The sequence below is a fragment of the Melospiza georgiana genome, chromosome 1 (genome assembly GCF_028018845.1).
Source record: "Melospiza georgiana isolate bMelGeo1 chromosome 1, bMelGeo1.pri, whole genome shotgun sequence".
NCBI classification, from domain to species: Eukaryota; Metazoa; Chordata; class Aves; order Passeriformes; family Passerellidae; genus Melospiza; species Melospiza georgiana.
In genome coordinates, this window is record NC_080430.1 from 34,983,281 (window position 1) to 35,271,638 (window position 288,358).

A 288,358-nucleotide genomic window follows, 5' to 3' on the forward strand; every position below is an offset into this window, starting at 1 on the left:
CCTGTGGGCTGCTAGTGCTCTCAGCAGAGATTTGTTGCCCCAGAGGATTTTATCTTATAGCTAGGAAAAGTGAACACTGAAGGTTTGATTTAGGATGGTTTTTTTTTGGTCATTTTGCAGAGAGAGAAGTTTCCCAACTAAAAAAAAATTATTTAAGAATGGCAATTAAAAATTGGTGAAAGTTAATAATTAATGGCTTGTAGCTGGTTTATTAATAGCCTCATTTTTCTGTGTAATGAAAATCTTAAACTGTCTTGTATTTGAACTATATAAAAAAAAAAAGAGTAAAAAGTGAGACTGGTCCTGGTTTAAAATTATTTAAAACCTACAGAATTACAGAGTTTTATTCATAAAATGTTAAAGCTTGTTTTCAGAGTTCTGTTTTAGGCATTATTTTATATAATAAAATATGGAAGGAAAATTTGGGCTGGCAGAATTTTCAAAGCTTGTGTTAAAGCCCCTAACTGCTTCTGGTATGAAAGTCAGCTAAGCAGCCTTGTGTTGTTGTTTCCCCCAGGATATCTTTAATGCTTTCTTTTTTTTTTCTTCCTTCCTTCCCTTTGGAAATCCAAGTGTTTATTTGCATGCAAGTTAGGTGAATTCTTTTATCTATTTGTGTATCATAAACCAAAGCAATTAGCATACTGCAGTTACAGTACACTTAAAAACCAAAACACCCCTACAAAAACCTTCAGTCAATATTATTCCTGGAGGGAGAACTCTTAATTAAATTGTATGCAAACTACAACAATAGGCAGAGTTGTTTGGTGTTTAATAATAACTCTTTGGGTCAGGGGGAAGAGTGAAAATGTAAGTGTAGCAGAGAGCTTTGCATGCCATTAACCCAAGGATAGAAATGAGGTCAGCCTTTGAAGGGACAGACAACACGCTTATCTGCCAGCATTGGAAAGTCCCAAAAGATTAGGTTATTTGCCAGATGTTACTGGGAGTTCATCATTGACACCCTCTGCTTCGTGGGCTTCATCTCTCACCACAGTTGCAGTTGCCTTTTCTGCCCCTTGCAGGCTTCCTGGAGATCTTCTCCAGTGCATAATGCATGTTTTTTTTCCTTGAAGTAGGTTTTTTTTGTTGTTTCATAGCAATAGGCATGGTGAACCATCTTAACTTGTGAAGCTGATCTGAAGCCTCATTGTTTTTCTTTCATACACCCACGATAATCCTCTTGGCCATGGACGTGAAGCACAGTGACTGCCACAGCTCTGGGAATGGGGCTGTGTTTGTGAAGAGATTTGTAGAAGACAGACTACTCACCTCACTTAATATTGGTAACCTTTTGAAAGTTAATGAGAATTGGGGCAGACTTTCTCATAGGCTAAGAATTTTCTGTTGTTTTCTTTCCCTTTGCCTGAAAAATAACTAAATGCAGTTCTAAGCAGACCATTATTATATTATTAGCAACTTTGTAATTAATCAAATATCACACTGAAGTGTATTTAAGTGTGTAATCCACTAAAAATTGGTAGTGAGGGAGAGTGGGCGCTGTCAGATCCATGTTAGTAATGACTGTATGAACCTGGAATGGCGTTTTCTGCATGCATCTTCTCCTTTAAATCTTTCAAGAGTTTGGTAGTAAATATTGATTTCAGTTAATGGTGGTTTTAACTTCTTTGTGCACATGCTTTGCCCCAAGGGACTCTGTCACGTACAGGGAGAAGCCAAGACTTGCTCATAAAGAACAGAGCAAATATAGTTTTCCTTTGAAATGCTGGATATTAGTGGTGGTCTCTCGAAGCAAGATTCCTGTCACTTGTGTTACTGCAGTTGTTTTGCAGTTCTGCAGAACAATTTGGGAGATGGACAGTGACCTAAATAAGGACTATATTGTCACCATGTACATCTGGAACATTATATTATACACTGTATTATCACAATGCATCCGGTAAAAGAAGCCTCAGTGTAAAAGCTTTTAAAATAGTGCAGAGTCCTTTTGTAGCACACCATTTAAAGCACTTGACGCTTTCAATCTGGCTCTAACATAGCCCATCCTTCCCTCCCTTTCCTCCCTCTCTTCCCTTTCCTCCCTTTATTCCCTTTCCTCCTTTTTCTCCCTTTCCTCTTTCTTCCCTTTCCTCCCTTTCTTCCCATTTCCTCCCTTCCTTTTTCTCCCTTCTGTCACTTCTTCCCCTTCCTTCTTCTGCTTTTCCCCATTTTCCCCCCCTCTTTTCCTCCTCTTCCCCTCTCCTTTTTTTCCTCCATCCTTCCTTTCTTCCTTCCCTCCCTTTCAAGACCCTCAGGTCTAACTTAATCTTCTGACATGAGCACTTCAGTTAAATGTCTGGTGATACAGGACAATGACAGTATTTGTTCATTATTTGTTCATGTTGAGATAAACTTGACATTCAGATGCTGTTTGACTATCCATGGACACTTGATCTTCTCCCTAACTTTTGTTAAGTCCACAGACATAGATACTGATTTTACTTAAGTAGGTTGAATTTCCAGCAGAGGAAAGCAGAAATATTGCATGTAGGGAAAATGGAGAAGTGCTCTGTTGGTGTGTGAAAAGCTGTTGTTTAATAGAGCCTTTTCCTTACCTTGGCACAGCCTGTGCTGCTGCCTGTTCTGTTAAGCCAACCTCGGTGCTGTCAGCGAGGTTCCAGTCTGGTCTCTCATGTGGTTTCAGACTTGTAACCAGGGACAGCAGGTATTAGGGTTATTCTGCAAATGCCATCAGTGGGGGACAGTTGCAGAACTACAAGCCTGGGCCATTTCCAGGTTAGGCTGGCCCTGTTTGGCCAATCACAGAGTGCAAAATAACCACGTTATTCCTCAAAGTGTTTTTCCAGAGTTGAAGTAATAGCCATCTTGCCCTATAAAGATCTTATTTCTCCTATAGAATATTTCTATGCTGAGATAACTTTCATGAACTGTTTTCAAACAGGCTAGTTTTTTTTTTTATATTTTTTTCTTTTTTTTTTGGTATTTTCATTTTAAAGTCACTTTTCACCTCTGTTCTCCTATTATTTCCATTTTTGTCTTCTGTGGCCTGTGCTTAGTAATTCCGCAGCCATTTCTGTAAAACAGCAAATCCATTTGCACTATAGCAAGTGAATCCGTGATGTGTTTCCTTTACTGAAATGGGGAGTCCAAGGAATGTAATTTTTTTAGACTCGTGCATTTCCACTAGACTAGAGAGACTGATCATCCAGTGCAGAGGACAAACTGTGCCCTCTACCAAGTACTTGCATGGGTGATACACAGTGCTGGGCTCTCACACTGCTGCTACGTGGGAAGGCAGTAGGTCATCTGCTTTCTATTTTGAGTTTCTTTTTCAGAGGTATCCTTTTACTCCACTCCTCTTCCTCAGCCCAGTCCTCAGTGGTTTGCAGTCCTTCCACTGTCTTTCTTTTTTCCATTTCCACTGAGGTCTTCTTGTCTCCAGTTCCCTTGTGGTTCTTTCTCCCTGTATTTCCCCCCCTCCTTAATTCTGGAGTTTTCCAACATTAATTCTTGTTCTATTTTGAAAAATGCTATATTTGCCCCATATTATTTTAGTTATCCCCAGTTATGCTCTTTCTTGAGAAGAAAGCAGCTCTGCATAAGCAGAGGAAAGTCGGGAAGCAGCTATTTGGCTTTTTTTGATAACAGAAACAGTGGGTTTTAGTGGACAAATGCTGAGTTAGGGGACCAAACTTGGCTGATTTGAAGTTAAATGCATGTACCTGTAAGAGAGAGAAGGGACAAAACCTTAGGGCTGCTGGGGAGCCTTCCCAGCACTGGGTTTTGTTCAGGCAGGCAATAAATAAACCGTGTGGCCATTTAGAAAGAACTAGGGTGTTCAGAAGCATGAAAAAATAATCTTTTTGATACTCCTTTTGCAAATGATCCTGGAGGGTGCCAGTGGCTAGTGACTTCACAGATGCCAGGCACGGGGAAAGGACCGAAGGAAGGCTGCTTGCTGTTGAGGCAATTCACACATCAACTGCTTTTTGAGAGCACTCGGCTCTGCCTGAAGATTTATGGGCCTCTCTTCTTTTAAAATAAATGAGTAAAGGACCAAGCTGAGTGTTTTTCCACACATAAATGTCATAAATGCAATCTCAAAAACTTCACTGGAGCACCAGCAAGGGCTCAAGCCCCAGCTCAAATGTGCATCGTATTAAAGTCCTTCTTGGGGACTCCAGACACAAATTGCTTTCCAACATTCAGAACCATTTGAAAATGCTTTAATCCTGAAACCAGGGGGTTTCTAATGGAAATGCTGACAGACCCTTCGTTGTAGCAGCTGAAGCAGGCAGGGCTGTGATAATGAGCCTGTATGCCTGCATGTGGAAAGCGTGATGCTAGCTCAGAAAACAAGCACTTCCACTGAAAAGCCCATGCTGAGAAAAACCACCGTGCACCGTTCCAGCACAATGCTGCTTCAAATTGGCTTTGCTCAAGCAAGTATGCATTGGGAACAACCATGGGCATTAACCCTGAGTGTATTACACTTCCAAAACCAACAAGTCTTAATAGCATTTCTAATACCGCTCTAATTATCTATAAATAGCACAGTATTGAATAGCCATGACTAGCAATTTAAAATGCTGCATACACACTTGGGGGTTCTTTGCTATTCACAAGTGCAGTATGACCATGTCTCCTCTCACTTTTTAAACTTTGTGCTCGTGACCCTAAAAAACAGGCGATGCTTCATTTGTTGCTCATGTCTCTGCATAGCTCTGTTAGCGCTGTAGACCGTGTGCTGTGTACCTGTATTTGGAAATCTTAGTGACCTTGGTCACAGCAGCCTGAAGAAACCTGTCTTGCAAGCATGAACCCAGGTGATTAATTTCAACAAACAGGTTGCTTATAAGAGTGTAATTACTCACTTGTGCAAATGGCAGGATGGGTGCACTGACCTGCATTAGACACATTGTAGTGTACACCTCCCCATCGGTCCTTTTTCCTCTGTTAATCAGAGGCCTGAAAAGCCTGCAACATTTAGACAGCTTGAGGTTGAAGGCTGAAATGTCACTTTTAAAAGAGGGTTAAAAAGGTCACGCAGCTGCAAATAATAATAGCCCAATGAAAATCAGATTCTTACTGCAGCCTACTTCAAGAATAACATTGAAACAGGAAACAAGCCTGCTTGATGTTTTTACCAGTATGGCAGTAAGATTACTGCTGAGTTTAAAAAGAGGGAGAGAGAGACAGAAAGGAGCATGCTTTCTTGATCTTAGATATAAGAAAAGTTTTTCTGGTTCAGAAAAGATGATCCTGGGGTGCTGCAAAATCTCCTTGAGGAGCCTGAGAACATGGGGTACTTCCCTCTGCCTGCTGCTGAGAGGAGATGTAGTTTGTTGCTGTGTTCTGAGAGTGGTTTAGTTTCTTCTGTTTGCTTTTTTTTTATTTGTTATGTTCTTGCATTCCTCACTGTGGGCTTCAGTTTTATTAATTATAAAAAAAACTTTTTAGAAGACTCATGCAAAAATCAAGAAAAAAAATCTTGGCTTGCTGCAGAACGTACTTGTTTCTCTACCATTTGCCATAGGCTGGAGAAGCCTTTCTCTTGTATTTTTATTTATTTATTTCTATAATTAGAGTACCTTAACTTCTCCTGAGCAAAGGGATATTTCAGGAGAATGGCAGGCTACAACAGCATAGCAGATTTCCTCACTTACACATTCTGCCAATAAGGCTCTTTACGTGGTCACAATAGGGCAATAAATGCTGACAGATGTTGTTAACATGTCTATTAAAATTCAGCCCCCTTTTCTGCTGGATTATACACTCATGGCTATTGTTAATAATATCAGAACTAATGCTGACATATCGATAATGGTGTTCGCTTTTATTTATAATCCTTGACTCTTGCTTCAAAAAAGTCACAAAGTTGCAATAAATTAAGCTATTGATAACAGAAGCAAGAAATTCAGACTGGAGCAATTTTTTAACTTTACAGTCATCATAGATTTGTCTGATATTCTTCATGTGCATTAATTGCAGTGGTTATTAGTAGTACTACAAGAGTTGCATGAGTGTAACTTGAATTTTTAAGATCCCAAAGGCTAATAAGCACCTTAATTTAGATGGAAAGGCTGCTGTGATATATTTTTATTAGGTGAAGTGGAAATGTTGCCATTGGTTGTGTTATTTCCTTCCTTCACCTGCACACAGTGTGGAAAAAGAAGACGTGGATTGTGTGGCCCAGGAACACACGTGAGACACGTGAGGAGAGGTGTGTGCCAGAGGCTGTGTGCAGCTGTCCGGGTGAAGGATGGGAGATGCCAGCCTGCATCCAGAGAAGGGTGCCATGCAAGCTGTGCTGTGCACAGCCAGACCAGCTCTGCTGCTGAGAGCCCCCATCCTGTGCAACCTGGGCTGAGGCACGGTGGTGCCGGTGCATCTGCGGCTTTGGCAGAGTTTAGTGGGATTGAGGCATGCAGGAGGTTCAACTCACAGCCCAGAATTTCAGCTGCTTGTTTCTGGTCAACATTCAAGCACAATGCTGACATTACTGCCATATGATAACCAAGCACCAGACACTTCCAAAAAGTGTAGGCAGCAGGCAGCTTCTTCCACTCATTTACTGTTGTAAGAGAGTCAGTGGCACCACAGCCTCAACTGCAGTGATTGCACCACATGCAAACACCAATTCTGCATGGTGTAATTTGTTTTGAGGGCACTGTACCACCTGGTAACACGTTGTACAGGCCAAGTTCTGCTAGACAGCACTTGGAGTGCAGGTGATACAGCCATTCTGGATTATTGCTCCTTTTATGTTTAGTGTCTGCAAAGAATGATTCTCATGGAAATAAGCAGTTGCTTAAACATTTGGGAAAAACAATTTGATGTTGAATCTGATGCCTTTTCCAGGTACTCAGAGCAAACAACAAGTCCATGTCTTCTTATAGTTGATTTCCTGGAGCTGATCCATGTACTCAGGATTCTAGTCCTCATCTAGTGTGTTATTCTGCTGCTTAGTCCATGCATATCTACTAGATAACCTTGAGAATAATTTAATTGTTATAAGAGCGTGCACTGATGGATTCAGGGACTAAAGGTCAAACTCAGGGTGGGGAGGGAAGTCTTAGACTTGCAATACTCAATAAGAAATCAAACTCCAAATAATTCCTGGTAATGTTTTGAAATTCACTTGGACGCTTGGGACCAGAATTGTAACTATCTTGTTTTCTTAAACTGAGTCTCATCTGTTGTTTTGCTATTGAAAATGCTGTTGTCACTGTCCCCTGAGGAGGGGAAAAAGGGGGTAACAGAAATCTCTGGCAGTGCTTCAGTTGCAGGAGCAATTGAGATATTAAATAAAGCCTTTCATTATCCATGCGCAGCTTCCTTTTTTTTCTTTTCTTTCTGTGTAAAGGAAAAAGTTGTCTTTAGGAAATACAACATGCCTGGGGTCACATCCCATAAATAGAGGTGGATTTAAAAATCTAACTTAGCTGGAGGTTCTGGTTTTGTTTTTTGCGGGGGTTTGTTTTTCTAGTCAGTTATCTCTCTGCTGCTTGTTTCTTTCAGACAGGATAGTGTAATTCAGAGTATTTTTATGGCTTCATCTCTGAAGAGCTTGTCTATGCACAGTCTGGAACTGAAATAACTGAAATTAGAAGTAATTTAACACCTTAAGTTATTTTAGTATGCGAATATACTCTTTCATTTCTGATTATGAGTATCCTATTTCAGTTTAACATAGCTGTAAGTTAAATCAAAACAGGATATGAATAATCTTAAAGGAGTAAATTAGGTACAATTTTAGTTATTTCAGTTCTAGCCTTGTGTGGATACATAAGTTATGCCTGAGTTAGGGTCTTTCTTGACACTTTATTGTATCATAAATCATTTGTCTCAGGCCAGATGTTGGTAGAGAAGCCCATATCAGGAAGATCATTTGATGCTTATTATCAACTTTTGGGAGAAGTGTCCTTGTGGAGGTTGAAGGGCAAATGAAAGTAGAAATCCTTCACTTCTGGATTCTGCTTCTAGGAGTCAGTAGAGTCAGACAGAGTGCAGTTTTTTATGTCACAATTAGGAATATATACTCTCAGGCTAATGTCCACCAGAATGAAGTTTAATTAAAAAGAAAATGTTATCATCCAGTGAAAATAATTGCTGCAAGTATGGGTCTGGCTGATGTACAGGTTAATGGTGAATTGTTCTCTCAACTGTAAGCATGCTAAAGATACTCCTGATGACAGGAAAAAATAAACTGTAGTTTGAAAAAAATTCATTGGGTTTGAGCAATTTTACCACCTGTCCCTCTGCAGGTTTTTGCAGTCATAAAATCAAATTCTGCTTCTTCACCAAGATATTTCTCTTTGGGTCATGAAAAAAATTACCCAATCATCACCCAGGTATTTTTCTAAAAGAGGCTGTGGTGAGGTCGTTTTAAGGGATTTCAGGGAATCTCTAAACATAAGTAATCTACTTTCAGATGGTTCAGCCACTACATTCTAGCTGGTAAAAACAGTTGTTCCAACAGGCTGAAAGCATTTCCCAAATAAATGACTTATTTTACTCCCTAGAATTTTACTAAAAATTAATTTTATTTTGCTCAGGGACACTGCTCTAGTATTGACTCAAATTCAGGTGCATAACTTCATTCACACTTTGCCTTTATTTAAGACTTGGGAGCTTTCCCCCAGGGTTTAGTTCAAGGTTACAGGACTGAGACAAAAACTTCACTGCTGAAGCTCCTGAGGCTCTAGTTGACCTTTTAAAGGATGGGGATGCACAGTTACCTTGTGTGCATGGAGAGCATGGATGTAATGTATTTAAGTTATTAATATCAGACAGTATGGATGCAGAACTTCAAAAAGTGGGCTTTTTCTCAGAAGTAACCTAGACGTCTGGTTTTAATGTTGTTCAGCAGGAACTGAAGGAGGAAAGGTAAAAACCTTTAATTCAAGATATTTCTGAGAAGACACGGTCTTATCTAATAACAACACTGAACATATGCTATTTTTTGAGGCAGATTTATGTTGTGAAAGCTGAACTTTATTTCTTTCTTAACAGTAAATTGATGCTCAGGAAGGAGCAATAAGAACTTAGACTCTGGAGAGCCTGCTGAATATTAGCAAAATTAGTACTCTGAGTGTGAAAACTTTGTTCTGATGTGTTTGTGGAGTTTGAAATAAAAGCACAAACTGCCATTTCTGTATGTTGCATGCATGTGTGAAGTTTAGAACGTATATATTCATAGGTTCCCTTTCTTTCCCCCTTCCCCTTTTAACATGTAGATTTATGAGGAATCAAAGATGAACTTGGAGCAGGAGAGGCCTTTTGTCTGCAGTGCCCCAGGCTGCTCACAGGTGAGTGGAGTCAGCGGTGATATTAATTGAGTCCTCAGCACTAGCTCTGGCTTGTATAATGCCTCCTGATATATTAACACATGTCTAATAATAATATGTGTGTCAGGGGTTTTTTGTGTGGGTTTTTTTTAAGACCTGCTTCCCCTCAATTCTCTCCTTTCCCACAAGACACTATTGGGAAATATTTCAAGCAAATACAGCAGCCAGTCAAAAGTGAGATGGTACAAGTGCTCCTCAAGCTGCTTCTCTGACTTTTCTCATCCCAAAGCCTCATGTTTCAAGACATGTATTGCAGATTCCTTTAGGGACTAGCAAGAGAGGACACATTAGACAGGACACATTTATCTGTCTTCTGCTGAGATGTATGATGGAATATACTATGTTGCTGTTAGAAGGCCCTAACCCTCCTGCGGTTTTCTTTCTATTTTAAATAGTTATATACAGTGATATCTTATTAGCTGATTTTTATTTATTTATTTATTTTTAGCTTTTAAGACATCTTCCTACTAAATATTTTCTGTGGAAAATGCAGCCTGTAGATAAATTTTTCCCCAGGGTGTGCATTTGGGATTCCTGTCCTTTTGACTGGTGCTCTGCCTTATGTCTCCAAGGGCAAAACCTGACTTGTAACATTAGATGTTTAATGAGCTTAAAAAAAACCCCTGAAGTGACAAGGATTTACCTGCTGAGATTTGAACTGGGGTGTGTGTGGTTTTTTCAGTGATTTTGCAGTGGTGAGGGAAGTTCCCCCACATGCAGTGATGAGGGAAGTTCCATGTGTGGCACTTCTGACCCTAATTTGTTTTAGTAACAAGAGTTTGTGAGTAAAATCTTTAGACAAGGTCATCTTTTGGGCTTTTGCCATGGGCTTCCTGTGTGCATCCATGACACATGATACAGCTTACCTATTTTCCAGAGTCCTCCTCTCTTATTTAGTGAACCTTTCCCTTTTTCAGCTGTGTGTTGGGAGTTTTCAGCTGGGTAAGATATTTACAACTCTTCAGGTTCTTCTGGAAGAGGGGTGGGTGGCTGTTAATGAAATGTAGGTGTTGATTTTGCTAAGAGCTGAAATAAGGAGAGGCAGAAGCCTTCAGTCCACTTAATAACTGGCTGAGAGGCTTTGCTGTTTCACTAAGTGGGAGTTTTTCAATGGGAGCCAGAGTGCATCTTTTGGGTTATCCCTCAGGCTGAGAATATGTTCCTTTAGATTTCCACATGCAGAGTTAAACTTTCACCATTCTGTCACAGAGGTAGAATAGAAGTATCTGAGTTTAATTGTGATGTTTATTTACCTTTTTGATGAAACTAAATTCCACTGAAATCAGTGGACTTGAGTGTTTTCTTGTCAACTCTTAGTTTCCTCAGTGGAGGAGAAGCTGATCCAGACAAGCTCTTTTAGGTGTTCAGAGAGCAACTTTGGTTCCATGCTGTTACAATTTGGAAAGATGAACAATGTAAATGTAAATTCCATCTTAAAAAAACATTTAACTTCCCATTCCCCAACATGACCCCTGTTTGTAATAAATGAGGACTTGACACAAGTGCCTAATGCAGAGCTGCTGTCCAGCTAAGCTGGCTGGGGCTTCTCTCTTGGCCCCTGCAGATATGTGCTGAGGCTGATGGAGTCAACCTTCTGCACAAGGAAGAAAGTAGACAGAGAAAAGACAGAGAAGTCTGGGCTGGAGGAACAGTTTCTCCTCTCTTGCCTCACACCCTGTTTAAGCTGGCTGATTTCATCATTAAGAGAGATCGTGGCATCCATGAAGGAAAATCCATTTTCAGGAGAAATAAATGTGGGGTTTTTTTCACCCCCGTCATGATTTCATTGAGCAAAGTCTTTCGCAGATATTCCCCTTGTTCTTAACATAAATTCCCAATGCTGCATTTCTTCCAGATGAGTAAGCACTGAACCAGGATTTCACAGTGAGAAAAAGGTCTTTGCTTTGGGATTTCTTTCTTTTCCAATTTTTTTTTTCCTTTTTTTCCCCCAGAGAATTCAATTCCATTATTTATGCTGCTTTGTCTATGGGTTGAGAGAGATTCTCAGAAGGTGTAACATATGGCAATTATTTATACTTTAGCCACAAGCAAAGTCACTTAGCCAAGAGTATACTGTGTTGAAACCATTAGGTCCCTTTAGCTCTATTGTTGCCATTGTTTTTTGTCTCCTATGTACCTGTTGCTTTAAAGAGCTGCTTTTAATTTATTATTTTTTTCCTCAAGCCTTGGTGATACTACTTTTGGCTTTTGGTAGTCCTGAAATAGCCCAGTCGAAACCTCTCAGTAGCAAAGATCTGTGTATGCACATTCTGGTGAAGGAAACTTCTCAGAACCATTCTGCTGTTTGAGCCCAAATGTGCAAGTGCTTGAGCGTTTATTCAAGCTTGTCGTTTCTTTGTTTTGTTGCAAAGAAGTTATTTCTTGTATAAGACTGTAATCAGATTGTAGAACAAACTTAGCACACTGATTAGTTTCTTACAAAAAACATCTCTCCACCTTCTCTGCTTGACAAAGGAGAATAATTTGATTTAGTATCATAAAGGGTCATAACTAGGTGCTATAAAACTGTGCACCATTTAATTGCCACTTCAAATCAAGTCAAAGTATCAGATATTTTCAAAATTAAAGACGTGTTTTGCCTGAATACTTTTGGATAGAAAAAAAGCTGGCTTATTTAGTTATTTTTATAGCTGTTCATCAGATACATGTTGCAGAAAGACACAAAAGCAGAAAAATCCAGTAAAGTGATTTAAGATTTGCCTCATTACTTAGCATTTGCCGTGGGCTAAGAGCATACAGAACAGCAGCTATTGCAGATGCTCAGGCACGTGGTGACTTGTGAGACTGTGGTAGCTGCAGTGGGTGTCTGAGACCCTTAGAATCCAAAACTTGGACTGTAATTTTTTCCAGGCAGTTGCACGACACCTTATGGTTTGTCACCCCAGAGAGCACAGCAGCAAATGTGTTTCTAAATCAAGTACAGCTATTTGTTACTCATACTCACTTGTATTTTCAAATATTCTGTTTCCTGTGCCATTTGGACTCATTTCTAGCTGGATAAATTTCTTTCTGTCTCTCATTTTTGAAATTCTGTCCAATGCCAAAAGTTTATTAGAGGATTAAATTCTTCTTTTTTTTCTCTCTTCCTCTCTCACTTTCTGTGTTTGCCTGACAGCGTTTTCCAACAGAGGATCATCTGATGATTCACAGGCACAAACATGAAATGACTTTGAAGTTTCCTTCAATAAAAACAGATAATATGTTATCAGGTAAGAAGACATGAATTTAAGAGTCGAGATAACTATTCAGATGATGTTGAAAGCATGACTCCTATTGGAAAGCTACTGGCAAAATGACTCCAAGATTGGTTTTAAAAAGCCCCAGCTCCAATTAAATAACAAGGAGAGGTGGATTGAGCTAGAATGCATATATTTGAATAAAAAGACAGTTGCCATTCTTCTGCCTTCATACAAGTTTACCATGAGAGGGAAAGAAATCGCTGAACCTCAGGCATGCTGGCAACTCTATCATTGATTTCCAGTGAAATACAGGCACTTAAGTGTGTGGCACTTGGGAGCCCAGCAGTGAGAGTGTTAATGAAGTGCATTTGCTGGAGGAATTGCTATTTAGGCTGGACAGACTCCCTTCAGCACCTGGAAGAGGCCACAGTGTGTGAGCCACCTGTGTGGTGACTCAGGAAGTGCCCCCTGTAAATAGCCATAACCCGAATGGTGAGCAAGTGGGTGATATCCAGTGCTCTTTCCCATCTCTCTCTGCACTTCCCCCTTCATAAACAGAGTTATTTGGTACAATTGCACCCTATAATTTCTTGAGTAGTATATTTCTTATGTAGTCTTTCTGTTCTCTTCTCTGTGTAACCACATATCAATGTCTTGCTTGCCTTCAGCCAGTGTTGAGTAAAGTGAAGCTAGCCCTTCATTTTACTTTTCTCTCCTAGTCCCTTTCCTATTGTTTATTCTTTGGGCTGTAGTAGTGGACTATTTAGAATAGTATCTCTAGACGTTTTCAGGTTTCAAAGTAATGGTAGAAAACCCCCTCTGTGATGCAAATATGTGTGTGGGTGTTCAGCAGTGTTTGATATTTGTCTTTTGCAATGGGCTTCTTCAAGCTAAATTGTGCCATTTCAAATGCAAATGTATATTTATTAAGGGGACTCCAGCAGACTAACTATTTTCTGGTTAAACTGTTTCCATTTTTATGAAAATCATAATGAAGTAACAATGGCTTGCAAATATTTAGGTCTTTTTTTGTTTGGGTTTTTTTTTTTTTTTGTTGGGACTTTGGGCACCAATGAAAAGTTAGACAGCCTTTTTCCCAAAAAGAATTAATTTTGCTTTTCATTTTAAAATCTCATAGAGGACTAAGTTTAGAAAGAAACAGTACACAGCATTTTGAAGACTAGGTCTTGTAAAGTGCCTGAGTGCCAGCTATGCCCACAGAATCCTGTGTTTGCAAGCACAAATGAGGAAAAGCTGCTTTTGCATTTGGCTGTGTCCTTTGGCAATGAAACTGCTCGAAGACATCTGTGCTGTGGGCACATTCACCCTGTGCAAGTGCTGGCTTTTGTTAAAACTTTCTGTTTGGCAAGACTTTTGTTCGAGTGCAGTTTCTAAGGAATCTATTCTGTCATCAGGAATCCCCTGAGCAGAGTAGCTCCATTTGTGTTTGGTAACTCCTGTGATTTAGCCGTCCTGCTCCTTGCAATGGGTTGCCTTCCTAAGCAAAAACAATGTCTGTCTTCCAGCACCACCACTGGTACTGGGCCCCCTAAACCTGCAGTTAGCCAACTGTACATACTAATGTGGAATTTTCTGGCCAGAAAGACTCTGAGATTGCTTCTAAGGGATGTATTCTTTGAGGTTTGTTTATGATGATCCTGTGTAGTAGTGAAAGAGTAAAAAGACACACGTGTTCCCAAAGACTGTGGCCAATGTTCCTGACCATAATGCCCTGGCAAATTGGTTCTGCTGGTTTATTGATTCCTCTTTTTGTGTTTGTTTGCTGAATTTGTTTGGCATTTTGCAGTCCTTGCTCAGGAAGCATCATAGATCATCTACTCTTTGCAGGAAGACATTGAAAAATAGTTGTTTCATTACCCACTGAAACCCTGGGGAAATCTAAATACCTTAAAGTTTAAGATGTTTTATTCTTAGATTTCAGAATGAAAAATTAATGATAAATGGGAAAAAGAGACATACTTTTTTCTTAGACATTTGTCTTCATGTCTTCCTTGTTTTTGCATTTTTGCTTATGTGACTTTTTAAAAAAAAATGTTCCTGTCATCAGTAGGTTCAAAGACTTGCAGCAGCAATTGCCCTGTAACAAGCCAGGTGCAGTGTTAGTTTTCCCCCCTCCTCTTTCTCCTAAGCTGCCTAGAAGTCAGACTTCCTATTTTTTTTTCCTGTATGTTGTATAGTATATTTTAATTTGTTGTGTATGATCCATTTATTAATAATAATTAGTAATGAAAAATAACACATTGTATGCTTTCAGTAGACATTAGAATTATTTACCGTTTACAGAGGTAGCTTAATCCACAGTCTGGGTTCACTATAATATCAGTAATATTTAACACACATTAAACATGTTTTCTATAAACTGTTCCTGCAAGTAGGCACTGAAACTGTTGGTTTTGTAAAAGACATCTTAGAAACTAAGCAAAATATGACTTGGGAATAAGAAACTTGTTTTTTGTGTGAAATCTGTGTTTGGATCTGAAATATAAGCTTCTAAGGGAGAGGTAAAATTATGCTATATGTGAAGTTATATGTTGTTATGTAGGTTGGGTCAGTGTCTAATAAACAATGGTGCATGACCTGATTGCAGCAATTGGTGCTGTGCTGGTTTATCAGGTATGCCTTTCCAGAGCTTCCAAGCTATCGACTAGCTTCACTATGTTTTCTGCCATTGTTTTCATGCTGGCTTAAGAAGAACAAGTCATATTAAATCTGTTCAACCAATCTCTTGAACCAATTCAGAAACTCCAGACACCCATGTACACCGAACTGCTTTCTGTTCTCTGACTGTATAAATGTAAGGAAAATCCACTAGAATCATTGCACTAAAATGCAAGTGATAGTTTTGTTGCACAACTTGACAACGCAATTCGGTCTTTTAGAATTAATGTTATTTGTTCCTCTTTGTTTTATGTATTTTATTTTTGTTTGTTAGAAAGTCTTGTTAAGAATATGGATAGGGAGTAATTGGTGTTTTCCATTTCCATCTTTCCAGCTAAAAATGAGCTGTTTGAGATAACACAGGATATCTTATGTAAGTTTTGCATGCTAGTCACCACTGCAGGCAACTTTATAGTTAAATTGACTGAAATAGATATCAGCTCTTTGCTGTTGTAGAAAGTCAACAGTGTTTGCATTGCTTTGAAACTCTACATTGTGTTGTGTGACAAAGCTTTTGTGTTTAAACACCAAAATATTAATGTCTGTAGAATAGATTGCTTCCTCCAGGGAAATAATAAAAGCCCTGTGGGACTGAACTTTGGGAGCTGGGGATTATCTACATAGAAACTTTTTTTCCTTCCTCATTCTATTTAATAAAAACAAATCCTCTAGAGTTTTGGTGATAAAGCCCGCTGTGGAGGTAGAAACATTTTTCTCTAGATGGAAGAAGTGCCTGTGATAAAGGTAGTGCAAAGGTATTCCTTTTCCCAAGTAATGCCTGTGCCAGTGAGGTAATTTACATCGCTCTTGGTTGCCTTAATTTTTCCCTCCTTGTAGTTTACACAGAGAGGTTTATCTAGGCATGAATTTTGAGGTGTGCAAAATGATTGGGTATGAGGACTCATAGTGTAGTTTGTTTTCTTGTTTGCTTCTGTGCCCCTTACTTTATCAAAAATGAAAGGAAACATTTTCTTACATTTACTGGTCAGTTTCAGAGTGACCAGAAGACTTTAAAAATTGGTTGTACCCAATATGTTTATCCCTCCAGGAAAGTTCAACCAGTGCTGTAAAGAGTACATACTAATTTTTAGGCAGTAAATTTCCTGGTAGCCCTCATCTGGGTGGGAGCAGTTTCACCACCTATGTTTGGGTGCCCTTCTTCTTCCTCGCCTCTTTCTCCACCTGGTTGTTGTGTTATGATGTTGAACTCCTCAGTGCACTTGGGTGGAAACCTGTGAGATCAATGAAGAAACCTTTCTGAACTTCTCAGGACATTCCTCTGTCTTTGTGGCTGCTTGATGGGCAGCCCTTCAAATTTCTGTGCTAGCCCCTTACTCTGACTTTGTTATCCTTGTATGAAAGCACAACACGGGTAAGTATAACTTCAACAGAGCCCACAGCTGAACAAGCCAAGTGTCTATTATTATTGCACATCAGACTAAACAATTTTTTTTTTTGAAAGAAAAATGAAGAATCAAGTTACACACTTTGCAGCTTGGCTGTTAGGTATCTTTCACCAAATGAGAATTAATTTTTTTTTCTTCTCAAAATGAAAGCTTGTTTCAAATAAGTGTCCTTTGGTTCTCCAGGGCTTTTTTAAACTGGTAGCATGCTTTAAAGTTTCCTTTTGTGTTTTGAGGGATGAAAATCAGGAATTCAAGGTAATTTTACAAAACACATTCTGGATGAATCAAGCAAGTTTTTGTATAGCAAGCTAATGTTGTATTTCCTTAGCTGTTGTTTTGAAAGCAATGTATTGAGACTGAGTGTCCTTTCTATTATTTCAATCCCCACTCCCCTAAATGAACAACAACAAAGAAACCCCCATCTATTGCCAAACGTTGTGACTACAAAACGGAACCTTTTGACTTTTTTGAAGACTTCAAGTTCCCCACTGCCTTACTACACATATCTTTTTTATGAGTCTGAAAAATCAGGTATCACTTCAGACATTGAGGACAGGTATTGAAAAGTCAGCAACCAAAATATACACAGTATGTGAAAGTCTGGCCTGAATGTAATTGCTGAGTGCATCTGAAATCCCTTCCTGTAAGATATAGTAGGTTAACTTGGGATCATTTGGGCTTGCTCTGGGGCTTATATATTGTCCATTTACTTTTTTTGAGGCTTATTTAAACTTGACATTTTTTGCAGCCTTCCTGGTCATGGCTGTGTCATCAGAGAGGCTGATTATTCCCCTGAGTAACAGGCTGAACAATATTTTGATTGCCTAGTCTGAATCTGTATTTAGGCTGTTGATGAAGTTGAGATAGAAAAATGTTCCTAAACAATTATCAGATGACAGGTTTACCTATGAAGTGACAGATGGCTAGAGGTAGATGCCTCAAAGGACAGTAAACTAGTTCTAGAGGATGGAACTAGTTGAGGATGGAAAAATTTTTACCTGTTGAACGTTGGGGTAGCTGATCAGTATCTTGGGCTAACCCAGATAATCCTGTATCCCAAGCGGCCAATACAAAATACAGTTTGTGACTAATATTAGAGCCCTGGGTGCGTGAGCAGCAGCGTGCCTGCAGAGCAGCTTCCTGCATAACGTGTGTCCTCAGCAGGAATGCTGAGAGTGGTGCTGGCTCTGTCTGAGTTTTGGTCCAGATGGGTCTGGCTCGTTCGTTGCTGAAGTGCAACAAATCAGGGCCCTGTTCTCAGTGAGTCTGCAATAGTTGTGGGCGCTGGTGATAGCAACAAAAGCTTTGTTTGTACCAACAGGGAACAATGAGGTCAGGCACAAGCTGTTGGAACTATTAATGCATTTTTAAGTGCTGAGAATTAGGAATATTTTATTAATTCTGGGAGACCTGATTTTGTAGCTTATGCTAGGGTGTCCCTTGTGATACTCCTCCCAATTAAAACATAAAGGCTTGCCTAATCTAGGTAAAAGAATTTCTGTGGTGTTGAGAGTGATTTCTTCTACTGATTTGCCCACATCCTGAAGGAGAACTGGTGTTTAGCAGAGACAAAATAGTTGGTTGCTCAGGAGCAAATCAAGCTCATAAGACTTGGGAGCCTTGAAATGCTGAGACCAATGAGTGCAGTGTATGTGCAGTGTAACTACTTTGCTAGACAAAGTCTCAACATTTTAAAGTCTGGATCTGTATCAGTTCTGCCCTCACATAGACAGAGGTTTTGTGGCTTTCTGGTTCCTGTGAATGTTGGAGGCTGAAGTATTAGAACTAGGAAGGCAGGTCTGGTTTTACATGTGGCTGAGCTGACTTCCAGGAGGTCTGTGGATGGAGCTTAGGCTGGCTGGTTGGTGGTGCTTCCTCACTTGGGAGAAATGAGGGGCTGTCTGTTTTAACAAAAATCTTGATGTGAATTCCTGCCAGTCTGATTTCTGGAACATAGCAACTACAGGAGCAGTATGGGGAGACTGAGGTAATAAAATAAGATCGCCATCTCAATATGTACGTGGTGTAAACAGTGTCATTATCAGTTTTGATCTTTTGAGATAACTAAACAGTTAATTGGAAAGTTCAATTGTAGGTAACAACATTGGTTATCTTGTAGTGCAGAAGACAGATTTTCAGCATGAGTGGAGAAAGGAAGACATTGAGGCCCTTGTGCATTTGAAGTTACATTCTTGCTCTGGCTTGCTTTTTTTCACTGTTAAAATGGATTTACTTCAATGTGATACCTTTTTTTTTTTTTGGTCCATTCTGGGCACAAGCAACTCTGAAGAAACCCAGAATTTTTGATTCTAGTGAAAGTAGCGGCATCTGCTTCTTTATGAAGCCATAGTTTCTCATTTTGGCCGTGAAATTGATACCTTGCTTACTTTATATGGATATATCACTTCTAACAATAAAACATTTCCTCTGTTTACCTCACATTCAGATACTAATGTGCCCTTTGTGTCCAGGAAGGCTTAGTGACAATTGTCCTTGATTTTCTACAAAAGAATGGTGTTGTTCACTAAAGTAACATTTAATCCTTTTTGGAAATTAAATCTATTTCTCCTGCATTTTAGTGCCATTAATTTCCAGTATGAGCTCCAGTCCAAGGGCCAAAAACAACCCTGGTGTAAATCTACAGAGTCTGCTGAGGTTACTTCAGAGATTTGTTTGGCACTGCTTATTTAGGATATGGACCTGTAAAGGGCTGAGTGTCCTCAGCTCCCATCAATGCCAGCACCTTGTTGGCTCATCTCCTTGTGCTGAGTTCTTGCAGGATTCTTAGAAAGTTTTGTTTGTAACTCTGGTAATACAGTAGTAAGCTGTGAGAGGTAATAGATAAATAAGTGTGCATTCCCAAATACTTGAAGTTTGTTTCCTTTATGTTCATAAGTAGGATGCTCAAGCCAAAAGAAATGAAAAAAGAATTTTAACATTAAGGACTTGCATTCTGATATTCCATCAGAAATATGAATGCAAATGAGTGTCTTTGCCCTTGGATTACCTGAGAAAGTCAAACCTGGAGGACCATGCTTGATACAGGTGGAAATTGCCTTCTCCTGGATTTATAATGGAGGAGGCTGATCCTCTCCCTTAGTTTCTAAGTGAAAACTGCATTTTCCTTTGTGTACCTTGCTTTTGTACTGCTTCATTAAGGGCTGATGTGCATTAATATCCTGATCATGTAAAATTCATGGTGTTAAGTAACTGTTTGCTGTAAAGGGGTAATATTAGAACTTGACCCAGCTTAGCTAGGTGCAAGAAAGCAATTTTTTCTTTGTTGAAGTGGAGCTTTTTTCTGAGGTCAGAATTGACCCAATATGGGCAACGGGGTTTAGTATGACAGAGTTTTCATTCTTTAAAGAATGAAATGCAAACAATAGGTAGTATTCAAGGACTATGCTGAAGATTATTTTTTAACAAAGTGAGTCCAATCTTTCTGTGAAATCAGCTACAAAGCATCTCAAGCTGGGACAGAGCCTTGGGAGAAGGAGCCAAGGTGGAATAATTAAGAAATAGACTCAAAATTAGTAGAGGTGCCTCAGACCTGTGCTACGGGGAGTCTTTGGTTCCCAAATTTGGGCTTGATTTTTCATTTCCTGAAGAAAGAAACTGAAGTCACTAAAACTACAGTCTGCATGGCAATTTTGCCTGTCTGTCTTGCAGATTTTTGAAAAGGTATTAGAAAACCTTGTAATTTCTTCAGTCCTTCCTGCCTGTGGCATTTATGAGAATCCTTAATGCATTAATTTTGAGAGGGCAGAAAAATCCTAGAGATGAAGGCATTGAATTTTTTTGCCTCCAAATTCAATGGTTTTGCATGTATTATCAACACTTTCAGGTATAAAATGCAAAAGGATGTTTCTTCATGGCCAGAATGTCACTTATCATAGCTTTTCCATATGTTATTTAACTCTTCCTTCAAAAATTGTGCTGGAAGCAAAACTTCTTGCCATGGCTGCCTTTTTTGCTAAGGATGTGTATGTTTGAGGTGGTTTTTGAGCACTTGAAGGCATTAACTAGTGTGTATCCACAGCAGTTATCATGCATGCTGTAGTCTGAATGTGCATTACGAGATGCACCGTGCATTGTTCTGCATGAGCCTATTTTTGGAGGTTCAGAGAAAGTTGTAATGACCATTTGCACACGTTAAGGAGATGCACTTGTGTTATGTGCCCTGGGAAAACCCATGCTGTTGTCTTTTTGCCCAAATGATGACTGCTGCCTGGTCTTGGACAATGATAGCAAGCAGGGCTGCCTGCAGCGTTTAGTGTAGAAATTGAGTGGTGTGTGGTTTTTTTTTAATTATGGTGCAGTAGGTAGGGGTGGGAAGGCAAAGAGAGGCTTGGTTAGAACCTCTCTTTTCCTGGAAGACTATTTAATTTCTCCTTTTAATATTGAGCACCAACGATCATTTCTTGTCCTGTTCTCAGATCAGACTCCCACACCAACGCGCTTTCTGAAGAACTGCGAGGAAGTCGGCCTCTTCAACGACATCGACTGCTCCCTGGAGCACGAGTTCAGGAAGGCACAAGAAGAAGAGAACAACAAAAGGGTGAGTGTGGGCACACCAAGCCCTTCCTCCCCTTTTGATTCCTTGAAATGGCAAAGGAAGTGTCCTTTAATCTGTGAGAAAGCAGACTGAGCTCTACTACCTAGTAGTAACCTTTTTGTTACAAACTAGGTGGCACTATAAATTGTGACATGCTTTTTAAACCTATTGAAGCAGTTGACAGAAAGAAAAACCCCAAACCAACAAAAAACTAGTATTACATAATAAAAAAAAGAGTGTAACTATGTTTGCCAGGGTTTGATTCCAAGTCTCTGCTTTTAAGTAAACTATAACACAAACCACACACCTCTTGAGGGAGAGGCTTGGGAAAATTATATCATCTTTGAAGTGAGGATTGCAAACTGCCTCAAATATGTCACAGGGAAATTTGGCTTATGAAGGGGCATTTACTTAAGAGAAAAATCTTTTCTTTTTCTTATTTTTTTAAATTCCTCCATAACAGGGTGGTGATTTATTCATCATCAATACCAGCTTTATTGTGTTTCTGTATTTCTCATAAAGCATTCAAGCAGAGCTGAGAAACTTTGACTTAAAACATCTAGTAGATAACATAACCCATTTTCAATTAGTATTCTTTTAGTTTATTCTGAAGTTATTCTGTCAGTATTCTGAGCTTTAGGTTGTATTATATGGGCCACCTTGTATGTAAGTGTGCTCCTGTACCCAAAGACAGTTAAGAGTGTTTTCAGAGATCCTAAAGTGCTGTTAAAATTTTCAAAGAATGGTAAAAGAGCTTAATGCACTAGAGAGTCCAGCAAGAAAAGAGGTAAAGCTGTGTGCTGAGGTGCAGAACAGGAGAGGAGGCTTGTAGAAAGAGAGTGGAGTCCAGGAGCAGCTTAGTTTTGGCTTATAATGAAGGGAGTCTAGGTATTGCTTATTTGTGGTTCATAAGGAAAGAGACTGGGACAGATAGAGGAGGAGAGGGGCTGTGCCATGGTATGCTGAGCAAGGAATAAGAGTGTCCAAATGTAAGAGAGTTCAAGTTTTGGGAAAATAGCTCAGATTGACCCTCACAGCTTTATGTGTTAGGAAAGAGCCATGCATTGAGATAAATGTGTCTAATTTTAGACTTGTTAAAAAATTTGTGGTTTAGGTTCTGCTGAGAGGAGTCTTAGTTGGAATCAGGGAGAACATTTCTGTACACTCCTACTTCTTTGTCCATCACAGGATTTTTAAGTTGTTCTCTGTGCCTGGTGATTATTTTGCAGGAGTGGGAGAGCAGGAGAAATCTACTGAGGTGGACCTGAGTGCAGCTAGCCTCAGAATGCAGCGCTTGATGTTGCAGAGAGATTTCAGTTTGTGAGGGATAGTTGCAAAATCTGATTAAAACCTAGAGCAGGGCATCAAGTTACCTGATAATTCCAGCTGTTTAGCAGTCTCTGGGAGTCTTATTCTGCCCTCCTACCAACCCCTGCAGCTGCCATTGGTGATCTCCAGGGAGCACATAAGTGATCATGGTGGTGGGAAATTAAAAAAAAAAAGAGAGGAAAAAAAAGGGGTGAAAAAGGAAAAAAAGGAAAGAAAAAGAAAGGGGCATAAGTCCCACTAGCTGGCTAACCTGTAACATTTGCTCTGTGTTTCCAATTAGTCTGCTGTATGTTCATTCTTACATTACTGACTGACTGTCAGATAGGAATCTGAAGCAGGCCCCAGTAGGGCTTTGCACAAATGCAGGAGACAAAGGCCAAGACAGAAGGAGACTCCTTGGGCTGCAGCTGTCCCTTAGGAAATGCTTCCAACAGCCTATCCCTGCAATATGAGTGTGATGTAGTGTTGGCCTAATGGACCTACCAACACATGGAGACTAAGGTTAACTGCATGGAAATCTTACTCACTGCACAGAAAAGTCTTCCAAAAATATTTTTGGTCATATTAATTTCTCTGGACTTTGAAAGAAACAGTTTTGTTTATTTTAGTATATCAATGCGGCTTAGCACACAGCTTGACACTGAAATCTTGTAACAGAAAAACACTTTCATTTCTCATTGGCTTTTTTTGCTCCTTGAGAGTCATACTTTGAAAAGTCAGAGGATAAAGTTCAAGTAGCTGCATTTTCTTTCCTTTCTTTCTTTTCTCTTTTTTTTTTTAATCTTCTGGGTGGGAGCCCATGGATAATCCATGAGAATTTGTTGTGATGAAGCTGGTTATGCAGACTGGTGACTTTCCAAACTAGCTGTGAAGCTCTGAGTGCGTGGGTTTAGGAACACCATGTGTACCTTTTTTTTTGTAAAGGTACTATTGAATGGAAAGTACTTGCATTAATATCCCAGCTTCCTATCCAGGAATAAATCACTTGACATCCTTCCTCCACAGTTGCTCATGTGTAAAGTGGAAGAAGTGTCTCTATGCCTCCCATACTTGGTCTGCTTTGTGGTAGTGAGATCATCTGTCAAGGACCACCTCTGACAATGTATGTGGATTAGCCTTTGCTTGGGGACTGAGAGGACTCAAGGAACAATAATGATGATGATGACCTCCAGGACCTAAACTGAGAAAAATAAAGCTATAAATGGGAGTGAGTTTGTTGGTTTTGGCTTTGCCGCTCTGTATACCACCGTATATTAGCTGGAAGTCTCTCCTTGAGAAAGACCTGCTCCCTAAATACAAGGGATGCTACAGATCAGCAATGAGCATATGGATAAGCATGTGAGAAAGAGGCTTTCCCATCCTCCTGACAGCACTCTTCCCAACACAAGCCTCCCACCTCCCAAATTCCCCACCAAAATTAGCACAGGTAAAAGCATACCTATACTATATTTCCACTTGGAAAACTGTAAATGTCAGAGTTCTTGGGAACTTAAGGCAGACAGCAATTGACAGCTCAGACCCAGACAGAACTTGGAACCCAACTCAACAAGGCAGGCAGTGCTGGCAGATCACATGGCCATTTTAGCCCACTGGCTGCAGGTTTTAGGCTTGCACTGCCTGGAACATTAGGTATCCAAATCATTTGCAGTGGGTTGTAATTGCAAACACATGACATTTGCTGCTGCTGGATAGGCCCTGTTGTCACATCTTGTTCTGAGCACTGAATTGGGGCTGAGAGGATCCTGTCAGAGATGGGAAGAGTCAGGGTCTGTTTCTGAATAACTTAGTGGACCTACTTTCTTAAAATACATCTAGCCTGACGTCCCTGTGTGAAATGAGAAAAAGTGGAAATATGATGATTGTAACAAGTAGAGTATTGCAACAAATAGCATTTACAAATAGTGAGCTGAATATTTTCAACATGAGGGCATGTTTAAAATCACATTCTGCATATGCTGGACTTTGGATGCATTTCTTCCTAAGACTTATCCTGAAACATTGAAATCTTCTCATCAGTGTTCAGGGCTGCAAGATAATGTATGAATTATGCAAATGAGGCAGGGAAATGGCTAGTATAAATTACAACTTGGTTTTAATGTGGGTTGTTCAGTGTCAGTTCAGGAAGCTCATTAGTCCTCTACATGGCCTGATGTTCCTGTTCTAAGTGTACTATCCTAAGGCAGGCACCTCACTGCTAGAAAAGCATCAGCAAATTGAAGTAGTCCAGTAAAGAAGAAGAACTAAACCGAAGAAAAAACCTTTAAGGGTTAAATAATTTCAACCTGCAGAAGGAATAAAAATCCTGAGTATCCAATTTAGCTGTGTTAAAAAAGAGATGATGCTACAGACTGATGTGTGTTTGAAGGACATATATTTGGTTTGTGCCTTCTGGGATCTCCTTCTGTATATATTTCTGTGTATCTGCATAAGAAGATATATAGATAAAATAGATATATATATAAAATGTATTTGTCTAGCTTATAGCACATCACTATTTCATGCTGAGCTCAGTGACTCTCTGACCTCCAGAAGAAATTTCTTGCATATATTGCTGAATGTCATAGTTTGGTACTGCAGCCTATGAGTGTAGGGAAGATGTTATAATTCAAAGCAAGCTGGAAATTATAGAATCTGTTCCTAAAGTAGGATAGTTGGGTGAAAAAATTAACTTAATTTCCACATTTGCTTAAATTTGATGCAATGTGTATCTAGCCCATAGGTTTTGCTCTCTTCTGAAAAGTAATACAGAAAAATCATAAAAGATTTTGTCTGTATTTAGTAGTTGACATTACAGCAGCTGAAACTAGCAGTGCAGTAAATCACCCTTAGCCAGGAAAGGGTGATATGTATGGGGTCATATGTACCCTTATAGGAGAAGAAAAAAAATTTATATGTTGACAAAGCACATTGTGTAAGTGTTTGGGTTTTAGAGGACTGTATTGTAATACTAATAGGCTATGGGGTAATGCTGGCAATGCACTCCCTTGGTGAAAGAACAGGGATTAAGAGTTCATTTTGGCTTGGCTGATGGGTGAAAAATTAGCCCCAGTTTTCCCTGGTAAGTACTCTGAAACCCCAGTAGGGTCCTGGAGAAGAGCACTGCTGGTACACATTTCACAGGCAAGTGCTCTGAAAGGGCTGAATTTCACTTGTGAAATAATACAAACCAACAAACTCATGAGCCTCTTCCTGGAGCACTTTGGGCTCATTGTCTGGCAGTCTGTACAATGGAAGAAAAGACCTATGTTTAAACACTTACTATTTTGATTTTTTAAAAAATTATGCTATCATAAATGCACATATGTACATTCTCCCTCCATTTGTCTAAACATGATGTAAGACCATCCATATTTTTAAGTCAAAGGGCCGCTGATTTCTTATTTTCCCACTGAGATTAAGTAACTTATATACTCAGTATGTCATAGTAGACACAAAGTAAGACTAGAAATTAGTAAATTAGTAAAACTAGAAATTGTTTATATTAATACAGTGCTTAAGGGCCAGAGTACCATTGTTGTATGTATTGTAATAACTTCAAGCTGTTACTTTGTCAATCAGTTAAGCTGTTGTCAAGGTGATAGCTCAAAACTCTAAATTTCAAAGTATCACCCCACATTCAAAGGTTTCAGTACAATAGTTCCTATACTCTAAATATAATATCTGTATCTGTGAAGATGTAAGCATTCTCACACCATGGCATTTTTTCTGGGTGACTCATTGAAGTAGTGGAAAGATACACTGTAACTCTGTATCTGAGTTTTTATGAGGGTTAGTCTGGATTTTCATATGCATTAATTGCATCAGGCTATTGATCTGCTTTTTGGGTTCATTTTTTGACTTGCAACAACCCTTTTTTCTTAACTAAATTAACTTTTGCAGTATTCCTATGAGGAAGGTAAATACCCTGTCTCTTATTTTCTAAGGGAAAAAACAGATTCCAGAGGACATTGCTTTCCAGAGCTCCTTAGTAGTGTGACACCAAGCTCTCAAAGGAATCACATAAGTGGAGTGAGAATTGCAGGGTATCTGGGTCCTCTCCACCATTCTGCCAAAAGAGCAGCTTTCTGTCTCAATTTGCTTCCTAAATCTCTTTAGCAGCATGGCCCCAGAAGATTCATAGACTCCCTCAAAGACATTTTGGTGCCTTGCTCTGACTGAAACAAAGCAGGAGTAAATCAGAGAGCTACCCTAAAGGATCTGGGCTCAAGTGACATGCTGAAAATTGCGCAGGAAGTCTGTGGCAAAGCCTCGGATTGATTCCATATCTCCTTGGTCTCAGCATAGGGCATCCCACAGACCATGTGTGTTAAAGATTTATCAGCTGTTGTTCAGTGTTGCTAAAGACAGGAAGAATGCTCTCCTCCTCTCTCCAGATGGGTAGGCTTGCTGGATTTTAACTTCTTAACCTTTGTAGGTTTCATGGTAGACATGTGGTGGTTTGTTGTATTTTCTATGATGGCAGCTCCACAGTTGGCGCTTCAGTCCCCGGCTTTGTGAGTCCTGTTTTGAGCAGGTATCTATGTCCAGACACTTCATTGCTACACTGGACTGTGTTACAAAAGGGACACTTTCTGCATAATGGCACAGGAAAACTGTCAGGACAAAACTGTTTGTGACCTTGCAGAAATATTCACAAGAATAGGCTTTAATTTAGGCTTGTTGCTCATGGTACAGCATCTTGTCTTCTGCTGGCAGGCAGGACTCTCTTATCCTGAATGGACTTTTGAGTGGATTTAAAGGTTTAGATCCTCATACTCAAAGAGAAGACTTGAATGTTTTCCCAGCAATAAGTTCCTGGATCATGCAAAAAGGCAATTCTTGAGAGCATACATTTTTGATTCAGCTAAACCTCCCTAACCATCGTCCTTCCATGTTCTTCTGAATTCCAGCTGATGAATCATCCTTCAGAGCTCAGTCAGGACAGTCCACTTTCCTCCTTCTTATTATTGTCTCTGTCCCAAAGAAGCTGAGTCACCCTCTTGCAATGTTTGGAGGTTTGTTATGTTTTCTGTATTTTGGCTACCCATAACAAAAGGAGGCCTATCTGATTTCATTCTAACATTTTTTTCACGGCAACACAGCAAAGTTGTGCCTTTTGCCTTGGTCTTCCTTGGAATGTTTTTAATGGCACAGCTTCCTTGTTACCAGTTCAGGTTTCAGCAGCATGGACTGGATGGCACATGAAAAAGGGATAAACCTTTCCTGTAGTGGCATTTTTATAAGCCTATCTGTTAGCTAAAACCCCTAAATCTTGGCAGTCTCTTTAGAGCATAAGCTCTGCTATTAAACACGAGCTCTATGCTCCCCAGAGTGGGCTGCAGTCTCTATGGTTGGGTGGGTAATAAGATACTGCTGATACACTTCAGAGCAAGGTGCACTTTTCCTTTATTTATGAAGATAGACATGCTGGTCAAGGGCTTAATCACAGCTGATAAATCATTTTAGAAAGCCTATTAGAACCATATGCTGATCCTTCGTATTAACATGATGTGTCTGTTTTGAGTCTAATAAGGCAGGGTCTCTTTCCCCTCTCCCTTCCCCCTGCCTGGTGTGCAAATTATTTATCTGTTTAAGTGATATTGCTTGCCTGAGGGCATTTCTCTCTACAAGAGGTACTGTTAATAAAGCAAGGTGAACCGAGGAAAGAAGGATCCTTTCTCTCCAGAGAGTGAAGCTGAGTGGTTTTGGTCTCCTTTGCTGAGAGGGGATTGCAGAGCCATTGTCCGAAAGCTGAGGCAAGGAAACCTGTTGGTAAAACCCCGGGACACCATGGCATGGCCTTCACGGCAGCATAAGGTTGTCATTTTGGCCCAGGTGGTTACAATCCTGGAGCCCAAGAACCGCCAGGGTTGGGTGTGCTGACATTTCGGTTACCTCACCTTTCCCTCACTCGGAGAGGGCTGCTGCAGGAACAGATTCCACAGCCATCTAATGAGATCCACATTGGTGAAGTTATCCAGAGCCAAGTCCTATTTATCATTAATTGGTGGGTTTGCTTGCAGATCTTTCCTATTATTTGCTGATTATACCCCTACACATTTTATCATCTTGCCAAAATTCAAATGCTAATAATTTCTTGATTTATTGTTTATTTATAACACTGTCTACTGCTTAAATAGATGTAGTTAGAAGATTTCAAAACAGCAACAGCTCTTTTGCTGACTGGGTTTCTTTCACATTTTGCACATGGCAGTCAACTATTTATAACCCTCCATAGGGACTCCTAAACCTTTACAGTTGGGTTCCTCCCACAACTTCAGCCTCTTTTCTCCCTTGCTCCCCAAGGCAAGTCTTGTTTTTTTGGCATAAAGACAATGATGGTGATTGTTAGATGGAGAAAATGTCCACAAGCTATGAACTGTGGGTAAGGATTTTAAATTTGTACATCAAGGAGGATAAACTGGATGTCGGAGACATCCAGTGGAGTGAGGGTGTCTTCACCATAAAGTGGGAGATCCACGTGTGAGTTGCTAGTGTTCTTTAGATTTATAAAATCTGAAACTGAAAAACTGAAGACTCATTTGTAAAGTGAGTTTGTGTGCAGTGGTGTGCATGCTGTAGCACGTCCCATTTCCAGCAGTGCACAAATTTGACTTTTAAATCTGATGCACTTTAGAGTAAAAAAAGGGATGGTGGAGAGAAGAAAAAAGCCAGAACAACTGGTCACATGTGATGGCAGTTAATGAACACCAGAGTGGGATGCATAGCCTCATACATCTCTGGGGCAGTTTCATTGGCTTTAATGGAATTTAAATTTTTAACCTGTTACAACTAGGCAAAGATCTGAAGGGAGAAAAGCCTTGTTCAGAGACCAGGAAAAAACCTACTGTGCTCATGAAGTGATGTGAAGTATCAGGGTAGCTGTTGATGCCTCGCTAAGATATAAAAACAAGGCCTTTTAAAAATTATACCAGGGAGGTAAAAATTATATATATTAACAGTTTCCTCATTCTGGTTTCTCTCTCACATGCTTTTCTACAAAAGTTGCCAAACCCACTATTATTGAATAAATATTAGTATCAGTATTAAGCTTTTTTTCTCCCCCCTAAAATGCGAGTAAACTGTGTGTGTCTGGGTCTGATCCCTGGGAAGGGAAAAGCCATGGGGTTGCCATGTGAATGTACATGTCAAAGTGCAGCTCTGCCAGCCAGTCTGGGGCTGGGTGGGGAGACACACGGGGAGAATGAACTCAGTGTTACAAACCGTCTCTTTTGAATTTCTACAACCTATTAGTCACAGCAAGCTGCCCTTATTGATTTTGGTAAGAGAGGTCACTTTTAATCCTCTAAAGTGGAGAGAGCTACATGCACTCTCCATAGCATGACATTAAAATTGACACAGCTCTGCATCAGTTCTATGAAAAAGCCCTAAACCTAGATGGATTATTGCCTTGCTTTTCAATGGATACAAGCTGCTAAGCAGACCATGCTAACCTAGATTAGGTGTAAAAGCTGTAAAATGCTTCGTAAGGAATGCACAACCAAAAGAAGCTAGAAAATATGAGAACATGCTAAAAGAGCTGCCCCTGCAGAAATAAGCCATTAGTTTTCAGATACTTATTTTCTCCATTTTAAAACATTTAAATGTCAACACAAAAGAGGGGAGATTATCATATAAAAGAACAAACAAAAGCTGACCTTACTCTATGATTATGAAGAAAGCTTTATTCTGGCTGATACCCCTTGCTAGTTTTGTTTATGTTCTTTAGAGAACTAAATCGTTGAATACAATTAGGACTCTCCGACTTGAATCTTAAGTGTGCCTCAAAATAAACAGCAGAGGTGAACTCTCAGCAGTTTTCTTTTCATCTTTGTTATCCTTGCCCTGACCCCGTTTTCCTGCCTAATGATCCTCTGTGGCATACCATTATTAAGAGAAATCTTGATAGAAAAATATGATTTATGTGGCTAGGAATATCATTATGAGCCTGGAAAAGTTTTTTTTTTTCTTTCTTTGGAATTCCAGAAAATGACTAATGCCCCTTTTGATTTTATGCTATTTATTTATTTGGAAATTTGTTCTCTGATTTTTTTTCTGTGAGTCTCAGTAAATATTTACAATGTAGTGTTTAGGGAAATTTGTCGCCTTGTCATGCAAGCTTGGTGTTCTCCCTTCTCATTAGTTGTAAGTTTGCACCACTATTTCTTACTGAAGGTTAGAAGTTCCCTTTCTAAATAAAAGACATCTGCAAAAGAAACAGTGACAAAAACCATTAAGGTACAAGACTGAAGTTTAATCTGTGGAGCCTGTAAGAGGTGCCAGAGCAGCTTTCAGTAAATCTTAAAAGTCAAATAAATTGGTGGTTGGTTGAGAAGGTCTCTGAGCTCATTCTCAACAGAGATTAAAGTATGTGTGTGAGGCCAGCGTGGCTTCTCCTCCTACATTTAAGAGATACTCATTCCTCCTCCTCTTCCTCCCTCACCTGACATGTGTGTATGGGTGCTGGTATTTCCTCCCTCTCTGTGGACTTAGCCTAGGGAAATTCAAAGCAGGCACTGAAAGGGAGCTGGCTTTTGGCTTTGTCATTGACATTGAGACATGACACCTAGAGGAAAAGGTAAAAGATGCCAAAACTGCACATTGTCTGGGCTTCTATCAGGCAGCTTTTTTTCTTGTCCTAGCCGTACCTTTCCTTCTCCTATCAAGGAAGAAATACAAATAAGGTCCCTTGCCAGTCTCTCCTTTTTGTTGGAAGAGTTCTCCCTGATGTCACAGAGGGGAGAGAAAGAAGGAAGATTAGAAAGTAGGGGTTCCTAAAGGAGGCAAGAAATAAAAGGAAGAAAAGTACCTTTCTTTTTTACAATGTATTCCTACCCCAGATCAGACTTGATGGGGAAAATGGAAAGGAAAATCTACACAGAAAAAGAAGAAAGAAAAGAATATTACTAAGACATGAAGAAAGCTGAGAGAGGCTATCATGAGGCTGTTCAACTGAGAGAGATAGACTGAAAAATCAGCACTCATATGAAGCAGACATTAAAAAACCAGCTGGTTTTTTTTAAGAAGTGGGATATCAAAATATTCCTGTGATGTACTTTTTAGCAGAATTGAGGGAGCAGAGACTGAGGGGTGTGAAAAGTAAAATTTGCTTTTCTCCCCACCATGCCCATCCTGTCCCTTCCACCCCTTCCACCCCCAGTCCAAGGAAATGGAATTAGTTGCTCAGCTTAATATTGAAATGAGATGTCAAGGGATGTGGCTATACAAGAAAAGAGGAGACATGAAGGTGCTAAGTTGATGCTGGGTATTAGAATAGCTTTTCCCTGAAAAAATGGAAAGGAAAGTCAGTCTGAATGCTTGTGTTTCTGCTTTCTTTATAGTCTTTTCTAAGATATTCTTTCTCTCATCATACTCCTGCCTTATCTCTGAGATCTCTTTGTATGTCCCTTGGGGAGTATACATCTGCGTAAGGCCTGTTCCTGTAATGACAAAGTAACCATGGCTCTTTCCCATTTATGCTATTTTTTTCCCAGTACAATAAACTCATGCAAATGTAAATGCCAGCATATATGTTTCAGGAAAACCAGGAAAACTATTATGTGTGTTACACCTCTGCACATAAGTTCTTATTTTGTGGATTATTGTGTGGCTGGAATCTTTTTCAGGTGCACCTCTTATATCCAAATTTCTTTTCTTTGCTTCATCCATCTCAGCCAGTTAAATGTGTATATAACTGACTTTCTGAAATGGGGCCAAAGTCCATGTACTTCAATAGCTCTTAAACATATGGTTAACTTCAAGCATGTGTGCAGGGGTTTGCTGAAGAGAGATAGTTTGCTGAATCAGGACTTCCCAACACCGAGACTTTAAATTGCAAACAATCCTCTATTTTAATGTGTTTTAACTACTGCCTCCCATGGACTAACAAAAGGTAACTATTGTTAGTTGACTCCTGTAGATGAGGAAAGTTTTACTTGGATAAACAGAAATTTAAAGGTAAACCAAATTTTTCTGACACCCTTCTGTGAGAACTATTTTTTTACTTCTTCCTAATAACTAATTATGCAACATGAAAGGGAATAATGATCATAATTTCATGTTATGATTCAAAACTTTTTTTTCTGGGGTAGATAGAAAAGGTCCACTACTTAAAAAAAAAAGACATTTGTTACAGCTTTTCTTTTTTTTTTTTTTTCTGTTTTTTCTAACTAACTGCAGTACTAAGATGATAATATATGTATGCCATCATTGACCAAATAAGTACCAGCCAGCTATCCAGTCTTCTGGACATGTAAATCTATGTAATTTATGGAGAAATATTTTAAAAAATAATGAAAGTGTATATATACATAAAAAAACCCCAAACAAACTAAAAAGGCCCAAACCAAATAAAAACAAACAACCCAAAGCCCACCCCCAACCAAACCAACCCAACGAAATCCCACCCCACAAAAAAACCCCAAGGAAATAGGAAAAAACGCAACAAAAAATGCAGTTGCCTTTGTCCTTCACTTACATTCCTGCATGTGAAGGGATAAATGGGATAGGGCCTGCCTGCCCTGTGTTGTTGTGGTTTTCCCCATCCTGGATCACAGGTAGTGTGGGGTGGAAAGCAGATCCCACAGAGCAAATGCATCTGTTGGAAGGTGCAGGCAAGGAGAAAGAGTCAGTGAGGGAAATGTTCCTTTCAAAATCGTACTTAATATGCTGTTAGTGATGGAGTGCTCAAATTGCCTTCCTGTTGACAGTTGGGTAAGGAAAAAAAGCATCTTTTGCTATTGAAGTTGATACACTTAATACATTGTTTTAAAACAAAATGTTCTTCCCTTGGTTTTGTGTTAAGGCAGTAAGACTTTGGGCTTTCTGATTCTTTTCTTCCTACTTTTCAATATTTGTTTCCTCACATTCCATCTTCAAACCAGCTAATCTGTATCCCCTTCTTCTTGAATAGCATTATCCTGACAACAGAGCAGTGAAAAAAGCAGAGACTGCTGGACTTCTAACAATGCCACAGGGCCCAGGAATAGGAATGTCCTGAAAAAAATGTGCTTCCATCCAGCTGCCCTTCATATTGTTGTCTCCCTATCCAATTTAGTAGAGAATTTCCCACTGGCTCTTGGCTCATTCCCAAATGAGAATGTAATCTTTTAAAGATTACACTGCATAATGGAGGGACAAGGAGCTCTTTATTAACTGGGATGGGGAGTCACTTGCTATTAGGCAAGGGAAGGGGATGGGATGTAGTAGTGTTTTGTGAGCTCAGCTTTCTGCCCCTTCTTGTCTTGTCAGCAACAGGATGGCAGGCTGGGAGTGGGAAACCACTGCAGCTGCAATGTAGAAAAAGAAGTAATTGAATGTAGCTTATGATTATGGCAATTACTTTTATAACATGAGGGATTATGCCATAACTATTATATTGCCAACAAGATTGAATTACTAAGCTAATACCACAACATGTTTTCCAGGAAAATAAAAAAATAATTCTGCTTAGAGTTCCAGAGTTGATGCATTCAAAGAGTATTAATGCAGTGTGAAAGAGCTGAGCAACCAAGGAACCTGCAGTGCTGTCTGTACAGACATTGTCTGGACTGGGCCCCTGTCACTTCCATGAACTCTGCCAGCTAGACACCTTCACCCTTTCTGGGATGTAAAGCAATGTGGTACTCTGGTAATTTTAAATGCTCTTTCTCCTGTCAAGCAGAAAAGCTTCTGCCAGTAATTGTTAATAAAGTAATAATCAGAAGATACTGCTGCAGTGGAGAAATTCTTGAAACTTCATGAAGAGACCAATTTTGCTCATGTAAACCCACTGAACTGATTAGAAAGCTTAAACTTCAATGTACTTTCATACTGGGCTCTTCTTTTTACTACATATTCTGAAAATATTGCTCAATACAATGAATATCTGTATGTGAAATAATTTTAGATCACCTCTAGTGTGAAGTCATTTTTGCTGAATATGCAAATTGCTGAAATGCAATATGCATCTTGAGGTAATTTTTTTCTGGAATATGCAGTGTGTTTTTCAATGTTTTTTTTAAAAATATTTTTTCGTCTACATGCATAACAAGGTCATAAATGAGAATTTGTCATATAGCTGGTACAGATACAGCCTCGTATAGACTGTTCATAATAGGACTATAAGCTAACTTAATTACGCAGGAAGAGCAGTTTCCTTTTGTTCATCAGCTGGAAAATTAGTAGAAAATTTAATTTTGGAGACTTCAGAGATATATCATGTGTTGATCATTATGAGCAAATTAACTGGCTTTATGGAAAAGCCAGTTCTGATTCTGAAGAGAAATGCAGGTTAACAATATAATACTATAAATATTTTTATTACTTTTTATTTGGTATGTGATGAATGATACCTCAAGCAGTTGATTTCATTCTTTCTGCATGTGCATTTAAGTCTTTTCATACCATTGTGCTTTATGAAAATACCTGTTGTTGCACAAAGCTATTGGAAACATTTGGGAAGACTGGACATGCATTTGTAAATCAACCTCTTCTTTTTCTGCTGAAGATCTGGAGTTATGGATATCAAATTGAGGTCAAACAGGAGCATGTTACCGTATTATTTTGTCAGGATTAGAAACTTCTGAATGACAGCCTATACCTGATTTCATTATTTTTTTCCTCCTTCTTTACTTCTGAATATGTAAACAAAATAAGAAGCAAATATGGTTTCATGGTGGATGTTTTTGTTCTGTAGCAGATACGACCAGTGCAACATGCAAACTGTTTGTCTCGATGAGACAAACTCTTGGCTTTTTGACCTTCCTATTCATTTGAGCTTTGAAGAGTCACCTTGGGTAAAAGGTGTTCTCAGTTACCTTCTGGGACTGAGAGCTCTGGGCACTATTAAGAAGGTTTTATTGTAAGCTGGTTTCATAATTTCCTTGTAGTGTCTAACCAGATGAACAAGATTATACCTCTATTTAATAACCACAAAACATTTTTTAGACAGGTAAGGGTGTATTTCTATTCCCTTGGCTTGTATCATTTTAAGACCATTGTGTTTCCAGAGAGACATCCTGTATTAGTTTCCTCTGAGGGCTTTTTGTTTTTGTCCCTGGTACATTAGTTCCTAGCTGGTAGAAACAGTTACACAAGAAATCAGCCTGTTTTCTTACATCTCCTATGCCCAGGGCATATTAATAAGTCTTTGGTTGCTGCTTGCTTTTAGAAAGAAGGTCACTGTGGGTTTATTGCACATCTGCCAGTAGTTTGCAAAACGCTGGATCCTCGTAGTGACCTGTGTGCCCACCAGGCAGGTGTTACCTTTCACAGACTGTGAGGAGGGAATCATAACCCATGGAAAGGGGCCCAGCAGATGCCTGAGGGCCATACCTCAAGCTGTCATGGGGGTTTCACCAGTTCTTGCCCTTCATTTGCTTTCCTGACCTCTTTCCATCGTGTGTTTAAGCACCTTAAAAGCCAGCCTGTGGCTCAGGGCTTTAACTGCAGGCGGCACTGCAACATGATCTGCTGGAAATTATAAAGTCACTGATACAAATTTGTGTGGACTTCTGTGCGCTCCCTCACTGTTCATAGGTAATAAAATATTAACATTTCATTGTGATGGGGGATTTTTTTGGTGTGATCCTGTGCTTGACCACCATCAACACACAGGTGTAAAATTATTTCAGTTACAGGAGAAGTACTTGAATACTACCTAGACAGTGGTGTGTTCAGAAGGTCTGAAAGTAGAATTGGGTGGTTTTCTTCATTTTGTTGGTGTTACAGCATGAGCTAGTTTGAATATAATTTTTTCTTTCTTTTCTACAAATATTCCAGTGGAATTATTTTCAGTGCCAAAGGGAAATTTCTGTAAGACCTTGTCATAGGCCATGTTTTTGCATTTTTCTTGTTTTCCTGCCAATCTGTAACCTCCCTGTCTATCTAACACTTGGAAAACTTTCTGCATATTTATGTCAGTTTCTGTGTCAGCTGATGTTGAAATAGGTTTCAAAACCACAGCCAGAACTTTTATTTACCCAAATATTTAGCTTTCAGTTTAACCTGACCCTAGACTGAACACATCTGAGTTAAAGTAGCCCAACAAATCAGCTGCTTTCTACCTCCTCTGACATGCAACTGGCTGTGTGGATACTCTTAGCTTGCCCTAAATATTATGAAGGGAGGGAAAGAAGCATGTAAAGGTCAGTGCTGTGGTTTACTTGAAGGACAGTGGTTTGTTATAAGCTGCTGTGACTCAATTGTTTTTGATACTCTGTTTATCATATCTCAGCTGAAAGATGCTAGGAAAGCTTAGCTAGAAGAGGCAGGTCTCACCAGTTTTTGTTTTCATGAAGGAACATGAACTATAAACTGCTATGCTACTTGCTATATGTTTGCAGAAGACTTGTGTTTGGATCCCATCTTCAAGTAACACTGTAGAGCACATACCTTCTAAATTATGAGGCTTATTTTGACATTAAATCTTTTCAGCTGGATGATTTTTTTGTTATTGTTGCTTTAAAACAACGGATATTTTTACAACACATGAGTATAACATAGAAAGTGTTCAGTTCCCTTCGATGATTTTGTTGCTGGATGTAGAGACACAGCACTAGCATCTAGCAAGCAAATACATTCCTGTGGTGTTTTCAAAAGCATATGAGAAACCATATGTTTTCATAGGAAAACAGCTGTTACCAAGCATATGCTTTCTGAGTAGAGTGACACATTAAAAGGGCAAAGTAGGACCACGGCTTGTCTTCTAAGTTGAATAAAGCTGGCAATAACTGTCTCTTTCAATGTACAGTGGCACTGCATGTAGATATTGCCATGTGGAGTTGTAGCTGGAAGGAGGGAGACAGATTAACGTCCACAGTCTGCAGCTTGGAAGAGACAATATAAATCTCTGTCCTGCTCTGAGCTGTGAATGCCTCTGTAGGAGTTATAGTAACAGACAAATTAGCATAATGTAATTGGCTGGCAAGGTCAGCCCCTCTCCAGGAGCATTAGCAATGTTTACTGTAAGAAGAGACAGACCAAGTATTGTAGGGTAGTACATTGTCTGTCCTTTTTGAAGGAAGAATAATCATTTTGGACTCCCTACATCACAGACTTCACTATATCTTATTAAAATTCAGACTATCATATTTCTGCCTTAAAGCAAACAATCTAACAGAGCAACAATGTATATTCTCTACTATCACACAAATCTTTATTCTTTATGGTTTTGCTTTGAACCTCCTTGAGTTTACTTTTCTCTCTTTCTCTGTTGAATAGTTTTTCTCAAGATGCTAAACTTCCATATGCATCCCTGCCAATACCTAATAAATCTTGTAGAGAGAATTAAAATTTCTAGTCTTATTACATGGGACACAAACAGTAAATACAGACAAACTTAGCAGCTTTCTTGTTTGGCTCTTTGAAAATAAAAACTCTGAGCAAAATTCTGGGCCAGCTCTAGCAATCCAGACTCACTGATTCCAGCTTTGCAAACCTTGTCACAGCTGTAGGTGAGAAATGTGAGATGATGTGTTTTGAAGGAGACCTTCCACTGAGTCACCAAGAGCTCTGGCTTTTCCACCTTTGCTTTCAAAACCAAAAATTTGTAGCAAGCATCTGAAACGAGTTCAAGCATTCACTTATGAAAATGTTTGGGAAATGGCTTTCAGAATATCATACAGGGGTCACATTGCCTTTTATATATATATATAACCAACAGGAATGGTGAAGATTGTGATATTCAGTACTGACTGTGTCAGGAAGTTGCCACTGTAGTTTTCCTAGATGACTGGCAGACAGGCTAAAATATACACAGAATCACCTTCTGAGCACTATCTTACTGGAAAACCTCTTTCCTTTTGCTTAGAAAGTGTGATCCAATGGCTTTCCAGAGCACAGTCCATTGTGTTGTCTTCTGGTGGTGAAGAAAAACCAGGTAGCATTTCCTAGAGCCTGCAGTAGCTATTTTTTGAGTCTGGCGTATTAAAAATGTAAGTTAGGCTGGTTTAAAATGAGCAGTGTTCAAGGCTGAAGGGTAATATTGCTATTCTTTAATGCAGACACCCAGGAGCTAGCTGCTCTTGAGAACAGGACTGTGGTGCTACTTGTGCCAGGCTGGAACTCCTGACCCTCTTCTCTGTTCTTCAGCTTTCAGCTGTCACATTGCTCAGGTTGTAAACATCCCACTGACAGCCACTTTCTGGGCAAAAGCTGCTGTGTGGAGGAGAGAACTCCGAATTAACAGTTCTCCAAGTGCAGCTAGGCTGTTCCTCAAGGATGCCTGCCTGCCCTGTTTAATTCATGGCTTAGCTGAGACTCCTGCCTGAATCATGTTTTTCCTCCTTGAATGAAGTTATCTATCTGGCTGGGTCACACCAGGAAGACCAATTATACAGGAGGATGAATCAATTTTTTGGTTAGGAAAGGGAGCATTGTGGCTCCTCAGATGCAGTGAGAACTTCACCAAGGCATTTCAGAAGCATGTGGTACTCCAAAGGAATGGTATGTAATTTCCCCAGGATGGCTCCACACCACATTTAATTAGTGTGACTGGAAGCGTGTACATCTGGATCATTGTCTGGTAGCATTATCAAATCTAGTGCAGCTTCTTTGTTTTTCTCTCAATTTCCTTCATTCAGAAAAGAAGCTGAGCCAAACATATCCTGCTTTTACAACTGAAAATTCACCCCCTTCGTCACCACCACCACCACCATATACCCTCAGTAAGATTTTTACCCTGACTCTTCTGAACTGGCTCACAATTTTTAGTGCCCATATTGGATGTACAGCCAGGAATCCTTTAATTGGATACAATTTTCTGCAGATAATGAGCTCCTCTTTTCTGAAGAATAGATCCTGCAATGTTGTCTGGACTCTCTGGATTTGAGTATGCAGTCATTATTCTCCTTTACTGATTTACATGTCTTTCTCTCATGTTTACAGTTACCAAATAACTGTTCTTTTGTCTCACAGTTCTTTTAATGGTATTCATTATATAACTATTTTCTGTATTGGTTGAAGTATCTAGATTATGATTTCTTGTCATTTTTTTGGGGTTTGAAATGCATGCTATTTTAAAGTCCTGTGGAGTTCTCTTACAAAAAAACCTTCTTCTGTTCTCTCACTGCTGTGTTACATTGCCTTCCCATGTGCATACACTGTGTTGTCTCTAAAATCTATTTCTTTCTCATCACTTCCAAGCACTGTGTAGCTGTTGAAGGTCTTTGTTCCGTTTTACATGTAAGGCAGAGGAATATGAAGTAATTTGATCAAAATCATGCAGTAAATCTGTACAAGGGTGAGGAAAAGGATGGCTGTGCTGTTTCCAGTCTACCTGACCTGCAGAACACATTTGCTCTGTCCAAGGAGTTATATTTTTGATCTTTTCTGCTGTCCCTGTCCTGGGAAGTTGTGTCCAAGCTCCATACCAGCTTGCTTACTTGTTCTTTTTCTCATTAACAACAGCTCTTCTTCCAGAGATCTCCATCTGTCACATGCCTTCATCAGTGCATGGTCAACTCTGTTTCTTGCAGAAGGACCAGTATTGATTTATCTTTCTTCCAAGCATGTTTATTCTCCTAGTCTTGCTTATTTTTTTCCCTGTCTCTCTGTCACTTGCTGAAACCAAGGCAGAGGTGGACCAGGGCTGCTTCTCCTTAACCAGACTGCTTACCAGCTTTCAGGATTCAGAGGACACTTTCTTGTAATCTCCGTTTGTCAGTAGCCCTTGCTGTACTCAGCAAAAGTGAACTTCATTTAACTAGAAGTTTATCTAACATTTTGCCTTCAGTGTAGACACTCTGTTTGCCTTTCTAATCCTTACCCTTTTTAACTCTTATGGCTACAAAGGTTATTAATTTTTGTCTGAAGGCTTCCAAATTATGTACTTAATTTAATTTAAGTTCTTTCAGTTCAAGATCTAAACTAAACTAGCTCTCCTTTCCCAAAGCATCAAGCTAAAATTGATTGAAGTGATTGTGGACCCTGCAAAACTGCATTGCCTTTGTGAATAATTCCCAGGAGACCTGGTGAATTAACTTGATCCGGACTTGACGTCTTGGTGTTGCTTTTATGATTTTCACTGATCAAGATGATTTTCCTACCAGCACACTTGGAAACCCACTTCACTGGTTAAACCTATGATCTCTCATTATGCTGCAAATGGTTTGTCTGGGTCTTTGTGAGAGCACCATTAACCTTCACTCCTGGACCTTTCCCAGCCTTTTGTTTGAGTGCCCATGTAGTATCAGCCTGCCTGGCCCAACACAGCTGGCACAGTGGCTTGGGGTAACAGAATATTTAGGAGATGCATTTTATTACCAGGGTAGCAGCATTTCCACTTGACTTCTTAGCAGAAAAGTTAAACCTGCTGGTTTTCTGCTTGAAACTGCCTGAATGGAAAATCACTGGCTGTTTTGTTGCTACCATCCTTGCTCTCTTTACCAACTGCTCTGTCTAAAAAATGTTCTGGTCATTGAGTGCAGTCAACAGCCAGGGCTGTAACTCATGCATGATGCCAATAACTTATGCCAGTGAAATCAATGATGAGAATTTCAAAGAAGCTTTAAATAAAATACAACAAATTTAGATGCCAAAGTGCTGTCTCTGTGAATTTGCTATTAACAGATTATAAATGGTTTGCATAATGTTGAAAAGCCTAGTGCCTTCAGTTAGCAGCATCAAAGGCTTGTTTAAAGCAATTCCTGGAGGAGTGCCGCCCTCCCCCTCCCAGCTTTCTGTTCCATGATGGATAAAAACAAAACTCCTTAGAATAAAGAAAGGAAGGCCAGGTTTTCAACTACCCTCTGACTGGCCTCCAGATCTGGCAGCTCCTTTTGGATGTCTAATTGCTTGTCCTGCAGAAGTTGACATGCATCTACTTTGAGAAGGTTTTTTGAGTACCCACTTAGTATGTGCACTCTGATTTACAGAAATGAAATTATAGTGCTGGAAAAAAACTCAAGCAGAGCTTATAATTCTGTTTCTTTTAATTTTTATCTATTTATTTAAACTTTTCTGGTCTTCTCAATTCATAGATAAGCACTAGCTGCAAGGAAACAGTGCAAAGTAAAGGACACTGGACTGGGAGAAAAGAGCCCTTGCATTGAGTCCTGATATTTGGCTGAACAATTCACTTTCTCTTTTTCTTCTTTCCTCTTTCCTTGTTTTGTCTCTGGTCTCTGAGGGTTGTGGACAAGTGTTGTCCCTCAATGTGTCTATATAGGTTTTACCACAGTAAGGCCTTGATTTCAACTAAGGCCTTTAGGAATTGCACCTAGTAAGTATCCTGGCAAATTTCTTTTCTTCTTCTCATGTTTCTTAGCAGCCCTTCTCCATTTGAAATGCATGGCAAGCTCCCTTGTTTACAGCAATCTAATGGAACCATAATTCTCTCCCTGAGATAATATTACAGATATAAGTCAGTTTTGCCTTAGACAAAGTTCTATGGAGAATATATTTTCTTATAAACATGCTTTTTATAAAAGGGTTTGTTGTTTTGTGTTTATTGGTGTTCCATCTGCTCTAGAGAATACATTTGAGAAAAACTAGCTCCAGCATGGCATATAATGTTTCATTAGCAGGCATAACCTTGTTTATTTGCTTTTTAAAATTGTATTTAGAAAAGGAAATCAGTTTGCACCATTGACATGCTGCCAGGTTCCTGTTTATAAATGTCACAATAGGCAACTTAGAAGAAATGAAATAGTCAGTTTATGGCTTTTGCATAAAGAATGAGAGAACTGGGTAGAGCCAGGCAGCCAGTTGTGCTCCCCCTGTTTTTTAGCCTCCCAATTAGCAGTAGTTAATGTGGTGTTAGCAGTGCAAAACACCCTGAGTGACCCAAACTGGGCTTTGCACACTTAGTGTTACTGATCTTCAGCTGAACAGAAGAAGCTCTTTGTGCTATGTTTCTTTAGTGGCTATATTGGACAAGTAATTGTGCATGAAACAAGCAACCCTGAGGAAAAATGGGAAATATCTGTAGGAAACTTCAAGACATAAGCATGCAATCTGATGTCATCTTTTCCCATGGAGAAACTATTTCCTTTCAAACTCTGGTGAAACCAACCTTCCAAAGTTTCCTTCTCCTTTAAAATATGTTCCTTTACATCACTTTTTTTGACTTTGTTCTAATAAATGGTTTATCATGGGTACCTCTGGTATACACCATATATTACTTACTGTGTGTGTGTAAAGAAGGCCTCGTGTTGCAAGCATAGTCTGGACAGACATGCTGTAAAGGGCACGAGAAGGGTAGTGGGGGAAGAGGGGAGGGAATTGTGGAAGACAAGGGTCATCTTTCAGTATTCATTTCTACTGATAATTAGAGGGCACCACTGAATGACTGTAATTAGATCATGTCAAAAAAATTAAGATAAAAGACCAAAAATTCTAAGCATCCTGCATTTTGTTCGCAGTATCAGAGGAGTCAGAGCATTAGCTATCAGAGCAGCCAAAGTGGAGGACAGGCATGGAGGCTTCTCCTGCCCGTGGAAGGAGTGCATGGGCATTTCCCTGAGAAGGTGCCAGGAAGGCACTGAGGAGGTGACAGTGCTCCCTGGGTGCCCCAGGGGCAGAGGCACAGCGGGGGCAGCCAGAGCTTGGCCTGCAGCACCAGCAGCATTACAGAGATTTTGTGCAGGGCTGTCACCCTTCAGGCAGAGGCCTTAAGAGGGATTAGTAGTGCTTAAATGGGCCCTTTGGTCTTTGAGTTACAGTGCTAGCAAGACTGCTAGAGCCTTGAGATGGCTTATACCTGGCTTAGCACTTCATATGTCTGTCCTGTGTCCTGTGCCACGCTGCTTAGCAGTGCTGTGCAGTTTGCTGGAGATTAGCAGATGAGGTTTGCATCACTCAGTGTATCTCAAAAAGCCTTTCTGATAACATATGAGCAGCTATTGAAAGAAAACAGGATAAAAGATTATTTATGGTTTTGCTTTTTTGTTTTGTTTTGTACCCTCTTCAAGAGCAACCAGCATGTCTATGCTTAAGAATAACCTATCCTAACTTAAAACAACAAGGAAGTTTCCCTGCATATTCCAACACAGATATATAGGATAAAATTTTGCAAAACTCCTGCCAGCCCCAGTACACAAGTCTGATCTATTAATTAAGAGTGATTGTCTAAGGCTCCAAAAACTGAAGGTGTTTTGAAAAAGGACAAGGGTTACTGAAGTTCATAGATACCTTTAGAAATGTTATCTTTTTTGGTCAATAAATTCTGGTCACGGTGCTCCAGTGCCGGGTTTGGGTGGCAGTTCACTCTGGTCTGTGAGCTGCTGGTGGTCGCAAAGCTGTGCTAAGTCATCTGCATCTGGTCTGTGGAACCATCTTGCCTTAATTACACAATTTATGATAAGAGCACAGAGTGCTCTGTGTGAAATTCAGAGGGTTGACAGAGGTCTGTGATCCAAAAAATTGGAAACCAGTGGCTGAGACTGATAAGTACAGATTCAAAGCTTTATGATTTCAGTGAGAGCAATGTTTCCCTTCTTTCCCCATCTGCCTATCATTACTTGTCATTCTTGAGTAAGGAGTTTAATTTTTCTTTACGTTTTTACCCCTTTGGAGATCAGGTTGATAACATTTGACTGAGCAGCCGTGCCTGGGGTTCAAGAAGCCAGATATACCCACCCTGCTCCTGGCCTTTCGGTCTCCAGCGTGGTGTGGATAGCTGGCTGCCTCCAGTTTAGGGGGAGACTCTGGATGGGGGCGCTGGGGGCAGGGAAGAGTCTTTCCCCATTCTGGGATGTATCATGCCTGCTGTTTCTTGTAATGTGCCATTTTTATCAGGTAGCTGCTAAGTGAGCATTTGCCTTTCTTTGAAATGTTTTGAGGAATAGATCCTTTGGCTTGAGTTCTGTATTTTTATGTGTCAGCCTCACTCAGTGACTTCATACCTCTTGCTAAGTAGGGGAGTTAAATGGATTTTAGCAGTCTGCAATAAGATCTTCATAGAGCTTTGTCCTTATGCTTAATGTTACTACACAGCATTTTCCAGCAGTTTCTTTCTGTGTCCTTTTTTTTTTATGGTTTAGTGCTTTTCCTCATTCAAAGCTCTACAGATGTTGCAGTTTAAAAAAAAGAGTAAAAGGTGTAGCATTTCAGTCTCCATCAAGTTTACACTCACCCATTTCTTGCATAATGGAACATTTTTTTTTTTTTAATTTAAATCTTGATAGTAGGCTTTCTTTTTCCTGTAAACCTTCAATTGCATTAGCAACATAATTCATTTTTTATCTCTGGTTTCTTCCCTAGTTCCTCATCTGTGCTTACTGGCCCTGAGTGGGCAGCAAGCTTTGTTCTGTGCTTATAGGAGTTTAGATTTTGTGTGCCAGTCACAGATTAAACAGTTGTGATGGGCTGGTGTGAGGGCGTTTTCCTTCCCCTCTGACCTGAGTCAAGAGAAAATAAATGAATTGGTGCTGCTTCTGGAGAGACTTGCTAACTTGTTTTTAAAATATCTTTTCATTCTGTCAGGAGAGAATTCATAGACGCTCAGTAATTTTGATGGAGATTATATATGATGAAAATAATTTTGAAGCTTGTCTTTATTTGTCACATTTAATGTATCATTTTATTTACAACAATGTCTTCCAAGTTTTTAAGCCAGCAGGTTCTTTGGTTGTGTAAGCAATATGTGCAGTGAGTGAGTGTGTCACTGGAGGCTTCCACTCATGTGGCTTTTATATATTATGAAGTTAGGATCTCAGTAATCAGGCAAGACATGACTGTACATTTCTTAAAACTGCACATGAAGCTGCCATTTAAATGTGTATTGTCTTAGAATACTTTTCCTTGTTAAAATATATTAATTGAGAGGACAGGCTGTATAAATTCAGAAGTACTGTTGTATATTTGGATTCTCTCCATAATTTTTTTAAGTTGATGCGTTTTTCTTGAACTATGGGAAAATATTTTAAGTTGCTGTGCAGGAAAATATGGATACATGATATTTTGCATAAAACCAAAATGTGCAAAAAGTGGTTTTGTTTGTGTTTAAATTAACCGCTTTTTAATTTCAGTTTTTAATGGAAAATACCTTCTGAATTGAGAATTTATATAAGAGCATGCAAAATACCTTTATGTACAATTGGTTTTAGGTTACATTACACTTCTATTGATCTAAAAGCTTACACAGAACAATCCAGAACAGTCTGCAGTTCATGTAAAACTGGTATTTGCAATTCTTGGTAAGTCTCACAGTTAAAAAATAAGAGTAGGAAAATAAAAACAGACTTTGGTTCAGAAACTAGATCTTATAGTTTAAAACCGCAGACAAACCCTGAAACTCAGAATATTACAGTAGATCGTGAAGGATGGATCAGTTGTCTTCATCCTTTGAGTTCAGTAGATGGTGGTTGATGTGCAGTGGTGCTGTGTGAAACGGATGAGTGTTTCTCTGGAAGAACCAGGGTTTGGGGAAATTGGTGACTGTCTGGGTGTATTTTGCCTGTGTTTGTGTAGCTGTCATTTCTCTGCTGTGCTTGCCAACAGGGTGTGTGTTCTTGTGGAGTGATGTGTAATCCTCTCCACCAGAACATGGAAGCATGACTTCAAGAAGTTTTTAGCCTTTAGAAAAAAGAAGTGTGTTGTCTATCCAAACTTAAATGGTTGCACGTGGGAGAAAAATGCTCAAATGTTTTCTGCAAAGTCTGAAGCTAAAATGGGCCATGAAGTGTAACTGGGGAGAAGTTAATATCATGATGATCTGCATGCTTTCTTCTTGCATCTGGAAAGGTTGAAAATGAACACGTTGATTTAAAAATGGTTTGTGGATATGGTTTGTTGCTTTTGGGTTTATTTGTTTGAATGTTAAATACTGATGGAGAGAACTGCATGAGCACATGGGTGCTCATATTTCTATAAAATTTCTATAAAAGCTCTTCAGTGTTATAATTCTATTTTCTGCTTCCTTGGGAGTGACTGGAAACTTCAGTGAGGATGCAACTTAGTCCTAAAGGACATAAATTCCTCTTCCTATATTGTATCTTAATTAAGATTCACAAAATGAATCTTAAGAGCATGTCTTTTGTGTCTCTGCAGCTCCTGACATATGGGTGGCCTGCTCCCTGTGTGAACACTTAGGTTCAGTTTAATAAAATAGATAATAATGATAAGCTCATATGCCTTCTTCCAATGCTTAAGCACAGTAGAGAAGATAGCTGAGAAAACTCCAAGTGTATGTCTCGGTGTCATACTCTCTCAGAGCATGGATGGGTCTTGGGAATGTTAAAAGCAGAGAGAGATCTCAGTCTGTGTCATTGCTCATGTAGACCTCTCCAAGCTGGAATGCTGGGAGCTCCACACCTACTATCAAATAATCTTTACCATCTTTAAGACCTGGAGGATTATAAGGGGAGTCAAAGGCAATTTTATTCATGGATGCCTGGTAGAAGAACACTCTGAACTCCTTAAAAGTAGAGCTAGAAGCAACTTAACCAAACAACAATTCAATATATAAAGCAGAGGTCTCAGTTTCAGTCAATGTTGTTGAAATTTTCCTCTTTCTATAAGAGCCCAAAGTCAAGTCTGCAAGGAGCTTGTTAATGTCCCATCCAGATCCATTCAGAACCAGATGCAGAACCTACACAGCAAAACCATTTTGGGAGGTCTGAAGACTGGCTGCATCACACATGCAATGAGCCTAGCCTTGCTGTGCTGGTGGTACAGAGTCATTCTGCATGTCATGATGGACACAGTGAGATCAGCTGGGCTTAGTGTCAGGTCTGCTGTGCACTACCGTCCCGCCGCCTTTCGGAGCACGCTTTCTGTCCCTAAAGTATGAACTTCCTTGGACTTCTCTGTAGATTCACAAGCATCTCACTGATGCAAGTTATTCTGAGATTGCCAAATCCTTTTCTTATGAATGTTAGAGTCATGCTGAGTTTGACATTTTGTTGGGAAACCTTTGGCTTTCACTTGGCAGCATGGTATAAGCTTGCCAAACAGCAGTGCTTGCATTACTGAGAAGAATGGACATCTGAAAGCATTGACAGGCTTTCACTCTGCTTTTCCTTTCCATGCACCACATACTCAACTTACTTTTTGAAAAGATGTGGCTTACTGGAAATTGATGAAATTTTGAAACATTTTTGGAAGTTTATGCATTTAAGATAACAACTACATTGTCTTATGGGCAAACAAAAATTTCCATATCCATCATAATTAATCTGTTTGTACCTTAGAGAGCTCTGTAATTGTAGAAGAAAATTGACAAAGAAGGAAAAGAGAAAGGAAATATCTAATTTAGGAGCACAGGAATCTCATATTAAATCTTTAAGTTCTGCCTTGCCATGGTACAACAAAGCCCAGTAAAACTCTGGGCAAGTGCCAGGGTACCACTTGTCTAAGGCTTGTGATAGATTTCCATCCCGTCCATTCCCAGGCCTTGCAGATTCTTGGCACCATACCTGGTTCATTTAGAGATCATTTTAGAAGAGATAGCATTAAAATATTGATTGTACATGGATAGATATTGGATCTGGCTTTGCAAAATCTGGTCGTGATAAAAAAAAACAGGTTTGAATCCTGAGCTAGATTTGGCCATATATATATATTTTTTAAACTGAACAGGCTTTTCATCAGAAACCATTAATGTGTTGAAGAAGTGACATTTTAATAGGAATGTGGTAGGTGAGGGAGAACTTCTTTTGGAGAAGTTTTCATATATCCAAGGTTATTGCCTGATGGTCATGACATTCTCCTGTGCTATGAAATATTACAGTTAAGGTCCTTGGTCTGGCTTCCTCTTGCAATTCATGCTCCTTAAGTGAATACTTAAGTGAATAAGGAGTTTCTAGACCTGATTCATAATGTGTAAATTATTTACTGTAAGAGGAACTCAAAGCTGGGTCCTCTTCACTCCAGGTGAGGTGGTGTGACCATTCAACTGTAGGCAGCACTTCTGCCTCTTTACGTGTTAATGAAGACTGGAACAACTCCTGTAAAAGAAACAGAGATCCCTGTGTCCACACTGTTCTGGGAAATCACATGAAATATATAACATTGGGAGATAAGGGGATAACAGCTAATGCCTTCAGTTGGGGTGCTCTAATTATTTGCTCTCTTTTTCCAGGAGGTGTAGTTCTTTATTTGGCCCATAATACAATCTTTCTTTAGGTCTGGGATTCAACATGTTGTGTGCCTCTTCTGTTTTCCACATTTGATTACAGCTCCGAGTTTCCTTTCCCACCAGCTTTATCTACCAATATTTTGCAGTGGTTGTATATGTTTCCTAGACAAATTGACTCATAAATTGTAACTTTGAATGAAATAGAACTTTGTTTTTTAATCCTGAGTATTGCAGTGGTTAGGAAGGTACTTTGTGTGAGTCTTAGTGGCAGTGTGTATATAAGGGGTTTTTGTTCCCGTTTTCCTCAGCCTAGCATGAGGTGACAATGGAAAGTTTCTTTTCCTCTTGCTGCTAACAATTCACACGTTGATGCCTGATAGGAAAAATAATGCTCTCAAGGTTACCGTATTTTTCATGTGTATACACTGTGGCTTATCTCTGGCTTGAGAGTTTTGTTTGTTTTCAAACGCAGGCCAAGTCAAACCCTGCGGTTTAGCAGCAGCGTGTGTTGTGTGTACAGGCATAACAGCAGAGAAGTCTTATTCCATGGCTCCTTCCTTAGCAGTATCCTGGTCCCTGGCTGGTTGTTTGCTCAGTGGAAATGAGTTATCTGTGAACTTCTGGTTTTTTGGTTTTAAGAACTTTTTAAGAGCTCAGAGTTACCTGAAGGAAAGGTTGTATGTGGTGAAATACAGTGCTGTTCTAAGCCTCTGGGATATTTTTGCTCTACAAAATCTACAGAGGCCAATAGAAATGGCTGTTTCATGATGTGCCATGTACTGTTTATTAGTTTGGGGCTGTAAAACTTGATTTGCTTGTCAGTCTAAGCAGAGGCAGTACACAGTAAACAGCCCATGCACTAAATCAAGGTGTCATGTGCTCATATCATGTTTGGTTAGGAGAAATATGTGCTAAATATCCCCATTATATATTACAAGACAGAATCACAGAAGAGTGATTAGTGAACCTATGGGTAGTTTTACCCAACCTGTGGGTATTTTTCCACCTGTGAAAGTAAATATTTATTTTTCATTTCTTCATTGTTATTGGTTATAAGAAGATCTATTGACTTGGGATTTACCAGGAGCCAGTAACTTTTCATGTTGTTGATACTTTCAGATTCCTAATAGAATTCTTGTAGAACAGAAAACCAAGATAAGACATATAGTTATTTATTTATTTTCATTTTCTTCCACCATCTCTCATTTCCCTTCTTCTCACAGAATATCCCCATGCATAACACAGTTGGAGGAGCAATGGCAGGGCCTGGGTCCCACCAGCTGACAAACACAAGGATGCCAAACCACGACACCAGCGTTGTGATTCAGCAAGCCATGCCGTCTCCACAGTCCAGTTCCGTCATTACGCAAGCGCCTTCCACAAATCGGCAGATTGGGTGAGTCCATTTCCATTTTCTCACTTCTCTGGTTCTCTGGCTCCTGCCTGTAGGAGCAGATGCTGTCCTCATGCTTCTTAAGGTGCAGCTGCAGGCAGGCTCAGATGTTGTTCTAGTAGTTTTTGAGGTTACAGAGTTTGTACTTGACCCTGCAGCACATGTTGCAGACTGTGGGAAATGGCCAGGTTACTCCAGATATAGCACACTGGTTCAAAAAGGACAGAATGCTGTACTTACTGGAAAGTCCTGCTTTCTGCTGCCAGTTTTTTGGTTTTTTAAATCTTCTTATGATCATAATGCATGTTTTTTCTATAACTGCACTGGGAAGAAAGACAAAGTGTTTGTGAAGCTGATCCTTTGACTTCCTTCAATGGGAATTCTGGGTTTTCTATGGGTTTGAGCTATTTCCTATGAGGAATGCTGGAAGACAAAAAGACCATCAAGATAAATAGAGTTTGGCACAGTGTAAATAGCTGCTCAATTTGTGATGATGGATCCATATTTATTACCATAAATTGACAGTATGGATGCTTATTGTATTAGCATGAATGCCAATTGAGTGCTAAGGCCTGGAGAACTGTATGAACAAAACCACTCAAGTTTAGTATATATTTACACCTGGTTACTTCCAGTAAGTATGAGATCCTCATAAGTCACAATAACGTGTTTTTTAATTGTACAGAAGCTGCCCTGAAGGCTTGAGGGTACAGTTTTTCATCACACAGCTCTGAGAATTTTGGGGTGGTGTTATACATGAAAATGTATGGATAAAAAGATATATTAGTGGACTAAGAAAGAAGCAGCAGTTTAGATTCATTATCTGTCAACTGTAATTTGGTCACATCAATTAGTGATATCTGCAAAAATAATCACTGTCCTCAGTCATTATCTAAATAACTGTTTATCAACTTTCAGTCTTTTCAAAGTAAAATCATAAAGTGAAATCCTGGCATTGAAAACTGAAATTCTAGTTATTCTTGGGATTTCTTTCAAGATTTTTGGTGTAGGGACAGGCTCTGTATCTCCCATGGTAGCTGGGATGGCCCATGGCACTGAGCTCTGGGCTACCCAGCCATGCACAGAACACAGAGTCCATCTGCTGCCCCAGTTTTGTGTTCCTGGCCAAGCTCCTCCATTTTCCTTTTTACTACTATTTCAGGATTTGGTTCTTAATACGTTAATCTGAAACGATGGGTCACGTAAAGCTATTTGATAGATGTGCCATTTGTATATGCTACCTCTTGTCAAAACACAGTGTTCACTGAGATTTCACATGCAATACTATTTGCCCGTGAATCCAGCAAAGCTGTCTTATATATGTCCCATTCTTTTCAAAGAGAGGGGCTGGGAGAGAGGGAGGGAGGAAGAAACAGTTTCTTTTTCAGTTTTAGAAAGAAAAACATTAACTAATGCCATTATTTGCGTTAAGGATGATTAAGCTCCTGTTCAAATTGTGACTTAATAGGTCTAGTGGTAATTATGATCCTAATTAAAAGCATAAAAAAGCCCAAACAACTTTTAATACTCAGTGGTGAGGTGTTTTATGTAAGACTCTACTTGGCTTCCAAACAATTGTTTCTATATAATGAGAAAAAAACTGCATGTGGTTTTGCAAGACCCTGTCAGTCAGGTTTTAGGTTTGTGTTGGTTCAGGGCCATGGTGATTAGAATCTCCAAAGTTGGTGGGGTTGAGGATAAAAAGGCCTTTTCCTAGTCAGCGCTGTGTCTCACTTGGGAAACTTTGCCATGACATATCTTAATTCTTCCCTGTGACTGAATCACACAAATGTTTCCTAAGTCTGAGTCTAAAGCTGCTTTATTGGGAGGCGATTGTCAGCATTTTAGTCTGTGTGAGCTGATGTGTGAATGAGACTTATGGTGTGACCTCCAGCATACTCTGTTCCCCATTCTTCCCTCTTCCTAGGAGGTTTTGTTTTTTGTTCATGGTGTGTCCTAGGAGATAATTGCTGTATTTTCAACTTCCTCTACTTGCCAAAGTCTTGAGCATCCTTGTTTGTCTTCTTTTCCTTCAGTCTTTTCCCTGTGGTGTCTGTTTTACTTATTCAGAGAACATATCTTGTCATTTCCATTAATCTTCATCTAATCCTTCTAAATGTGCTAAGAATTATATCCACAACTCATTCACGAGGAATACAAACTGGACAACTGAAAAAAAAATCAGATTAATATTTGAGGTCTTCAAAGTTTGGTCGTTTTTATTTAGCCTTGCAAAGTTGAGGTTGTTTAGCTATTTAACAAGCCCAAATGCTGAGGTCCTCAAATCAGTATGTTTTGCTTGAGTTTCCCTTTTTTAGAAATCATCTGAATTTGCCCCAAAGGGTAGATGAGTCTTTACCATGAAGAATTGTGCCAGGGAAAATGCCTTTTAATGAGCAATAAAACCAGCAGAGAGAAACTGGGTAAAACTCTCACTGAGTTCTGTAAGAGCAGGATCAAGCCCTGAAGGTTATAGAACCATCTTGTAGCAATATTCTGATTTTTATCACAACCACAAATATTTTAGTGTCAGACTATGGCCAAGCCACCTGCAAATGTTTATGATGGCCTTGCTCCAATGAAAACAGGGAACAGCAATGAAAGTCTTCATTTAGCCCCTGTTTGTAGGCTGTGCTCTAGTAACAGAGAATGGGACCCACCTGTGCCCGCACACAGCTCGTTTCATGGTGAGGAGTGGGCGAGTTTGTAGCAGCTGATGTTCCCAAGGGATGTAATTTTTCCCGACTTTCATTTCTCCTTCTCTTTCTTCTCCCTCTCCCTATAACTTTCTCCCTCCCTCCCTCTCTCCCTCCGTGCCTCTCTTTTTTTCCCCTTGCTCTGGGGGCTTCCACATAAAATGAGATATTGACACAAGGCATGGGAAAACATGACAGAATGTGCATTGTTGGGCAAGCCTTACTGGCACAATGCATATCCACACATTGTTTCAGGTATTAAGCTTCTGCTACTACTGAACAGGCACCCGGCCAGATTAATCAGATAAAAGGAAGAGCATGAAGGTTATTAACTTAAAAAATAAGACAGGGTGCAGCCCCACTTTCCTCCCACCATGTTCCCTTTGTTGCGAACAAACAGCAACATTAGCATTACAGCAAGCTGGCAGGCTGGTATAAAGGTCCCTGATAGTATTTATGTGGTGAGGCAGTCTCTAACCTCCTTGCCATCCCTCCTCCCTCCCCGCCAAGCCTTCAGCATGTGGGAGGAATGCTGGAACTAGTAACTACTTGTGCTGATGAAAAATCAGTTGAGGAACACTTAGCAGTGAAGGGTGTCTTCGGCTGATTAATAGCACATCATTTCTAGATAAGATACATGGAGGAAAAGCAGTATGGCATATGGAGGAAGGCAAGAAAAAATGATATAAGACATGCATTTGTCAAAGGTATAGAAAAGCAGATAAGCTGAATCAGCTCAAGATATGGGACTCTGAACTAGGCTGTACAATAGCAGTGCTTGTCTTCTTTTTAAAATAACTCCATTTTTTCTGTCACTGAATATACAGCTGTGTGTGAGAGAGTTCTGGGCAGACAAATTGGTGACAACACAGTGTGGTGGTTGCTCTATCTGGACACATCTTTTGCTAAGAAAAATGTGTTTTTCAGGCTATCAATTGCAACCCAACAGCATTCATGGAGAAGGTAACTGGCTTTCAAGCTAGATTTTCAAGCTGTGGACATAAATGTATGTAGTGGACATAAATAGTATTTATTCCAGCTATTCCAACTCTCTGGTACAGCTCTGAAGCTGATAAAGAACATGGGAGGTTGGAGGATTGTCACAGATGCAGCAAGTTGTTAACATTGTAGTAAATGGAGAGTGAGATTGAGTCCAGTTTCAATGAACTCAGGCTCCAAAGTGGACATAGAACACTAAGCATGTGATGTAGATTATCTGTTTTTAAAGTGTTTTAGAGCATTTTAATTGAGATAAGATGGTCTTCTGGCACAGCATCAAACGGGAAAAATTGCAACCACATTTGGTGAAATGCAAGCAGGTAGGCGAAAGCAACAAAAGGGGTTTGGAAGATGCTTCTGGTGCCTTGATGTTCTGAAGAATCATGGTACCAGTGGGAGAACAGCCTTTCAGTCCCCACATGCAGCATTCATTTTAACACTAATGCATTGCCTTACTGTTCCTCTGTTTTTCCTCTCATGGAAAGACACCTGTGTCTCTCTGGTTCCAGTTTATCATCTCTTCATGGGTTTGAAGGCTTTTCAAACAAAAGGACATGGGAAATGGAATAGTCAAAAAATTGACTACTCCATGCATGTAGTGGGACTAACAAAGGTTTGGTCATTTGGAAAATGAAAAAAAAAACTTCTCAGTCTTAACTAAAGGGTCTCAGATGGCAGAAGGACAGATTGTCTCTGTGGCAAGCACAGGAGTTTCACCATAGCAAAAGCTATCTGAGACTGGAACTGCTGGTTGAGTTTTCAGAGTATCCTGCTATCATCCTTTATAGCTCAAGGAAACACAAAAGGCTCCTGTAAGAGACAATCACGGGCAGAAACGCTTCCATAATGCAGCTAGCTCTGGAAGGCACTTGGAACAGGCAGGTGACTGAGAAGGGTCTTTGTATATCCAAGAGAAAGTCTCTCTTTAAGCTCTTACTAAGTTGGTGGCATGCGTAGCATCAAAGAGGCCATGGAATGATGTGCTTTTATTAAATTCAAAGACTAGTTCCCTTTCCAGGAAATCTGTGATAAAAACCTCTGTTCCAACTCATGTATTCGAACTGAAGTACCACAGTATGTTGTGAGATAAGAAGAAATGTGCAGTGCGAGATGAAGCATCAAATGACCATTCAGGGGCTTGATTAAGTCCATTCCATAGCCTTGATTGTGCAGCATGTAAGAACATCAGTGAGATCTCTGGAAGGGGAGGAGAAGGGAAGACAGAGCATCTGACATTGTCATTCTGTCCAAATTTTTTTTCTGTCTTTGAAGTAAAAGTTGAGCTTTAATTCCTGTTAATTGGTCCTGCTTCTTTTTTCTCTTTTTATGCTAAGTCATGTTTTCTGTAGTCCCTTCTATCGCACTGACCTTGGCCAACCTTGATATGGAATCCCATCAAGCCACATGAGACCAGCAGCCACAAGTCTCTGGGAAGCTCAGGTGAATTACGTAGGAAATTATTACAAGAGAGCCATTCCCAGGAACAGGCTGTCTCATAGCTTAACTTAATAGAGAGGATGATGAGGGAGAAAATGAGCTGGACCCTCTCAAGCTGCTCATCCCTTTTAGCAAGCTGCTGCCCAGGTCTACACCTTGGTCTGCAGGCTGAACCATGCTGCTCTGTCTGTGATATTTAGAAGCTCTGTCTGCTCTCCAGCAGCCTCTGCTGTTGTGTGTTCAGGAGTTGCTGACTCAATTTTTCCCCATACTGCTGAGTCAGGAAGAGAAAAAACAAACAGTGCCAGTCTGTGTGCCAGGCACAGCACAAACAGGTGGTTGTTCACAACACCTCTCTTCTATCCTCAAGAATATACTCCTCTGCCTTCCCAAAAACTCTTCCTTGCTGTAAGGTGTAGGAAGGGGCTGGAAAGTATTGACATACATCAAGGTGACTTTTGGGGGACTGAAAGGAGGATCATTAGCCAGGTAATATATAGCCTGGACGGATAAATAGCCTAATGAACACAGTGTTTTACATTTCATACTTTCTACTTGATACAAGTCCTAAGTTTGTTAGAAATGTTACTTTCTCGCAGCAAGAGCACCAAAACCAAAAAGTGTAAGGGATATTTTGGGACTTGCTACCCACTGGCTCTGACTAGGATTGTTGTCTTGTGTTATGAGAAGAAACCAGCCCTCTCCCTCTCCTGATAGTTGTTTGAGATAGGCAGTGAAACTATGCTAATCCAGTTCTCATGCAAGTGATTTCTAAGAAATGGATCATGATGTTTTTGTCCTGAAAATCTTGTCCCACCCAAGAACTATAGGAAAACAAGGTTAGAATATCTACGGCACCCATAATTTTATCTGAACAGAAAGACTGAGCTTTCATATGCATTGGTTGGCTCTCACATCACAGAAAGTCATAAATAGAACTTAAATATAATATATAGAACTTGGAGAATCTAGCATTGATTCCTTAATTTTAGTGGCTGGTATCTCTTACATACCTCCCGTATATATATAATACACACTGTATAAATCTTCTTTAAAGGTGTCATCAAAATTTATGGGCAGAGCTTCTGATTTATATGACTCTTTGAACTGAAACAGATGTAAAATCATTTTCGGATGGAAGAGGATCTCAGAATTGCAGTGGGTTTGGTATGACAAATCAAGCTTTTCCTAGAACAGAAAAAGATCATTAGGGCTCCGCACAGCCGAATCTCAGAGCTCTGCTCTTCATCACAGGTTTGTGCTTAACATGCCCTGATGCATGATTCCAGTATGTGTTTTATCCAAGTGTCAGCCTGTTTGACAGGTAACTAAGCTGCAGTAAAACACTAACTCAAACAATACAAGACTTTGTTTGGTGTAAGGCTTTTTAAAAAAATTATTTTCATTTAAGCAACCAATTCGCCGGTTCCAGAGAAGCTGCAAGCCTTGGGGTGCTGCCTTACACCATGTCAGCTCAGAGAAGGGCTTAAAGGCTTGCTGGGGGTGGCACAATGGCTATAATGATATTAAAAAATGAAGTCGTTTATGTGCAAAGAATTCTGATAAAAGATTCGTCGACAACTAAGAAGTTATGACTGTATCTGTTTCAATAAAGGAATTGGCACTGATGTCCTTGACAGAGAACACCTTGATTTTACATGGTTTGTCTTGCCAGTGTCTTTTTTGAACACTTCCAAAGGAATATAAAAACATACTATAAGTTAATACAGTGTTAACACTTTGGGTTGTTTTTTTTTTCTTTTTTTTTTAAGCTGGTACCTGGCTGCAAACCAATTGCAATAGTTCAGAGGAAAGTGCCTGAGGGAAAACACAGGAATTACAGACTTTGTGTAAAGTGTATGGATCCTATTTTACCACCTGTAAAAGTAGGCCTCCTTATGAACTGATGAGTTTTCAAAATCAATGGTACAGTATAGTTCCATTTAAGGCATATATATGGTTCTATTTATACTTATGGACAGGCCAAATATGCATTTGAAAAAGAAAAAGCAACCAAAAACCAAACCAAACCAAAACAAAAAACCCCAAATACCAACGATTTGAATCAAAGGCATGGGTAAATCTAAGATGACAACATTACCAAAATTAGCTCTTTACAAAAATGAAATTATGCTTGATTTAGAAGGTAAAAAAGTTATTTAAATAAATCTGTCATTTGGAGACCCTCTAACAAAGTTCCATGTGGTAAACCATAAATTTAAATTCTCTTATGTTTAGTAAAAAATTGCTGTGTTGAGCAAGGAGCTGATGGCTAGACAGAACCTGCAGGTAGACTGAGAGTGCAGGAAAAGTGTTCCTTGGAAGTAGGAACAAATTAGAGAGTGTGTTTTAGAAACATTTGCTGCTATGAGCATCTGTGTTCTGTGAACAGAGACGTTTATTCTGAGCTCACATAAATGAAGTGGAATTTTGCCAGTAAAAGAAGGGGTTGTGTTACTCCAGTCGTAGGATCCAGGTCCTAATTGGTTTATGAAATGAAGGGGGCAATCTTTGAGCTATTACCAGCTTCCTCTGCTGCAAGTGAAGTGAATCGCAGCTGTTCTGATAGGGTCCATAAAACTTGGTGAGGTAATAAAATGTTTGCAGTGAACAATTCTCAAAATGGGTGAAATCCAAATCCCTAGCTTATTTGACAGTATTAAGAGAATTGAATGTACTTCCTGGGGAATTCTGAATATTATGTTACTTTTATCTAGTTCTTTAACTGTAAGATGCAGGCTTACTGGTGCTGTAAATGTAAGGGCTCAAAGTAGCATTCTTCTTTTTTAACCCTACAGATTGAAATGCATTGTGTGCATATATACATATGTGATACAGGAAAAAGCTGTGTTCATTGCTCATTTTCTAATGTTTCTGGTTTGTGCTTTTTACTTCTTTATACTTTTCTGTCTCCCAATCTCTTGCTCTGTTCTGGTGAGATTTTTTTTAAAAAAACATTGTTAGCATCAAATGATCCTACACAGAAATACTTGTGGTGCTTCTAGTCACATGATTTCTTTAATGAAAACAATAGCTGTTGATATTTTTAAGTTTTCTTCAAGTAACTTAACATTTGCTAGACCTGGTTAGAAGTCAGATATGTCAATTGTAGCTTCTTAGCAGAGCAGTTGTTCTGAGCAGTTCAGTTCATAGTGGTTTTGACCTAAAGATCTTTGGCATGAGTTCAAGTCCAAACTGACATTTTTGGGTATCATTGTATTTATTGAGGAATTCACAATTTTCCTTGAAAGCCATTCAGTGTCTGTCTAGAATTCTGTTGTTCTTCTCAGCATTGCCATAATTGAGCATTTTTATGAAGGGCTTGGCCGTCTTTAAACTGTTTTTTCTTTTTATTCTCCGCTTTATAGAAATGTCTGTGATTTCCCAGGCAAAGACAGGATGATCACACCTTTGATAGTAAAATGACCTAAAAAGAAGACAAACAGAGAAGATAATGAGAACTTTCTTAGATTAATGAATTGGGTTTCCAGGTTGTTTAAGTGCCAGCTGGTTGTGCTTGCTGCTCATCCCCTTTCACACCTGAAGCTTCCCCCTTTATATCAGTCCTTGTACGACAAATGTTGCTCATCATATCTCAGACAGGCCATTGCCTCAGGTGTCTGGAGAGTGACCAGCCAGCCTTTCAGCCACAAGGTGCTGCTTGAAGGGCCTCTGATCCTTCAAGCACTTTGCAAGGAGGTGCTGGCAATGGTGGAATATCTGGCTTCCTTTTCTGAGGTGGCTGCTCATGCTGTATGTCCCTGGCTTGTAACAGGCAGTAGGGCTGTCCCAGGTATTGCACAAGAAGATGTGCAAGAGATGCACAGATCTGAATGGTGGTGGTCTCCTGGAGCTTCTGGGCAGAGCTGCATGCAGAAAGCTTTCCTGACATACTCAGGGCTAAGGCTTGTGTTTTCAGTGAGTGTTTTTGAGCTGTTATTAGAAAAAGTCCCTGGAGAGATGAACTGCTGACTTAATGTGCCTGAAGGAAACTCTCTTTGGACATGCTGGACTTCATTAATTCGTTATTGCTGTGAATTGTTGATGTAGCTTTTTTGGGCACCAGATGTAAATTAACATAATGAAAGTGGGCAAAAGGCAGCAGTAGTTTTTTAGTATCCAAAACAATACAGTCTGTTAAGCTCAACAGGCTGTTGTGGGTGACTGATTCTGGTTGAAATACAGCTACAATTTCTGAAGATATTAGCTGTAGCTGATAACCAAAGCAGACCAAATTTGAACTGATCTTGTATTATTTTTCTCAATTTGTGCTTGTTTCAAGTGGTTTTGTCTGAGATTATATGGCACAGGTAGTAAACCAAGTTCTGACTGACAGTATTTAGTCTGTAGATGACAATTGGAGACTATCAATGCATACACACCAAATGGAAGAGTTATGTGGAAAATTTTACCCTCTTTACAATTAATTTCCTTCTTATTGTGTTTTAATTTCTTCTTTCTCTGCAATCTGTTCCAAGTCTATAGAGGAGAGAGACCTAGAGTGTTGTTGAATTTTTTCTGATCTGTAGGGAAATAAAATAGGAAGCAAATTTATATTTCTACTGTGAAGTAGCAAAGGAAGTTGCTACTTCAGTCAGTGAGTTCCCTTTGTGCCATACTAAATGGATGTGGAGAAAGATATGGAATCTGGGCTCCATGACAGGGAAGAAAATCCGTACTTTATTCCAAATTTTCCCCTGGCTTGTATATTGTTCTATTGTTCCAATAAGAAATCTGTGACTCAGAGGATTTATTCAAAATCTATATAAAACATAATAGGCAAAGTTCATTCCAGAAGCCATCAAGTGAAACTATACTTCTCTGTGGGGAAAGCTGGGGTCCCTTCCAGTCTGGTCTTTTTCTGTATACAGCCTGGTAGCGTGGAGCTTTTTGTTGCACATTAATGCAACATCAAGGAGTTGTGGGGCCCTAAGTCCTATAAAGCAAATGCTAGAAACAATATTGGACCCAAGCAGAACCCATAAATGCAGAGGGAAGCAAAACCCCACATATAAAAGAAAACAGGGTCTGAGAACAAAAGCACAAAACCACATTTCAAGCCTCAAGGGGGGGAAAAAAAATCAGTTCTTGTTTTGGAAGAAGCATCCTTGGAAATGTTCAATTTTCCTTATGACCAAGTTGGGAAGCTGTAAGTTGTGTCCTTGAAGACAGTGTATGAATGTATGTATAAATGACTCCTAGCCAAAAAAACTATCCCATGTTGACAAGAAAACCTCACCACTGAGGTATACATTTCCTTCTTACTCCTGCTTGTCCATTAGACAAACAGGAAAGTAGAGACACCCCTGCCATGTTTACAGGGCTTGCCTTGTTATTTGTGTGATGGACAGAGAGCTAAGAGCTGTGTTGCCAACACTGCTTATTAGAAAAACCTGGAAATAATTAAGGGACCTCATTTGTTATTGCTTGTATGTTCAGTGGTGGAAATTACTTGAGAGAACAGTTCTACTGGTACAGAACAGTGCTTGGTAATAGAACAGTAGAAAAATGACAAAGACAAAAACAGCTTTGGGGAGTGGGATGTAAAATATTATTCTAAAAAAAATTTCTACTTTGGTTTTGAAAGATTTTTGTGTGTGTGTGTTTTCCAGTAGAGAAAAAAGAATGTAATTTGCCTGAACTAGAGGATGACTAGTAATGTTTTTACTTGTTACTGATTTATTTACTTGAATGAAACCTATGAATTACAGTGGGAGTTTCAGTTGAGTAACATTCAATATTGTGTTGTTATTTTATTACTGGGTCTGCTGAGTGTTCCCTTCTATGGTGTCTTCTTCCAAGAGCTATGAACACTGTGAATCTTTTTCATGTTACTCTTTCAAAATCAAGGCTGTGCATTGCAAAACCAGCTACTCAGGCAAAGGGACTTTCAGTGTTTCGGCACACTGCTCCTTTTCTACCTACATTTCTCCTGAGCTGTCTGCTTAATTCCAGATCTGCCCCCACAGGCTGATACAGGTCTTTGTTTACGAGTCGGGTCACAGGATGTGAGGTGAGTGTACCTGTTGCACAGTGCCTTTCTTGTTGTTGGGATATGATGTGCTTTTCTGGGTGGGAGGTGGCAGTACTGTTGTTTCACTTGAGCAGGCATATGGCAGAACACAGTGCAACAGGGACAAGTGTTGATGAGTGAACAATGAATTGTTAAGTCAAAGCAGAGTATTGTCAAAGGAAAAAAAAATCAACAATCCCAAATCAGCTCAAGATCAGTATCTGAAGATTTCAGGCTTTGTTGGAGTTTCTGTTTGCAGTTGCTTCTCTGTCATGTAGTGTGTGTTGGAAGCATTCTCTGTTGTGACATTTGCTGTGGCAATGTGAGGCATACATATGTTTGCACGCTTGTGCAGTTTTTGCAGGAGGCGTGATCACATCGAGTCGCACCTATGTGCTCTTGTTCCCTCCACTTCTCGTTTTGCAGAGTTGCAAGGGGACACAAGCTTTTACAGAAAGTTGTGACACTTCTACTTCCAGTTCAGTGATGGCTCCAGGGTTCAAACTTGCAGCCTAATAATGAGCCAGGCTAAAGGGCTGTTACTGTCAAGAATAAAGCCATGTACTGTAACTGAGAGTAATCAGTTTGGATCGCATTCGCAGATTCTTTGTATTAGCTTTATCAGGTCAGGCCATCAGAGAGCAGATAGACAGGTAAGACCAAAAGACCTCTGAACCCAATTAAAGTTGTACCACAAAGAAATCAAATTCATGTGGTTTACATTTCAGAAAGTTACATTTGGTGGGCTGTACTTACTTTTATTCTGTAACCTAATGCAGACCATGTGAACATTTGAAACGCTTTTAACAGTTAACCAGCTCAAATAACACAGAACCAGAGCAGCAATAAAGAATGAATTAAGACTGATTGCAACTACAGCCAATTTTTTTTCCTCATAAAGAAATATAAAAGGCTGATATATTTAAAAATTACCATATATATAGTAATTTTGTCTTCAGGTTTTAGCATGACAATAGCCATTCTCATATCTTTTAAAATAAATGTTTGGTTTAAAAAGCAATTCTAAACCCACAGTCTTTATTTTATTTGCAGTATTTTAAGATGAGTTTGGATGTGCTGTGGAACCACTGATAGTCCCATTGATGCACATAGTTTGGGAATTGGTCATACAGCTCTGAGATAATCCTGAGGAGCTGACATTTAAAATACTTGGCACAATAAGAGCATGAGCATGAGAGGATAAGAAAATAGGTGTTTTATTAGTGTCCACTTTCTTAAAAACTGTAGATGTGTGTGCAGCTTTTCAGTCACAAACACTTCTTGCTTGCTGACATTAGATAGGCCTTACATGTGGAGCAAATAGTTTCAGCTGGTGCAGACTGCGATGTGCTCAGTTTTCCTTTTTTCCTTAACCAAGAGCCTGAATTAAAGTCTTGAAGCCTCCAGGAGACTAGGCTAGAGGACAGTGCTAAATGTGCCTGTGTCCTGCATCTAACTTCAGGAAAGTGATGTGGTTCATATGCAAACGGAAGAAAAGTGACTGGCTTGCTTAGCAGCAGAATCATTCTTTTGGATCAGTTTCCTCAGTTTTGCTCTGTAATGATTCTTTAGGACTTCGAGAGATCTTCTTGATGTTGGGGAAAGAGATCAGGCCCACAGCTCTTGCCCATGTGTTACATTTTCTCCGGAAGAAAGAAATTCCTACAGCCCCAGCTCTTTCCTAGGGTCTCCAAAACACTGAAATGTGAAGCTGGTGCCATTCTGCCTTCTGGCACCGAGCCACCTGGCTACCAGCAGCTTCCAACCTCAGGAGCATGCTTGCTATCCTGGCTGGATGCAGTTCCTTTCCTGCAGCAGCTCTCCTGATGTGCCTGTGTACAACAGCTTTCCTCTCTGTTTCTCATGGGGAGCAGGTTGCTCTCCTGTCTCTTTCCCCCCCTTTCCCATAAGATTTTGGGGCTGATGTGGTAGAGAGGGCATTCAGGCATGGGGCTCTCAATTTGGCTGGATTGAAAGCTAAGGTTGTATTTCATCCAGATACTTTTGTGGCTGCTATTCTTCATGTGGGCCTTAGAAGCTGATCTTCTCTCCCTGGGCTGAGTACCTTGAAAATCTTGCTTACTTACAGTCTTGCTTACTTTTCAGAAGCAGACAAGTAGAGAGGAAAGAGCTGGGTGGTTTGTTTTTTTTTTTTTTTTTTTTTTTTTTTTTTTTTTTTTTTTTTTTGTCCTTTGAAATCTAAGTTAAATATGTAGCAAACCACTTGTCTTCTGTGAAGGAATCTTCCTTGTATCACCCTTTCCAAGCAGTGAGTGATGTACTGCTCATGGAATGCAAGCTGTTTCAAAGTGTACATGTGGGACACTGGGGCTGCCACTGCTAATTCACAGAAATGGGACTGGAAGAAAATCTGCACCTCCACTTGTGCACAGAGACTGTTCTACTATGCACAGACCAGAACTAGTGGGATGAGAGGGAATACACTCCTTACTCTCTCTCAATTTTTTTTTTTTTTTATGTGCTGGGTTTGGCAGGCTAGTTCAAGATACTTGCATGGAATTAGTAAAAGAGAGATATGTCCTGGGAAGGATAAAGGCTGGTGCTTCTAATGATCCCCTGTCACTCAAAAATGAAAAAAAAAAAAAACCAGCAAAAAACCACCAAACCAGAAGACTTTGTCAAGTTTTTTATAGAGCAGAAAGTAAAGGGAGAAAACATTTAAGTTGTGATGATTAGAACAACCAAACATTCATCAAAGAACAGATCAAGTGGATGTTGGACAGAGAGCAGTGGCAGAAGTTATTAAAAGTGCTAGTCTGGACCTAGGAAAGTTAATTTTTCTTCTTCACCACTGATTCCTTTTGGCAAATTTCTTGGACTCTCTCAGATTTGGTTCACCAGTTATAAAATATGAAAAGAAATACTCCCTCACTTTACAGGAATGTTAAAATGAATTTAGGTATTACAGCAGAAGAAGGTAAATAGATTCCTCTGATACAATGTCTTGAACATTTGCTATTATTAAACATCAGGAATTTTACTCAGATTATAGTTCTTTGCCACAGAAATAGAGAAGAACTGTGGAATTATGTCTATTTAATATGCTATTAAATTCCTGAAAGCTGACATGAACTGTTGAAGAGTGAGACAACAGAGTGAGAAAAATGAGAATGCTTATATTAGACTTCCTTCATGCATGATGTTAATCTAAGGCCCACCTATGGCAGAGGGGATGGACAAGATAATCCTCAAAGGACCCTTCCAGTGCAAATTATTCTATGATTTTATGTTTTGCAGAAAGGAAACTGAAATGGAAGTTAATTATCAGACATATTTATTAAAAGAAACAAATGGTAATACACACAAAAAATATAACTAAAAGTAATTTCCTTTAACTTTTCAAAATCAAGATAAGGCAAAACTAATAAACATTAAGATCTGCTTCAAAGATGTTCAACATATTGAAGTGTAGGAAGGCTTTTGTTTTCTTTCTCTTTCTCCTTTTTCAATTAAAATTTGGACCTTTTCATTAATTCCATGAAAAAAAATCCTCTTAAATCTGACATTCACAAATCCTGTAAGTACTGATTTTTCTTTTGAGCAAGTATTATGCTATGGTTATTTTTGTTTTTTTCATTCCAATTAATTAATTCTATTATAGTAGCCCTCAAAGACTCTACACCAGACTCCATTATTTGCAAAATACTCAAAAAAGAGTGTTATGTCAAGAGAAGTACAAGCCTGAAATCCTCTCTCTTGTCTTCCATCTCTCTATTACAGGCTTTCTTCTATCTCTTTAGAAGGTATCCATTCATTCATCATCTTTTGTGTGTGTGTTTTCCTTGTTTTCCCTAGACTAGGCTATGCAAACAATCTTAGTGGCAGACAGACTCTGAGGAAGCTTTCCATCCTAATTTCTTTCCATTAATGAAAGTTATGAAGCACTGCCAGTGTGAATACTGCCTGTAAACAAAAGTGAGTGAATTCAATGCACTTCCTACCCCCTCTCCTCCAGGGGCGAGTGGGACACCAGCAGATAAAAGTGACGCTATGACAACAAACCCCGGAGGCATATCCATGCAGACTATTTACATGAGACAAAGCATTTTAGAAAAGAGGAGATTTAAGGTTCCCCATACATCCAAAGGAGCTCCTTTTGCTGCCTCCCAATGGGAAAAGCCTGTAGAATTCCAGGAGTTCCTGCATTGCCTTCAATGGACAGGGCAACTGGAAAGGTGATTAGAGGCTGTAGAAAAGCACTGCCGGTGCTCTCATGGCAGTAAATGTGAGCTTCTCACTTGGATATGAGAACAGCAAGCTAAAAGAGTAGGAAAGGAAATCCAGTGTACGGTACTCTGAAAATGTCCAGCTTCTATGAGCAGGAAGATACCAAACACAAATACTGGACTATCCAGCAACCCATAAAAGTAAAAACCTTTCTGAAATAACTTCCACCTGGTGTGCTCCTAGACTCTTAGAACAGATTGTTCCAAGAACAATCAAGTATTTTGGTTTTTTTTTTCTAGAAGGATATTAACAGCAGATCAAGAATTCTACCCTCCAAACAATTAATTCAGCCTCTGGCCTAACCAGAAAAATTATTATTTCCAAGAAGTCCTATTGACAGAATGCTGCAGCAACCTTTCAGAGCTGCTCCCACATCTGATGACAACAATAGAACACTGCACTATTTTTCTTACCTTGTAAAGCTGTCATCTCAGCACAGCTAAATGTCTGAGTTGCCACCCAGCTTGTAAACATCCTTATGTGGGGAAGGTTATCAAATAGGTCATGGAGAAGCAGTTCTCCCATTATCTAGAGTATTATCTAGAGCCCTCAGATTTCCTGGAGTCCTTTCTATCTGGTTTAAGACACGGTAATGTTACAAAGACACAGCCATTCCTTGGCCATTGCTGCTCTCTGATTTACTAGCTTCTACTAATGGATAAAGACTAAGTGCTCAATCTAATCTGACCTCTCAGGCGTGCTGGCTGTCAGATTGTGTTTGCAGCCACCCTTTCTATCTTAACAGTGTCCCTCTAGGAAAGAGCAGCAACCTCAGGAGGAGAATACACTCCCTTTGGGTTACCAGCTTTAATTCTGTGCCCGCCACAACTTCTGCTGTTAGATGTGATAGACTCAGCTGCTGCTTCTTGGAACAGGAGCAAGCACTCCTGTCCCAATCCCCTTCTAGCAGGCCCCCTTTCAAAATGTCCTGTGTTGGACAGGTAGCATTCTGTGCAGCATTCACATCAGTTTGATAACCTTCTTTAGTATCTATTTGCCATGCCAGTCTCTAGACTGCTGGCTGCCAGGCTCTCCTTCCTCTGCTTTCATCAATGCTGCTAAAACAAGGAGATCTCACTGTCCTCTTCTGCAGATTCACTTCTAGTGGTTCTGTAATCAAGTTTTCTGACATTAAAATTGAGATTACATGAAATATGGATGCCTTGAAGTATTAAAAAATAAGTGGGCAGGAACATTATCTCTAAACATCAGCTTGCGCCATTTAAAAGCAATGTATTCCCAGATTCTGGGTCTCCTTAAAGCCTTCTCTCTTTGCACAGCCAAGTGCCTGCACCTCATCAGCAAACAATGGAAAAGATTCAAGTAGCAGGATCCTGCCCAGTTCAGATTTATTTAACCCTTTGTTGCCACTATATTTTTTGACCAGCCTTCCTCTTTATGTCTAAAACAGATGCTGAGATTGTTGGTGCCAGAGAGTTAATCTTATTAATAGTTTCTGTGTTTATTGTCAGAGGGACTTGGTTACACTCTCCTCTCTGGGCCAATAGGTCAGGGGATTCAAGTTCCCCACTGAGGCTTGGAGCAAATCTCAGTGCTGACTGTGCACCTTAGACCTTAGGAAGAGGGGGAATATGCTGCATGGGTACAGATTTTAAATTTCCCATAAGACATTAAAGCAAGGTCTTGCCCGTCTTTTTCATATATATTCCAGGTAGAAATTACTGAGCCACTTAGTGGAATTTAACTGCACTTCACCCCTTCTACATCATGGGAAGATGTGAGTTTGTGTACTCCACACTAAGAACCAGATCTGGGTAATTTACTACCTTACTACCCAGTAGGAAATTGTCCCCATATATCCTTTAGGAAAGATGGTGGGGAGGCAGAGTTTTAAGTGTCTGGGAGCAGAGCCTGTGCACTTGAAGTACAGGGATCTGACACACTCACTTCAGACCAGCAGTAAGGAGCAGAAGTGTTAGCAGGAGGAAAAACTATGAGTCTAAACTCTTTCATAATATGGAGTGATGACTGACTTAAAAAAGGTGAAAGGAAAGGAAAGGAAAAAAGCTGAGGAAAATGTTTTCTTTGGGCTTTCCTTGGAACTGTCCCTCTGCTGTCACCAAATGGAAACTTCAAGAGTTCACTTCTGCCTTTCACCCACCACTCCTCTGTGCTAGGAGAGAGCAGCAAAGGGGTAAGAATGGAAAAGTGCTTGTGCTCAAGTGTTTCCAAATGTTTCACAGCCATAAGCATTTATTGGTTCTCACCCTCCACCCTATCACCACGCCCTCCACATAAAATCAGAGACTGAGCTCCAGCGTCCAGGCAAGGGGAAGCCTTCTTCTCATTTTTAGAAACCTACATGTTCTGGTGCAATGCTTGCAATGCACTCACACTCAGCTAGGACAGCTTGCCAAAAGGCAGCGTCAGAAAGCTGCTGAAAGAAATGTCTTTCAAAGATATCCCAGAGAGTCAGGTCATTTGGTGTGGAAAGCAGGCAATAGTTCTTTCTGGGCTCATGGATATAGGGAACTTCAGCTTGACTGAATGGAAGGATTAGCAAAATTATTCTCTCACTGCACCCCCTGCCTTTAATACAAACCCAGCAGTTACTTTCCACTCCACTCTGTGTGTAAAACAAGGCTGAAATACGATATTTAAATTATTCCCAAGGATGCATTTGATGAAAAGGAAGGCATGAGCCAGATCCTCCCATGTGCTTGTTCTTTTTCAGTCTTGAATTTTGGATCATTATAGAGAGGGAGAGAACACACTAATTCCTAACATTGCTAGTATTTCAATGAGCACTGCTATCAATCATTTAGGTTCTCATTCTCTCTTAATATTTGGATGAATAAAATTGCCAATAGTGCAACAAAATCAAGCAAAGTCTGCCCACAGAAAAAAAAAACCAAAAACGTAACACTGCAAAACAATAGGTTTGAATGTAGTCCATTGTCTATTTCTGTACAGAACAGAAATAGTAAACCAGCATGAGAAGAGTCTGTGCTTAGACAGAGCTGTGGCACAGCAGATGAGGAGCTTATAAATACAGGCTGCCATACTGCAGTACCACTTCACTGCTGGCAACTTGAATGGTTATCTGGTTATCTTGCCTGGTCATTTAAACCCTCTGGGTCCAAATCCTGCTTCTCTGCAGCTATTCTGTCTGCTTTACTCGGACACTGCAAAGAGACTCTGTTGATGTATCCAAGGACTGAATAGACTTTAGAAACTTTCACTCATGCTGTTATTTTCAGAAAGAAAAATAAATGTAGCAAACTGCATTAAAAAACATGCATTTTCTTCTTTCCTATTAAGCCTGTTGCTGTTCCTTGTATTACCAATAGAGAGAACAATACTGGAAGCTATTATGTTTTCACATGTGACATTTCAAATAAAACAAAAAAGAAGAGAATGTAGGGGCTCTAGAAAGACATCAGAGCTATGTGCCCAAAGTAGGGTACTCCTTGTCACTGCATTGCCCCCGAGTGATTTCCTCACACATCTTGCAATTTGGGGTTTGGTTCATTTAATGAAGCACCAGCTTCCACATTTCTGCAACTCTAGGAGATGTTTATCTCCCATTTTCGAGACATTTCAAATTCTTACAGCTGGAGATAAATCTTGAAAACATGAGCCAACAAGTTTATAAGAGCAAAAAAAAAGTTTACTTCTTTTTAATCTTTTTGGCTCTAATCAGGGTTAAGGCACAGACATTAATAAAATTGATAATAAAGTAGGTGTTCCTTTTGCTTGACATCTGGGTTTTCATCCTGTGGGGGTATGTTGAGACATGCTTTCAAGTCATACTTTTAAGGTTTTCTCTGTGTCCATGAGAGATAGTAATGTAAGTTTTCTTTTTAAATGGAGCATCAAAGTCTTCCAGAGCCAGTATTTGAAGAAAAGAAATACACAGTGATGCTCTCAGTAATAACACTGACATTTGAACTGAAGTGATAATAATGGAAGGCCAGAAAGAGTCTCTGATCATCCTCAGAACTCAATTACCTCTTTTTTCAACATCTGGTTTGGTACTGTGGTTATTTTCCTGCTCTACTTGTGTGGCTTTTCACATCTTTTTCTCAAGTGGCAGAACCAAGAGAACTATTATATACGAATGATAGAGAAAAATAAATTGTTTGTCCTGACTCTGGGGTTTCATATTGGTACTTAGTCCCAGTGAAGCTACTGGCAAACTTTTATTTGTTTGTGTGGTTAAAACTTCTCTGTTACATATTACATGTTTTTTGGGGAGCAATCTGGGATAATCAAATCTACCAAGACTATCCATTTTTCTGAGAACTGAGCACTGGCATCTGCCTTTAAAAGGAAGGACACCTAGGAAGATAATTTTGTGCTGAAAACATTGTTTCCTTCTGGTCTATTCTACAGAATGTTCTCTGTGAAACACAAAATAGCACAGGACACAGGATTTCTGGGCTATGTCACTGGTAGAGAGAATTGTTTATCAGTTCTGACACAGAGGCATAGATATTTTCTTATATTTCTTCATCTAGTCCTAGAAAGATTTCCCCAAACCCCCTCTGCTTTTCTTATCCATTCATGTTTGCCCTTCCTCTCTATCTGAAATCAGGATGTGGATTTCTTTCAAATGCCTTTAATGTTCTTTTTTCCTTTTGTTTTATTTTTGTTGCTTCTTAAATGGTTGATAAGTCTGAAAGCTATTAGAGATGATAGTATGGGAATGATATTCCAAGCAGAACGAAGCTCAATTTATTGGTTTAAATTTTGGAAAATGGAAGATGAACTCTAGAAAATTTATTAAATAGTGACTTTGATAAATGCTGACTTGGATAGATTTGGGAAAAAAAATCAAAATGCATTTTAAAGAACCATATTTCCTCTAAAGAATTGCTTCTTAACTGAGGCTGGGCTTGCCACAGCTGACTTCTCCCTCTCAAATGGTATTTCAGATGTACTTACTCTTTCCCTTCTGCAAAACCCAAGCCAGGGAGTGACACATGTGGTGTTTGGTGTATTATCAGGACCTCTGTCTGAAGATTGACACAAAGCCAGTATAGCACTTTGTTCTGCCTGTTCACCACTGCTCATTTAACACCTTTCTCTAACCATGGCTGTGGCCACTATTTTGCCTTGAAATCGCTAACATGGACACATTGGTTTTGTTTTGTGTCTGGCTTGTCAAAATCTTGGTAAAAGAATTTTTACATGGGCTGAAACTTGTTAGGAGAAGGGGAACAAGAGTAAAATGGTAAGATTTAAGTCATAACTATTTTGAGGCTGTTGCAAATTTGCTTCACAGGGCTTTTTTTCTCTTCAGACATTCCCAGAGCTAGGTCCACGTTCAAATCTGATGCAGCTGAAAATGGCTGTTTTCAGCTTCAGGACATCCAGCCAGGACACTGTAAAAACTTAGGGGTGTGCAAACTGCACACATTCTGCTGATTTTGCAGCATTACTTACCTGCTTGCAGTGAAGCCCAAGCTGAAATAACTTACTGCCTCAAAGCTGTATCGTACTGTTTTGCAAGAACTTACACTGTACAAATTTACTTGTCGGTAGTCTCACTGCTTGAGATCATTCAAAACACTGAATTGAAGGATATTCTGGAGGTGTTTGACAGTGTTTTAAAGAAGTTTTTTAATTTAAATGAAAATTAATTGACTATATTCCTAAATAACTTCTGAAAATGAATTTACTTACATTTACTGAGCTGTAACACTAATTGTGCATTTACCCAATTTGATGTTTGTGTAGTCACATCTGCTTCCACATGAACAATCTTAATGCAGCTGAAATCACTGTGACTATAGAACTGAATTTAAATCAGTCAGCTGCTTACCTGCTGTCTTTGAGCAGAGTATCTGCAGTGAAGATGAACAAAGAAAAATCTTCTCCCTCCTGCTGCCAGGGACCTCCCCCCGACATGTCAGTGGCACTGGTACCAAAGTGCCCACGATGACAGCCAGCTGCTGCAGAGCTCACTGCCTTGTGCTGGCAGTGCTTTGCTCCCTCTGTACTGCCCTTGCTTTGCTGATAGCTCAGGCAGGCTATCACTGTACAGCATGCCTTATCTTGCTCTATCAGTGCCAGCTCCATAGTGCTCTCTGACCTTTTCCAGTCCTGATGTGTGCGAGCTGATAGCAGCTTAGGACAAGCTTGTGCCAAGATTTTTTTTTTTTTTTGTTCTGTGATGATAGACGAAACATGATGTAGCTCAGCCTTGTGCTGTGCTCTTCTGAGCTGTTCAGTGAATGACACTGAACTTGTCAGAGTTCTGAGAGTGTTGAATTGGCTTGTAAATAATGGGAACCGTTATTAATAGCCATTAAATACTTTCTTTTCTGCAGTTCTGTCAACTTTGTTTATTCCCTTTTTTTTCTCTGCTCAAAGCCAGAAACCGGTAAATGAGTGAAATTGCAGGTTTCTGCATCATCACTTTTGTCAATTCAAAATCCAGTACTTGAATTTAACTATCTGTAAGGGCTTGGATGCCATATTTCAGTTTATGGTGTCTGCTGAATTTCTTTTAACCATAATCTGTCTTAAAATGAGACTTTTCTCCACTTGCCTTGCCTCTGTCAGGAGCCCAGCTGTGAAGCATCAGTGGTGGTTTGGTCTTCCACACCATCTACTGCTGTTGTGCCGCACTCCACCATGCCCATCAGCCCCAAGAAACATTCCCTGTGTGCCCCAGCCTGCTCCTGGGGTGGGCAGGGGAGCCAGGGTGGGTGCCAGGGAGGGGTGGCCATGGGCAGAGGGGCAGACTGTTGGGAGGATGCTGCAGCCAGCACCAGAGGAGCTCCGTCATACAGCAGGAATCTCTGCCCTGGGTGACGGACAACGCTGATTAGAAAAAGGCTAAATGTCAACATTGTTCTGAACTGGTAATTGGCAATTTTCCAAGAGCATTTTAGACATGAGACTTTGGAGATTTTCTCCTCCCAGGCTGCTCTCCCTTCTCCTCCTCCTCCTTCCCCCTCTAACCACTGTAACTCATTCTGTCAAGAACTGAGTGCTGTCCTTTCAGACCTTCAGATAAATCCTTTGCAGCAACAATTTTGAAAGCTGCCGTAGTGTCTCTTTCTGTCTGTCTTTCCCTTCTTGCCTTCCTCCTTATTTATTTATTTTGTGGCGAGGGGAAGGTGGCCCTGTGAGCGAGGTGGGGGTGGTGCAGAGCAGAGGGGTGAAAGCCATGTTTTAAGAAATGTGGCTTTCCATTTTTGCAGAGGTCAGTAGCACTCTTCTTAGTGACCAGAAGTTGATTACAAACACCATGCAGCACAGATGCTTTGCCAAAACACTCGGAGAGGAGATCTGCGCTTGTGCTCCCCTTGTCCAATTTGTCTTAAAATATATTATTACCAAAAAGATTTAAGGAAAAATTTATTGCTTGCAAAGAGGGACCCAAATCCCCAGGGCAGAATAAATAAAATAAAAACATGAGAAGTGCATTTATGGTCCTCTTGAAAACAAGAGTGCAGTCTTAAAAAGGTTTCCTTAAAATGAAAAATGAATGACTGAGTCGCCAACTGCTACTAATCTAAAAGTTAGTGCTTTTGATAGTGATGACTGTGCTGCTAACTCTTCGTTAGCAAGGGTATTTAGTTGTAGAATAAGAGTGCTTTATAGAACATTTGCTCCCCTGTGGTTTAGAAATTAGCCTGTATATGGAATAAGTGAGCAAAGATGGAATGTATTTTCCATTGCCCTAGTTATTCCTGTGCATGTTTGTGTGTGCTGGTGTGCTTTTGCATGTGTGTGTCTGTGCACTAATAGCTTTGTGGTGATGACGGAGATCATCAAGATGATACAGAATGGAAATACTGTGTGATTTTCTGGAGTCAGCCTTTTAGGACTCCCTTTAGATGAGGAAGGCAGTGACTTCTGGAAAGCAGGTTTGCCAGCAGGCTGCACTTAAGATCCTTAGATGGTATTTACTGCAGAAATGTACATTACTGTGATGTATTTGAATCTGGAAATAATTTTCTCCCGCAAGGGAAAAAACACCTTGTCATAAAATATAGTGTATTTTACTTGTTTATTCAGTGTTATGTTTTTCTAATAAATTGTGGACTTAGGCTTGTTTTCATTTATGTTAGTGGAAGATTTTCACCTGCATTCAATCTAGCAATATTGACTGTATCTAGCTCTGATGCTCAGTGTGAGATTTGCTTTCCAAAGCTTATACTGGCATTTCTGAGGGTCAGGAACCACAGCTGTTCCTCAGGCCATCAATAGCAGTGTGAGCCCCACCAGAAAACCTGTGAAACCTTTTTCTCCTACACACAATTAATGTGTTTTCAGCCCCTGTCATACTTTGGCTGAGGACTCTGTCCTCCACCCTCCAGTGGTCTCTGGGCAGAAGGAACAGAGGCATTCAGGAAGAAGTACACTGGTATTTTCCTCTCAGTGTGGCAGAAAAGCAATGTGGGCTGGTGGCATAAGTGTCAGGGAGCTACATGGGCAGAACTTTCAGTTCAGCTGCCAGATCTGCTTTTTAAGAGCAGCTGGTAATGGGGAAATGAGTCGTTCAAACTGACTAGAATCCTGCTTGTACTCTAGAAAATGGGTCTATTTTCTTCCAACTAGGGTCTACTGAAGGGAGTACTGTTTTCTGCTCTTTCCTGGAAAAAGAGCTAGGAGAAATCCCATTTTTCTGTATTGTTTGTTGAGCTTTCCTCTCTGCAGGTGAAGTCAAGTCTTTCCCTGTACTATGGTACACTTAACCTCATCACCTTTTGGTCAATAGGTTACAGTGTTGAACTGATAAATGACTCTTGCTGTGGGGCGATGCCTTAATGTAATTAATAACAATCCTTTAAGCAAAATTTGTATTTCTTTGAATTGAAAGTGCTGATAGCAGTAGGCAAACCTCCCCTTAGGACCCACGGCGGTGAAAAACCTTGGAGGCAAGAGAAGAAGGTCTCTTGGAGAGACTGTACACACAGCATCATGTCAGATTCCAGTCGCTCCGTCTCACGCAGCGCTGGGCGTCCTTGGCATTATTCCCTGAAACCCTTCCCGGCGCTGCGGCCACAAGAACACCCCAAGTATTTTAAGTTAGCTACGTAGGTCCTATTCTTAACTTTTCATCTCATCAGATACTTTTCTTATTAGGACTAGAGGGCCTTCCCTCTAAGGTAATGATGATGTACATAAAACATCCGTGATCAAGTCCTGGCTTGTGTGTTTCTAATGTGTTATGACTGTGATCCGTGCAGTAGCTGTGCTCCAGCCCTGCTGGGCCATGTGACATAATGGCGTTTTTAATTTCCTCCTTCCAGCACCATTGTCTGCTCCCGCATGTAGGAAATTACTTTGTTTTTCGTGTTAATTGGTAGCATGACCTGTTTCTGCAGTTCACCATCTCGAAGGTATGTCTGAGATCTCCAAATGACTCACTGACATAAACGCAGATGAGCTAAAGCCACTTACAGTGTTACAGAAGGGCCGAAAGCCAAAGCAGGGTGTCTTGATATCCGAGATAGCCTTTTAGCCTGTAGGACCGTGAGCCCGTGGCCCACTTTGTTAATGACTGCATTGAAGTCTAGTGGCAAATGGTAGGTTGTAAGAGGCAGCCCGCAGAAGTAGTCATGTTAAATTCATGGCCTCTAGCTCACTTGATCAATTGCAAGCTGGTAGACATTTATTTAAAATTTATACCACATGAATGTCTGAGGTAATAGGTGAATACTGTAAAGGGTTTATTTAAAAGAATATTTGACCAGTAGGGTCTTCAGAGATCAAATATTTCATTTTCAAGGGTGTCCTGCGTATTTGTAGAGAAGGAGGGGGAAGTAAAGAGGGATTTGGATAATGCGAAATACCACAGAAAGCAAGATTTTCCAAGGAAAACACCAGGAAGCTTGGTATGAGCATTTAATGTATGCTGAAGTTTTTAAAAGGAAACATTAATGGTGAAACATGCCCTCAAAGGACAAGCCAGCAATAAATTTTGTGTCACAAAATTACCTGTCAGTGAGATTATGTTTAAATAACGTAGAATTGTTCCTGCTTCTTCAGGGGTTGGGAGAAACTTCACGGGAGATTGTTCAAAGTATTCAGAATTATGTGCACAAATCCCATTAACAATAATGGGATTTGTGTGTTCAACCCTGCTCAAATGGCATTGAAAAATGTGGCTGTTGGTTGTTCTTCCCCAAAGCACAGACATAGCAAGGGAGCAATGAAATCCAAAATATTTTCTCTCAAGATTTTTTTTTTATTACCTTCCAGACACAGAGTATCTGACTAGCAGCCTGTGTGTACTGCATTATGATTAAAGCCTACAGGCAATTCTCCTTTTCCCTGGGTCAGGGGTGGGTGGGATATAACAGCAACAGCAAAAAAATCCCACCAAACAGATTTGACATGTCAGCATTCCCATTATCTGTGTCAATGGGGAACATTATTACATAAAAGATCAGCAGGACTATGAGCATTTTGAATGAGTGGACTCCAGTAAAAGGAGTTTGGTGTAATTTTTTTTTCCTTCTAATGTCCTTACTTAAAAAAATCACGGTCTTTGTTTTGATATATTGTAGATGAGACCAAGTTCTTACAAATTAAAGTATAAGGCAGAGAATGCTCCAAAGGTGGAAGGCAGAGGAAGAAAGGGGAAAAATACACAATTAAGTCAACTATGACTGAACATGTTGCCATGGGATTTGATCTTATCCTATTTACAAGAGAAAACTTATGACTCATGGGTTCTAAATGATCAAGTCATTACTCATTTATGGAGTAAAAAAAATGGATACCTTTTATGGGATTTTTATAAATAATGATTACTTCCCCATATTTGTGAATGCTGAGCAAAGACATGCTGCAGTCATAAAGCTCTCTGCATGTGTGGCTTCTGTGCAGACTTTTTGAGAAGTATTTAGTGTTAAGTGATTGTTTCTGTTTTCCAGCTTTATTCTCCGTGGGGTTCTGCTCATTGCCTGTGCTGAGTTGTAACCCTTATTTCACAAAATCACAAAGGATAAATAGGATAGGTTTTGCCAAAATCCAGACAGATGATGCCTAAAGTGCAATTCAGGATGGACTTGTAAAAGATATCTTTTTTTAACTATTTTCTTTCCACCTAAGCCTGGGAGGGCTCCGCAGGATTCCAGCAGTTTTGGTTGCCAGTGGTCTGTTGTGATGGTGACGATGCTGCTTACCATGTACTTTTGCCTAGTCAAGTTTTTTCAGCTGTTCCTGAGGAGCTTAAAAGACTTCAATCTGCCCCTGCAGCCTTTCTGGACACTGCTGATTTGTGGGTTATCACCCTGTGGCTCTCTGGTCCAGCTTTAGTACTGTTTTCTTCTGCTGGTCTTTGTTAGGTGCAGTTAATGCTTTCTTTATCTCCACCACTGCCCTCACTCACAGGATTATTAAAACACTGACCATTATGCTCTGTTATTGAACTCTGTCTTTTTGCCCCAGGAGGGATCCCTGCTCTTGTGGTGGTGCACATGAAGTGCTAACCTCTTGTGCTTCTGCCCTTCCTGAATGGGGTTGAAGAAGTGCACGTAACCATTAACAGAAAAGAGATATCTGCGTATCAGATTAGAATCTGATTTGGTGAGAGAGGAATCTGTTTAAGAGCTTGTGTAATGGAGACAGACACAGAAAAACTAATCTTTTTTTTAAAATTTTGATGTATGACAGCTGGGTAGATACATCAGGAAAATGGATTTTTCAAGGAGAGCAATTGTAGTTTTAAATTTTATTGCTTGATGCACAGCCTTTGGAGTAACATTTCTCCTTGGGTGGGCAGTAATTTTATGATGGCCACAACTGGCTTCTGACTGAGTTCAAATCTAGAATGTTCCGGACGCTAGAGATCAAGGTCAGTTATAAATTTTGCACTTGAAGTTATGCACGTTTTCCTGAGGGAGACTGTGTGAAGAGGAGAGGATGTGGGAGCAGTGAATGCTATGTTCAATGCTTGGGTTACAGTCTACCTATTATATATATCCAGTTGTGTTTGTGTGTCCATTTTTTTCATATCCCTGAAAATATGTCTCTCTGAAAATCAGACTTATACAGAGGATTCATAGATGTGGATTCTTAAAGCAGCTGGCCATGGAATTGAGAAAAGCTTCCAAGGCTTTACTTGATTCTCTTGAGAAAAGAAACAATTGGAAAGGAAACATAAAATGAGTAGCTCGTACAACAAAGACATCCCATGGATGTAAAGATCAGAAACCCTTCTTGAAATTCATTCCTAACACCTGTCTAGTTATGTAGAGATGCATTTTTTAGAGATGTATTTTTTATGTAGATTGACTCTGGATACCAGAAGAAAGTGGAATCTGCTTTCTTGTTAATTCTGTTTCTGCGCCAAGCTCTGTGTTTGTGGGAGATTTCAGCTTTTAATATACTGGGCAGTAAAATCTAGTGTTTGACTTAATGTGACTCTAGCTGGCTTATAATGTCCTAAGTGTTACAATACATTCACACATTTTAGTGGTTGCTCCAACTCCCAGAACCAGTCAAAGAGAGCTACATGGTGCCCTTGACATGGTAACACTGTCTCAGAAAAAATGAGAATTAGAATTTATATTTTACCCTTTTATATAAATTTATTTATTTATTTATTTATTTATACACCTTTATACACCTGTACCATTGAATTGTAATCTGTACGAAATCCATTGAAGAAAATGGATATTACTACACATGGTTAAATATGTACAAAAGACAACACATTTGTAGAGAAAAAGATAGAGGATACTTGCAGCCTGTATGGAATAGCAAAAGGTTTTTAGTTCTAGTATTCTTTTCTTTGCACTACCCAGTGCTCAGAGACCCTTTATGCAAGTAAAAAGAAGCATTAAAATGTCACACATGCTTTAACTTGAGGATGTGGAGAGAATTCTGGATAGAACTATTGTTCCTGTGAGCAAAGCCAATGAACTATTATCCAAATCCTTTTTCTGCTTTGGTGTCAGACAAGGAGATCAGCCAAAATGCTGGACATATCTGGCACGTTTTGGGTTCAGTTATGAACAAAATCTTGGTTCCAGCTACCAGAGTCATATCTCAGAGCTGCTCTCAACAAGTTAGATCAAGAAAGCTGTTGGTTTTTTTAAACATTCTGCTCAGTGCCAGTGAACTAATGTCAGTTGTGTTCTGGGTGGCTGTTGGACGTCACAGCTGTAACAACAAAAAGTCAGATTTTCTTTTTAACATCATACTTCAAAAGTTAAATTAAAAATTCTCTTGCAAAAATACCTCTGTAATAGATACAGTATACATCAATAAATGTACCAAGGAAGGGCAATCTGCACCTGATATAATAAAAATATTTCTCATGAAACTTCTGTTCAAAGAAGTGGAGCATTTAGTTGTGATGGGTGACTTCTCTACAGAATTTTAGAATTCAGTTTTGGGATGGAATTTCTGTTATATTATTGTGCCATTTACACCATTTGGGCTTCATAAAAGGTACTCAAGTATATAGGAAAAATCTGGTCTACAGAACATTTTGTGCTCTGAGAAGAATTCTTTATTGAATTTTACAGGTTGCCACAATTTTCAAGTCCTTTTCTGTGGAACTTAGAAATTTTAATCATTGTTAGTGTAAATATGGTAGGCACGTGTGGCTTTAATTTGCAGCAAAGCATTCAACACTTCCTGTTTTAGAACTGCACTTAAGCTCAGGCTAAATTGGTGCTTACGATAGTGCAGAAAGATGCTGCACTCTCCTGAAAACACTGTGCAGCATTCAAACTATATAAACCCAAAATCCTGCTCTGGCCTGTTGGACAGAGCTGATTCTTCTGGCAAACTTCTTTTGTCTTGTAAATCGTTAGCATGTGGTAAAATCCCTGCCTGACTGAGAAATGTGCTTGGGAAGAAGGTGTCTGACCTTGCATCAAGTTGGTGTTTTAAGCTGGTTTTTATTTTCTCTCTCTCTTTTAGTCCCCCACTGTGGTTTTCTAAATACTTGTATATAGCTCTTCAACTACAGACAATAATATTATAGTGATATTCCAGTATTTGAAAAACACCCTAGATTTAAACAGACAGGTCCATATATGTGAACAATTGGTGATGTTGCATCAAACTTCCCATAACCTTATTTATTGAGAAATTAGATTTTTTCTTATACGTGAACAATCTGGTTTATTGTTTTTAGGATAATAGTATATTAACTACTGTGACACACTCTGCTTGAACTAATTTCAGATGTTCACGTTATGTGATCTGAAAAATATCTTTGTGGAATTGGATTTTGAAAGTACACATGATTCTGCAAACTGAACCCAATGATCTAGCACACTTTAATCAAGAACCATTTCAACAATCACCCTTTTGTGGTGTACCCTAGTGTTTCCTGTTACAGAAATAAATATCATATCATGATAAACAGAGAGAGGTTTTTCATTTGGTGTCAAAACAAGATGTGCCTTGATAACAGAAATTACTTACCTAGTGTCACGAGATGTGGTTTCCATCCATTAAACTAAAAAGCTGAAGAGTTATAGCCTTTTAATAATGGTATGGGTGGAAAATGGAAGTGCCAGATTTCTGCTCCTGCACTGGAATGATGCCCCTGGAAGGGTGTGAAAAGGTGTGAGGTTCTGCAAGCATGACCCAGGTTATACACATGCTGCTAATCTCTTCATGGGCTTGAAATCCTGCTTGCACACATTACTACCCACTTGGAACAGGGATCATTTAGGGAGAAGGAAATCTTTCACAGTCCAACACCAAGATATAAAATAAAAGAAGAGGAGGAGCTGTAGGTTGGTGTCAACATTGGAGAGAATGCTCCCACTGTCTCCCATGGATCCTGCCTCATAATGCACCTCTATGGTTGTTATATCACAACTCCTGACACTGCATCACATCTGTTCATCACTTTCTCTTCAGTTCTAACTAAATTTAAAGAACTTTTGATTTATTAGATATTATTCTTTTTTTCTCATAATTATTGTATTTTTCTGTTATTGCTGCATTTTCATGGCAGTAGAGCAAGATATTGCTCAGAGGTGCTGGTTTTTCCCCCTTCACATTTCTTGGTCCTTTTTCCCTCTCCTTCATGTCCCCAGGTTATTACACTGAGAAAACTTGTCTCTCCTGTCTACCTGCCTTTAGATCAGGGTATTGTTTATTTCATAGCCTAAAAATGGCTCTTACTCCTTGATCTGACTCACTGTTTTACAGTACAGTCACTTAGAGATCAGTTCGCCTTCAGATTCTCAAAGAAACATATTCTATGGGAATCTATTTTTTCTGGTCAAGAGATGATACCAAACTAAAATACATGGGTGCAGGGAGTATCTTTTCAACTTGGCCCTTAATATAAGGACCCTCTAAAAGTTGTTTCATAACGTTTGAATGTCAATTTCACCCTTCTGCAAACTTTTTGGGAATGGGATCAGTTTAAGGAAAAAAATGCAGAAATACAGACACTCTCATGTCCTGTGAGGCACGAAAGTTATTGTTTACTGCTTTTTTTTCCTTACATACATAGGTAATTTCTTTGTGGATGGAAGATTTTGCTCCTGTCCGCTCTATGAATTTTCTTTTTCTAAGATTGGAGATGGGCATGGGGGGAAAGAATCCAACCCCACATTGTCATACAATTGTCACTCAGTGTTTGAAGTAACTGTTTGGCACTTTTGAGTTGGTTTTCTTTGTGTTTTTTAGCTCAAAAGTGGAAGGATTGGGAGCACTGTAGTACACTCTGTGCTCACTCAGTCCTACCAGACAGAAGTGGTTAATTAATGGCTCTTTATTTATTACCTGAAATTTCTTGGTTTTTTTGAAAAATGGTAAATACTGCAGAGAATTTATATTGGTGCATCATATCTTTTACCTGACATATTCCTCTAATACTGTATTTTTATTTTTAATTTTTTTTTTGTCTTTTGGATTTTTAAAGAAATTATTAACGGAAAGATATTAGTCTGCATGTCAAAGTAACAATATGCTGTCTGTAAGAAAGGAGGGAGTCCCTGGACCTACATGCAGCAGACCTCTAACATTCACCAAGCCCCATCCAGATGCTGATATGTGATTGAATGTTTCTGTCTCCTGAATCCCAGACAAGCAATGAAAATATCATGCTGTGCAGTAGATCCACTAGGGAGAAAACACATGTACACATGTAATTAAAAAAAGAAATCCACCCCAGCCCTGAGTACAGCCATGTGATGTCCTCTCTATTTCAGCTGAGGGTGTCACACTATTGAAGGCTGTGAGGAATGCTGTAACACTATTTAGTTGTACTGTTCTTCTGTAAGGTACCTGCTTGCTTCAGATGAAGTTGTTTTTATCCTAGGGTGTGTTACTTACAAGTATAATGTAGGGATAACTTCCTGTATCCCTGCAGTGTTTTAATTATTATTCTCACAAGTTAATGTTAGAGTTAAAATGTTATTCTCGGTATGTTGAGAAGGTAACAGCAAGACAATCTAATTTTACCTCTTCTTGTGGAAACCAGTGCTTCAGCCTTAAACTGTGAACACATTTTTAATACCAGGGACACATGCAAGGATAAACAGCCTGAACTTGTTGCAACTGGTAAATAATTTTTTTACAGGAATGGCAGAAAGCAACAGTTTGCCTTTTCTTTTCTGAAGAAAGAAAGGGAAGAAAAATAAGGAAACAAAACCAGCCATGCCTTTTTCTCATGAACAGAAGTGCAGAACACAGTCTGATAAAGATGACTTTCTAAAGCAATTGTTTTCCTTACAAAGAAAGGGAATAAAACATCTACAACAAATTTGCTTACTGATTTTCCTTTTAAGTGTGTGAAGGAGAGAATATATGGATTTGCATTCTTGTATACCAGCTTTTTGCAATCCCTCTGGCTATCGCAGAGACTATTCCCTTCTATTTGACTTGATATTAAGCACCTGAATGTCTGGTTTGAGGACCATGCTGGGGTTGGCCAAATGCTGACAAGCAGTCAGTGAGGTGAGAATGAAGCACTTGGGCATCAGGCAACACGTGCTCCACAGATAACCCAGAAGGAATTTTGGCTGAGTTAGGGCTGTCTTTAGGCTATCCCTATAGCTTACTCCCTCTGCACTTTTCAGCTAATTGTAAAAGATAATGCTTCTCCAGGCTTTTAGTCTTTTTGTGTATCCCCACAAGAGAATCTAATTAATGCCTATTATAGCATTGACTCTGTGAGAAGTCATTTAAATGGGGCTATCAATCTGCTGTCCAGCTGTTACAGATCCAAGTGGAATTTGAATTGACAGCAGAGCCTGAGAGGAGCTGTTTTATCTTTTTACCATTTTCTGATGCATCACTTTAAAAGCATGCATAGCAATAGATGGGGTTACCAAATCCATATTTTGGGACCTGACTTCCAAAGGAAGGACTTCCAAAGGAGGTGAACACCTGCATCTTTCGAGTAGTGCTGAAATTGCAGATGATGCCTCTGCACATCAGGCTCACTGGAATTCTTCAAACAGAATTTCAGTGTAGTGGTCTGTGAGCAACTACATCCAGGGATCCTTTTTGATCATCATCGCTTCTCACATGTACCAGCAGGGCTACCACAACCACCTCCTTCCCTACATGAGTAAAAATGGGAACTGAGATCCCTCAACAAGCAATTCAGCTTCCCCTTCAGATGACTAAATCTTCCTTGATGCAAGGTTGCCAGTCATAGAGGAGAGTGACACCATCCTTCCTGCCCACACTTCATCAAGGCCTCCTGTTGCATACTGTGCTAATTTTTGAGTTACAGGGAAAACCACAGAAGTTTAGTGGAGGTAAAGGCATTTAGCCATCAACTTTAGTACATTTAACTATAAAAAAGGGCAGTGGAAAGGAGATGCCCTAGGATGTGTGAAGTAACCAAGCAAAGCAAAGACCTTTAAACTTTGAAAGAAGTTCATGCGTTTACATGGTTGCCTCTGTTTTGGCTCTAGGCAGGGGGAGATTGGGATGGAGGAGAGGAAAGGGAGGAAGTTTATTAATTCTTTAAGAATTTTGTTTTTTCCCTACAATGTGGTATTTTTTTAAAGGCCAAATTTCATTTAATACCCATGTGCTACCACTTTGAGCATATAACATTTGTCTAAATTTCATTTAATACCCATGTGCTACCACTTTGAGCATATAACATTTGTCTTTGTTTTTGCAGTGATCCATTTGATGAAATTTGTGATCCTTTTGTGTCAGTGGTGTACTTCAAGAGTACTGCTAATAAGCTTTGGTACTTGCTTAGAAAAAAAAGACCTTTGACATCTTCAAACTGTGGACAGCTTTTGAGCTGGTGGTGGTAAAGTCCTGTTACTCAGGTTGTGGTCTGATGCCTGTTGAAGTCTTTCCACACACTGCAATGGGCTTTAGATCTGTATCCCTCTCTATAAGCAGAGCTAAGTCTAAACCATTTAATGTTTGGAAGAAGAGAGCAACACAGATTACATTTCCTGGCTCTGGAGTTTCCCTTGTGCTGTCCTCAGGTCAAAACTTGTCTTCAAATTCTGTCTCTGCAATGTTTATTCTCACAAAAGGAGATAAAGGTCTTTGTTCCTCTAGAAGTCCCTAGATGACTAGATTGAACAAACAGAGCAGTAGTGTTCTCACTGTTTTCCATCACCTACTAAAGAGCAGAACCTTCTCCCTCCCCCAGCGTTTCCATTTCCTCTACTTCCTGTCTTTGCAGATTGGGTAACAAATGCTGAATATTTCCTGAAGTTGACTAATGACAGGACATTGGTGTCTGCAGCTGAGCGGTCTGGTTAGTGCTGGGTTGAATTCTTGACTGAAAGGAGGTGCTACAGCTGTGTTTATGGAGTTGTGATGTCACCCCTGTGCCCCCCATATGCTTCTGTCTTTTTACTACCCTTAGGGTATGGTATCAGCCTAGCCTAAGCATCCTGTGGGAAACAGACTTCAAATTACTTTTAATTTTATTGCACTATTATTATTCCCTTAGAAAGATTATTATAGGCCGAGCTGAGATGCAGTGTTAATATGAGTTTTTTTCACATTTTGCTCAACAAAGGCCATAAATGATTGGGGAAATTCATTATCTGAACTGAATGGTTGTATTTGGTTTGTGCAGGGCTGGCTACAGTGGTGGCTTCTGTGAGAAGCTGCTAGAAACCTCCCCTGTGTCGGAGCCAATGCCTGGCTCCAAGGTGGGCCCACTGCAGGCCGTGTCTGACACCATCAGTGATGGTGATAGTACCTCTGGAATAACAGATATAAGATGGGAAACAAAATTATTGCTCAGAAATGATTATGTTCAGAGAAGATAGGAGTGAGAGGAACATGTGAGAGGAACAACTCTGCAGACACCAAGGTCAGTGCAGTAGGAGGGAGAGGAAGTGTTCCAGGTGCTGGAGCTGAGATTCCTCTGCAGTCCATGGGGAAGACCCTGGTGAGACAAGCTGTCCCTTGGCAGCCCATGGAGGTTCATGGTGGGAGTAGAGATTCACCTGCAGCCTGTGGAGGAGACCCATGCTGGAGCAGGTGGATGCCAGAAGAAGGTTGTGATTCCATGGGAAGGCCATGCTGGAGCAGGCTCCAGGCAGGAGCTGTGGGCCCATGGAGAGGGGAGCCCACACTGGAGCAGGTTTGCTAGCAGGACTTGTGACCCCACAGGGGACCCACACTGGAACAGTCTGTTCCTGAGGACAGCACCCAGATGGACAGATGGGATCCTTCTCTGGAACAGGTTGTGAAGATCTGCAGCCCATGGGAAGGACTCACATTGGAGAAGCCCATGGAGGAGTTTCTGCCATGGGAGGAGCCCTGTTGGGGCAGGAGAAGAGTGTGAGGAGTCCTTCCCAGGAGGAAGAGACAATGTGTGATGAACTGATTGCAGGCCACATTCCTCAAAGGGGAAGGGGAGATAAAGAAATTGGGGGTAAAGTTGAGCCCAGGAAGAAGAGAGGGGTGGGGAGGAGATGTTTTAAGCTTTGGTTTTATTTCTCATTATCCCACTCTGATTTGATTGGCAATAAGTCAAATTATTTTTTCCTCGAGTCTGTTTTGCTTGTGATGGCAGCTGATGAGCAATCTCACCCTGTCCTTATTTTGACCCATGAGACTTCTGTAATATTTTCTCTCCCCTATCCAGCTGAGGAGGGGAGAGACAGAGTGGCTTTGGTGGGCATTTGGCATTCAGCCACAGTCAATGCAGCACAATGGCCTGTTAAAATTAGTAGGAAGAGAAGATAAGATCTTCCACAGGTGGAAATCACATTGGGTTTGGTTTACACAGAGTTTGGTTATGCACTCCCAAAACTGACAATGTTTAGAACTGGGGTTTTTAGGTCTCCTAGCTGTCCTTTATGCTGAGACTATAACTGCTGAGAGGGAAAGGAATTTTATTTTATAGCTTAGGCTTTTCCTCTGAAATGGCGAGACTGTCTCTCCTTTTGTCTGGGGGATTTCTTTCTCATTATGTCATTAAAACTTCAGTTGCTCCATTTCTTTTGTGCTGACAGAAATGCATAGATCTGTGTTTCTGTATGTATCAAATTATATGGTCTTCTATGAGAAAAAAAGTCAAATATCCATGTGTCCCTTGGCCTGATTAGTAATGGCATTCATGTAAGCGGAGAAAGTCCAGTGGCAAAGAAAACCAGATTATTTCCTTAGCTGATATGCAATGGCTGTTGATTCCAGTGTCCTGAAGTGCTACCAGACAGGCTTGCTTTGGAGCTGGAAGCACCTCTTCAAAGACAGGCAAAGATCAGCGAACAAAACAGTGGGCAACATGAAAATTTAAGCTCCTAAACAAGGAAGATGAAAATATGGGATAGAAATGGGTTGTGCAGTGATATGAGGGTTAAGATAAACAAGGAATTACAAGGAATCTTCCCCATGTGGCAGCAATGTTCATGGATCTTTGATCTAAAATCAGATTGCTGCTTTGTATGTGAATCTAATGGATGGAATTCACACCTGCTGGCAAATATACCTGTGAAATAAATATTGAAATGAGTGGGCTCATCTCCTGGCATACTACAAAAACCTATTTCTTTAACACATATGCTTACTTTGGCGCCATTGGCTTATTCTTGACTTAAATAGGATTTTAGCCTTGTTTAGTAAACGAAAGTAGAAGACATATTTGGGTTTTTACATAAGTTGAGAAAGATTAAAGTAATCTAAATTTAGGATAGATAGACACATAGAACACTTGTGACTAGTTCTGGGGCATATTTTCACGTGCTATAACCATTTGTCCTTTTTCAAACTGAATAGTATCTTTGCTTTTATATAAACGTTTGTATGCTAGCTATAACAAATGTAGGAAAAATGTGCAGTTCAGTAAAAAGCCCACACACCATCAAATCCACAACACTTTTTCTTCCTTTTCCCCATCCCCTCCATAACTGTTATTAATTCTTTCCTTTGCTATGTTCTGATTCTCCAGTGTAGAGGCTTTCAAATGAAAGTTAACAGATGCTCTTCCACACAATCCGACTGCTCCTGAGGGGAGCTTGTTCCCACCAGACGTTTTACAACATCTGTTTGAAGCTCCCTTCCCGTTCCCTCTGTTCCATCTCAAACTGGAAGCCCTGACGAGAAGAGATGAGAAGGTACATGTACAGAGGCAGGGCTTTGATCCACAATGCCACACACTGACTGACATTTCCACTTACACTGAAACATGCTGCTCTCAGAACATGGCAATAAACAGGACTCTTCAGCTGGCTAACAGAGATGCTGTTGAGACAGCAGGGGAAAAACTTCACCTTTGTTAGCAGGAAAGTGTCTTTGTATCTAAACCTTGGAAATACATTACATTGCTTATACAGTCTGGTAATTTTTTTTTTTTTTGTTTTATTGACATACAGCATGAAATTTTGTAAATTTAGTGATGTGCTAGCACACTTTTTGTAGTGGGTCTGCTGGAGTTTGTAGGCAGAACTTCAGGTTTTTTTTCCCTATACCAAGTTTTATCACTTCAAACTTATGCTGCTACAGTGTGTAAATGCAATTTTTTTCTCCATTAGAGCAATGCAAGCTTCTGTGCTCATTTTAACTTTTCTTATTCCAACTATTTTGTCTTTCTGTTCTTAATAAAAATTAGTTGTCTTTGAAATTATAGCATTCAATGCTATCTCTTTAAAAAAATAGGGAAACAAAGATACACATTTTTCAGAGGGGGAAGGATATTGCAAAATTGTTTTCACAATTCTTCAATACATCTAAAAATATAACATTGCAGAAACAAAGAAATTATTTCATTGCACTGCCATAATAAAAGCAGTTCTGAAGTCAACTGAAAACTTTTCCACTAATACTGATGAACAGAGTTTTCTAGAGCTCTTTCTTTTTAACATGTTGTGTTAAAATGAATGCTGATCTGTGAGAATAAAGACATTTTTTTCAGCATTTAAAAAAATTTGATAAGACATACCTTATTTTCCATTTTTGAAAACTGCATGCTTTGTTATTTTTATCTATAGCCTGAATGCCACTGAAAAATGGTGAGAACCTTAATTTATTCTGGGCATTTTAAGTAAAGGTTCTGGAGCGACCTAAAAGCTTATGTATTTTGAAAATTGATAGTAATTTTACCAAAAATTCTCCCTGCCCAATGATCATCTCATCTCTCATTTTGTTCTGGCTCCTCAAGCCTTCATGAGCTGTTTAATTCCTAGTCCTCTGAGACAGGAATTTAGGAATAAATTGGGTCATCTTTCGAAGTAGCGGTATTGACCAAGTAATAATTTTAATAATATTTGATTCATCCTTCATGTATTGCTATGGTCTGTTCCAGTCTTTTCCTAATAAGTCATGCTCCTGACTTACTACTTCATGTGCTGTGTCAGTGGCTGCTGGAAACAGGGATGGCCAATGATGCAGCAACCCTGCCATGTCTGTGAGAGCCACAGTACTTCCCAGACTCAGTATTTGAACTGCTTTTTGTTCAAAAATCTCTTAAATTGTCTCCACAAAGTTCTGGATGAATCTTTAAGGGTTCCCAGTTGCTCATGTAGTATATTCCATGCATCATGTAACACTGATGGACTGTCTACTTGAAGATCATCACTTGGTCTCTCTACGATGGACTCTGAGAGACAAAGGAAACTCAGAGAACTCTCCTACTTTGTTCTTCTGCAAACTAAATAGCTTGGACCAGTGATATCTCCCAAGATCAGCAGTACAAAATCAGTGAGCCAGGCAGGGGAAGTTGCTCCAAGATGTGAGAACCCAGTATGAGAGTTTCTAATATTTTAGGCTGTTTGGATTTTATTGAAGCTGGTTTTTGAAAGTACTGAGAATCTTAGCTGAAGTATCTGACAGAAGGCCAAAATGAATTTCCTGATCATCCAGATCTATTGTGAATTACTGTGTCATGGCAGAGAGAAAGTGTGGTATTATCTTGAGATTCAATCTCCAAATCCACAGCTCCTTCCTTTCCTAGGTGATTGACTCCAAGAAAGATTGGAAATTTAGACAGTCTGATCATGTTACTTCAGATTTGTGATGGTAAATCTAGCAGCAGTGACATGGATGGATGACTTCAGTAGAGAAGTACAGTGGAATAGCATCTTCCACAAACCTATTGGTACCATATGTCATGGTCCCAAATGCTGCTTTGGTAGAACCCACAACCTTGGGGCCTTCTGCTTGTTATTAGAAACATTTGCTGTGATTTCTTCACCACTTTTGGTGGTGGTGGTGTAGTGTGGGGGGAACATGGAATACCTGAAAACAGTAACTCTTACTCTGTTCATTGACATAAACCGGCTGCCAGTTCCTTGTGGGACCCAGGCTGATAAAAAACAGGGAAAAACTATTTTATTTGCAATGTAAGGAATTTTAGCCTGTGGAGATTTTTAGTTCAACAGCAGTAAAGGTAGGGACAGCAACCAGTGAGGTTGTTAAAGGTTACATTCTCTCCCACCCTCTCTTTTTTCCCAGTCCCTTGAGTCATAATTAAAACTGCAGAAAGTGAGAAGCTGTTACTAATGCTAACATAGAGTTTGGCACAACAGAATCATGGATTTACTGACTTGTGGTTTTTATTTAATTTCATTTTTTATAGGTCAGGCTGAAATTTTACTTTACTATTTGGTTTACAAAGGGGTTTTTTTTCTGAATCTGGAACTTTTAATTTGATTTAAGAGTTTCCCAGGTATAACAATTATGGAAACAAACACCTTGTTCAGCAGCCTGACAATAATTATCTCCTAATGGAACAATTAGGCACTTTAATCAGATGTGACTTTAGAGTTCTCAAGTTGAAAATGCTGGAGATAGTCTCTTGTGCTTTGGACTGTTTAGAATTTCTCCCAAGAAATTAGTTGGACACAGAGAGATGAATTAGTTACCCTTTGTATCTTTTTGAGAACTGTTCATATTTGCAGGAGTGGTTTCATAATAATGATATTTATATACTATCTTTTCTGGACTGAAACAGTATACAGGGTTACTTAGAATGCCCCTACTCAGACAAGACTTTGTGAATTTGGTGGGTAAAGTCTGAGAAAGAATTTAGGAATTTAGGAATTTGTAATGCTGCTTTCAACCATTTCCTTAATGCTCTGAAATGTTTTGTGACTCATTTGTAAGAAAGGCTCTCTGTCAACACAGGATTCCTTTGAGTACCTGCTGGAGAGGTTTATTTACAAGCCTTTATGACTTCTCATGTAGAAGTTAACTACTGACAGGTCTTAGAAAGCCATTCCTCAGTAGAAGGTGATTATTTTTCTAAGACAAATGGAGGTGGAAGACTGTTGTTCAAGCCTGAGACTTGTATATGAGTCTTATACTTCCTGTACAAATATCACGGAGGCAATTTAAACTGGTCAGTAAGATTCTTGGAAAATTTCACAGTGAAGGAGAAAGAATTATTGGCACCTGTTGTATCACCATTGCCATTTCTTAAAATACATAGCCCCTTTTAAAGTCATCTGTTAAACTGCTGGCCACCCTGACCTTGCAGTCTGGTGTGAATTCACCCCAAGGTAATATGAACTAGTAGATTTTAAAAAAAGTCTCCCTTCTGCTGCAGATGCATTTCAGTGCTTAAGAGCCATTTGTGTTTTCTTTTTTCCCTTTCTTGTCTATGGGATAATATACCTTTGGTCTCAGAAAGCCTGGAAAGCCTTGGACTGCAGTTTACCTGATGGCATACTGTTCACAATAGATCCCCCTTTTTCTCATGTACTGAGACCACCAGGTTTAGATCAGCCATTCCCTGTTTCCTGATTTGGCATTGCTGCGCAGGATATGGCAAACTGCAGGGTTTTCATGGATTTACTGCAAGCCCCCAGGCATGCAGATGCAAAAGACAACAGCATCTCTTGAGATGCAGTTACAATCCTTGAAGAACGCTCCAGCTGCCATCCTCTTTCTCACATTATTTCTTGATGCTGCCATCTATCTCTCCAGTATGACACAAGAAATGTGAATTGCGGGGAAAGTTTGCCTTGTTCTTGTTCAAAGGACAGCTCATGGGGATTAAGTCTTCTCCACAGATTGCCAGTAACCAAAGTCTATTAGATCAAACTGCTTGCAGAGAACAAGACGTTGTAAATTGTGGAATCAAAGAGTATTTCCTCTCTAGCTGTCCAGGTAACATATCAAAGTGTATCTGTTGCCATATTTAATAAGGCAGAATTGAAATTTTGCATTAAATTATGAGATTGAAGCCTAAATATAAGTGGGTTTTGTATACTAAGATAGGAAAAGAGAGTAGAATTGCTTGGTAAGCTTACCTGTGCTACTGCTACTTGAAGTACTATTTTGTAGTGCTTATTTTCTACAACTATCCATTCATCCATTTTTAATGAGTGAGTCTCAAACCAGGATACCAACTTCCAGATGCATTTCTGCTATCCCGGAGAGTGTTTATTTTCATTCTGAAACAAAGTGAATTTTACTATCATAGAATATTTTAAATAAAAACAAAAAAACCCCTCAAGTTATGTATTGATACAGTGCACTTGTTTCTAAATCTTCAGAAGAAACTAAATAAGTATTCATACTGATTAAACAGATTATTTGCTTTTTAAATATTTTTAGCTTCTGGTACTGTCCTAGTGTGATCCCTGGCTTCTTGATTATTGAACCCTGAGGGTTGGGTCAGAGAGTCAGATGTTCACTGTCTTGTTTTGGGTCAGGAGTTGAGAATACTTCTTTCATGGTTTGTGACCTGTAGACACCACCACAATATAAGTAATAATAAACACACTGATGTGTGCCTGGTGGAACTCCTCTGAAGCCAATGGGGTTTTGCTAGTATAAGGTAAAAATCAGGCTGATTATTGGCCTTAGAGGCATCCTACACCTTATGTATCTGTAAAAACTACTAACAATTGCTCCCTGGGCAGCATTTACAGCTATGGTGCAGCTGTATGAAGTTTTTCTGAAGGTTTTCCTCTTTTTCTGTGTCAACAGTATTTAAGTATGTGCTGCCATGGAGGCTTATTAGTGCATCCCTGCTGTAATGGAGCAGCATTATAAGCGGCAGTCTGCAGTGCCCTTCACAGTAGTGTATCTCAAGCTCGCAGGACTGTTGATCTGTCTACATGCCATGGCAGGAGATGGCACTTGGATTGACATTCCAACACCTTTCTTGCCCACACAGCGAAGCTCCAGCATTGCCAGCTGACACTTTCTTTTCAGGCCGGAATTCAGTAGTTATAACTCTGTCTGTTTGCATGTCTCAACTTCTATTTTTAAGCACTGCTAATCCCCAGCTACAGGCCAGCCTTCATCTGGCCTTACAAGGGTGTATGGTGGCGAGGGAGGTGGCGAGCAGGGACTCTCCCATGCCTTGTGCGGCTGTCCTTGAGAGCCAGGCACAACTGCTGCCTTAAAAGCACGGACAGACAAGATGTTCTTGCCTTAGCTCCCCACTGAATGAAGAAATGACAGCGCCTGTAGGAGCTGTGCCCCACAGCATCCTGTAGGTCCCTGACAAGGAATGCTCTCTCTCTAAAGGACACCTCTCAAATGGCGGTGTCGACCTACTGCTCTCTTCTATTGTGAATGTGGTCTGCAGAGGGCAGCTGAGCTTTGGGGTGGTTGGATATGTATTTTTTTTAAACTGTGAAGGTCCTCACTTTGTGTGCTTTCCCTCATCCTCACAGAATTGTAAAATGGTTTGAGTAGGAAGAGATCTTAAAGATCACCATCCTCCAATTCCCCTGCCATGGGCCAGGGACACCTTATTCTAGGGCAGGTTACTCAAAGCCCTAGTCAAGCTGGCCTTGAACCCTTCCAGGGATAGGGCACCCACAACTTCCCTGGACAACATGTTCCAGTGCCTCATCACCCTTACAGAAAAGAATTTCTTCCCAGTAGCTAATCTAAACATATTCTCAGTTTAAGCCATCAGCCCTTGTCTTATCAAGGTTAACAGTTGTCAGTTCACTCAAGGAAATTGGGTCTGTAGTCTGTGCAGATCTATCCCTGCATTTGTTGCATGTTTTCCTAAACAACAGGAAAATAGAGATAATAGAGTGGAAGTCACGTTGCAAAATGAGCAAGCAGCCTGTGTACTGCTAAAATGAGTAAGGAAACTCTTCTGTGTGTCAGGGAGATATTGTTTCTGCTGGAAAACTCTGTTGGAAAGGAGTAGGGCACCAAAAGGGCAGCACTTAAACATACAAATAATTGTTTCCTTGAGAGCCCTACTCTTGTTTTCTTTCTGTGTGGTTTTACAACCCACCTCTCCAACAGCTCAGTCAGGACAATGCGCAAGGTGACTTTCCTGCCACAGACTCTTCCCACTACCCAGCTGCTCTTGCATCCAAATAGACCATGGAGACTGGAGAGCTGATTTTATAGTCTTTTGAAATACCTGGCTTATTGTAGCAAAGAAGAATCAAGCCTGCTCTCTTTTTTCTTCTGGGAATGTTGAAGACCCAACAGATAGGGAACTATGTTATGCCTTCCAAAAGAAAGAGGGTTAGTACATGCTATTGTTTCCTGGCAAAGGCTCTTGTTCATTAAGTGGCCAGCAGGAATCTAACTGCTAAAGCTTGAGGAAGATATGGTTTCAGTGTGCTTTTGCAATCAAAGTAGCTGAGAATCATATGGTCTCTTGGATCTTTTATTCACATTCTGTTTACGTGATATCCTTTTTAGTGAGATGTTGAAATCCCTTTCCTGCAATATCTTATGAAGCCCATTTAAGTCTGGAGCAGTGTTTTGTTTCAGCTGGGCAAGGCCTTTGGCTTATCAGTTGGAAGAAGGGTGGTGATTTGGAGGACATTCATAAAGAAGAAGTGATCAGTAGTGATACCAAAGGATGTCAGCCAAACCAGTGCTTGCAGGAGGTGTACAGAAAGTTCCAATCCCTCTAGGTTTAAAAGCATCTATCCATTAGCATTAGCCTTCTGTGACAAAGTAAAACACATTCAATTAACTTTTTCCTTCAAGTCAGAGTTTGCAATTAAAGGTTTCTTCATCCAGACACAAGATGGACCTTTCCATCTTGCACCTGGATCCCTGATATTGAGGGCCAGCTGGGAAAGTCTCTCACGATACAAACTCATCTGCCGTGTGTTACATTCAAAGCCTAAGAAAGAGGCTGTGCAAAGTAAGTTTCATTTCCAACGGGTATCTTTCTACTCGTGCTAAGCACGTGTCTTGCAACTCACCAGTTTTTGCATTACTTGCACTGATGTTTAGCAGGATGGTAAAGGTTGTGGAATTTGTTGTGCACTTTTATTGATATTGTTCTGCTCTATTTACTAACTTCATTTTAAATATTACCTTGAGTGATGGAAAACTAGTATGGAATTGTCCAAGTCTGGACCTGAATGAAATGTACTCATTGGTATCTGCCTCAAATCTGATTCACTTGAGAGTATCACACAGTGTTCTAAAAGCACCAGCTATTGAAACTTCATCTTTTAATATTTAACAGTAGAAATAAGAGAAGGAAATAATTGGCACTCTGTGTATGATGAAGCAATTAACAATAATTTTCTGCTTATTATTTTACTTTTTATTAGGGAAAAAATATACTATACTTTTTGTTTTGCCTGAAATTATATAGGCAGTAAAAGTTTGTGAACGAAGGAACACATTTTGCTCTAATACCACAGCACCTCTATTTCATTTTATGATTTTTTTTAATTTCACTTTTGAGAGTACTTTTCCTGAATTCAGGGAACAGTAGGAAACCCACCCACTAGCTAATTTACCTTTTAAAATTTGTTTTCCTTCGAGTGGAAAAAAAAAAAAGTAGCCTGCTGACTATTTTATATATCTGATTTCTGTGTCCAAGATTGTTAATTCATATCCTGCTGAACTTTGATTTTGTTTTTGGTTTGTTGTTTTTCCTTGGGTTTTGTTTGTTTGTTTTATTGTTTGTTTTGTTTAGTTTGTTATTGCTTGTTTGGATGGGTTTTTCCTTCCATTAATTTCATAATGTATTTCTGATATTAATCTAAACTAGGAAAAAAGTGCCAAATTAGACATGTGCTTAGAAATCCAATCAACAAACGTGCAAAACATATTAACTATATCTATAGATTCAGAATCTATTAAAAAACGAGGAAGGAAAAAAGGCCAGCTTTTTCCTGGTCAAGTAAAATAAGACAAAAACCAGACTGGAATTGGGATTCTATGAAGAAAAGCATTCTGAAAGGAAGACCTTTACAGGAAAGCATTTAACCCTATTTTTGTATGGTTAGTCTGAATATACTTTATATAGTGAGCCTTTATTGACATGCCAACTTGTCTTGGTAAGGCAACTTTATATGGGTTATTTGCCCTATTACCGCTTGTCTTTTAAACTCCCATGTGGAATATTTCTGATCATCTGTTATAATCCTGTTTGATGATTATCTGAAAGCATTTATCCTCATTTAAAAAGTCTAACTGGAATGTGTCTGCAATCTTTTATTTTACTTCAAAATTGTTTTACTGAAATGTTTGGGCTACTTTTGCAGAGCAGAGTTTTCTTTTCAGCTATTTTCTTCATATAGTCACTGTAGATTCTGCTAATCAGATAATCACAGCTATGGAGTTCCAGAGTAAACTTTGAGTTCAGAAGAGAATAAGGATTTGAGTTTTGCATCTAGTAGACATCTTTACACATCTCTTTTCTATTACTGTGCTTTAGTCCGTGATTCCAACTCATTTAATTTATCATAAGGAAAAAAAATATTTTCTTGTTCTGCTCTTCTTACAGACATATGCATTCAAAAGACTTTGAGCCATCATGTTCCTTCCCATTATTTATGACCTGCAGAAAACATGCTTATTTAGAAAGTTATGTGACTTAGCCAACAAATGCTGTTCAGTATCCAAAAATTAAGCTGTGGAAACAAAAGAACTTTTATTTAAGAGAGAACTTATTTGATGGGATATTGTACTGAATTCCTGGAAAATTCTGATTTTTGGGGTGAATTAAAATTTAAAAAAAGTTTGAGACTGCATGTAGAACAAATGCATGTGAAAATGCACAAGTAATCTACACATGCAGTCACCTCAACCCTGCCTACTGGGCTCCATCTGTACTTGATATTAAAAGAGGGATTAGTGAGCCTGTGTGTAGCACTGCGGGGGCAATAGGTGGGGGCTTGACCCAGTCAGTCACATGTGATGTTAATACAAGTTGGGCTTTCTTATCGACTTTCTTATAGGAATAGGAGGTTTATACTTCTGAAAAAGATGCATTTTAGGGTGGGTTATGGCATGGTTCCTGCTGAGGTTTTGCTCTTTGCTTTTTATTGTGTGTCAGACTGCTGCCTTTTGCACTCCAAGACAGCCTGGAGTGTGTAGCTGCTGCTGCTGCTTTTTCCTGCCACATGGGTAAAAGTTGATGTTTTCTTGTTGGTTGAGCATCTGGCCTGAGTCATGAGACTGAAAAGAATGGTATTATCTCCTTTTTCCCAGCTCTTTGCCCTCTGTTTGGGTCAAGGTAAGCCTAGCATAATAGCAAAGTAGCCTTGCAGGAAAGCAGTCTGAAGGCTGCTGTGGAAAGCAAAGAAAGACACTGGTATTCAAACATCATAGAGCAATGTGTGGTTTCATGTGTACATTTTTGCTGTCCACTCCATCTGATGTGCAGAACTTCTCTTGTTTCCCACCCTTCTTTTCCAGCTCTCTCAATTCTTTAGTATTTTATCAAGCAAGCCTTGTGTGACTACTCTGTGGTGAGACAGATGCTAGGCCAGCCAGCATTAACAGTTCAAAATCTGTGATTAAGGGGAGTACTCTACCTAACTTATCTACACAGAGGCTCTGTGAAGACAAAAAATTATTTGAATTGGTACTTAAGACTGAGAATAAAGTGCTAAGCATAAGACTCATGAAAAATGGTGGGGGATGAGCATAATTGCTTCTCTAAGTGGTGTGGACTTCAAATGTAATCTTGCATAGCCCTGCCAAAAAGCTCCTATTGCCAATACAAGGATTTGACTTGTAGTCAATTGACATTCAGCCAGTTTTGACTCAGAGGGTAGAGTGCTACTGACTGAATTGTTAACACTGAGCAGTTCCTAGGAGGCCACTAATCCAAAAATATAATCTTGCACAGCAATGCAGTACCTAATGAAACATGATGAAATCACAATTTATATGCTGTGATCTCCTCAAAGCTGATAACTGTTAAGACTTAGGTGGCCATCAGATCTGGGCTGATGAACTAGACTTTCTAGGACATGAGCTGTGACGATTGCAAGGTTTGCTTTTCCACTATTTGCCGCTGTTCTCCAGCTATGACTGTTACCTGTGAGCTGGGAACATCCATCCTCTGGTTTCTGGAACTTTAAACAGGCTGGCTGAGCTCCTGTCATCCCTGCAGGCTGTGCCACAGGGAGGGTGAGCAAGTTGTGCATGTTGACCTCTTTACTGTGGACCTGAGGACTGTGCTGCTAACAGAGCCTGACCTACATAGCATCAGACCAACTCCAAATGCTCTGAGTTGCAGTCAGCACAGCAGAGACTTAATCCAAGACTGCGGTGAGAACTACTTGGATCAATCCCAAAGCCAAAGGAATACAAGTTTGGCATCAGTGTAGCTTTTTACCTTGAAATATTTAGTTTTAAACCCAAGTTATTTGTCACATCTAAGGTGTTCCCTTACTGTCATTTTATGACACGGCTTTTCAGCCAGCAGTGCACGTGAAGTTCATGTTTGTGTTTTCTGTACTGACACATATTCAATATCTCTTTCTTTATAATGATTCCTTGTCATTGCCATGAAACCTGTTTGGCAGCCTAGGCTTTGGAACACTAATCTTTAAATACGGTTTGCCAGATTAATATGTAAATGGGTCTCAAATAGAGGCTCAGTTCATACCTCCTACTATTTGACCCTCTGCATCTGGAGGTGTGGTTTGGACTGTGTGTCTGTCTCAAGTTATGCTCATGGTGGGATAGTTTATTGTTATTTGAGGCTCTAGTTTTACCTTGAATAATTCATTTTGCAAAATTCTAGCTGATCAGTCTCTTGTGTAATAAAGTAGAACCTATCAGCCAACTTAAAGTGGCTGGTGAGATAAGTGGTATAGCTGTTAGTGCAGCCACATCCCCATTCACTGAGAAATTCTGAGATGTTTTCAGTGCTTTATTATGTTTGTAACTATCTTTGTGCACACTGAGCACTGATTGAGCAGGATGATCGAGCCCTAGTTATAATTCCCAGGCTGTTTACTGAGCAGGTAAAATAGCCCAGCTTATGAGTCATGCTTTTCAATCAGCTGCTGCTGAGACTGCTCACTCTGCACCTATCACCTCTTTAATGAATTGGCACAAAATAACATAGGTGGACAATACCAGCTGCTGAAACACTGCTGGTAGGTACTGCTAGTGAAATAATAGAACATGATGCCAATCTTCTGACTTGCCTCCATCCATCCATCCATCCATCCATCCATCCATCCATCCATCCATCCATCCATCCATCCAACTATCCAACTGCATGCTTCCCTGTGCTGAGCTCTATTGGTTATCTCGTGTTTTAGGAGTCCAAAAGTAAAGTCCCATTTCAGGATTCACCAGAACATTTTACAGCCACTGATAACAGTGGCTCCTCATTTCATACTTTTGGAAATACTTTCAAATGTTCCCTCCTGGAAATGCCTGTCCCTGATCACTTTTTGCTCTGCACCTGGCTCTTGTGTGTCTTTAATGTATCTTTTAGTTTTCACTCTTTTGTTATCTGCTTTCTGAAGGATCCCTCAGATCTCACAGCTGTGCTGGAGGGCTCTGGCACGCACCAAAAAGAGCACGGCTGCAGTGGTTCACACAGAAATGCAGAGGACAGTATCAGATAGACAGCTAGATGAGGTCTGCCCCACTGGCCCACAGGCAGCTCACAGTGCTCCCAGGAGGACTTAGGCTGGGTTTCTCAGGCTCCAAGCTGATTAAAACAAGAGGTAATGTAAAGGCCATATCGAGTCTCAGTTCTGGGGCTGGGGAAGAAGCTGACAGCTGTCTTGCAACTGGAGGTAAAAGGGGCACAGATAGCAGCCACAAGTATGGGAAAATCAACTGTAGGGACTGATAGTCAAGAGCAAATTAAATTCTGGTATACATGTGTTTTTCTTCAGGATATACATATATTCATAAAAGAGTCATTACTTTTCTGTGTAGATTTCGAGGGTCAAAATTATGCACCAAGTTCTGTGCTTACTGTCCCTTAAAGCAGAGCAGTTATGGTTAACAAATTTTAAGCATAAATATTGCTAATTTACTAAACACCATGAGTGTGTAGCATTGTAGAAAATCTACATGATGTAGACAGCTCCTATAATACAGACTCTGTAACATATGCTGTGTCTGACACAAACCCAGCAGAACTCACTGGGAATAATTAGCAAACATTCTTAACATGTGGTGGTGTTTATGTATCTTATAGTTGTGATGAGCATTGTCACTGGAGATGCTTTTGAAAAAACTGATCTGCATGGTTTGTCCTTGGGCATCATGTGAAAGTATCACTTCTTTCTGAGGCATAGGGGTAAAAAGAGGCAATGTGTTAGGAAGGCAAAAGCAGGTACTGGTTTGGAGAGCTACAGAGATGCTTGTAGGGAAAGCTGGATATTGGTACTGCTGGCAGATCATAAAGCTAGAGATAATTATCTCTCTAGAACCACAGGCTTGTTGTTAAAATAAATATGCTTAGGTCTTTTTGTCTTATAAATATATGAGAGGTAGGAAACTCAAATCTGAAAATTTACTGAGTATGGCATGGAGAGTTTGTAATTGCATTTCTTCCCTACAGCTTTTCTCCTAAAATATCTTTGCAAAGTGTCTGAGAACAGTTACCAAAGCTCTGGTCAGATTTTTGAAGCAGGTACCAAGGCCCATTGAAAATGTATGATTGAGATTTTATGCTTGGTTTAGCTCATGTTACATCCTGTAAGGTGAGAAACTTTTTGAGAATTTGTAATTCTGAGTCTGAGAAATGTATGAGGTTCATAGGACTTACAGAAATTATTTTGATTCTATAATACCTGGGGTGTGAAGCTATCAAGTCTTATTATCAAACTTGTGATTCTATCTAGAAGTCTCACCAGTGACTTCAGTCAATAGGACTTAAACAGAAAATTAGGCATGTCTAAATTAGATCTCTTAGATTTTTTTTTGTTTCTGAAAAAACTGATGCCTAACTCACTTATGATTCCTCCAAAAAGTACAATTAAGTGTTGTGATCAATAGCCAAAGACTTTAACATTTTCTCAAAGTATTCTTTCTTAACTGACAGGCCACTGTCCTTTACATTTTTGCTGTGAAGATTGCTTTTATAGGTAAATTCAAGACTGTGTGGCTTCAGTGAGGTTATTGCACAGTTTGCAGTTAGGGATGGGCTGAAGTCACTTTGCTCTAGTCCTGGGTTTGACTCATCACCCGTGTAGTCCAGGCTTAACTGCCAGAGTATTGAGCAATGCACTGCGTACTGTGTCATCTCCTTAATTATTTTACCTGGTCCTTTAGCTGCCTAAGTAATGGAAAAGAGGAAGAATATTGACTGCCACCTCTTTCCACTAACCTCTTGCTCCTTGGCTACTTATTCTTCATAATATGAAGTGTCTCAAGCTGCTGAAAATGACCACCACAGCTTGAATGTCTTTTGTAACAGGCAGATAAGTAGCTGCTCTGTCAGGTTGCAGGGATTTAGAAAGGTCTATAAAACACTTCTTTCTCCATTCTGCAGTTCACTAAAATCAATGTGAACTCTAGAATCATTCCAACAGTAATTAAGCAAGCTTTATGACAGTCTTTTACAAATAAATGTATTTTTAAAAAATCCCATCATAATCACACCATCAGATGTAAAGATTACTTGTTAGTGTAGTAAATTCCTGGTATTAAAAGGAAAAAATTATTTTAGCTGATTTGGGTGCTAATTTCTACTCTACTTCCATGTACTTGTATTCTTCAGGTATCTAAATGCTTTTTAAAATGCAGCTTAGCTTTGCATGGTTATTGCAAGATCTCTTTGACACTGAAATATGAGCAATTTTTTGCTGCAAGCCCTGTAATAGTATCACTATTAGCATCACAGATGCCCCAAAGTAGCATAGATGACAGATAATAGTGTACTCATGTAATAGCTAATAGAAATTTTAGGAGAACTTGTTCCAGAGAGTGTAGTTTCCTGAGCTGGATCTGAGCTGTGGTGTCAGCCAGGCTGCCTCAGGAGGGTAACCATGGGGTTTATTTCTAATTTTTTAAAAAATGTATTTGTGTCAGGAATAAACTCATGCCAAAATTTTCAGTGGGGAATATCTGGCTTCTCATTCAACACCCAACAGTTTTGCAGCATCAGTTTCCTGTTGGGCTAGGGAAAAAAATCAGGATGTTCTTGCAGAAAGCAAACTTTTTATTTGAAAATGAGAAAGTACAAAAGCTCTAGATTTTTAAAGCTTCTTTACTCTCCCCAAATTTAGTAAAATGTTTTTAACCATCCCTTACCCACACTGTTATTAGTATTGGCATGAGTTCTTTAGAGATCAGAGACAGACTCCATGGTGTCTAGTGGACAGTGAGGATGAAATGCTTGTTTTCCTAGCTTAATATCTTTTTCTGATAACTTAGTATCTTTCTTGATACAATTCTAAGAAAGCACAACAAATGTCTTTGCCTAGTCTATGCATGCATGAGGCTGATTGATGTGGCTGGGATTTCTTTCATAAGCAGATGTGAGGAATGGGAAATGCTGCTGATGAGAAATGTTGCCCGAAGGGATGGGATGTACATATTATGAGGATAAAGGAGTGGCTAAGCTGCCTCCTTAAAAGGCAAATTTACCCTAAAGTGATTTTTACAAGCTGTCATCCTGAAAGGAGTCATGCCTTATTTAGGAAATTGAACTTTAGGAGCAAGGAACGTGCAAAGTATACACCTTGGACTTTACAGAGTATTAAAGAAGCTGAAACAGAGCAGAGAGACTGAATGCTGCTTTGAAGAGCCTGGGAGTTGTTGTCACTGGTAGGGCTTTTGTAGAGGCTGAAATAAATCTTTCTTCTGCGAAAATGTGGTGCTACAAATATGTTGCTACAAATGTGGTTTTACAAATGTTAGTTATTTAGTTAGCCAGACTTTGAGTATAAGGAAGACCTTTCTCTTTCCCAAGTTGAACACTGACATGGCGCACGTTTGGGAGTAAGTAATTGCAGTCACGTCATGCTCTGGGTGTAACTCTACTGCAGAGTGCAGTGGGAAAGGGTGGTGCCCATTTTTTGAAAAACCAGCAAGTACAAGAATATTTGAGTTGAAATTTTTTTTTTTTAGCAGACACATCATATATTGCAGTATGGAAACATAGTGATTGTGTTGTCAGTACACAGTTGGTCTTGTACATCTGTCCTAGACATTCCATCCGTGTGGAGCAATTTAGGCATGTGCCCTGTTTGCATTTGGAGAAGGAGCAGGCAGTGTTGCTCCTGTGTGTGGACTCCATCAGAGCTTGCACAAGGGACTGTTCACACAACCACAGGAGCACCAGGGACATGCATGCCTGCCTGGCTGCTTCGGTGTATGTAAAAACATGTCCACAGGAGACTCAGTCTGACTTTCTACAACGCAGTTCCCAAAGTGCATGTTCTGGCATTCTTTCAGCTTATTTTGAGGATTTTTTCCCTCTATCACTAGAAAGGTAAAGATATTCTGCAGGACATATGTGTTGGGAGGGAGGAAATTAGTTCAAGGGTGTATGAACAATAGAATATTACTGAAGTGAGTTTGGATTTATAAAAATAGCAAGAATTTGCCTTGCACCCTTCTAATTATTTTGTTATATAAAAAAACCAACGAATCTATTGATTTTTATGGTCACAGAAAATTAACTGGACTTTATTCCTTTCTCTAGCATGGTAGCACAGGTCATGTATTTCTGTTGTTATTTTTGAATTGCTACCCATTTTATGTTAAGAACTTTCAAAAACATGTTGTAAGATAAGCCATTTAGATAAAAACCACTGCAAGAATCCCACATGCCTATACATGCGTATAAAATACAGTGAAAAGAAGGAAAGTCATGAGCAAATGATAGTTGTCCCTGAAACAACAGGCAAAGCAGCCAGCTGTGAAGGAAACTAACATGATGTACTAAAGCAGAAACACAATATAATGGGGAAATGCGGTTCTTTGTTCAGATCCGTTTCCTATTAACACTTATAATGTTGTGCTTGTGCATGCCATCCCCTGAGGACCACTTGGTCAGCCTTAAATGAATAACAGTGGAATATGTAAAAACTGCTAGATGCATAAAACTTCTGTGCACCCCTAGTCTGTTGTGTGTATGTGTTCCTTTTAAAGGAAATCTGAGCTATTTATTGCATGGAAGTTTGAGTTAAAATGCTGTTGTGTTGCCAGGGGCCAGCCACTAGCAGTAATTTTAAAGGGTGAGAGCAGAGGAGATTAGGGCAATTTGAGCATGATACTTAAGGTCTCTCTGGCTATTAGTGAAGGAGAAAATGTTTTAGCATTGAAGGAGGGGAAGAGGACTTTGCAATGCCACTCAGATGGGCTGAGAGCAGTGAGAGAGGCTTCTGTGAGGGGCTGTAAGTCTGATGCCCTATCGAACTCATCTGTTTCTTTGCTCTGTAGGATACTGAAGCAGATGCTAGTCAGGTGTGTGATGGAAATTCATGGGGAAGGCTGCTGTGAAACACTCCTTCCTGCTGATTTGGAGCTGAAGGGGAAGATTTAAACTGTAACTGTCCATATGTCTGATCTTACATTCTCTGCCTAATTTGGGGATAGATGTCGAAGTCTAAGGATTAAACATTTCTCATTTACAAAAATGAGTTCATTTGAGGGTGAGTGAGCATTAACACAAAAAGAAGATAATGTGGATAAATGTAGGAATACCTGTTTTATTGGCTGCTTTAGTTGCAGAACTTCCCCCAGGTATAAAGAGCTCACCATTTTAGGTATTTAAGCATCTAGCAGCCATTAGAAGTTTAACACTCTGTACAGTCTCATTGAAAACAATTCTGAAAGAAGCTGCATGTAAACTATCATTGACACAGGAGCTGACATTTATATTCTGAAAAATAAATGGATTTTTTAACTGATACATGGGCTGCCACCTGAGAGGATGTTCCTCTGAATGTGGACTATCTCCTAAGGTTGGTGTTTTAAGAACTGTCCCACTAAGGGCTTCACTAATCTGCTTGATCCAGAGCTGTGGTCTTCCCTTCCCATATCCTCTTGTGATCAGCACAAGAGGATATGATGCCAATGGTTTGAATGTAAACTGTTTTTAAAAGGAGAGTATTTTTCTGTGTTAGCTTCTGGCTTCCTTAAAGGAATAATTGACAGCCTTCCTTCTAGGGAAAAAGCGAATTTATAATGCATTCAAATAATAAAATAACATTTTGCTGTTTAGTTCTATTCTAATGATGAGAGAAATCTAGGTGTTAAAAATAAAACAAGCCCTTTAAACAAAATTGGGATCTCAGAGTCTACAAGGGCAAAAGAAGTACATTTTGTGTCTTGGCTTGTTAACTACCTTATTTATATCACTCCCAAAAGCACCGCTTCAATGTCTGTGATTAAGCAGAATTACTCCCCTAAAACTCTCTTACCACAAGACATTCTCTCAGTGTCTCCCTGTACAACAGTTCTGAACACTCGTCATGTCCATTTCTCCACCCTGAGGTCTGACTAGTTGAGACTGATGAAGTCTGAACACAGACTTTGAGGGATTTCTAATGGTATAATCAGGAGGTGGCTGTTGAACTTCAGAACGTGTAATTTTCAGGATTCAGTGTTGTTTTAGAGCTTAAAGAGCACCTTAGGATTCCTAAAAAATTAGTGAACAGGGCCTCCCTAATGCGCTTGTTGGTTGGTTTTGGGTTTGGTTTTTTTTGGTTTTTTTGGGGTTTTTTTTTTTTTTGTTTTTTTTTTTGTTTTTTTTTTTTTTTTACAAAATTGACAGCATAGTCAAGAACCTGTTAGGTAAAGGAGATAAATATAATGGAAGAGCCAAGAGTGGGAGAAGAGAGGACTTGTGTGATAACATATTCTTCCTGGATGTCATAGACCATGTGCAAATAATGAGCACACTGAAGGAAAGGCAGAACCTGGTTAAGTATTGTGTCAGGAGAGCCTGTGATCTCAGGCTATTAAATACTACAGCACTCCTTCAGAGCATCATCATTCAAAAGGAAGGTGACAGGGTGGTACCCGTGAGCTGCTGCCTGGCATCGGGCTGGAAGGGAGGGGGAGCAAGATCAGAGCAGGCTTTGGGATGAAAGGAGGTTATCTCATTTTCATAAGGAAGATTGCTCAAATACCTGCTTTGACCTCTTGTGTTAGAGCATGAATTTCAATGAAGGGATAAATGGTGACATCTCACCCCTTTGCCAGTTTTTAAGGATTGAGCTGTGTTATATTAAATTGTGCTTGGAAATCTCTGGTTAATACATTTAGAGAAACAGCTCTCAGAAACATCTACCTCCCTTCCTTCCTCCTTAAAACAGTAATGAATCCAAATTGCTAATAAAATATAAGAGCTCAAAGATGTTGTACACAGACTGTGTTTCTGGGCTGAGTATTTTTTTTTAATGTCAGTTTTCCCACAGCTGTTAAAATGTTACAATCATTAAGGTATCAAAACTGTCTAGCCAAGAAGAGAGACCTTTCTTTCTTTATGCTCTTGAATTGTTTGACTATTTTGTTTAGAAGGGCTCAATTCTTTGCTTCATTCTGTGGAGAAAGTAAACTTGTAATCTGTCTGTACTGTAAATCTTAGTTAAGAGCCATTCATTGAAGAATAAACTATGCTTTCTCCTGTGAGGCTATTTTTCTAACAAATAGGATTACGTGCCTGCAGATGAAGAAAGGAGATTAACAGATACATGTTGTCCTACATGCATTTTGAAACTGTTTTCCTAAATCGTAGGGAAAACTCATTTAAAGGTTATATTTATTAAAAAATAAAAAAGTACTGACATTCAGGATTTATTTCTGCTTTGCCACGGGTTGCCAAGCAAAACCAGGGAGGCTGTGCTGTAGTTCGGAATTAGAAAAGGACTTGTTGAAGGGATCAGGAATATTTTGAAGTGTATGTATTTATTGCAGGAAATTAGGTCCTTTTTGCATGAGCATGGGGAGCAATCAAAGGACCAAGGATGTCTTCCCTTCTGCAGCCCTGGACCCCTGTACTCAGCATCCCGACCCAAGAGCATGTTTTTCCTCAGGGCCACGTGCCAGCACTGCTCAGGCTGTGTTAAACCTTTCTTCTTATTACATTTTCATGCTGCCTCTTCATCTCCCTCCAATGTGACAGCAATCAACCCTACAAAATAACTTGGCAAAAGCTTTTCCCCCCGATCATCCTTATTACTGAGTAACTTTATACTTTTTTTGTCTTTGTTCAAAAGAGAACAAAAAATCAACAGAGAAAGGAAGGATAGTTTCAAGGTAGTTTGGCCTGGACTTTAGCAATGTATTTTCTGGGAGTATGTTCATCCCTAGGTTTTTTAATGCAGGGTGCAAGAAGCCCTGTCAGCTGAAAGGGTTATCAGCTCCAAACTGCCCCGAACTCAGCAGCTAAACTGGTACCCAACTGATGAGAAAACCTCCAGGAAAAGTTGAGGTGTTTCTTGAGGTCCTACATAAATATTGGGGGATGTCTTCCTTTTCCCCTTTACACATACTTTCCCTTTTTTCTTCTTCAAATAAAAAGGATCTGACAATTCCACAAGCATTAATAAATTTTTTGTCACTGGCGGCATTTTTATTGACTTAGATGCGAGCTCAGATCTTCTCTGAGACTTTTTGAGGAAAGAATGGTGGAAAACTCTGGTTACATTCTGGTAAAAAAAAAAGCCAAGTGAGCCAGATCGCAAAACTAATCTTGCTTAGACATCTTAAGAATGGGAAATTTTTGCAGTCATCCCCCTAAAACCATGGCACAGTTTTTAAACCTATTTAATGTCATGTGTTTTAGGCTTTTTTTTTGTGGGGTGGAATTATTGTTTTAAAGTTAATATAAATAGGAAGAAATCTGTAATCCCAAAGCTATAAATATTTTGCTTTCATAAAAATTATGGAACCATTGAGCTATATGGCTGGAGGGGACTTCAAGTGTTCATCCAGTGCTCTGCCCAAAGTAGGATTAAGTAACATCTACATCATTTCTGACAGAAATATCTTTAATGTGTTTTTGACAACCTCCAGAAATGCAGAGCACACATCCTCTTGCTGTGCTTAACTCTATTCACTTTGAGACAAGTTTTTCTTTCAGGCTAGCCCAAGCCATCCCTGATGCAAAAGCAAAAGTTTCTTTTATTTTTGATACTACTTAATATATAGAAATGGAGAGAGATATTATTTCTTCTTTCTGTCTTCAGCAGCCTCTTGTGTATTTGAAAACTCATTATGTCCACCTCTGCCTTGTCTTCAATAGAACAACTAGGTTGCTCAATATATCCTTAGTCATCTTCTAGATTTCAGAGTATTTCTCCAGCTGTCCAAAGGCTCCTCCTCTGCCTGACATCCCCTTTAGCTAGGAACAGTACCTAAAAGTGGATGTGGTACTTCCAATGGGACCTACTGAAGCAAAGTAAAGGATTCACACACCTGTGTTCAAAATTTTGGGTAGGAAATAAAAAATTCACTTCCAATTGGCGAACACCAAGAAGTCCAGCTACACTTACAGATGCTTTCCATTTGAAACACAATGTTTGCCACTGAAAAAAAGCTAGAAATAAATTTTTTCAGCTTATCCAAAGTAAGGGAACTCTGCAGTGAGGACTGCTCAGCAGCAAAGACTTCTTTGTTTTAATTGCAGAATCTATAGCATCGCTAATAAATCATGACATTGTGACAAATGACCCATCTCAGCAGCGAATCCTGCCTGAAATCCCATTTGGTTAATGGTGTTGCGCCTACTAAGGTTTCTGCGGGAGTGGCTGGTTCAGAGCTGACTCCAGGGGAAGTGTGCCACCTACTGAATCACCAGCTCTGCTTCCTGAAGCACCCTGGGATTTCCTTGGAGGGCTCCCAAATGCATTTGGCCAAGACCAACCCTGTTTAGCTTATGAGAGCAGAGCAGATCACAGCCTGAGGCTGTTATGGCTGCTGGCCATATTACTCATTGGGGATGTTTAGTCATGTATCTCTACGAAGGGAGACCATATTGCATTAAATGTCTCAAGTTAGTTCTGCATATATTGTTTGTAAATTGCTTTGTGAGCCTTTCTGAGTGGAAAGAGCTGCATATGTATAAAATATTAAGACTTAATGGAGTGTATATAACATGTATGTATACCTTGAGGTAATTTTTGTAATAACCATTCACGTATAGCTGTGTCATTGAAAATGTAATAAAACAGAGCAGGAAGGCAGCCTCTCTTAAGTTCTGCTGTTTCAGTTCTGAATTATTCTGATTTAACTGTTGAAAGTCTGGCTTTGATACTTAAATGTTGCTAAATTTCAACAACATGGTTTAAATCTAATAGAAATGAGTGCTGGGATAAACACTGTACAGCTTACATTAATTGGACTGCAATTCCACTTGACTGCAGTAAGTCTTCATTGATATTTTATTATTAATAAATTCACAAATGGTAGATGTCTTTGCAATAACAAATCTCATTTTTCCATTCTAGGCAGCACACCTTCCTCCAGTAGGTAACTTACAGCAGTAGTGTCCAAGTCTCCCAATATTAGGAAGAGTTATAATCTTAGGAGAGTGGATGCTGCAACATTGTAGGAGATGTTTGCTCCCTCTCTCTAACTTCTGCAGGGGATAAGAGGCAAAACAGACACTGGTGGCTGAGCATCCTCACTGTAGGATGGACTGTTAATTTGGTTTCAAAAGTACAGATAAACCCCAACAACTACAAATTAGCATGATTTACACCTCTGTTCAAATTACTAAACTTGACATTAATATATACTTTTTTGGTCTCTTTTAGAGCTACTAGCCCTAAAATATGTCTTTTCTTCTGTGAACAGTCTCTTCACCCTGGCATTAATGCCCCTTATGACTTTCCTGTAGTCATTTGCCTCACAGTACCCCTGCTTTGACTGTGTACGGCAGGAATTCAAAATAAAAAAGCATTAAAGAACTGCTGGCACCTTGTGGTAAATGTTTGAAAAACATTTTTAGCAACAGTTTAGACTGTAAAACATATGAATTGTATCAGTCATTAAAACTATTCTGATGAAAAAAAGGATCCATACTATTTTATTTTATTTACCTCCTTTCTATGACCCTTCAGTCCATTTTCTGCCTGCTGCCTACAACGCTACCTGGCACATGCTAAAAAAAAAGCTTTTTTAAAGAGCAGCTTGCAAAGTTACAGTGGGCCTGGCTGCTTTCAAATGTTATAGTTTTGTTTGCAAGGTTACTGAGTGAGAGGCAAGACTACTGGGCCAGAGCAGATTTGTACGCAGGAAAGAAAGCTTAGCTCAATGGAAATATGTTTAGGCAGAGAAGACAACTCAGATGTTTCCTTGTGCTGGTTTTGCTTCTTATTAGCTCAATGCAGAGAGGCAATATGAAAGACGTGACTTGGGTGGGATTTGAGAAAGGCAGAGCAGTGGTGTGGTGAACTAAGTTGGGAGGCTTTGCTCAGGAAGAATGAGGCTTCAAGGAGCCTAATTTCCAGGGAAGAGATGGGGTGGAAGGGAGCAGAACTGCAAAGGGCACAAATGTAGCCAAGAGCAGGCTGAGTAAGTGAGAACTGGAAGAATAAAATTGGTATCATAGACCAGGAGAGCCAACAGGTTAGATCAAATATATATGTGAAGAAGATAAAACAGAAAGCTCTTATATGAAAACATTTCTTGGGAATGAGCTGAGCTGTGTTTCAAACAGTATATCAGCCCGTCTCTCATCTGTGCTTGCTTCTAAATTCACTAGCATGCTGCACTTTACAGACCTTTTCTTTCTGTAAATTTTTTATAGAAGCCAGGTTAACTGAAATGAAAATGGAGTTGTTTTTCTTAGGTGCATGATTTCAAGCTTAGCGAGAAAACTTGGGGAAATATAATTAGCTTGAACAAAACAAAACTTTGAAGGTCTTCACCAAATAAAATCTAATTTTTTATCAGCGCCCTTTTAAATATTTTTTAGTGGACTGCTTTCATGGCAAAGTTCAACTTTGTTCCCAGGGTTTTTGACTGAACAACTTTTTACACATTTTGCTATCCTTATAAAAGACAGGCAAAATGGTTTAAGGAAATGTTTTTTAAAATATTCATTATCTGGCAAAGACGAGGCCTGCTGTATTTCAGCCTAAAAAGGAAAAGTTTTGGAGGTTTTTTAAAATTAACTAAAAAAGGGAGATAGAATGAAAATGAAGATATAACTGCCAAACATAAGTTTTCATGTCATTCATTCTGCATCTTTTAAAAAAGTCAGCTTTATCTTTTCACATAATCACATTTAGTATATATGCATAATGCTTTGTTTATGATAATATCTGTTATCTAGGTGTGTGTTTTTGAGACATATGCCCCTACATATAGGAAATATCTCTCAAAAATACCCCTACATATGGGTATTATGAGCACAGCAGTGAGGCACATAAAATCAAAACAGTCATAACCTAGAATTAATCCTGGCTTTGCTTTGTATTAACCTGATTGGCTCTCCATTGACTAAATCCTTGGAGCTTCTTTTGGGTAGCTGCAGCTTGCATTTCTTTTACTGTACTTGTGAGTATTTAATATGTTTTTGTTTGAGCACTATGGAAATGCTGGCCAGCTAAGGAATGAGATGCAACTGAATAGAGATTTTCTGACTTGACTCCAAAATATAGAGGACCAAGAATCTTATAAGCTGTCCTGGGTAAAAGTTAGGTGATGACTGTGAGGGCTGCCCATCTTTATGTCTCTTTAAGCTGGAGGCACAGAATTGCTAACGCGGACAATCAAAGCAAAATAAAAGCACGAGAAAGTGAAGACATATTAACTGACCAATAAAAATAATAACATCCATGATAATCAAGCAACCAGACTGTAACTTGTGCTCTGAACCTTGCCAAATTTGGGGCTGCTGGCAAGGCACCAAGAATAGCACATCCAACAGACAAGGGCCCCTCATCTGGGAGAGCCTTGCTCTGGTCTCCAGAGAGCTTTGCCCTGTGAACCCGCAGCCAGAGCATCGCAGCCGCTCTGAGCAAAGCGCCCGAGACCGCTGGGAAGGGACACTGGGCTGAACTGCTGCGCTCTGTGAATTGAGATTCAATGAAGGGACTCAGTTGTTATTTAGTAAAAACAGTTTCCTAGGTTACCTCGGAGTAATTTTTACTGCCTTGGTATGATGTAATCAGCTGGTTTAACATTTAAAGCTAGTAAAAAATGTGCATATAATTTTTTTTAAACAAAGATGTGCCTAATCACTTTCATTTTGCACCCACTTAGCTCAATATTAATTGTTTGCGTTGGCCGAGGATTTACAAACAGGCTTAGGAGTGTAATAATTTAGATTTCTACATCTGATGGCCTGAAAGTTAGAGGGAGTAAAGAGTTTTGTCAGACTCCTAGATCTTTCCTCCCACACATGCTGGCCACCAGATAAATCATGTGTATGAGTTTATAGTGGAGTCAGTGCTGGATGTTAAGCAACACCCAGAAGTGAAGTTCTTGAAATAATTTCCTGTGAAAGCAACAGTAGACAGATTTGTAATCACAGATCACGACATTAATCAAGTAAACAAACCATCCATTTTTTCCTGTGACATTATTGAAATCCCTTTTAGGAACACTGAAAATTGTACATAATGACACTGCTTAATAACAAGCATAACTGGAGCAAAATGGTACACAGTGCAGGCAGCTTCTCAGGTCTGTGGAGCACACATGTAAAATTCCTCTCTAAAACGTGCTGAGTGCCAGCAGACATCTGAAATACTGCTTAAATATTCTAGTAGTATTAATGCAACTACTTATCTCTGTTGTAATTAAAACATTTTTCCTCTTTAAATTTTTACAAAAAAGTTACTTATTGCACTCTGTCAGCCAAGAGAAATTTCAAGAGTGAACCAGTAAATAAGGGTAAACTTTGTCCTGCACTGCTATTCACTCTGATGAATTCCCACTCAGTAAAAGCTGCTGACAGCTGCAGACTGCTCAACAACTGCAGCTAATGTGGAGGTGTCTGTCGTAGGAAATAGGACAGGTAGGTTTCACTCCATGTGCTTTAAGATGAGGTTTGCTGGAGGGGAGAGAGCTGTGGGGTGTTAAAAGGGGAGGCTGCTTGTGGGGCTACATAGTTCCCAGTATTATCCTGATTTGGTTTAGTGCTATGTTCTCATTAATGATGGTAGTGAAAGTATGTCAAGTCCTGCTGGTGACGCAGGCTTGGGAGACATTGGCAGTACTGAGACAGACCTGGATATCATACAAAAGAAAACAAAAAAAGGAAAACCAACCCAAAAAACAAGGATGAGCTCTGAGTACTGAAGTAATGGCAAAGGAATGAAATTCAGTATTAAAAAATGCAAGGCTGTGCCTGGGGGGACTAATAAAAATTTCTAGAAGCAGAAGAAGAAGCTGAGAGCTCATCATCTGGAAATGTCTGTGTAGGAGGAGGGCTCATGGATCGGAGTAAGTGGTCATGGAGTGGCAGCAAGCTCCTGTGATGATTTGCTCATTTCCTGGGAACAAGTACTTGTAAATAACACTTATCAGGAAGATGGCTTTCCAAAGGGGATGGGAAGTATGAGATGGCATGATGGATTGATCTGAATCTAATTTTAATACTGATGAAAGCATGCTAGTGAAGGTGGGGAAGGTTGCAGGAGGAAAACTTAGGTGATTAAGGGAGACACAGAGAGAATTGACATGTTCAGCAGAAAGGGCTGGGAAAAAGTTCCTTGCAGCAGGAGTCTGGGCAGATATGAAGAGGTACAATTACAATGGTAAAAGCCAGAGAAAACGATGTTGCAACTACTGACGTGCAGGGTGGTGAGACATATGTTCCGGTTATGAAGCAATTACAAGAATATATAAGCCCTGAAGTGTTTTCAAGCTAAATTCAGGTTGGCATTCCATGAAGAATAATTAACACACAAAAGCTTGAACATAAAGAATTAAGATAGTAGGAGAATTCTAAATCCTAAGAAATTAAATTCATGCTACTCAAAAGGGGGAAAGAAAGATAAAGTTTGGGGCAGACAAGAAAGAAAGAGTAAAGGCTAAGGATTTGGAAGGTTTAAAACTGAAGGGACAGATCTCAGCTAAGAGGAGAAACCAACTGAAGGGCTGCTTCTCTTGCATCAAAACTATTCAGTTATAATCACAGAAATGGTCACTAATGTTATGTCTTGGGCTATGAGTGAACTCTGCAGATTCTCAGATGAGTTAGTCATCATCGTTTTAATCTGTTTAACCTGTTTCCATAATAAATATATTTTTCCTCTTTAAACAAGTTTAAATTTTAGTTTGTTTGCTGTTTGTTTTTCTTTAAATTGAGCCGTGGATTGTTTTTTGTCCTGGTGCCCTTTTTCCAATACAGAATTTACAGAAGTGCCTCATTTGTATGGGCTGCAGTCACTAAGGACAAGCAGAACCATTTGGGTTTGTGCAGCAGCAGGAGCAAGCTAATGTTAGAGGGTATCCAAGCAGAAGACTGTGTAAATCTAGTAGAAACAGTTTGTGTGGAATGTGTACGTACTCACTGTGTACTTCAGAGTACATGCATGTTTTGTACAGATACTTTTTTATTCCAGAGTTTGTTTGGCTTTTTTACGCAACAATGGAAAAGCTGTATGTTTTTATTTGTAGAAACTGATGTTGAAACTAAAGCAGCATCCTGCACCACAGAATGTGAAAGTGAAGCTACAAATTATTTTTCTTTCTTTAATCATCACGGTAAAACTAGTGGTGTAACTCTGACTCTGATCCTTTCCAGTCAGTCCTGAAAGGATTTATCTGAGTGTCTACAAGAGATCTGTTTGGTTTTAATATGTTTGGAGTTAATAGATAGCCATACTTTTTTTCAGAAGAAAAGCACTGGAAGACTAAACAAGTATGTAAATCCTAAAACCATAAGTGGGTACAGATGGACCTCACTTGATTTCACAAAGGGTCTATCAGATAATGATTCTGTGGCTGGAGAAGTTCCTATGAAAGAAACTGAAATGGATTTCCTGGTTTACTCCTATTAAAAAAAAAAAAAAAGAAAAAAAAAAAAGGAAAATACATTAATTATTCTCTTTTAAAATATCTAGTCATGGAATATCTTTATAAGTCTTACGACTGACTTGTAACACTGGAAACTTTACATCACATTATGTTTCAATGCGGGTCACTGCAAATAGGGAATTGAAGGCTGGCCCTTGGTTGTGGCTATGTCTCAGTTTCTGTGCTTCAGATCTGTGTGATTTTTAAGAAACATTAAAAAATTCTATTTGCACAAGCGTCTAGGTGTCAAGATTCTGGATATAAATTAATTTCAGATTCTTGGATAAAGCCAAGTTGAAAATGGCACCTCCTGGATCATGAATTTTCATCATCCTGATAGAGATTTAAAGCCTGTGTGTGAGGATGAACCAGGATCAACAGAATTACTTGGCTACTTGTAATTCATGGAACTCCTAAGCTTAAGTCAGTTTGTTCAGCAAGAGTCCAGAAAATTTTCCTAGTGGACTGGGTTAGCTGTTCATTTTCAAGGAGGATATATTGCACTATCAGCTGGATTACTAACAAAAGAGGGCGTATCTTAAAAACAGCTTATCTTGTGCATGTTTTTATCAAATAGCACTATGAATTTGTCCTGCTGTAATGAGGTTACGGTCTGAGTACAATCTGAGTCCGAGTGGTCTCCTTGTCCAGTTGGAACTGAGTTCCAGATACTTGCCTATTTAACAAAAAGTTTCATTAGAACATTAACTATTGCTATCATGCTGAAAAATAAAGATGAGGGCTAACAAAAATGCATGGAGATGACAGTTTAGGGGAAGAATAAAATTTGTTTTGGTGCTAAAATTTGTTTTAGAGCTCTACTATTTGTTTTCAGTGCCTACCATGTACTTCAGAGAAAATATTTTCAATTACAGCATATGCTCTTACATGTTTGGTCTTTCAATCCAAATTATACTATTTCAGCTTACTTTTCTGTCTGCTAGAAGTAAAATGAAAGAGCATCAAAACCAGATCAGTTTTCCTGTTACAATCTTTGCAATGCAGCTATATGTGATAAAGTTTTCACTGTGTCCAAGACAAAACCTGTTGAGTTTTGACTAAAGATTAAAATATTTGAGATCTAGGGTCAACATATTTATTGTAAATGTATGGCAAAGCTTCTTTGAGCAATCCTGAAAAGAGCAGTGGCTCCACATTTTGACCAGCACATAATAATTATCTGTTTGATTAATTAGAATCGCAGTGTGGGAAGGGAACCTCCTATTCATTATGCTTGAATATTAAAGATTACATGATGTTTTTTACCTAATTGCAGCTGTTTGCTTTGTCAGCAATCTCCCCTCTGCACTCCAGTGCCATTTGCTGGCTGGCTGCAATCTCCTGTGTTGGGGGTAATTGCACCACATCACATTCAATGGCTGGCCTGCAAGATGCTCTGTGATCCTTCTGGTTAGAAGGTTCTACTGAAATGTAAAATGTTATTAATTCTTTTGTATAAATTGCTACATTATTTGTCTTGGGTATTTGTGGTTTACAGCTCCAATTAGAGAGGAGGCTGACCACACTGCGTGACTCAGTGGTATGTAACTGGATACAAAGCTCTTCGCTTTCACGTCAGCCACTTGCCACTTGCCACTGGCCCGTGGCATTTGGTGACTATAAAGTAGGCTATTCTATTTCCTAGTAATTGAATGTTCCCAACACAAACCCCCCATGATTCCAAGTGGCTTTAACGTGCTTAGAACTGTTAGCGGGAAAGTTTTTCTTGAGATCATTCTTGAAGATTCCTTGCCAAAATGTTTTGGGGAAGTCTACTGGCCGTCATGCCCATGGCACATTTCTGTCTCCAGAGAATTTGGACCCAAACTTTGAAATGTCTTCTTCCTTCAATATTTTCAGTGAGGTGTTTCTAATGGAATAGTATGTTTGAGCATGTGTGTGAGAGTGGGAGATCTTTGTTCCAGGTTTCATTTAGATTTTGTCCAATCCTGTGCTTATCTTAGAATGCTTATGTTCAATAAATCTGGCACAGTTCTCAAAAAGGCTATTTCCAGATAATTTATTTCATTACCATTTGGAGAGTTCATAGGAAAACCTTTGATACAGCTCAATGCTGAGCACTTTGATCTGTGTCTTCTTAAACAAAGAATGTCTTTTTCTGAAGAACCAAAGTGACTTGGGAACATGTGCCCCATTGTCTTCTGAGTAACTTGAAGAATCCACTCTTAGCACTGCTTTACTTTAGTTTCTTCTGAAATTGTGGATATTTACATTTTTATGTCCTTGCTAGTGACAGCTAGCCTGCCCAGACAGCCTCCCCTGTGCAGACATTTGTGCAGACAGTCCCTCTGTCCACTACAAAAACATGGGACACCCAAGTTGAACTAAATGCTGAATACCACCACATGGGTTTGCAGTGGTCTGTAACTGAAAAGGTTCACTGGAAGCAATTTGCAAAGAAATCCTTAGGAAACCACCTGGATGGTTATTTTAAATTAAAAAAGGAAGAGATGCCACTTTAAAAAAATAATTTTTGATACTGGGTTTAAGGTTCCATACATGTGATAGTCATTAAAGCTTATTTAACCCTGAAATTATCTGGCCTCTTTAATTCCACAGGGACTGTAAGGCTCTTGGGTTAGAAATGAAAAATAATGTCAGAATGAAAATGAGACTTTCCTGAGTGCAGGACCATTATTACAGAATATTTTCTTAATCAAGCCTCTTTAAGTGCCAAGCAGTGGAGGAAAAAAATAATCAATTTATGCTGCTTTTATTCACATGGCCTTTGCTGATGCTTTGGGCCACTGATTGACATAGGCAAAAGTCAGTCCCAAGGGCTGGATGAGACGCACTCACCTAAAATGCGTGTAGGACCTGTGACTTGTCCATCCACAATCTCAACAGCAGAACACCCAGTTCCTTTTTACAATACAAACTTTGGATCATCCCAGTGCACTCTGACGTTTGGGCTCTTAAAAGTCAGAGCTTTCTGGTTGTTGAGACTGGAAACTTTCAGCAGAAGCAGTGATTTTTGTCAAGTTTCAGTTACACCAAACATCTGTGGTGTGCCCCACCACCCTTTCCCCAAGGATGAAACATTCTGCAGGGAGGGTGTTGCAAGAATTCCTGAACTAGACAGCTAAGCTGGAGTCATAACTGTCCTGGCCAGGGCCCTAGTTTGAAGGAGGCTCCCCTTAGAATTAAAACATCCCATAACTCTCATCACAACAGCCCTATTCTTGATGAACATGGAAATTTAAGGCTGGGGTTGAGAATGGGGGGAGAATGAAAATACAAAAAGACAGACAAGTGAACAGATAAAGAGGAATCTCTTGCATGCAAGTGGAATTTCCTCTGAGCACAGGACATTCTTTATCATTAACTGGTCTGTCACAGGAAGGAAAAGGGGAAAACAGTGTTTCCTGTTAGGGGGAAGGAAAAAATCAATAGGCTTTGGAAATACCTGCCTGGAAAGAACTTTTTGTTTTCCCATCAGCAAGAACAATTACGTTTTTAACTCCTTTGGAGCATGTTGTCTGTTTTAAAACAATTTCTTGAAATAAGACTTCAGCGTAAACATGAAATTTAGAAATGCAGTTCAGGCTGATCTTTCTTGTTCATTTCAGAAAATGCTCTTACTCCTAGAAATATCTTGTATAAGACACTGTTTTGAAAGCAGTTTAATTCTTCTGAGTCTGTTTCTATGAACATAATAATAATTAGAAAGGCCGTTTGCCATGCACACATGGTGACTCCTGTGATATTATGGTTTAGATGCTCACAGATGGGCAATGGTCTGCTATTGCTTCTGGCGAACAAAATATTCTTTTGGAAAGAGAAGACTTACCAAGCAAGTCCTCAGAGCCCCAGGAGGACGATGAAACTACCCTGTGGCTCCTGCATCGCCTCTTTGGTTGCATTTTGCTTTGAATATCTACAGTGTGGGTATTTCAGAAGAGTGAGAAGAGGCCCAAAGACTGCAGGAATGGATATGTTATATGCACAAGCAGCCTCATGCTAACCTGAGTTGCTCAGGGTAATTATTTTTCTCATTAGGTGGCAGCTTCCCTTTGCAAAGCTGGACCAGGGGATTTAAAATTGTTCCTCAGTTGTAGGCACATTCCCGTGTTCTGAGCCAGGGGTCTGTCCTGGCCCATGACAAAGTTTACAGCAACGTCAATGGAAAACTGAATGAGCAGAAGCTCTGTAATCCAGCAGTGTCAATGTAAGAAGACAAAATAAAAAGAAGGAAGGAGAGAAGATGACCTCTTAGAAATGCACAGAAAAAGGGGTAGAAGTTTCATTTTTTTAACTGGAGAGGGAGAAGTGGGATAAGCTTAAAATGAAACTATCAGCAAGGCTGGAATTAAAAGAGGGCTTTAGGAATGATCTAACTTTTATTTTATTACATGACAGAAGACAAAAAATCAATAGCTGGTAATTCAGACATAAATGAGTTATACAGGCCATTGACACAATGGACCAAACTTTATAACAACCACATCTGATGCTGTCAAGCCACAGGCTTCAGTGGCGCCAGTAATAATTATGGCTGATCACCTCTAATTCAGAGCTGCCTTGCTTGATAAAGGTGTCACTCTGAGTGGCTGCAGCCTCAGTATCTATTGAGGATGTCATCCTGCAGGTCAGGTTGCTGTGGAGAACTGTGTTTTTTTAATTGAATAAGACAAACCCTTAGTTTTCTCCTCTTCTCATTCTGTCTGTAAAAATCATATATATCTTAAACAAAAAATCGCTTCAATTCATGACTAAATCTACTTGAATTCAAGATTGAGCTATGACAGAAGCTAATAGTGTTGGTCCATAGAAATCAACACTATATATATTCTAAACTATGTATCAACATGATATATATTCTAAAAATAATTTAAAACCATAGAAGCATTCTCAGGAGGATACTTTGGTACTTTACAATAATCTCTGTTGCACTGCTGTTGTAATCAATTAAACAATCCACCCAAAAAACCCCCAGTGTGGTAAAATGCTGCTAGGCAATAGAAATTGATTTTCCATAAACTCACATCATCATAAGGAAGAAAAGGAAGCACACTGACTTTCCTGTTTTCCTACTGTTTTCTAAATTTGGGGGGGCATAAGTGCATCCACTGAGTGTTGGAAAACTGAGTTTCACTCAGAGATATGAGGTGAAGTGATTTTGTGAAATAATTCTTGATCTAAAAAGAAAGGAGACAAATACTTGTATCGTGTTTCATGTGCCATTAATACTTACATCCGCAGTTTGATGTCGAAACTATTAGTCTTTGAATTGCTCGGGGATGCTATGTGTGCTTAGACATTTATTATTATTATTATTAATAATAATAATAATAATAATAATAATAATAATATTGTTGTTACTTAGGCTGGGCATTCTTTTGTGGACCAACTGCTCGGCACTGCACTGACTACAATCAGTTGGGAGGGATGAACATGGAGAAAGCCCTCGGTGGGGGAGGACATGAGAGGTATTTCAGCCCCAGCCACTGTGGCATTTAGCATCAGGAGCACTTTGATGAGGCAACGCACTTTACGCCACAATAGCTTACCCTTGCGTGCGTGAAAGTTTATTATAGGTTCCATTTAGAAACATTCTCTATGCTTAAAGAAATCAAACTTGTGAGAGAGACACGGGAAAGCCAGTAAGAGACGCACAGCAGTGAGTTAGTTATAAGCTTGCTGTGAGGCTTTTCTGGTACTTTTTTCTGTTGTGGGGATAGAAAGTGCCTTGCACCTGTGTGTTTGGATACGGAGGAATACGGTGCAAGAAACAGCCCCGTCGTTTTCCTTCAAAAACCCGGGGCTCAATTCCAGCTGCGCTCTGCCGAGGCAGAGGAATCCCGGTCCGAGGCGTGACCTGCGCGGCAGCGCTCTCCATCTGCCCGACCCGCACACAGCCCCGCTGCTCCCCGGCTTCCCCGCTGCCCTCCTCAGCTCCGGCTCCATCTCCTTCCTCTTGCAGCGGCCGGATCTCCCCGAGGCTCGGACTGCGGCGGCTCGGGAGCGATGCGGGATCTCCTGGCGATCCCCGGTGGATCCTGTCAACCCCGCGCCCGGTCCCAGGGTTTTCCTGCGCTCCGGCCGGCAGCTGCGCAGGCCCTGCACAGGCAGCGCTGTTTCTTTCTCTGTTTACTCGTTTCCAATGGCAATTGCACCACCGAGTCTCAGTACGTCTGGAACTTGGCCTGGGGCTGTTTTGGTTACATTGAAGTTTTTGCTTCAGCGCTGCCAGATTTAAATGGTGACTTCACCAGCACTGAGCTAAAAAGGAGAAAAGGGGAGGAGGGAGGTAGTGCAGCGAGCGGGAGCGAGGGAGAGGGCCAGGGCATTACATCATCGCTTGGACGGGAATCAAATGGGAAGGATATGACTCACTCGGGCTAGTTAAGCTTTGGCTCAAGTTCTACATACACTCATTCCAGGGCTCTCATGTTCTGCACCTCAGCAGGGAATTCAGGCTCAGTGATGTCCATGAGGTTTGTTTTTAATTTTCTTTTCCTTTTCTGATTTCTATATAGTTTCCCCCCCACCTCGCCTTCCTCCTCCTCCTCTCCTCCTCCCCTCCCGAGTCCCCCTTTCCCACTCTTTTCCACTTCTACAGAGTTTGTTTTCTGGTGCGTGTAACCTCAGCTCTTAGGAGCAGAAACTGCTTTTTCGACCAAACCAAACCCAAGCGAGGAGCACAGCAAACTTGAGAGAAGTTTTGTAGTTTGTTGTGGTTTGGTGTCCCCCCCCTCCATCGTTATGTTGCTCCTAATCGGAGGAGACAGGGAGAGAGTTAAAATGCGGGAACCAATCGCTTGGACGGTGATGTAATGCTGGAACTGCAGGGTTGTTAAGTAATGTGAGAGGAAGGGGGTCAGGGTTGCAAAGCATTTACCTGCTGTCAAGGGGCTTTAAGTTTATTATCAATTGCAGTGACTGTAACTGGCTTCAGACTGCACTCTCTAATTATTCACAGACTCTCCTTTTTTATCTTTTATTATTAAAAGTAAAACTATATTACGGTATTTTAAAAAATGTGATATTATCACAGCTGCGAATTATTTTCCACTGGGATTTTTTGATATTTTTAAAATGGCTTGAAACTGGATGATCTCTTTCACAAAAAGCCCGGAGAGAGCAAAGAGAAAGGCAAAAAGGGGTGGTTCTTCGAGCGTGGCTGGCGAATTTGAAACTGTTTGAAGAAAGCAGTTCAGCCTCTGCCTAGCAGAGCGAGTAAAAGCTTCTGCTGTTGGAAATGTGCTGTAGAAAATAAAGCGTTTAAGGGAGGCAGTTTGCAGCGCTCATCTCGACGAGCCTCAGCTTTTCACCCCTACCACTTGTCAGCAGGATTCTGATCCTCAGCTTACCCCGGGCTCGTGGCTGTCTTGCCTTTGCTGGGACCGCAGAGGTCCCGACCCTGCACAGCAGATCCCCTCCTGTCACGGTTCTGCTCTGCAGAACTGCCGGGCTCTTGGGGCACCTGCCTACATGCATTTCCTTTACAGGACAGAGCGCTGCGCTTGTCTTATTAAGTCTGTCAGTCTCCCTACAGACCTTTTAGTGTTTTTTTTCCACACGGCTAACAGTCTCTAGGTCTGATGTGGAGTGAGGAAAGGTACCTCTTTCCCGAGTTCACTGTGAGCACTTAGTCCTTAGGGTGGGCCACAGAGCTTAGCACTAAGCCCAAGCTTGGGCATTGGTTGTGTGTAGGTGTGGGATGAACGCGAGCTATCAGGTGTGTGTTGGTGTCCTGAGGATACCCGTTCTGCTTGGAGGAGCTCTGCATCGGGTTTCTGTGTCAAGAGCTGTCTGCTCTTAAGGTATGACTCTCAGAAGTGCCTCTTTCAAAGGGAATTTTTGTCTCTCAGGGAAGAACTGTGTTGGTACCCACCGATATTGCAGTGAACTACAGATTTGCTTGGTTAACTAAAGATAGCCTTAAACATGCTTTTGAGAGTTTAGTGATTTTTTTTTTTTTTTTTTTGCAACTTGCATTGGGGACTAATGGAGCAAAATAGCAATCAATGTTGTTCTGTGGTTGGTGGCAAAACCTCCCCCTCTCTTTCTGAACAAGACAAGAGCCCATGGCCAGCTCCTGCCTTCCCTTCCCTCTGGTAGCCCTCTGCAAAGCCATCTTATGTTGACCTGTTATGTTCCTGCACTTTATTAACAGGTTTTCCCTAAGTGCCCCTACGTGATTTTCAAGCTCCTCAGTCAACTGCTGAAGCACAAACAGTTGCTCACAGGCCAAACCTTTCTCAGTGGAGAGCCCAGCGCTAGGCCGCGGGCAGGCCTGGCCCCTGTTGCAGTGCAGATATACCATAGTGCAGATATACCATATGGACCGGATTGCGCAGTGCTCTGCTGAGGAGGTGTGGGTTGGGGAGGGAGCTGTGCTGCTGCAGGAGTTCCCGTAGGATTTCTGAGTCATACTTTCTCCTAGAAATGTTGGGAAGTGCGGCTCCACAGACCATCAGAATAAAGCATAGTAGATTCTTCCCTTTGCTTGCCCGCTTTAGATGCTGGGATGGACTTGTCTTCACTCTTTCCCTTCCTCCCTTTTCTGGCTGGAGACTTCAGGAAAAGTCCGTCAGTGTTGTCCTAGGATAGTGTCTAGCCATGCTGGCAAGATGTTGGGCAGAGGATAACAGACTGTCACACCCCATCTTTCCTTTGCAGAAACGCATCCCTGCTATTTCTTTTATAAAAACACGTGTAAAATACGTTGTGCAGCGTGGCCTGAAAGTCTTTGGGTATCAGATTGCATTCCACAGGGGATCAGAGTCTCACTTGTCTGGTATCAGCTATTAACATGTCACCTGTCTGGAAGGGCAGCAAAAGAGAACGTTGTGGTGCTCTGGACAGTGTGGACTGGCTGATGACCCTGCTGTGTACTCAAACTTTCACAAATTACCCACCCTGCTGATTCATGCTCGGTGAAGTTAAGCAGAGGGTGTAAAGATGTAAATCCTTCTTGCCTTTCAGAAGTGTGTAGCAACTCTAAGTAACAATTCACTGCTGCTATGTCACTGATTTCAACACAGCACTACAGGAAAAACAGTTGTAAAAGCTTCTTTCAAAAAGCTGCAGTTGTGAATTCCATATGCATACACACACAGGTGTGTATATGTATGTATGTATATTTGGTTGTTGAAGCAACAGAACATATAGTTAATGAAGCATAACTGTCCAGGTGGGTGTCAGACAGCTCTGGTTGTGCTTGACAGGTGCTTTTGCAATGCACCAAAATTCTTTTGGACAACAACAAAAAAAAAGGAAAGTAGCTGCCCATTTGGGTTCCTCTGCTGCTAGTTGATGGGACCCAATGTGCAGATTTGCCAGTGGACTTGCGGCTTCATGGTCAGGGATCAACAGCCCTGACAGTCAAGTTCCACACATTTGAAGCTGGGTCTTTTGGCAAGAGGATTTTCTTTTTGAAGGATGATATCTTTAGGGACCTAATTTTTAAACAGAAGCCAAGAGAAATATTAACAGTGCTCTGAAAATGAGCATCAGAAGATATATTCAGAAGCACATGTAACCTGTCAAACAAACCAGAGGCCAAACACACTAGAGCTTGGGAGTGATGTTTGAACTGGAGAGCCAACTGTGCGTGGTCGGCCTGTGAAGAAAGGCAATCTGCTCCTAGCAGAGCCTGGCTGGACGAGTCCCAGTAAATTTCCCCACCAAGATCCCAAGTAACATTTCTGCCTGCACTGCTGAATGTGTGCATTGGCAAAATATCTGCTCTATAAGCTGTCTGATTTTAAGCCATAATTTGGTGCTCCTTAGCTGGTCTCTGCATGCACAAAAAAATTGGCTCTGTTGGTGGGGTACAAAAGCAGGAGGTAAATACCAGACAGCATGTTTTTATTTCACTGAATGTGATCCTTCTGCTCCTGAATTCCTCAGTTTCCTAGCTCTAACTTGAGACCTTTCCCTTAAACCTTTTGGAAGGCTTGGTTGATGTCTGTGAAGCCCCATGAAGCTTTCAGAGCTGGTGTCATGTGCGCTGAGATCAGGCCAGGTCAGGTGTTGGACAGAGGTGGTGGCGGGCCTGGCCACTCGTCAAGCTGTGGACACAGCAGGCAGGAAGACCAGATTGTTTCCTGCACTTGGGGGAGGATGCTGGGGCAAAGCAGCCTCCTGTGCCCTTCCCCATCTCTCTGTGCTCTCACCTTCCCACCCTTCTTTTGTTCATCCTGCACATGCCTGGGCCGTGTTCAGCCCAAACTGTTGAGATCAGCTTTGCTGAAAATTACACTTCAGATCAAAATGTGAGTTAGGTTCCTCCAGTGTGAAGTGAATGCTGGGTCTGTCTCTGCAGCTACAGATAAACCAGATAGGAAGGTAATTACATCTCATTCCTATCTGACTCTCTTATTTACCATAATCTCTTTTAATCCCTTTGATACTCATCATAATAATGTTAATCTTAATGAACTCATTTGGTATTAATGCGGATGTGATTTGTAAGTTCAGAGCAGGCTTGCCATCCTTGTTTAGCGTTCATTAATATCCACTTAACTCTGTTTATGCTCTCTTTCTCCTGCAAATGGGCTTGCATATCTTTGTCTTCCACCTAGATGATGTGGCAATTCCCATAGTGGAACTCTCTTTCCACACTCAGGTTTGTATTTCCTTTCTGTTCTTCTTCCTACTTGCAAGATCCCAGAGCAAAGAGCTGTTGGAAACACTGCATCCATCTACTAGTGGCTCTCTGTACTCTGTTGCTTAGTCATTTCTTCCACTTTTGACTTCAAAATTGAAGGAACCCTTATCCTCTTATTTCTCATTCATGTGGCATTCCTTGTTAGATCGCTCCAGAGATATTACCTTACTATAGCCCTCGCTTTATTGTCTCAGAGGGTGAACAAGTAAGAGACACAACCCCTAGTCCTGGCAAAGAGACAAATTATTTGTTGCTTACTACAGTACTCTCCCCAAACGCTCTGTTTATGGGTGGGGTGCCTTGCCCAAACAGTTTCCAGTGTGACCAGCCAATTTTAGTGAGTGAGGACTGCATTTGGATGTTGAGACTGATCCAAAGCTTTTTGCAGTGAATGGGAGAGCTGAGTTGATGGGCTTGGGATAAAATCTGTGGAACCATCCTCTTTTCAGTCCTTTGAGCACCCACATATTTTTTTCAACATCTCTAGCTTTGGAATGTGCCCTCTTGAAAAGCTACTTGTTCAGCCACAGTGATCCCAGAGACTGATGAACCTTGGATCTCTATTAATGTGTGATTTCCTCTCTACGTGGGTGCTTGTGTTTGTTTTTAAATGTGGCATGGAATTTTTGTGTTGTGGTGCTTGCTCCCTCTCGACTTCCTGCAAACACATTTCTAAAGCCTGTATTGTCAAATACACTGAATTATTTTTCAGTCCCAGTGACACACATTTTGCTTTTTAGGTCTTTTAAATCCTGACAGAGCCAGGAAAGTATCATTTACTTAACACAACACTGTTTATTCCATCCTCACTTCCATTCTTCATTTTATGGCCTGATGTTTCCTTGTAACATCAACTGCAGTGTTAAAATGACTATCTCAAATGAAAACATACAACTTTTAATTTACTGAAAGATTTCTGCACATTATAATAAAACTAGCAATTCTCTTAGTAAAAACTACTAATTGAGAGTGAGAATTGTACTCTCTCAGATCACCACAAGCTGTATTTCTGTGGTGCTCTTTATTTTTACATCATATCTTTAATTCAAGAGCATTGCAGGATGTTTTCAAAATTGCAGCCATTAGTCAAACATATTAGAGCTCTGTATTAATATAAATACAAGGTGTATTAGTTTAAATAACAAGATGGAGATTTTTACTGCAGATATCTGCAACTCTCATGCTGCTCCATGACAATAAAGAATATGGGCAATATTCTTCAGATGGGCATTATTTTCTACAGATCAAGAAATCTGTGCCCATTAGCAGAAAAAAATATTATTATTATTATTAGTAGTAGTAGTAGTAGTAGTAGTAGTAATAGTAATAACAACAATATAATATAATATAATATAATATAATATAATATAATATAATATAATATAATATAATATAATAATTATATAAAAAATATATTTTATATATAATATATAAATATATTATAATTATTAATGATAATATAATCATTATTACAAGTTCTGTCTAAAGTAATGTCAGTTGAATATTTTACCACACTGGAAAAGCCCATCAGCACAGGTAATTTTATATGTCAGATTTAACATGAGCTAGTTTTTTCCAAATGAAGTCTTACAACCCAGAACAGAAAAAATGTGCTAGACCAGGTTCTTCCTTGACCTCAGTTTAAGGCAACTCAGTATCATGTCAGAAAAGTTCCAGTACTTTGTTCTTTGTTATCATTTGGTTTCCAGGTCAAAATGAACTTTTCTTTCACTGCAGCTAAGGACATGAGCTCTATTTCTCTTGTACCATAGAACTGCAGGAATTCTCATTGTTCTCAATACTGTTCAGTTTTCTGATATAATTTAATGAGTGAGTTTCTTTAGAAAACTCATGTGGAAACAAGATTGGCTGAAAAATTAATATAAACTAAAGACCTACAACTAAACTAAGGTTCGTTTTACCGAATGACCAGATTGCTTGCCATTGGAATCCAGTGTTGACAAGTATCTCCTGTGGCCATTAGTATGAAGGAGGGATGTGTTGCACAAAGTGCGGATTGGTACACAGATCTCTCTATGTATGGATCTGTTTGTGTATGTAGGGTGTGTGTGTGAGTGTGTTTGTCCCCATCTTTGAGACTGCAAGGCAGAATTATCTCCTGCTATTCCTAAACAATCATACCAGAAAGAATTTATCACCCAAATAAGATTTCAAGTTGCATGACTTAAGGTGGTGATATTGGTATATAAATTTGATTGATGGTTTCTTTCTTTTTGAAGCTGACACTCTATTAGCGCCCCTCAGCTCTCTCTCACATTTCATGTTTTTCTTTAAGAAAAAGAAATCAAATTTAAGCAACAGTTAAAGGGGGACATTGCTGTCCATCACTACATTTCAGTTTGGCTTTTTACTTGCTAATCTTGTGCAGCATGGAACTTTTCCCAGCTGCTGCAATTCGGTAGATATTCTAATATTTAGTAATTAATTAAGCCATTTTTTCATTTAGTTTAAACTCTTTTGTCAAGACTTTGTAGAGCCCTATAAAAATACTGTAGTACATACATACTTCAGGAAAAATAAAAAATCTTACCAGCAACATTTGTAAAAATATGCAAAAAATAAGTTCATGTTATAGGGAAAAAAAGAGTATAGAGATAGTTTGAAGAGCATGAATTTATAAAGGTCTTCTTAGAAAAGTGAAATGAGGCTGATTGAAAAGTTTCTAGTGAGGCTCAGTAATAATTAAAATTTGAGATTTTGACAACTTTTTTTTCAAGAGAAATTGGGATTTGTTTTATTTTTTTTTTTGCTGACAAATACTTTTTATGTTATTTAACAAAGGGCTTGAAAATGAATGTTTTTTACTTGCTATGCACTGAAAGATGATTAAGCTTTGTACATTTAATTTTCTGTTTGATATTCATTGTCACTTCTAAATAGAACTGTTACTTCTGTTATTTCTGTGGTCAAATGCTCAGAAAGTGTGACAAGTAGCAAATGATAAAACAGGCAATAATACTCTGGCATCTGCACATGCTACATTCCAGAATTTTAAACTTTGGTCTCACGTGGTCTCGCCCAGAACAAGTTCTTGACTGAAAGCACAGCCAGCTGCAACTTTAATACCTCTTTCTTTTCTCCCCATTAATAGACAGTTCTTTATCTCAGAGAGACTCATTTTAGAGATGCAATGCTGCAATAACAGGATTCTGGAGTGCAGATCAGATTGAGCTGGGTGTGGGAAGGGTCTGTGGCTTCCCCATGTAGCACTGAGCACAGGCGCACTGAATTTCAGCAGTACATCTGCACTGGCATGTTTTTTGTGCAGAGCAATTATCAAATAGGACAAACATTACATATAGTAATTAACTGATTGGCTTAGGGTCAGATATTTGGGTTTGCCCAAACAATCCCCAGAGAACTCAGAAAAATCTCTGTTGTGAGAGCAGTACAAAATTTCAGTACCCAACCAGGTCTGGGGCAGTTTTGGGTGAAATCTCCTTGGACTGTTGAATAAATCCAAACAAATGGGCACACATGTTCTTGTGTGAGTCTGCAGTGACTTCCTGGAGGGTGGGTCAGTTGCACAGAGGGCAGATGGCATTATGGACATCTTCCCTAGGCTGAATGGAGAGAGTGGCCACAGAAGCAGAGATTGGGGCAACTTGGTTTATTTACCCTGAAGATACAGCTGCCAGGGGATCTAATTGCAGCCTTTAGCTACTTACAGGGTAGTTACAGAGGAGACAGGGTCTGACCCCCTTTGCAGTGTGAAGGCAGAGGACCACAGGCGCAAGTTTCAGTGAGAGAAAATTCCGTGAGACCTAAAGAATGAAAAGGCTCCAGCAGGAGAACTGTGGCAAGGCGCAGCAACTGGCTGGAGTCGGTCTCTGCTGCTGTAGATTTTCACACTTTGTCTAGAAAAAGGCTCCCAGCAGCCTGCTCTGATGCTGCATTCAGTCCTGGCTGGAGCAGGAGGTTGGACAAGGTGACCCTCTGGGGCACCTTCTGAATAAAACTGCTCTTTGGACCTGCACTGGGCAATGGGGGCAGCACAGGCTGTCTGTGCTGGGGGTGGAAGCAGGGAGAATTTTGATGAGTGAAAAGCAATAAGGAAAGCAAAAGGTGAGATAAGAACATAATGTCATCTAAAGCATATCCTGTGCCTGCTTGTGTCCACCTTGAAATAAAGAATGCAGGCACTTGACGTAACACTCCAAATGCGGACTCTGAATTGTTCTGTGCTTCAAGGTGCTTCATTTCCTAGCTTTCCCATCACACTCTAAGTGTCAGGCACTCAAGTTTTGGTAGATGCCTGATAAATGTGCAAAGATAAAACAGTAATCATGAAAACCAGCCATTTTTTGGCTGAAATGTTACCCAAAATGCAGCCAAATATGTTTTCAGTCTAAAAACAGCTAAAGGCATCTTTTTCCCTCCTTGACTAAGCATCTGAAGTTTTTCCTTATAGTGAAGAATTGCAAGAGAATTCTAAAATCCTACAAGAAAATCCATGTCTGATGTATCTCCGAATTAGTCAGCTCTTTAAAAGTAGGCTTCCCCCCATCCTGTTTTTTTTTTTTTTAAAAGTAATAGAATTAAACCATAAAAAATAAAACTTTTAAGCTCCCCCCTGGTAATTTTCAGCATGTTTCGCAAACCTAGGAGACATGCTTGATCCATAACCATGTGAGGAATACATTTGCTAATTTCCCTATAAGCTCAAATGTGTGTTTTACAGGAATTTAGCTAGCAAAAGCTGCTCCCTCTATAAAAGTAATGGCACATTAATGCCTTTTTGCAGTGAACTCCCTGTATACCTTATCCTACATTCATGTTTGTCCATTAACTAATGACTATCCAATATGCTGTCACCACTATCACATGTAAAATCATGCATGCTCAGTTATTTTATTATTACAAAATTAATAATTTATTATCGAATAAAACATGAAGACTGAGGATCTGTATATGACTCTTCACTGACAGAATTTTCTGGAGTCACACTGACTCAATCTTATATTTATCTTCAGCTAAAAGGCTCAGAGAAGCATGTTCAAACTTAGGAAGTTTCTAAAAGTGCAGTCTTAGAGTGTACAACCCTGTTCTCACTATGCCACTGGCATTCTTTATTGTCATGCATTCACCTTGTTTGCAAACTCCTTTCTTGTACTCTGGACAAGCTTTGTCCTTTTAAAGAGCTGCTCCTGACGCTTTGGTAAATGTCAAAGATGATTTTGCACTGCTCTTGGATGCAGACAAAATCACGGAATCTGGACGTGTGGTAAAAGCTTCCTGGCTGGAAGATCTCCTTGGAAAACAAAACAAAAAGTCCCACACTTTCCTGTAGAATATCGTATTTTCCCCTGAAAACAGCATTCCTACCCAGTTAATTTATTACTGAATCTAATCAGTCTTTAAGATAGCTTTGAAATACCAGTGTTTGTTCTGTTTTTCATTAATACATTGATATTGATGTTCAGGTTTCTAACTAGCTGTTAAAATCTACAGTTAGGAAAAATCTAGGAAAGAAGACATAAAAAGAGGAATGAGTTGGAGTATTGGGTTGTTTTTAATAGAGCAGGAAATGAAGAAAAACTGACAGATTTAAGGTTTCTTTTGTGTCATTGCTGTCCTTCATGCAGGTGAGCTGTAACGGTAACCAGTTTTATGTGAATAACAGGGTTGTTGACTTAGTGGCTGAAATTAAAAACAGTAATTTAGTTTAAGTCAATATGATTTAATTGCTTAATTGTTCTGTCCAAATAAACAATAAGGACATTCTCAGGTTTTCAAGACAATTATATTTTTAAAATAACTAGGTAAATTTCCAGATTAATATGCCATTTCAGATTGGAATGTTTAAAAATGCTAAAAATTTCTGCTTTTCCAAATATTCTATTCTTCTCCACTTCCAAGATTTATGTTAGTTAATTTGTTAGTGAATTTAATAATTTTGGTCAACCTGAAAGTGCTGCTCTAGCTTTTGAGCTTGGCTGCAATTTTCTGCATAAATCACAGCAGTTACAGTGCAAGTGAATTCACTGTGATAGAGTGTATTTAATTTGCACATACTCTGTAGATAATTGAAGTTTCTATCCTCATGTAACTAAAGGGGTTTGAGCTGATATCAGGAGCCTGTATAAAAAGCTTTCTGTCATTTCTAACACAAGCATGGCACCATTCTCACAATGAAAAGTAAGGGGGTTGGTGCAAACAAGGCTTTTGCAATTTAATTTTTTCCGGTATATCTTTGTCCTCGCCTGGTGCGGGTTTCAGGCCCAGCAATGCATTGTGCTGTACTTTCGTCATCTTTTCCCCCGGTAAAACTAACTGCAAGTTACTGTGGCTGAAGAAATCTTGCAAGGTTTGTAAAACTGAGGAATATTAAAGGAGGGCATGTAAATTCATGTAGCTAGATGATTGCAGGATTGGAGACTAGATGTCCTTAGAAGACGACTGAAAAAAACTCGTTTTTTCACTGGTGACGGATTAACAGTAACTTTTTACTTTTAACAGCATTTCCAATCTTTCAGGACCTCTGGGAAAGAGCTTTTTGTGGAAAACTAGTGACCTAGAGAGTTAAACAGAGTTAAATCTTCTCTTTGGTGCCTTTATTCCCTGGAGTTTCAGTGACCTGTTATTTTGTCTGTCTGGGGTTTTGATGATTTGAAATACCAAAGGGAACTGTAAGAGATTTCACTTTCACATAGTCCTAAGGACTGGTGGTCAGTAGGGCAGGTGTGACTGGATGCCCACCATGTTGATTGCATTTGAAAATCATGTTTTTGTTCCAATGGGGTATTCCTCAATTATTTTTTCTTCTTCAGGTAAGAGTCGGAAGTTAATGAGGAAGCCCATAAAACTCCATTTTAAAATTGCATTCTTTAAGTCATAAAATGAAGGTCCTTTGAGTGAGATAAGATGTACTAAATATTAAACACGTAATTCAGAATGACTATTTTTATTTAATAACCTTTTTTTTTCTCAGAAAAGAGCACAAATGAAAAATATGTAATGCTCCATCTAAGAAGAAATTTATCAAAACTTGACAAGTTTTCAGATGCTATTTTGGTGAATAGCAAGTTTTGGCTGTTTTGTAATTTCAGTTGGTAAACTTTTTATCCCTTAATGTGTAGTTCTCATTTTGTTATTTCTCTTTGCACTGATCCCTGATATGTTGCTTAAAAACAGTCTGAGCAGTTAAACCATATGTTTATGTCATAGCTCCTAATGTCAAAATTTTAATTGATTTTCTCATATTAAGGGTTAGGAGGGGGCCGTATCATGTTCCACTACGTCATAAAAACAAAAATATTTAAAATATGTTTCAAATAAAATGAAGGGGGAGAAGAAAAAATGCTTAACTTAGAAAAGATGTGGGATTCATTAACAAAGGAAAATACTGGCCATGGACCAATGGCAAGCCAAATGTTTTGCCAGCAGTTTGCAGTTCACAGTCATCATTGCATGTCACTCTGCCTGCTGCACTAACCCCTCCAACCATATAGGCCTTCCTTTTAAAGAGAAACCTGTCTGGTTTGAGTTGAATAAATTAATTTGGGTTTACTTAGTTTAAAAACAAAAATATAGAGGCCCCAATTTTATTTCATTATGCCCATGGGTAAAGCAGTCCAAGGTAATTACAACCACAGTGCTAGTTGCTCTATCTTAATTAAAGAGGGTTTTTTTGCACAGAGGTTTTTGCACAACATAATAAAATAGCTTGTGGTCTGGCTAGCTTCAGTATCACAAGAGTGTACTCACTTGAGAAATAGTCCAGCTTTTCCAAAAGCTGAGGCCCTTCCACTGGAGAGGAAGCATGGAGCTGCTGAGCAGAGCACAGGTAGTTTACAGTAAGGGCACCATCATAAATCCTGCAGCAAACAGCCTTTCACACAGTCTCGTACACTAAGTGGCAGGCTTGTCAGCAGCAATGAATCTGGACTTGAGTAGGCCTTTAGGCAATAATGTGCTCTGCAACATGAAACACTGGTTACACACCTGTACACCTGTGACCAATCCTCTCACTTTTCCAAACTTCCCTAGCAGTGATTTGGGTTGGGTTTTGTTTTTTTTTTTTTTTTTTTTTTTTGTTTTGGTTTGGTTTTTTTGTTTGTTGGGGTTTTTTTTGGTTTTTTTTTTTTTTTTTTTTTTTTTTTTTTTTTTTTTTTTGTACGGAGGCTGTGTCTTCTTTGCAAATAAATATGAGTTATTGCTTAGCAAATAATTTTAAAGAAAAGGAATCAAAGACATTTAAATAATGTATTTGACATGCTAATTAAAAAAATCTCTGAACTCAACTCCCAACAAGCATGGGTGAGATGGCCTGTTATTAGAACAGTCAAAGGAGGCATGTTTGCTCGTTGAATAAATCAAGCAGCGTTGTAAAAACACTGTCTCAGGGATGATTAAGGGTAAGTGGTTTTCATTACTATGTTAAGTTCTGCTTTCTGTTGTGGTGCTTTTTATATCACATCTAGCTTAGCTATTTACTTATGCTGCTTTAAAAAGCTCCAGCCCCTCACTTACTTAAATCATGACCCAGTGCATTGATTCAGAAAGACAGCAACTCAAGCTAACTTGACTTAATGCTCAGGAACATGGCACAGGTCCTTCCTTTGTAAGCCCTCTCTCTACATTTGGTAAAACTGAATGAAGTTTTGCAAATACCAGTGGACCAGACTCCAGGGTGACCCAAGTCAGTAAAATTTCACTGCTTTCAACAAATTCTCCTCCCTGCCTGGTGCTAGTGGTTTCCTTCAAGTTGCACAATTTTCCTTTGTCATAGATCTGAACGCTCCGGTTTTGGGGTCACCAAAAGAATTGTCCTGAGCCAGATCATGTTGCACATTGGCAATATTTATTTGCCAATTATTTCAATATTTATGAAACTAGCAGGAAGGGTCTCAAGGCTGGCATAAGGAACATCAGAGGTCCCTAGATGCCTTACTCAGTGAGTGACTGGCAGTGGATTTTGTCTCTTTCTGTTGGGAACATGGATTCTCCTACAGAGGGACAAGTGAGTTTAGCTTCAACTGCTTGAACTGGCAGAGCTTCACCTGAGCTTGCGTTTGTAGGGAAGGAAAGCCAATGGGATGTGCACTGTACCCCAAGGCAGGGCTCCAGCCACGGGGAGGGCAGCCCACAGCTGCATATGGGCTGCTCTGAATCACCACCAGCAGTGGGTGCCTGCAGGACGAGGGGAGCTGGAACATGTGGTGTTTGACAAAGCTGAAATATCTTCCAGCCTCCTCAGGCATGGCTCAGATCCTTGGCAGCACTGGCTACATAGGTCTGAGTGTGTGATTGTAGACAGCTGGGCTTCCTAGAGGTCTTCAAGCTTAGAATTAGCCATGTGTAAATGGGGAGAATTAGCCTAGAGGTGGACCTGAGAGACTTCCATCCTCTGCTCTTAAGTTCAGAACATGAAAACCCTGGCTTGCTTTCCACTCTGTGTGGCAAGGCTGAAGCAACAACATCCAAATACGCTTCCAGGATGCAGCTGCCAAAGAAAGGTTTCACAATGAACACAGAGGGGCATCCCTGTGGCAGCCTCAGCTGAGGTGCTAATGATTTCATAACCTGTTCCTTTATTATGCAAGCTACAATACCTGCTGAGACTGTTCAGCATGGGAGGGAGTGCCTGCTGCCAGGGCAGGAGCCAGGGCACAATGGTGGATTGATAATGGGTTTGCATGTGGAACAGATCTGTACTGTGTGTTTTACATACATACACAGCTTTGAAACTACAAGAAAACAGCCACTTTCTATTTCCATTTGCATTAGAGGCTTTTTAAAAATATTTGAAATAGACATTTATTGTGACCATAACTCTACTACAAATTAAGATCAGATCCCAAGTCCCCTGTGAAAAGGCTGCTCATTATAATATGTGGAGATGTCAAAAATGGCACTAAATGACACTTAACTTGAAATCCCAAGCACTATGCTTATCCATAACTTAGGGTTAAATCTACACTGTAAATAAGACCAGGAGCTAAGCAAGGTTTAGAGGGGTGGGGGATGTCCCAGTAGATGGATAGCCACAAACTGAAGAATAAACAGCTGGTTGTGTATGTCTGCCAAATACAAAGTGTCTTGCATGCATACTGCTGCATTTTCTTTGCTCAAGTCACAGATTACCTTTATTACATATCCTACATGGACTGGGTCAGATTTATACGAGGTGCAATGCTGTTGATTCAGATGGCTTGTTGCTATAGAGAGATAAAGGCAGATTTCTTGTCTAAAGGTACACATATTCCTAAATGCTTAGTTTCTCATCAAATTTTATGTATGAGGCATTTTAAGGACTTGCTATCTGGTAGACTAATACAAGGTCTAAATCCATGCTTCACGAAATACAGAGACCAGGGGAAAATAAAATACAAACATGCTGCTGACCTGCAATCTGACTTTGCCCTTATTCTTTATGCTCATCATATTTGCCTTTCCCATTAAAAAAAAAAAAAAAAAGAAATAGAACAACAGCAGAAAATGTGGAGCAGAGTGAGTAAGCCATGGCTTCCGACCCCTGGAAATCAGCCATACTTACTGCTGTGCAAATTCCTGCTGCTCTCTGAGCTGAGATCATACTGTTGGAGATGGCAAGTGTATAGAGCACAGATCTGTATCTTTCCTCCATTGCTAAATATTAACAGTAAAAAATAAATGCAGGTGATGCAACAGGCTTTGACTGGGTCTATTTATGTGACTGTTGAGATATTTTAACCAGATCAGTAAAATATTTGGCTCCCTGTGACCAAAGCAAATAGATATGATGTTAGTGCAAACCGAGTGGAGCTGCCACTTTGCTGTTTAGGTAAAGTTAATATTTTTTAACATGTTCACCTGCAGTGATTTGATGTGTCTCAGGGTACATGGGACAAACACTTATTTTATAGGAGACATTTGGAAAAGGACACATCTCCTTTCCATTATTCATCTTCTGCTTCGTCCCCTCCCTAAGCTGAGTTGTTTTCCTCTGCCCTCCCAACTGCTCCAAGCAGTTAAAAAAAAGAAAAAACCTCACAAAACGAACTAATGTTTCTTGAATGTCAGCAGGCACTGACTGTCAGGCCAGCAGGACAAACAAATTACATTGTCAGAGGCCTTCCACTGACAGCTCCAGCCTACCCGTTCCCACAGTTTATATCTGGAAACTCTAGATGCAAATGCTGCAGTTGATTCTGATGGCTATAGTGGTTCTTCACTGAAAAATGGTACTTTGGAGTTGGGTTTTACAGCATTGGGAGTTGGTGGGAGTTGAAACAATGCTTGTGTTTTTGGGAGGGCATTTTCCATCCTGTGTGTGTACACGAGACTCAGGACACGTCTAGATCATTGGCATTACTTCAAATGTGCAAATACAGAAGAGAGCTCCTTCTAGCCTGGTCAACCTGGCCTTTTTGAAATATTTTTTGCAAGGATTATTTCCTCCTTGCTGAATGTTGTGTTGAAAACCGTGGGATAAAATATCTTAAAGTTATCCAGTACCCACAGATTTTCAAATTCACGTGACTCAACTTTTGTCACTGCTGATCATAATGCTGCTCTTTTACTTCTCCTGGTATGGCAACTTTCTATTTAAAGCATTGTTTCAGTGGCAGTTCTCAAAGGGGAAAAAGTAGAGGAAAAAAGTAGCAGTTCAAACTATGACTATTCATGGAGTATGCACGAACACTTATGGTTCATGTAAAGACATTAAACAAATAATTAGCAGTCTGTTAGTTCATACTGCAGACTCTTGGAAGCTGGCAGTACAACCTGAGCTTTTTTAACATGACTTTCTACTGACCACTAGGCCCTTTAAACTGGTGCACAGGGTGTTATTTTAATCTTCAACACAAAATTCTGGTTTGGGAGAATGTTTCCTCTTTAAGACAGCATTTCTTTCAATACAAAGATAAGATAAAAAAAAAAAACCTCCAAACAACAAACAAAAAACCCCCATCTGTGAAACAGTAAACCAAACACGAGTACAAATTGGAAGGTAAAGATGTAAAAGTACCCTTTTTTTTCTTAGTAGGATGTAGCATGTCATTAGCAGGCGTTAAGCCAGTATTCAGGGTATAATTTAGGAAAATGTCTTCATAGGGGTCATACGTTTTTATGTGTCTCATTCTGTTCTAAATGACTGTATTAGCAGCACTCCTGTGAACTTCAATGGCAAGAGCATCATGCCCAAAAGAACATCTGCCACCTCTCCTTGTATTCCTCAACTCAACTGCACCAGGCAAATGTCTGGTGAACAGAATGGTGGAAAGGTGCTTTGCAGATCAGCATAGGCTTCAGTGATGGTATCAAGAAGAGCAAGGGTGGAGTTTGGCCAGGAGAAATTTTGTTAATATTATGGTGATCCCTCTTCTTCACTTTACAAGCTAATCAGGGATCAGGGCAAATTACTTGGTAGCAGTCCACAGATGTCAAAGTGGAAGATGGGGATTTTTGTTTTCTTTTGAAGCATAGGACACAGATGGGTGTCAAAGCTCGTTTTACAAGTGGATGTAGTGCACGTTATATACTGACTGTTTATGGAGCGTGCGTGCATGTGTGTGTATGAGTGAGATTCCCAGTTGGTTTAAATCCATTGTCTTTGGCAAAGCTGTGTGCTGTACACCATTGAGAATTGGCTCTCCTGCTGTTGATGTATTCATTCTATTCTTGTTTTCTCAAACAATTGTGTTAACTGGGCTACAGCTCATGAGGTCTCTTTTTTTCAGGTTTATATTTCCTCAGCAATAATTTGGTCATAAATAGGCACATTTTGAAGAACACCAGATAGAATAAAGTGGAAATATTTTTAGGAGAAAGTTTTTGAATATGATTATTGATTGTCTCATTTTAAAGAATAGTTCAAAAGAGAACATCAAATTCCTGATTAAAAAAAAAACAACTCAGAGATACTTACATTTTCATATTTTATCCAATTTCCGCTTGCTTCTATTTAGAGCATTTCATAACAGTTCCTTTCTGCTGTAAGCTAGAGAGTATAAAAAAACAAGTGTGTTTTGGTATTTGCATTACTGGTCACTTAGACTTGCTGCATTTTATCATGTGTATTGGCTGGTTTGTATGCATTTTTCTTAAACCAAGATTTAAGATTTACATGTTATCTGGAATTTGATCTATAACTTGAAAGGCTACTGTAGCCACAATAAGAATGAAAATAACCCTGAACTGTTGAAAATTCAGCTTGGAGCACCCAAAGTGGTAATGACTGCAATAGTAGCTTTGTCGATATTTATAAATCAATGCAAACCAGAAACTGGATGTTTTAATTTAGTACTGTTTCAATGTAACTGATACCCTCAAGTTTAGAGCCTTAAGCTTTGTGAAGTGCAATGTTATTGCAGGGCATGCATCCAATTTTTAAAACATTATATAGATTGGAGACAGATGAGCTTTTCAGAATTATTTTAGGCCTATTTTGATTGAATGCCTGAGATGCATTTTCCAATGGAAATTAATTGCATTGATGTGAAAACAAATGAACCCCAACCTCAAAATTAGCTGCAGGTTCCTGCTCAAACCAGTACTTAAAAGAGAGGGAGTGGGCACGGAGGGTGACTGGGAATTACGATGACAATGTGCACTTTGTTGGTAGAATAAAATAACCTCTCTTCAATGCCTGCCCTTTTTTGCTGTCTCTCTTAGCATTCATGCATGCGTAGAGAGAGAAATTTTCCCATGTATCTGTGGCTGGACATGAGTGGACAATGGCTTTTATTTGCTATCATTGCTTCCCTTTGCAGGCTGCTGGAAACCTTTGTTGGTCTGTGTCAGCAGCTAAGTGTCAGCAAAACCTCCCACAGCCACTACCTGTGGTGGGTATTTTTCTGGAGCACACATTTCTTGGGGATTGTGCTAGGTGAATTTATTAGTAAATAGCAGCTACCATGATTTCCACCTTTCAGTGTAATTTGCCTTAGCTATGTAAAAACTGTGTTTGTGATTCCTGTTTCTTTGACTGATGCTCACAATCAGTGGACATGTCCCAGTGAGAGGTAAGCAGGGAAGGCATTGTGAATCCTTTAAATTACAAGAGCAAACAACACTGGCTTGGAGCTGATCTCTGTTGAAGTACAGCTGCAGCAGCTCTCCATGACTTTGTTCTGTGTGCCTTGAGATTCACCTCTTCCCTGTGCTCCTCATAATTTGTACTAATATAGCTGTCAGCTGGGATTTTTAGCATGTTTAAGAGATGAAGTGTGTGCAAAGGTTCCTCCCAAGAAACGGCATATATTCATTTCGATCTTCATGAAACTTTGAAGGGAATCAGTGAAGTGGGTTGGGGGTGGGAAGAGGTCACTGAAGATGCATAGCTATTTGGCAGCATTAAAATATTTTCACACCTGGCGATGACTCGCTGAACAGATAATTGAGAGAACACCCTCATGAATGTGCTCCTCTGCCTCCTCCCCCACTGCCACCCAGTGAAACAACCAGCAGCTTTGAGACACTGAGCATATTTGGGGCTGTGACCATGGTGGGCCGTGCTAACTTTCCTCTAGGCTGCAGAGAGAGGTTGGCACTGCAGGAACCATGTGCTGAGGCAGAAGTGCTTGGGAAGCAATGAGCGTTGAAAAGCACAGAGTTTCTCTGTGGCATTCTTGTTAAAGGATAGGATTAAGAGCTGGATTTTGGCCTGATGCTGATGTCATATATCATCTGAGAGTTTTTCAGGCTTCTAATTTTCAATTTTGCTTATTTCCTATTTTGTTTAGGAAATCATCTAGAATGATCTTTTACAACGCCTTTCTTAAAGATTTCTACTGTATGTTTTACACTATTTTTAGTGTTGAGTGTAGAAATAAATCTCAGTAAATAAACAATCTCTCATGTATATACATCTACATATTGTCTTCATTAGTGACTGTGCTCTGCTAACCAGAGCAAACTCTGCTTTCCATAGTGGATACAGAAGACTTGTGACTTGTCAGCAGGAGACACACTGAATCTGCCAGTGACAGATGCTGGACTGGTTTTCTCTCATTAAGGATGTTTTATTTAGTCAATCTATTTTGTAGAAAAACTGTGATCAAATCTCTGCTCCGTGCCCAGCCATAGCATTGGGGCTGCATGTGCTGTGAGTTGTACTGGCACATGTCTTGAGACTCAGCAACACTTGGAGGCACTGTCTTTGTACAAGCTCTAGACTGATGAGCATGAATGAGAAACTTATGGCTACAGTTTTATTAGTTTATTAGCATGGAGCTGAAGAAGAGTGAAGATTCAGATTAATGGCCTTTTAATTAATATTATTTTATATTTAAATTGCTGAAAGTTTCCTTTGGGGTCTACTTTGTCTTTTTGTGGACTACCCACTGCAGCTGTTTTTCTGTGGGGACCTAACTGAATTAGCCATGACCAGAAACTGGCCTGCAATTTAAATCCTTCACTTAACTAGCAATCTTAATTTGATTAATTAACGCAGGACCCTTTTCCCTTTTCTCTTTGTGCACGGCAACCTTTCAGCTCTAACTTTTACAGCGTTGGATGTGGGGGCCCACAGGGGCAATGCTGAGGAAGAAAAAGTCAAGAGAGGTAAAGCCACCCAGAGTATTAGTACAGCAGTGCTGCCTGCCTGCAGGCACATGAAGACATCAGCAAGTACATCTTTCTTAGACACCCAGGCAGGCAAACATCTCTGGAACACGGGGGCATGAAACTGCTGCCACAGCATCCATCATCCTGTGAAGGACAGTGAAAACATGTGCTGTCATCTTTGACATTTTAATTGAAAAGAAAGCTTACACAGATTTCGACCTTAAGCAGTATGTTTATACAAGTGTATACAGAGAAATAATCTGTCAGTTCAGTGCAGGCTCATTGCTATAGGAGTTGGTTTAGTAGCTGAACAATCCAACATTAGCTCACACACCTTGCCTTGTTCCATGCCTCAATAGTTTTTAGTAGAAATACTTTGCCTAGAGGCATGCAGTTATTAAAAAAGAGGCTCAGCTTGCTTAAAGTCTGGAATTATTAGCTCATGGTAACAAGCCTGCACTGGAGAAACTGTTGGTTCTTTGTTTTCATAACTTTGCTGTAATTCACCATCTTATTTTCAGAGACAAACTTCTGCATTGTTTGGGAAGTTAAAAAAAAAAAAAAGGGAAAAAAGAAAAAGACAAATAAATCACTTCAAAAAGATTTTCAAAATATTTTTATTATAAAGTGGGTTTTACAAAGCTCTTTTATCTTAGTATTTCTATTAAATTGCCCTGGTCCAAATAATAATGGTAAATAGAAAGACAATTTTGAGAAATTTGTTTTACCTCATTTCCAGTATAAGAATCAGTTGGTAGTGAGCAATCAGTGAGACCTTCCTGTAGACCCTCTCAGCCCTTTAAAACTCTTTAAAAAAGTGCGTTTTCTCTGTCCTTTTTGCAGCCTATTATCCCTTTCAGATGCAAAGTTTTGAAGGTCAAATAAAATCCATTTGCACTGCTGTAACATGTGTGTGAAAGGAGTCACTTGAGCAAATGAGGGCTCCAGCACCTTTAGATAGCCCAAACCTGGCAGAAGTTACTTGGTGTTCAGTTGTCACTTTTTACCTGGACGCTGTGTGTAGGTTTCTTTCCAGCTGTTTAACCTGTTGATATTTTCCTTAGCGAGCCTCAAATTTTCAAATTTTCTTGATTTTGCTTGTCAGGCTGGAATCTTAAGCCCAGATTTTAAAAAGAATGGTCATGATAAAAAGTGTTTGTGTAAGCTTTATTGCCATTATTATTCCTGGTTTTAAGTCAGCTGCCATTTCATGTATTTTTCATTTTTCAATGAAAAATAATACACCTTTATTTGTGAGGCTGAAAAATCCTTTATTTACCCAAAGAACTAAGCTTGGCTCTGTCTGAGCTGAGAGATTGTGCTGGCAGTGGAATCAGTTTGACATTGTTGCTTGCTTTTATGATCAAATCATATTTATGTTGCAATTTTTTGGGGTAATCCTACTTCTTTTTTTTCTTATTTTAATGCAAGAATGTGTTTTTATATGGGGTACTTCTTTATAATCCTTGAACCTGCCTTTTGCAGTGTTTCCCTGCTTTGCTTTAACTATGCCATTATCCTTCACATATCATTTGTGAGCTCCAGCTGTGTCCATAACACTGTACAGAACATAAACTTCTCCAAGGAGGTTATAGTCTAAGAAACCATTCTAGCTTTTCTTATTTTTCTTGTAATGGGTCACGCAGTGAGACCCAGTGAAATATTTAGAGGGAAAGAAAGATTGAAACCAGCAGTTTCTAAGACCTGTAAGAGCCAAAAGGCAAATGTTAATGGGTTTTGTGAGGCTTCCAAGGACCTGCTGGTCCTTGTACTTGTGCTGAATTTGCAGAGGTTTCTTAAACATGTGTTCAGGAAATATAGGTGGCATTAGCAGAACTGGAGTTTCTAAAGGCAAGATTTATCATTGACTAAAACTTTAAATAGACTTTGGCTCAGTAAATACATGATGGGGCTGGTGATTTGTGGGGCTTTTCTCCTACAAGCTCAGGTGAGAAGTACAGAGTTCTTAACACATTTTGAAGGCATTTTTCCACAGGATGATAGTATTTTACTGGAGATATATATATCCATTATCTGACCGGTTCTTTTGGTTGTATGTTTGTTTGTTTTACTTATTCTTTCCCTTCATTTGGGTGTTCTGTCCTTGTGTATTAGAACAAGTGATCAAGAATACTTTTCTGATGGAGATGCTTTGTTTCCAATGAACAGCTTCTCCCCAGGTGACATTGAGGGACATTTGAATTAAGAAGTAACACCTCTTTAGTTGCTTTTGGCTTCTGTTTCGTATCATTTCAAATCTGCATGCTGCATCTTGCTCCTTTTGTAATGCTTGTTGCTGAATTCCTTCTTCCTCTGGGCTGATGTATAGCTTGTTACCTTGATTGTGCCAGCTCTTCTGAGACACTTACATGGGCTTTCCCTTCACTTCTCAATCAAGCTTCTTGTCTTTAAGACTTTTTGAAGCTTAGCCTTATCTTATCTCAGTTCTCCAGTTTCTCATTACAGTGTCAACCATCACTTTCACTTCACCAGTGTTTTTGCCATCAGCTGGTTTCTCTTTCCCAGGCAGAAATCTCTTCTTGTCCAACACTGGGGAAATACCTAAAGGTGAAAAATATATGAAGATACATGCACACCTCATTAAAAATCTCTACAGAAAGCATAGCTTTGTCTGGATGCTTCCCAAATCCTCTAAGTTATGAGCCACAATTTTCACTCTGTAGAGTGTTGCCCTTCTTATGTCTCAGCCTTAGCTACTCCCTTCCTCTTGCAAACTTTCTCGGTCCTGTCATTTCTGAGCACACCAGTTAAATAAAAAAACATAGAAAGAAAAAAAAAGGCAACCAGAGTTGTGCCTCTAAATTGTCTCCAATTCTTTAGCATATTTATTTGCTTGTGTGTTCTATCTCCTTCTTCTACTTTTCATCTGGTTTGTGTCCCTAGAATATAAACATGCTCTGTATGAATTATCTCTTATCTGTGTTTGTACAGTGCCAGGCTCAACAGGGTCCCGGTCCCAACTGGGACCTTTGGGCACCACCACAGTATAAATGTCTGCTACTGATAATAATAATCTGCCCACATCATGCAGATGTCGGAATTATCTGAGAAATACAAACAAGGATCTTTACTAGGCTGGCAGGGAGCCATGAATTCTAGGTGCCAGTTTTCTTTTCCCCTGAATATGCTTTGACTCCCTGAAAAATCCTGGTGACACAAACCTCCCACTTCTTGGAAAGCTTGGCTGTCTGGTGGTGATGTGATTAAAACATCATTAAACATGGGATACAGCAGGTCAGGTGAGGTCCCTTGCAACTATGTGAGGTATTCCAAGTGCTGGTCTGATGCTTTGCTGTTGCTTTCCCTTGTGTTTATTTTTTCTTTCCTCCTCTGAAAGACAAATGGATAAACTGAAACTAGACACAACTGCCCTACTTTGAGAGTGGGAAAAAATGGATCACAAATAAGGAAAGCCCTAGTTAGACTGGTAGGTTTAGATAATAGCAGTGTGGATCAAAAAACAGCAGACAAGCAGTAAATGAGGCAGAACACATTTCTCAGATTAAAACATCCTCTCCATGTCTTTGCCTCTGACTGAATTATTCAAATATTGAAGGTCCAGGACAGCACTTGGGCCAGGTACTCTGGCTGCAGTAGCTGCTGTAAAAGCAGCTTGCAGCTGGTCTGTGGAAACACATGCTCCAGGAAAGTTACTTTCTGCAATGAAAAGTTTAATTGTGACAGTACCTGGCTGTCAATGAACTTTCAGAGGGTAGACTGCAGCCAGCTGTGCTTATTCTCGGTAGGGTAGGCTGCTTGGGGGCTTCAGCCTGAAAGCCACCCAAACCACATTGACATAATGACGTTCCTTGAAAAGATCCAGGCTGCTGGCATGCAGTGATTGCTCCTCATTACGTTGGTTATAAAGATATCATTGATGCCTCATTCACCTCTGTCTCCCTATTGCTTCTACTCACTCTCCCTCATTTTTTCCTTGATCTCCAAACTTTTTGGGGCAGAACCTCACGCACCTCACTATGTTAAACCAAGGCTTCTAGGCACTGTTGTAATAAATATGTAGATGCATGCATGTTTATACATATATATATAAATGATGAAAGTCTGATCAAGTGTGTTGTGTAATGGCGGTGTGGTACAGGGATCCCTCAGCCAGTGCTGAGCTGACATGGCAAATTCCCACAGCACAGCCTGTGGGCTGCTCTGGTGTGAGCTGACTGGGTCTGAAGGCTATGGAAAGTCAAAAGAAGAGTTCCTTTACTCCAGTGCAATTCGGTATACTTTTGTCTAAACTTTTTTGTCAGAGCTAGCTGGAGTGGAACAAAGGGAGTTGTGATGTACGTGTTCTTGATGACCTTGCATGAATGTTATGTGCAGGGGAGTAAGGAGCAGGAGAGAGGTCATGGTAAGACCCACTGACCTGGAGTGCTTTACCATAGTAGAAAACTTCTGCAGTGATTCTTTAAATAGCATCAGTCCTTTTGCACATAGCCCCAGATGGTCTAGGTCAGCAGGAACCTACTCTCATGAGACCTCAGCAACAAATTGTCAGCTGCCGAAATTGTTCTTGAAGACTTCAAGTTAAGGGAAGCCCAGTCTTTTAATAGACAAGTGTAGTGTTTAGTCATCAGGCATCAATTGCATCATGTCAGATGGAGTATTTGGTATTAATCAAGGAGGCAGACACTGAAGTATATATCCTAGACATTTGATTGCATTAGAGGAGTTATCTTTAATCATTGGGCAGAGCCATATGATGGAACATGATCGAGTCACCATGGCTTAGCAGGGTACCACCCATCTGTTTAAATGTTAATAAGAGTGACTCATGGTGTTAGCACGACCATGCAGAGGAAGAAGAGCCACATGGACAGTTACAGCAGATTGGCTAATGTGGTATTTTATTAAGCCACCATAATTCTGACTATTCAGGCCATGTACACCCAAAGTGTAAAAATGCTGGCTGAGACCCCATCATATTCAATAGCAGGCTTCCACTGGAACACAGTAAAAATTCCTAAATTTTGGAAAAATTTCATGGGAAGTCAGATTTTTAGTGAGGTTGAGCATCTGCCAGTTCTCTATCTTATATGTCCTTTATCTGTGGGCTGTTTGCCCAACAGCCCTATTTATTTAGCAGCACAGGTGCCAAGGAATGAAAATCTCCCAGTCAGCAACATTGACTGACAGTCTGCAGGCAGTACATCATCAGCATTTACAAAGAGAGGAGCATATTCAATATGTCCACAAAAAAAATAACAGTTATAAACTCTCACTGACTTTCTTTGCTGCCAGAGAGAAAGCACAACAAAAGAGATTGTGTTGTCCTTGGAAGAGATGTCATAGACAAATTAAATATCTCAGCCTGTAGGGTTCTGTGCCATACAAGTTCTCTGAGCTCTGTGACAGTGACTGTTCAGGAACACGTGCTAAATCCATGACCTGTGTTCAGTGCAGAAGCAATGGCAGTATCCATGAGTACTGGCCAATGTCAGTTTCCCTGATATGGGAGGGGGGAATCCAGAGTGCATTATGTAGCGTTTTTATCCATGGTAGGAGCACTGCTGGCTTTTCAACAAAGAGGTTCAACCTTGAAGTGCAAGTCTTCTCTGACTGCTCTGCACCTCTTTTAAAAAGCAGACTTGGGAACAGACTAGCAGGAGTGTAGTAAGAAAAAATATTTGAAGAACTGAAGATTTTTTTCCCCTCTTGCTAAGTGTAAAGTATATGCTTTCCCCTAAAATGAAGCAGTGTTAAAGGTAAAACTGGGGGCATCAAGGAAGATTCTTTGCCATTTTAATAAATACCAATAATTCCCTTTTGCCCATGCCCCCTATTCCCAAACTCATTAAAGCAATTTTGGAAATTTTTTTGGCTCTGGAACATATAAGCAAAACCCAAACCATGCAGTCCCTTGAGAATCACTTGCACAAATTGTATAGGTCAGGCCAAAATAAGTTTCTGTCAAACAGCCTAACACCTAAGCTTATTAGGAAACTGGTGAATTGTACAAAGGGTCTGTATGTAGAGCACTCTCAGAAAGGGGCAAGGGGGGGCTCTTTTCACGGTGCTTGTTTTACTTTGACCCCACTGAAAACTCAAGAGGTATTTTAATTGAATGCGTGGCTCAGGCCAGCGCAGTTCCCATAGATTCTCTTCCATGGATCTAAGTTCCCACACATCTGAGCTGGTGGACTCGGAGGGCTGCAGAGTGGGCAGGTGGGTGCACAGCTCAGTCTCATCCCAGGCCAGGCAGGAGACTGCACCAGTGCTTCCTCCTTTCCTGCCCACTCCTCCCACCACTGTCTGGGAGGAAACCCCATGGGCATCCCCAGCCGGGCTTGCAGCACACTCTGTTCTGCACTGAAATGCCCCAACCTGGGGCTCCAGCCCTTCTCTCTGGCACATGGACTTTAAAGCATGAGGTAGAGAATACCCATTTGAGTTTGTCATCTGCTCTGCAGGGCAATAGTTCTGGTGAGGATGGGCCAGTGGGAAGTGGATCCTGCTTGTAGGGGTCACCACAGCCTCTAAAAACCAAAATGAGATCTCCTCCTCACATTCAACGTGGTATCTCCTCACTTTTTTCTTTTTAAAAGAACACTGAATCTGCTTTTCACACTATTTTGACCCTGTCCTATTGATTTGTCAAGTATTCATGTGTGAATGAGTGCTGGTACATGGAGCAGCTGAGCTTAAGTGGACAGGAGAATGGGTCTGTGTACTTTGAGTATATTTTCTGAGCTCATTTTTCCTGCACTGCACCCATTCCACTTATGCCACCTCCACGGCACCCCAGGCTCAGCCCATGCGCTGAGCTGACTGTAGAGCTGTATATCCCAGAAATTCAGTCATGCTCCCTCACAGAACTTACTGCACTCTCTCCCAGGATTACACCACACAGTTGGAAAATGTTGTCTTGAGTTTTTTTAAGGTGATATAAAGATGTTAGTACATCACATTCCTCCATCAGCAGATAACAAGGGAGGAATAGGAAGAACTCTTTGTATCTGAGATACATTTGTTGTTATTTTTGGGCTTCTTTTTTCCCCTTCTGAATAAGTACTGTATGTGTCTGGGAGGATTTTTAAAACATCCTTCAAAACACAGGCTTTTTCTCTCCACAGAGAACCAAGACAAAAGGATGGGTTCAGTTGTGTGCAGCTGCTAAAAGAGGGCAGCTGAGGGCAGAAGGGTGGGAAGAGCAGAGTGTCTTAGTATGAGGGAATTGTCAGGGCAAGGATTTTGAGGTGGTGTTTGTTGGGATAGAAATGATTTTAGGGAAACAGGGTTGAAGACATGAGGGTTGAAGGACTGCAAGTCCAAGGATGGGAAATACTGGGGAGTTTTAAAGAAAAGGGGATTAGGTGAAGTCTTGGCAAAAGAGAAGGAGACTTGTATCTCAGAAGAAGGTGGTTTTGCCATCAGACAGGAACGTACAGTTTGAGAGCCTGGATGTGGTGCCTTCCAAACTGGATGTCTGTGAATCCCATTGCTCACAGCCTTTGGGCTTTTTGCACAATGTTTGATAGCTGGAAGTGATAGCTTAAGTTAGAGGAGGGTTGCATGTATTCATGGTTGCCAGTATCACTTGCAATTGGAGGGGCAAAACCCCATCATTTGGCGCAACACAATTCGGGCCAAGCAGGACAGTCTTACCTCTTGCTCCTCTAGGGTTATGACTCTGCTTCCCTTGACCAGCTCAGCCCAATTTTGCGGCTTTTATGGCTAGCTGAAGGATGATCACTGAAGCAAAGGATGCTTCTGCCAAGGCTTTAAATCAGCCATGATGTTTAGAGGCTTTAAACATCTCAGACTTTTGCCACGATTGCCCCTGCAGAGGTTCCTCAAACTCCCAGATTATGCACCCTCTTCTCCAGTCCGTCTTGTACCTTTAGGGGCAACTCTCCTTCCTAATAAACTAAACCATGTGCTGTACAGAAAAGCATCCTGTTCTCTGAGAATATAACACACCTACTTGTACTCTCAGTGTTTGTTGAGGCACTATGTGTGAAAACTTTTTGAAAGCTTGAAATGGTAGCAAATTACATTCACCCGAAACTTCAAGCAACTCACACTTTCTTCAAAACTAAAAAAAACCCCAAACCGACAAAAAACTGCTAAGATAATTCCCAAGGTCACATTCTTATAGGCTTTTTTCAAAGTGTAGTCCCAGCATTGTTTAATTCATTCATTTTATGATTCTTCTTTGTGAGTGGGCTTGCTTTCTCACATGCAGTTTTCCCTGTGCTGTACTTAAAAAAATCCTTCTAAATCTTTTGAACCCCTTTTGCCAAAATAATTCTCTCTGTTTTTCTGTAGTCGATATGTTTTGCTTTCATAAACTGCTTAATCTGAATGTAATTTTCCTAATTTTTTTCTACTTTTTTTTTTTCTCTTTCCCATTTTTTGTGTCCTGGTGGTGTGCTAAGTGGTAAAATTAGTAATTTTTTGTTTTGGAACAAAGACTTGTTACATTTTCACAGGAGAGATTATCAAGAGTGATTTGAAATACTCATTTTAGAACAGCTTATTTACAGATGATACAATTTCAAAACTAATTTAAGAGTGGTAATTTTCTGTCATAGTCTGTGAAACTATCCTCCAGATATTTTTGTTCTTGAGGGCTAAATTTACAGCAGTGCACTAATGCCAGCAGATTTTTCTGGTTTGTCTGTAGAAAATCTTTTTTGTACTATCTTTTTCTAGCCACTATGCTGTGCAGAGGTGCTGAGATTGAGACCAGCGGATAGGTTTACATTTATGTTATATCAGATGAACGAAGCTGGAGCTTTAACTGATAAAGAGCATAAGGAAGGTGATTCATCCTCTTCTTGAAAACTTTATGTTCCACTGATTTATGCAGGAAAGGGCAAATCCTGGATTGGTTTATCTGTGCCTGCTTGTCTGGAGCTGCCTGTGCCTACCGATGGCTGGCAGGGTAAGGCTTGTTTTGGTCTCCACAGCCCATGACAACTTTCTTTTCCTTTCTTCTAGGCCTGTCCCAGGTTCTCTGTCTTCACTACTGCACCTACACAACCGACAAAGACAGCCCATGCCTGCCTCTATGCCTGGCACCCTGCCCAACCCCACCATGCCAGGATCTTCTGCTGTACTCATGCCTGTAAGTTTTCTTATTTGGCTTTTTTTTTTTTTTTTTTTTTTTTGTTGCAGGGTGGGAAGTTGTATTGTGTTTGATTCAATCTAAGCAGAGGTGAAAGTCTTCTGGGTTTTGTGAAAACTCAGTGTAATAAGGAAGGTGGACCTTCTTTGGTGCTTCACCTTAGACTAGAGTATTTCTGATTAAGTTAATGGCTTGCTAATTAGTGTGAGAGTGATTAGAAGCAGTTTACATGAGACTACAGTTTGCGATTCTCATACTTGTTCATGTAGGTGAGATCAGTATGTCTGAGATGGAACAAAAAGATTTTTCTGAATTCAGAAAAAAACTGGAAAAGCAATGCACATAAGCTATGTCAGTGAACTCTAAATGATCCTCTTGTGTGGGATCTAGCAAGAAAGAAATGTGATTTACTTTTCAGGCCTGTTAACTTGCATTTATTGAGAACTAGGTAACAATTCCTGCTCATCTTTCATCATTTTTGGAGGGAAAGGAATATTTCCCATCTTATGGAAACCAAAGGGCTGCTTTACAACTGTAACTTCAAATTCAAAATTATTTTAGCCTTCTAACCTTTTCAGTAGAAGACATTTGGGCAGGTTAGGGGTGGAGAAAAGTAAGGATGACATGGGGAAGAGGGGATGGAGAAAGGAGAAGTTTTTGCTTCATCTCACTGTGTTCAGTTTGCAAGACAAACCTGAGAGCAACTGACCATGGGAGGGAGAACAGCGCTGCTTGTTCTTGCTTTGCTGGATCAAGGGGAACACTCCACAGAGATACAAAGATTCAGGTTTAGCTGCTGTTTGAGCAATTGTGAATAAGTTATTAATTATTAACTTGTCAATAAGGCTCTCCTGGAATATTGATCAGGAAGTTTAACAAAAAAACCCCATAAGACGTGTCATTGTGGGAAGTTTTTTTCTAGCATGATTCCCGAGAAACCCAAAATGCAACAAACCTCCAGCAGCACTGTAAGTTCAGTGGCTTCAGTCTGCTGCTGGGGAGCCCTTTGGGCAGCTTTCCTTGCAGAGGAGCAGGTGTGCTCTGGCTGTGAGCATGGAGGTGGGACAGACCCTGTCAGCACTGGCTGCTCCTCCTGCCCCACAGCACTCCTGAGAGGGCTGGGGGGAGATGATGGCACTGGGAGCTGCTCCTGCCCCATGGAGAAAAGGAAAGGAGGCATTGGCAGCTCTTCTCTGCCCGGGGAGAGTGGGGTATTCACATTTCCCTGAAGCCCAGCACCCATTTTTGCAGGCATCATGGAGGATGGGAGACAACTCCTCAGCACAGGGCACAAAAAAAATAGCTTCCCTGCTTGGATTGTTCAGAAGGACCCAAAATTGTCTTTTTTGTAAGAGTCAAAGATTCAGCAGACTGGCTCAAAGCAAGATGGGATGCTCAGCTCCGTCTGGAAGCAGCACCATAACCCTGTTTTACCACCCCTGACAAGGCCTAGCAGTGTTCAGGGCTTGTATTTTTGGGGGGAATACCCCCCAGGAAATTATTTTGTAGAGGATTTACTGCCATTAGGTTTTGTTTGTATCCCTCCCTCCCAGCCTAGTGAGTCTAGCTTGCAGAAAGGGCTCTGAACAGCCAGGAGAGGTTTTGCTTTGTTTTTTGTTATCTCAGCAGTGCATGAAGGCTTCCCTTACAAGACATGTGGAAAACTCTTGGCATCTGAGCAGTCCGCGTGAAGGAAAATCAGCCAACTTGTTTTCCCAGTGCTTGAGATTGTAGATTTTTATTTATGCTTTTAACAAGCTAAGTTGGGCCGCACCGGGAAGGGAAGCTACAATTTTATACAGTGATGCTTTTAAAACCACTTAACTCTGAGTGTTGTTATACTGAAAGGGAGAAAATCATTACAAAAAAGCGCAAACCTGGGTGGCTGCTACATTTGTTTATTAAAGAAACCCTTTCTTTATAATTGGCTGTGAGTTTTCAGGGCCGATTCTGATGAAACACACGCCTACGAGCATACACATATTCAATTCATGACACAGATTGTTATTTTCCCAGTCATGACTTGAAGAAATAAAGCTGAGTCCATTTAAATAGAAACCGAGAGTAAATTCTTGCAAGTGTCTCCAGATGTTTTCAAAGCTTTTTTTTGTTTCTTTTAAAAGATGGAGCGACAAATGTCAATGAACTCCAACATCATGGGGATGCAAGGGCCGAACCTCAATAATCCGTGTGCTTCACCTCAAGTTCCCCCAATGCATTCAGAAGCCAAAATGGTAAAAAGAGAATTTTTTAAAATTACTGTATTTTCTCATATTGCTGTTGCATACCAATTATCCAGACAGTGGGGGGGAAGGGGGGAGGGGATGTAGCCAGACACTGCTTACTTCATTCTTAGTCATATGTTATACTCTTTTTTAATATGCTGCAGTAAATTGCCTTTGTGTCTCTGAACTTTCAAGTTGTTCTTAGTCCTAACTGATCTCTCGGTGAGAGGGAACTGAAGGTGAACTATCTGATCCATACTGTGCTAAATGGGATTTTTGGTGCAGATCAGTAGAATTTAAGGAAATGGCCTGGTTGTTTCTCTAATGGTGTCTGTGCTCCGCAACTTGATCTAAAGAAAATTGTTAGTTAATAAAGAGTGCAGTATAAAGTGTGTGCTGCAGAGCCCTTGTTCCTTCCAGACAGAAGCATGGTGTGTCAGAGAAGCATACAAAATAATACCTATTTCTATCTATCTATCTATCTATCTATCTATCTATCTATCTATCTATCTATCTATCTCTGGGTTATTTTCTTTTTCTGTGTTCCCATCAAAAAGAACTGTCAGAATTTGGACAAATGTAATTTATTTATATGAGTCAAATGTCATAATAAAAAAACAAAATTGTTTTTTACAGTTGTTCTACATCTTAAAAGGTCCAGGCTTTTCAGGCATATGTACTGATATAGGATTAATGTTCTTAAACTAAACTACAAGTGGACATATATAAGTTTTCCCCAGCTTTATATACACTCTTGTGGAGGTATTTGGGACTAATATCCTTGGAATCAAGTTATTGATGTAGAAATACTTTAGATTTTAAGTTTCAGAATTGCCATTTGCTGCTGTCTAATGGAAATATGAAGACAGAAGTTTTTAGTTTTAACTCTGTAGGGCTTTTATCATCTCAATATACCTCATCATAGTGAAAATGAGGATTAACTTCATTGAACATTTTTCAGTGGCATTTTGCCAAGGTAAAATTGTCATAAGTGAGAGAATGAAATCAAGCTGACAAAGATTAAGCAACCACATATTTTTGCATATTTCTACTTTTCATGACTGGTGCAGCTTTTAAAATTGTTGTCATCCATCCCAAGGCAAAGAAAAATATCTACTTGTCTATAGGTATAGTACATACAGGAGACTCTAGGTTAAGAGCAACAACATATACAAGTTTATTCTACCTCTGTTTTCTTAGGTTGGGTAGGTCATGCCTTTGCCTCACTGTTGGTCTGGGTTAGGCTGTTAACCCAACCTCTGTTAACACTCTTTCTAAAACCACATTCTGTAAACATGCAGCCATTTGGCCAGAAGAAGAAGGATAGCCAAAAATGCTGGCTCCTCCAGCCAAGGAAAACCTGTGGTCGAGAGTTCTCTCTGCTGTACCACACAGTGACAGTGACATGCCAAATGGCAACAGCATCTGCAGCAGAGCTTATTAAAAACTTTTTGGAATAGGCAAGTGTTTTTTCAATGCAAGTGTAGTTGAGCCAAGCTAAATACTCCTTGGCTGAATAAATCCAAAACTGGCATGTGTTTTGGGGACTAAGGGTTCTGTAGTTTACTCTCTCCCCACACCCCCTGCCTCCTTTTTACTGGTAGTGTGAGGCTACTTAAGAACAAGATTAAATTATTGGTGCATATGGTGAGAATTCTGTGCTTTAATAACTGAAACTGTATTTTAATACAAATTACCTTTTAATCTGGGTGAGCAGGTTTTCTCCCTAAATCTAATATATGAAGGCATTTTAATGTATGAATAAATTGCTATCAGTTCCAAAATGTGGTGTAGTGAACAAGCAGAGCCTTTACTTCTGCCACTCTTCCAAGGGTAGAAAAAAATCTGCACACATTAACTCTCAAGAGGTATTACTCAGAGTTCCAGGACTTTTCCTATTTTCAAATGCAGGTTTGTGGTTTTAAAAATATTTTATATTTCTATATTCTAATTTTATATTTTGTTTCTGTATGAACACACATGCAATGTAAAAAGCTTCTACATTTAGTCACTGCTTTGAGGAATATGAATCTATTAAAAATACTCTACCTGAATACAAAGTAGTAAAAGTGTAGAAAATTTTCACAGCAAAATTATTTCTTACATGCAAATTCATGGATTTTAAATCAGAATAATCTGTGTTACAGGGATATTTGTTCTTATTGTTAACTGTTTTGCTTTGCCTCATGCTTTCACATACTCTGGTGACTTAGTTAAAAGTCAAAAGTTAAAAGTCAGGATGCTTAGTACCTTATCAGACTGTGTCCTGCATTAGGAAAGAATTTCAGATTTCCCTGGATTCTGCTAGTGCTATTACTGCCGGTGCATTCAGCATTGCCTATGCCCTCTTTGGCTGGCCCACCCCGAGAAGAATGGATGTGTCAAACACCAGAGAGAGTCATCTAAGATGCTTGTAGCTAGTGACTGAAGTAACTGGAGAAGTCCAGGGGGCTTTGGGCCTGACTCACCAGGTGCCCAAATCCATGGGAGTATCAGCACTTTTGGGAGGCCTGCGGGAGAGAATGTGGGATAGGTTCCTCTAAATGTGAGACCCAGATGTGAGACCAGATCTTCTGGCCTCATGGCAGCATGTACCTGAGCAATGCAAGCACAGTTTGGCATGCAGCAGTCATAACACTGTTTGGTGACACATGTGACTTGACTTACCACTGTAAAATGCATATGAATAAATAATATATGTAGGGATGCTATGTGATGCCAGGTTTTTTAAAGAAAGCTGATAGATGGCAAAAGATTCACACCCTTGATTGTTTCATAATTGGTTTATATGTGGGAAATAGAAGCCAGTCTGATAAATATATACATTGTCTGATATACAAGCAGATCTGCACATAAATATAGAATATGTGTGGCATAAATGTGATGTTTCTATAATAAGCAATACATATTTTAATCACCTAGTATCACCTGGCATTTATGGAAAGCCACACTCTGCCACCCAAGGTGCTTGCTTCCTTGTTTAATTTTTTTCATGAGAACATTCCATCAAGTATTAAGGTATTGTAGATGACATCCCAGAACTGATTTAATTTATCACAGCAATCTCAGTTTCCCTCACACTATGCCTCTCAATTAGGTTATCACCTAATGCTTTAAAACTGTCCTAGTAAATGAATAAGTGAACATCTAAATCAATACTGCTTTCTTCTTAGATTCACAGCCGAGTAGGTAAAACTCTTATGCTGCCCACCAAAAACACACATTGATTTTATATTGAAATATATTGCACTGGAAAGAGGAGGAAACATATAGCTCCTTAGTGTACGTGGTAAAAATATGGCAAAAACATGCAGAGTCGCACGTGTAGCACATTAACATGTGGTTCAGTAGGAAGAAGGTATTATGGAGTTGGAGCTGTTGGCAGTGCCTCTGCCTTAATATACTGCCTACACCTAGCTTGGTTCTGCACTTTCAGAGTGCTGGAGGTTTTAGAACTCGGAAGTGCAATACTGCGTGGATTACTGGAGTGCAAGATAAATAGCATGCACTGAACCACTGGAAGCCTGTGTGAGAGCAGGTCTTTTTCATGGAGCTGATGCCTTTCTATCTGAATTTTGCACGGCATTGATCTTTACCTGCAGAAATTTATGGCCTCTGAAAAAAGATATAAAAAGCAGACTGGCAATGAACTTAAAAACACAGTTCTCAATTTAATCTATTAATTTTTTCTTTTACAATTTCTGTCTGCCACTTGCTCAAGATGTAGTTTTATAAAATTTAAATTAAATGTTATATGTGTAGCTTGGCTGTGCCTGTAATCCTGACAGAAGGTGTATGTTTCTTTAGAAAAGGAAATATATTATTTCTGTATCAGAAACATAGGACTGTGGGCTGTTGCTTTTGACTTGTAAGCTTTACTAGGCTGAACAGCAAAAAAAAAAAAAAAAAAAAAAAAAAGCCAGCAAAAAAAAAAAAAAAAAAGAAAATTGAAAGTGTCTGTCAGATGAAAGAGTGAAAACATAACCAGAAAATAAAAGTAATAAATTGGTAGAGCACATGTTCCTAATTATAATGGTAAAATAACCAAACCTCCTAATATACCTAAGAATGCTGGACAGCTTTGGCAGAGGAGGAGAGAAGTGAAAGAAATTGCAGTGTCATCAGCACTAATTTTTATTCAACTTAATTAGAGGTAAGGGCCCAGATCCTACTGGTGGCTGTGTAAATCCCAGTGCAAGCATCACTCAGCTCTCCATCCCAGAGGAAAGGCCAAGCTGTCTGCAGAGACCTGGCTGCGTTTTGTATGGCTCTAAGACAAGCACGTCTCCCTATCTGCAGGAACACAACAGCCAGCCAATGGGAAAGGCTTGGCCACAAAGGTCCAGGGCTTCCATCAGGTGCAGATTATGGTCTGAGTTTGGATGGAGTCATCTGCTGCTCCTTGTTTTACAAATAACATTTTGTTTTACAAATAACCTGTGCCCGTGATGGTGCAACCAGCATAAAGAGAGAAGCAGCTGGAGGAAGCTCTCACCCCAGCCCTGCTTTGGTGTTTGGCTCAGCCATTGCAGCAGCTCTTGGATGTGGAAGCAAAGAGTGCTGCCCAAACAGTGGTGGCTGGGACAGCTGGTGGCCTTGGGAAGGACATCCCTCTGGATTCCTGCTCTGGGCCCAGGTTTGCAAGGTTTCCATGCTGATTTCAGGCAAGGGGCTGACATAGGCAGTCCAGAGCCACTGAACTCTAGGTTTAGATACTTCACACTTTGTGACTGAAGATACTTTGTTGAACAAAATAAACGGTTTGAAGTCTATGTTTTCCTATCAAGCTGTCTGGGAATGGAATCACTTTAGTAGAACAGCACATAGTGCTTTAGGGCCAGAAGGCTTTCCTTTGCATGAGTTCTGGACTGCTGAGCAGAAAGAAAAATGTTGCATCTCTGCAGAACTTTCAACAGCAATTGCTCATCTTGTACTTCACAATAAAGAAATGAAAGCAGCATAAGAGAAAAAAAAAAGTGCAAAGCAACGTCTTCCAAATAAAAAACAGAGTCGTGATGAAATTTCCTGTATCAGTAACTGAGAAGTGTTTTCACAGAAAGAACTGTTGTATAAAGTTAAAACCCACAGTGCTTCTGCAACTGTTGACAAAACTAACTATTCTGAAACTGTATCTCCTGTTATATTTGTGCTTATGTTTTTAAGCCCTCAAAGGCAGTGTGCTCCTGATCTGTGCTTTAAAACCATTCCTGGGCTTTGCCTGCAGACAGCGTGCCTTGCTGTGGATTAAGGTATTATTGTGATAGGTGAAGATAATCATATTCTGGTTTGTTTACTGAAACAGGACCTTGTACCCATCATGCCTAAATTCTGGATTATGTACTAGACTGGGTAGGAACTAGTTCTTAAGCTGTCAGTGACTCAGTAAGTTCACTGGAGAAGCAAGGCAGCTTAGTTACTTAGAGCTGCTGCGAATATGTGCCGAATATCTGATCTTGTTTCTCCCGAGTGGATATGAATTGTGTTGCCTCTCACAGGCACAAGTTGTAACAATTCCTTGCATTTTTCTTTCTTTGTGTCACTTTATCCTGTGGTGATCTTATCAGCACTATTTCCCTAGAAGAACTTGGATTTTTATTATTTTGTTTGCCTTGATTCAGCTGGGTGTTAAAGTGACCTCGCTTTCTCCCCCACCCACCAGCCCTCACCCTGTCTCTTTCTCCCTGTTTCTCCACCACCCTCTTTCCTTAGAGGATTTACTGTCTTTGTAGATTTGTTTCTCTTTCTCCTTTTCTCCCCAGTGTCCACCCTGATTTTGTAACCATAGCAATAACTGAAATACAATCCCAGTATTTGCTTGCTGTGGCTATCATCTAGCTCAACAGATGAACTGTTGGCTTTTGTGTGTCATAAGGTTTTGAAACTTAAGTCTGATACATCCATATATGTAGGGGTAATTTGTTTGGTGCACAACTGTCCCTTACAGAAAAGGTTTTGTTTGTGGAAAGTTGTGTGTCAGTGGGTGCTGGTGCAAGTAAAAGCAAGCCCTCATGGTAGTGAAGCCAGGGAGGGAAACTGTGAAAATAAAAACGTGGTTGCGTTACAGGGAAGTTCTGCTTCACGCAGATGTATTTCAGTCTCTTTCTTGGAATATGTACAGCTTTCATTTTCCAGGATTTTTGCAAGATCCACAAATAATAGAAATTGTTTTGAGCTTCAGGCTGTTGCACATTAAGCCCAGCATTTGATTGGGATGTGCTAGTGCATCTCATGACAAGTGACTGGGGGAGATGGTTTTGCACACTTTACCAGGCCCGTATTTTAACCACTGAGACACAAGAGCTGGAAAAAAAATCCTCATGGCAATAAATTTCTTCTTTATGGACAGGCTTAAAAATTATTTTCTAAAAACTATGCAGTAGCTAATGAAGCAGTTTATTAATTATGGTAGTCTTCCTGTGAAATAAATAATTTCAAACTGTTGAACTGAGAGAGAAAATTGAAGTGACTCACAAGAGGCCACACAATTTGTCAGTGGAAGAGCTGAAACAAGCACAGAAGAATTTCTGGCTGCCAGTTCCAGAAAACACAATTTCTGTCTGAGAAAAATTTATGTACATTTTTTTTTTCACCTTAATATTAATGTTGGTAATATCAATATAATTGTTGAAATACACTGTTTTTTCATGACTAGTGGAAGAATGAGGAGACTGAACTCTTCGAGCTTACAGGGAGTACAGGCTCAAATTTAGGACTCAAATCTGAATGAAGGTGGTGCTTTGTGTTTGGATTTAATGCCCCTGAAATTTCCCGAACTTTACTGATGAGATTTTGGCTCAGAATGACAAAAATTAACTGATCTTCTGAGACTTCTGTCATCTGAGATGATGGAAGCCTTGTGAGATCAGCTTCCCTGGCATCGTGGCTTTCACTGAAATCTCGGGAGAGCACTTACTTTCACATAATGTCAACCATATCCAAACCAGGACTAAAGAAAACCCCTGCAGAGCTCCTTGTAAGATCACAGACGTGTTTGAAACCCTGCTAAAAGCTGTGTGCAGTCCGAGGGAACATTCACAGCATTTGTTGTTTGTTCTGTCAGATATGGCCGGTGACACTTAGTGCGGGGAAGGATGTGCACTGTTCTCCAGATGTTCATTAGGGCAACTCCTCATTTATGTTCAGAGGAGGTAATTTAAAAACTGGGACAGGCTGGGTCTCCCGCCCTGGAAACACGCAGCAAACTATGCTCAGCTCTGGTTTTTACCAGCAAATTGCTGGCCAGTAAAGTTTATCTGAGCTTTTAGTGTATAAAATGCTATAAATAATCTTCCCAAATGTGCTCTGTAGTCAGACTGCATGGGATGCAGCATAGGTTGTTGTGTCCTCTGCACTCTGCATCCCCTTTATTCTGACTGCTGCACAGCCCCCTTTATGGGGTGTCCCCCCAGGGCACCTGAGCTGCCTTTACTCCTTTAGTTGCTCACGTGCTGAGGACTGGCTCTGGCAATGTGGGCACATCCAAGTTACTCTGCTTTAGATAGTCCCCTTCATTTCAAGGAATTTACATTACAAAGAAGACAATGAAATACTGGACATTGCTGGAATATTGCAGAGGCAGGGGGAACATTTGGCCAGCTGAAGGTGAACTAGCATGAAGATTTGACTAAAAAACTGTCAGGTTCTTTAGGAACAGAACTCAATTTATGCAAAAACTTCCTCTTCTAGTTATGAGTGTACCTTTTTTTCCTCCCATTTTTTATATTAAAATCACAATGAAACCAACTGTTTTTCATATTGAAAAAATGTTCCACAAATCTTACTTTAAGATAATATCAGATTCTTCATTTAGTGACAATATTAGTGGGGAAGAACTTTAATTTAGGATTGGTATCTTTGTGATATATATTTTCATTCATGAAAGCTTGGTCTTAAAATTATGTCATTAAGAAAAAAAAAAGCTCTTGTAAAATAGCAAACAGTAGACAGGATTTCTGCAGTTTTGTTATTCAGTTTACTGGAAATTATTTAAAATCAAACGTCCACTTTTTCACTATAACTCCTCTCCTCTCCATTTTAGTTTTCCAAAATGAGTGCTGAGAAAGGAGACAAGCCCCACAAGCAACTTAAAATAGAATTTCATAATCCTCTACTTTTATAATATCAGAGTCAAGAATTTTAGTATAGTCAAAGATTACTTTTCTAATTTAGCACTGATCCTCAGCTGTAAACTTGGATGAGTCGACTTCAAATGAGTTATATGTTTTTTTTGTATCATCTCTGGACCTAGTTTATACTTCTGAATTTCAGAATTTCCTTTAGGTGAGATTTGGCCCTTCCAGAATTTGATACTGCCAGGTAAGCATTTTGTTTATTTTGGTTTTAATTTTTTTTGTTTAGAATTCATATTCTGTATTTTACAGAATGTTCTGCAGACTACATGCATTCTGACTACAGAGCATATGTGGGAAGGTTATTCATAGCATTTTATGCACTAAATATTTAATACGTATTTGCCTCTTATTCTTGCACATTGGTGTTTTGACAACTGCTCCAGAATCTCATATGAACTTTATCTGACTTCACTTTTCAACTCAGCTTCCTGTAGGTGTTCATTACATAATATTTAAGGATACATTATTTTCTCTAATCCCCAGAATAATACCAGATGACTTTTATAATTGATTCATCATACCAGACAACCACCAGCAATTTTGTGACAGGTATTGGTATCTGTCCCTAGTGATTCATAATGAAAAATTGCCAGATATTTCTTTGAAAGTGATGGATGATTCATGTTGTTATATTTAGGTCACATTATTCTGGAATGTTTAAATTAGACTACAAGCCACCTTTGAATATACACGTGCAAACATAGAGTACATTTTTAGTTTCCCATCTGGAAATACATATAAAGTCCCGGACTGTTTGCAAGTCACGAGAAATATTGTTATCTTTTTATTTTGGTATTTCAGTTCACACTCATACTAATATGAAAAGTTTAGTAATGGCATATCCTCAATACTGCCCTTAAATGCCAAGGTTATACATGAACTCCAATGGGATCTAGCAAATGTTTAAACTTTTATTAAAGCCCAAAGCCTAAAATAGACTTTACTAGACCTGTACAAATTATTTTAAATTATGTAAATATTTTTAATATGTCTGGCTTCTGACAGAACACCACTATACACTGAAGTATGACATTCGCCTTACTGTGCCAACTTTTTAGGTTTTTTTTTTTCTTCCCAAAATACCTAGCATCATTACTGGATTTGACTAGAGTCTGCTTTATGTGCTGCTTGTGGTTCAGGAGAAATATATGTGAAGAGGATGGACTGTGTTCCCTGACTGTTAACAGAGGCTCTTTAGCGTGAGGTTAAGCGTGAACGTTGTTTTGGCTGCCAACAAAGCAGCCAGGAGATACCCAGGGTAGGGGTGGGGGAACTCCTGATCTGCTTTCCATCTAATGGACGTGTGCAGCTGCTCTGCAGGCTCTGCAGGCTGCTGTTGGTGTGCAACTGTGTGACTATGTCAGAGAGAAAACTATTTATTTGGAGGTTTGTAACAGATACTGCTCTAACTTCATCTTCCGGGAATTATATTAAATTAAAAAATACTGCCAAAACATTAATGTATGGATGTGTACAAAATCTGGGGTTTTTAGTTCTTCATTTAAACTAGAGGCTGTTGTAGGTGATAGTAAGAGCTAGCAGTCTGAAGAGCCCTAGGTTTATTGGTCAGATGTTTGAACTTGTGAATATTTGTGCACATATCCATATTTCTTTCCTGTGGTTATGGTGGTTTTCTTTCCTCCTCCATTCCATGCAATTTTGCTATGCAAGCATAATCTTATCTAGGCCTGTTTGGGTAACTTTCTCCATCTATTTATTTGCATATTACCTTATCTTCTGTTTAGAAACCACTTTTCCTGAAATACTTTAGAATGCTGAAGAAAAATAAATGTCTGAAAATCCATGTGTGTTATCCAAAGAACACTTGCTCACACTTAGGGTGGCTACCATTTGCACAAAGAAAACCCAATTTGTTCAGCTATGTGAATTTGGTGAGGCTTGTCAGTCTTCTAAATCATGTTAGTGGTGGATTAGTTTGATTGGAAACTTGATCCAAGCAATGTTTGAATTTTTTGCATACCGAGTTCCCAGGGGTAATATAGAGTTTATGTGAAAAAAGGTATATAACCACATAAGTATTGAAAATTAAAATAGAAATGAATTGCCTTTGGTGAAATTTGTGGTTACTGGGATTGTTCAAGGATACCGAAATCTTTCATTTAAATAAGAAATAAGAAAATAAGGTAGCTTAATCTCATTTAAAGCTTTTAGAAACTAAAACTTCCTTTTCTACTACACTTAAAATTCAATATGTGTTTATGCTAGTCTTAGTAAAGCTGGTATATGTGACTCATGATGCTAGTTTAATACTGCCCACAAAAATCCAAATAACATAGCTATGACTTGTAGTACCCATCCAGTATGTTCTTTCCTCCTACAGGAGGGAAGGAGGAAAGCTATCCCTAGGGCTCCCGGTCCCTGCAGCCTGAGGATGACCAGATGGATGAAGTAACCCTAAACTTCCTCCCGTCTTTGGTTTGTTCCCTTCATAGTGAAAAAATCATGAACATGCATTTCTCTGGAGCCTGTAAGATCTTCCTGCAAGGACTTTTCAGGTCTGAAGTAAAAGTGAAGCTCTCTTGAGTTGCAGGTGTGAAGATATGATAAGGAACTAGGATTAAGTCCTGGATGTCTTTAAACAGATTCTAAATTCTGTTTAAAAAAATCTGCTTAAGATTCTGTGAGTCTCCTGCCAGTTACAGGACAGGAGAAACCATGATGCACACGTAGTTGGGAAATGCCATTTGCCTGAAGCCATGGGGCGCCTCCATCCTTTGTTTCTCAGTGGGATGTTACCATCACAAGTGATGGACCATATCCACACCGATGGTGACAGCACTGTGCCAGGAGCCTCCCTGCAAAGGCTGAGGCAAAAGGGAAGGAGAGGAGCCCAACAGGCTCTATTCAGGCTCTATTCAGGTTCCAGGTGCTTCCAGGGCTGATACTGGGCCACCATATCCAGCGAAGAGAGACAGGCCACAGTCCTGGTGCTCCTGAGATGAAGGAGCAAATGTGTCATCTCTGCAGGCACTAAAGCAGGACCCCTTCCCCCACAGTGTTTGTGAAAGTCTATGAGGGCCCAGTTCTCACCAGCAGACATCTCCTGACCCTTCCCAAGCCTCGGTGTAGGGTAGGCAGGGGCTGGTGCTGGGCTTTGCTTTGCAGGACAGCCAGCAGTGCATCCAGGTCTCTGTGGCTGCTCCTCTTCTTTGATGCAGAAAGGCACTCAGGACACTGCCCCAAGCCCTTCTCTGCTTTTACACACCCAGCAGGTAATGTTAGCATGGTATCAGTGAAAACTCTACCTGTCCACTTGAATCTCTGTGTACATCTGATGTATCTCCCATAATAAATTATGCACTTGGAGGAGAAATAACAATGGCTGAGATTCTTGAGACAAGAAGAGTCACATTACCAGAAGCACCAAAAAGGCTGATTAAAATTAAATCGTAGCAGACAACAGTTTTGTTACAAAGGAAGGCTCAATTACAGCCAAATCACTTTCTTTGCTAACCTCTGACTTATTTATTTCTCCTGCATGCTGCAGTCTGCATACTCTTTCTGATTGTAATGAGCATTAATTGATTAGCTGGATCTATGAAGAGCTTGAGCACTCGTAAGTACTATCCCAGTGGGTACACAACTAAATAGTTTATGAGGTAATTAGTATTTTAATGCCTTTTCTAATGAGCCTTTTCAGTAATGAAATCTCATGAGAACATTATTGGTTCATATATATTTCTTCAGACAAAACAAAAGGTAAGCTAATGCTATTAAGAGATTTTAAAGCTAGTTTATAAAATGGTTTTCAGTAACTTATTTTTGAATGCTTGCCTTGGTTCATTTTGCTTTATTAAAAAACAAAAAGCCGTCTTAGTTTTTTTCCCTGCTCTGCCTCTTGCAGTCCTCTCCTTTGACAGAATTCTTACACTATACTGCAATTTCAAATAATTGGGATAATTTCTGAGGCTGCCACCCGATCTCCTAAGCTCAGCTGTAAGTAAATAATACCATACTGTCTGAGAGTGTTGTTTCAGATGTGTTCTCATCCTGGAAAAAAAACCAACTCTGTGCCTGGCTGCACAGTGCCTTGGATTTATGATCTGTCAAGTATGATAGAATGACCAACCTCCACAAAGATTTTCAATGTCAAGCTGAGCTCTATTCTGGTGGCTTGAAAGCAGCACAGAACTTGCAACTGTACAGGCAGTCTTCAGCTTTGTTGTATATGCTCCATTTTACCTATGTTTAATCCACAGTGGAAAGGACAAGTCCTTTGCCTTGAATTTTATTTTTCTGGTACCTAAGAGAAGACAGCTGAATATTGCATTTCTGGAAAAAGATTTTTTAGTGTATGAATGGCTCATTTTATCATTGGCCACAGAGATTTTTGTTCTCTGGAGATCACGAGGTCTCAGTAGCTTTTATGTTCTCATCTCTCTTAGGGCTCACTTCTAGGTGGAAACTGCAGTCTTGTCCTGAGTGGGAATTCAACTGCAGTTTAACAGCAGATAGAAATGTGGGGAAACTGCCTGAGCCAAACACTGAAGCATCTGCATTTTGGAAACATGTTTCATAAATTAGTTTTATATCAGTGAAGCATCTGTGTTTTGGAAACCTATTTCATAAACTAGTTTTACATAATCTAGGTGATGTATGCCTTGAAATGCTTTAGAAACTTCATTTAAGTTTAGAGATGTACAAATCCTATTTAATATTAGAGGCTGTAGGAATAAAACTGTAAGGAATTCCCCTATACAGCTCTCATTATGTAATGTAAAATGTAATGAGTCTAATTGATCCTTAGGGTGTCTTTAATGGTGTCAGCACAGTTTTTGCAAAGGATAGATTTGGTCTAGGTACATCACCACCATAAAACCTGTCTTCCACTGGCATTTCTCTCTGTCTCCAAAGCTTTACTGAGACATGTCACTATGATATATTAGTAGCCTACTACTTTTTGATGACTCTAAGTTAGTAGTAATATGGGTGTTGTTTTCTTCAAATGAATATAAAACGCCCCATTTCCAATTACGGCAACCCTTTAAGCCCCCTCCAGAACATAGAGAAATGGTGTCTTTGGCTTCGTGTGTGTGACACTGCTTGCAGTACCATGCATTAGCAACATTTATGAGATGAAGAACGCCCAACACTGACCACTGCTTTCCACATTGCCTGCCATCTCCACACCCTTTTGCAACTCAAAACCCAACAGCGCAGGCAAGGGTGACGCCTCCTGTGTCAGCGCCCGCAGATCGTCAGGCTCTCCGTGCTCACCCACGGTGTGCTGGAGCCCTCTTGTCAAGGCACAGCCCAGCATGCTTTTAGGATGGGAGCTGAGCAGCCTAATCTGTTCCCTTGGCTAGGATGAGGTAGCTTCTTGTGTCCATGTTAAGGGTTTGTTCAAAACGCAGAGTGAATCAGATTTGCCTGCCTTTGCCTCCCGAGGTGAGGCAGCCCCGGCTGCCCTGGGACCCTCTGCATGGTCTGCAACCACACAGGCTGCCACCACACCAGGGCCCAGAGAAGCAAGTGCAAGAGAGAAGGTGCACATCAGGTTACCAGCCCAAGAGCAGAGGAAAAATATCCTCAGAGAAATATTTTGGTTTCCACTCTGGAAACTTCACAGAGGGTGTTTCTGCTCTATATTCAGAAGCTTCCTTAGGGGACAAACGATCCCTCATCTGTCTGGGGGTGGGAGCTCCTAACTGCCTGTCTTTCACGGCCTTTGGACTTTGCTGAACACTAATGGAGCACAGTAAGAATTAAACTGGGGTGGTGGGAAGACCCAGATGTTGCTTTTGATTTGGTAATATTTCTTTTAAACTTGAGACTGGCAGCAGTTGTTTTCCTTAATTTTTCAGAGACTCTCTCTATTTGTTTGTGCTTCCTGAGTCATCACCTGTCTTTGCCAAGACTTTATTATATCTAACAAAAGGTATATTATTGATGCCCCGTGGCATGCACAAAGCCTTTCTATGAACTCCACTAGACATGTGTTCCTTCCAGATTCATTTTGCTTCCTGTCTCTGCTCCTGAGCAAGTCCCTGCTCCAGGCTCTGCTCTGACAGTGTGTAAATGCTCAGCAGGCTTTGACACCTCATCCACTTGAAAGCACAGCTTTCTCAGCTTTTGATGCATTTTGATCAGTCCTCTTACCTTTCTATAATAACACGTATGTATATACAGGTAGGCACTGAAGAAGTGTCTCTATTAGAAATACTTGGAAGAAGTAAAAGAAACTTAAAAGTGAAGTTTGCCACTCTCTTTCTTTCTCCTCCATGTGTTTACCATGAGGTCATGATTAATGGCTTTGGTGATGTTTGGAGGGCAGAAATCACTTGTATGTTCAGTTCAGGAAGACCTCTGAATCGGCAGGGCCAGGGGAACCGGCAGCTCTGGGGCTGGAAGGACCCATGATGTCATCTCATGTGGCCACAGGAGACACAGCTATTACTTCTTTAGGCATTATTCTTGGATAGCACTGAGGTGTGTGGGGTTTTTTGGCCTTGCAAATGCCTTAATTCTGCCCTGAGCAATGGAAAGATTCCCTGCCCTCTGGGGAGGCTCTTTAGGATGGAGTGAGTCTCAATGGGCAGGACAGGGGGCTGCTGAGGGTGTGCATGCAGGACAATCAGAGGACCCTGGGCTTTGCTGATACACTTCTAGGGATGCAAACCGAGTGCAAAGGAATGAGAACCTCTAAATGAGGTGTACTTGGAACAAAGCTACTATGACATGGAGAAGTATACACAGTAGAGAAATAGGATATCATGACACTTATTCATGGCTTTCCTGGGATGTCTTGGACTGTACAAACTCACTACCATTGTGTAAGTGAAACTCTAGATTCCCTGAGGCCATAAATGTTACTGAAATTTAAATTCTTTTGCTTTGAAGAAAGAAAAGGAAAAAGTAAATTTATTACAGTAGTGTAACGCTTATCAGTCCCACATATAAAGAAATTATGAAAAACATATAATTTAAGAAATTATGGACAAACTCATAATTTTGTGATAATTTCCTTCCTTCCCTTTTGAGAATATGTATTTTCTATAAAGAGGGAGGAGTGGAGTTGAACCTCCCTGGAGGTTCAAACCTGGAGTTTTCAGTCTCTTGTTTCAATAAAAGAAAATGCTATTCAACATGTGTTGGACAGTCTGTCTGGTGTCACTGAGAAGCTCTGCAAGAGATATGACATCTCCTTTTTGCTTTTAAGCTAAATGAACACATTCAGAAGGCATGGGTAGTGTAAGCATGGTATTCTCAGGAAATCTAATTTCCTTACAATCTACTAAACTTTAATTCAGAATAATTGTGTTGTATTTACAGTTCAATTTAAGTAATGTCTACTAGTGTTTACATATTGTTCCTGGCTAATATATGGCAGATATAGAATGAAATTAAAATACAGAGAATCCAGACAATAAACATCCCAGTTCACAGTTTGTGAGTGTTTGTGCTTCTTCATATTGTGATTTCAGAGTCTAATTAAGCAGATGCTCAAGTAGCTTGAGGATCCAAGTCTTAAATTGCTCTATTAAATTACTTTCCCTATCAGAATGAGCTTAAGTGTCAAGGATAAATTTACAATAAAGAACAAATATTTAGGATGAAAAGAATGACATCAACTAAACCACCTCAAAAAGCCAGAAATAAACTGTTAACTAACAACATTAAAGTCATGCAAACTAGAAATGTGTGAAAAGTACATTATACAACCAGATTGCTTATTGTGAAGAAGATAGAGCAAAAGATATGCCTAAATGCCTGAATTGTTTTCTGGTAATATGGCATTATTTTGCATGCAGGTGTTATTTACATTACCAAGTAGGTTCATTTCCTTTCCCACCTGTCTATCACATCTAAATATAAAAATTGTCCTGTGCATTTGGGAGGACAGGAAATAGCTGGTGGCATATAATTTAAACTAAGTAGGAGGAATATACTAGTTTATATGTAAATAAAGTAAAAATCGGGGATGTCTTAAGTTGTAATGTCTCTTTATGAATATCACTGCTTTATTTCATTAATAGTGTAATTCCTCAGCAAAGAAAAAAGGATTTCTGGATTTTTAAATGAAGCTGAAACCATGGGGTTCGCAGTATGAGGGCCACCCTAAGTACAATGTCTGCATTAATCTTTGCTCCTTGCACAGAAGGCTGGAGCTGCCTGCCAGAGCTAATGAATGGATTCTGACTCTGCCACGTTAGGCTATTACCAAATACAAAGGCTGGTCACACATTATAGTTTGTCTGATGGCTTCAGATATAAGCATTAGAAAAACATTTGTTCAACAGCAATAATTAGTCAGCAACAGAGGCAAGTTTTACAGATTGCTTTGGAGCACTGAGGCAAATGTGACTTTCTGTGGGAAAAAGCGTGTTGCCTGTCTAGTGATTCATAAAAAGCATAAAAAGGCACTTCAGTTGCACCTCTTCTAAAGGTGAGACCAAACCACAGCATTTCTGCAAAACCCTAATAGCCTCGGTCTTTACTGCAAACACTGTAGTGTTTTAAGAGCACTACTTTTCCCCAGTTTAACAACAAAAAAATCTTGTTGGGGAGCTGTTCCCGGCTTGGATTAGGGTCATGCTTGCACAGATACAGTGCTTCACTGAGTGGATTCTTTTTAGCTTAAACCTTAACAGTTAAATTAGAAGAAAACTCACAAGTGGCTCAGAGGAGCTCAGCAAATCACCAGGCAGCCTGGGCTGCTGAGATGCTTTCGTTCTTTAGCAATGAACTCATACCTTGGGCTTTTGTATTCTCGGGGAGAAGAAGCCATATTTCAGAGAACTGCTAGAAACAGGATGGTTAAATGAAGCCCAACAGTAAGCAATTCGTGTTACTGAGGCATGTCATTGAAACTTGGCACAAGTGCTAGGTGGGAGCTTGTGCTGTGGAATGGTCTTAAGTGCTTGTCATCCCATAGATACCGCTGCAAATGTTCTGTATTGTCCCTCCTTTCCTGCGCTGTCTGGGAGAGTGAGTACAAGAATAAGTCTATGCGTTTTCATTTGTTTGACTTAGAGTTTTCTGTGCTTTGGTTTCAGTAGCGTGGCTATCAGATGAATGAGGTTGAATCCGTGCCAGGAGGGATGCAAAACAGCCCATTACTTCATTGTGTGGTTGATTTGCTTGTTTGTTTTAAAAGTTTGCATGTACTGGTGAATGCGAGGGGATGATAGCATCTAATAATTGTAGTGCTGGCAGGAGCAATGCAAGTTTACCCACAGACCCTGCCAAGGTACCTCCAGTCTGGCTTGCAGCACCTTTATTTTTTCCCCCAAAGGTTGTCCTGCTGCTGTATCACAGACCCAGAAAGCAGCTTTAAAGTACTCACAACTGGCGCATGCAGGGAGACCACCAAATTAATTTTCCTTTTTCATGTGATTAGTTCTTGACTGCTATGTTGCCATATCTTGTGCCAAGGTATTTAACAGGGGGCTCCTGCTGTGAGAGTCCTCATTTCCACTTTTGCACTGATGCAACTAAAGGGAAATTATTCCCTTCCCAAGATGATCGTTCTGCAAAAGATTTTCAGAGGGACCTGCCAAGAGCAGAAACTATGAATAGATTAAGAAATGCTGGTAATCCCTGCATTGCAGAAAGATGGACTTGATCTCTGTATATTTGCAGGCTTGTGTCAATAGTCCAGAGAAATATAAGATTGTCCTAAAGAGCTGGTAATAATTTCAGTGCATATAGTTTGCTTCAGTTCTTATCATTCTAGAGTTCCAAGGAGGAATTACAGGTGTCACAACAAGGGCTTCCTCTGCTGCCCATATTCTCCTGGCATGGACTCAGGCATGGTAAGGACTTCGCTGTAAGAGTGACTTCTGTGATCTAGAGCAACAGAGCATATTGGTCATTAAATAAATTGTTTCTAAGGACATCCTTACCAATGCTAATTAAAATACCTGTAGTTACTAAATTATTTCATTAGCTAAGATAAATCTCCAGATTATTTTCTGTTTACTGGGTTGCTAGGGGTACCTAATACATCAATATGTGTAGAAGTGTTCAGTGAGGCTGCCAGGTTTTTTGAAAGAGTTTTACATGCTTCAGAAGTAGACTCCAATTGGCTAAGGAATTGGCCAAAGACTAAAAATGTGACATCATTCTTGGCAAGTCATAGAGATATTTTTGTTAACAGACACTACATAAAAAGTGTACTATACTACTTCTAAGCAAAAATCTGTGTGTAAGAAAAATGAAATATCTTCTAGTTGGGAATAATTTTTCAAATAAATGCAATTTATTGACTAGTCCTTTGTATGAGTCTGTTAATGCGATCTATTTGTTCTTCTATATCCTTTTTCTCTTTAAATACAATTAATGTGTATGACCTGAATACTTTTAAATCAATACCATTATTTAGCAGACAAATGCAATTATTCCCTATTAATTCTTCCATCAATTCCATGTTTGTGTAATAGACATACTGCAATTGTCTTCTTGAGTCCAATCACATATTTCAACTTCCAACAATTATATTTAACTTAATTCCAATGACTGATTAAAACCATGTGTATTCAGGTTTAGATAGATGTGCTTAATACAGGATTGCTAGACCTGCAGAAAATATGTTTTTAATAATCCATTAATATTTAATTAGCATGCAATAACTGTCTTATTAAATCTAAATTAAAACCTTATTTGAAGCATGTAATTGAAAGTGCCACTGGGTAAAATCTAATCTGTCAGGGATGAATTTACATTGAATAACAATGCTAAAATTTTCTTTTTTGCAGTTTTTAGGGTCTTCCAAACATTGCTTAGTGACTTGCTTAGTCATCACAGTGGAATCTTGCAACAATCAGTTTTCTGCAAGTGCAGCATTTAAAATGTGTTATGGGTCAGAGTTATCATCTTTTGAGAGTTCATCTCAATTTGAAAGATGATTCTCTGGGTGGAAGATGAGGAATTCCTAAACCTTTACCAGATGCCAAAATGTGTGTGAATATTTCCCACTACCCAGTGAAGAAGATGGTTTGCAATACACACCACATGCTGAGGTGTCCCTCTGCATACCCTGCAAATATGAAAGGAAAAGAGAGGTTTGAGGTTCTATCTCTTTCTAATAGAGAAGTTATTATCATGTGTGTCTGTGTATGAGGAGGTCACACAACACAGCTGGTGAGAGCAAATTACAGCAAAATTAGACTATTGTGACACTGTTCTGGAATAAGGGGGATCCATAATCCATCCAGAAATGTGAATTCATAAGTGCTACTGGTGGACCTGCTTCAGCAGGACAGCTGGAGGAGTCTGTGTAAATTATCAACCAAAATTGCTTGTAAAATTCTAAACATCATCAGTGTGAGCAGTTTGAGATTAATCGCCATTGGAGTTCCTGTAATGATGTGTTTAATTAACTGGCTAACAAATTTCTAGCAAAAGTTGCCTCTCAGATCTGCTTTGCAGGGTCCAAGTTTGTTTCCTTTTCTCATAGTAACTGTCCCTCCTTTACAGTGAGTGGGAAAACTGCAAATGCAGAAAAGGCAGGACAGAAGAGCAGTGATTTAGCAGGTAAATCATGGGAGATAATTTTCACAAGGTACTTTGTATTGGTGCTTACCCTTTGTCAGCCTCAGTCTTCACTGGATGCCAAAGGAGGACTCCATGGATATCAAGGTCTCATTTGGGACCTAACCATTATCTTACTTATATCATTATTATTACCTTGGTCTGGGCAATGTCCTCGTGAACCTGCAACAGTTCACCAGATTGGGATTTGGCAGTAATGGATGGGGTAATTCCAGATGTTCATGCGGTTGTCTAAGGATCCAAGACTGTGGTTAGGAAGGGAATAAAAGATTACCAAAGAGGGAGAGCATGGAGAAGGAGAAAAATATTTTGCTGATTCCGTAGACAGCGTTGGCCAGTAACGCCTAGAGTGTTGACAGACCTCAGTTCCTGAGCTGTGGTGGACAGTTCTGTCCCTTCTCAAACTGCTCACAGGATAGAAATTCATCTCCTCTGTTTTTTATTAACAAGTTGAGGAGGATGAAGACCAAAAAAAAAAAAATCAAAGAAGGATGCCAACTAAGGAAACTTTCAAAGAAGAAGGAAGAGAAGTGAGAACAATCTCATCTATGGACAGGAACTTGGCCTTGGAAGGAGGGCAGGAATTTTCAAACACACGTACAGCACAACAAGTGAGCTGAACAGAAAGGCATCAGGCCTCTTTTGAAGAGGGCCAAAAAAAAATATGTATCCAGTGATGGGAACAACCTCTAGAATTACCCAAATCAAATTAAATGGTTCCTTTTACTTGAAATATGTTTATGCTTAGGCCACACATGAATAGCTGTCATGGTGAAAGCAGTACGTGTGTGAATTGTGATCTGTTTATTTGAACTTAGACTTTAAGTGTTACTGGACAGCCATGAAAAACTGGAATGCTCTTATTCTGGAGCTGTGAACAGTGTCATAATTTCTGTAGATAGCTCCATTTTGCTGCAATTTACTCTTGCCATGTGTGTTGTGTGATTACTTACACATACCAGCATGTGATAGAAACTCTTGGTATGAAGAAGTACAGCCCATGAAAAGCTCCTGAAAACCCATGGGCAGCAGAATTCAGTCAGACCACCTAAGTCCTGTAGTAGGAACCATCCAAGTACATGAAACGCAGTCAACACAAATGACTGTACTCCGTGGAACTGTTCAGAATCAACACTGTGATGGTGACATGGGGTGGGGGTAGCAGAGGCTGAGAACCACTGAGCAGAGAAAACAGGGTGCAAAATGATTTAATTGCTCATCTTCATTTGAAATTGGTGGAATGTCAGGTCTAGGTAAGGAAACTATCTGGGGTTTATTTACATAGCCTGATTTGAGGCACCTGTCTAAATCAGGAACCAGAGCTCCTAACAGGGCTAATAGATCACTTAGGTTAAGAGCTAATTACAGCCTAATGTGAGGTTCTCTGAATGGCTCTCTGGTGGCACCAGCAGACCGCCCAGCCAGGCGGCTGATTCAGGTGGTGTAAGTAAGCACTCAGACCCTGAGCTTCACCAAGTTCAGCAGTGGAGTAATTCTAAATTAATTCTATAGTTTTCATGACTATCTGCATGGTTAAAAACGGTGCAAGTGACAGAGAGAAAGATATTAACCACTTAGTGAAATGGCATATATGGTGCTAGCAACTTGGGGTTAAGGTTTCAGCGAGAAGGAAGTAGTATCTATAGAGCTGTATTTACTTCAGCAACACCAGTTTACACCTGCTGAGAATCAGACTAAGGGCTGTTTTTTAAGAATTAGTCTTCTATCCACTCTTGATGTTTTCATGTGCACTATTTCCCTCTCTTGCTAATCGTTTTAAGCAAGAAAAGCTGCTGTGGCATCACTTAGGACAAGGATATTAACATGGTTATTAGTGAAATTGTTACATGTGGTTCATTGTCTTGTTTTTCAATGTTTGCCAGTAAAATCAGTATTACTAAAAAATAAAAAGTCTCTTGCAGATTGCAGAAAGTAGAAGCATTTGACTTTCGTTTCTAATCAAACAGGCTAAATATTCATGTTTATGTGCCTAAATGAAACTTTTGTATGCAGTCTTCCACCCCATCTGCATGAATAGTGGCATTGTAACAGGGTGAGGTCACTGCAGAAGGGAAAGTGAGGTAAGAACACAGCTGAATCTACAGCCTCTGTGCTACATGGTGCACCAGCTTGTGCTTAAAGGAATACAGTGCTTTTGCCTGAGCCAGAGTCACCGTGGGCACTGCCTGCAGCGCTGAATGCCTCTTGCAGGGCTCTAGATGCATTCCTGGCTCTGCTCTATGGTCTGATGCACAGTATAAGTTTCCTCTGCTTTTACAAACTACTCTTCAGAGACCTCTTTACACATCTAATTTAAGTGAAAATCCATATGGTTTATTTTATTTTAATGAAGGGTGGCCCCTTCATTAAAAAAAAAAAATAAAAATAAACAGTTCTCAGGGCTCATTCTGCTTTGACTTATGTGGCGTAAATCCTGAGCAGTCCCTTTGTAATATTCACTGATGTTCAGGATTTATGCCAGCATGAGGGGGAGCAGTGTTTGGCCCATCAAAGGGCTTTTCCCCTCTCATTATTTTCAAAAGAAATGACTCAACTTTATAAAGACTGATGGCTTCCTATTGGCATCACCTGTGTCCCTAGTGGGAATTCTCATATAAAGAGAGTATGGCATAAACCAGTGTGTGCATCTGAAGGGCAGTGGGAGGGTGACATAGTAAAGAAGTGTTTGAAGGAGTGTGAGATTCGCTAAATCTATGTGCCAGTTCATATTTTACCTATTCCTTGCATTAACTTGAAAGGCCATATGAACAGGTTGCCAAGGGTACACTGGCAAATCGCCGTCCCTCGCCCACCATCATAATTAGAATTCTGAGAACTTGGAAAATCCTGCCTAGTGAGCAAGCCCTTCTCGCCCTTTTTCCACAGGATTCTCCAAGCTCACAAATCTGGGCAGACTTGGAGCAGCTGCTGCTTCAAATGAGACTGTCCATCCTGGTCTCACCACCTAGCATGGGAGCCAACGGGGCTCTCTTTTCATCCCACGCTGCCTCTTGCTGCTCTGGCTTCCCAGCACAGCTCCCTGAATTTCCAACAAATTTGTCTGAAACAGAAACACCCTCTTGATTGCCTTTGCCACATGATGCAGCAATGAACCCTCTAGTCTTCCCAACCCAGATTAACTGGAGCAGCCTGTTTCTATCTCACTTATCAAACCCTTCCCGCAGTCAGCCGCTGATAACCTTGGGATCAGACCAATATGCCGTTAGATGTTTCAGAAACAGGACACTCAGTTCTGCTGCAGCAGGCTCAGTTCTGATCAAGCCAACACCAGAGTTTATTAACCAATTCTGGATATTTTTTAACTTTTTTTTTCACCTCACATCATGGGCAGTGGGTTGAGCCACGAGTGTTAACAAGATAATATTGTAAACATTGTAGAAAGGCTTTTCAGCTCATTCAGTACCCTCATCTTTGTGCAGTGCAGGAAAAACAGGTAGGAGCTGGTGAGGCAGTCTGCAAAGTCTGGAGATTCTCTTTTCCCTGAATTTTAGCCATTTTTTAGTTGCCTGTGCCAAAACCTTGTTGACCCTAGGTTGCCAAGCAGGACAGTGTGCATGTGGGTTCTCCCTGCAGAAAAAGTAGCTCAGAGGCTCTTTTATCTTTGCTCCATGAATCCCCCTAACACCAAAATAATTTCGGCTTATCCTGCCCCTGCAACATCCAACTTACTTATGAGCACTGAAGCTGAAAATGACATCCGTCCTTAGGCAGTCCTGGTCTAAAATATTCTCTTTCCTTTAGCCTCTCTGACCCATCTGAGAGTTTGGGATTGTGGCAGCACAACAAGAGAGAGAAGGGGAGAGAGGGGGAGAGAGAGATGTACAAGCTTGGGTGATGGGGAGAGTGTAAAATGGCATAAATGCAGGGGAATTAATGAAGCAAACTTAAAAACCATAATTGTATAAAGACCCTGCAAAAGAAAAAGGGTGTCCAGAGAACCTGTTGGCAAAAATCTAGTATCTGGGTAGCATTGCAAATAGCCACATTCCGTCTATGGAAGCTAGACATGCGCCAGAAGCTGCTTCTAGCTAGGAAAGCCACACAGTAAATGCCACACAAAAGTCAATGCCTGTGCTTCTTTCCAGTTCTGTTCTTTGGTGTAACTTGCATCTGAATCTATTATAGCAAAGGAAACATTATGGGGCGGAAGCAAGGGAAACTTCAGGGCTGCCGGAAGGAGCAGACTGTCTGCTTCCCTTCCCTCTCTTTCCTCCTCCTCCTCCCTTTGGCCACCTGTTAGCATCCCCTCACCCCCTCCCCCATCACCCTCACTCCTGCCAAAGCCTCTCTTTATCTTAATGTGCATTTTAAAGCCTGGTCTTGCTATGCTTTAATTATATTTTCTGGTGGCTGTTGCTTCTTTCCCAAATGTCTGTGGCCTGTTTTTGTCAGGACAGGAAAGGCTGAGAATCAGTAAGTGGAGGGGAGGAATTCAGCCTTGTGCAGCGCAAGCATAAATGAGCCTTTTGCTTCCAGGTCAGTAGTTCAAATCCAGCCAACAGAAGTCAAGTTGAAAAGTGATAGCTGCTTTGGAGTGTGTAAAGCATTAGTTGGTGGTCTCATTTGGGCTCAGAGCAGACAGGTGTCCAAATCCCTTCTGGCCCTAATTGGCATCTTTGCTGGCAGCTTCAGAGGCAGGGCCAGAGTGTGTGGGCACTGAGCCTGCAATGCCCTCACCTGGGTGGTCCTCTAAGTGGCATCCAAGCAAGCTGGCAAGGGAGCCAGGGGGGCTCAGACTGCTGTTGTCTGTGCTCTACCTCCTCTGTAAATAAACAGGGATATCCAGCTCTGTGCTGTTCCTGCAGCTTTGATCCCACTTTTAAGAACGTAACATTTCTTGTCTTTGCACTAATTTCTTTCTTTTCTTTATTTTAACTTTGAAGTAATTACTCTTTGAGGAAACTAGTGGATTAGAAATGTGGAGCGAACTTTATAGAGAGGCAGCTCAGGCAGAGAGCCATTTTAGGGCAGCTGGTGGAAATGGATAAACTGGAGTTACTGGAAGAGCCTCAATCCAGGACATTTTAAATTACTTTTGTCTACCAAAACATGCCAGCCATGGTACCTTCCTGTTCTTAGTGTAATCACCCTTGTACAAGTCCAGGATCAGTGAATGTAATTTGGAGCAGAATTTTGTCTTTATGGTCCATGATGTTTCTACACCATCTACCTATTTCTACTTATAAATAGTAGCTTCCTTTTTGGAAGCTCTATGGCTCTGTAGGGTTTTCACATGCATTTCTGAAGGCCTTGGGGAATCTTGCTGTAAATATGTGCACTTTTATCCTTGAGCTTCCCCCTTTTTATTTTCTTTGCATTTATTCAGACCTCTCAAGTCCTGGAAATCAGATACATGAGGCTGTGTGATGCTGGTGTGTGATGCAGGCAAGCATGTAGGTGCAAACTTGTGTGATGATGTCCTCCAAACACAGTGATGATGGGGTGGTACAAGCTATCAGGCTGTTGCTGAGAATTATAATGTCTTTTAGTGCTGCATAACCTTTCTGTCCCTCTCCTGCTTCAACACCCTGCATGGTCAGGTAGCTGCTGCAGGTAAGATTTCAGAGCATGAGAGATGCAGTGGTGTCCAGATGAAATTCCCTGAGACTCTGGTGGCCCCAAACAATGGAGCAGGAGATGAGGCCAAAATTTTGAGTCACTTGAGAACTAGAAAGTCTCTGTTCTCACTGAGCAAAGCAGGGTCAGCTCCCCTGGCCCTGCAGGTCTCTTAGCCCATGTCCATGCAGTCAGGATGAGCTAAATAATCCCAGTGACGTCCTGATGCTGCGCTCATCTCAGGGGTGCTTGGAGAACTCTCACAGTTTTGTCTGCCACAGCTTCCAGAGCCGTGTGAGGGTCAGGGTTGAGCAGCCTGTGGGAAGAGTGATGTAGGAATGTTACAGAAATGGGGAGCACTACAAAACATCACACGTGATACACACAGCTTTGGTGTTGCAAATCACATTCCCAAAGCGAATGGAAATTGTCACTGTGTGATTGACTTCAGCATTCTTTCATCTACTCATTCCAGGTGTTGTTCTGCCTTATGATCTTCAAACAGTAAAAATAAATTTAAAAACCATTCCCCAACTTTGCTCTGCTGTTGTGAAGCTCTTAAGCCAAATTCTCTGGGCCTCACTGAGTATGGCTGCGGCTTGTAGATCATTTTCCTCTTGCAGTGGTGCTGTCCTTGCAGGATGCTGTAAAATTTGCTTTTCGTCTTAGTCCAGTTTATTGTTGCTAATTGTACATTTTCATCTGCAAGTGCCAAACTCCTGCTTTAAAAAAGAAAAAAACACCCAACCATATGCTAAATTCCTAGCTGTGTAGTAAAGATTGATTACATGTGTTTATGTGTAATTTAAAAATGGTTCATTCAGGAAGTGCATGGTCTTTTAAAGGCAAGTTTAAAATCTTCAATTTTACCTAAGTTTATTTATATTAGGGAAATGGGCCTGGAGTACTAAGCAAACCTCCATGATATATAGGGTTCAGCCTGAGAATTCTCTGAAATGTTTTATATTTTTATTTTATCAATATGCTCTTTCATGGCTACTAATTAGTTTTGTTAGTTGACTTACAGAAAAGCACATACAAAATCAGAAGTATGAAATTCCATAGCACTAATAGTATTAATGAAAAGCACAAAGTCTGGAGGCAATTGTAAAAGCACTACTTCAACAAAAAAATCATTTTCATTTAAATTAGCATGATTAATTGTGTAGATTTTCCTTGTCATAGCACACTGAAATTGAAATAGTGAGAATGTTCTAAAGCTTTCAGTGTATAATTGTAGTATGTGTTAGAAATAAGGTGTACACACATTGTGTTCACATGCATAAAATAAAGCTATAAATAAACGAGAAAGACTAAACTCCAGTTCTACTTTTAGCTGATTGTTTCAACTTGAAACAGCATTAGATTTAATTGCAGAGGAAAGTAAATGTGACTGGAAGTTGGCATTGGTTGCTCCTCTGTCATGAAGAGGGATATTTGGATCCTCCAGCTTTTGCACTACGTGCCTAATTGGTTTACAGGCTGGATGCATTCGTGCAGTCTGCAGCAATTTTGCCCGGAGGGGTGGAAGAGGAACCACCTTGTGTAGTATTTGCTTGCTATGTGTATTGACTCTATAAATGTCACACTGTTTGCTGATTCTGAATGTGGGCTGGTGGAGGGCTGCCTGGGGCACACAGAGGATGGCAGTGGGTGTTGTGGTGCCCATGTACAGCACTGGGTGTGAATTGCTCTCCTCTCCAGCACCGCACATCCTCGTGGTTTTCCTGACAGGTTCCCCTAGGTCTGCTCTGTGCCCTGGGTGTTTATTATGTGGAAAAAAAGGGGAAATCCTGCCAATCCACATCACTACTGCAAGTTTGTCAAGTGACATCAGCAGCAGAGGAGAATTTAGTTTCTAACCACATGCAAATAGGTCCCAAACTGCTGGTTATGCCATGATGTCAGCTCTGATTTCTCATCCATTATTTGATGGACTTCAATGTGTACATGCCAGAGAAGTTCCCTCTCCATTTCCTCTCTTCCCATTCAGTACTTCAGGGTTTGTTTTGACTTTATTTGTAAAAAATGTGTTTTGAACAATAAACATAATTCCTTAGGAGAAGTTTATTTCAAGGATAATTTCCTACTCAAGCCTCCCTTGTCTTTGTTATCATTTTGCATTAGGGTGAGCTGTTAAATACTAGAACAGTTCAGATATTTTCCCAAGGGACCCAACTGAGTGTTAGTAACCCTTCCAATGTTCTTTGTCATGAATTGGCATTAACTTTGTTAATAAAAGCTACTGCATTATTTTGGCCATTTGAAGCATGTCAGCCTGCCTGCAGGTATGCCAAGACACAGCAGCAAAGCAGATCATGTCATGCAGGTTAATGTCAGGTTAGATTTTGTGGCATGTAGGACTGCTTGAAATAGCATAGGCCTCCAGACTGTGTAATTTGGGATACTGGGACATGGAACTTGTCACTGCTGGGTGTAAGGATTGAAGCCAGCTGAGCTATGAAAAGTGTGTCTCTTGTCACCAGGCATTAGCTGTCTTGTTCAGCCTGAACAGAACTCGTCCTTAAAGCAGTAATCATTTCCTGGGGGTAATTCAGCCCTGAAACAGAGGACAGTTCATCCTCTGCAGAAACAATCTAGATATGTGTTCTAGACCACTGAGCTCTTTTTGAGCTCTTCCTAAGAGGCAGTTCACTGCCATTTGGAAACCAGTTCCTTTGTTTCATATCTTTCCCAGAGAGACAAGCAGGGCATTGGCACCTTCTGAGCATGGGCTACATCCCTCTCCCTGAGGGATGAGAGATGCCTTAAGAGGACCCTGGATTGGTTGTTCTTTCTGTGAAGAATCACAAAGGACTTGGGAGTACTTCATTACTTTTGGATTTGACCTGCATCCGTTGTTTTCAGAAGAGAGCTTAGAAAAGTTGGGAAGAAGGGAAGCTTACACAGATGCCACAAGAAGTTTAATTTGGTTTTCAACCAGAGGTCTTTGGGTCACTTAACTTCACACAGTCTGCACACATCGGTTCAAACTGTTCCCTTATAAGGCATTCTGTAAATAGTATTTCCAACACAAGGGAACTCAAGTCTATTTGCAAAGCTACTTAATAAATACAAAAAATCAGAATAGAAATCAAATTACAGGGTCTGATGTCTTTCTAACCATGCTTATGTCAAGTAATGGAGGTAGTACAATCAAGTGAGAGAAAACCCTCCAATCACAGATGTAATTAATTAATGTCTACATTGCCAAAAAAAGGCAAGTATTTTGACAACAGTTATTTGGAGCAATTATGAAGTGCTTTTTCTTACAGCCCCAAAAGGCAAAAGCAGAAATGTGACTACAATGCATTGCCCTTTTTTCCCTACTTTTTCTTTTCGATCAAGTCTTAGAGCTCACATATTGAGTAACTGGGAGAGATGCCAAAACCATTCCCTTTACAAGTGATTTTAAACTATGCATGAGGTGTGTTTTTTCCTTTTGTTTCATGGAAACATCTCTGGTTTTGGCAAAAGCTTTAAGTTAGGAAAGTTGGTCTATGATTCTGTATTGCCAAGGTTTCAAGACCAGGCCTAGATGGTCCATAAAACTATTTCCTCTTGAGCAAGAGTTCCACCTTATTAAAAACAGAAACCGTAGCCATCCCATGCCTTCCCCTGATCGCCAGCTCTCCCTTCTGGGGATGCACAGCTGGTGGGAGGTTCAGCAGCCCTGCATCTGCCCCTTCCTTTTGCTGGAGCTCTGGGATCTCTCTGAGGTTAGTGCTGAGCACTGGTTTGAGGCGGTGGTGGGGTGGGGCGGAGGTAGAGAGGGGTGTTTCTTCCCTTGGGACCCTGCTGGTGTTTTTGGGGATACTTAGGGAGGTCTTGAAGCTGTGGGCGTCTCCTGCCTCCGCTGTCATGCGGTCATGATGGGGACCGTGCCAGGAGCCGCGTGCTTTTGGGGAGGGAGCTGCTAAAAGAGCTGACGGGGGACAAATCCGTTATGGCCCTTCCCTTCAAATCTGCTCAGGCAGGAGCATTCATACCTCAGGCCTCCCCTAGGGGAGGAGATTCAAGGAGAACCAAACAAGGCAAAAGTCTGCAAGTAACGGGGCGTCAACCAAGTGGGACTTGGCTCCTGGCTCCGGTTGGCAGGTCTCTGAAATCATATTCTGAGAACTGACTGCAAGCCCTGGCTGGACCATCGTGTGCTCCTCAGGCCTGACAGACAGACAGACAGCCAGCAGTGCCCTGACTCACAACCAGCTCACAGAGCTCACAGGCAGCCAGCACCTGCCTTGCTTCTCCCCTGCAGCTCGATGGAGGTGCGGGTTTATGAAATGGTAAAGCTGCTTTACCTCATCAGGGCAGTCAATGCTGTATGACCCAAATCTCTGCTGGGGCTTGGATCACTGCTCTTATCAGTCCCAAATTCCTTATCTGTTTACATGCTCACCCATCTTTCTTTTCCCCAAAGATTTTTACAAATTTATAAGTAATTACCAGAGTTAAATACACCTCTGCAGATTATTGCTTTAACTAATTCAATGCAAACAATATGCATGAGTAAATGAAAAGGGTTTGGCTGGTATAAGAACCAGAATGGTAAATACGGCATTTGCATGTTAGTTTCAAAAACTGCTCATGGTAGAGATACAGATAGAGGCTAATTGAGGAGAGCTCATGGTAGAGATACAGATAGAGGCTAATTGAGGAGAATGCAGTTAACCCAGGAAGAGAATGAAATTTACAAATTGCTCTTGTGTTTGTTTCAGAACTACCTGGGAGAGCTTGTTGGGTGCTTTATTTGAAAGCAATATTTATCCTGACCTGAACAGACTGACCCAGTGGCACATGGGATATAAATTGAGGTTGCTGAGTGCATTTGTGTCTTGTATTTGAACTTCTCAGGTATATGGTAGTCAATTCACTCCTGTTAGCATAGGAAGAGACAAAATTTGGTCTCACCCTGTTTTCCATGCTTGCAGCCTTGCTGCAGTTCTTCTGGATTTGTTCTACCCTACATAAAATACAGATAATATATGTGATATGGACTGAGATGAAAATACCACTGCTTGCTTTATTTTGAGGAGGAGAAGGAGAAAGGCTGATGCATATCAGACTCAATACAGACTGAAACCCAGTGATGTTTTTCCTCTCTAATTTATATGAAAGAAATTTAAAAAAGAATGCCCATTACCATTTTTTAATAAAAAAGTGATGTTTTTCCTCTCTAATTTATATTAAAGAATTTTTTTTTAAAAATGCCCATTACCAATTTTTTAAATAAAAAAGTGATGTTTCCCTTTTCTTGTAATTTGTCAGCTGCTGGAAAAATATTGATACTTACAAAAGTGGACAGAATGAATCAGACTAGACAACAATGCAGGAGGATGTACAGATCTATGTGCTTGTGAATATGAGCAAATTACAGCTGACCAAATTAGTTGCCAGGTCCTCTTCCTTAGACCTCTCACTGCTTCAGACCTGAACATAGTTTCTGAATTGCTGCTTTTCAAGTGCAAATGTCCCAAGCATGATAGGATGGAAGATGTGTCAGAAATTTGGTGGGATTTGTCACTGTCTGGAAGTGCTTATGCCCTGCATAGGCTATAAAGGATGTTTAAGTGACAGGGTTGAACAAATTTTCTTGTTGTTGATGTAAAGTAAGATAAATACTTTTTAAAATGGGTTTACTGCTGAATAAAAGGTGCCAAACTGGTACATTTGATGTCTGTGCAACCTGATTGGTATTACTGAAGATGTCTGTGCAGGGGATGATTCCTGTGGGAGTTTATTTTGCACGGCACATTCATTTCCATTGAAGTTCCCAGTGTTTCATCTGTCTCTGAGTTTCATCTGTCTACAGACTGCATGCTGTACATTCATGTAAAAACTCCTGTCAGTTTTTTTTTGTTTTAAATGAATACAGGCAAGTATACATCCTTAAGAGTCACTGTTGCTGTTGAAAGTCTTAGCAGTATTTCTGTTATTACTTCTTGGCACCTCAGAAGGGCCACGTTAAAAAAAAAAAAAAGCTAAATACATTTTTAAAGTTATATGTTTCATGTGTTATTTCACATCATCCATTCCCATGAAGGTTGGAAGCAAAACTGAGGCTGATGTCAGTGGGAACAAAGTTAAGCCTACAATGTGGAGCTCAGACCCAGATTTCACTTCCTGTTAATATGAAAAGCAGTTTGAAGTAGTAGATTACAAAGTCTTTACCTACCATATTACCCATTATTTTCCCTGATACTTCCGTTGTTTATAAAAAAATCTTTCATACTTTACCTTAGACTAATTGGAGACTGGAGATCTATAGTGCTCCAGCTATTCCCACATTTCAGTTGTCACCTAGGAATTTATACCTATACTTAGGATAATGAGATTTAGTAGGGATATTTACACTCTGTGAGCATTCTATAAATCACCATTACCCACTTGTGTATCATTTGGCTTTTACCTTTTCTATAATAGATAAATATTTTATACAGTCTGTTACTATTCATATTCTCTTTATAAAATTCAGCATATACTATTCATTCAGACAATGACAACAACAGGAGATAATGTGAGATCCAGTATTAGTCATTTGAGTGCTGTTTGGGAGTTTTTAAATAAAAAAAGAACTGAAAGCATGGTTGCCTTTCAGTGCTCTATTTATTGTTTTCAGATGTTAAAAAGGCTCTTGCTGTACAAGAAATTATTGTAATCACTTGCTATCACCAAAGACAGTTAAAGCAATTGTGTTGTCAAATTACATTTTCAAAATCAAAACAATATTGTAAATTGCTGTATATGTGATCATTCCCAGGATATCTTTGACAAATATCCATTCCAACACATTCCCTTATGTTATTCCTTTAAAATTCCTCTTTCTTCCTTTACATAGAAATAATGAAAATCTCTCTTTTCCTACTTAAATTAATTCAGAAAGTCCCTTTTAGGGTCTTTGCCATATCTTCTAAAACTCTGACTCTAGTAAAGCAAGTGAATGAGCACACTGATTTTATTTTATGTCTTTGTTCTGCTTGGCCTGGGCTCTAATTTCTAGCTGAGCTCTACTTTACTACCATTTGCCCAGACACTGTGGCACAAAGCAGTGCTAATTTTGACTAGGGCAATGTAGACTCACACAGGCAAACAGAGGAGATGAGAAAGCACTGCCTCTCCAGGCGTGTTCTGCAGTCTTCCATGATTTGAGGAAACTTTATAATTTCCTTTATGTTCACAACTCCAGTCAAAAGGATGGACTTGGGAGAAGCAGACTGCACCAGGGGCAGTGGGGGGAGCACAATTGACCAGAGCACTGACCACAGCAGCTTGGTCTGACCTTGTGTCCTGGACCTGCTCAGCATCCCTGCATTGCCCTTACCCACCCCCAGAATCTGCAAAACCCAGCTGGGCTGAGGAAGGAGCACCACCCTTCACTCTATGTGTTTAGTCATATGTTGGCAATCTGTGGTGGTTTGAGCCAGCTCTTACTTTGCCATCTAGATTGCAAAGAAATAAAGAGAGAGAATCAGGAGAAAGGACATGCACCGACAGAGATTTCAGGGATCCAGAATTCCTGATTGCATTGCATTTGGACAATAGTCCCATTAAATGTGAATCATTCTGTGTATTATTCTTATTACTCATTCACCTCATATAACAGGCTTGATCCAAGCACTGCTGAAGTCTTTCCACTGACTTTACTGGAGTGGGATCAGGTCCTCAGTGCCACATTAGCTGGGTGCTTCCATGTCCAGTTATAAAGCTTTTGTTTCTCACAGCCTGGAACAAAAATGCAGAAAACACATCCTTAATGTTAACTGAGTCCTTTTTGCCTTCTTTAGGTTCACTTTTTTTCTACCAATGGAGTAGACTGATTTACTGATAACAAAGAAATGTATCCACATAATGATCCAATTGTTCAGGTACAAGTTGTGGCAGGGGAGGTTTAGATTAGATAAGATATTAGGAAAATTTTATGACGAGTTGATAAAATTTGAAAGGGTTGTAAAGCATTGGAACAGACTGGTGGAGTCACCATCCCTGGAAGTGTTCAAAAAGACATATGAATATGGCCCTTGAGCACATGGTTTAATGGTGCACATGGTGGTGCTACTATGCTGATGATTGGACTTTAGGAAATTAAAGGTCTTTTCCAACCTTTAGGCTTCTATGATTTTATGTTGAAGTACAGAAATCACTCTGATAGCATTCAGAAAGGGAATGGGTACTTCGGGTCTTTGCCATGTCCTGTTTGCTTTGACCTCTGTAGTGAAAAGTCAAAAAAGGCTCTGGGTGAACTTCCTTTGACTTTGAAATGGCATATTTGAATAAGTCTACTGGACTTATCTATTTGGAAATATTTAAAAACAGTTGTTATGTTGAAATGGTGTAAGTCTCTACTCAATAAAGTTATCACACCCAATAATGAAACTGTATAAATGAAAATTGATGTACACTTCTCTGAGACATCTCTGCATGCAATATCTTTCCCTGAATATGTCTATTTCTTTTTCCAAAATTTGGCCAATGAATTGTGCCCATTAAATCCTAAATTTACTAGCTGGTGGTTGCTGAATCTGGCCCTTATTAAATGTCCAGACAAGCTTGTTGTAGTTTATTTTGTAGGATGTCTGGTTAGAACATTAAATACAACAAGGAAAAATAAACTAAAAAGTAAAATGGTTCAACTGCTGCCCTACTGGGAATTTTTTTCCTTGATTGGATAGAAGCAGAAACAGGTCACTGTTTCCAAGTGAATTATCCCAAATTTAAAAATTGGATCAAATAATTTTTGCAAGTGTAAATCTTACCAAGAAGCACTAATTTTTTTAAAAGGTAGTGGTGGTATTTTTTGTGGGTTTTTTTGTTTGTTTTATTTTGGTTTGTTTTTTCTTTGTTTGGGTTTGTTTGTTTTTTGTTTGTTTTTTTGTTTTTTTGGGGTTTTTTTGTGGTTCTGGTTCATGTGATTAGATTAGTTTCTACTAAAATGGGAAGATTTTGCTAGAACCAACAACATTTGCCAGTAAAAAGATTTATCAAATAACCTTGCAGTATCACTCAGTAAAAGTCCTGTTTCTATTAATTTTTTGCTTATTATGATTAAAGTTTTTCTTCTAATTGAGATCCTAGCTGTAATTCTTTTTAAAAGATACATGAAAGTTGTAGCCTATAAAAAATATTTCATGTGAGTGTGTCAGCCCATGACAGGCTGTGCATCTGCCGCTGGAAAAAAAAAAAAAAAGCTGTTCCTTTAAATTTTTTTGCTTTTTGTCATGTTCTGATGTCCTCAGCAAATTTTTAACTTATCATCAGAGTGAGCAGTGTTAGGAATGAGCTTCTGTATTTCTTAAGCAGTCTAGCAGAAATTCCCACATTAATTTTTAATTACTCAAAGATTTTTAACAATCTGAGATCTGTAAAAGTCAGTATTTCCCCCTATTATTACACAGTAACAGTGATAATATCACATAATTCCCAAATTTAGCACTTCTCTAGACTGAAGGGGAATGGACTGTCTAAGACATACTAATTAGGAAGTTCATTGACAGTACGTCTGTAATCCCTGTAATAAATTATTTTGAGAAATCTGCAGGAATGTGTAGTTATTATAGACATCACATGCACCAGTACACTCAGCAAGCTGGGATGTTTTCAATAATGAAGCTTTGGTACACTGTGTGTTAAGATTTGCAATATTCCATCACAAAAGATCTCAGAACAGTTTCAGAAAAGGGTTGCCTACTCTGTCACTCTCTTTCCTTCCCAGTTTGAATTCTGAGCCTTGGGACATATTTGGTTTTGGTTGTTTTGAAGTGGCAGTGTTGTGGTGTGGTTTTGTCAACTTACTGCTCCATCCAGTCCTGATTAAACATCAGCTATCAGGTCACCATCCTGCCAGGCTGTTCATGTTCCTTCCTAATCTTCCTGATATTTTTAATGTTTTGCTTACAGTTGCAAACACCTTCACATGATGTTGAACAAATTGGGTGAAAAGTAGCTGTTCCATGGTTTTGATTAGGAAACCTTCCCAAATTAGACACTCATTTCTATCAAAAAGTGGTGTCCTGAGTCATGTTCTGCTGAAAATGAAATATTTCCCACTTAGATAGAAATAAAAAAGGATGCAGTGATAACAGTGCTGGGCTTTTCCACACATCTCCTCTGCACAACCATGACTAAAGTAGCCTCCTTAGTTGGTCAGGATGTGGCTCTCTTGGTAAAGCTCTAATTTGTTAATTCCTCACTTCAGAAGTTGCTGGAGAAGGTAGGATGGGTATGCAAATGTATAGTAATGTAATTATTATGTATCAGCATTGTCATAGTGCCTGAAGAGCCCAATAAATTGTTCGGAGAATCTGTGGGCGGATGCTGAAGTAATAGGAAATTACAGTGACTGTGGGTGGTAGAACAGAAACCCAGAGGTAAAAATACCATAAAATGGGAGATATTAATACTGAAAGTATCAACCAGGAACACAAACCTTTTCTAAAGCATTCCCTAAATGTTTCTGTAAAGCAGAAACATCTTCACATATTTAAAACTGGCAGGGCATCTCACTGCTACGAACAAACTCCATGGATAACGTTGCATCCCAGTGTTGTTTAGACATTGGGCAGGGAAAGCAGAGGTGACACTGGTGTGGTAGATCAGCTACGCAGCACTTATTGTCAACTGAGTATTACTTTGTGAAGTCATAATTTTGTTTTGCTGTAATTACCAACATGTTAATTAGACATTAACGTAAATAGGGCACTCACTCCCAGCTAGAACCCTGCCTTTAGAGAGTGGCCTCCGAGCTGCACAGTAAGGTGTGCACGAATTTCCACACGTTTCACAGGCCACCTTCCAATGCTGACCACCAGCTGAGTAACACTGCTCCAGGACATACTGGGTTTTACCCTACAGGCATTTGGCATTTACTTTTGCACTTAGGTAAGGTGCTGTCTTCATTGCTCAGGTGGTGGGATGTTGCATTTTACATGGGTCCAAATGACTGTGTGACGAGCAAAGAAAGTTAGATGTATTGAATTTCATCTCAAAGTCTTTAGTGAGCTTGAGTGACTTTTTATACTAAAATGCTTTGAAGTACAAGGTTGTAGCTTCTTAGAGAATCAAAACCTCTCAATAACTTCAAACAGAAAAGGGAGATGCATGTTTCAGATTTGGGGTCATAATTTTAAGGAGGTAGAATATGAATATTCTAGATACCTCTTTTCATGTGACAATTCTAGATAAATTCTTACATCCCTTCAGTTATTATAAGTGACCCAGGCTTTTGTTTGAAAGAAGAGAGGAAAAAGCACTTTCCACCAGTGAATTCCTGCCACCCCTCACCTACTGCGCAATGCTGGGTGACTGTTTTTGCTAAAAGAGAAAGCCGTGTGCCAGCTGGATGGCTTCCTGCGGGAGGCTAGGTTTTCCTTGGAGGTTTCCCATCTCTATACTAACTAGGCTTGACTACGCTTGGCTTATTAGCTTTTGTGACATCCTTGCCAAGGTGGGATGGCTGTAGGTGAAACGAGTGCAGCAGGGAGACAGACAGAGGCAAATAAGTGGGAGTGATCAAAGTCTAGAGGTTTGCTGGCAGCCGTGCCTCCTTCCTACGCGCTCCAGCCAGTGGGTCCAGTGCTTTCCCTTCTCCTACGGATGAATCAACACATCCAAGCAAGCTGTGCCAAGGCAGGGGTGGGTGGGAGACAGCCCTAGCACTGTACGACAGCTGTTGTTTTGCCAATATATTCAGTAGGAAATTCACAACAAAACTTGCCTTTTGGACCACGAGTCTCATTAAAGTTCACCAATGACTGGGAAAGAGCGGACTTAAAAGGTTTTTGCTGGTTTAGCGCTCTTACAATAGAAGAAAGATACGCAGAAGTTATAAAAAGCTGTCTTAAAAGTTTGGTGAAAAGTTTCTGCTGCCAGTCCTAGTGAGATCCTAGAAGCGGTAGAAAAGTGAATTTGCCAGCAAGAAACATTTATTAGTGCATGGCAGAAAGTGCTTCCTGTTGAAATAACAAGATTTGGCAGAGATGCTGAAGTCAATTCCCTGTAGTTTCTTCACCAGAGTTTTACAAGGAATCAGTGGTGGGAGCCAAAAGATGTAGAGTAGCGGTGATACTGTCTCAGAGTTTCTTTATTCTCGGTCTCTGCTTCTAAATTCAGTAAAAATATGTACATGTATTTTTACATGAAAGTATGTAATATGTATTTTACATGTACGTTAAAATGCATACACGTATTTTTAATTATTTTCTTTCATGACAAAGGCCTTAAAAACCAAAGTTACCCCAAAACACAGAAGGAAACCTTCAGCTGGCGCTGCATGAAATATTATAGTGCCAACTGCCAGTTTGCTGGGCAGTTAGTGTTTGATTTATACTTTCACATATGGGTTTGAGTGGGTGGCTAACAGCTTTCTGGTGCCTTATTTTCCATATTTTGTAACTTTGGTTAATGATTTCATTCACTGCAGTCCCTGTTTCCAACAGCAGAGTCCTACCCTTGATGGGCGGCATGTTTGTAACTCTTCAAACACTGAGCTCCTCCACAATGTTAGTTCCCCCCCTTCTCCCCCCAGTTCCAGTAATGTCTTTTCCTTGCTGTGCTGGAGGAGGAGGAGATCCTGTGCCAACTCTTTGAGCTCTCACTCAGCTGCTGCCTTCACAACTATAAACGTTACCAAGCGCCCCCGTTGTTTTCATTCTCCATCCGTATACTCTATACTCACTTGGAAGTGAACCTTATGGAAATTCTGGGTTTGTGAAGAACCTCGCAGATATTTCCACTTGAAATGCCATGGTAGCAGCAACACACTGTGCCTGCAGTTTGCTGTCCACCTAGTGCCCTTGAGCTGCTTTGCAGCCGCTGCAGAGCGAGATGCTGAGGTGGTGGCAGCCGTGTGCAAGGACCTGTGAGGGCCTGAACAGGGGTGCACAGGGGGGTTTTACAAGGAGGCAAATGAAAGGGAGTACAATCAAAAGGTGCTCACACACACACACACACACACACACGAGTGTGTGCACAACTGCACAGTCTTGGGTCCAGATGAAGGAAAAGACTCACTTCCATTACTGTTAGATACATATGCAGCAATTCACCTCTGCAATCTGTGTGTGCAATCACTGACAACAAAAATTCAACAAAACAGTCTCCTTCACCATCCTAAATGCCACTATGATAATTTACAATCTCATATCCTATCTGTTGTTTAGATCTGTTCTAACACTAATGCAAAACCACATCAGAGCAATGTGCAAGGTGACCTGCAAAATGTATAAACTCTGTGTCACCGCACTTGTATGAGCAGTGGAATTTCTGGGATGCGAGCTGGCACTTTGTACAGGGCTTGTGTTGACCATCTGTATTGAAGAACCATAACCTAGCTGGAAAAGTTGGCTTTGGTGGCAGTGACAACCAAGGGGCATGCATAATTCTGTTCAGTTTGCCACACCTCTTACATGTAGGCTATAGAATTCAGACTAATGCACACAGGCATAGCTTTTCTGCAGTAAGCAAAATCATGCTCAAACTCTGTGCACTTTGTAAAGCCTCTTACCCAGATTGCTTCTGTTATCTAGTTCATTCCTGGGGGTGGGGGTGTGTTAGGTTTGCGCTGGTTTTTTTTTCAGGGTACTGCTTCAGCACAGTATTTTGAGGAAGAAATTGAAACAGAGTAAGATAAAAGGTGTTCTGTGGTTTCTTTTTAATTGGAGACTGGAGGCAAAGTGCCTCCAGATAATTTCTCAGAGAAAAGTCATTGTCTTCTCCCACTCTTGCCATTAATCTCTAAAATTATTGCACAATTTCTGTTTAATGTGCTAAGATTTCTTAATATGTTAAGACAATGTGGAAAGAAAAATTTGAACAGGAGGGAGCATGTTTCTTTGAATGTATAATTTTTAAATCTTTTTCTGAAGTCTTCATCTGTCTTGCCAGGTCTTTTGCAGTTAAAAACTTCATCCAACTCAGTATGATTAAAAACATGCATTTTTATAATGGCAATTCATCAAAAGAACTGGAAATTCTTACAAATATTGGGAGTGATGGTCATTCAGATTTTGCAAATGTACAGATGGCTTTTGCTGTTGCTGTGTTAACTATCACTGAAAAATGGGATTCCCATCATGTGATAATTTTGGTTCCAGAATTTTTAATGTGTTACAAAGGACAGTAGTGAATGTCAATGTATTCTAACATAACATGGGCTTAAATGTAATAACATGCCTAAAAATATTGCAGTACATGTATGTTTTGCTGTGTTGCACAATAGCCACCATATTGTTTCCACAAGCAAAAGTTTGGGTTCCCTCAGCCTAAATTTCTATTTTTATAATTTAGTGTGATGTTGCATAAGTGAAGCCTTTTTTAATCAAACAGAATCAACAAGCCTAAATTTGAAGTATGCTGTAAATCCATGGAGTCTTCATACGAGCGTTTTTGGATGGTTTGACCCTCACGTTAGTGTGGAGTAACTCACTTGGATAGTCTCAGCAAGGACTCCCAGTTTTCCAGAAAGAGGGTCACCAGCAAACTGTTGTTTTCCACTCTAATTCTGCTGTCAGCACAAGCAGTCTTATGTTTTTTGTCAGCACATCACTTTGAAGTTTAGTAAGTCAGTGCAGGTATCTTTGTTGACATTGTGATGCTATTCGTACATGACCATGGCATTATTTGCAAAAACAGTTTGTCTGGATCTTCCCCCTCCCCCAGGTCACTCTCACTCCCTGGATTGTTCTATATCCAGCTCAGAAGGACATATTTATAAGACTTGTTATTCTGACTCACTGAGCTGAACAGTATTACACAACTATTTTTCTGTCAGTCATGGGATAATATTGCCAAAACCTCTCTCTGGCTTTTCCTAGGCATTTGCTGGTTTTGGTGGATGTTCTACTACTCAGCAAGGTGGGAAGTATTGAATGGGTATCAAAACACAGCCCCTGCTGCTGCAGAGGATTACTCAAGCAACACTGTATAATGTAGATGCTCAGCAATCAACTTGGGGCATTGCGACAGTTTGAGTTGTTTTTGTTAATAGAGATCAAATTATGGGTGTAACTAGCTGGCAGTCTTCAAACAGACTTTTGCAAGCTGTTTACTCAGCTGTCCCACGGCAACAACTGCATACGTGAAGTGAATTCCTCCAGTATCTCTCCTGTGGTATATTTAATTTATCTTATTTTGCCACAGTGTGAGAGAAACAAATCTTGGAGAAAGTAGGATTCATGTCAGACGCTGCACTGCAGACAGGCTGTGAAACTGGCTGCACAGTTTGACATCATGGGTGAAGATTTTGTTACTTCAAAGTATACACTAATTTTCCAGTCATTGAAACCCCCAGAATCAAAAGGAGGAAGAGACCAAAGAAAAATAAATCACAGTATATCTAGTATAGATGAGTTCTATTTTTATATCAACATGGTTAATATTAATAATAATAATACCTTCTGGAAGCAGCTGCTGAGATTTGTCTATTTCTAGTTTAAATTAGTATATGTCTACTTTAAGTGGACATTATTTAGTCCACCCAAGAATTTACCAATTTATGAAACATTTGTAAAATAAACCATTATTTTCTTTTGTGGTGAAATCCTGTTATCATGTTGCTCTTAATCATATAGCTTCTTACTTAAAATACAGTGATTTTAAGATCAGAAAAAAACATTTATCTATGCCTCCATGGTTTTCAGTCAGAAGAAAATAACAGAAAAAATATCATTTCCAAAGTATGGACTTTGAAGACTGATAAAATTATATAGGACCCTCCTTTAAGAAATTGAAAATACTAAATGAGTGAGGTTATCTGTTAATCTTACTAAAATATTTCAGAATGCTGTTTTAATGCAAAAGTTGCTGATAAAACTAAAGGGAAAGGATTGGGAAAAATTTGAAACAACTTGCAGGCAGTTTTAACTGTTACTATATCCCATTACATTTTCTCTTCCACCTCAAATGTAATGAGAAAAAAAATAGCAATAGTTCTTCAAGCAGGAGTGACAGAAAAGGGGTTGTGTTAAGAAATAATGCTATGGTCTGATTCAGAATTGTGCAGGGCCAAACTCTCTGTAATACTGAAATTACATGAAGCAAATATGAAGCCCTGCTTGCTGTCCTGTGAAGCTCTGTGCAAAGTGGTGTATGTGACTTGACGGATGTAGTGGTCTGAGGCATTTCTGGAGCAGGGAGGGAGGAGAGCAGGGGGAGAAGAGGGAAGGTGAGGCATTTGTAAGGAGTGAGGCCAATCGATCACTTCTGTCAGCTGCCCAGAAAATTAACTACTTTACAATTCACTGGTGTATATAATATGTCATATTCCTCAGCTCCAGATTAAAAAGGTGTAGCAGTGCCACAGCTAGCACTGAGACTAGCTCACTGTCTTGGGCTGGTGATCAAGTTCATTTGAGCATGGGGAGCTGGTTTAGAATTTTATTTTTTCAGTAATTCTGAAAAATTTTAGTGGGCTGCTTTTGACATTGTTTTTTAAAACTTGGTAATGTCTAGACTGATTTCTTACATTGCAAAACACACTGAGTGTCCTTTTCCCTGAAAAACGTTCCTTATGATTCATAGGTCCTGGACACCCAGGTCCCTTTGGACCAAGAGTACTCAAGCTATAGATTTTCATTGTCATAAAGGTGATAAAATGTATAATCCTAAACAAAAATATCCCTGGCTGCCTTCTGAGAACTCAAACACAACCAGATGTGGTGATAGCTGGCAGCGCTGGCGTGGACTCGGATGGACTGACGTGTCCAGGTTCTCAGATGACATGGAGCAGTGTGGCTGCCCTGCAGCCACCACCCAGCTGGCAGGGGAGGGCAGGGGAAGGGGCTGTCTGCCTGCCTGTCCACTGCATTTGGTCTGCAAGCACTAGCCCTGCAGAAAAAAATGAAATAAGCAGCAAAAGCTATGACTTCCTTACTTAGCTTTACTTGTTTTGATGAGCAATTTCTGAATTGCTTTTTGATCGCTGAATGGTTGTTTATAAACGAGGGAGAAATAAGAGACAGACAAAATGAGACTGAAAAAAAAAAAAACAAAAAAAAAACAAAACAAAAAAAAAAACAACACCAAAAAACCAATCAAATTTGGAATCACTGTCCTGCTATGCTGAACTGGCCAATGAAGGAGTGAATTTTTTAGCTGCTGACTGAGTGGGGCTACCTTGTGTAGAAAAGATAAGCTGTGAATCAGAGGAGAAAGTTGTGAGAAAGAAGTTTTCTGTACAAAAAAAAAAAGGCTCCTTATTGAGTGCATCTTGGTCAGAGCTTTGGGGAACCACAACTGCTGAGCTAAGAGGATGTCAGAGAAGAGAAATAACTTATTAAATTGTAGAGCAAAGTACATCCCTACATATACCCCTGTGTTTATAGCTACAACCCTATGCATGTGGTCTGTTTATCTGAATAATTCTGTCTTTGACTCATTACATGAGAAGAATTATGCATTCCCTGATTTGTTAGATGGGTTATATAATTGGATTTTTGTTTGCATCATACTGACTGCCCAAAATAGCCACCTAGTTAAAGGTAAAATACATATCAACAGTTTTTCTATTTGCTGTTCCTAGATTTATGTTACTGCCTCTAGTAAGGCACATGAAAATTGACTCTTTTTGCATCCTGGAGACTTGCAATTCCATTGGCAGGAGAGAGCAAAAAGGAGCAGTACTGTTGCCTGTTTGTAAGAAAGTCCATGCTTGGACTGTGGTTCTGGCTCTGCCACTAAGGGTTTCTCTGATATTGAGGCAATCTCCAAGTTTTAGTTCAGTGATGTGTAGAGTGGGTGTCCCACCACATCCAGTGACACTGCCTCCAGCTTCAAAGCAGTGTGAGGTGTGGCAGCATGGACCTATGCAGAGACACCTGGCAGCTTCCACAATTGGGCCTGATGTTTGCAAAATGCTTTAGGATTCCTGGAAAGCATAAAGGCTTCTTGATCACTCACAGCAGATTGTGTCACCAATTCCCAGGCCAGTTGCCTCATAGACCTGAATTAACCAACCCAGCACTTGGATATATAAAATATTTTAAGTAGTGTGAAATTGTGCCTGCTATCAGAGAACACTGATGCAGCTTCCAGCAGAGCCAGACTCCATGAGTGCTGGCAGGTTCCCTTCTGCCTGCTCCTGTCTGAAGATGACCACCAGCTAGGTGGTGGCAATCCTCTCCTAAACTAGGGTTTTGCTGGATGGGTCTTTATTTTCCTTTGTGTCTGCCTGATGTTTGAGTGAGCAATATGATTACATGTGAGTTTATTGAAAACCCAGGCTGCTGCTGTACTAAATAAAACCAATGAAGGCTCAGAATTATATGGAACAGCTTTGTATTTAAATGTAATAGTTTAATTTCACATTATGCTGCTACACATACCAGATTTTCTGCAATACGGCAGCAAATGCTTGTTTCTCTTCTTTTTCTGCTGTTGGCAATGCAATACCTGTAAGCTTCTGGTTTTGTCTTTGGGGTAGTTGCTTATATTTATGATGGCAAGGAGTAAAACATATTGAAACAGTCATGGTTACAATATTTATAGATTCTGAATGCATATTAAATTAGAAGCAAAGGAGAAGCAGAATTACATTTGTTTTGTAACACTGTACAGTTAAAGGCCAGCACCACTCCTGCCAAAGCATCTGCAAATGCTTTAGCTCCTAGCTGAGAGTCAGAGCTACATTGCTAAACATGGGTGGATGGTGTAGCACAGCACAAGTGTCACCCATTGAATGAGGAACCCCTCAGAGAATCTGGCGAGAGTAATTAATGAATCCATTTGGAAAAGTCAGTGCCCTTCAATTAGCCTGAATGTAGCAAAGCAGATGGGATCCCATCCTCCAGGGAGAAAATTGAGAAAGATCCTAAGAAATACTGCTTTGGACTGATTTATCTGGGTAATTATAAGCCTCATTTGCACGAAACTGTTCAATATGGCTTTAGTGAGAAAATTAAGAATTTATAAAATGTTGATAGGTGGTCTAAACTATCAGTGGTAGTGGAATCATCTGTCAAGCAGGATCTTGGTTCAGAAAATTAAAATAATAATCAGCCAGGAGAAGTAAAGACAAGCTTGAATATGAAACTGAGGGGTGGAAGAGATGAATTTACAGAGAACCTTTTTTTTTAGAGGCTCCTTTGAGCTTATGTGCAGTGGAAACATTCACTGCCATCCTGATTAGATATGGTGTCCTGCCTTGAAATATACTGCAAGAGTTCAGAAGGCAGAAGAGCAAGTCTAAAGAAACTTAAAGAAAAAAAATTCAAAATGCTGATTTTCCTTAAACATCTGGTGGTGCAGGAGCAAAATGAGAAGAGCAATGAAAGAGCATTTGAGATCATGTGTGCCCTAGCCTTATCTCAAGGTGACCCTTCTGTCCTTGTCAGCAGTCTCATTTTTAAGCCAAAGCATTGCAGGACTTACCTGTATCAATGGGAAGCCATATGTGCCTTTTCTGAAGACACATAAAAACTGGAAGCCAGTACATCTATATTCCAACTGTGTTTATATATGACAAAAAAAGAAGTGAGAGAAAAATAAACACTGTTTATGACAGCATTGGAATTGCATAGAAATGATGGTCTGCAGGTTCTAGGGCTGGAGGATTTTTTTTGCTACAGGGAAATCACACTCCAGCACCCACATAACTTGTGTTTTTGGAAACACTTCAGCTCAGATAGCTCTAAGAAGCATTTTGCACAACAGTTTCTGAATTTGGAGCTTCAACAGTCAGAAGTCTGAGACTTTTTAACAAGTGGCAAAGAAAACTCATAGTCCTAGATAGGCAGAATGAAGAAGTGGCCTCACCACTCTTCCAGCCCTCCTAGCTCAGGGCATTTCTCTGCCATTCCAAAGCCAGCCTTTTTCCCCCCACATTTTCTTCCTCCTCCACAAATATCCCTTTCTCAAAGATGACACGTGTTGGTGGGTACCTGGGCAGCACACTCCTTGCCCTCTCCTACCCCTTCCAGCAGCCCTGTGCTGTATTGTGTTGGTTTGAACACTCTCCCCATTGAATTAAAAATTCAAAGTGTATTCAACTGTTCTAATGAAGTGAAGAGTTCAGTTCTGTGCAGAATGTCAGACATAACCAATACTTTTAGGGCATGGAACTGATGGCATCAAAGCTGTGAGACTTTGACTGTATGCCTGCTTTGGACATTCACTGGTGTGCACAATGTGTGCTGTTAGATTTTTTATTTTTTTCCCTTCTTACCTCAGAAGGCCTGAGAAATGAATGGATGAGCACACCGGCCAGAGAGGCGGGGGCAGGATGTTCCCACTCCGAGTCATCCTCTCAGCCCGACAGCAGGCGGTCTGAGACTGGCACAGTTTGGCCTGTGACTGCACCTTCTCACCCTCTGCTGATAAATAAGCAGGCTAATTGAATTAATAAACAGATAGCTCTTTTCCCTGCCAGCTGGAGCACCATCAAAATGTGTGATAAATTATCTGTCAATGCTTTAACTGCAGAGAAAAAATGAAAAAAAAAAATAGCTGCCTCAATATTTCCTCTCCAATTCTTCTCCCACTTTTCCCCTTCCCCTATCCACCCAAGCACATGATTTGGTTTGTCTCAATCCTCCTTGCCCCTGGTCTTTTGTCCTTTGGCAGAACTCCAAAAAGAAGTAGCAGTGAGAGGTTCACTCATTTGGCCAGGCCGCTAATGGGTTATTAAGTCTGTAGGCAGGGCAGACACTCCTGTGGCTCACTGGGAAAGAGGAACAGAGGCACAGTTTTGGGGCAAGACTGCCTGTGTCTCAGCTGCCAGCACACAGCCATCTCCCAGTTGTGACCTTTGGCTCAGCCAGAAGCTGCACATGAGGGACAACAAGGGCTGCAATCAAGCAGGAAGGGCTGTTGTTTAATGTCTTCATCCCTGTCACAGACAGAGGGGTCAAGTGCACTTTCAGGTTTGCAGATGGCACCAGGCTGAGCAGCACAGTTGAAGCCCCTGAGGGATGGGATGGCACCCAGAGGGACTCTGGGCTCGCTCGAGAAGTGGGCCCATGGGAGCCTCATGAGGTTCAACAAGGCCAAGTGAAGGTCATATAACTGGGTTGGGGTAACTTTCAGTATCAACACAGGCTGGGGGTGAGGGGATTGAGAGCAGCTCTGCCAGGAAGGACTTGGGGATATTGGTGAAAGAAAAACTGGACATGACCTGGCAATGTAAACTTGCCACAACTATATGCTGGGCTGCATCCAAAGCAGTGTGGCCAGCAGGTCAAGAGACAGGATTCTGTCCCTCTGCTCTGCTCTCATGAGACCTCATCTGGAGCACTGCATGCACCTCTGAGTTCCTCAGCACAAGGAAAGACATGGGCCTGTTGGAGCCTGTCCAGACAAAGGCCACAAAGATGATGACGGGGGCTGGAGCCCCTATCCTATGAAGACAGCCTGAGAGAGATGCAGCAGTCCAGACTGGAGAAGAGAAGGATCTGGGCAGACTTTATTGTGGCCTTCCTGTACTTAAAGGAGGCCTACAAAAAAGATCAGGTCAAACTTCATAGCAGAGCCTGTTGTGACAGGATAATTAATAAATAAAAAAGAGTAGATTTAGGCCAGATAGCAGGAAGAAGATTTGAAGAAGATTCTTTATGATGAAAATGGTGAAACACCCAGAGAAAAGGTAGATATTTCTGCTTATTGCAGGAGGCTGAACTAGACAAATTTTGAAAGTCCTTTCCAACACACACAGTTCTGCAGCTCTATGGTTCTATGAGACAAAGCATCAGGAAGCCTTACATTGACTTGCTAGTGTGCCAGACAAAAGGGGGAACATCATCATAACCTTTGATGTCACAGACGTGGGTAATACCTGAGACTTTTTGTTTCAAAAGAGAGGAAAATACTGAGACAGAAGGGGTCAGAGATTTTCATCATACAGACAGAATGTCCCTGCCATCACCTCTCAAAGTGGTGTTCCCTTTTGGAAATATCTGTGTTCCTCAATATTCCTAAGTAATAAGAGCTGAAAAAGATTCCATTGCTCCAGATGTTTAAGTAGGATGTAAAAAACTGAACTTCCTGTGCATTACCTTGATTTCCAACATGCTTGTGTAAGTGCTTGTGTGCTTTTGCTTGGTCTGGTTTCCCATTACCACATCTCCTCTGTAAGTTTCCCAGTAAGCAAGCTGGAAAAGCTTCCCAGTCCAGCAAAGTCTTGCTGCTTTTTCTAAAACAGCAAGAAATGGAAGGTGCTGCAGAGTCTGAGATGAGAATGAGATCACAGCATTATGTTCTTGTTCAGAACATGACATTTTTCTGGTGCATATGTCAAATGAATCAGACAATGGTGGTGTCATGAAGATGTATAATGCTGTCTGCAAGGCAGGGAGAGGAGACAGGAAGATGTGTTAAACAAGACGGTATTTATGCCTTTCTCTCTCACTCCATTGAAGTACACAAGAAATATTTTAAAAAGGAGGATAGGGTAATAGCAGGAGCAACTGGATCCCTCTTGTGCTTTTCAGAAGACTAATTTGTGTTGTGAAGGACAGTGAGCCCAGACAGATAACTGGTGTGCAGGAATTGTCTCCTCCCAGGATGCTGGCAGCTGCTTTGGGTAGGTGAGCAAGTGTCTGGTACTGGCATTGCCCCATTCCCAGGTTGGTGCTCACCCAGGAGGTTCTACCTCCCTCAGGGTGCAGGTTGCTGCATGGACCCTCCTCCTATCTGTCCCCAGACAGGCATCCTCTTTCAGGAACTTGGCCTTAAATGGTGATTTATGCTCTCTTTCCACTGTCAGGAGGAACAGGGAAGAGTCCACGATGAAGCAAGGCAGGATATGCTGTACCTGTCTCTTGGTGCTGGAAAGGAAATCCTGCTTGTGTGACACTCTCTGCAACTGTGGGTCTAGCCAGGCCCCTGACCTGTGCAAATTTATTCTGTATCCTGTGGTACATGCCAAGAGAAAGACAAATCCAGCTGTCCAGAAATGACAGGTTGAGTCAATGGCTTACCAAACAGGCAGCATCCTTCCCTTTGCTGGGGAAGGTGGTTATGTTGGTTTGCTCTGCCACATTGCTCTGAAAAGCAGCACTGCCACAGAGTAAATATGCCATGTGCAAGAGAGTGAGCTGCTAATATATTGCATTTTACTAAGCCATTGCTTGTCAACTGAACCATGGGGAGTGTGTGAGGATGCATTCCTAGCCCTTTCAAATACAAAGTAAAACCCATTAGTGTAAATCACCAACTCCGATTAAAAAAAAAGAATGGTTGAAGGCTTCTTTCTTATTCTCTCGTTTCCCACTGTAACTATCCCAAAGTGTATTAAAAAACCTTGTGGCACTGACAGAGTAGGCAGCTGGTATCTGGTAGAGGTTTGAGATGTTGTTGTTCCTGGAGCCTCAAGTGGCTTTGAAATTCAATGCTTCTGACCCAAGACACCACAGTTTGAAAGCAGCTGATACATGCGAAGTGGTGAAAAACAAGGCAGCAACTTGAGCTGTCTATGAACAAAGGGGGATGGCATTGCAGGTGGAGAACAAAAGGGGCAAGATGGAGAGCAGCAGCTTAAGGGATGGACTCAGGGGGACAACATGGAAAAACCTGGAAGGGCATAAGAGACCTTACATGGGGGCGGAATAGGACTTATCAATACCGATGTGTTCTATGCTGAATATTCATGATATCCATTCACATAACTCTCAGTATAAATTATATTCATTTTATAGCAGTGAAAATTGACACTAAACTAACCTGTTCACACTTTTTATGGTTTGTGTCTACCTACTACATGCTGTACCGGGGTGCATGTATTTAAAAAGCCACTAGACATTCTTTTTTCACAGCTAGATAATTGAAAGCTGTCTGTGAATTTAAATGCTATTTTCATTCTTTTGGGTTAGATGAAGAAATAAGGCTTTAAAAAAATGTTAAATAGCCCATAAGTACTGTCTCATTCTATATGTCCTTGTACTGTACTTTATATTCTAGTCGTTTCTTCAGGGAAAAAAAATCCATGAATGCTTTAAAAATGTTTCAGGAATCACTTACCTTTAGAAATTAAGAAGAAAAAAAAAAAAACTTCACCTGAAACTACATGGTAATGAGACAATGTCTAATTACCTGCAGTGAATTCTCCAGTCAGGCCAAGGGGCTAATGAACATCAATACTCTTTCACAGAGAGCCCTGGGATCTCTAATGGCTGTAAGTGGTCAGGGCTTCAGTTTTACATTTCAGAGTCTCGTTGGTATAATCTTGAAACAAAATCAACAGACCAGATCGTGTCCTCTGTGCTCTGTGTGTGTGTGTGTGTGTGTGTGTGTGTGTGTGTGTGTGTGTGTGTACGCCCTTGAGCACTGCACATCTGGGACGAAATCAAAGGACTTTTAAGTGCACATGTATCCGATTTCTGGCTTGCTAGTAGCCCTTTAAATGTGCTGGGTTTAATCCAGGAAAAACGAGTATTCAAAAATCACACCAGCGAAAGGAAAAAATAAAACCCCAAGTTTTATGTACTTGGATGGCATTTTTCTTTGAATATGAATGACTTAATCATAATCAGCCTTAGTTAGAGGTGGGTGATGAAAGTTCAGAAATCTTCTGACAGGAAAGGCTTTGAACCTGCCCTTCTTGTGTTCTTGGTGTGTGTTTTATGCTCGTGAGAGGGAGAAGGAAAGTAAGCAATTTGCATTGTCATCAAAAAGCTGAAGCACACATTAAGGGGTCTCAAGGCTTCAGAGCAGTATTCTGAAGGGAGAAATTTTTGCAGTGCTAATCCCATCTGATCTCTGAGTACAGATTAAAATATGCAAACCTAGTGTTCCTTGTAGTGTTAGAGTGCCCTGATTTGAGGATTTATATCTGGCTTGTATAGGAAATTCCTGAAATAAATTCCCACTTTTTTCCCACTTTTCTCATTAAACACAATCATAAATGTTCATTGTGTTCTCAGGCAAGACATATATATATATATATATATATATATATATATACATACACATATAGCAATACAAGCCTGTACAAACACTTTTCACTTGCATTGTCCTGGAACTGGAACCTGGAAACATGATATTAGAAACTTAGAGTGTTTTCTTGCTGGAGTGAGGAAGACCTGAGCTGCAACCCCTTTGCCAGATACTTCGCTAAAAGCCCTTTATGTCCAATGTGAAGAAAGGACCTATGGTGCCTTACCTTGGGAATGAGCTTTAAAATGGATCTAAGAGAATTAGATCATGAAGATGAGTACAAACTCAGGTTCCCTTAACCTCAAGTTTTCATAGTGTCTTACAGTGTGTGATTAACACTGAGTGATTTTATTGGCATCTCTTTTTTCTGTGTTTTCCGCAGGTGACAGTGTAGCATGCATGGGAATAGCCCCATAGATTAACCTGGAGGACTAAGTTAGCAAAAGACTATTTGGAGAACAAGAATGGTGATTTGATATGTGCCTGCCTACTCATAGCTTGCAACTCAGCCCCACTTTCTCTTGGTGGAATGGGGGATTGGTTCAGAAGGATAGAGGTGAGAAAATGCATTAATTGAGATAACGACAGTTTAATAGGTAAAGCAAAAGTCACACAGAAGCAAAGCAAAACAAGGAATTAATTAAATTCCATGAGCAGGCAGGTGTTCAGCCATCTCCAGGAGAGCAGGGTCCCATCAACCATAAAGATCCCTTGGGAAGACAAATGTCATCACTCTGAGCATCCCTCTCTTCCCTCTACTTCCCCTCACTTTATATCCTGAGCAGGACAGCAGATGGTATGGAACATCCCTTTGGTCAGCTGGGACCAGCTGCCCTGGCTGTGTCCCCTCCCAGCTTCCTGTGCACCCCCATCCTGCTGGCTGGTGGGACAGGACAAGAAGAAGAAAAGGCCTTGACCCTATGCAAGCCCTGCTCAGAAATAACAAAAATGTTGCAGTGTGTTATCAACGCTGTGTTCAGCACAAATTCAACACACAGTCCCATAGTCACTACTACGAAGACAATTAGGTCTGTCCCAGACAAAACCAGCAAGCAGGTAATTAATCCCCAAGTGTCAGGAATTTTGCTGTCAGAAACTGGCCTCTCCAGGGGTAGGTAGCAGCTAAGTAGCTGCTTTTCTTTTGGACTCTGGCACACAGTGGGGAAATCAGTCAGAAGTTGGTTGTATTTTTTGGATCCTTCCATTGGTATTGTGTGTTGAAATTATATGACACCATTTGCCAGTAATAAATCACTTTGCTGTCTTTTGTGTGATTACATAATTAAATATCCCTTGTCATGGATACACATGGAGGGATTGACTTAGACTTGGTGGGAATTAGGGGTTTGATTTTTTTGAACTTTGCATTTCCTGACTCCTGTGCAAATCAAATCCAGTTGTTTAATACTGATTTGAGAAATGATTTGTGCAAGAAATAGTACATGGTGAGAAATATAAACCATGCTTTCAGTGTATTTTCTGCCTTGATTATAATTTACTTGTTCATTAAAAATGCATGTAGAATAGAAACAGAGAATTTAGTCTTTTTCTAATCCTTAAAAAGGTGGTACATTGCACAAGGATACTGGTACTTACCTCTTTTGCAAGGTGTTCTGAGATGAGCAGAAGGAAATTGCTGGGTGGAGCTGGGATGTAAACTCACTTATGTTTTCTGCTGTCCCTGGAGCCGTGTCTGTTCTCGATGAAACGCCATCACCAGAAGATGGCAGTTCCAACAGAATACCCTTGGGCCACCCTGGCTTCGACCTGCATTGGATCACTCAAAACTGGCAGTCGTGCAGAGAGTCGTCCGTCACGGGGCTGATGTCAGCGTGGCTTCTCACAGCTCCCCCGTGCCCCCACTCAGGGACACTGGAGCGGCTCTCGCAGCTGACCCGTCCCTGAGCAGTGTGCTGTCTATTAGTTTCATTGCTGCTTTGATTGTTTGCAGTTGATTCTTGCTGCTTTCCGCTGAAGTTTAATTCAGTTTGCATTTGGAAATACAAGGGAGAAAATCTGTTGTTTTTATTAGAGGCTAAGCTGCACTGAAGGCTGGATGACTATCCATTGTTCATGTTGTTACAAAATCTGACTAAGTGGGGAAGCAAGCACAAAAGGAGGGGAAAGTATAATTCAGATTTGCCAAACAGCCTGAGAATAATTCGAAGATTAGCAATTTGGCACTGTTTACTGGCAAGTTGTGAATTAAATGTATCCTACTTTTCTCTTTACATTAGTGTAATGTGTCACTTCAGTTCTGGATTTCATGTCCTTCTCACACATCTTACTCCTCCTTCTGTCAATAGGCAGGACTGTATTTTACTGCACAAGAAATGTAGGAGAAAGCATTTAATGTGGCATCAGGGACTTTCTAATTGCCAGTCTCTGAAATGTGCTCATAATATCTGCAGTTTGCTTATTGAGTGGAGATGAATTGCTTCCAATTTACTTTTATGAATGCAAGTGGAACATTTGTGAAGAGTGGTTTCTGTTATTTACACTGTGAAATGCTTGTCAGCAGCCAAGTGTAAAAGACCTGGGTGACATTTATGCTAAATTCTCTTGTTGCAGTCATAGTTAAAGGAAAGGATAAAATTCCGTGTGATGCTCTGAAATGCACTGGGTGAAGTTCTGTTCACAGCTTTAGCTGTCCCTGGCTTAACTCTGTATATTCATTTTGGGTATGATACTTAGAGTTAAAAGGAAAGCTTGACTATTGCAAATGAGAAAACAGTATTAGTGACACTGAAGTCACTGGTATGTTTGCCATGAAGTTTGGCTAATCACAATCATCACTCTGAGGTTGCTACTGATCTGCAGATGTGTGGTGATGCTTGATGTCTGTAATCTTTTCTGATTTCTCACCCCTCTCTAGACTTTTCTGTCCCCTGTGGGGAACTTATTAAACCCTTGTATTACAGGGACTAGAATCACAGCCACTAGTGCAAGAAAATATCTTTGAGATCATATTTCATGTGCCTTCCAGGGTCTGATATAATCTCCCGATAAGAATATACCAGACATTAACTAGATACTGCAGCTGGTCTTGTCTCTTTCTAATTTAGTGGGATTTGGGCATGCAGACCAGAGGGAAGAGAGCTTTTTTTCCAAGTGCAGCAATGCATACTTATTTGGAACAATTAAATCCTATTCAAAACCAGCATTCCATACCTGTCCCAACCTAAAATTCAGCTGGGTGTTATAATAACTCATTGTTTGATGCAAGGACAGAGCACCTGTAAAATTTAAGATTGTCATCATTTCTCAATTGAGAGATGAATGGAGAAAGTTGTATTTTATAGTCATATACAGATTATGGCATAAAACATGTATAGCCTGTTTTAAATATAATGTTATATTAATATTATAAGTATTGATTAAATATTATAAGTATTAATATACACATGAAACCCAAAAAATTGTTTGCATTTTTAAATGTGGGAAAAGCAACCTCCAAATTTACAGGTTGGTTTTGGCTTTTTTTCTTTTAACAAACTGAAAAAAAAGCAAAAATGCTGTCTGTTTTTTGCTAACAATTTTTGAGAAAGAAAGGGCAAAAACCAAGCCAGCTTTGAAATACATGTCACAATTGAGGAAAATTAGAAAGCAGCAAGATCCAGAATAGCAGAAGTATTAGGGAAAGTGATAGTGTTTTTCGTTCAGGATCTCAAATGATTGAAGTCTATTTTTGGCAGATTTGGATTTTGCCCAAAGATGTTCAGTGTATAAGTTGGATCTATGCTGATAGAAGGAAGCATCAAGCAATGAACTGCACCATGATGTCAGTCTTTAGGTGGAAGAAGCACTGTGAAAACTCTCGGTTCCAAAAAAACCCCAATACTCCAGGTACAAGGATAACTTTGAGGTGTTGCCTTCATATGGCATTCAGTGGGGTAGATTCAGAGTAAATGTGTCAGTTAGGGCCATTGCCACAAGGAGCAGTTCTGTGTTCTGTACAGGGAAGACAACACTCATAGTTGTGAAGCATCGATACCCACTGTTTCGCTTTCCTCCTCCTCAGATGACAGTATATGTACTTCTGACTTCCTGTAGGATCAAAAGGGAATTATGTTTATTCACTTGATCACAGGCAAAGCAGGCTGTTCTCTATGAAAGGTTTCTCTTGCTGTCTGTGTCACTCACAGTCACTTATTGAAATGTTATGACTGAGTGGAAATCAGCTATAACTTATGTTGGCCACTATGTTACTTTGATAAAATAATAAAAAAAAATCAGTAAGGGCCAAAAGTCATGAAAGGTGAGGACCTCCATTTCCTCTTGGCTTGGTAGGGATTTTTTTAAAATTGCCTTATAAAAGGGAGAAAAAATGGGATTGTGCCCTAAAAATCTCTGGTATGAGGTTAGGAGATATTTCATGTTTGGGTGAAAGCAGGTCTGAGTAGCAAGTCTTCTGTTTCAGTCCCAGTTTGCAAACTGCCAGGTCCCTGCGGGCTCTGGTGGAGTCAGTCACACAGTTCCTGAAAAAACTGAACGGCTGCAGAATTGGATCTTGGGTTACTGTTTCATTCTAGAGGGGATTTGGTGGTGTCGTCAGTCCAGTAAGTTCAATTTTTATGCCATCACATTTTACTTGACACTAAACTAAAACAGCTGCTTGCAATTAGCACACATGAAAGAAACAATAACAAAACTGCAGCCTGCCCTTCAAGCACTACACATACTCAGTGCAAAGATTTTACCAAGTTCTGGTGATTTTCCCTCCCTCTGCTCTAACTGAAACATCAAAAACAATTGATCTCACTGAAGGCCAAATGAAAAAAAAAAGTTTATCATTCCCTGAATGTTTCTTATTGGCAGCAGTGACTGGTTATTGGAAAATTTAGGCTGCTCCAGATGTGGGCATGAAGAGGACTCTTGCTGCTGCAGAGCTGATCTAAGCATGGAGTTAAAGGGAGGCAATGGCTGTTGCTGCCCTGGGACAGGATGATGTAGAGAGCTGGTTTCCTACCAGGACTGGGATCCAGGGTAGCTGGCCCACCCTCCCATTGGGAACAGTGAACAAGGAGCTTGTAAAATACACAGACCAAATGGAAATGACCCCTACTGACTGAAACCAGCTGCATGTCAGACCTCTCACTGTCTCTCTTGATTTGCTATCTCAAATAAATGGATGTGGTAGAAGGGCTACAGAAAGAAAACAAAATAATTTATTCTCCTTGAAGTTGCACCACACTAGCAAGCTTCAGTTTTTACAGCTGAAAAAAAAATGTTTATTCACAGATTAGGTTTTTCCCTCTTTTTTTGTTTCCGCTTTGAAAGTCTGCAGTTTAGAAGACGTACTGTAGCTCAGTTTCAGAAGACTTTGACAAATAGACATGGTAGATTTTGTAAGGTATTTTACACATAAAACTTCTGGCTAATAAGAACTTGGTTGTTTTGCATTTAAATTCAGAAAACAAATTTATAGCAGCTTTTGTTGGTGCTTTGTCTTAGACGTGCATGGTGGCTCAGCTCCATGAAAAACAGCTTAGTGAGTTGTGAAGAAACATGATACAGAGAAAGATTGGACTTATTTATGCATTTTCCCCATATTTTTCCTAAAACGCTCCTGGGTAACACCAGTTATTCTGAGCATTGTGAGGAGCTGCTTGAAGTAACCATGGTAGCACTTGAATTAAAGAACAGTTAAGGACAACAGTTCCTCCAGTCCTCCATTTGATGCCCAGGATGGGTTACTGCTTTTGTCATTAGATTGCCCTCTGTTCTGACTTCAGAGGTAGAGAAGGAGGTACTTAGCCTCACTGTCACATTTGATCTCTAATTTTGAGAAGGTCATCAGGATGGGACACATGCCATGAAGTTATGGTTTGACAGACTTTTTAAAGCAACTTCTTAAAAGACATCAGTCTAGACTTCATTCTTGCAAACTCACATAGTGATGTGTTTTGCAAATATATCTGGGTTTTTTTGTTTTTTCTTATAAGTCTTGGACAGCCAACTGATCATTAGTGAAAGAAGTCACTAAATTTAGATTAATAGATCTATTAAAGTGTCTTGGTAGAATGATCTTCATGAAGTCTGAAAATGCATGTGGGTACAAAAACTTAAGGATGACACTTTGAAGTGAATGTTACTTCTTTTGCCTTCCACAACCTTCTGTTTTTCCTCTATTTTTCTTTTTTTTTTTCCTTAAGAATCTGTTTCTTCCTCACTAACAGTTGTACAAACACAATACAGTAACAGCTTTGAACATAGAAGCCTTTACCTGTGGCTTTGCAGTGTTGAAACAGCCAGATGTTATTTCAATACAAAATAGACTGCAATCCCCATCTGTAGATTCTGAGAGTCCTGGCAGTCACTCTTTTTGTTTTAAAAACAGAACACAAATGCAGTTCAGCCTGGGCATTGTTCTTCTGCTGGCATTTTTTGTCACATTGGCTTATTGGATTTTTGAAATGATCTGTGACCCACAGATAGATATTGCTATGGGGAAAGACTCACCTCTGTGCCTCCTACCATTCACCTCTGTGCCTCCTACCATTGCATTTTGTTATTGACTGTCCTATGGTGAAATCTCCTACAGATGAGTTCTCCACTATTCATTCTATCCTCTGGCTGGATATGATGTAGGTTTTGAGTTACTCAAATTGTGCTGGTTTGGCATCAAGTAATACGGTGCACCTCTTCCCTTTCTTTTTTATCTTAACATTCTCTGCTAATTATTTGCATTAGTGAGAGTAAATCAATTTACTTCTTTGAAAATATAGTGTTAAAGAGGTCTTGGGTGGCTGCCTGTAGATAATGTTCTATGTTGAGCAAGAAGCAGAACCATGGATGTGAAGAGGTTTCTATGGGTTTGGAAGAAACTCTTCTCCTAGCTGGCATCTGTGAGGCTCTGCCTTTGGCACACACTTGTAGGAGGTCAGTGATTTCAGTGGTCCAAGGGTCAGATGACACCAACACCAACAAGGTGTTGGTATGCCAGTACACAGCTTTGGGATGACCCTGCAATTGTGCTGAAAGGGAGCTTTTTTACTCTGTATTTCTGCAATCCTTTGTACACAAAGGCCCTACGCTGCAGTCCAAAATGTTTCAAGCTTTCCCTCTGGCTTTTAGTTCTGTTCAGGTAAAAGTGAACAAATCCCATGTGACTAAGGAAAGTTTTGCTCTGGTCAGATTCCAGGGCCCAATCCAGTGACATGGTGTAAAAAACAGAGAGAGGTTAGCATGTGATGAAAGGACAACACACACTTGAACTTTTCAGCAAAGAAGGAGGATCAGGTTGAGGCCATCCTCCTCACTATTTTCCCATCTTTATGATGAAAGAACAGATTAGGTACTAGTATAACAGAATTTTAAAAACATGAAAATGTAATATATTTTCCAATGAGTCTTTTAATAATGTCTCAAGTAAAAACAAGATGGGCATTAGGTTGCATTTTTACTTTAATCAGACATTCATTTTTAAAAGTTGTGAGAATACAAGCTTGTTGAAGGTAACTCTCCTGAGCTGGCCAAAGAGAGAGAGAGTTATTTTTCCTCAGAAGCACAGTAGGAAATGTATAACTGTTAAATTTCAATTCAGACATTTTAATCTTTAAATATTTGCAGTGGAAAACTAGATTAGACCCCAAGAATATGTTCTTTTTCAAACTGAAGTAAGATGCCTTTTAGCAAGGGAACAGCAAGAGGAAAACTAAATAAATCTCAAAACACAAGACAGGGCACCATTTCTGCAACAGCATATCTGATTGGTCAGATCACCATGTATGAGGGTTGAATTTTCTGCCTTGTTCTATTCCAGAGATTGAAGGCAGCACTGACTCATCATCCTGCTGCCATGTCGAACGGGAATATGAACACCATGGGCCACATGATGGAAATGATGAGCTCGCGACAGGACCAGACACCACACCATCATATGCACTCACATCCTCATCAGCACCAGACACTGCCACCTCATCATTCATACCCACATCAGCACCAGCATCCGGCACACCATCCTCATCCTCAGCCTCATCACCAGCAGAACCATCCTCACCACCACTCCCACTCGCACCTTCACGCACACCCGGCACACCACCAGACCTCGCCGCACCCACCGCTGCACTCGGGCGGACAAGCACAGGTAGACCTTCGTGTCCTGCTGCATCTCTGAGTTTTGCTCTTGGGTGGAGTTAAAGTCTGATCTCAGTATTGTTTCTTCTTGCATGCGTGTCTTGTTAGATACAAGCCTGTCGGGCTGCTAGCAAATGTCTGCTAATGGTGATGGGGATGCTCAAACTTTATTTAGAAAATGGAGTGAAGCAACAACTTGTTTTGCTGCCTAATTTACTCGACATTTGTAATTTCTTACTTTATAAGGAGTTCCAAGGCTTTTCAGTGCTCTGAGCTCTGCAGATTACCACATATCCTTTTATGGATGAGGTTTATTACAGAGATTGGCACATTATATATGTTGCTTAATATGCTTGAACCTGAACTTCTCAGGCCAAGATTTAACAAGCTGTATGAGTTCTACCTGGAGAAATACATAACAAAGTCTTTATGAAATGAAATGGCACTAGTGTGTGTGGCCAGGGGCAGTATTCAAGACTGGAGATAATAGAGGTAGTTCTAATTAAGGATACACTGGCTTGGAAAAGATTAATTGCTCCAGACCCTGTGAAGAGGACAGACATCTGCATAGTATGAGAGAAAGATTAGCTGTGAGTGCAGCCAATACATGGTGCTTGTTGTGGTAGGAGAAGGACGAGGATGAAGCCAGTCCAAGGACAGAGATTTAAACAAAGAAGGCAATTTAGACTTGTATTCATGTGACAAGTCAGTGAAGGTCTCCACTGAATGAGATGGAGGACTCAATTTTTTTGACCAGGTATATCGGCTTCAGCAATTTGGATAATTTGTTATCTGAACTGAATGTTTCTTGAACTAATGAGCTAGTGAGCACAAACTTTAGCAGAGTCATTTTTAAGAGGAATTCAGGAATTCTATTAATGTTTTAAAATTATAGGCTTCTGCATCAGGATCACACAAGAAAATAAAGCTCTGGAGGCAGTTACTGTAACATGTCAGGTCTGGAGAGCAATGTTAAGGAAGACAAACAGGCAGTACATGGAATGTGAGGACAAAGAGGAATGCCAGCCATAAGAAGTTCAATCTGTGAAGTATTGTGTTGCTTGCAAATACCTTTCAGACAAGCTCTTAGAAAACATTAAAGAAAATGAGAGTATTTGGCTGGCATCCCAGTGTCCCACAACATTAACTATTTACTAACATCTAGCTTTATTACTGCAGAGTCTGCAAGCACATGGGATCTCCCTAAAGTATTTGCTAATGTAAAATGAATTGTCAGCTTTAGAGAAACAGTCTAAGTAAGAGCAGCAGACTCCCCTGTGAGAGGATGTCCATAGCTTTCCTAAGTTTACTTCAGTTTTTACTTTGTGAGATATTTTACCATCGGTTAATGAGTTATATTCCTTGGAGTTGTTTAAAAACAATAAATAGACATCATCTCATATCAGAGAAACCAAAAGCAACCTGATTGCTGTATTGGAGATCACTGAGAGAGTAAGGATAAAGTTGTGCTTAGCCAATTGAGGACTCCACAGATTAGATGGCAGAAGCCACTCAACTTTCACTGAGGGGTTAAGAGGATAAACATGTTAATGCAGTTGAGGGCATCAGATGCCATGGTATGGAGCACTGCTGCAAAACATTCACAGCACCACTTTAAACAGATGATGAGAAAACTACTGGGGAAAACAGCTACCATGGGGAAACAAACCTCACAGTTTTAAGGACAAGATCAGTGAGCCAATGGCCTTCCTCTAGACCCACTTGGACAGGGACCTTGACTTTCTTACACAGTTAAGACAGCTTAAAATTCTTGTGCTTTGTATTCCCTGCTAGCTGGCACCACAAGACTCTCCAGGCAGGCAAGAAGAGATACAGGCACATGGGTAGGTGGACTGATTGGCAACCACACAGCTGTCAGGGCCCCTCTGGGACCAGTACTACATGGTCTCTGGAGCTGGGTCTGTGCAGTCAGATGAGCTTTGCCATGCACAGTATGTCACTGGAGGCAACAGACCCCATGGGACATCAAGGAGATCTTCACCTTGTCCATGGGTGTAAGTGTCACCAAAAGGATCAGACAGAGGGTGATGGAGTAGGAGTCCCAGGGTCAGTGGCTTCCCCAGGCAGCAGAGCTCTTGTTGTGCATCTGTTCCTCTGGTGCAAAGGCAATAGTGACTTCTGAACAGATGCACTGGAGGGGGAAAAAGAAGGGCTTGCTGAGTAATAACCACATAGCTATTACTTTCAAAGCTCATCCCTAGTCCCCATGGTAATGGCCTCTTTGGGGATCAGATTGCTCCGGCAGACGTTAATTTTATGGTGCGATTTTCTAATTATTAACCTCCTTATTCTTCTGAGCCAGATTCTTCCATTCCAAACCACCTGCCAAATGACAGCATGGTCCATGCTGCTGTAAGCTGCATACTCCCATGCCGAGACTGTTGTTATTCTGCACTGGGCCCTTCTGTAATGTTAGAATTAATTTCATGCTTTTCAGCTACCATTTTGATACACAGGAGCCCAAGGCATTATGTTTTTATAGAATTAGCGAATGGGTATTAGTATTGTGGTAAACTGCAAAGAGCAGAGGTAAATATTGGATAAAAGTAGAAATCAGCTTCTGATCTTTCTGAGAAAGAGAGATATTTTACCAAGTTCCAGTTATGCTGCCTCAACTACTACAAAAATTATAGTGTATTCTGCATTGGTCCTCTGAAGATTTTTTTATATCAAACTTGGCAGAGTGATAGCTCAAGCGGAGTTGGGGTTTGGATGCCATATCATTCTCTTAGCTATCCTATGTTTGTCTTCATGATGGAGACCTGATTAGCATCCTCTAAGAACACCAAAATTAACTTACATTTTTATATTTAGGTAATTTTCTTTCTTATGTCCTAGGTAGGGCAATGAAATTCTGCTAGAAAATTATGCTTAGACGGTTACTAAGATATAGTCTAACATATTTCAGGGTTCAGAGCTATCAAGTAAGAGTCAGTTAATTATCCCACGTGACATTATTAGTGGAATAATGGCAGCCCTTATAATTAATATCTTCCCGAGATGGAGAGAAGATTTTGTTGTTCTGAAAATGCACTCTGACTACCCAGAGACTGCCTGGTATATTCTGAAAACAAAATTACTCACTAGTTATTCAGGACAAAATGACCACAAAAGAGGAATTAAAAAAAAAAAAATTGTATCATTACCTTTTTCTGCCTTTGTACCAGACTTCACCGAGAGAGTTAAGAAACAAGAATTTTTAAAGCTGAATAGAAAAGAAGCAAAAAGGGATAAGGAAATATAAATAACAGATCTCTGAAGTCTGGAAAGGTGTTATGTATTGGAAAATGAAAGGTCTTTGATGAGATGTTGACATAAAAAGGTACTTCTGAGACCTCTGCACTCAGACATGCTGTTAAAGAGGCAGCATGCCCAGCCCTGGTGGACAGGGAGCAGCTGGAATCCCTTGGCAGCAGTCTCCTGGCAGAAGGCAGGGGATGCTGGTGAGAATGGGGGATGTGCCCACTGCAGCTGCCATGGACCTGGCAATCCAACCCTCAGTGTGGACAGCATGTTGAAGATTTTATCAGCAAACATATGGAGTTCATGCAAGCTGAAATTTTAAAAATCAGTCAGAAAATGTGGGGTGGCTTATTTATTTTAGAAGGCTATTCTTAAAAAACATTTTTTTCTGCTCCTGTGAGAGAGATTCCCTGATGGTGCAACATAAAGCTGAGAATAAATTTGGCTTTATGCAAAAAGCGTTATCAGATGTACAGAATAATTACACATAAAATTGCCACTGTAATTGCCACAAGTCAGCTGGGGGAGGGAGCAAACTAGATTCTAGACAGAAAAGCCACCTCAACTTCGCAAGACTCAAGACGATAGTATCATTTTAATTGAGACAGACTGAGGTGTTAGGCAAACATGTTAATTGCGGCAATTGAAATTCAGGGCTCAGTCTGACAAAGCACTGAGTGCGTCCACTCCCTGCAGTCAAAAGGAAGCACCTTGGAGGTTTGGGCTTTTGCCAGAACTAGAGGGTTAATTTTGAGTCAACAATTCCAGTTTCCAGACTGTTCCAGACTATGCAGGAGTGGCAGCAGCAATGTGAGCTGAGTGTAAGCAATAGGATCCATGGACTGGGTTCCCAGACCCCAAGCAGAGGGAGAGAGAAGGTGTCTCCAGAGCCCCATAGCCTGGGTGCCACAGACAGGCAGGAAAGTAGTCCAAAAGCCTGTTCCCAGGGAGTTGAACATTAAATCTGGTGCTGTTTCCTGACAGGGATGCGGGAATGTCACATCTGCCCAGGAGTCATTTGGAGAATAGTTTACACGGCACTGCTGGGACCATGTACCTTTTCTGTAATATTGTGGGCCAGTTACTCTCAGGAGCAGGATCAATACTCCCTTGTACTTGAAAAAGCATAAATACATATCTTTTCCCATAGTTTTGTAGCCGTGGACTGGATGTGGGGTTCCTATACTCTCAAAGCCAGGACTAAATTGAATAAAAACAAGAATAGCATCCACAGCACAGAGGTCAAATGGAAACTGGTAAGAGGAATATCCCTTACCCACACAGTGCAGGGACATCAAAACAGAGGTTCAAGTTCAATTCATCAAAACACAGGTTCAACCTAAAGTCTTCCATTGCCCATGGAGGGCAGTGAGGTCTGCTGCCTTTGTGCAATCCCAGCCCACAGCTTCCCAGCTCCATGCAGGCGCAAAGAGCTCTGCAGCTCCTGTCTCCAGAGATGGCAAAGATTGAGGTAGAGATGGTGAAGGTCAGAAAATATAATTGGCCTAAAATTTTAGGCAACTGGGGGACAAGGGAAGAATGAGAGACACAGAAATTAGACCACTACAGTCCTCTGCTTTGATTAAAACAGATCCTGAGAGAAACTGGACATTTCAGATTTGAAATAGGTGGTGGCAAAGAATGCATCTAATTGAATGCTTTTCACCTAGTGAAAGTTAGTTCTTCTGCAAGAACTAACTCAAGGGAGAAAAAATACTTAGATGATCATTTTAAAAAAAAATCTCTTCTTCAGCTATGGCAAGGATTTTCCAGCAGCTGCTTTCAGTGGCACCTGGTGCAGCTTTTGACTTGAGCCTGTTGCAGACCTTGCTGGGGAGCAGGCAGAGTGTGTGTGATTCTCCTTCCCATTTCAGCATGCCCCTCTGTAACTTCCCCCATGGCACCCCCTGTAAAACGCCTCCTTGCCCCGCAGGTTTCTCCGGCGGCGCAGCAGATGCAGCCCACGCAGACGGTACAGCCACCACAGCCGACTGGAGGTCGCCGGAGGAGGGTGGTGGATGAAGACCCAGATGAGAGGAGGCGGAAATTTCTGGAAAGGAACCGAGCTGCTGCCACGCGCTGCAGACAGAAGAGGAAGGTCTGGGTGATGTCACTGGAAAAGAAAGCAGAAGAGCTCACCCAGACAAACATGCAGCTTCAGGTGCGAGCCACTGTCTGCGCCCCTGAGGACACAGAGGGGCTCTTTGTGCCTGACTGACAGTGCCTTTGGGGCTGCCCCCGCACAGCCAGCTCCTAGTGGGAGCCCAAGTACAATCAGTCTGTTAATCAAGATGTGTGTGCTTCAATTAAAGAAATACTTACATTTTAGTGGGATAAGCCAGGAAAAAGCTGTCTTGGGATTTAGAAGCCTTCACTAGATGGAGTTGTATTTATTTTCTTTCCTTGTCACTGCTTTTTGTGGAGATTTTTTTTTGAAGTGCCATTAACATGTCTGTAAAATTTTCTTCAGAGCAGGGCATGTAGTTAAACCCTCGTTCAAAGCCTGTGAGAGAGAAGCACAAATAAATCAGTCTATCAGTGAGGAAAACTGGATAGATGGAAATACCATGAATATGATAATAAAAGCCTTTCTTACAGTGCTGTCCTTCTTATGGTAGGCACAGTACTTCTGCTTCATGCTTCATGTGTGCTGCCAAGGGCAGAAAACCATTTGTAGAATGTCACTCCTCCAAAACATTCTCCCACAAAACTCAGAGATGTGAGCAGCACCAAGGCACTGGCTGCAGCTGAGCTGTAGGTGACAGCAGTCCTGTCCCTGAGCATGGCAACATGGCCCTTGCCCTCACGGGTCTGCTCCCTGGCCTCATGCAGAGAGCCCCAGTATTTCCCAGCTAGACTGAAACGTTGCCTTAAGTGTCTCTGGTGCTGTGAAGTTAGTTCATTTGTCAGACTGCCTTCAGAGGTTACAAAATTATGTCACTGACAAATGTTAAAATAAACCCGGCACACAGCCTTTTTTGCTCAGTTCATTCAAAGTTATAGAGCACGTTTTATGCTCTTGGGAAGAAGCTTTGTGGAATAGCATGGTTTAAGCTTTGTTGCTAACCAAAGTCTCTCTTTCCTTTCTAGAATGAGGTTTCCATGCTGAAAAATGAGGTAGCACAGCTGAAACAGTTATTGTTAACACATAAAGACTGTCCGATAACAGCTATGCAGAAAGAATCACAAGGATATCTAAGTAAGTAGCTGGTATGTTTGCGCTGTCTCCACACTCCTCACAGGAAAGCAAACCTTCCAATTCTTCCCTCCAGAACCCTTTCTTGGTCATGTTATCACTTGAACCTGTCTTCTCAAACATCATCCGAGCCATCCAATCTCCTGCCCTTATTTATCCAGCCCCGCTCAAAACCAAAAAAGCCCCGGTTTGCATCCCACACAGCAGAGCTAGTCTTCCCCACCCCTCCTTTCGGCAAGGAGATGCACACGGATGGACGCTCACTCCCCTGTGGAGGATCCTGCTTGAACTCACAGCTCCAAACCTGCAAGAGTCCTCCTGGGCACGGCGCTGCCAGAACCTTAAAATAACTCTCAAAAGGAAAGTTAAAAAGGAAAAGATTACAGTCCCCTCCAGCGAAAATGGTACTGTGCTCTGACAGTGGCACAGACCAGGCCTGGCGCAGGTTTTCAAGGTTTGTTAACTCTTTTTTAACTCTCATCTTTCTTTCTATTTTTTTTCCCAAAAACTTCTCAGCTAACAGAGACATTTAATCAATTCTTTCTAGTTGACGCATTTTCTAAGTAGCAATTTAGCGACAAATTCTCTGTTTCGTTCTAGAACAGTTCAGAAGTGCCTCAGGGCTTGCTAGATTGTGACATTGTCTTAAAATAGAGCCCATTTCTGTCTCCTCTGCATCACTATGCATCTGTCTCTTTAACAGTACTCAAAGAAAAAAACACATAATTGCATTACATGCCTATCAGCTATTGCTTGAATTAGATTTTCTGTGCTGCAGCGCACTGCACTCTAATTTTGATTCCTGCTGGAACAAATAAAGCATTTAAGCATCCCAACTGATTTTAAAGACCTTAAGATATCAGACTTTTTATCCCAACATTAGTTTCAGTTATTAAGGCCTTGGACTTTTTTCAAGACTCAACTCCTGAAGTCAGGTTGATATCAGAGAAGCTAGCTTGAAAAAAAAAAAAAGGAAACTAAAACAATCTTAAGACAGAGGGTGTTGGCTAACTGTAATTATATTTTGAAATCCTGGGCCTTGTGCATGCTTCAGGTCATCAATATTTCCAAGAGGAACTCAGCCTAGGTTTTTTGCTCGGATGGAAAAATGAATGTGTGTTGTCTCTGTGCCCTCATTCCCTTCCCAGGTCCCGAGAGCAGTCCTCCTGCAAGCCCGGTCCCAGCTTGCTCCCAGCAGCAAGTCATCCAGCACAACACCATAACAACCTCCTCCTCCGTCAGCGACGTCGTGGGAAGCTCCACTCTCACCCAGCTTGCCAGCCACAGAACAGACATCAACCCCATCCTTTAAAATGGTTGATCAGAAACTGCTGGGGGAGTGTGGTACCGTATCAAAGCGTCCTCTCTGCTAAGGACATTTGCAACCGTAACTCAAGCCTGGAAGATTCCTCAGTTCTTGAAAGACTCTGGCTATTCATTTTTATAGTTATTAAAATGTCTTTTATACTTAGTTACATGAAAGGGAGTTACGCAATTAATATTCTATCAGCTTGAGAAATGCTTTGGTGCTTTCTCCATTTTTTTGGTACCAGTTACTTGTTTATAAACCTAACTGTTTCTGTACATAGTCATGTTTCCTTCTCACCAGTCTAGCCTGCAGCCTCAGAAATACAAAGTTGTGTTAAACTGCAGCTTGTTAGCCAATGTGAGGCATGAAAAGTACTAAACAGAGTCAAACATAGGTAACTAGGAGTAATTAGGCTATAAATATGGACCGAGGGCATCTGCTGACAGCATAATAAAAAAGAGTTAGCGTTGTGCTATCAGCAGACCGCGTCTCGCATTCAGAGCCTCTTTCAGAGCAGTTATATAGGATGTGGCTTCAGGACAAAATCAAGCCCAAATAGCATGCTCTTTTGTCTAGCCCTCCCCCTTCTCCTCTTTCCCCTACCCTGGCCTTTTTCTCCTCCAGTTATTCTCACACCTTCCTTTTTCCCTTCCCTTTTCATTTTCCAGCTGTTTTTTTCCTTGCTTTTTTTTTTTTTTTCATTCCAAGGCTTTCTTGCTTCCCTCTTTTTCTCAAAGAATGGTAATGAACAAGAAAACTTCAAGCCCACCTAAAAACTGTCGGCACGGCTGCTGCTTTCACTAGCTCTTCACCCGCAGTTGGGCTGCGCCAAGCATTTGGCTTTTGAAAACTACAAATGCTCCTGATTTAGTGTTTTTAATAAATAGGGAAAGGTGAAAACAGCAAAGTTGCAGGTGAAGCAGGATGGTGAGCCAGCTGTGTTGATGCTAGCAGCCCTGTAAGCTTCTGTGATGCAGTAGAGGCATAGCGAGCAACACCTGAGAGTCACAGCAATTTTTTGCACTGCCAGTAATTAATGCAGAAAAATCCATGTAGTATATAATAATTCGGAAAAGTTCTGTTCCCTAACCTGGTTACGTTGTTCTAGCAATGAAAGCTAAGAGCCTCAGGCTTCATGGGCTATAAATGAGAAATAAATCAGTGTAATGGTTCTGTCCAGTTGGAAAAATGCCATTTTTCATTCCCAGGGAAAGACTTGGTCTATGCAGGCATCCCTTTAAACTTTCACGGACTGATCCCAAGCTGGCAGATAGTGTAGCTTCACTGACTTTAATGGCACTTAACACCCGCTTACCACGGGTAAGGAATTGTTCTTTAGGACGCTAAATAATTTTTAGGAGGCACGCAGCCGCTAAAAAATGCTGCAAGAATGCCAAGTCCCACACTTGGGATAAAATACAGTCCTGCAGAGAGGGTCTGGAAAAGAGCCTTATGCTACAATTAAGGTTTTTGTTTGGACTTTGAGCCTGCCCCTCAGCACAACTGATTTGCATCCCCGAGTGGTCCCAGTGATTGATGGGAAAATCAGACAGAGATGATGCCAGTTAATTATGCTGCCTTGCTGTAGACTGGGACCCGATTTTGCTCTCAAATCTGTCGGAGGCAAAACCTCCTGCTGCTCACCCAGGGAGCAAGCTCCAAGCTGGTGAAAAATGTTCAAACATTTTGAGCTACATGTTCAAGAGCAAAATTCACATTAATCCCAGCAAATCCTCTAGCCCCGAACACACTTTGTTCTGAAGCAAGACTCTCTTCCTCAAAGACTGTGTCTTTGGTCTTTGGAGAAGTCATGAGTTTTTAAAGGGTGAGTCTTCTCCATACAGGAGGGAGAGTGAAACAACTGAAGTGTGAGGAGGTTCTGTAAGGAGCAGGGCCTGTCTGGAAAGGAATGCAAATTTCTGAGCATCAGTCATTGCTGAATTAGTTCTTATCTTGGTGACTAACTTTTTATCAGTGTCCTTTTCTTTAACAGCTTGCTTTCCATTTATGCAAATACATTCAAAAGAAGAAGATTTTTAATGTACAGTGTAAATCTTGACTTGATTATATAGTCTAAGAACCAAAAAAAAAAATTATGAAAAAATACAAATGTAAAGGATTTTCTATTATATTTTAGACAAACATATACTTTTAAAGTGTTTTAAATACTGAAACTATAATTTTTTTTAATCTCCAGTTGTAATGGCTAAATGGTTTTGCTTCATCATGGCTCCCAAGAGAACTTTTTTCAAATATGCAGTCGAGAGAAATGTTCCAGCTGAGTATCCACTATGTGAAAAACCTAAATAAGCATTTCCCCCACATCTGAATTTCATCATTCACCATCTAAAAGGAAATGCCATTGCAGGGTTAATTTAAAAAACTTTACCTCTATATGGGTAGCACTTAAATACATTAAAAAATAAAAATCAAAGTTGTTGGTAATATTAGAATACCCAGTTGAGCTACACTGCACTAGAATTACGGTTTAGCTTCATTTTATTCAGTCTCCTCAATTAAAATATTTAGCTGTTAAAATGAAAGCCTCTACATTAAAAAGGGGAAAAAAAAGGAAAAAATACAAAAACCTTGCTTAAGTTTTGTTAAATTCAGCAACTTGACAGTTTGACTGATGTGTATTATATATAGCTCAATTATTTCTTTTTTTAATGCTAACTAGGCAAGCCAACCACACATGTTGGCCTAAATGTGTAATTACAATGAAATGTCTCCTCTCTATACTATTGGCCTTTAGGTATAATCCTTGCTAGTGATGTGGAAATAAGTAAAGGATGAAAAGCTATTTGCTATTGCTTCTTGTAACTCTGCCGCAGGTTCACAGGCCAAGACAACATGCAGCATATTTATATCGGCTCTATCATTGGGAAAAGGACCAACCATACCAGGCACCTTATGTTATTAATCAGATTTGCTTCCACATTAAAATGCTCTTGTTTTCCAGGGGAGTGATCCTGCAGCCTTTCCTCAAGCTGCTGGTCCAACCAGGCAGTGGAGGCTGCCTGAGCAAGGGCTGCGGGAGAAGCCCCAGCCCTGTCTCCAGGATGTCCCTCTGCCATGTGGTCAGTGGCAGCAGCCTCTTCCTAAGCGTGTCACTCTAAATGTGCTTCCTGGGCTCTTTCCATCAAGGAGGAATCCTGCTTTTCCACAAGCTGCTTCTGGAGACTGCTCCACTTTCCTCTTGCCCGACCAGTCCAGCCTGTTGCCAGGCTCACTAGGCTCTGTGCCCTATCCCACTGCCAGTGAAGGACAACTCTGACCACTTCCATCATCCATCCCAAGAGCACTTGCAGGATGGTGAGCCTTGGCCAGTGCCTTGTTCAGGAGGAGATGTTACCATACCATAGACAGCATCTCGTGGGTCTGACCTTGGAAGCAGGTTGGAAATCTCAGCCATGGAGAACTGCAATACTTTGATCAGAAAGAAATGATGCTGCAATCAGCTCTGGCACCCCCAGCGCCCCTTCCCCAAGTCAATTTATGCAAGCCATATTCATAACGCTGCCTGTGGGAGACAAGTAGTTTGTGTGCTATCATGGTGTGTTTTATAAGGACAACAACGATGATGATGATGATTTATGGAGAATTTCATGCTGTTGAGAGTTAATTCCTGCTATGAAGCTAAATGTCTGCTGCCCATATTCTGAATAGTGGAAAGTCAATGGTTCAGTGCCTCAGTGTGTGTGGATTTAGTGTTAATGACTCAGTCCTGTTAACTAACAAGCCAGCTGTAACTGTTGTTAAATGCCCAACTTTTGAGGATTCATATTTTTTTAAGCAACAATATTTAGTGTTGAAAACTAGCCTTTTAGTTTAGGCAAAATGTGCTTTTTAGCAGCTAATACCTTTTTTAAAAAAAAAAGCGTATAGAGTGAATTTATGAAAATTCATGAGGACCAAAGCAATTTTAAAACAGGAATCTATTAATTTAGTATTCACATAGAATTTTATAAAGTATTTATTAATAAATGTTATTTTAACACATTCCATTTGAACAGTATTCTTGTACAGAATCTGTTTGTTGTTTTTTTTTTTAAATTACAATATTAGTTTTGCAATAAACTACTCTAGGTGTGTGTGCATCTTAATCTTTCAGGGTCTCAAGCAGAAGTCATCCATCTAAGATGGAACAGTTTGCTGAGGTCAGTTGTACAGAAATTCCTAGAATTAAATGTTTTCCTTAAAGCAGCATCTGCTTTTTTTTTTTTTTTTTTTTTTTTTTTTTTTTTTTTTTGGTAACAATGAAACAAATGATAAACCTTCAGTTGTTTCCTATGTATTGCAAAATGTGCTTTCTCATTTTAGAAAGCATGAGTCAACGTATAACTGGAAAGCCTGTCTCTTTTTTTCTGCTTTTTTTTTTAGGGCTGATTTTATACATCACCACAGAAGATCTAACCCCATCCTCATTTCTTGTCTAATATCACATAGTGAGTTGCACTATACTGCCTTATCATTGCCTCTTCAGTCCTCTTACTAAGCAGTGTTCCTTAGATTTAGATCATCAAAGCTCCATTATACATCAGAGAAAATTACTAGAGGGGAAAGAAGAGAAAAAAATTGATCTGTAGACATAAAACCTAAACTGTGCCTATAAAACAAAACAAGTTACAACTAATTAGTATCTTATTTCTACATTTCAATTATTTATATTCTTTTAAAATTGCACTTTAGCTCTTGCTCTCTTTCTTGCTCTCCCTTGTTGAATCATTAATAAATACTCTTGTAAAAGTTTTGCACCAGATACATTTATATGCTTTCACTGGTGGCATATGTACAACTTGTCTCTCACACCTGCCCAAGCGGAGAAGCTGAGACCAGCCAGTCTTCAGTGTGACTTAGACTTTATATCCTCTTCATGACAGCATATAAATGTTTTATTATGCAATGTGTGTGATGTGAGGCAGCATTTAAGCTACATTTATAATCTCTCATCCCAAGAACCAAAGTGTCCTGTATATCCTAAGGTCAGGAGATTGGCTCTGTTGTGCATTGTGAGGCACTTTGACTGTTGTCCAACTCACAGTAGCTTCAAAGCTGCAGTGGTAACAGTGGCCATACTATGTATTAGAGTTCTGAATCAATAAAATATGTTGCCTTATAACTTGACTAGGGACAGCACCTTTAAAAAGAAAAAAAAGAAGAGACAAAAAACTTCTAAGAACAAATAAAAGCAATAAATTCTCAAGCAATTTGAACACCAAAAAAAAGGTTCAATTTTTCAACATCTGAAATCATCACCTTACTGCGTAGACAAAAGAGACTGTTTACATCCATAACCTCTTTTTGTTGTTTTTTTTTTTTTTTTTCCCAGAGCTTACAGTTATCCCAGTTTTATCAGTGGCTTTACACTTAAGAGCTAAATTGCTCACCATTATTGGTTTTCCATAGCTTTCAAAATGACTTTATAGCAAATCCTAAACTGCATGAGGCCAAAAATGTCAGTGTTCACACACACTCAGAGACAAGATTGATTCTTTAAGTGGAAATCTGATCCTTTCCCAGGCTCTCCTTGGACTGGAATCAATAACTGCAACTCGTTATATTTAGACCAATGTGTAATACCTGGGATTCAGGATCTCCAGTTCTACATTTATGCAAGCTAAATGTTAGCATTGCTGAGTTTCACCTGGTGGAACTGTTCACAAAGCCCATGGGCAGAGCCTGCTATCTGATGCCGTGAGGGGTCTTAGACCCAAATATCTTTCTTGATTGAAAATCTGCATGACAGCCTTCTGAATGAAGACTGAAAGCTCCTTCCAGCTTTGCAGAAACTGCAGCAGTGTCCTAGGGTGAGGGAGGTGGGAGGATTGATTGAGCATTTCCAGGGAAATGCTTCCCTTGCTGGAATCTAGGAAATTTCAGAGAAATATTTTCCCCACCCCACAAGTCTGACATTGCAAGGAGTTCCCTGACAGAGATCACCTTTAGCATGCTCCCACAATACACACTTCTTTGCACGAAAGGTGTAGTTGCTCTTCTGAGTAAGAACAATTGCCACTGAGAGTTTTGCCAAGGATTTTATCATTGGGACCCAAGTGTTTCCCAGCCCGTGGCCGTGAGCTCTGTATCCCTCTCTCTGTAGCAGCTCTCTTCAAACACTGGGTAGCGCTCATCAGTGAACATTGCTTCTTTGGACTATTGCCATTGTCCTGGTTTTAAGGAACTTTTAGCACTGCTTGGAGTAAGCCTAAACTATCGAAGTTTATATATAAATATATATATATATATTATATTAAAGAAAAAGGTGCTGTCACAGTAAGTTTTGGGCTTGAGGTTTGTATTGTATGCAAAGGTTTTGTGTTTGTATGTCTGTTTTATTCTGTAAAGCAACCACCTTCCTTACTGGAGGGAGATACTTTTTTTTGGTACATAAATGTAAATACTTGCTGCAGCATTTAATATGTTTAATTTTATGTTAAGCTTTTTGTTGCATTGTGAACCCATTATTGTTACAAATGGACAATGAGTTCATTGAGACTGTTCAACTAGGTCAGATTTTTACATCTCTTTCTAGCTAGAAGAGAAAGAATTTTTGTGCATTTGTACAAATGTTAATAATATCACTGCAATTCCAATATAATAAAGCACTCAAATATAAATAATTCCAATAGTTTGTCTGAATCTATACTCCAGACATTTTACCATACGTGTAACTCCTGCAATTAAACCAAGCTATTCTTCACTGATTTGTATTATGCCCTACAACCCCTCATCTCCCTCCAAACTGGAGGAGGACCATGGTGCAGGGCACACTGCTGTCTGGTGGGAGGAGCAAGGTGCTGTGCAGACCTTGCAGCTCACCATTGTCCTCCAGCAGCCGAGGTGACTTGGTAAGAACAAGTTCTCTGAACCTCTTCCAAGCAGGGAGGCTGCAAAGCCTCAAACAAAAAGACTTACGTGGTGGAGCCTGACATGAGGCCTCCGCATAAGGATGAGACAAGCTGTTACTTTACTTTTCCTTGCAGCTGGAGTGTGCTTGTATCAAAATACACTCCATGCTTGTTATCCCGCCAACCTCTCATCTTGCCAAAAGCTGCCTGGAAATGGATTTCCTGCTGGGCTAATTAGCTCTAATTGTGATGCCCCTGTTATCTTGCCAACCTCATTTCTCACTATAAATTGGTCCAATACAGACCTTGGCACAATAATGCGTAAACTGTAATCTAAAGTTAGTCGGGATGAACCCATCTCTCCAGTGGGAATCAGATTAGCTGTAGATTAATGCAACTTGATGTCTTGCTGGCAGTCCCAGAGCGAGGGCCTGACCCAAGCGGCGCAGCCTCGGTGACAAGGACCAGCCTGGCTCCAAGCGCTCTGTGCTGGTGTCACACTGCAGGACATCGGCCCCATGCGGTGTGACCGTGCTGCTCCCTTGGGGGCCCTGGCACAGGCACAGCTTCTGCTGCTCTCCCCCCTGGGTTTTAAAAGGCTAAATCTGGCCAAGAGCATTCACCCTCCTAAAATGGGTAGGAAAAAGGCAGAGCCGTGCCCCTGTTCCCATCCTCCCTTTGTAAAAGCTGTGAGATGGGGCAGTGGGTGCACATGGGGTGTACCTCTTTAAGGGGGTACAGCAGACGTTTTCCCCAAACATCAAGGCATGGCATTAGCTGGATACTTTTCTGAGGTCATATGCTCCTGCACTGCCTTTAAAGCGGGGATGTCATGCCACTGTATTTATTAAAGCAAGGCTCTTGCTCTGGCGCCAAATACTGAAAGAGGATCATCATATCTGTAAAAATAGGTGCCTCTCATGAAGACATATCACAGGATAACTTTATTGTCCACACAGTTATATTTACACCTGACAGTATGAGCTAAGCAAGATGTATTCAGACTGAGGTAAGACTGCCCTTTACAGCTGATTCATGGTTTCCCAAACCTGATCGTAGTATTTGTTCCTCTTCCAAGCAGTCCACTGTTACTATTGCTCTCTGCAGGCTGTTCTGGACATCATAACAAAGTTATTATTAGCAAGAAAATGAATCAGTGTGAGCACACACTCTTCTCCTTTGCAGGGATGCAGCCAAAACTAGACTAAACTGAGGACACTCTGCATCAGCATGAAGGTTGCCCCAGGTTATGCTGGTCAGAGCAGCGGTACAGAGAGACTCCTTCCCTCTGCCACACTAGCCTCTCGTGCTTTGGCTGGATCCACTTAGCTCCTCAACGTGTCCCAGCTTTTTCCTGAACCCAGGCTGCAGCCTCCTTGCTATAAGGGCATTCAAAACTAATGGCAATATAGCACAGAGTTCAAGGAGGGATGATAAGCAAGCACAGAGGACACCACAGGTACCCAAGGACATTGGCAAAAATCAAGGCAGAGTAACAGAGCAACAACAGCAATTTGGAGAAAGCAAACAGCTCACCAAAAAAGGAGTGTGGAGCTAGGGGATGGTAGTGAACCTCCATGAGCCCAAATGTAAACATACACAAGAGCTGAGAAATTGGAATTGAACTGGTTGGTGCTAGAGAAACCCTTCAGGGGAGGATGAAAAAACATGGCAGACACAAGTACTTTTTTTTTTAAAAAAGTTTACAAATACTGGGATAGAGGGAACACTGTACCTGCAAGGATGCAAAGCTCTTCACTATCATACTGACTCTCTAAAGGGACAAAGCATGTCTGACCTCCTTTTGGACAATCTCCCCACATGCAGCCCTTGGGGACAGGCTCAGAAATTATGTGGTTGATTAGGTCCCCTCATTAGCAACACTTTCTACCCACAGCTCTAGCAAACGCTTGCAGGACAGACCTACCTCTCAGCCTTCCCTGCCCACCTGGAGTCACTGTCTAGCTGGAGGCAGGCAATGGATGGTTTCTTCTCCACAATACCTACTGGCTGCTGAGGGCCCACTACAGGAGACTCCAGCTCTGATCATAGCCTCAGAATTAACCTGCTACACCCACTTTCTTTTCACTTTACTTTACTCACAGGCATTTGTGGAATTACCCACAGGGAACAGGCACAAGATAAATTACAAAAATTTATTGAGAACTTTTTTCTAGGGAGTCAAAAAATTAATCAAGCATCAGAAAGGAAGGATCAAAGTTAAACCAGGACCACCACTACCATTTAGGTCAGAGCCAACAACTGATGGTCTGGGACTATTTGCTCAATTCTTTAGTCTGCTTTGTTATTGCAATTGCCCTAATCTATTTTTTTTTTTTTTTTTGCCTCCGAGCTGCTGTGCAGCAAAAGGGACATTTGTTTTAGTGGCTCTAAGAAGGGCATTAGTGCTGCCATGCACTTAAAGCTCTCTTTCTGCAGCATTCTTGAGCAGTATTTTTCCCCTAGCCTCTATTCTCCAGCAATACAATGCCACAGTATGAGAATGACCCAGTGAAGCTGATAAAATATTTAAGACGCGTGTTCTGATTGTGTTAGGTAAGAAAATACCACCAGAGCCCAACCATTAGTGAACCTGATCAGTCCACTCCCTCAGGAATCAGTCCATTCCTGCCAGCAGAGCAAGCCAGAGCAGTCTGAACTAGACGCAGTGAGGCAGCTGCCTTTCCCAAAAGAGCAGGAAGCTTGAAAGTGTATTTTGCAGAGATGAGGAATTGGCAACCTGTGGGTCGTGCTCTAAAAGCAAGAAAAAGAGACATATAGGTGTATAGATAAGCAGACACAGATTTTATAGATACATATAGACAATACAGATATACAGATGCAGACAGCAGAGATATGTGCCTGTGTGTATACACAGCAGGTCAGCAGGTGTTTTCACAGGGCATTGCATTCAGCTGACAGCAAGTCAACTTAAAAGAAAGAAAAATACTTGACATAACTGGCCAGTTCATGTAGGAAATTGAGTTGAGAAAAAATAAATAAAGGCAGAAATAGATTAGTTTAAATTTGGGGCCCTCTGGACTATAATGGATCCCATAGGAAGACAGGAGGGTTTGTATGGAAGGACTCGATATCCTCCTTGCACTTTTCCTTTTGTTTCACTAATCATTTTCATTCTGTGTTATTTGGTGGTTGAGCCAATTCCAACTTGGCAAAGTTTTTCTTTGCTTGAAGAAGCTGTGCTACAAAGACAACACGTAGCCATGGATAAGAAAAAGGAACTGGCCACAGTGCAACATGGCTGTGGACTCCGGTTACACTGGGTTGTGTAGGGTATCACAACACCAGCCGTTGTTTTGACTTGGGTTTTTGTTGTTGGTATTTTGCTGCGGCTGCTCCCAGTACTTTGATCTATACGTTAAATAGTCAGAATTAAAGTCGGGCAGTTTTCACAAGCTGGATGGGGAGGATGAGGAAGGCGTAGTTTTGCTACCAGTGTCCTTCTGCAATGGTGGCTGCCTTTAGAGGCAAGGTTTTATCGTTCAGATGGAGTAAGGGCAACCTGCACTGACTGATTCCCCCTTGAGCGCCTAATTCCTGTAATCCTAAATTCATCCCCTAGAACAGCTGAGTGACTATCAGCCCTTTGTAAAGGTGCTTCTGCTACCTCTTTGTGGTAATACTGTGTGGCATGAGGTGAAGGGCCTGGGGGGACACTCACAGTCCCACAATTCCATTATTCCACAATGTGGTAACATCCTGGCAGCAAGGTTTGCAGGGCTCACACTGTACTGACACACTTGACATTGGCACTGCAGGTGACTCCTGCCACAGCACTGCAAAAGCTGAGCTAAACCAATGCCCTGCCATTAGTCTGACCGTGCCTCAAGCCAATCTGACTGACTAAAACTAGGGAAAAATGCATTGGAAAATTATTTATCATGTTGCCAGTGTAGCTAACTGGTGCGGCAAACCATGCAGCTCACCATGTGCAGAGCCTGGTGAGGGCAGGAAGGACAGTGGGCAGGTGAGAGGGCAGAGAGTGAGCAGAGAATGAAAAAATGGCCAAAATGTTTGTGAGTTGCTGCATGGTAAAGCTGTGCTCCTAGGCTGTGCCCAGACAGAAATTCAAGTGAGATGGTGTCTGCATCTGCTGCCATTAGTGGCAGTGGTTCTGCCCTGTTGTTCCTGTCAGGTTTCTATACTGACCCATTACCAAGACTTTACCCAGAGTTGTCCTCCCCCTCCAAAGACCATGAAGCCAAAAGTAGCTTTAAAACATGACCTGCTCTCTGCCTTCAAAGAGTTAGCAATACTCACTCTGTTGAGACAGGGAAACACAAGCTACTGACTACAATGTGCTTTTAAATTCTTTTTACAGTGGATCTCCAGAGCAGAACTCATATTTTAGTTGATTAGGAAGACCTTCATGGGTATCTCCATGAGGGCAATTTCTTCTGTCATGTTATCCCTCATGTCACTCCAGGAGAATTGTACAAAGATCCTTTTTAGCAGCAGCAAAAAGAGGTACCATCTTGATCTGCCCACAAAAGCATGTCTGCTTTCCTTGCAAGCCCATGCTGAGCAAAGGGAGCGTGCAGGGCTGAGCTCTGTCAAGGGACAGTGCGACAGAAGGAAGCATGACACCCACAGCCCTGGCACTCACAGCTTGTTTCTGGGATGGCATGAGAAAGGCCCGATTTTTCCCAATCGCAAATAAGACCCTTTGGCTTGCTGAAGCTGTAGAAGTCAGGAACACAGCAGTCCCTTTTCCAGGAAAACTCTACTTCTAATGCAGTATGGGAGCAGTAGGAACCTATCAGAGCTGCAAAGCAGAGCTCCATCACTGCTGCTGGGCTAATCAGAGCCAGCAGCTGGGAGAGAAAGCCAAGGACAGCTTTTAAATGCACACGGCAGAGAGAGGAATGAAAAATATTAATTTTAAATGGATCGACGCTGGCCTTGGAACTAGGCAGGCAAACATCCAAATCTGTCAGGAGGGAGTAATGAGTGCTTTAAAATTAGATGTGATCACCTATCTGTGGCTGTACAGAGTGTTTGCTGTGTATCCCTCATACCTTAGGGAGAACCCCAGACGTGAGGTTACAAGTGGGCTGTCTGTCTATGGGCTCTTTCATCTGAAAGTTTCAAGTGCTTCTCAGGTTTTAATTTAGTGCCTTAATTACCCAGGGATTTAGGTACATATAATTGTCTTCATTTTTCCCAGCAGTACACAGAGAGGAATAGACTGACAGAGAAACCAGAAAGCGTGAGCACGCCCCCCGCTCTCCTACCCCCCTTTCCTGCTCTTGCCAACAGCCCGTACATCAGGGCCCTGCCAGGAGACTGCGGGCAGGCAAAGCTTTACCTTCTGAAGGCATATCCATGCAGCCCTCCCTAAGAACTGTAATCCTTGCCCTCAAGGAGAAATGAGCTGTTTTGCTTTCCATTTGTCTTCTTCAAAGCTCTGGCCAAACTCATCCTCATTAGGAGGCCATTAAAACACCGATGTTCTTCACATTACGATTTCCTCTTGGATTAGATGGGAAGATTTTTACATGCTGTAAAAAGATTCTCTGGTTCTGACATCTCCTTTTTTATTTGCCCAGACCAAAAGCTTGCAAGGAACAGGAATGGGAAACCATACCAGCATTCAAATAAAATGCCACAATCATCCACAGAGGCGAGGGGAAAGCCCTACAGTCTCGTTAGCCAAACTTGCACATGGTTCTAATCAAATGGGTGGGAGGGAGACATTCCCTTGGCCACGGATACCAACGATTTTTTCCTTAGGTTCCAATTCTGTAACTCTTATTCATCTGAAGATAAACGGGCTTTTCAGGCAGGGAAAGAGGGCTTTGGGACCCGGCTCTAAGGCTTTTCATGTATTCATGAAGTTGTCACTTGCCTTTTACATTCAAATTCTGATGGGTCAGACTTCCTAGACGGTGTCTTTCAACACCTAATAACTCACCCAGCAAGCTCCCGTGCTAATACAGACATCTTCTTATCAAGCTCGAGACTGAGAGGTTTGAGGATTATTTTAAACACACTTTTTGGATTTATACTGAATCCTTCACAGGGATTATTTATGTGGCATTTCTTTCCCATTACACAGTTGAAAACATCACCTGTTTTAGCAGGAGATTTCTGGGGTGAGAGCAGAAATATTTTGAGGAATTTGGTCACTGCCATTTGCTAATGGAAAATGTAGCAACTGAAGCAGTTTTTTTAAAACCACAATAAATTTTATATTTGTTACTGCTGGATTCCCATTAAATGCATTAATTACAGGAATGTTTAATGAAACAAGTGAAAAAAACCCCTCCATTATGTATAGAGCACTGTGAAAAACAAGGTATTCAGCAGCATGTGCTCTTATATACTCTTAATAAAGGACCTTACCATAAGGTAAAAACCCAATAAAATATGCTATAATGTGCTATGGGACCCACCATTGATTTACAATACATTTACTCCTTTAGCACTAAGCGAGTTTTGCACAATACACAGCCAGCTTTTATATATTTATATACAAGAACCGTTTTCATCTCACAAAGATTTATTGAATTTCCCCAGAGCATATTCATTTTCTAAAAAGTTCTTTGTTTTGCTCGATATTCATTGTAATAAAGGCAACAATCTTCTTCCTGATTGACACCCACGATATTAAAATTACCAAAAAAAAGAGAGCTGATATCGTAATACTTTATATGGAAATATAACTCTGTAGGCTCCGTGAGACTAAATGCAAACAGAGTTTTGCTAATCTGGCATTTTGCAAAACTGCAGCATGTTGGGCGAGGTCTAGAAATACATGGCAAAATTATTGTGAAGTTCCAGTTTCTAATTCTTCCAAGGAACTATAAATGAGTAATTTTTTAAAAAAAGTTCATACACCTTCTCTTCCCCCAAATTTAAATTACAGACATGTAAAACCCATAACAGAAAGTTCAATATAACTGCTGAGAAAGTTAAATTATGCATAACATAATGAACATGGGTTGAAATCCTTGAAGAAACGAAGGGGGATTCTCTGAAATGCACTTGCCAATCCTTTGCATGTCATCAAAGACTATTTTTTCAAGCACGATGTAATGTCTCATGATATAATGGAGCAGTTCTCGGTGTTCCTTATTAGTCACACAGATTATTATGGTTGGCAGAGAGTTCTCTCTGCATTCCTTCCTTAGAGGTACATTTGCTCTCCGATGCCCATTGAGACCACTACAAAATTCAGCCCCCCGAATTTAGATGGGCCCCCTTCTGCCTTATCCTCACCTGTAATAACGGGAGGGGAACGTGCAAGACGCTCGTCCTGCAAACCCGCGCTGCGGGCCCGTCCTGCGGCGCTGCGCAGGGCTCGCCCCATGTGCACCGAGCTGGGGCCCACAGCGGACCGAGTGCAGGAGCCCTTGGGAGGAAAAAGCTCTCCGCTTGCCTTGCCCAACTGAGGAAGGTCAGCTTTGCTGACAGCAAGTGTCGCCGTGTTCACGCACACCTTTGGGGCAGCCGAGCTGGGCCGAGATGCTTCTCTGCCTTCCACAAATCTTCCAGCTCGCGCACGGGCGCTGCCGAGGCCGCTGCCCCGCTCCCAAGCCCCGGGGCCGGCGGTGAGTGTGAGCATCGCACAGCCCCACTCCCGAGCCCTGGGGCCGGTGAGTGTGAGCATCGCACAGCCCCACTCCCGAGCCCCGGGGCCGGTGAGTGTGAGCCTTGCACAGCCCCGCTCCCGAGCCCCGGGCCGGCGGTGAGTGTGAGCATCGCACAGCCCCACTCCCAAGCCCCGGGGCCGGTGAGTGTGAGCCTTGCACAGCCCCACTCCCGAGCCCCGGGGCCGGCGGTGAGTGTGAGCATCGCACAGCCCCACTCCCGAGCCCCGGGGCCGGTGAGTGTGAGCCTTGCACAGCCCCGCTCTCTCAGCCCCTCACTTGCGGCCATCCAGGCCCGGCGGGCGCCGGCTCCGCTCCCACACGCGCCGCGCAGGCCGGTGGCCGAGGCCGAGCCCGGAGAGGCCCCAAGGGCTGCACCATCTCGGGCAGGTGCGTTTGCCCGGCCCCGCCGCACGGGCCCATCACAGACGGGGCATCCCCCCGGGCCCGAACCCGCGCTACCCCGGACCGGCCGTGGGCATCTGCGGCACGGCGGGGCGGGGGAAGCTGGGCGCACCGGGACACAGAGCTGATGCGGCTCGGCGAGCACAGCTCGGCTCGGCACGGTACGGTTCATTTCGCTGAGCTCGTGCCGGCGCGTTCCCGGTGCGGCCGTGCCCCCCTGTGGCGCGGCCGGGAAGCTCAGGCGGCCGCGCCGGTCCCCGCTCAGCCCGGCCGCAGCCCCGGCTCCGCGGTGGGGCCAGGCCGCACCGGCCCCGGGGCGCTGTCAGCGCCTCTGGTGCTGCTGGTTTTCTCTCCTCGGTTTTGTATTTCCCCGACGGCTACGGGGCAAACTGCCCCGAGAATCGATCCGACCGACACCTAACTGATCAAACCCCAGCAAAGGCGAAAGTTACTACCAAAAAGTCTGGAATTGTTGCTCCCCGCGTTGGCCAGCGGTGACTGCGTGGTCACTGGGTGTCATGGGAGGGAGAGACAGAGCAATGCCCTTTTTGCCGGAGCAGGGAACCGTTCGTCACTTTGGTGGGAGACCCACAAGACACCAGGGTAGCAGCAAAAGGGAAATGCTGCCCTGACCCATGGAATGGGTCTCTTCTTTGTCATAGCTGTTCTTTCGTCTGAGGCAGGGCACATGGGTTCAAGGTGCTGGCTTCTCACTCTGCCTGCAAATCTCCCCAAAGAGAAAGGAACAGGGATTACTCTGGTGATTTCTTCATTTCCCTATTTCAGAGCAGACAATTTTCAGCAAGAAACCAAATATGAGGCTGCAACTGTAAATATGTGAATGAATACTTTCAGCCAAAGAGTGAAAGCAGTGGAATTCAGAGTTATAATAAGTAGCATCCTTGCTCTTTATATATAACTATGTGATCTTCAAAGTCCCTTCCAACCCTAACCATTCTATGATTCTATGAAATATATATCTCAGCTGCTGTCTCTGTGAGCTATGCAGACTATTTGTGCTCTTGACTTCAACCATTTTAGAAATGACAAATTTAAAATTTGACTAGGAAATGCTCTGTTGGAGTAAAGCTCTGAAGATTATTGAAGAGCACACACAGCCACATGCTGTGAATGATGCATCCCTCTATTCAGCACAGCAAGGACGGTCTTCAGCTTTCTGAATCTTTTCCTGTTAAAATGCTAAACGTGGAAGACCTTAAATGAATAGTGCTGAGTGAGGTTTCTATGGAGGGGGCAGCACAACCTGCAGAGGGACCCTGTGCACTGGGGATAAATGGCAGGAGTTTGGTAGCAGGCAGTGACCAGTGTGGAAGGAGGGCATGAATCACAGAATCATTAAGGTTGGAAAAGACCTCCAAGCTTATCAATCCAACCATGAAACCAGCACTGCTGTATGACCACTAAAGCAGGTACCAAAATGCCACATCTTTTAAATACCTCCAGGTATTTAAGTGGTGATTCCCTAGGCAGCCTGTTCCAGTATTTGACCACTCTTTCCATGAAGAAATTTTCCTAATATCAAATCTAAGACTTCCCTGGTGCAACTGTCACTTCATACTTGGGAGAAGAGATCAATATCCACCTCCTTACAATCTCCTTTCAGGTGGTTGTAGAGAGCAATAAAGTTCTCCCTGGCGCTCCTTTTCTCCAGCATAAACAACTCCAGCTCACTCAGACACTCCTCACAAAACCTGTGCTCCAAAGCATTCACCAGCTCCAATGCCCTTCTCTGGACATTCTCCAGCACTTCCATGTCTTTCTTATAGTGAGGGGCCCAAAACTGAACACAGGATTCGAGGTGTGCCCACAAACGAGGGACAGTCACTGCCCTGCTCCTTCTGGCCACACAGATACAGGCCAGGATGCCACTGACCTTCTGGCTGGCTCATGTTCAGCTGCTGTCAACCAGCACCTTTTCCTCTGGGCAGCTTTCCAGCCACTCTGCCCCAGCCTGTAGTGCTGCCTGGGGCTGATGTGACCCAAATGCAGGACCCAACATTTTGCCTTGTTGAACCTCAGACCATGGACCTTGGCCCATCAATCCAGCTTGTCCAAATCGCTCTGCAGAGCCCTCCTACCCTCCTGCAGACAAACACTCCCGCCCTACTTTTCTCTGTACTCTCTAATTAGTAATCAGAGATTTATGTTAAGTGGCAATAAGTAATAAAGTAAAAATTCCACAAATTGAGCCTATTTTGCCCATAACACCCTGAGCACATTTTATGCTGGCTGACATGAATAAGGAGGCCATAACCCCTTGTAACCCATTTGCATTGTAAATCTACCCTAGTACAGCATAGCTTGCACTCACCATCTTGGAAACTACATTATTCATCACAGAAGTTTCTCATGCATTTCCAGTGATTTAATTTGTCTTTGGACCTGTATCTTATGGGAACCTGGTAAATTATCATTTAGGTGATTAAGGCTTGAGGCATCACTGAGAAGGGCAGTAAGTGAGAAGAAACCCAAATCTTTTGGTCACATGGGACTTCTCAAAGAAGCCAGATAGATTTTGCATGAAAGTATTTGGAAGTTTTCAGGCCATGTGCAAAGATTTCAGTCCAAAAGAGTTCTCATGCCTTTTAGGTAAAACCACTAAACCAAGGGGGTTTAGGAACTAAGAGAAATGTCGAATATATGAATAAAATTCTCAATCGCATACATCTTACAGTTAAATCATTGTAAAGTTAATAGGAAAGAAAAATGTTGTTACTATTCACCAGGAATTTTTTCTTCCTATTTTGCTGTGTTTCAGCAACTCCTTTTTTTGAAGGAATCCGTAACAATACAGCGCAGCTTCTTAATTCTGTTGTTTGGAATGAAAACTTGAAGCAGAAGGCCCAAACAAATAAAGCAACCCTTTGAATTGTGCTATTGAGAGTGGGTTTTGCTGGAAACTACTTCTGAAAAACAGTCATTAGGTTAAAACCAAAACTGAAACTCTCCTTCTTCTTACTGATACTCCAAAAGAGTACAAAAGATACCTGTGCAAGTGCTGATTTTTATGCCTGTGTTGAACTTTTAGTACCATGAGACTATTTGTGGTAGTGCAGATAAGCCCACATGTGAGTGTTTGCAGAAACTGAGCTTATCTCCAGCCCCTTTTAGCTGGATTCAGGGTGCTCAAGCAGACACACACTGCTTTCTCTCAGGAGCCACAGGGTGAATACCCTCCACGTTTCAGATCTCCTTTTCCACTCTAAAGTTAAAACTTCAAAAGTCAGCAGTAAGAACCTTTGGGGATTAATGTAATTCATTCTTTCCTGTCCAAGTTTTACGTTGTGGGCTTATTACGCTGCTCACCACAACTGCAAGCTCTGGGCCAGAGACAACTGTTTCAGTTTATTTTAACAGAGTGTTTACCTTATTAAAGTAATAACAAAGAGGGATGATTGCATTAATTACTACATCAAACTAGCTGCCATGGCACTCCCCTGCCAACCCTCAAATCAATTAGGTGCATCTGTCAGTTAAGTGATTGAAGGTTTTTTATTATTATTCCTTTCCCTCACTGTTTTTCTTTTAATCCATTTTGCCACTTAATAGTGTCTCTTCGAGTGAAAGCTATTGTTCTTCACTGAGAGGATGAGAAGATTTAGATGGACTCTTAACACGTGGTACGAGGTTCAAAGCTTGATTCATGGTTGCTCAGACCCATCTGAAGTGATACATACCCAACAAAGTGATTTTAAAATGCTGCTTTTTTTACTGATAGCAACTTAGACATGCCTTTCCTTGGATTAATTGGTTACAGGAGTTCAAAAAAGCAGTAAACCTTGGGGGTTGTCATATCTCTGTGAACAAGTGGCATTGGTGATTTCACTCTAATGAAGACCCAACTTTAAGAACATGACCAAGTTAGGCACTTTTCTTGTTTTTGTGTTAAATCTAGTTTCTTAATGAAACAGTGCAATGTGCTGCATGCAGGGCAGTGAGTGTCTCCCTCCTAGTAAAGTTGAAACCATCAGATAATTTCAAAAAATCAGATGGGCAGCAGTCACAGAGCTCCCACCAGTTTCATTTCATGAAAGGAATGGGCTGGATGAAGAAGAGAGAATGCTTGTCCCATCATTGAGGGAGAAGTGAGCAGAGACCTCCTTGTCCACACGTGAGGCACAAAGCCACAGTTCCACCAGTGGTCAGGGGTGTTTGGAGACACCCACTTCACTTCCCCACACAGCAGCCATTTCAGAGGAGCACACAGGGGGTTTCTTTGCTCCCAGGACTTTGAAGGGACTTGTGCAATCAGGGTTTTTTAGGAGGGGAGTTAATTTTTACATCAGAGGGAGAGGGAGTACCTCCTTATAGGAAGGTGCCTGCCAAGACAGCACCAGGCACAACACAGCCTCCTGCATGTCTGATGGGGATAAGCAGCATTTTTAGCAGTACCCTACAGCTGCCAGTTGCAGATACAAGGTAGAAGGATAACAATGGAGCTGGCTGCTGCTTCCCAGTGCTAATTTGATCCAAACACATCATGAGCAGTTGAAAAAAAAAAGGCTTGGGGCTGCTTTAAGCTAAACCAGCTGTTTATCAATAGCCTGCAAGGACAGGGAACAGCAATAGTAGTCCTGTCATCTCCTTTCTTCAGCGTTCTGCCTGCCACCAGCTGCAGAAGCCACTGGGGCTACAGATTTCCCAACAATGGAATAAACTGCACTGTGGGAAGATCCATCTCCTTTTGGTCCTATTGTTCTAACAATACAAAATGTCTCAGTGCAGCTGAGAATCTGGCTTTTCACATCTCTCCCAGCTTCTAAAAGGTTTCAGCAAGAAAAGTTGCCTGTTTCATTTTACTGAGAGTACATAATTGCTGTCAGAGACATCCAAACTGATTTTATTTTTTCTGAAAAATTGTTGCACATTGGACATGTCACCTACAGTTGGTTGAGATGGGAATAGGGGGGAAATATAGGAGAGGTTTCTGCCTGTGTCATGGTCTTCAAAGCAAATTTATTGTGGTGGGAGACATCACTTTTTAGTGTTATTATTAACCTCAGCGTCACCATTGCAGTCAATTAACAGGGCTAGGAATTCCTCTGATATCTCCGGGCCAAATTCTGCTAGTTGATGCTCCATTTGGCTTCCTGCTCCATTTTCCTGGGTCTTATGTATGCATCTAGGAATAGCATTTGGCTTAAAAAGAGGAATTGCCACTTCTGTTACAAGCAGAAGCCTTTGGTATATCTCATGTGGGTTTTCATTCCTGGGTGGAAAAGTCTGGGGAGATCCACAGGGTTCCTTTGTTGCCCACTGATTTAAGATGTTGCATGACACCTTAAATTGAGGTTGGTTTGCATGACTTTATCTTCTACCTTCCAACACTCACAAGGCTTTACTGAGTTAACTGGAAGGAAAGAGAGGCAGCACAGGAGTGAGAGAGTGGCACCATCTTACATGGATCGTTCCTGTGTACTTAAACCATTAGAGAATTTCTGTGTTTAGGAAGAAAAAGAAGAAAGCCCACCCACCATTGCTGTGTCCTGGTGCTTACAGCATTATGCCATGCAAGTAATAGAGGGTATGTTTGTGTTTAAAAGAGTGTCAAAGCCAAGCGTGGTAAAGAAAATATTGGTGTGATAATAAATCACTTAAAATGTTTGCAGTCTTACAAAACAGGGATTGAGAGTTTTTGTGTTTCACTCCACATTTTCTTTCAAAGGAGTCAGAGGAGAAAAGGTTTTCAATTTGTCTTGCAGATGTGTAATTTTCATGTTCATGTTATGTCTTTAATTATGCCATTGAGAAGCACTCAGCAGAATTTGCCTCCCTTGCAATACCTTCCAAAATGAAAAATTAAATTCTATTCTAGTTGTAATAATAGGAGAATTTTCATCTTCAAAAGAAAAAAAGAAACGTGTTCAGGCCAAGGTGTTTAGCCAGGACTCAGGGCACATAAAGAACAATCTGAGTGCCAAAGCACAGGCACTTAATGCAATAGATGCAAAGTAGCCTTTGATGCCCTGTAGCTCCAAGACACCTGCTTGAGGCTGGCAAATGTGACACAGCACATCTGCAGCCTCCAGAAAGGGAGGTGAAGGGCAGGCAGGGTGTCTAAAATGGCACTGGTTACCATTGCTTAGGCACTAGAATTTCTACACACTATTGTAATTTATTCCTGCATAAGTTTGACATTCACCTGATTATATATTTGATGGGAAGCACATGTTACATTGTAGTGACTCTGGAGTAGACATACATGAGCAAAAGATGCACAAAAATGATGCCATAGTGTCCTTCTATGTTACTGACAAGATGAAGATTGATCAGGAATTAACTGCGGGTGGGAAATCCAGAGAAAACCAAGGATGTAAAGTGTGCTCAAAGGCAAAAAGACAAATTCAGGAGTACTTTCTTGACCTAAGTTACCTTATGGCAACAGTCAATCAGTTTCTGGTCTGAAGGAAAAAGACCTCACTGGACTTTTCTACAGTTGAACATTTAGTGAAATAGCGAGTCAGAATAAATGTCCTTAGCAGCACTTACCTGAAGTAAACAGAGTTGAAATCAGAATTGTATACAATAACACTGTATATGAGATTATACCAAAATAACAATTCCGAAAATATTATCTTAGAGAAACTCAAGATTAATTAAACCTATTGCCTTGCAAAGAAAATAAAAATAACTTTAAACAAATTCTATTGGCATAGTGCTTTGAAAAGTTTCCCTCACCTTTTTGGTTTTAGTCTAGGAATTACGTTTCAGCTAGAGCTTTACTGCTTTTGGAAGGTAGCAAATAGAGTACTCAATAGTACAAAATTGTGGAAATTAGGACTCCTTTGGCTGCCCAGTGTGGTGCTGTTCCCCGTGGGCTCATTTGAAGGAGAGCTGCCCAAAGTCACTGTACCCGTGACTGGGAGCACACACATTTCTCACTCTTGCCAAGAGAAATTCCATGCACAGACCAAGGCAGTAATTGTGCTGCATACTTACTTTTAAAATTGGTGATAAGGAGAAACATAGGACATTTTTAAGGAGCTTGTGCTTTTTAAGAATCATTGATATCATAATGCATAAAGTATTGAATATTTAAATGGGCTGGGGAATCTCATCTGCTGATTACTTAATGTTAAAATATGTCATTTCAGAACTCAGAATACCCTTTCAAAAATTTTGTAACTTTCTCACTCTCTCTGGAGTCATTAATTATACGGTTTTGAGAATGAGTCAGGGATATACTCAGTTTCTTTCTCCACTAGGCAGAGAAATATGGTTCAAAGGACTCTACCTAGTCTCTCAGCAAATTAATAGGCTGGCATATGTGCTTCCTGGGCTAACACTTTTCACCTGTGACAACTGCAGGTAATTATTTTGCCCAAGTGAAACTGATTTTGGGCATTCTCAATGAGAAATCTTTCTTTCTTTCTTTCCAGGTTCAATAAAATTTGGTATGCATTTCACCCTTGGAACCTAGATCTTTCATTATAAAGTTGTATGGCAGAAAGAACTGACTCTTTGCATTTGAATATTGGTCTCCAAAGAGACAGCGAGAGTGGGAGCAAGAGTGCCAATGTTATTCTTTAAAGATGAGGTAAGTTACATCCTGTCCAAACTTAGGAGTTAAATGAGTTTGTGACAGTTATACTTATTATGACAGGGCTGCCTGCAATGGTTAGAAAAAAGCATCTGCATCAAGACACATTTTTTAGGATGAAGTTTGACAAAAAGTTGAATAATTCCCTTATTTCAGGTAAAACTGCTGACAAATTTATCCTAAAATCTAAAGGCCAAAGAGCTCTGGCAAACCCAGTATTTTAAAACTCCTGATTGTTGCCCAAATATTTACAGAAATCCCATCAGAGCAACATTAGATGAAATATTATGTTTTTTAGGCAGACTTTTGTAAAAGTGCGCTCTTCTTTGCAAACAAAATAAACCTCTGACAAAAACACAAAAACACAAAAACACAACCCCCAAAAAAACAAAGCAACTCCTACAAACAAACCAAACCAAACCAAACCAAACCAAACCAAACCAAACCAAACCAAACCAAACCTAAAAAACAAAGAGAAAGCCACAGGTTCAAAACTGGAAGCAAAGTAAGAGTTCTCTGGCCATTTCAGACCACATTGGTGCTGCTTGCCTTCCAGTGTCACTCTTTTCAGCCTGATGCTGCCTCGTGGTGCCATTCCTGATGGTGATGCCACACCTCATGTCCCAGTGAGTTTCCCCATCTGGTTTCTGTCCCACTTCCAGAGCTGTAGGGCCGTTTCAGCATCCTGCTGCAGATATTTCATGCACACTCCTAGAAATGTTAGGGCTGGTGTAAGGAAGGATGGCTCTGCTCAACTTCTGCTATGTCTCATACCAATAACCTTGTCTGTTCATCTGAATGATCTGAGAAGAAATAAACATTATACTAAGGTAGAAAAATCACGGTGTTCTAGGACTTGTTTATAAAGCACTTTCAAATTCTCAAATGAAATACAGTGGCTGTCAGGTTATTGCTAATAAAATCTGAGTAACTTTTTGAAGTATTCATAAGGTGAATGAAATACTTATATCATTGGTCTTCTTAAAACTTTTCACAATTGAATTCTACAAATCAGCAAACAATGAAATTGGTTATTGGGTGTGGTAATATCTACTTCATCACTGCAAGTTGCTTTTATTGGGCATTATTACATCAGCTAATCATTAGCAGGTCTGCCCTTAGGAAATTTTGTTTAGCAAACCAAAATTATATCTCTTTTTAATGTGAAACAGTTGACAGGAAGGATTATGGATATTACATGAGGATTTGTATGTCGAAAGGGGGAGCTGGAATGTGAGAGGCCTCAAAGCACATATATTCCTGAGCCATCTGTTGTGCCAGCTCCACAAAAGCCAAAGAGGAACAGGAGCTGCTTGAGCTTGGGAGTGCTGCCATGAATACCAAGGGAAGAGAGATCCACAGACAGTACCCTAACAACCACAGACTATAGGGCTGGGAGGAAAAAGAAGCATCTTAGGCAGGCTGAGGATCCAAACTGCATCCACTTTGGCTTTTGGACTCCAGTGCTCCCTCACCCACATATTAGAAACAACTGTAATCTTAAGGACACTGAATACTTCAAAAACCTTTAGGGGCAATACTGGAATTTGGATGCCGAGGAGTGCTCCAGAAATTCATTTGCCCTACCTCATCTTGTGACTCTCTGCTATTGTTTTTTTTTCTTGAATGGCCAGCCTCTCTCTCCTCTGTGAAAAAAAATCTAATACAGATGAAGACTGAGAAAAAATTTGAAAGAATCCTAAGAAATAGAAAAAAGCTTTTGCCTTTCATCCAGGTAAAGAGGGATCCCAACCCACTTTCCATGACTGTCAGAAACACCAGAGCTGTTTGTTTTCTTTTTGCAGTAAATAACCACTGGAATTTTTGCTTTCCCTCACAATACTCAAACACTTCTGAATGCCAGTGTAGTTTTCAATATGTGTTTAACTGAGATTTAGTGTTCAAAACTATTTGTGGGAAAAGCACATATATTTCTCAGCCATTCTGTGACTGACTCATATCATCTTGATTTCTAGGCTGGCAGGTATAGCACTGATGAGGAGCTTTTCACTGTTCCTGTCATCTTTGGCTGACCCAAAAGCCAAGAAGACTAAAATGCACAGTGTTTGGAATCCATGGTTTACCAGCCTCAAACACTCTGCCCCTATCCACATACTCACCACTTGGTAAGGAGAGGGTTCTCACCATCATAGGTGATGAAGAGCTAATTTCTCACTTGTGTGGAGAGCCATAATTTCTTTACCAAAAAAAATAACTTGTTTATTTTGGTGTTTATTTACCAGGATGTAACTGTGCCTTGCTTCCTTTTACACACTTGCGACCATAGCTCCCTCTCTTCCCAGCGTTTTATCCCCACTTGACTGCTGAGAACTGCATGTGGTTGCAGCTCAGCTGGGCACCCAGACTTTGTGGGTTGATATCTTGATACCAATGTCTTACAGCAGCCAACACTTGAAGATGCACAAGGTCGATTCAAAAGGTTATATTTTTCTCTTCTTTGTACAATTAAGGAGGCAGCAGTTTGTTGTTGCTCTCAGATGGGTTGTAGTTCATCTACTCACATGGAAATCAGTAGATAAAATCACAAAAGAGAGACAGCTTGGCTCTCATGGTGTCTACTGCAGCACTGTCACTGACTTCAGGGTGGCTGTGAAATCCCCTCATACCTTTTACTTGGGCTAAATACATTGCATGATACCTCTGCTGCTTATGGTCAATTTGTTATGTACCTTTCAAGATATTGAAAAAGGACTTGATTTCCTTTAATTTGGCAAGCAAAGGAGAAGGGTTTTTCAAAATAAATTCTCCATCACACTTAAAAAATAAAAGTAAAAAAAAAAAGAAATAAAAAACCTACAACAGACTTATATAAGTAGAATATGAAAAGTAAGATCTAATGGGTTTCCACAATTTTATTTGTAGTTAAATTGGTGTTTAGAGAAGTTGGATAAGGTGTCTAGATAGATAATACTCAATATAGCATTACAGAGATTGTACTAGAGACGTCCTCAGTTTTCACTGAACCACACTTTATTTAACCGCATTTATATAAATAACACCAATTATTTATTTGCTTTTCATCAAGAGAAAGTTAGATAAATATTACTGAAACACAACATGACCTTTTGAGCTTTTATATACACTGCTTTCACAACAATGCACATCTTATAAACAAATGTTCTTCAGCACAGGGGCTTGATGCCTGAAGAAGCATTTGATCACAAAACTTCAAAGGCAAGACAGGGAACAAAAATCCAGAATCATCTTTCTCATTTAAAGAAATCATTGACTAGACTCTAATAATTGAGATAATTCAGATAAAGCTTGACCAGTTGCTGAGTGGATCTCACCTGCATTTCAGGATTAAGAGATTGGCTATGATTTCACTGTAAGAAATGCCCCAGGAATCTCAAAACAAGACACTTATTATCCCAATGCTATAGCAATAAAACAACATAGAAACATTGTAAAAATTTAGTACTGTAAGAGTGTTGTGTATCTGAAGAGAAGCTTTTGAATACATCAAATGTATACAGGATTTGTGGAGATTAAGTGTTTCACTAAGATTTCTGAAAGGATATAGACTATGTCAATCCTAATATTCAGCGAAATTCTAATTCTATTAATTACTTACTGTTTATCTGAAGAGTAAAATCGGGATTCAACTGAAAATAGCTTCAAATAGTAACATATCCCCCAAAGGTCCATCCAAACCCTTTCACAGTTTATGCCTATTACTGCTTTCACAGGATTCATGACATTTTTGACATTTCAAAGAGCACTCCCAAATAAATGGCTCCTTTTTAGAATTACCTTAATCCCAGAACTCCATTCATGACAGTCACATGTTGTGAAATCAGATTTCCAAAACTGAAGCAGTGTCACACTTGTAGAAAGTGAAAACCAAAATCTTTATTTGGTGTCCCAAGGATTTGTGTTGTTCCTGTGAAAAGAAGCCATAGCTTCCCAAGCAAACACATGTCATGTGCAACTGACATTTTGGAGACTGCTGAAAAATGTAAATTCATTTATCACAAAGGGCAAAATTACATTTTTATGATGCTTTAGGAGATACCTATACTTTTCCTTACCTCACTGTCCCCCAGTAGGGGTTCAATTAATAAGAATCTTTTATTTGCCTTGCTGAGTTTTTAGGGAAAGCCAAAGGATAAATTTATTGAGAGACCATTATTAAAATAAAAGCTTTGTTTACTAAATAGAAGCAGGCATTTCAAAGAGGCTTCTGATTCTGAGTGCACCATGCTGGCCTACTTTTTAAAAATGCTCAGCACCTGCAGTTCCCCCTGCAAAGGAGTTTGGAGAATGAGACATTCAACACTTCAATTAGTGCACTGAAAGCACAAAAGCTTTAATTAACATAAGATCCAATGCAGTGATTTATGCAGATTAACCTTATTTACAAAGTTGAGCTCTAACAGGTGTTTAGCTGTCCTCCCTCTAAATTTAACAGTGTTTTAATTTTTCACTTAGGCAATCAAACTCAAACAGAAACTTAGTTGAATAGGTACATGGATCTGCTTTTGCCATTCTGACATCACAAAGATCATTAAATCACAGAAGACTGGACATCATCATAACAAGAAAGAATGCTTTACAAAATGGGGAAAAGAATTATGAACAATCCTGCATGTGTAAGAATGCCTTTCAAGGAAGACAGAATACTGAACGAACCCTTGCAGTCTCCACAGTAAAGCCTCATGTATTGTACTTCCACTCATGGACTGTCAGCATTATGCCTTGCCAATTCATAATTAACATCTGCTGTAGCCAAAGAACCCAATGCCAGATGCAAACTGCTAAGGTACGTTTCAATTGTGGCATCACAAGTGCAGAAAATTATTTTCCACTGACAGGGAGAAAGTTTCAGAACATGCTCTACAGAATGATTCACTTAGAAGTCATGCATGGCATTATTTAGCTTGTTTTTTTTGCTGTAGTTATCTGAAAAGTAGGGATATGGAGTCAGCTGGTGAGAAGACTCCAAACTCTCACACTTGTGTCAACCATCACCTCAGTGGTCTGCCTTTGAGTCTTCATCTTCACCTGACACCTTAAATCAGAGAGGTTGTTTTGCCTGTGTCTTACCCAGAGGAAAGACTTCAACTCCATTTGGCCTATTTGGCTGTTCATGAAGGATTTTGTTAGGATCACCTTTTTAGATGGTGATGTATAAACCCAAGAATCAGATGTAAGAAAATACCCTGGAGATCTCTGGTTGAAAACATCCTCATATCCAGTAAATTAGGAGGTGAATTTAAGGGTGACAAGAACCAGAACCTCCTCCAAAATTGAAATTCACTGTGGTATCTGCAAGCAAAGCTGTGTGTGTGCATACAAAATTAACACTGTCTGTGAAAATAAATAGCCTTGGCAACAACACTCCAGAGCTAGAGCATAATTGGCCTGCATTTTACTCCCCTTTTTTTCCTTGTAATTTCTTTGTGCTGTGTTTCTTTGTGTAAAGAAACTCTCATTCGAGGGATTTATAGCCTTTCAGGGAGGAAATTAAAGATTCAGTGTCTCTCTGTCACTCACAAAGAGCAAGATTTGATTTTTAAATATTGTTGTTATTTGTGACTGCAGTTTATCTGCATATCTGCAGACAACATTAGCTGTTCTTGCATGAAAATTTGAAATACAGCAACTAGTGAGTGTGATGGGATGGACTTAAAAAAGGAAGCCCTTTCTTTTCCCTCCAAGGCATATTAGAGCATGGTGTTCACTGAACATCATAGAGACAGCCCATATTTGTACTTTTCCCCTCACACTTGTGTGGATCAGCCTGATGAAAGATCCAGATTTAGGTTCAGAGCATTCCTTTCCGTACTCCTCTGAACACTTGATAAAAATAAAACTCAGGCAACTGATTATGGATAATCCAACCCCCTCGCCCCCAGACATTACATTGAAACTTCAAAAAAGCGTATTGTAAAGGGGCCTTAAAGAGCAGGATGAGAGGTTATTCATTGCCTCCTGTGAACTGGACTGCGTTAAGTGCCTGGTCCTCAAAAAGATCCGATCCTGCAAGAGGGGGAAGGCCTGGGTCCCACAATGGGCTCAGTGTGGCAGCCCCCCCTGCCTACACAGAATAATCCCATTGACAGCATTCAAACAATCTCGCCCACTGATGGGTGTTTAAAGGTCTACACTGGCCATGAGGTTTTTTCCAAGAATAGCTACGGTTATTCATCCTAAATGGCCCAGAAAGCCTGGAGAAAGCTCACGTATTTTTGTTGAGCGTGATGTGCACAAACATGAGCTCACAAGGGTTAGCTGCAGACTTGAGGAGGGAAACACCTTCAGTTCTACGTGTTTAGATCCATTTTCACAGAAAACTTTGAGAATTAGTCCCATCTCTGAAGATTGCAGCAAATGGAAACAATGAGAAGTGCTAAAGCTAAATCGACCCCTGGGTAAATGACATAATTCTCCCCAGTGCCAAAACATTGTCTGAGGAATTCCTCAGTTTTATACTAACCTGCTGTAATTCTTTTAGGTGTCTCTTGGGTCTCATACCACTACCCCAGGCACATGAAATCTGGCTATTTTACTGGACTCAAGTGCTGGGACTGCACAGAGAGCAAAACAGCATTTCATAGGGAAAAGGAGCAGGTATGTTATGAAAACAAACCAAAACAATTTTTCCAATACACATAGCCTACAGATTGTCACTGTCTCTTTCCTGTAAAATTTTCATGCAAATAAAAGATAGCTGGTCTACTGACCTTGTTCACCATGGCTGAATTTCATTCCTAGTTCATTTTGCCTGATCATTCTAGAACAGCCATCCAATATTTCACCAATGGACCTTTCACTTCTCATTTGAAAAATCTAATCAGCAGAAGAAATTTTTTTTGGTTTAAATTTAACTAGACTTGAGTGCAGACTTATGCTTTCAAAACAATACACTTCTTTGGGCATATATATCTGTTTCATACAGCAATATCCCAAAATGCCACAGTGATAAGGATTTCTACTAGCAATACTCTTAGGAGTTAAATCCAAAAGCAGTTTTCCTGGAGATACTCTGAAAAGGACCTAAGAAAGACCCAGAAGTACAGAATAACACCCTAGCCAAGAGGCAAAGGGAAATAATTTCTTCTCCTAAAGAAGCCATACAGAGAGCATTCAAAATATCTTCCATAAAATACCCGTTTTATGGCTTGAAGAAGTATGCAAAAGGCTTTAGTAGATGCAATGAAGTTATGTTTAAGGAATATTATGATCATCTGAATAATTTCACGAAAAATAGGGAAGAAAAGGCTCCGATACCTCATGAATATATTTGAGTTCTTTAAATAAAGCAGTTAGCCCATGGGAAGCCCATCAGGAAGCTAAACTGCCACAGAGCAAGAGGAAAGGTCTTTCCAGAGAGTAGGAAGAAATACTCAGGTTTCTCTGTTGGAGAACATCAAATGCTCTGGTGGAGTCTGGTTCTGGAAGCCACACTATTCAACAAATTCCTAAAACTGTAGAAAGACAGGTGGGCACTGAAGCAACAAAATTTTGAGGGTTGTAAGAATAAAGGACATGTGGGAAGAACTGAACAAACATCAGAAGATAGTAACTGAGTAAAGAAATGGCAAGATGAAATCTACAGGGAATAGAGACAGGAAAACCAGCCATCAGTTGTATATTGTGTACATGATGGAGACTTCTAACAATTCACAACTACTCAGGAAAGAGATTTTGAAGTTAAAATGTGTATGGATATGTATCAGTTAAGAAAGGCAGATCATATTACATAAAATAGGAGGAAAAAGGGAAAGAATAAAAAGGACAACGCTCCACGACTGCAAATATGAAATGGATATAACTGTGCAGTTCTAATTCTTTTCCACTTGAGATGTTAGAGGACCTAGAAAAGGTGTGGAAAAGGCAACAAAGGTGATCTGGGCTAAAGTACAGCTGTCACCTCAGTGATGATTAGGGAGGCAGATTCTCCAGACCTAATTGAAGGGTGGTATGCTACAGGCTAATGAAATCATTAGTGACAAGAATAAGGTAAATAGGGAAAGAAAGATTGTTTATTGCCTTCTAATCCAAGAGCTAAAAAGGCATTTAAAGGTAAAAGGAAGCACAAGGTTCAGATAATCAAGGGGAAATACTTTTTCATTTATCATATTCTAAGCCATAGGACTGTGCTATGCCTAAAAATACCTATGTCATTTCGGAGCTCAAATTTATGGAGATAAGTCTACAGCACCACCTTGGGTCCAGGCAATCCCTGAGCACGAGCAGCTGCAGCTGGAAGAGCCTGTCAGGGAAGCATTGCTACATGCTTTCCTCTCCTAAAACTCTCCCCTAGGCATTTATTTGTTGACTAGTGTCAGACACTAATAGATTTGGCTTCTATACGTGAATTGAAACAAAAAAAGAGCCTCATGAACTAGAGCTACAGGAGAGCTGGGATTTAATGCTATGAGCCAGCATTTTGGAACCACAGTGAAAAAAGCAGACATTTGAACAGTAAATAAAACAATGCTTTAGTCATGGAACAGAGGCCAAAGAGAAGTTCCTAATCTGTTTTGTAACATGAGCTTGAGGAGGCATTCAATCAAAATTAAGTGTTGACAAAACTCCAAGCTGGCTGAGGAAAGCACCTTTCCGCATGATGTGCAAATAGGCTTCAGCATTCAGCTGTCAAGGCCATGAACTTAGCAAGAGTTAAAAATGAACCAAATATTCATGTGGATAAATCACTGTTAATGATGATAACTTTGGATGGGACATGGAAATCCACACTTCTGAGGTTAAGCCTATCCTTAGAGGTTAACTCTAATGAGGGAGGCAAGTCATCCAAAGCGTGCTGATGTAGGATTCTCACACCTTCCCTTCTCATCAGGCAGGACACAAACGCCCATAGTTCCTTGAACCAAATCACAAGCTCTACAATGGGAACAATTCTGTAGCTTTTTAAAAAAAGGTTTTGCACCAGTTGTATTTTCCAAACTGATTTATTATGTGCTTTGTCCCATTTTTAATAAGAATTAGTAAAAATATTTATGGTGTCTTTATGTCTTTTCTGTTCTTTGGGGAATCTAAGAGAGGGGGAACTGTGGAGGCTCCAAGCATATTGTCTGTGACCATTTGCCTGGGCCAGGAATTTGATTTACTGGTTATGTCACCACATTCTTGATAATAATCGTCATAACCAACCTGTGAGAAAGGGATGGAAGTGTTCAGACATATCAAAAAGGAAATCGCAGAAAAAAACAAGGTCAAAGTGATAAAGCATGGAGCTATTACCCAGAACAAGTACAGTTATGGTACTCATAGACGGATCCTTAATGATAACAAAAAACAGCACCAAATTATTATATCCAATTAACAAAGATCACACTTAGAATAATACCTAGAAAAAACTAAATAGCATATTGAGTCTGTCACATATAAGCATTAGCCTGGATTAGGATTCCTGGGCAGTCAACAAACCCCCCAACAAAGTTTCATCAGGCTGGGAATGGTGCAAATTATTTTCAAGCCCAGCTAACTCGTTAATTTAACCACAAACCATTTGTTTTCATATAGCTGAAGTCAGTCTAAATCTAAGAATGTTTTCAGGTTAGAAATTAAAACAAAATCGATCTCTCCAGAAAGCAGTGCATGAAAAGACTTTTCTGTCTCAGCAACACTGTATCATTCTGTGACATGAACTGAAAAAGGAGGCAAAATAAATCCTATAAATATTTTTTCATGTGTAAATAATGGAAAAACTGAATACAGTAAACCTAAGTAATAAAAAAATGTTTTCATATTTTAAAGTGTTTCAACAACCACAGTTACTGGTAAAAACAGATATAATTCACACCTTTTCTTTTTTTCCACGCATGTGAAACACTTAAAGCTACTAATTTAGTCAATGGTGTGACCTGTTGACCCAAAGCTATCATATTTCATTATCCTCAAATTGGAGACAGTTTGACTCCATGGCAGGAGACACCTGCATCACCCCCACCGACACCATCCAGCCAAGGGTTGGTCTTGGGAGCATGAATAGACAGATATGGGTAACTCAGGCAGGACATGGCAAAAGCAAGGAGGTGGAAATTTCCTAGGAAGGACTATGGAAAGACAATTAAGGAGTACTGAACTTCTGTTCTGGTCATTGCTCCCCTCTCTTTCCCAAGTTATCACATTTGTTAGCTTCATGAAGGCGGCAGGAGGCTTCACTAACATCTGTGAAGTACTTTAAAATTACGTAATGTTATTAAATGTGCATTGTGCAACTCTGGCTTGCCCAAGTGGTTGAGATAAAGCCAATGGGAACAATAATATATGGATGAGCAGGGAAAAAAATCCTCCTAAGGAATAACATGGAGAAAACTCCAAGGCATTTATTGTGAGAAGAAGGGAAAATGCATATTTTATTCATTTTGTGACAACTATTGCACAAAGCTGCCCTTGCTTACCCCCAGGGGGTTATACCCTTTCCAGTAATAATGGTCTTTGCCACTTGCATCAGCCATTTTGGTCTCAAGCTCAGTTCCTGTCAAAGTTAAAAGAAATTTCACAGGGTCCTGCCAGGGCAGGCTCCCCAGCCTGGCTGTCATTGACATTTTGTGCAATTAATCTTATTTCTATCACTGAAGTGAGGAACTGGGTAACCTTCTGTGCACATAGTTATCAAAATAAGCATTTATAAATGAATATACAAAGGACTTATTTAAAAGCAACACAAAGAGGACTTGAGAGGGTGCTGGACTTCATGACCCCAGTACACAGCTAAAGAGGATGGACAAAGGAGTGGGAGGAGATATGAAAGAGTTAAAGATTTGTAAGGATAGAGCTTTAAGAAGTTATTTGGCATGGGAATTAACATGAAAGGGAGATCCAAAAGATTCCTTTGCTTGGATGCAAACCTGTCCTGTGTATGTTTAAGGAAAGCTTGTGATTCAGTATTTGCTTTAACCCATCCTGCTGCAGGCAGAGATGTTTTTCTCCCTCACCCCTCTTCATGATGCTGGCCCTCACCACCTCTCCCGTGCCAAGATGGCTCAGTGGAATAGATCCAGCTTTTCTGGTTTACTCAGCAGCCAGCACAGTTTTCAGACCTGTCTGCCTCCATAGATATTGTTGGCACAAGGTATTGCAGGCAAGGAAGGAGCTAAACCATAAACAAGGAAGGGACAGAAAGAAGGAAGGCCAATCTACAGGGGAACTGATTTACTAGGAATTTCAAGAGAGATCCTTTCTCACTCAAAAAAAAATGCAACAAACCAAGAGTAAAATGATGAAACTTCACAACCTCACTAACTTGCTGGCCTCAATAGTAATTTACAACACAGTTTGCAAAGCTATATGTTGCTCCCAAAAGAGCAGCATACAAAATATGCAGAGACTGCCATGTTCCCACATACCTTGCTCCCATCCTTTTAGAGGCTGAACTCCACCTGGATTTATACTACAGTAGTAGAACCAAAAACCCTACAAGAGTAACAAGAAAGTAGGTTTCAAGCAAATGTCTTACTAAGTGTCTGTTTAACCTTGTTCTGGTGGGAATACTCTGCATGAAACCTTTGTGAGCACTTTGTTCAGCACTGGTGAGAGTCTTCTGTAAAGTTTCAAGCTCCCCTGTGGTCAGCTGCTGAAATATCAGTGTAAGCTCAGGCATGAGCATCTCTTAACCACAGCATAAAAGCAGAAATACATCAGCAAAACCAAAGGAGATTATTGCCAGTCTTAGTGGACTCAGTAGATTTTAGTACATTGAAAGAACAAGTTAAAGTTAATAGCATAATTAAAATAAACCTGTAATATAATCTCCCACATATAACTTCATTTATTATGTCCTGTATTAAAAAAAAAGTTGTTCATTAATATCTTCTCTTATGGTACAGTAGGTGAATCTCTCTTTCTCCTTCGTTTGTTTGTTATTGTTCTGATTTGTTTGTTTTTAATTTGCCAAACTAGAGAGTTGAAGCGTAGAACCAGGAATCATGTTAAAATATTGTAGAACCAGACCTGCTGTTGGAATGTGGAGCAAAGTCTAATGAAAAACACAGGGTCTTCAGAACACTACATGTTGATGTAACACATCTCTAGTGAGAGCTTTCTTACTTTAAAATTCTTACATTAAAAGAAAAGAAAAAAGAATTATTAAGTTATTGAAAGTTATATATGGAAAAACCTTATTATATCAATTAAATAATTACCCCACCGTACATTCTTTGGCATTGTTCAGGCTCTACTTTAGTCCAAGTCTGAAATAGTTTAGATTGCAAGGAAGGCCTTGCTGAAATAAAATAACTTAATTGGCTGGTTTTGTATGTGACTAGGAAGACTATAGGCTCTTCCCAATGAAGATAAAAAGGGGGAAAAATCATTCTGTTAAGTATTTTTTTGCTGTCAGTGGTACATTTCCTTTTTACTTTAGCTTTGTTTCTGATCTAATTTTCCCCAGTTCATACAGACCAACTAATCACACAATGAATATACTAGGTTGAAGGTGGGGTTTTTTATACTTCTGCTGCTCGGTTTTAGTTTCATGAAAACCACCTGCTGTATTCAAGATCTTATTTTCACAGTCTGTATAGAAATCAAATAATTATGTTTTAAAACATTTTTGCTTTGGCAGTGATAAAACAGGTTCAGACTTGAAAGCTTTCTGTAAACATAATATAGAATTGAGCCTTGCAAATGTAAAATAAACAGAATAATGCAGTTAATGATAACACAGCAACTACAACATATGATCAGTTTTATCTGTTTTCATTCTTGCACCATTTAACAATCATTTCCTCCATTCCTTGTAACTCCATGGAAAAAATTTAAGAGGGGTTTGCAGCACTTGAACAGTCTTAGAAACCTTGTTAAAGTCTTCCACACATTGAACAATATTTTCATTTCCCATTTACAAAGAAGCTGTGATCACTGACAACATTACAAATTTTTTTTGAAGATACATAGAACTTGTGGGTAACCAAGGACCTGAAGTTTTGCAGAGGAATTTGACAAAACCAGAGTAGGACAGTTTGAAACATCCCAAACACAAGACATTTATTTGCATCTGAAGGAAATAATGCCACATACCTTTATAACCCTCTAGTGCTTTTTTGTTTCCAACCCCAGGAAGGACGTGGGAATCTCATGAGGCTAAACAAAGCCAAGTGCAAAGTCTTGAGCTTGGATCCAGGCAATTTCCAATATCAGTACAGTCTGGGGATGAAGGAATTGAGATCAGCCCCACTGAGAAGGACTTGAGGGCACCGGTGGATAAAAAAGTGCCCATGACTCGGCATGTGGTCACTCATCACAACAGTATCCTGAGCTACATCCAAAGCAATGTGGCCAGCAGGTTAAGGGAGCTGATTCTGTCCCTCTACTCCACGGTCATGAGATCTCACCTGGAGTGCTGCATCCAGCTTTGAGATGCTCAGCATAAGAAAGGCACGGACCTCTTAGAATGGGTCCAGAGGAGAGTGATTAGAGGGTGAGCAGAGGGATGTTTCCTGTGAAGACTGTCTGAGGGAGTGGGGGTTGTTCCAACAGGAGAAGAAAAGGGGAAATGCTTGTAGCCTTTCATTAGTTAAAGGGGGGCTTGTAAGTAAAATGGGACAATCTTTGTAGTAGGGCCTATTGCGATAGGACAAAGAGTAAGGGCTTTAAAGTAAAAAAGAGTTAATATAGTTCAGAAATAAGGAAGAAGATTTTGACAACAAGGGCAGTAAAATACTGGAACAGATCGCCAGAGAGGTGGTAGATATGGAAATATCTAAGGCCAGGTCAAACAGGGCTCTGAGCTACTTGATCTAGATAAAGATGTCCCTCCTCCTTGCAGGGGGGTTGGATTAGCTGACCTTCAAAACCACCCTTTTCTTATGATTCCATGAACTTGAGACATTGCCTCCGTTTCTCCGCTGTCCATCAGACCGGGGCGTTTGTTAGGGCAGGAGCGCCGTCCCCGTGCGGCTGCAGTGGCCGCCGTGGCCGCTGGGTGGCGCTGGGTGCCCGCGGGAGCGCATCCCGCACGATCCATGCGGTTTTCCCGGGAGCCGCGGGTCCCCGCGCCCCACTCCTCCCGGGGACAGCCCTGCACACAAACGCTGGGACAGCCTGGCCCCCGCTCCTCCTGGGGACAGCCCTGCACACAAACGCTGGGACAGCCTGACGACGCTCTTGGCCCCTCCGTCGCAGCTCCGGCTCGCTCGAGAGGGCAGAGTGGGGCAAAGGAATGGTGGCGCTCCTTCCTGGGTGATTGCTGGTTCTAGCGCGGCTGGCTCAATCCTCTTCCAGGTTTAAAAAGAAAGTTTATCTAGACGCAAATACCATCTGGAATACCATGAGTAAAGATGTTCTTATATGGTAATCACTGAAATATATAATAATGTAGACACATATTCTTTTTTTTTTTTTTTTTTTTTTTAAATGCAACTTCTTTACGCATATAATCGGCATTACTCCTTAATCCCAAAGAAACTCTTTTAGTAACTACCAAGTACCTTCAGTTATTTTAACCGCTGCTGAGTCTGGAAAGACAGCACACTTTTAAGTAGACAGTGTCAGTGTTACAATCGCAAGCAGAAACACTGACTAAACTATGCTGAGCCCCAGTGGGGTCAGCAGGGCTCCACTGGTATTTTCAGCTTGCAGAAATCTTATAACTAGTGATAGATGAGCTGGAAAAACACATCTTCTATCTCAAACAGCTGAATCCTGGGACCAGAAGTTACCAAAATCATCTTTCTACTTCTAAACTGGAGAAATACCTTACAAAACTATTGGAGAAAGCTAAACATAAAAGTAATGTACCTCCTTTCAAGCCTTCCTAAACAGGCCAATGAATCTTATTACAGCTTGTTCACTTTTACCAAACTTACTTTAAAATCTTAGCACACTGATGAAATTTTTCTCAAAATCATATCATGTTCTTTCACACTTCTGGAGCAGTAAGCAATTTCTATAAGCTTGACCACACTGTGGCTCAAATGAGGACCGCTGGTTTTTTCTGCCAGAAGCAAAACACTGGGGGGAAAAAAGTGAACTATATAAGGGAGATGCTGGATTAGCAGCCAGTGAACTGTTGTAATGATCCATTGCAGCAGCTCTGTGGCCTTGCTATCTTGGGCCATTAATCACCAAAATTTCATCATCTTTAGCACAGGTCAGTCAGCTGATGCTTAAAACACCATATAATCATGCTGTGCAGGCTTGTGCTTCAGGGCTGAAATTTGGGATTATGGTTGAGGATGATCCATTCAGGCTTTGGAAGCCTTTCTTTCTTTCTTTCTTTCTTTCTTTCTTTCTTTCTTTCTTTCTTTCTTTCTTTCTTTCTTTCTTTCTTTCTTTCTTTCTTTCTTTCTTTCTTTCTTTCTTTCTTTCTTTCTTTCTTTCTTTCTTTCTTTCTTTCTTTCTTTCTTCTTCTTTCTTTCTTTCTTTCTTTCTTTCTCTTCTTTCTTTCTTTCTCTCTTTCTCTCTTTCTCTCTCTCTTCTCTTTCTTTCTTTCTTTCTTTCTTCTTCTTTCTTTCTTTCTTTCTTTCTTTCTTTCTTTCTTTCTTTCTTTCTTTCTTTCTTCTTCTTTCTTTCTTTCTTTCTTTTTCTTTCTTTCTTTCTTTTTTTCTTTTTTCCTACTGCCGAATGCATTTATTTGACTGCAAACCAAGCCAGATGAAGCACAGAAACTCTGTGACCATCTCACTGATTTTGGATTCCTTTTCATGGCTGGACATTGAGACTGTGAGCTGCACTTCAGTGAAGCTGAGTATTTGAAAGCCACATTGTGTCACACAGCCCCTGTCTGCAATTCAAGAATGATCCTAAGACTTATTTTCAGTTTTCCACTCCAAAGACAGCAGCAGGACTTTTCCTCTTGAGATCCTATTAGAGCTGGAGTTGGTGGGGCTGCAGAAAATATACTTAAAATGCATTTAAGTTATTTAGTGTCTGTGCAATTCCCCCCCTGCCATGTACTCTGCAAAAAGGGCTGTAATTAGTGCTACTCAGTGCACTGTGGATATCTTTATTTAATTAGCGTTGTTAAATTACATGGCAAAAAAGCAACTCCTCCTCTCCTTTCATGTCCATGAAGGTTCCCACAGACAGCAGAACCAGCATCTTCCTGGGAAGCAAAGTTTTTTGACAGCAGGCAGGAATTGCATGTTCCTTGACACACTACAGACAGGCTCTGTGTGTGACTGGAGAGAGGAGCAAGGGCCTGAGGAGGGCAAACGTCAGTCCTTCTACAGAGCCAGGGCTCAAACACTGTTGGTTTCTGTCAGCCCTCTTGCTGGATCATTGCTGTCTTGAACAAGGAGTACCTTTTGCCCTATTTCCACATTTATTTCCAAATACTAAGTTTGGACAAGGTGCAGAGGAGTCATTGCTGAGTGTCCAATTAGCACAACAACAAGAGACCTACTATTCAAAACAAGAGTAGGAAGTAACTTTTGGGCACATTTTAAGATTCCATGATCTTAAATCTTAATCTCTCACTAATGCATGCCACTTTCAGAAAGATGCAGATTCCAGTACTTCATCAAGGTTACTAGCTTGCTTGATACCCAAATAAAATAACTTTCTTGCAAGCATCTGACCACTGAAGCTGACTTTTTTATTACTGCTGTTTCCTTTACTTCAAACTGACCTTCTATAAGAGCAATATATCTTTCCCTGATTTAGAAGTACCACTCCAGCCCATAAGAGCAGTTTTATTCTGCAACAAAATTGCACAGGGCAAGGAAATGAGAGGGGGGTCTTCTCCATCTGGCAGATGATCCTTAGAAGTAGAAAAGAAGATGTGCAGGCTTATGCTATTAAACCTTTGGAGTTCAAATGGGATCCAGCTGTTTGGGATCCACGGCATTCTTGCAGTTTAACTGTTCACAGTATGTATACATTCAATCCCTTTATTTTTGTTTTCTTTAATTGTTGGGGCCTGAGATCATAAACGCCTCAGCCTTTCAAACGTGAAGTGCAGCTCTTGGTAATTTGTTCTAATCAACTGCAGTAAGAAATGTCTGCTCCATAACCTTGAATGCTTTTTCTCTCCCTTGACAACAGAATAGACTTCTTACAAAAAAATAAACATCTGGTTTGAGTTGAACATCAAATTGCAGTTTCTTTAAGTGCCAACTATTAAATTACCTCAAATGTTTTATGTTTGAACATGATTTTTCAAGACAGCTAAATTTTTTAACTGCAGCACAAATGTACATTTAAAATTGCTTTAGAAGGTTAAATTCCTTGAACATAGAGAGTTTTTTCTAAATCATGGGTAGTTTGGTCACTCTTCTTTCTTTCCATTTACAGAAATTATTATTGACAGAAATTATTATTACAGGTTTTTATACTATCAAATATGCGTCATCAGATGGTAACAGGAAGAAAATCTTTGTCTAGAATCCAGGGACTCTGGAGCATAGGGAGGTGCTGTCAGGACAGTCCAGAACTTACTGAGTCAAGCCAAAAACTCATATGGACTAAGATTAAGGTCTGTATTTTCATCAGGAGGCTAAGCATTAAAACTCCTACATAAGACTTCCCTCATCTGAAAAAGCCAACCCTCTTTCCTTATCTAACATTATTTTCTAGAGATGAGTTTTACAGTCTGATTTGCATGACAGCATTTCAAATTTACAGCTTTACACAAATGTCGCTATTTTCCTGAAACTACCCAATTCTTGATCCACCACATTTTTGCAGGAGAGTTTTTTCTTTTTTTTTTTTTTGTCTAAGTAGGTTTCCAGTTCTCTCAGAGGGATTTTTTAAGATAGAGAACAGTACAATTTGAACTATTGAAAGCAAATTAAAATGAACAGCAAATTTGCTGTTTTGCTAATGCTTGCAATTTCTGTATGACTGGAATTGACAGTGTTGCTGAGGGGTTTTTATGATGTTTCAGGGAGAGGAAAAAAAAAAAAGAATGTTTTATTCATTGTGAGAGGGCTCTAAAAGGGCACCAGGGAAGTGTAAATGAAAACCATTTTCATATTCCCTTCAGTATTTCTGCAAAACCCTTCTCCAAACCAAAACACAGTAACTACAAGTGCCACCCAGTAATAGCATTGTTTACTTCTTCCCTGATCAAAGTGAAACCACAAGGAGAATTAACAGGAAAAAAAATTCAAATTAAAGCACAGATGACTGCAGCTGGGCAAATTACTGGCAATTACTCTGGTGACTTCTAAATTGGCTGTGACCCAGTGTCAGTGGTTGTCTGTGCTTGTGTTTTCACCAAAGGTGATTGTAATTGTTGTGATGATAGTTACCCCAAGGAGAAATTAGTAATTACGAAGGTGAGGCCACCTGATTAAAGTTTCCATATTATTTAGATGGCTATTCATAATACTGACTGACTTTATCTAGAATATTTGAGTTCTGTAACACAGCTCAGCCCTCAGATTTACTGAGGAACACACTGAAACCTTGATAATAATAAAAATCCGATTATTGTTTCAGGTACTGCATGGGAAAAACAGTGACTGTTTGTGGACTGTAGATAGATAGGAAGAATGACTGAATTTACCAACTACTTTTGCTGAAAGTGGTCTGAACAGGTTCAAGGGACACAGGCCCAAGTGATCTTTGAAATCCATCACAGACAACAAAGAGCACATTTTCATTCCAAAAAATATCTAAACCAAACCTGACTAACCAATCCTACTATTGCTAAACATTCAGAGTGTCTGGAAAATGGATGTACTTGATTTTCTTTTACTGAACTTCATCAGCAGATATATTCTGGTGTACGTGATTAGGGGAAAAAACAATACATTTCTTCAACCAGCAGTTCTTCTTGTAGCTTGATGGAAACGCCTTCAGTTACCACTTAAATAATGCAAATGGATAAGGATGAAAATTAGGTCAAAAAATCACAAGAGGTGAAGGGTGAAATTGGAAGAGACCTCTGGGGTTATGTGGTCCAACACTCTTCTCAAGCAGGGACACACAGAGCCAGTTGCCCAGGACTGTGTATAGATGGCTTTGAAGTCAATTTCTCACTAAGTCTGTTCTCTAAATCCTCTAGTCTGATGAAGTTATTTCAGTTTATGCTACTTATTAGCAAAACTTGCTAACAGAAATTTTTGCTGGTAGAAAACATGATAAAAACTCTTTGGTTTCCTTCAGTAAACTGAAAGAAGTTACACTGCTATTTAGGTTCTAGAGGAATACTGGATCAGGAAGTAACCTGAAAATTGTTGCCACAGAAACAACAAAACTTGCAAGAAAAATAGTAAATGAGGAGATAAGTCCTGGAGGCAATGCCCTTTCTTGTCAGAAGTGCCATAGGGGTTTAGGTGAAGAAGAAACTGAGAGAGCTCAAGAAGCATTCTGGAATGTAGTGACTAGCATGGAGTACTCAAACAGGAATGCAGTCAATACTGTTTGCACCTCCATATCCTGTCAAACAGATATATTCCCAAATACCTACTCAATTACCTAAGACAGTTTTTTATAAAAGGTGTTTATTACTTTCCTTCCACTTTTCCCCCCAAAATTCGCCTGTCTGGTTAATGTTAACAGTAAAAACCAAGAAGAACCAATAACCTTCAGCTAGTTTTCACCTGAAATATATTACTGGTTTTGAGAACTGCTGAAGAAAGCCTCAGATTCCTCAAGAAGCTTGCTTTCTACCTAACACTTGAGGTTGGACAGACCCTAAGGATCTGAGGTATGTTACCCTGTTTAAATGTTCTCCAGTTGCAATAATTTGTGCAAATCTATTTCAGTTGAACTTATGACATAGTAATGGAATAGCAATCAATATCAGAGCAGGAATATATCATTACTTTACCACCCAAGAGACTCTAGTCAGTCTTTAAACCAAACATCATCTACTGAACTTCATATGCTTCCAGCAACAGGGAGGGTGAAATCTAAGGAAGCTGTTTTTTCTGTGTCTGTGAAAGTGGTTAGAGACTGAAAATTACTAATTTCAGAATAAATATACTACCAGATTTTATGAAGGAGACATAAATTGATTCACCAATTCAAGTAAGGATATTTGAACAAAGAAGAAAAATAAATAACTGTGCTTTTGTATTGGGAAAGGGAATCAAAGTAAAACAGGAAGAAAAGGGTCAAAGAAAACTAGCTGCCTTAGAAATGTTCCACTGTTTTCTGGAGAAACCATGTACAATAAAAGGCCTTGAGGCATGGAAGTTGCAGACTACCAGGGCAACTCAAGCGGAGAATACATGTGCCAAGGTTTTTTGTGTCATTCAGTTTTGTATATACATTATCAAATTAATTACTTGGCTTGTTTATAATCTTAATACATCAACTCTGTAATTATGTGCGACAACATCACAATTCTGCAGAGGTAAATTGTGCATCCACAAGGATGAACTTGTGAGGAAACATGCTTGAACTAAAACTTTCAAAGGGGTTTAAATAAGTTGATTTTTAAGCCTCACATCTCTTTTGAAGGAAGGAGAAGGGAAGCTGTGCTCAGGAGAGGGGTCAAAGTTACCATGAGAAAATCTGTCAAGAGAGATGCTGCGAATCTTCACAACATAATTAATCTACTTTTTTCTGCAATGTAACATAAAAGGTTAATGAACACTCAGCCAGAAAGAACACTTTAAGGGCTCTAACAGATGTGAGGGAACAATGTCAGTAAGAAGTTAAGAAAAGTAGAAGTTAAGGAAGAAAGGGTGAAAAGAAAAAGACACAAGAAAGAAGCAGAAAAAGCCAAAAACTATACAAAGCCAAAAGAGCGTAAGGGTTGCATTTTAAAAAATGTATGTATGTTTGTGCTCCCTTCTCTCTATCCCTAGTTCCATAAATTCAGCTACTATTTTGGACATGCAGTACACTGTTCTCCTTCAGTCAGTGTCTGTAGCCTTACAGAGTCTGTAGGGGTTTTGGCTCTTACCAAGCTCTGACTCTTGAGTGGAAAAGAAGGGAGATTCAAGGAGGAGAGGTACATGCAGAAAATCTGCACAGAGCCTGCAGTGAGTAGCCTGACTGTTTGAATGGATGATTAAATAACTGTGCCTTGCGCTCCTCTCAGGGCTGAGCTCGCCACATGCTAGGGGGTATGCACCACTGCCAGTCAAACTCTCTGTCTAGGAAACCACTTCTCCTGAGGCCAAATCTCCCTCCAAGAGCTTTCCTACCAATCTGGCCAAGTCAGCTGCAGCGGGGAATTTCTCCACACCCTGCACACTGCAGTGAGATCTCATGTGAGAGGCAGAGGAAGATCACATTCATACTAGAACACCACCTACAGGACTCAATTACCTTCTTGGTTTGCGGCTGAAATAATAATTGAGTTTAATTCCATGTAGCTGCCCACATATCATCATTTCTCTTATAAGTGAACTCCATGACTGTATAACCTGTTAAAAAGTATCCTATAGCATCCCAGCAACAGCAGCATCACCCTGATGGGAGCTTACACATAGACCTCATGCAGCAATGCAAGTTTCCCATGACTTTCAGCAGCTTTAATGAAATTGCTTTTATTCCCAAGAAATGTGATCTTTGCCATTACTTGTAATTTGACAGCATCAACCCACAGCTGCAAGTCTCATGCCAAGAGCATGGTAAAGTGAGTGCGACGTACGGCAACCTGTTCAGGCAGAAAGAGAGAAGCAGAAATGCTGCATGGCAAAGATGGAACTTGGCTCTGGAACCTCTCCTTCCAGCTGCCCCAGAGCCAGGAAGAGTCTGTGATCCCATTTAAACTGCCTTTAGACCTGCTTACTGCTATGGTACTTTGCTGCCAGAGGCAGAAGCCCACAGTGTGTGTGGACCCTATTTTTTCAAGAGAATTCTGTCCTCAGTGGACTCTGACTACTCAGTGCACAGATGGGCAAAGGGCCTTATGACGTGGTGAGAGAGCTGAAACACTCATATTCCTTCCTTCTAAAAAAGCCCAAGCAAACAGGAAGATCTGTCTCCTGTCTGTTAGACAGAGATGGGAGAATGAAACAATTCAGCTGGCCAAAACAACCTAATGAGCACTTTTGGCTTTGAATTTTCATAACCTGGTCAAAGGTTCTGCATGCTGCTACCCTGTTTTCCTCACCAAGCCCTTGTTTGGCCATCATTCTTGTGGTTGCTGAAGCTTTGCCTCCAGGCAAAATCTCCCTTTTCTTGTTTTCCCATCCCTGCCTATTGGCTGCACCACTGGTCTGGAAGCTGCAGTTTGTCTTCTGGGCTCCTTGCCCACATACGGCTGCGGTGGAAATCTCAATGTCTTCGTGCCTTCCTACTCTTCTTGCAGCTGCTCCCCTCTGGAAGGAGGAGGAAGGGTGTCCACGGCACCACATCCAGTAAGGAGAAGCCTGCCGATGTTAAGCCCTTGCACACAGGGAAGGACTCCAAGATCTGAGCAGGCTTGGACAGAAGGCAACAGCATGGAGCGAGGCACCATGGAGGCAGGCTGCAACAGGTAGAGAATCACCTGGGGTATTGAACAACCAGCTTGAGCAAACCAAACCAAGCAATCCCTACTGCACATGAGGTCCAAGATTTAACCTCCTTAAGTGAGTCGTTAGTGTACTACTAGGACTACTGCATAATAATACAAATCATTATAACAGGTAAACATTTGCATTCATCCTCCCTTCCCTGAGGACTGCCTTATCTGTTCACCTTTTAGAGTGGGATATCCTTTGATCATAGATCTGTAATTTGCTTTGTAGAGCTGACTATCCCTATCATTTGTGCATTGTCAGATGCAAATAAACAGCCCAGTTGCCTTGCCAACAAGCAGCAAGCAGCAGCAATGTATGTTATCAGTGGTGTCCTTACCCAGCATGTTCTGGATGGACAGATGGAGGGGATGAGCATCCACCAGCAAACAGGGCTGTCATTTTAACAGCATTCTGAAAAGTTTGTGCCAGCTTAACCTTACTGGGAAACTACAATTTGTTTCCCTCCACCTGCTTTGCTTAGCACACCAACAAACAAGGGAGTCACAGAATAACTGAGGCACAGAGAACTTTGAAACCCACACAGTGTTTTTAAGAAATACGTAAAAAAATATTTAAACCCTGTATGTTTACATGCAACAAGAACACTGATACCAAAACTGCAGTCCACTGGGACATTCGCCCCTTAAGAAATAGCTTTTGAAAGAAACCCATTTCTCATAATATTTTCTAGTCCTTTGTTTTTCTCCATCCCCTCCAGTCTTATTGCTGCTTGAGATAGCCCTTGTCAGGACAATCTAGACAGTCTTCAAGAGGTGCCAAATTACAGGGACCTCGGGTCTTTCACAGTTAGTTGTTCTTTCCACTGCTGGACTCTTCTAAAGCAAACGAGATTGAATGAATATGTTTTTACTGTATCTGTTCCTCTGCTCTGCTGCTTCCCATGGCCTAGCAGAGGAAGTGTGATTGCCAAGTGTTTTCTCATTTTGTTTAATCTGATACAAAAGGTCACCTCAAGTATCCTTTTGGTATTTGCTCCAGAGCTGAATGTAAGTGGTGGCAGCCCCAAGAAGAATTCATGTTGCTAAACTTCAGAAATATTTGGGTTTTTAGATACAAACAGATGTTTCCTTTTGGTAGCTTGATTTTCCGTGTGATATTCCAAGAAGCATAACGGGTGTAGCTGAATCACAGATGAATATTTTCCGGAAATCAATTCGTTTCACACACTGCTTCAGCAATTATGAGATTATAGCTTCACAGTTAAGTGAAAGAGATAAACAATTGATTTGTTTAATCAGATTCCTATTTAAATGGACCACCAATTCTTCCTAATATCCACAGCTAAATTTTGCAGCCGAAGCAGGAAAACAGAAAAATTGGCTCAAGTTCAGGTCTGATTTAGATCCATCAAAATTAGCAAAACCTTGGCTGCCTTGGGGTCAGTTGTGCTACACCAGTTTGGCACAATGTATTTGCCAAAATACAAATAAAACAAATAATTCTAGGAATAACTATTCAATCTGGAGGATCCATAAACAACTGTGGGTTTATGCTCTAATCCTGTAGTTTAAATTTGTTTTTTAATATATAATATTTTCAGTTATATCCAATGCTGTTCTCCAAAACAGTCCCTTTTGCAAAGTGATATACAACTTCACATAATTTTAAATGGATGGTTAATAAAGTATTCCTGCATACACTGAGAGGGCTTCTGTCCCCTCAGGAAAATACATGCCATTCCGACCTTTTCAGCTGCAAAGTATGTGCTCTTTGGAAGTTTGTATTTATGGGTCAGACATAATGACTTTACATGGAAAAGATGAGTCAGGAAAACTCCACTTACTTTTTCAGAAGAGTAAATTGACCATTTGAGGACACTAAAAGGGCAGAGGAATTATGAAACAAAGGTTGTTTAAAATGTTTCAGCATTGCAGTTAAGCAGATAAAGCATCAACTCTGACCCCTGACTTCAAAACACAGAGGTCATGACTCAGTTTTGGAAGCTCTGCTGTAATGACCCAGTTGTCATAATGCTGATGTTTAAAAACCTGAAAAGGCAAAGAAGGAGGGTGCATGGACAAGGCCTATTATACAGCAGGAAAAAACCCCAAACCAAAACCCAAGAAGCAAATAAACTGCCAAAGGCTTCTGAGAAATGCATGCTGATGCCAGCAGTGCACAGAGGGGTGGCATGGGACAGAGGGAGAGTGCTGTGGGGGAGACCAGCAAGAGAAGCTGCCTAAAATGAAATGAGTGCCTTAGAGAATCATGCCAGATTCAGAATTCCTCTTTATAATGTAAAGAGGAATTTACTCTTGTTTTGAATATTCAGATTCCTGAACAAAAGTCTATTATTTCTGGCTGTTCTTGTCTGATTTTGATCACTTCTGGTCCAAAGGGCACTGTCTGAAAAACAGGAGCTATGCAAGCTCTTTGAAGTGAAAACACACACAGGTGATAAAAGCTCTGCCACTCGCCAGGTATGTCAGGATTTTACCTCTGTTTGTCAAGAAACTTAAGAAACTAGTTTCAACCAAAATGAAAAGATCACAAACATAGAACAGGAGAAGTCCAACAGCTTTTCCCTTTCAGGAGGGGCAGCAGTTGTTCTGGAGAATCAGACCAAATAGATCACATAGATCACTGGGGCTGTCTGCCTGCATTATTGTCAGCTGAATGATAAAGCTTTAGGCAAGAAACACATTTCTTAAATTCATAATTCCTCTTTCCTTGCACTTTTTGATACTGCATAAAAACAAAATCCAATATTTTCACTTGCCACACTGCAGAAAAATGCAACCTGAGTGGCTGCAGAAGAACCAGATCAAAACACAAAGTAAGAGGTACAAAATGTGACACCTCATTACAGACCACAAGGAGAAACAAAAAGCAGCTAATAGTGATATATAGGGAGGATAACAGAAGAGACATAGTGGGAGATACACGGAGTATAACACATGAATTTGGACAGCCATCCATGTAATGACCATAATGTTGAACTTGGATGCCTCTTGAAATCTGTATTTCGCACATTTTGTAAGGCAACATATTTTCTAAGCACCTCCAGCTTCTCAGACACATTGAGAGGATGGTCAGCCTCCTTAAATACATATTCCAGTCATTTTTACTGTATTAATCCAAAAGCCTCTAGCCAGGTGGAAAAGCAAAATAAAATAGCGAAGATGACAAAGAACATTTCAGGGGAAAACCTCCACAAAATAATAAGTCCTAACATATGAAATCAGGTCTAGTGATGTTTTTCACATGCTCAAATTTTGTAGTGTTCCAAATCTGAATAGCCAAATGATTATTCTAGTGCATACATGTTTGAGTCCTGCCACTACTGTCACTTCTGGTAGACTTTGGCAAATGTAGTATATGGCAAAGCTCTAATCCATCATGGTTTTTACCATGAGGGTGTGGGTGTTTTTGTGTGAAACAAAACCCAAAACAAACCTGTTCTGATTGTTAGAGTTTGACTGTATTTGGAAGGTTTGAAAAATGATCAATTCTTCTGTTTCATAAGCAACTGCATACCTCAAGGCCTAGGAGGTTGTAAATTAAGATGATTTTCTACAACAGTATAAGTGAAAAGGCTATAAGTAAAAACTTATAAGTGAGAATGGCAGAGATTTACAGGTATAGCTGTGCTAATTAGAATGGTAGGTGATTTTAGCAGGTTGGATAAAAGCATATGATCAGACTGAAATTCAGGTATGCCTCAGGTGCACTTGCAAGTGCCAATAAAAACAAATGAAGGCAACATCTGGGTAGATCAGTATCACTGGAAGCTTACAGTTTGGCATTCATTAGTATTTTCTGCCTGGGATTTTTCTAAATACTTCTGAATAAAATATATGAGAGACTATTTGAAAGTGCACCCAATTATATACTGCAAACACCTCGAAGAGCTGTTAGCACCTTCAGCAAACTGCCAGCTACTTCAGCCTGTGCTGACTTCAGTTTTACAGAGGAAAACTAAGGAGACTTCATCTTCAAAAATGTCAGGTTTTTGATGTTCCCTTTAGTGTGAATACTATTTATAACTCTCCCCAGTTACCAAATCAGCTTAGGTCAATATATATGTTGTAGAATAAATAAAGCTCTTAGCCATTCTGATGATAACGATGCTGAGCCTGAATCTCTTTTCCATCTGAGCCACAGAAATGAAAGGAAGAGATGTCTTTATTTTCTGCTGGACCTCTACAGTCTCAGGTTCTTAGGGATATATCCTAGCAGGAAAACCAAAAGGCTCTGCACTTCTTGCAGCAGAATAGTATCAGTGGGATCCCAGTGAACCATTCCAACCACAAATCATTCCTGAACAAAATAACTTCAATTTAAGCATCATTTATTGAAAATTGAATTCTCCTTCCTTTTTTTACTAGGAACAGATTGCATTTTGGCTGTTATCTGTAGGCTGTAAAAAGCTGTTATCTCTTATTTCAAAACAGATAAAACAAATAAAAACAAACTCTCATTATACAGAGTTTAAAAATGAGATGGGAAAAAAATAAACATCTGCTGGCCTAAACACCCCAAATTTCTTGGAGAAACCCCCTATGCCAAGGAGTGAGAGAGATGCCAGAAGGCAGTGCTGCACCAGGAAGAGCACTGAGGTGGAAGGCACAAGTAGAACTGTACAGCAAGGATCCCAGCACCTTCACCAGGCTTACAGATTTTTGGCTAATTTACTATTTTGGTTCATTTACTATTTCATTCATTTTCATATTGACTCAGTGAGTACATATAGCTCTGGGTTATTTCTGCCACCCTTGCATTAAAAAGCTGCAACAGAGTTTTATATTGCCAATACCTAATACAGGAGTGATACTGGGAGGAAAAAAAACCCAAAAGTTTTGGCAAAATGTTTTAAATTATATGGTTTAGGCAACAAGAGGAAGACAAGAAATTGTGTTTGGGGAAAATTAATTAATTGGGTCCTTATGGTAATTAATTAATTGGGTCCTCTTTAAATTTCCGAGTTAACAGCTTACAGCAATGCTTGTGAAAGATTGTCCCTCTTTGGTAATGATCAGCTGAGACAGACATTTCCATGTCAGTTAACACTAAAGTTCATCTCTCCAACTTGATCACATCTGAGAAGTTATGTATTTATTTTTAAGCCAAACGTCTTAGAGCCCAGTCCTCCAATACAATTAATTCCATCACCACAGACCTATTACTGATGGGTCCCTACATTAAAAGTCTTGTCTTTTCACTCTCATGGAGTGAAAACAGAAGAAGGATTAAGCTGTTGCTGCAAAAAAAAAAAAAAAAAAAAAAAGGCAAGCTAGAACATCTGCTGCATGTACTGAGCAACACTCCAAACTGTCTCATAAGTCTAACATATGCTCCCTGTCTTGCAGTATGCTTGTTCAAGATTTAGATCGAGACATAGTAACGGCAAATAAACCATGTTATCCTTCAGTTATAAACAACATTTTTTCTTCTGCAACCATTCTTTTCCTGAGAGTGTTCCTCTACAGTGAAATGTTTTTTGACCTTTCATCCCATTGGTATCACTACTGTGTAACCCCCCCCCTACTTGAAATCGTTTTACAGCAGTCAGATAGAGGCTGCTACAGTGCTGAGCAATTTTAAAATTTTAACTTCAATGTTTAAATATTTAGCAAGACGAGGAAAATAAATGGTACAATCATAGGTATGTCAATGGTACAATGACAGATGAGAGGCTAAAGATTGTACTAAAATATGGATTTGGACATATTAAAAGAGGTCTTTCTCACTGTCAGGATGAAGTACAGCAGTGGAACAATGAATCACAGATACAATTTCAGTGAACTTTTCTGGATCCAGACAGGATACACGTGTATCTTCATGTAATATAATTTGTGAACAAATGCCGATCTTGGCTCTTGTTGGCAAGGAATTGAATAAGAACACCATGTAACTATTTACAACCTTCCTACTTTCTTCATGTTCCTTGGAAAGAATATTCCTTTATTGACTTAAAACTGACATTCAGGTCTATTTCATCAACATCCCTGAACTATTTGTCCCTTAGGAGATAAATCAATCTCTCAATGAGATTTGTCTCATTATCTTTCTGTATATGATTCCTATCTATTACATTTATCCAGGCCTTCTTCAGCTATTCAAATTACTTCTAAATATTTACAACAAGTAAACAAACATACACTGAACTAATGACAATGAAACAAATTGCACACGAGAAGTTAAGTGAACCAGGAAAATGCTGGCTAAGAATTTTTGCCAAGGACTTCACAAAAAGCTTATCTGCTCTATTTCCTTGAATTCTTGTTTTATAGTCAGGTTTGGTTTTTTTCCTAGGGTCACATGGCAAAGCAAAATGAACTAGACCAGCCCAGACTGATGTATCAGGTGCTACATTACAGTAAGACATTTGCCATCACTACAAAGCACAGCTGTGACTCTGCATGAATGTTTTGTTGGGCATTTGTTCTCACAATATTCTAAAAAATAAACCACTCACTTCACAACCTCTGAGCACTTGCTGCATTACAAAGTGCTATACATATGTTGACTGACAGATTGCTTTAATGTTTGTTCAGATTCTCTCTTGGTACAGGTTCCACGTGGGTGGATCTCAGAAGTGCAATAAAGTATTTTGAAATAGTGAATATACACAAAATTGAAATATTTTGGGGGAAAAAAGTGATTAGAGATCATGTTTGTCTGGACATTAAAAAAAAAACCTCAGTAAAGTAAAGAACAGGATTACGCCTATATATCTGAAGCCAAGAAACACCCACAATTTATTAGCTAAGGACTGCTTTACTTGGCAACAGCTTCAAATGCACTTTGCAATGAAAAATCAGTTTATACTTTGGTGAGAATAAATACTTTTAACAGTATGCCAACTTTCTTTTTCACACTCAATAGCTTCTGAGATTTATTTATGTGGGGTCTTCCCATTTCTGGACAACAAATGATTTATTTCTACAATAAAGAATTATTAAACATAGATTATCAAACTATAAATAAATGTACCTATAAAAATCCAACAACAAAGGAGATGTCTGTCACAGCATAAAAACTCATAAAGCCTCTTTAAAGTGTCAGATCCCTCTAGATCCCTCTTTGTTAGTAAATATCTCTATTGTGTTTGAAACAGTTTTGTTCCAACTATTAATTCATAGTGTACTATTCATTCTAATTCTTATAGTTTTCTTTGTAAAAACAAATGAGATATCAATTTATTTAAAGACTTATCAAGGAGCATCTCTATAAATAAAGTCATGTACAGTGATACTAAGATAAATATTTGTGTTTAAAGACAATTGACTATTTTTCTACAGGAATTTAATTTCTATGGGAATTAAAGTATGCACTTGAGAAAACTCAACTTTTTATGGAGAGAAACACAACATCAGTATTTGGACAGGCTGCCAAAACAACGCTATATTTAGCATGGAGCAAAAAGGATAAATCCAACATCCAGCACACACTGTTTCCTAATACTTATTCCTCATTTCTACTTAGAAAATATCTAAGATATTTTCTAGATTCAACATTTATGAAACAACTTATCTCAAAGGAGTTGCCACATGAAAAAATCAAGTACATCCCTATGCATGCATAATTTGCTGGATTTAATTAATTAATTTAAATTTTTAAAATATTTCGTTAAACCAAAGCTTCACTCATGAATCTTACACAACATATGTACACCCTTGGTGGCCAGAGAAATATGAATTAGTGGGAGCAGCCAGATTTTTGGAAATCAAGTAGTATTTCCCTTGTTCACTGGTGGAGTTTTCTACAAATATGTACACTATCATGGAAACAAATGATTTTTGCAGACTCATCCCCTACAATCAGAATATTAGTTAAGTAGTTAAATAAATAGACAAATAAAGATCCTGGAGCAGACTTTTTTTTCCTCCCAAAACCTCATTTTTCAAATCTCTTCCAGGAAGGAGCAGAAGGGAGAAGGCACAAGAGACATGTATACTTTACAGTTCCTTCTTCTAAGGGTTCAAATGTTGATGATATTTTAAAATGCACTTGCAGTACATTGTGAAAAGTAAACACCACGGCATAAAGAAAACAACATTTTTATAAATTTAACTGTGCTAGCTCAGGCTCTGATAGTCAAGCAGTGCTTTTTGACAAGGGGCATTCATCCACATGCAGACATTCACTGACACCATTGTACCTCTGTTCTCTCTAGCCCCATGCTGTAACCTCAGTATTTCTAGGATCTTACAGAGAAGTTCTAAGCATTTCAATCCTGCAGATCATTAATAATTTCCAGTAAAGTCAGATCACCTACAGAGGATTTTTCTCTAATGTGAATAGCCTAGATTTTCTTAGACTATGGCCAAACTGAATGTCAAGACTAACCGAGATTGTCCAGCAGCTTTCCATCCTCCACTGTTTTTTCCTGCCTCTGAACTCCACACCCAGTACTTGTGTGAGTTAAGCAGAATCAAACAAACTGAGCAGGATGAAAAATGGGGGATAGGGGAAGTGCTAGGAAAGGTTATTCTCCGGAAGGATCAGTTTCACAGCTCACCTTCCAGCTGCACAACCAACCATGCCAGCTGGATGAAGTGAAGTCAGGAATTGATGAGGGGGAGCAGGAGGTGACAGAGTCTGCCAAATCAGGCAGTGCTGACACTAGGGAAGCCCTGGTACCTCTTGCAGACCCCACAGCAGCAGCCCATTTAATTTGATGGGGCAGTATTTTGGTGCTTTTCAATTTTTGTCTATATACCATGTTCAGTAAATACTCAGCAGAACAGTACTCAGTTCACTCTTCCCTGAGCTCCATGCATTCCATGAGAGGTCACAGCAGTAAAAATCTATTTCTGCTAGAAGGATAAACATATTGAGCACAAATTGAGGGCAGATTCATCCATTTAGAATGGGCTGTTTTTGCAGTCATTCTTTAGGAAGGAACTTACTTAAAAAAGAGACCCAAATATATATAAATACCACTGGTAAAAACAGAGCCATGTTATATTTACATTTTTCAGTCATTCAAGGTCACTGACATTTCTTTCCTCACCCACCTGCTAGCATAGTTCCCTCCCTGCAAATATACTGCAAGTAATATCTACAAAGCCCAGAAGTATTCCTAGAGTTACAGAAATTGTGGCTTTTAAAAAGCCAACAGCTTCATTCTGTTAACTCTTTTTGTTGTTGCTGTTGTGCAGATCAATGTATCTACTTCTCCTTGGCTGAAACAAAAAAGCCAGCTCCATTTCATTCTAGCATTTCTCCAGATGTTTGCAAAAATTCAAATAGAAGCAGTGAATTCTTAATTAGAACAACATGCATATGCTGAACAAGACCCCCTGATATCATTAGCCTGATAATACTGAAAAACCCTCAGAACTGTAACTTCCAATGAGCATAAACTACTGGTATGATCCCAAACACTAATTGTTTCTTAGTTTTCCTCATAAAGGATCAATAGTTCACTGATGTAATAGCACCTTATTAGCTTCTCTTGAGACAGTGGTCCATCTGTTCCAGAACTGCCCATTTTAGTTATTTTTCTGTTTGCACTGTCCAAACATATTAAAAACAAAACAGGAACATTATGTATGTTCTTTCATACCAAAAGATATTAAAAGAATGATGAGACATTGTCCAGAGCCCTCATGCTCACAAAATGAAGAAGTTAGAGCCAATTTATGATTGAAGAAGGATGCTTGATGAGATACAAGGTAAGACACAAATGTTCTTTCAGCAAATGGATTTATTGACAATTGACTATAACCATGTACAGCATCTATGCATCTCCCATTGGAAGAATATCCAGTGATAGAGCTAACGTTAGTGTGATACACAGCTTTACTCAATAATCCCACTGCATTTCTAACAACAAACAGTGGCGTATTCCACAATCATAAATGGCCAAAAGCACCCAGGTGTCCAAGAGAACAGAAATTTTAAATTCTTAACAAAAAATGAAACCTGATACTGCATTCCCTCAATTTTAATTCCATTCAACATGGTGTCTATTGCAGTGAATTTTAATCTATACACTGACGACCGAGTTTGGCCCCTGATATTCATGAAAAGTACTGCCTGTCAAAATGAAGTCCCAAAGGATTTCTTGCTACTGACCCAAGAAACAAGACTTTGATTTTTTTCCTCCATAGAAAAGACAAAGATTAAGGCAAATGATCCCTACACTCTCTCCCTCAGAACATAAAGTCTTTTCTCTCTATTCAGTCACTGAACTCCAACTGAAGGTACCAGTTACTATGGTATCTTTTGTAAACACTTGTTCATCTGAAAAAATGAAAAGAAAAAAGAAAGAGAGAAAACCTCCAAACTGCTTACTTGCAATTATGGTAATAAACAACTTGTAGTCACGAACACCTCGGGTCAGCAATGAATGCATGATATTGTGACAAATGTCTCCATAGTACATTAACACTTCCTTCAAGCCATTCAGTTCCACAAGAGTTCATCTGAGGTTGCACATTAAATTCAGAGGAGCAGAAGTTGTATCAATGGTCTCAGCAATTTACCAAACTCCTTCTAAAACATTTGCATTTAAAGTGCAATCCCGATTTGGACCTCTTTAACCAGCTCATTTGTAGACCACACAGAGAGAATTATTAATGTAAACTAAACCACCATATTTTGTAATAACAGAACCACATTCTGTAAATATTTAGGAAAAAGTCTGAGAAGTAGAGAGCAACTGACCATAAAATCATTAGCATTGCTCTGAAACCAACAGCAAAATCCTAATTAAAAAAAAGAAAACCCACAACAACCAACAAACCAAAACAACTCAAACATTATATACTACTGCATAAGGGTTTAACTCTAGCATTACTCACTCAGCTACACAAAACACATAATCTAGATTAATACACAAAATGTTTTATTTCACAGTGAGGTACATAAAGCTTCTAACTTTAGTAGGCTAAGGCTAGGAGAGAATTGCCTGTTAGGATAAAGATTGTTTCACATTCCTGAAATATTCTCACCTATTATTGTTTCTGAAATAAGGCACCAATGATTATTTATCCATCAATAGTTCACCTCTGCACCCACGTATTTAGAAATGAAGATGGATTATGTGAGGGTCAGTGATCTGCCGACCATCATGGACCCAGACAACTACAGCACACATTCATGCGTACAAGTACCAAGCAGTATTTATTCAAAAACAATTTAAAAATAGCTCATTTGTAAACATTCTACAAAAAACTGTTAGTTTTTTCTTAGTGGTGTCAGCAATATATTCCTGTAGAACTAACCAGCTGCATTATTGTTTCTCGTTTACAGAAAAGTATAAAAGCACGCTTGTGCACATTAAATTGCCTCACATTCGGTTTGAGTTGAAACGGCACAGCCCTTCAAACCATTGAGCACTAACCCCTACATTTCCAGCCCTCCAGACAGCTCCCTGGTTGCAAACAGTTCATTGAAAAGATGACCCTCGATCCAAATTTTTGATTAGGAAGGGCTGGTGCCTTGGAAAAGACCTGTTCAAAGCTCCCCACACAGGGCCAGGCCGCTCACTGAACTTGTTCCCAACCTGCAGTCGGAGGAAACCACCTGTAAAACAGCACACTTAAATTAACAGCTCGGAGTTTCCTTAGGGGAGGCACTGGCTGCTCTTGGCAGTAGCTCCTGCCGTTTGCTCCTCATGGCAAGGCACGGTTACCGCCTGTCAGGGCTTTTCCTTGGGTTAGCGGTGATTCCTGACAAAACGGGGAGGTGCCGCCAGAAGTAACCCGTTCTCACAGGCAGCCTCAGGCGCGGCCCGCAGCAAGGGCGGCTGAACGCAGCCACGGAGCCGCACCATCCCCTCGGAGGCCGCGACCCCCGGGCCCGCACATCCCCTGGCAGAGCGGCGCCCGCCTTTCCCTCCGCGCTGCCGCGGGCCCCGGCGGGCTCAGTCGGCGAAGCGCTGCAGCAGGTGCTCATCGCCGTGCCGGCCGCCGCCGCTGTCCAGGAAGCGCTCGCAGGGGAACTCGATGAGGTCGGCCTCGCTGAGGGCGCAGGCGGCGGCGCCGCGGGGCGGCCTGTGGGACTGGAAGCCCGAGAAGTCGGCGGACACTCCGGTGCCCATGGAGCGGAGCGGGCGGCGTGTGGAGTAGAGCTGCCGCACGTGGACCGGGGCCGCCTTCCGACGCCGACGGCCCAGCACCTTCTTGCGCAGCAGGCGGGCGGCCCAGGCGGCCAGAGCCGCCAGCAGCAGCAGCGCGTTCACCGCCAGCAGCACCAGCGTGAGCAGCTGCTGGTCGGGGCCGCGGGGCCCGCCCGCCGCCGCCGCCGCCGCCGCGGTGCCGCCCTCGGGCAGGGTGACCAGGCCGGCGCAGTGGTCCCGCGGCGCCACCGGGCACACGCGGCCGCCCAGGACGCCCTCGACGCACACGAGGTAGGGCGTGTCCGGGCGGAGCTCCCGCAGCGTGGCCGCCGGCTCCCCGCGCTCCGGCAGGTACACGAAGCGCTGGAACTTGACGGCGGCGCCGAAGCGGTCGAAGAGGAGGCGGAATCGCGCCGGCCCCAGCAGGCGGGGGTTGCGGTGAGGCCGCACGGCCCAGCGCACCGTCACCCAGCTGGAGCCCACCGCCTCCACCGACAGGTTGTGCAGGAACAGCTTGTTGAAGTCGCACGGGTCGGACACCAGCGGTGGGATGCCGGCGGCACCGGCCCGTCGGGGCCACGCCGCCGCACTGGGCAGCGGTGCCGGCGTGGGGCTGGCGGCCATGGGCACCCCCAGCGTCAGGCGGGCGGTGGAGGCGGCCGGCGGTGGTGGCCCTGGGGGCAGCCCCGCTGCGCTGTTGTTGCTGCCAAGTCCCTCGGGGGATGGCGGGGAGGGAGAGGCACCATCGGGGCAGGGGCCGCCGTCCTGCGGCAGCGACAGCTGGGCATCCTGCAGGTAGTCGAGGTACTTGCCGGCCAGGACGGGTGGCAGGTGGCACTGCACGAAGACGGTGAGCAGGCGGCCCTGGGAGTGCCAGGTCGCCAGCCAGCGCTTGAGGCCGCGGAGGCGGCAGTCGCAGCTCCAGGCATTCCCCTCCAGCTCCAGGCGGTAGAGGGCCAGGCTGGAGGCGAAGAGCTCCCCGGGGAGCGTGGCCAGTGCGTTGTCCCGCAGGCTGAGCTCCCGCAAGCGGCCGAGGCGGCCGAAGGCGGCCGGGTGCAGGGCGGTCAGTGCATTGCGGCTCAGATCCAGTGCCTCCAGGCTGTCCAGCGGCTCCAGTAGGGTGGCAGGTAGGTGGCTCAGCAGGTTCCCCTCCAGGCGCAGCTCCTTCAGCGAGCCCAGCCCCCTGAAAGCATCCGGGGCCAGGTGAGACAGTCGGTTGCCGCTGAGTGAGAGCTTTGCCAGGCCGGGCAGGTGCTGGAAGAGCCCCCCTGTCAGCTGCCGCAGGCTGTTGCTGGCCAGCAGCAGGGTGTGAAGGGAGCGCAGCGGCCCAAAGATGTCTGGGTGGCGAAGGGAGCTCTGCTGGTTCCCTGAGAGGTCGAGGAAGCGCAACTTGGCCAGGCCAGTGAAGGCACCGCGACTCAGCCAGCGGATGCGGTTGGACTCCAGGTGCAGATAGAGTAAGTTTGGCAGCCCTGAGAAAGTGGAATCGCCCAGCGAGCCCAGCTCGTTGCCGTCCAGCCGCAGTTTGACAAGGCTGTCGAGGCCAGAGAAGGAGGCAGCGCTGAGACGGCCGATCTCGTTGGCGTTCACGTAGAGGATGCGCAGCTTGGCCAGGGTGCTGAGCGTGCCAGGGGCCAGCGCTGGCAACAGGTTGTTTCCCAAATAAAGCTCCTCTAGCCGCTCCAGGCGCTCAAAGGCCTTGGGGTGCAGCGAGCGGATCCGGTTGTACTGCAGGTCCAGGCGCTGGAGCCCTGCCAGGCGGTGGAAGTCGAAGGCGGAGATGTTGGCGATGAAGTTGCCCCCGAGGCTGTAGGTGAGGATATCCTGCGGCTCGGCAGTCTTGGGCACGGAGCGCAGGCCCCGGTTGGTGCAGAGGAGGTGCTGGTGCTGCTGGCAGTCGCATGGCTCGGGGCAGATGGGCTCGGCCGCGGGCAGCAGCAGCAGCAGCTGGAGGATGAGGGGGACGGAGCCCCAGAGCACCCGCGGCAGCAGCATCAGGCGGACCCGGCGCGGCGCCCCCATCCCGGGACGAGCCGTGGGCTGCTTCCCCCGCCGGCTTTGTGTCTCTCCGGCATCCCCTCCGCCTCCTCCGCTGCTGCTAATGGGCCCCTCCTCTGCTCCGCGCCGGGCTGAGCTCCGCACCGGGCAGGCAGGCGCGGCGGCGGCGGCTGCAGGTCGCGGTGCCCGGCACCATGGGCTCGGCCGGGAGCGCTGCCGGGGCCGCCGCCCGGGCTCTGCCGCCCCTCGCGGCCCTCGGGCTGTGGGGCGGCGGTGGCGGAGGCGGCGGTGCCGCGGGGGGCGGGCGCGCTGCGGAGCGGAGCGGGGCGGCTGCTCGGCCGGCGCTCCCGGGGGCGGAGGGGACGGGCGGGGAGGGACGGCAGGGGGCGGCGGGCGGAGCGGGGAGCGGGAGAAAGACGAGCTCCGAAAGTTGCCGAGAAAGCTCAGCGGAAATTCGTACTTCCCACACTGTGCCCTGGGGGACCGGAGGATCGGATGGAGCGGGGAGAGGGAGGACGGCGCGGCGGGGGGCGGGGGGAGGAAGCCCGCGGCCCGTCCTGGCTCGGCTCAGCCCCGGCAGCGAGCAGGGGCGCAGAGTGGGAAAGTAGGAATTGGAACCGGCTGTGGCTGCCTCCCAGCCACATGGGTTGCAGATAGAGCTGCTCCTCGTGGAGGGGGAAGGGAACAGAAGTAAACTAGACGTTGTCTGCCCGCCCCATCTCTTTTTTTTTTTTTTCCTTGTATTTAGAAACCTGCCAAAAGCAATAGTTACGGTTTACCACGGATTGAGGACTTTTCTTTGTGTTGAGCAAACGGCAATCAGAGGACTAAGCCTCCTGTAGTACATAAAGGAATGAATTTTCATTCTCTGCACCGTCCTGCCCACTAGGTTCCCAAAAGCGCTGCCAGTGAGGATGCAATTGAACGTGGCTCCAGCTCCATGAGGGGCTCGTCAGAATGATCCAGATGTTCTTCAGAAATTCCCCTTTCTTCTTGCCCAATTCTTCTTGCCCAATAAGACACAAATGCAGAGCAAAAGGAAGGTGTTGGAAGGCATACTGAAAACGAAACATAATGGGTACCCATCCTTTCAATGACTTGCCTTTCCTTTTGGCATTTTTTGTTTTTCTGAGACGTCACCAGTCGAGTCAATAAGTGCCTAAGGGCAGGAGGAAATGCCTAAACACTTAGTTATATAAGATATCCAGGGATGATGAGGGAAATAAGGTAATGAGCAGACTACTGTGTTGCAGATTTACTAAATATGTTGGAAACTGATTACACGTGAAGTAGTATGCAACTGCACACACTTAGAATACGTTTCTGGACTAAAGCTGTGCACAAAACCCTCTTCTTTCTCTTACTAAAAGGCTTTAGATAGCTTTTGAGGGAGCTTTGTTTTAGTGGCCATGTCAATATGAGCAAGTAGCATGAGTGGTACTTTGTGGTGAGGCCCTTGTGTCTGCTTTCACGTTAAAACTCTGATTTGCTGCTGAAGAAACCTTGCTGTCATACAGGACTGTCCTTAGCTTACCTTGTTTTAAATTTGTGTCCTAAATTGTTGATGTTTTCTGAATGTGGATTCAAGAGGCTTGTTTAATTCTTGAATGAGTTAGAAATTTTCTGTTTAAATTATTTGTAACTGCTGTATTTTGAACGTGCTTGATTAGTAAGATGCTTTTTCCGGAAATCAGTCTGAATAAGTTTCACAAGAAGAACTTTCGCTAGCCTTTTTTATTAATTTTCCAGGTTACTCAGAAAGCAGCATTTATTCAGGATTTGAATGACCATGGGTTAAGAATTCAGACATTTTATCTCAGTCTCTTCCTTATTGATTGTTTTTTCACTTTTCAGCTTTTTCATTTCATTACATCACATCATGTCTAATATTCAGGGGAAAAAAAGCAGATATACACTTTTCTCCTGCAAAGATTCCCTATTTCTTACTCATTTCTGAAGCCCCCATGGTTCAGGGAAAGGCATCCTGGCTCTGAAAGTTTTCTTTAATTCTGAGCAAAAACTGGCTAATGGCACATTTGCGTAACTGGGGTGTACTTTAAATAGTGGAATTTTAGAAAACCATTAAACCATTCTGTATAATAGTATGCTTATTTTCTGTTCCTTTGGGTTATTCTTTTGGAACATGGTTAAGCTTATAAGGGCAATTTATTAACTGCCCTTCCTGTAGGAGCACCATAGATCTTTTTGTAGTCATATGTCATTGCACATACTAAACGTTTAAGTGAGATTTTGTCTTATGTATTGCTGTTGATTTATGCCTGCTGAAACTTAGCCATTATGATTATTTTCCCTGTGTTTGGGGAATTATAAGTGGCAGGAATTAAAAATAAAATGAACTAGTGATTCTTAAGAAGACAATTCATCACAGACTTGTTCTCACACTGAAAATACTTTATACCAGAAACAAAATAAACAATTGCAATGGATTTTTTTCTGACTTTTAAAATTAATTCAAGTAGGAAGTTTAATATTCAAAATACATTAGAAACACAGTTGTTGAGATGAAAGATGCCACTTCTTTTCTTATTTTGGAAGAGGAACTTTCCCATTGCTGTAGTCCTCATTTCCTTATCCAAGCAGCCAATAAAATTTTGATACATGATTGAGAAGTAGTAATCTTTTTATACCCCAACCTACAAAAGCATAAATCCACCTATTAAAAAAATGGGTAGAGGGAGAATTAGAAGTAACCTGTTCTTAAAAGCTTTAAAGGTTACCTTAGAACATATCTTCATGGTTAAGATTTGGAGTCTGAGGACTTTGAAGGGCCAAGAAAAAATAGTGAGATCAGAAATAGCATCTTTCCTCTGAGACATGGAAATTATCATATTCCTATGATAATTATGAGAAAACTGACCTCAAATAAGGAAGGTATTGTTTCCTAGCTAAATGGTAACCATATGTTTGTTATACCTAATACCTCTGGTTTTCTTTTTTTGTTTGTTTGGTTTTTTTTCAAGAGATATTTTTAGGTACTGGTGAGAGGACTGGTGATTGAAAGTGGACACATTTGTAGGCAGAATGCAAAATGGAGTGAAATCAGCAGCATGCTCAATGTAGCCTATCCTAGCATAGACTGACTGTGGCAATGCCCACATGAGAAACTTCCATTAAATAAAATTAATATTTCTTGACTCCAGAATAAGAGAGCTGTGCTGAACAGGTAAGTTTAAAGGCTAGTATCTGATAGATTTATGTAGTTGCCAGGAATGGTAACTAATTATCTGTAGCTAAATCTTGAAAGAGGAATATTTTGTCTGGTCTATACAATTTTTCTGCCCACTGCAAATCACAAATGTTTTCATCTGGACTTGTAAAAAATGTTTCTGGAAGTGTCAGCTTTGAACTTTCTCACCAAACTAACTGACTTCAGAGAAACTTTATTCAACCTTAGTGTCAGAATTTCTCTTTAAATGAGTAAAAGTTTCTGTAAGTTGACATAGCAGCATGTTTAGTTGGTTACAATATAAGAACTTTAAAATTAAGTTATTTGACTTACACTGTCATAGGAAGTTGTTGTATACGTTACTCCATGGGTCATGCCAAGTTCCCCTGAAGTAAGAACAAAGAAAAATGAAGATACCACCATTCCTGTTCTCTAGCTGATGAAATGTCTCTGTATGAATCTATACTTTTACAGTTATTTTTGCTTTTCAAAGAGATAAAAATCCTGAGGAGCATTGTGATGTATTAACAAGACTGGTTCATACACCATTTTTTTAGTGGCTCCTACAGCCCATGGATTAAAGCACCTTTTAAGTGGTCACCAGTTTTTTGATATTGCATATGTCAGTGGAAAATATATATATATATATGTATATGTGTGTATATATATTTGTATATATATATATGTGTGTGTGTGTGTGTATATATATATATATATACTATAGTGTATGAAAAATAGCAGAATTCTAGTGCCAAAAGCACTATTTTTTTTTTCTTCAAAATTGCTCAGAGTTCACCTATATTGTGTAATTTAGGTTGGTTGTGCTTACTGTGAATAATTAAAATTTTAAATAAACCCTTTCCTGATACCATGGTTTGTGTGTAATGAAATGTCATGTAATGAAATGAAACTGCATCCAATTCTTCAGGAATAAAGCATGGCTCTCAGGCCAGCAGTTAATATTGCAGGCCAATTCAGCTCCACAGGCTGAAATCTACCAGATGGTTTATAGATATCTGCTCCTATCATCTATAGAAGTCTGTGGCCTACAAAACTCTGCCTACAAATATCTTCAATTTTTTCAGAATAAACATCTGAGTAAAGCAGTTTTGGTTTTTTGATATATGATACCAGTCTAGACATGCATGTACCACTGTGTGTGTGCTTTATCAAGCAATGAAACCCCACTGGATTTTGTATAGTGTAGGATTTGCCTCTTTGACTTCCTCTGGGCAGGTGGTTCCAGGACTTTGTGTTGAATGCAGCAATCGCTTGCTTCCTTTGTGCATATCAGTTTACCTGCCAAATAATTTCAAGTCTGTTTTTTGGAGCTTCCCTGCCTGAACTGTGTGAAACCAGTTGTTGCTGTATGCACAGGTACACTGTATTCACATGTTCTCTCTGCTAGTGAGAATCAGCTTTCGATCTATACACTTAAATACAAATCAAGCAGTGGATGATGTTGCTGTAGTATCGGTATTTCATAACAATAAATGGAGAGTTAGGTGTCTGTGTACTTCCTGTGCAGTGGTGTCTGCCAGTATGTATCACTTACAGAGGTGAGATTCACTGAATCATACTTGCAAAAGTTTATTTAGCTGACATATTTGGTTTTATCCAACACTTCTTTCCTGAGAGAGAGACTCCTTAATGGAAGTACATACTTTTTGTATGGTTCAGCATCTGTGATGGTAAGAAAGGAGAGATCCCTACTTGTGTCACAATAAGAGTGGTGTAATTTATGTAAAACAAATGCATATGTAGCTTATGCAGGGCCAATCAGCTGTTGCAGTGTCTGCAATTCTTTCACATGGTTATCTATGTGTTTTGCAATATTGTTAGACTAGTTTTTCCATAATGGGGTAACAAATCAGGCAAGTGTTCTTGCAAACATTTTCTTCTTTTTCTCCCTAAAAGGGTATGTGTGCATATGACAATCTCTATCGTAGTGGTTAATACCCTTGACATGTTTTTAGTGTGACAGATGCTCTATTCTATTCCTATCATCCCATAATTTGGAGAGTCTGTAGCAGAAAAACCCTAAACAAAAAGCCACTTACACCTGTATGTCTATTACTAATTGTTAAAACGTGTTCTGATAGATATGCAGAAAAATAGAAACACTCACTGTTTGATGCAATTTTCCTGCATCAGGTTAGAAGGGATTGCTCAGTGCCACTTAATCCAGCCTTCCAACTAGATCTGATTGCTCAGGACTCTGACAATTCTCCAAGGGTGGATAATCATGATGTCTCCCACTGGCTAGCTGAAGACAGCAGAGCTCTCTTATGGCCAAAAATATCCTTTTCTTTAAGTCACTCCTCATACTCTGGGGAGCTTCAGCTGCATGACTATTTGTGGGCATCCACTGTACTTTCTTCCATAGATCAGTGCTGTTGTTCTTGTACTGGAGCAACCAAAAATCCCAAGGCCAGTAAGATGATTAAGGGACTGGAACGACTGGAACATCCATTGTATGAGGACAGGCTGAGAATGCTGGAAGTTTAGCCTAGAGAGGAGAGGGTTTGGGGGATCTCATCAAGGTATGGTAATACTTGAAGGTACGGTGCAGAGAGGATGGAGCCAGCTGCTTTTTGCTAGTGCCCAGTGACAGGACCAGAGGCAATGGGCTTATAGAGGGCTAGAGTGGGCTGGAAGCTCTGTATGAACATCAAGAGCCACTTCTGCACTGTGAGAGTGATGGAGCACTTGCACAGGCTTCCCCAGGGAGCTGTGGATTTTCCATCCTTGGAGATATTCAGAAGTCAAATACAGTGTTCAATGACTTTGCATTTGCCTTTGTTCAGTTGTCTCTTTCCTCCAGTCACTTGAGGTCCCTCTGAAAGATCACCCTTGCCCTCCAGCCTATTGGGTACTCCTTCATGCCTTACCATCCATGATGCTGCAGGATGTGCACTCTGTCCCATTCTGTTGCTTGTTAATAAGGGTGTGAAAAAATTAAATTATAGCAAAGAGTAGATAAAGACCCACTTTTGATATCTGAGGCATGACAATAGTAACTGGCTGCCATTTGGACTTAGTATTACTGATCAGAACACAATTTGTATGAGAATCCAACTGATTTTCCATCTACTTTATCCACTTATTTAGCCTATGTCTTACCAATGTTGCTAGAGTGATATTACAGGACACTATTGATGGCTTTGCTAAAATCAAATGAACATCACGTATTACTGATCCTTTGCCCACTCACCCTTAGTGACATTATCACTAAAGACATTTAGGTTGGTTAGACCCAGTTTATCCTCAGTGAATCCACACTGGGTGTTTTCAGTCACCTTTTGGTCCTTGATGTGCTCAGAAATGACATCTCAGAAGGCTTACTCCAGAACTCTCCAAGAAGCAGAGGCAAGGCTGGGTGGCATGTGGTACCCTAGTTCCTCATTGCTCTCCTTGAAGATGGCCTTTTTCCAGTCATTGGGACTTCCCACAATTCCCATAATCTTTTGAAGACCGTGGAGAGCAGCCTTGCAATGCAATCAGCTCAGCCAAGCAAGACAATTGATGTGCCTCAGTAGGACTTGTATACACACAATTAGCTTCAGTGGTTTCTGATTTGATCATTGTTGTGGGCCATGCTTTACTCCTAAAGACTGCTACTAACATGAAGAAACAGGGACACCTAAGAAAAAACTTGCATTTAATACGTCAGAATTTTTCATTTCATTTATCACTAGATTCACTGCCTTGTTAAGCAATTGTCTCAACTCTTCCTCAGGTTTTTTGTTGTGGTTTTGGGGTTTTTTTTGGTTTTGTTTTTTTTTTTTTTTTTTTTGTTTTGCTTTGTTTTGTTTTGGTTTGTTTGTTTTCTCCTGGCACTGAAGCCTTACTTATTTTTTGTTTTCATATCTCTAGGTAGTTTTGGCTTCTGCTGAGCCTTGGCTCTCATGTATACATGCCTCCCTGCTCAGACAGTCTCTTTCAATTCAAGTAGTCTGTTGCATTGTCCATCTCTTGTGGTCTTCTGCCATACTTGCTTGTTTTCCAGAGTGTCAGGAAGGACCATTCTTATGCTTTGATTATGTTGCCCTTGAAAATCAGCCCTGTTGTCCTTCATGGCAATATTCCACATGTCTTGCCATACAGGTCCCTGAACAAGGCAAGATCTGCCTTCTTAAATGCCAGGATAGTAATTTTTAAAATTTATCTTGCTCACTAGACTCAGGATTTGAAATTCTGTAGTCATTGCAGCTAAGGTTTCCCTCAACTTTCACATATCCAACTGGTTCTTGCTTCTTCACGGAAGCAGGTCCAACAGAGCACCTACTTAGCTTGTCAGTTGTCTGTATCAAAAAATTGTCATCAGTATGTGCTCCCCACTTAAATAGTTTTAAATAATTAAAAACTCTGTACTAGCCCCCGAACTGGAGTCACTAAGGAGTCACTGGAATCACTAAGGTGACTCAGCCTACCTTAGACATTATTATACCCACGTGCTTGTATGTTTTCATAAATAAATATCTGATCTAAAGTCCTGGATGGTTTTTAAGAAATTATTTAAGCATGGCAAAGTTTTGGTTAGAAAGACTGACTGGGTCATCAGCTTAAGTCATATGCTGTGAAAGTGTGTCGTATGAGTTTGTTCACATCCTTTTGAGAAATTATTTCAATGTTTTTTGCTCCTTTTGCTTATACTGGAAGAATGAGAACATTCTGGTTCTAGTAGGCAACCTTCCAATTTCTGATATAACTTCTTCCTACTTAGTTCACATTTCTTCCTGAGGGTCTAAATTACCCTTTAATTAAAAAAACCCCCAACCTTTACTTATCTTTGGCATTTATTGTTGTGATATTTATGGAAAGCCCAGTCCTGTCTCTTCAGGCTGTTTTGCTGTGATAAACAGTCCAAGCTGGTTAAAGCTGCCATAGAGATAGACTCTTGATTCCTTTGATTCCCAGATGCCAATCTGTCTCATCTCTTTTTTAATTACTCTTTATTGGATTTGAGTGATAGAAATCTACACCAACTCCAGATGAAAACTGTTTAATGCCTGAAGAGAGTTTCATTTGCTTAAAATTATGCTCACTTTGAAATCACTTAAGGCCATTTCATTCAACCCCCTTCTCTAACTTGTATATTTTTGTCATATATAAACAGTGAAAAGTCTAGATTTAATTGAAAAATGGCTGAGATTTTGTCACTTTTTCTTAATACCACATTTTTGCTATATTTGGTGGTATGTGGCACCAAGAATCATAGCTTTAATGAATATGGGCAGTTAGACAGTGCTATATAACCCTTCCATCTTAAGCATTGAGCATTTATATATAAATTGACCTGTGGACATATGTGTGTTTAGTGGGGGAAACATAAACATTTTGCCTTAACACTGTAGACAACGAGCCTTTGAAGCAGACACACTCATATTTTTTAATCCTGTATTGAGAGCTGTTCTGTGCAGCCACTCCATTTGTGTAAGAACCTTGATAAAGTGTTTGTAGAGTTTTTCAAAACATTTCTAATTAAAATGAGGGGACCTAGAAAATTGAAGTGGAAGCAAAAGCATTGTGGACCTTATATTCTTCTATTTTTATAAATATTTGCATTTTGATTACACAGTACTTAATACCACATGGTGAAATGTGATACTGGATCAAAGCTGTTGTTCACGCTGTAGCTGAGACTTGTTTAAAATGGCTGATTTATTTGTAGTACTCCATGATACTCCATACTGTTGAGTTACATGTTACTTTAGCGGAATATGTTCCACTTAGCTCTAAATAAGAGTACATGATACAGTCTGGAATTGTGGACAAAAGAAAGGCTTGCTATGACATGTAGTTTAATGTATAGAGCTGGTGATGAAAGAGCTGTAAGAACACCTAACATAAATAAGAAGGTACTCTGATATTCTCAGGGTTCTGGAACACATAGGCTAGATGATAATATTCTGAAGTGGGAATAAATGTGGCTGGAAGACAAAACTGATCTGTGTTGATCTATAGTTACTTTATAACTTGTCAGGTTTATCAGTTTTGGTTCTTCATGGATTTATCTTCTGCTGTGCATTAAAAATCTGGATGATGGAACAGAAAATGTTTATTTAATTTACTGGCAATTCTGCGCAGAGGAAGAGCTGCAGATATTGGAGGGTAGGGTCAGAGATCACAACTACTTAAACAATTAAATAATCTAAGGAAAAAAGTGATTCATAATCCCCAAAAAGAATGTGGTGAAGAGAGAATATAGGCAGGGAGAGAAGTAAGGATGATGAATGTTACAGCAGTTTTGGTAGGAGGAGAGGATATATAGGCTGATTTAATGGGCATATCTGTAGTTTTCACATCTATAAGTAAGAGGTCTTATCTTACAAACATGCTGACAAGACAAGAATTACTTTTGTTTTTTGGGTGGTTAACTGCGAGCTCAATAATTTTTGAACGTCTAAATTGAGAGTCTCATCACCTGGTTTGTAGTCATCATTTATGTAGTATTTAAATATTTAGTATTTGGCTTCTGCTAACTGAACTTCCACCTTTAATTTAGAGGTCACTCCTTTTGAAAATCAGGCTTTCCAGATGTTTCAAATTATACAGCCATCAAATAAAGGACTCTAGAGTTGTGGGGGTTGTGGATTGATCTGTGATAGAGACAAAGATAGGAACAGCTACTCCATGGAAGCATGTAAGTATTTGGACTCCAAAAATGCTTTTTCTCCTTAACCCTTCCAGTCTGTGTCTCCTGTATAATTTGACTTTCATGTCCTGCTCATAGAAACCTCTTCAAGGCTTAGAATTTCCATGCCGCTAAGCCAAGATCCCTGCTTCCTTTATAAAGAACTATGCAATATTTAATATCAGACCATATGGAAATATAGATGTACATAAATTCTGACAAGGTTTAAAGGTGTGGTTTCTAAATTCTGAAATTTCTTAAGATGTTTAAATTTTAGAATCATAGAATAAAAGATCTAAATAAATAAGTACCCCTTTTTGTTTTCCATATCAGATTTTGAAGAACCATGCTGATTTTTTCCATGTTTCACATGATAACTGATGATCCAGTTTGAAATTAATAATCTTCTGTGAAGTCTGAAGTTACTTGGACAGTAGATTGGGGTTATATTGTAAAGCAAGGGTTTTCTTTGATGAAGAACTCTTACATATTTCTCATGTAGCACACTGAACTTAGAGTATTAATTTCTATAATCATACATAATATAGTTTTTATCTCTGTAGCCTTGTATAATATGAATAAGAGTCTTGATAGGGCTTATGCCTAGTCTTGTTCAATTAATCATTGTAAAATTGTCCAAAAAAATCCCTATTTCAGATTAATGCTGAATATTTAGATAGCTACACCAGCATTGTTCTAGCAGTGTTGTTTTAGCTCACTTGGACAATTTTTTCCACCTCCCCACCCCCGTTTACATCATGGATAGGGGTTTTGCACAAAATTACGAAAATAACCCTCTACCAAAATTAACATCCTGAAAGTAATAAAACTTAATGGAAACCATATTTGTGATGGACTGCTTGTTAACTGTAATCTATAGGATCACTGCAAATGCATTATGTAACAGATATCTCATTCTCAATCAAAGCAGGTTCAGAAATTGGCTTCAGAGGCTGAGGAAGCAAATAGAGGCAGAAAGGAGAGCTACAACTTAAGGGGAAAATCTTGTAGATTTATATTTTTATTGATATTTTCAGGTTACTTGTTGAGGAATTCCATCATTCTGCTCCGTTGTTTCTTACTGTAAATTTATTATTTTATTGTCCTTGGTGTTTCATAAATATTTTTATATTGCAGTGGCTTATTAATTGTTCAGGCCATGTGAGAGGAGAAAGTAAACAGTAGTGCCACCAGGGAACTTGTGTAACACAGCCCAGTGCTGTCCATTCTAAATGGATGGAGACTGCTCTTTAAAAAAATACTTATTTAGCTAGAATCTCAAATGAAACAACAGACTTGAGCCTTTACTATAACATACAGGTATTTTTCTTAGGGGAAAATGCAGTAAGCACAGAATATTTGGTTTTTAATGATTTTTCTGCCTCAGTGATTTCTCTCTTAAGCTGAATATACACTACATTTTGGGCCAGACCTTCAGTTGGCATTATTTGCAATTCCATTATAGGCTTTTCCTTACATGAGCTGAAGTGTTGGTACATCAGGATGCAACATTTTTACTCAATCCCTCCTGTAAATATTTAAAAATGTTCTATAACCTGGAGAGATTGAGTTATGTATGAGGCCAAATTACAATAAAAATGAGATATATTCAACCAAAATTCATATTTTTCCCCAGTAGTAATAGTAGGTAGTATTACCATGTTCAAGGGTTAAAATATAGTAAGAAAGGTGCAGGAAAACTGCAACTTTTCAGTTATACCTTCCATTTTGTTCATTCTGTAGAATAAAAGTTTATCTGAACAAAGTCATTTCATTTAGAATTCCTGGGGACTTTGTCCTGTATAATAGCTGTGACACAAGAGGCTTAACATTCAGCAGGAATTACAGTGAAAGCATGTGTTAAACATATACACTATATATAGGGATAGAATTGTTTGAGTACACTATTAAAGTTGTTAATAAAAGACTAAGCAGCTTTAAACCATTGTAAAGTAAAAAAAACCTTATCTGATTTCTTGCATCACTTCAAAAATTTAAGGAGGGCGGACTTTCTTCTTCAGTGTTCCTGTGTTAAGAACAGCTTTGTGGTTTTGGGTTCTCCTCTCCACCTTGCCTTCTTGCGTCACCTTTACTTGAAAAATCTTGGTTTAGATCAGGTATTATGAAAAAATGATTTACTGTGAGGCTGATGAGGCACTGGATGAAGTGGCCCAGAGTGGCTGTGGACTCCCCATCCCTGGAAATGTTCAAGGCCAGGTTGGATGGGGCTCTGAGCAACCTGGTCCAGTGGAAAGTGTCCCTGCCCATGGCATTAGGGTTGGAACTTGATGATCTTTAAGGTCCCTGCCAACCATAACCATTTTATGATTCTATGAAGTAAATAAAACCTTTCTCTGTGTGTGGTTACTTGTTATTTTCATACTTGAAATATCACATGAAATATAATTTGTGTGTACCAATAATGACCACCTTTGGGAGGTCATTATTCTCTTTTCCTGCTAATAATGAGCAGTGCAATTTTCTATTAGGTCATAAGAAATTGTGAATATCATAGATATATGAAATCTATTTCTCTTAGAAATTTGAAAGTTAAAACTACTAAACCCAAACCAAATGAATAATTGTATTTATAGCTTAGGAAATAAATATCTGAAGTAGAAGGAAT

The 288,358-nt window shown here is 40.5% G+C and overlaps 2 protein-coding genes across 3 annotated transcripts; one reads left to right on the forward strand and one right to left on the reverse strand.

Annotated features, from left to right (window-relative positions):
* The first annotated feature begins 5,098 nt into the window (after positions 1-5,098).
* On the forward strand, positions 5,099-217,195 carry CREB5 (cAMP responsive element binding protein 5). 2 transcript variants are annotated; one of them, XM_058024075.1, is made up of 11 exons: positions 5,099-5,110; positions 9,201-9,272; positions 12,448-12,541; positions 21,033-21,154; positions 49,682-49,854; positions 148,823-148,949; positions 151,073-151,183; positions 209,018-209,341; positions 214,529-214,756; positions 215,686-215,794; positions 216,940-217,195. In XM_058024075.1, the coding sequence occupies exons 1-11, from the start codon at positions 5,099-5,101 to the stop codon at positions 217,101-217,103; spliced, it is 1,536 nt and encodes a 511-aa protein (XP_057880058.1). In that variant the 3' UTR covers positions 217,104-217,195. The 2 variants fall into 2 exon arrangements, with proteins under 2 accessions (XP_057880058.1, XP_057880879.1); XM_058024896.1 differs by lacking the exons at positions 5,099-5,110; positions 9,201-9,272; positions 12,448-12,541; positions 21,033-21,154; positions 49,682-49,854 and adding an exon at positions 120,083-120,152.
* Positions 217,196-271,534: 54,339 nt separating this feature from the next.
* TRIL (TLR4 interactor with leucine rich repeats) lies at positions 271,535-276,036 on the reverse strand. The gene has a single exon (XM_058022816.1). The coding sequence runs from the start codon at positions 275,930-275,932 to the stop codon at positions 273,716-273,718; it is 2,217 nt and encodes a 738-aa protein (XP_057878799.1). The 5' UTR covers positions 275,933-276,036; the 3' UTR covers positions 271,535-273,715.
* Positions 276,037-288,358: the final 12,322 nt, after the last annotated feature.

Bases quoted from the DNA above. Each gene is read 5' to 3' on its own strand.
- CREB5 (XM_058024075.1), top strand. The intron at 49,855-148,822 runs GTGAGTCCATTT...CCTTTCTTCTAG, and splicing joins TCCACAAATCGGCAGATTGG to GCCTGTCCCAGGTTCTCTGT. The intron at 148,950-151,072 runs GTAAGTTTTCTT...TTCTTTTAAAAG, and splicing joins CTTCTGCTGTACTCATGCCT to ATGGAGCGACAAATGTCAAT.
- TRIL (XM_058022816.1), bottom strand. From the start codon at position 275,932: ATGGGGGCGCCGCGCCGGGTCCGCCTGATGCTGCTGCCGCGGGTGCTC.